The sequence below is a fragment of the Carassius auratus genome, chromosome 34, assembly GCF_003368295.1.
Source record: "Carassius auratus strain Wakin chromosome 34, ASM336829v1, whole genome shotgun sequence".
In the NCBI taxonomy this organism is placed as follows: Eukaryota; Metazoa; Chordata; class Actinopteri; order Cypriniformes; family Cyprinidae; genus Carassius; species Carassius auratus.
Genome location: NC_039276.1, coordinates 19,408,870 through 19,697,227, shown reverse-complemented (window position 1 = coordinate 19,697,227; position 288,358 = coordinate 19,408,870). Strand labels below are relative to the sequence as shown.

The window sequence follows — 288,358 nt, the reverse complement described above, 5'->3', positions numbered from 1 at the left end:
TTTTTGATAATTATTGACCTTCAGAGTCTAGAGAATTGTACTTCAGTGGTTTTATTGATTTTCATCTGAAACCCTATCACTAGTATGCCAAAGTAACTTTTTGAAATAATCTTGAATATTTAATTAACAGCTTTATTGACAACATTGGTCCCAGAGGCAAAGTTGTTCAGAATGAGGAGGTCTATCATATGATATGAAGATCTAGTGTTTTTGAGTGAATATATGAGCCTTTTCAAACAATTTGAGGCCATTTACCATATAAATCTTGTGTTTTGAGACCTTTTCTACTGTTATAGCGCCTCCTATGGTCCGATCTCCATGAAACTTTGCATGCTTGTTAAGAGTCACCTGATACATGTTTTCCCGAAGTTTCATAAAGTTTAGAGTTTTCGTTTAGGTTTTATAGGTTTTGGGGTATGTTTGGCCACACCCCTTTTCTTTATTACCCCTTTAACGCTAACCAAAGTACAAAATTCAACATTTTTTTGATAATTATTGATCTAGAGAGTCCACAGAATATTACTGCAGTGGTTTGGTTCCGATCGGGTAAAAAACCTAAGACTAGTTCACAAAAGTAGGTTTTTTACATAGTTGTGAATAATTAATGAACGGTTTGATTGACAGCAATGGTTCTTGAGACAAAGTTGTGCATTATGAGGAGATCTATCAAATGATATGCATATTGTGTTGATATGTGAAACACCACGTGATTACAGAGCCATAAAACTCGTTAGCGCCAACTAGTGTCCGATTTCTTTCAAAATTCTTACAGACCTTAAGGTTCATGAGTCGAACATACCCAGTGAGTTTCGTTCCGATCAACATCCGTTAACCCTTTCAAATAGGTGCTTAAAATTGTTTGGCCAATGGCGGCCATGTTTTTTGAGATATGCAAATGTCCTCATAGGTACTTGTGCCCCTTCAGGCCAAGACACTGCATACCAATTTTCAAGTCGATTGAGCCAACGGTTGCCTAGTTATAGACATTTATGTGTTTTTTCTATCTTATTGCGCCCCCAAGTGGCAGAGATGAGCAATTTTTTTTTATTTGACCAAAGATTGAGCTCGTAACATATGTGTACCGAGTTTGGTGAAGATATCTCATTCCGTTCAAGAGTTATAGTTAAAATAGCATTTGGCTAACGTCAGCATAGACGCTTTTTGGCATACTGTTTAGCGTAAGAATTGAAATTTCAACTTTTTTTTGATAATTATTGATATTGAGTGTCCAGGGAATATTTCTGAAGTGGTTTGGTTCTGATTGGTTGAAAATCCTAGGACTAGTTCGCAAAAGTAGGTTTCGGATATAGCTCGATTTTGCGCGAAAACGGTGCCTCGTAGAGCAAAAAATGCAGCTGTGCACTTTTGTTCGGACTAACCCAAGGATTGCAACGATGCCATGTTTTTGAGTCTACGGCTAACGGTTTACGATCTGCGGCCAAAAATGTCAAAAATTTTAGTTTTTTGCGCAGTAGCGCCCCCATTAGGCCGATTGGGCCGGTTTTTTGTATCTGAGTAGCGAGCAGGACTACTACCATCTGACCAAGTTTCAGCTCTCTAGGCCTTACGGTTTGGGCTGCACGTTCAGTTTTAAGGCGGAAAAATAATAATAATAATAAAAATCTTAACAATTACAATAGGGTTTCAGCACTGCGTGCTTGAACCCCTAATAATAGTTATATAATATATATAGTTATATAATTATAACAATTATAAAGATTACATTATTCGTATGCTCGGCGGAAGAGATGTGTTTTTAATCTAGATTTAAACAGAGAGAGTGTGTCTGAACCCCGAACATTAAGGCTATTCCAGAGTTTGGGAGCCAAATGTGAGAAAGCTCTACCTCCTTTAGTGGACTTTGCTATCCTAGGAACGACCAAAAGTCCATCGTTTTGTGACCTTAGGGAGCGTGATGGATTGTAACGTGGTATAAGGCTAGTTACGTACGCAGGATCTAAACCATTTAGGGCCTTATAGGTAAGTAATGATAATTTGTAACTGATACGGAACTTAATAGGTAGCCAGTGCTGAGACTGTAAAATTGGGGTAATATGATCATATTTTCTTGACCTGGTAAGGACTCTAGCTGCTGCATTTTGGACTACCTGTAGCTTGTTTATTGAAGAAGCAGGACAACCACCTAGAAGTGCATTACATTACATTTTCCTTTTCTGTTTCCAGAAGACCTGGCACACCGCATCTTCACTGAACTGAATTGCAGGTGTGGGGGAGAGGGGGGTTACAGGAGGTGTGAATGGTTGTGTGGAGAGGTGTTCAGGGCGGATGTGGGGTGTTTTTTTTTCAAACCTGCAGTAAAACTTATTCAGATCGTCTGCCAGTTGTTGATTCTTCACAGTGCTGGGGGATGTTGTCTTGTAGTTGGTAATTTCCTTCAGGTCTTTCCACACTGATGCCGAGTCGCTGGAAGTGAACTGAGTCCTTAGTTTTTCTAAATAAATCCTCTATGTTTCATTTATTATGGTCTGAATGTAGCTGCAGCTTCTAAAAATATAAAGATTCAATAGCATGCATTTATTTCAGCACAATTACAGTGGTCACCATGAAAATACTGTGGCTAATTTAGAATAAATTAACCATACATTTTTTTTTAAAGAAATATGTTAAAATAAATCCTTATAATAATCTTCACTGAACTTGATAATACTTATACCCCCGGTTTCACAGACAAGGCTCAAGCCTAGTCCTAGACTAAATGCAAATCTGAGTTGTTTCAACTGAAAGAAACTGATCTTAAAACAGGCCAGTGCCTTTGCTTTGTGTTAAGATGAACACTAGTAATGCTTTTTTCTAAGGCATGTTTATAAAAATTGCTTAAATGTCCTAATTGAACTATGGCTTAATCCTAGGCTTAGGCTAAGCCCTGTCTATGAACCCGGGCCATAGTCTCTAAACAGTAAAACATAACCAAACACAGAAGGCTTCATTAGTGTCCAAAAGTGAATGTGTGACCATTTTCACAAATAGCCAACCAGTGGACTGCTTACAAAATTCATTCTCCAGAGATTATGTATTTTGTGCTTGCTCAAAAATAATAAAAGGAATCGTTGTTGATGTCAATAGCTGCACTGGACAGACATGTTTTGTCTCGCCAAGCTATTTTTATTGACTGAGGCAACGGGCAAAAATAGTGCTTCTGCAGTAATGCGGGCCAATGTAATGAGGCCAGCCAAACAGCACATATTACAGACACACTTCCCTATCTGATGGATTGCTTTGTTTTCATTGCTCCGCCAGCTAATGAAAATGAACGAGACCCTCTTGTTGCGGTCGCATCAATCACATGTATATTTTTCCATCTTTCCTTCTCGGGCCATTTTTTTCCCATCCATGATGTCTGTACAGTGATGAGCGCCCTTTAAATGATGGATGACCAGCGAGAAACCAACACACACAGCGGCCTGTTTACACGCTCAGATTGAACGCTTCTCTTTCCTTCCTATTTTGGATTCCTCCCCAAACCGTTAGCCAGTGCTTGTTCTATTGTTCCCATCTGTCTGCTACTCTCATCACCGCTGAAGAGACGGAGATGTCGTATTTGTCCTCTGGGTGCCATCAGCATGTCTATTGTCTCCGTATTAATGAAAACCAGGTGTTGTGACACAGGCAGCTCTTCACTCTGATTGGTCAAGCCTGAGGCACAGAGATATTGCACTGCATTGCAGGAGCCCAAAACCAGAGGAAATGGCCTACACAGAAAGTCATTTTCTCGAAAGAGTTTTCCTCGTTTCACAAAAATGCTTAAAAAAAAGCAACATATTCCTATCACCAATGAGCTGCATTAAGATGAGTGATTTAGCAGGGAAATGTTTTTAGCCTGAGCAAATGAAGCACTAGGACTCTCCAAGGGAGCCTGGGAGACAAAGCCTGGTTTGTAAATGAGGTTTATTGACGTTGTCTATAAATAAACCTAGTAGAAGAGGGAATACAGCAACATTAGATGTGTGCATGTCTGCTAATGAAGCTGCTCGATAGCTCTAATTAGCATCAGCCTTGATGTGCTTTGTTTATAGCGATTAGAAATTCAACATTAAAGTCATTTACATCTCTCCAAATTTCATGCATTTCACTGCATTGGCCGCAGTGTGAATATAATTTGAGCGCCTGTGACATTATACATTCAGTATGAAAATCATTTTCATGCTCTAAAACGATCAAATGAAAGCATTTGCGCTGGTGGTGGTACATGGCATCCATCATCATTGTGAAGGTGGTTTTATTATAGCTCCCACTGGAGAACACTGCAGCTTCTCTGCATGATTCTAATGAGGCTCGTCTACAGCTGAGAGCATTGCACACTATACACTGTACTGCTGTTTATAACAGTATACTGCAGTAAGGCAGAGAAGCAGACAGCAGTTCCCACTTCACTCTAGTTCTCCACTGATCTTTCCTCTAAATGTCAGTCACATCTACATCACTTCTTTCCTAAAATTCAAACAATCTGTGCAAAGCGTCCCACCGAGCAAACCTGGAAATACAAGTCTGTGTGGCACAGCTTATCTCTCACGCTCTCATGTGTGATGGAACATACCATATTAAACTTTACAGGTGTAGAATGAAAACTGGCACAGGAAAGTGGCAACAAATGAATGCCGCCTGAAAGTTGATGGTTATATGGATCTCAATTTCTGAATACTGAATGCGCATTTACAAGCTCTTAGAGCTGTTAATATAAAAAAAAGTTTGGGTCTCAAAAGTATGAAAATATGCTCAAATGTGAGCCAACATAATGAGGTCATGGAACAGTATGCTTAAAATTCAAATAATAATAATAAAGTGTGTGATATATGAAACAATTTTACAAAAGATTTCACTTAAGTGATTTCCTGCTTATTGAATCAAGTAAATGAAAACAAAACACAGCTGAAAATATATCCTTTTCTGCAGATGAAAAGAAATTCTGATAACAGGAACAGAACCAAAGCATCAAAGAGCCTTTAAAGAATGTGGATGGCAGCTGGTTGGTTGTCTTAAAATTTATATTGAAACATCACATGAAGTCTCAATTCAAGCAGGCCAATGGTGCCTGGAATTTTTTTTTTGGCATCTTGCAACCCTTGATCAATACTGAAAAGAGATTTATAAAAAAAAAAAAAAAAAGGATGAGTGTGAAAGTTGGCAGGTGGAGTCGATAGGCCTTCACATGTGTCCAAGGCACAAGCAGTTAATATGAGTTTTATGAGGGAATTTGTTTCCACTTACATCATTGGCTCCTCTGGACAGTGCATGCACATGGCTGTAATGAAGTCCTGCGTAAATAAATTGGGCATTATTTATTTATTTATTTTTTTACATTTTTTTTAACTGTTTAATGGAAATCCACCCTGACAGAGAGAAACCTGCGGAGAACAGACTTGCTCAGGGACTCCATGCTGCTTTCACAGTAAGCAGAGGCAGAAAATAGCCGCAGTCACAAGGTGGTCAGAGCAACACCATCTTACGACAGAATGCAACTTCAGCCAGAATCAGGGTTTTTATCCCTGTTATACATGAAGTCGGGACAATGACAGGTTTCGTGTCACACAGTGTGGGACAACATTCCCAGTTATCTGTCCTGGCAAGCAACACGCTAGCTTTTGATCAGTTTTAACAGGGTCAGGCGAAAGGAAGCAGGCTGTAGCAGTAAATAAAGCCAGCTACAGGAGCGAGGCCAGAGCAGGGCAACACTCAAAGTGGCAAGTATTTCATAAGTGTGCCAAACACACCTCAATGGGCTTTATTTGTAGGCTCAAGCTTTCACGAGATCTCATTGCTATAATCAAACAGAACATTTGGAAACTGAACTGGACCAATCCAGTCTTTCCATGGCATTCAACTCGCATTCATTCTGCAACGATCTGGCTTAATGTTCATGTTAGTCCATCTGGAACAATGAACAAAGATAACCTCCTGTTTTGCAGCAGAAATTCAGTGGCTGGGTCTCATAAGCAGCAAGTGGAAAACTTACATATTATATAGACTATCTTTGTGAAGAAAGTAGCATACTTAAAAAAAAAAGAGCATTTAAGCATTTAAAGAGCATTTAATATAATTAAAAGATATTTACATAACTGCAAACTCAATGTAATGTTTTCAGACACTTAAATGCATGTTGTCTGCAAAAAAACTACAATTAATTATAATTTAAATTTATACTAAATGCAATTAATTGAACTTAAGATAGTTCTTTTCAAATTGTAGACTAGCGCATTTACTGATAAACATTCATGGTAAAATAAAACAATTTCTATTAAAATATATTTGTAATTACACATTTGTAATGATTAAGTTGCAATTAAGCATGCTTAAATATATTAACTTACAATGCAATAAATTACAATTTTAACCTTAGTGTGTTTTTCTATATCACTTTACATTTGCTTTAGTATCATCAAAATAATTGTAGCAGCAACTACATTTCTTAAGTCTAACTAGGTGATTATTATTATTATTATTACAGTGAAATACATGTAATTTGTAACTAGGACGCATTTAAACAAAGTGGTAGTTATTTTTGCATTAAATTTAATTTAATTGATTACAACCATATCCGTTTTCCATTATAATGACTGGATGCATCTCACATCTAAAACAATGAGATCATATGACAGCAACAAAGCATAAAACTGCTTGATATGTTTATGATGTAATAATGCCTTCATTTGACAAGTTATTTTTGAAAAAGAGTAGGCAGTAGGCACAAGCTAATACTCTATTCTGAATGTATCTCGACATTGCTCTCAAGGAAATGAAATCTAAAATGCATCCTAGAAGCAATTTCTTTCACTGCTGCTTGCTTTTTATTCCCTTTGCAATAACGTGTTACTGGTTTGTGCAGCTTGAATCGTGGTATTAATCTCAGCCTGACAAACAGTGTCCAGACTGTCCCTCTGTTTAATCCCAGCTGCTCCGTTCCTGCGTGGATCCGTCAGATCATGTGCAGACCAGACAGGCATCAGTCAGAGCACAGCAGGAGGAAAATGGCAGCGTATAAACAAATATAAAAATACTCACAATAGCCACTCCCTGCGGATTAGGGAGAAACTTTTTAGACCATTGGAAATGATATTCTGTATCCACCAGATTTTACAGCAGACCTTAAACATTACAGAAGTCACCTCAATAAATAATAAAGATTACAGTGAGATATTTCACATGGACAGCATGAAGATCGTTTTACGTGAAGGATCAACCTTTGCCGACTTGCATTACAGTGGCGGTGAGGAGCAGTGACAGCTAGAACAGAGCGCAATGTGCTGAAAGTCAGCTGATTTATGGCAGAAAAACATGGAGGAGAACAGTGACTTGTGGAGGCTCATGGGTCAGTTGGCGGCTCTGAAGTAGATGTAAGTCTCTGTTGGGGAAGCTGGGTCAGCGGCGAGGGCCAGAGTCAAGCAGATCTTTCGCTTCATTGATCTTAGCTGCCAAATACGGGGATCCACCTGCAAGAGAAGCAGCGCTTTACGTCAGCATGTCCAAGAATTGTCTCCACTTTCTCTTTAAAACTGTAAAAGGTGCATTTCTGCAATAACCCTATCCTTAGTATTTATTTTATTTTTTCATATTATTTTCTTAATGCCTTTTATTGTGTATGATTCATTAGCACACATCATTCCAAATAATAATGTAAAAAATTTAACCATTTCTATGTTTTGGTACACTAAAAGTGACAAAAAAAAAAAAAAAAAGTGACGTGACATAAATCGTGCTCTGCATTTAAACCATCCAAAGTGCACACACACAGCAGTGAACACACACACACACACACAGGAGTGGGCAGCCATTTATGCAGTTGGGGGTTCAGTGCCTTGCTGAACCCCCTCAGTGGTGTTATTGCCGTCCCAAGACTCGAACCCACAACCCTAGGGTTGAGAGTCATACTCTCTAACCACTATGCCACGACTTCCCCACTACCGTTCAAGCATGTGGCTCTGGTAAGATTTTTTGTTATGAATGTTTTAGAAAGAAGTCTCTTATGCTCACCCAGGCTGTATTTAATTGGTGAAAATATGGTAAAATATTATTGGACTTTTAAACATCTCTCTCCTATTTTAATATATTTTAATGTATTTTATACTTGTGATGCATAGCTGAATTTTCAGCATCATTACTCCATTCTTCAGTGTCACATGATCCTTATGATACTGATTTGCTGCTTAAGAAACATTTTTTATTATTATAATCAATGTTGAAAACAGTTGTGCAGCTTAATAATTAAGCTATGACATTTATTTCTTCAGGATCTTAGAAGAACAGAAAGTTCAAAAGAGCATTTATTTTAAATGTAAACCTTTTGTAACATTATTAATGTTTTTACTATCATTGTGTTACTTTTGATCAATTTAATGCAACCCTGCTGAATAAAAGCATTATTTCTTGAAAGTGTACTGACACCAAAAAGTTTGAACAGTACTGTTACCCCAATGTATCAATCCAATCAATTCAGGATGGATAAAAATGAAGACCCACCCTACATTTTCATCCTCATTTAATATCCCAGTTCACTCAGAAATGTCATCAAATGGGTCGCAAACTGTTTCTAACACTGACTTTAAAGTCACTTTGAAATTAAATGGAGAAACGTAATTAATTTGCTTCCCCGAGTCCACAGGCTCAATTCTATCTTGATTTGTGCTGCTCGCATTAAAGCTCTACATGCACAAGCTTTGTAGCAAAGAAATCTCTTTGCCTCCAATCAGTGACTTCCAGCCCCTGTCCATGCCGTATAATGGAAGTGTGTGGCTAGGAGGAGGTACAAATGTGCTCTAGCTGGCAGCGTGTGATGAGGTACACCTGGTGCCTGCTGCGCCTCATCATGCTGCTATTAATTTCCATTGCTTCTTTGATTCGGTGAAGCACATTCCACGAGTGCATGTGTGAGTGAAGCGCCCTGGAGGTCCAGAACACAGTCTTCAGACTTCACCTGATGACAGCTGGACCCTCGCATCTGTATCTGTCGCTTCCTCGTCATCTTCACAAGCCCTTCAGCACATTTATGTACCTCGCTCTTACTTTGTAACATTTAGTGAACTCAAAATTGCAACCGCCGTTTTTCTGATATTATCAAGATGAATTTGTTCTGAAACAGAGTTCTTGTCATATTTTATTACCATTTTCTAAACTATTGCAAATAAGCTAATAAAGTGTGAAATGCTGAAGGTGTCTGAATACATTTTGGTTTAACTGGTGAGGAGGATGGTGAGGAGAGAAAGAGTAAGGGAAAGAATAAGGGAAAAGAAATGACGACTGTGTATTTCCCATGAGACCATCAGCCAGAGAAAGGTCAGTGTTGTCACAATACTGTTCTCTGAATCACACCAATACATGCCCAAATCACTAGAGGCCAATAAATAAAAAATACATGAGAAAAAAAGGTAAAAAAATTCAGAGGGGGAAAACACAAATTAATTAGCTTACAAATACATAAATTAGGCACAAAACTATTATATTCCTTTTATACTTTAATGAAATTGTAAAGCATGTCTATGACATAGTTGTATTTCAAAATATAAAAATATATTTGTCTAAAATATAAATGTCTAAATAACATAAGCATAAATGTCTAAAATTCTATATGTAAATATTATTAATGTCAAAAAAAAAAAAAAAAAAAAACTTGGTCCTAAAAGAAAATATCCTTTTTATTTATTTTAAGTATATATAAAATATACATAAATTAACTAATTTATTGTCGACACTGGGTCCATGTGACCTGGACATGTTTCTGTGAGATTCAAGAAACAGCACTGTGGCAGTGATGACCTTGCTATGGCTGAAGGACTTACACAAGGATTTACACAAAGCTGCCCCTCTCCAGGATCCTGAAAGCATCCATTGTGTTCTCACACACACACACACACACACACACAGACTCTGACTGCCCGCTTGCACAAGACTATCATGATAAGCAACAATAACAAATGGGGAAACACACAGGAGAGTGAACAGGTAGCAGGGAGCAGGGCCCGAGCAGGCTGTTAATCCGTCTGTGTGTCAGAGGAAGTGAAGCCTGCAGTGATGCACTTCATTACACATTAGTTTTTCTGACAATATAATTTTGCACAGGATATTTCCAATATACACTGTCAATATGCTTATTTCTCATGAGATAAATCTTGCAATTCTTCTTAGTGGCTTAGCAAAAGTTTGATTAATTTCAATGAATAAAATCAGTGTCTATTTCAATGAATTAATTTAATCATCAAGTTTGTTTGCATCATAACATTTTTATTTATTTTTAACAGTGATTTTTTTCCACAGTTTTGAGTTTTTCCTGACATTTAATTGTCCATATTAAATTGTTTCAGTAGACTTTTTGGGGAAAAAAAATTGGTAATTGGAAATTGGTTGTAAATAATTACAAAATTCTGAAGTAGAAAGATTGAAATAGTGTTATCTTGTGAAAAATACTCAAATAATCTTCAACAAATATATGTACGTAAAAATAGCTGTTTATTACAGTTACCATATTGGTGCATATAAATGTTCATGTGTATAATTTGATAATAACCTAATTGGTTTTTGGATTTTATTTTTTAGGAAAACACTGAAAACTTGCCTTTTTTATTATTTGTAGCTAATTTTTACTCTTCACTCAATTGTCACTATATATGTGTGTGTAGATATAGGTAACACATTACAATAAGGTTCATTAGTTAACATTAGTTAACTACTTTAGTTAACATGAACTAAGCATGAACAATACTTCAACAGCATTTATAAAGGGTTACTCCACGCCAAAATAAAAATTTTGTCATTAATCACTTACCCCGACTTACCCTCGTTTTGTTTTGCTCTCTCCACCATCGTCACTCTTTGTATTAAGCGGGAGTTTTCGTACTGAAAGGGGCCTGTTCACATATCGCGTCTAAAAACGCGTGGAAAATGCTAGGCATGCTGCTTTCTGAATTTTTTTCCCCAAAGACGCACTTGCGCTCCTGAGGAGTCTGCCGTTGCTAAGCAACCATGAACTGCTCTCTCCATGAAGACGCAGAAATTTCAGCAATGGATAAATGGATTTGCAGCACTAAAAACTGTTTGCAGTAACTCTGCTACTAAATTAATTAAAAAATCCACATACAGCTATCAGCTGTTCCTTCATCTTGGCTGAACTTTCAACATTGTTACGGAAAAGGGGAAGAAGCTACATGACCTGCGGTGCTATTGCGGTATTCTGAAAAGTTAAGATGTTTTTAACTCGATGCGGTGCGGACGCGCCTGGAAAAAACGAGCTCGTCGCACCGCATGCATACTGCGCGCCTACATTTGAAATATCGAACTTGAGCGTGCAAGAGATGCAATATGTGAACGGCCCCTTATGCGTGTGTGTGCGCTCGTTCTTGTTGTGTGTGTGTGACTGACAGACAGCCTTCAGACAAACGTCTTAATAATATCACGAATTAGAAATGTTGGTAAGATAATATGTGCACGATAACATTACTAAGCAAATCTCTTCGCCATCGTCACTCTTTATTATTAAGCGGGAGTTTTCATACTTCTATGTCTGTGCGTGCGCCGCGCTCATTGTGGTGTGTGTGTGTGTGTGTGTGTGTGTGTGTGTGTGTGTGTGACTGACAGACAGCCTCCGCGGTGCGCATGAGAGATCTCGCAGATCTCACAGACAAACGTCTTAATATGATCTCACATTAGAAATGTTCGGTGAGATAAAATGTGCACGATAACATTATTAAGCAAAAAAACATAGCCTAGTACATTAATTTTTTTCCCTCCAGTACCGAAAGCAGAACTGATAAATGTCAGATCTTATAATTTAGCCCTGGGGCCAGTTTAATACCGGGTTCGGGACCCATCCCTATGTATCGGTTTTGGCAATTAATCGGCACCGATAGTTGATTGCTAGAACAATCGGTTATCGGCAAAAATCTATGCCGATAGTTTCCCGGGTTGCGTCCGTTGCTGGAGCGGCTAAGAAGTCTCTGTTTTCATTATACAGTGCGAGAGCGGCCTCTAGTGGTTGAAATCACTGCCAGCACGTGTTGTTTGTTTAGACATGTCACGCTGCATGCTGAACAGAGCAAGAAACTTCAGACTTGAATTTAAATGCAACTGACAGAAAACCCTGCTGCGCCAGGATAGGAGCATATCATAGCATATCATGTTGCTTCATACAGTATTGTTCAAAATAATAGCAGTGCAATGTGACTAACCAGAATAATCAAGGTTTTTAGTATATTTTTTATTGCTACGTGGCAAACAAGTTACCAGTAGGTTCAGTAGATTGTCAGAAAACAAACAAGACCCAGCATTCATGATATGCACGCTCTTAAGGCTGTGCAATTGGGCAATTAGTTGAAAGGGGTGTGTTCAAAAAAATAGCAGTGTCTACCTTTGACTGTACAAACTCAAAACTATTTTGTACAAACATTTTTTTCTCTGGGATTTAGCAATCCTGTGAATCACTAAACTAATATTTAGTTGTATGACCACAGTTTTTTAAAACTGCTTGACATCTGTGTGGCATGGAGTCAACCAACTTGTGGCACCTCTCAGCTGTTATTCCACTCCATGATTCTTTAACAACATTCCACAATTCATTCACATTTCTTGGTTTTGCTTCAGAAACAGCATTTTTGATATCACCCCACAAGTTCTCAATTGGATTAAGGTCTGGAGATTGGGCTGGCCACTCCATAACATTAATTTTGTTGGTTTGGAACCAAGACTTTGCCCGTTTACTAGTGTGTTTTGGGTCATTGTCTTGTTGAAACAACCATTTCAAGGGCATGTCCTCTTCAGCATAGGGCAACATGACCTCTTCAAGTATTTTAACATATGCAAACTGATCCCTGATCCCTGGTATGCGATAAATAGGCCCAACACCATAGTAGGAGAAACATGCCCATATCATGATGCTTGCACCTCCATGCTTCACGGTCTTCACTGTGTACTGTGGCTTGAATTCAGAGTTTGGGGGTCGTCTCACAAACTGCCTGTGGCCCTTGGACCCAAAAAGAACAATTTTACTCTCATCAGTCCACAAAATGTTCCTCCATTTCTCTTTAGGCCAGTTGATGTGTTCTTTGGCAAATTGTAACCTCTTCTGCACATGCCTTTTTTTTAACAGAGGGACTTTGCGGGGGATTCTTGAAAATAGATTAGCTTCACACAGACGTCTTCTAACTGTCACAGTACTTACAGGTAACTCCAGACTGTCTTTGATCATCCTGGAGGTGATCATTGGCTGAGCCTTTGCCATTCTGGTTATTCTTCTATCCATTTTGATGGTTGTCTTCTGTTTTCTTCCACGTCTCTCTGGTTTTGCTCTCCATTTTAAGGCATTGGAGATCATTTTAGCTGAACAGCCTATCATTTTTTGCACCTCTTTATAGGTTTTCCCCTCTCTAATCAACTTTTTAATCAAAGTACGCTGTTCTTCTGAACAATGTCTTGAACGACCCATTTTCCTCAGCTTTCAAATGCATGTTCAACAAGTGTTGGCTTCATCCTTAAATAGGGGCCACCTGATTCACACCTGTTTCTTCACAAAATTGATGACCTCAGTGATTGAATGCCACACTGCTATTTTTTTGAACACACCCCTTTCAACTAATTCAACTAATTGCCCAATTGCACAGCCTTAAGAGCGTGCATATCATGAATGCTGGCTCTCATTTGTTTTCTGAGAATCTACTGAACCTACTGGTAACTTGTTTGCCACGTAGCAATAAAACAATATACGAAAAACCTTGATTATTCTGGTTAGTCACATTGTACTGCTATTATTTTGAACAATACTGTATAACCCAGATTGCACATCTGATGGCTGATGGAGTATTCTGACCACGGCTTTTCATACCTTTTCTGGACCTTGACACTGTTATTTACTTGGCAGTCTATGGGACAGTCTCAAGCCTCCCTGTTTTCATCCAAAATATCTTAAATTGTGTTCCGAAGATGAACTGAGCTTTTACAGGTTTGAAACGACATAGGGTAAAGTGATTAATGACAACTTTTTCATTTTAGGGTGGAGTTTAATCTAATTTAATCTAAGCTAATGTTAATTTCAACATTAACTAATGCATTATTAAAATCAATTATCCCGTTTCTGTTAGATGAGTTAAGGCATTTGTATGATGGTTCCTCAATGCCCCCATTTGCTCAAAGCAAGCAAACTAATGAAAGGCGATTCAACAATCATTCCATACCATTACTCGGACCACTCAAAGTTAATCATCTCATTACGGCCTAAAGAGCAGATACCAGAATAATGTAGATCTTCACGTCAGTGTGAAACCTTGCCGAAACTCACAGAGGCCTGCATGCAAGATGAACACAGAGATATAGAAAAAAACAAATAATAGATTTCAATAGATTTTGATTCAATCTCATCTCACAGAGGCTTTTCTGACTTGAAATGTGTGTGATGTTAAGGTGAGACATTGTGTATGTAAAGGGCCCATTTTGATACCTCACCAGACATTGGCTGCATCCAAATCACATATTTTCCTACTATGTTATAGACAAACAACAGTATGTGAAAAGAGTAGTAAAGCCGCATTCACAGTATTCATCAAACAGTAGGTGAAAGTTAGCAGGATGACTTCATATTTTGGGCAAGGTTGTGAAGTACGCATCTGATGGACACTCTACTATCCCACGAGGCCACGGGAGTGGATTTGTGAATGACAGTGAAAGAAAACAACTGACACCGGTAGATCACATTGACAGTGACAAGATGATGTATGTAGTACGGATTCATACTATCATATACTAATTAAAACATTCATTTTTAAGGTTGTTAAAAAAAATTCTTGCTACTCAGAGAGTTTGCGATTTTGGACACAGCCATCAAGTTCCTCAGAAACCAATGATTCAAAGGCATTGACTGACAGCATCTTATGAATCAGAAACAACAAATCCAAGGAAGAAGAGTATTACACATTCATATTTTGTCTGCACCTTAAGCCTATTGACCTTATAAAAAAAGGATGAACCTTTCAGTGTATCCTATTGCAATCTGTTTCAATAGGAAATACATCAGAAATGCAAAAGGAAGGCAAACTGCATTCATCAAGCCATTCCATGGGGTCTTTTATACGTCAGCCCCTCCACCAGTGTAACAAACGGGACAGGCACTTGCACACCGTTATTAACGGCACTGTAATAAAGGATTTCTCAGCAGAGCTGGAGGAAGGGACAAATCTGGCACACTCTCTCTACAGGACGTCCTCCCTGCAGTCACAGGCCTTATCGCTCAACCACAGATAGAATCACAGAGACCATCGCTTATTTCACCGAGAGTATTAGTGGTCGAGAGGAGCAAACACACACACATATCTATAAACAGCAGCTCTGAGCACCTGAAAGAGGGTAAACCAGAGAAAGGCAAGGTGAGGCCATTAACCTTGAACAGAAAAACAGGAGTTCAGTGACCAAGGAAGAATAAGACTCCTGCTCAGTGTTCACTTAAAAAGACCACGGCAAAAAAAAGCAAGTTGCTAGACAGTGATTTATAACCCGTGTCGTACCGATCAGAGTGAACAAATCCTTATCAGATCTAAATACATTTGTACCTGGTGCATTATCTCCAGCTTGGTAAGATTTTTTCTTTCTTTCTTTCTTTTTTTTTTTTTTTTTATATCTTAGGCCCTGCATTTATTTCTAATCAACAAAAAAATGCTAAAATGTAAAACTGTAATATTGTGAGGTATTCTTGCAATGTAAAATAACTGTTTTCTATTTGAATATATTTTCAAATCCAATTTATGCCTGTGATGCAAAGCATAATTTTCAGCATCATTACTCCAGTCTTCAGTGTCACATGATCCTTCAGAAATAATTGTATTGTGCTCAATCATCGCTCAAGAAACATGTATTATTATTTATATATATTATGGATACCTTATATATAAGTATTATCTGATGAATTTAAAGTTCAAATGAACAGAATTTATTTGAAATACTTTTTTGGTGTAAGAGTTATTCTGTTACATTGCCTTTTCTATATATATATATATATATATATATATATATATATATATATATATATATATATATATATATATATATATATATATATATATATATATATATATATATATATACACACACATACACACACACACACACACACACAAACACAAAGACCCCCAACATTTGAACAGTAGTATAGAAATATCGCATTGATCACTTCTTGTATTCCTCATTTGAAAGTCACTTTGGATGAAAGCAACGGTTAAAAAAATAAAAATAAATTAAGTGTATTTTTTATTATTATTATTTAAAGATTGTTAGTGTAACTTTCTCATTTCATGGCTTGCATTAAGATGTATTAATAGTGTCTCGGACTTAAACTCAATTTGCAAAAATGATATTAGTGTTGTTGGTAAGAGTAATGTATTACCATGAATAATTTAACACTATTTGCTCAATAAATTTAAAAATGGATTTAAACCTATTACAATTTAATGATTAATACATTCTGCATGGCATTTTTAAATGTTTTATTTAAATATATGTAGGTAAATGTTGCTGTTTATTACTATGTATTGTTATTATTGGCGAATATGCAAATCATGGAAGATCAATCTTCCCTTAGCGATGGACGTCTTTGAAAACATGCCTTATTCACTGCATATTTTGACCTTATTTTAATTCTTACACTAGGCAGCTTGAATCTACAGTGCTGGTTGAAGTGATGGTTCACTTGATGTCCTTTTTTTGTGTGGTTCTCATTTATGGCTTATGTTACAGCAAGTCAGCATTTCAGGGATGTGAGCCCTCTTTAAAGAGTGTGTTATGACAAATGACAGATGCTGTTCAAATCAATAATGTAATCAACACCCGTCTCTGTCACTGTCTGCTCAGAAAATAGACTGAGCTACGTCTGCATGTAGAGAGATGATAATTATTGATCAACACACAGCCATCCAACATGAAAGCCTGAACTACTGACCTTTATCTGGATGATTTAGGACCATGATCCTTCTGTGGGCTTCCCGTACCTTTGCCTTAGTGCTGCTCGGACTGCACAAAACAAGAAAAAAGATCCTTTAGAAAAGAAGCACACCACCATCTTGTGGACACAATGTGAACTGCTGTATGGATCTAATTACAGGCCATCTGATTTTTTTGCACTAGTCATCAACATGTGTGGTCTGTCTCCATAGCTGCACACATCAACTGGAAAAACTCAATCTGTACATCCCCTGAAAAACCCCAATTTAGTGGGCAAAACAGGCAACAGAACTGAAAAAAATAAATAAATAAGGTATTCGGACATTTGGTTACTCATTTGACAAATGGATACAGAAAAGAATTTGACAAAACAACAAAAAAGCAAATGGACAAAGAAAAGCAAACAGCAAATGTGCTTTAAAATATACATCTTTTAATGTTTTATTAATTAAAAAAATAATAATTAAATTTTATTTCAAAATTATTCACTTAAAGGTACAGGTTGTAGGACCTGCCACTAGAGGGTGCACTATCAAAACAATAACAATCGCGTGGTTAGATGCCGCTAAGAAGGAGCATGGAATGATGGGATTTGTTGTCTTCTACCAAACCGTTGACGGCCATCAATCAGACGGAAAGATAAATCATGGTTTTAATGCGAGTTCAACAATTTGCGCGAGTAGATTACATACAAAGTCAATGCAAAGACGCTATCAGATGCATCTAGAGACGGGTCTAGACACGCAATTCCCCCGCGTTTGGTGTATATGCCCCATTATACCAATCTTGTTGATCGTTATAATAGCATACATTTTCTGTAAAGATACATATCAAAACAACTCACCTGTCGAGTAAAACACAAGCGAGATCGGCATCTCTTTCTAGTTGAAGTTTGTCGCGAAGCTACTTCCACATTTGTCCACGACTCTGTTGTCATGTGGTTTCTACGTCAGTAAAGGCGGTAACAAAGGGGAACTAACGTCATTGACAGGCGACTGCACTGCCCCATGTCACTGTTTAGAATGAGATTTACAAGTAGTTGAAAACATTAGAGATATTGTTAGTGATCAACTGGACAAAATTTATAACACCAGCCTAGTTTTACTGCAAATATTACAAATTGTACCTTTAATGTTCAAACGTTTAAAGACATCAATACACTTATTTAGAAGTTATTTTAATGTTTCTGTTTGAATAATAAAATTGATTTTTCATTTTATTTTTAAGCATCTCTCCTAGTGACAGACGTGTTATAAATATTAATAAACTGAGACTACATAATGATTTTTATCTCCATCCATTGAAAGATTTAGTTTTTCTGGTGGTGCTGGATACTAACAGTATCTAAGTATTACTTAAAATGAGAGAAATATTTTTCTCTTTACAATTAATTTGACATATACAAGCATAATTATTTTTAAAAACCCACTATGACATACCTCTTCCTTTAGTCTGGATACAGTAGTGCTACCTTTAAGTATGTCCATTCAAATTCATTCTGTATTGATTCATTTTGGTCTGAGGACAGGTGGTTTAGACCACTTGGCTTCACACTGCATCTTTCCCGAAAAGATAAATACATTTCTTTCCAGCTTACATCTGTCAGGGTTTAGATCTGAGTCATAGCTGAATAACCAGAAGTGACGATTAAAACATGCATTAATGCTTGCACACAAGCGTTCAGTCCTACAAACCCTTCTCTAAAGTCTCAAATCATAAGCGGAGTGGGTGTCTGAGAGGGGCCAGAGAAACTAATTAAAACACTGTGCGGCGCAGATGATTCGGATGACGAATCTGTCAGACTAAACTGCTTTTGTCGGAGGAGTCAGCAGATATGTGTGGCATTCGGGAGACTAAACTGTGTGCTCAAATGCATTTTAAATCAGCGATGAATATAAGGATGATCAAAGAAAACACAACAGTATAAATGGATTTACTGTCACTTTTGATCAAATTATTGCACCCCTGCTCACTAAAAGTATTGATTTCTCTAAAAAATTATTTAAAAAAATGTTTTAAATAACTGCACAGATTTTCTTAAGTTATCATGGGTGAAAAGCAAGATCAAAGTATATCAAAGCAAACAGTAACATTACTGAGGCCAGTTATTTCAGCTGTGAGGGACAGACACCAAAGGAAAGCTCAAGACAGATGAGAAGAGAATAATAAAAACGATTAACCCCAAACTGTACCGTTTTATGAGCGTGAATGCGGTCGGCCGAGTTCATACTGATCGCATCCAAGAAATATTGCTTACAGTCTGGTTCAGTTTTATGAAAACATTAGTCCAGTTTGATTGACAACACAAAGAATTGAGGCACATGGCAATGACGCAAGCATGGTGTGAGTCACACCTGGTCTGGGACCCTGTGAACTTCTGTTGAAGTAAGGGAAATTTTTAGAGAAATATAGCCTCCTAGGAGGAGGAGGGTGGTCCACCAAAAAGCAGATTACAAAGTTAGAGACACAGCTGAGACTTTTTCCCCATTAGACGAAAGGATCAAAGCGGTGACGACAGGAGATGACGGCCGACTTTAAACCAAAAGAATTGCCCCCAGACTTAACCGCAAGCTCTTCTGGGAAGTGCAGTGATGCAGTGTGTGTATATACTGTAAAACACCTTAGTTTTCTTCCCTGACAACTCATAATGAGAGAATTCAGTAAGAAGAATTGCAGTGATTTAGGGCTTTGTTTAGCTCACAATTACCTGATCCCGAGAATAAGGCTGGCTTCCCGGCTGGTCATCTTCTGCTCAAATCCACCTTTGTAGTATGCAGAAAATGACTAGGAAAGAAGAAAACTCAAAGTTAAGCTCTATAAAAAGCATAACGGTTGATAGCCATAAAAATGACACCTTTCTCCGTTTTAAACGGTTATAATGGAAACACACTGGGTCACGCAGTAAACCTTAACATACACACTCTTCTCAAAGTGTCACAAGACTTCAATCTCACGTCCTTGAAACACGGATCATAGAATCACTTGTAAAGTGTTGTCAGTGTTTGGGTAACACATTACAAATTACCTAATCAGATAATTTTTTAGTAGCAACTACTTGCAACGCATTACTTTCCATAAAAAATCACAAATTAATGCAATTAGTTACTTTTTTAGGGAGAAATGCAATATTGTAAAAGTACTGGTGACACACAGTGAGAAATGATGTAAGTATCTGTAAAGCACAGACATTACGCTGGTAATCTGTAATCAGAAGTTCATTCATCCAGAAAAGTGATTGCAGCTGAAAACAATTTCGCCAACTCAAATTATAAACAGGGCTTAAATGGATAACTCCTCTAAATGCTGGAATATAAATATAAGCTTCGCATTCTAACATTTATAAAAAAAAATAAGTAAAAATTAATTTCAGTAGTAATCAACATTATGCCTTAAATGCTGATTAGTATTGTATTGAACCTAAAATATTGATTTTAATCAGATGACAACTGATGTGCACAACAACCTGTATACTCTGAATACTGATCGCAATCAAGCTGCTTTGGATCAGATAAAAGCCTCAAGAACAGCACTTTCACCTCATTATGTCAAAATAGAGACTATAGGGATTTGAGATGATTGACCCAATAATTACCCAAATTCCCAAACTAAACGTGTTCACGCTGGAATTACCATAATTGCGAGACTTGCAAAACATTTTCCTTGTCATTTACATTTTCCTTGTCGGCACTTGCAATTCCAGTTTGCAAACTGTAAATTATTATTATTTGCTATATTTTTTTTCTATTCAATACTCAAATTACATTTAGCTGGCAATAGTGTTGTTACAGAAGCAGACACGAACAGAACGGAGCACAAGCATCCCATATTGTAATCTAGTAATTACTGTAATTACAACACAGCGTGAATGCATCATAAATCAAAGGACCCAAGACTGAGATTTGAGGTCATGAAGTCTAAGTTTCATATAATATTTTGTGGAGATTTAAGAACCATTTTTTGCTGAGTTTTCAACAGTACAGACCTCACGAGTGCTGGATTTCCAATTGCTTCAAAGAGTTTCCGCTGTGGGATTTACCATATTCAGCTCTGTAAGTTCATATGTTCAGCATTTTCAGCACATATCTAAAATTTTAAGAAACTGTTCACCCCCCCAAAATTTTAAATCTTTATTTTAACTCTTTAATACATTATTTGCTCATTGTCATGTTGTCTGTTGCTTTTTATGGAGACTTTCTGAAGAGCCTTCACAAAGCTGAAGGGTTTGGCAATATAGCTAAAAAAAATAAATAATTTGATCCATGATATAATGTTTCATATCGTCATATAACAAATGCAGTAGAATGTTTTTTATTTTCCCAATTTATTGACAAACAATTTTTTTATGTTGTTGTTGTTTTAACAGTCAAACACGAAATAAAATGTAAACATATCTCCTTTTTTATGTATTATATGCAGATTAAATGCATTTTATGAAAACTTTTGCTTTCCAAGGCCACAAATTGCATAAACAATTATGAACAAAACAGCATCATGTATTTATGCATTGCATAAAAATCGATTCACCAAACATACAGATTGCATTTGAAAACATATGAGACGCAAATTCGCGACATGTTTTCTATTGTGTTCATTTTCGGTAGAGTAAGGGAAAGAAATGCAAACATTAAACTGCAGGTTGTTTATTACTATAAACTTTTTTTAACAATTTGTTTACACTTTTTTAAAATACTTTTTAATAAAATATATATAAAATAAAGAAGGAATAAGAAATTAAAAAAACGAAAAATAAAAAATGTTCCATGCACAAAATATTGCATTCGGTCATTCGGTACACACGTGCACCGTATCGAAAGGGTCCGGTACGAATACAAATACCGTTACACCCCAAGCTATTACTGTATATTTATCTAATATTTTGAATGAATAACACACCAGCTGCATTTTTGCTGCATTATCCCTTTAATTAAAATAATTTTTATAAAAGAATAACATGGGCCTATGGCTCCTTCATCCACTTCACAATTCACGATTAAGTAAAAGCATGTGTACGTTCAGATGGTGAGAGAGGCCAGAATGTTCTGTCCAATCTCAGCCCACAACACGACACTTAATCACACTCATCCATTATGTGATTCACAGAATGATGAAATCACTGGATTAATAACTCTAATAATGATCTATTACAAGTGTGCTCTGTGGCGAACCCGGTTTAGGAGAAAGCTGAGATTCGAGAAGTTTAAGAGTGTACACAGGTGGACTGGTTGAGTCAAATCACTGGGAACCAGCCCCAACCACACAACCCTGGAGATTAAGAAGAACCTGGACAAATCAGCATTACAAACTCCATCAAAACCCAGAAGCACAGCGTGAACTACAGTAACGGCCAGTAACAGCCCTACAGCTGGAGGTTTAACATGCCAACACTGCACACAAACAAGTGCCTCGACATGTGGAGATGAACATGGAAAAATCCAAAATTAATTCCCGCAAATCATTGCTTTCTGAACAGAATCTGTTTAAAAAACTAAAGCTATGCTCGAAATTTTCTCAATGGGAGTACGGATTCATAGAGAGTTAGAAATCCCAAAGGGGGAAAACATATTGCTCAGTAGACTTAATTGTGATTCTCATATAACTCTCATTTTTCTATCAACAGCATTTCAGATGTTTCTCCTAAAATTAATATTCTCTTATTATGTGTCAATTGAGAGTAACATTATCCTTATTTCTGCAAAATTTCACTGTTAATATAGCCTTATAAAACTTTAAATGAGACAAATATGAGACCCCCATTGTCACGGTAGGAAATCCATTGTTTCCTCCGTGTCATGTTTTGTGTTTGTATTTGTACTCCCGTAGTCTCCATGTGCTCGTTTGGGTTATTGTTGTCACCTGTGCGTTGATTGTCTCGCTCCAGCTGATCCTCATCTCCAATCAGCTACATATACGCACTCATCTCTCTGTCTGTTGTCAGATCCTCATTCATGTCTCCGCTTCCTAGTTGGATTACCGTCTCCCGTGTTCGTGTGCTGGATTGTGTTCGTGTTGTCGTCTTCGTGTCAGTGTTCCGGTCTGTTCCTGGTTTCATCCATTGACCGTCTTCAACTTCACCATCGACTTCACCATCCAGCTCTTCTCACGCCACCGTAGACCTTCTTTTCCATTGCCTACATTCTGGACTCTGATATCAATAAACTTCTTCTGATTGCCTGCATTTGCTTCCTCCTCTTTTACAAGCCGTTACACCCATAATCTTTAGATTAGGAGACAAATCTGAGCACAGTGTGTGAAGATGATGAGGTCTCTTGTAAAACTTTAAATGAGACCATTGTGAGAGTGTTATTGTCTCAGGAGACAAATTTGAGAAGCAGGAAACTCGAGCAAAAATCTCCATTTGAAGTTAAAGTAAACTCATTTCTGTCTAGGAGAAATATTTTGAGGTATTAAAAAGATCTCACTTTTGATTTTTCTTTCCCCTGAGATCACTCAACATTGGCTTATTTATGGTCTCATAAAAAAAAAGTACAAAACTTTCACTAGGGTGGTACCCTTTTAAAAGGTACTAAGATACACACTTTAGGTACTAATATGAATTGATAGGCCTGGTTTCACAGTCTAAGCCAGGTTAAGGCCACAGTTCAATTAGGACATTTAAGAATCTTTAATAAATGTTCCTTAGAAAAACAAATACAGGTGGGCATCTTGAGACAAAACAATGGCTCTGATACATATAAAATATGGCAACTTTCTTTGTCTGTGAAACCAGTGGATAAAGTACTATTATGTACAATTAAGGATATATATATATATATATATATATATATATATATATATATATATATATATATATATATATATATATATATATATATAATTTATTGGTAAATAAGGTACAAAGATGTACCTTTTAGCCTTTTTACCTTTTTTTTTTTTTGTACCTTTTTTTTTCAGGGTGTATGTTAAAAATGGACACTTACCGAAGTGGGTACCTTCTTAGCAGCTTCCGTAATAACCTGACTCAAAGGCCTCCATAAGTGGAATGCATATCGACCTAAAGGCAAATGCAATAAAGGGAAAAAAAGATTGAAAAGTGTGCCACTTGATAGCAGACCATTTACAGAGGTAATTTCCAGGATTAACAAAGTTGGTTTAAGGGTGATACCAAGAACAAAACCACATTTTAGTCTTATTCAATATGTGTTAAAGGTGAGGTCGGCTTTCAACTTCCCTTAGTATTTATTTGGTCAGGGTGCTGGTGAAATACAAGTGGTTGTGGTTCGACTGTGAAGCAACACACTTAAAGACATCAGCACTTAACTAAATCAGCAGACAATGCCTATGAGCATCCAGCTTTCAATAAAGAAAGGCAGATGAACGGCTCACTGAACCCAACCAAACTGTCGGTGAAGAACACGTAAAATCATTAATATAATTCATTTTGGGAACCTTTTTGGATTTTCATTTCATCAAACTCAGAGAAGTGTATTGTTGAGAGGAAAACGTTATTTTGCTTTTCAGCAGAAAAGCACTTGAGGCTCCGTCCGCTGTAATCCAAAGCCCTGCCTCTGAGCGGAGCAGACCACACACCGCCGCAGCTTTTGGCAGGAGCGCTGCCCCCTCGATGTACTGAAATGGGAATCAGCCCCCTTCCTCAAAGTGACCACAAGTGCTATTCCATCCTGCCTCACACAGCTATGGGTGGAAGACTTTAGAGACTAACACTGATTAACTGCTACACAGCAGTAAGGAGGACGGCAGAGACACCTGCCAGAAAATAATCAAACGTAAACAGGCCGATGACAAAGCCACCTAAATTAATTTGGCCACATGCAGCAAGTTGATTCCTTTTAATGCTAGAGACCGTGTTGACCTCATTGACCTGGCTGAGCTTCATCTGGGGACTTGAGCAAACATTCACAGTGAGAACCGCTTAACCATCACCCTCATCAACGCCGCCATCATCTCGAGTGCTTCCTTTAGAATCACATCATAAATATCTGTTGGCGGCTTTTACATAGGGAAACCTAAATATTTTAAAAAGACAAAGGAGGAAAAAACTTTTATTACATTATACAAAGGCTACTCTTTCCCACTGTGAACCACAACATGATCAAGTTTAGCTTACAAACATCCTGCCTAGAAACTGAACTGAGTCAGAACGCAAACACGAACGCTTCGCCAACACGGCGTTCCAAGAGAGCTGATCTCTAGATCAACAGAACTGAGATTTGTTCACCGTTGATATCACTTTACTCGTCTGTGTTTGTGCTTTCTAGACAGACTGTCAGTCTGTGTTTTAGTGGTAGAGATTTGTCATTTTATTAATGATTAAATCTTAATAATTAGTGATGGAAAAAAGAACACATTCAAATTTTTAAACACAATTAGCGCACCTGCCTACATACATCATCTTATATTTCATGAGGTGTGTTTGGTTTCAAGCAGCACTGCACTCACTGCAGATCGATCAGGAGACCAGAAGTCATTGTATGATAGGCTGAGGTGCCTCACGTGATCTAATTAAGCAGTTACTTTTTTACCAAAGGTAAGTAATACAGACACTCACATCTCCCAATAGTAAGCAGATGACTGGTGGTGAGCATGATGCTGGAAACAACTGTGACATCTTGCAGATGTATGTGTGCTATCTGGATAGTATTAAGACAAAATATCTTCTGGTTTTGCTCAGTTTGCAAACATACATATTACCTATTAAAGCTACGACAGAACTGTAGTGAATCTCTAAACAACACACAATTTCTGAACGAATCTGCGTTTTGAACAAATGTGGTGAACCAATGATTCAATGGCCTGTTCATAAAGAGAACCATTTACAATGGGGAAAATATTTATTTGATTCCCTACTGATTGTGTAAGTTTGCCCACTTACAAAGAAAGGGTCTGTATTTTGTATTATAGGGTTATGTTAAAAAAGTTAATAAAAATATCAACCACAAAAATATCAACCAAAAAATTCATAAAAAGTATATATAAAGGTTAGAGATTGATTTGCATTTTAGTGAGTGAAATAAGTGTTTGATTGCCTTCCACCAACCAGCATTAATTCTGGCTCCCACAGATGTGAAACAGATTAGTCCTGCCACTTTAAGAAGTCACTCCTAATGTCAGCTCATAAGGTGACAAGGTGATACACAATCTGTATCTTCCATTCCAACCTCTCCCACAACAATGGTCAAGACCAAAGAGCTGTCAAAGGATATCAGAGATAAAATTGTAGATCTGCACAAGGCTGGAATGGGCTACAGGACCATCATCAAGAAGCTTGGTGAAAAGGAGACAACTGTTGGTGTGATTATTTGGAAGTGGAAGAAATACAAAATAACTATAATTTGGCCTCTGTCTGGAGCTCCGTGCATGAACAGGCTCATTTAAAGTTTGCCATATAATATCTAAATGAGGCAGAGAAGGCTTGGGAGAAAGTGCTGTGGTAAGATGAGACCAAAATGGAGCTCTTTGGGATTAACTCGACTCACCGTGTTTGGAGGGAGAGAAATGCTGACTATGACCCCAAGAACACCATCCCTACAGTCAAGCACGGAGGGGGAAACATTATGCTTTTGGGATGTTTTTCTGCTAAGGGACAGGACGACTTCACCGCATTGAGGGGCAAATGGACGGGCCCATGTACTGTAAAAATGAAGATGGGTCATGGATGGGTCTTCCAGCATGACAATTACCTGAAACATACTGCCAAAGCAACAAAGGAGGGGCTCAAGAAGAAGCACATTAAGGTCATGGAGGGGGCTAGCCAGTCTCCAGACCTCAATCCTTTGGAGTGGACCAAAATCCCTCCTGAGATATGTGCAAATCTGGTGACCAACTACAAAAAACGTCTTACCTCTGTGCTTGCCATTACCAAGTACAAAGTCATGTTTTGCTTGGGGATCAATTACTTACTTCACTCACTGAAATATCAATTTCTAACCTTTATATAATGTGTTTTTTTTTTCAGGATTTTGGGGTTTGGTTTATATTCTGTCTCTATCCATTAAAATAAACCTACCATAAAAATTACAGACCCTTTTAAATGCTTTTTTATATATTTTTCATGTTTGTCTCAATCTACACAATAATATATTTAAATGACCTTTTTTGGGTAATTGCTTAGCCAAATTTGATGTGTGATTATTGAGTAATTAATTATATTAAACATTGTTTTCAACTAGTTCAAGCACACCACTTCATTTAGGACTGAAATACCTGATGAGTGTTTTTATGAGTGTGTCATTGAATCATTTACTAAACTGATTTGTTCAAAAACATTGAAAATAAAAGTGCATATATATATTAGGGGTGTAACGGTTCACAAAATTCACGGTTCGGTTCGATACGATACACTGATGTCACGGTTCGGTTCGATACGTTTTAGATACAGCAAAATGTAAAAACATCTCAACTTTTCAGAATGCCGCAAGCGCACCGCGGGTCATGTGACAAGAACCAACCAATCAGCTTCATCCTTTCCCGTAACAACGTTGAGAGCTCAGCCAAGATGAAGGATCAGTTGATCATAGTTGTATATGGATTGCAATTTTGAAATAAATTTAGTAGCAGAGCTACTGCAAGAGATTTTTAGAGCTGCAAATCCATTTATCCTTCGCTGAAATTTCCGCGTCTCATGGAGAGAGCACGTCATTGTTGCTTAGCAAAGACAGACGCCTCATGAGCGCTTCTGCCCGAGCGCTTTGGAAAGGAGGAGAAAGACGTGCTTAGCGTTTTCCACACGTTTTTAGGAGCGATATGTGAACGGCCCCTAAGGCGCTCGCTCACTCAGCACGCGCTGAAGGCTCGTTGCAAAATGTCTAATGCATTTAACAGACCAGAAATATAAGATCCTAAAATAACCAACAGGTCTGGTGTTTGGGTTGGATTCCCTGTAAGCTATAGTGTCTAAATGCTGCAGGGATAGTTTGCTGCGTGCATGTTTCTCCTTTTTTTCGTCTTTTCCCAGATAGTACTGACGCATATATCCCAGATATTCCCGCTGGTGTTTTTTTTTTTTTTTTTTTTTTTTTTTTTTTTTTTTTAATCCCTCTGGTGTACCCTGTCATGTTGCAGATGCGACATACCGTTGTTTTTTTATCCACCACTCTCTTGCCATCACCATTATAGCTTAAAGGGAATCCAAAGTGCACCCAAACACCAGACCTGTTGGTTATTGGGGGATCTTCTCATTTCTAGTCTGTTAAACGCATTGGCTATTTTGCAACGAGCCTTCAGCGTGTACTGAGTGAGCGAGCGCCTGCTGAGTAGCCTAACATAAACATATAAGATGGTGTTTTTTTCTTCTTCGGGAGTGTCAGGGGCGTTGCCTGTTACGTTGTTTGGGTTATTGGGCTACCTTGTTGAACGCATATCATTATATTTCTATCTCTCTCTTTTTTTTTTTTTTTTTTTTCAAATATAATTAATTACTCCAACGAACCGTTCGGTATACATAATGCGTACCGCGTACCGAACCGAAAGCGTCGTACCGAACGGTTCAATACGAATACGCGTATCGTTACACCCCTAATATATATATATATATATATATATATATATATATATATATATATATATATATATATATATATATATATATATATATATATATATATATATATATATATATATTATTATTTTATTTTTTGTGCAAATTTAGAAAAAGTTTAGGTGAATAGGTGAATGACTTTTTGGTGAAACCTTTGAATGCTGATTTCTCACACCAATTTGCACCTAACGTGCTTAGTAAATGAGATCCTAAGTGTTTATGAATGAGTCATTGAATCATTGCCTTCACTGATTCATTCAAGCAAAAGTCCAAAACAAGTGACTTTTGTGTCTTTTGTGAGTAACTAAATCATTGTTCAAAGTTCTGATGTTCATAAACTGATTTGTTCAAAGACACTGGAATAACACATTCATTCAGGAATAACACAACACTAATGTGTGTTGCTAACTTCTTGTTTAACGAACTGCTGTATAAAAGCAATATCACAATTACAATTCTAATACAACAATATTGGTAAACCAACTAAATGACTTATTTGTCAAATGGCTAATGTTATCAGCAGCTTGTAATGACTTATTACAGGCAACTCATGCAAGAAAATACAAGCAATCCAGTCTCCTCTGGAGGAATATGAGGTTGAGCACTACCTCAAAAGCACACTGGTGATCAATCATGAGTTTGAGGCGGTAACCATTGGTTCTCAGCCGGTAACCATTGGTTCTCAGCCCAGAGCTTTAACCACTAAGCCATACCACACATATTATACAATGCATGTAGCTTCTGCATGTGTCTGCAATGTGGTTTAATGACACACAAATTTCCAAACGGATGCATACACAGGGGTTCAAAGCAGATGAGCTCACCTGCAAACCCTGCCGCTGCAACTCCCAGTCCCACTGCCATCAGACAGCCACCCTGAAACACACACACAAACATCTCATCACTATGATTATCATTAATAAACACACGCCAAGCACTGGTAGGGAAGGATTTTAAGCTTTAGACAAGGCACATAAGGTTTTTCCCATAGCAGATCATTAAAAAACTAAACTGGATTTCTACTGGAAATGTAAGATTCTTCTGACTGTTCAAAATTCCATAAATCCCAGACTTCCAATGATGGAATGTTCAGAGTCTGACTAATCATGACATCATTCGATTCATGAATCCATGCAGTAAATCTAAATAAATAAATCTATCTATCTCAACTTAGAGACCAATTTGTATCCATAAGGTGCATATGACCTTTAAACGTATACGTTTTTTAAAGCTATTTTAATCTTTCATTTACAAACAAGATTGGCTTGACAAACACATTTTTTAGGTAAAGATCTTATTTTATGATTTATTAAATCATCTTGAACTTTTAGTTTTCGTGGGCCATAAAATGTAGGTAGGAAATATATAAAGACGCTTCAAAAGTCTCTTACTGGATTATTACAATTAATGGCAAAAAGGAAATGTTTGGAAGTCTAAACTAATATTTCATACTGACACACTAGAGAGAAAGACAGAAATAGCTGGCTTAAAGCCTTTTTTTAATATTTATTTATTTATTCGGTGAAAATACTAATGGCATAAGACTTTTGCAGTACTGTGTGTGTGTGTGTGTGTGTGTGTGTGTGTGTTTGTGTGTGTGTGTGCGTGTGCGTGTGCGTGTGTGTGTGCGTGGTAACAGTGGCTAATGTATAAAAACTGTGAGAATGTACTAACTGTAAGCGTCACAATGATTAATAAGCTGTATTTTTTTACAGTAACTTGGATGTTTGACAATAATAATCTCTGATAAAATAAAGTTAAAAGTCTTCAGATGAATGCTTTCAGACGTCTGCAGCAAGGTCAATACTACGGACTCAAGCTGATGACACAAGCTCATAGTAAAACAGTGTAAATGATCCGGACTCTCCAGCGCGACATTTACTCACAAGGCGTTTGTCAACATCTGTCTCACTCTGCCCGCTGGATTTCGGTGTGTATTCAGCATGTCTCAAGAAGTCCCCGTCCATCACTACACCACTGGAGCTCGCCATACTGCTGCTGATGATGACAGTGACAGAAACAGCTACGGAAGCCCCAGAGGGACAAACTTCGAGCTGTTGCGGGGTCTCGCGATTCCAAAACAGAGTTTCTCAGACCCCACAATTCCATGTGTTCTAAACTTCCAAAAACAAATTGTAACTGCCACGCATTATATTTATTTATCATGTGTTTAAAAAGCTTTAACGCACTATGTTGCATATAAATACTGGTGTTTAGCGGGGAATCCCACACAGAGAGACTTGCCATCGATGCCATAACCAACTCGCTGCCAGAGCCAGTGATCAGCTGTTCTTGTGCGTGGAAAGGTCAGGAGTCACTCGACAAAACATACTATAGCATGGATCGAGCTACACATCTAAATCCTAATTCCGAAGGAAGAGGGGCATATAGAGGACATCCAGTAAATCAAAACAACAATATACCGAACAGCGAGCAAACGAATGAATATTATTGTGAGAATAACTCACCTAGTACTTCAAACCCTCAGAATCAGCCAACACAGTAAGTATAACAGTACAATATCAACAATTTACTCTCATGCAAGGTGTTTATGTTTGCTATAGCCTAATATTATATATATATTTATAAAATAATAGGATATGATATAAATCAATATTTTACATTTAAATGCATAACATTGTTTTTATTTTTTATTTTTTTTCCTTTTTAACATTATTTAAATGTAGGCAATCGTTATTTCGACGTGTTTGTGCTAACGATTGGTCATTTTGGTAATGCAATCGTTCATTTATTTCCATAGTTTCTTCTCGGTTTATAAACCAGCAGCAAGTTTAGTTTCACTTTCGTTTCTGGCAAAACGTTCTGGGGAAGCGAAACTTCCAGTACTAATATTTACTATCGAGTCCGAAATTACTGTCATGCTCACATTTTCTCTCTCTCTCTCTCTCTCTCTCTCTCTCTCTCTCTCTCTCTCTCTCTTCGAATCATTACTTACTGTTGGGATAGTAAATAACAACATTAAAACATAAAAAAACGATAAATAAATAGTATCATACACAACAAACAAACAAAAAAATAACCACATCAATCCTCTGGTAGACAGTACATATAGTGCACAGTAGACATATATCGAATAAAAACAGGCAATTTTTTGAGCAAATCTTGATTAAACTTAACCATGTCTGCTATCATTATACCAGCTATTTATAGCCTATAATATAACACTTATTTAAACATATTGTATATTAAGGAAACTTAATCTATAATGTCTTAAGTTCTATCTATATATTTACTTTTATTTACATTGTGTATATTGTTAAATATCTTGTTAACTTGTCATTTTTAGTAAAGGAGCAAACACATGCTACTATCACCTGACACATCATCAACTATGTAAATAAAATCGACAAATGATCAGACAGTGCAGACATTATTGTTCAAATAGTATATATATATATATATATATATATATATATATATATATATATATATATATATATATATATATATATATATATATATATATATATATATATATAATGATGTGAGAAGCTTTTTGTCATTTAAATTTAACTTTAAACTTATTTAAACGTATTGTAGAAACAATAATTAGGCTCCTCATAACTGCAAATAATTATTGTCATAATATGGTATTTTTGCTGGAATGGTTGCATGAGGTTGCATTTTGTAAGGGGAATTCCAAATTTGAGTCTATGTCATTGGTTTGCTTAATCAGTACCAAGGTTTTTTTTTTTCAACAGTGCTGGGCCCGGTTTCCTGATAACACTCACTCTTAGTGCTAAGAAGACTCAAAAGATATATCTTACCAAAGTTGTTTATGTTCCTAAGTGTGTTCCCCGAAGTGTCCCTTAGGAAGCTTCTTAACACTCTGCCTCTTACGGTCGTTCGACATTACAAAAAAGGTGCTGTCCCAAGTGAAGGTGCTGAATTAGTTAGCATCGATTGGTCAGGAATCACGCAAAGGTGTATTTCGGCGTTAAGAAAGACAACACGTTCTATGCAAATTAAATAATCCTCAAATTTTTCCAGTAACATTTACTTTAACATAGTTTGTTATCAGTTAAATATAGACTATTAATTAAATTATCAAATTGTCAGTAATATGTTCACATGATATGTTGTGACGTTAGACGAACCGGGTATCCCTCACTAATCATCCACCCTCCTTATCCTGCTGTGCCACTTGTTCTGCTTCTTGACATGGGTTTAATGACTTCTAAAAATTATGTAATACACTTTTATATTAATGGTAAGATACTTTACAATCAGAATTGATTAGCGAGCAGCTGCAGCTACTTGTTAAGCTAAGCTAAAAGTATGGAGCCAGAAGAGTCTCAATAAAGATAAATGCACACACTACAGTCACATATGCACACATAGGATTCAAACATGCACACACATAATTCATAAATACACACACAGGATACACAAATGCACACAAAATTCACAAATGCACACAAAAAATTTAAAAAGCACAGAAGATTCACAAATGCATACACAATTCAGAAATGCACACAAAATTCAGAAATACACACACAATTCAGAAATGTAAACAACATTTACAAATGCACTCAAGATTCACAAATGCACAGGACAAGATTCAGAAATGTATTTCTGATGCACACACACATATATCTTGATTTACAAACTGCTTGCGGTCTGTGAACTTCACTGCATTTGTGTGTGAATTTTGAGACTCCCTTGACTTGGCTCAACACACAAATGCCTTTTTTTAAACAGGGAATGATCTGCAACCAATCAGCTATCTCCCTTGTTTTAGCCAATCACAAGAATGCACCCCACGTGGGGGATTGTTTACTTATAAGCCAATCAGCGAACGACTTACTTTCCTCACGCAGCGAACGACTCACTTTCCTCAGGGAACAACTCACTTACCTCACACAGCCGGCGACTCACTTTGCGCAGCCAGCGACCCACTTTGCGCAGCGAACGACTCACTTTCCTCACGAGTCACGCAGCGAACGACTCACTTTCCTCACCCAGCGAGCGACTCACTTTCCTCAGAGAACGATTCACTTTCCTCAGGAGTCACGCAGCGAACGACTCACTTTCCTCACCCAGCGAGCGACTCACTTTCCTCAGCGAACGATTCACTTTCCTCAATTAGCGAAGTTGAGCGAACGATTCACTTTCCTCAAGCAGCGAAGTTGAGCGAACGATTCACTTTCCTCACGCAGCGATCAACTCACTTTCCTAAGCCAAGGACAGCCGGAGACCCACTTTTCGCAGCCAGAGAGCCACTTTCCTCTCGCAGCGGACCACTGACTCTCTTTTCATGTAGGGACTGAATATTATAATTAAAGTGACTTCTATATTGCATCCAAAAGAATATTTAGATATATTTAAATATTCAAAAAGGTTTAAACATTTTTTTTTTTTACTTTCATTAAAATATTTCAATAAAATTAAATAATTGCCTATTGCAAATTTATGAATCCATGGTTAACTTTTTTTCTGCAGTCACTGGGCTATATGTATTGAGACATTTTTAAATTTATATTTTGTAATTTTGTACAATTTAATACAATTGCTGTGTGAACACGTTCATGTGATTGGCTTATAAGTAAACAATCCCCCCACATGGGGTGCATTCTTGTGATTGGGTAAAAGAAGGGAGATATCTGATTGGTTGCTGATCATTCCCTGTTTAAAAAAAAAAGCATTTGTGTGTTGAGCCAAGTCAGGGGAGTCTCAAAATTCACACACAAATGCAGTGAAGTTCACAGACCGCAAGCAGTTTGTGAATCAAAATATATGTGTGTGTGCATCAGAAATACATTTCTGAATCTTGTCCTGTGCATTTGTGAATCTTGAGTGCATTTGTAAATGTTGTTTGCATTTCTGAATTGTGTGTGTATTTCTGATTTTTGTGTGCATTTCTGAATTTTGTATGCATTTGTGAATCTTCTGTGCTTTTTAAATTTTGTGTGTGCATTTGTGAATTTTGTGCGCATTTGTGCATCTTGTGTGTGTATTTATGAATCATGTGTGTGCATCTATGAATCCTGTGTGTGCATATGTGAATGTAGTGTGTGCATTTATCTTTATTGAGACTCTTCTGGCTCCATATTAAAGTGCTACCGCCAGACCCGGAGATCAGCTGAATGGATTAAAAAATGGTAAAACTCAACTGTTTCATGCTAGAGAAGTTGGAAAATTAGCCTTTTTTTTATGAAGTTTTCGTTTAAGTACACTTGCTATTTCTATTTGTGTAGCTTATTTATTTACTTAGCAATAATCATGCCTAAATCTAATATTTTTGATTTATAGCTCATGACTTGTTGTTTTATGTGTAATCATCAGGCAGCACATTTGGGGTCATTTGTGATATCAGGGTATCAGCTATGATTCTGATGTTATTTTAATGGCTTTTGACAACTGCATTACTTGGAGGCTGTGTGTTGTGTCACCATCAAATATGTTTGGGATGCAGGGAAGTTCCCCAAAGTTGTTTGTGAAAAATTCTGACTTTATGGAAGAAAATGTACCTAATGCATGCCATTTGCCCACAGTGCTGATGGATACACCAAGATACCACCAAATGAATCAAAAAGGAGCAAACTGCAGAGGAGTAAGTCATGACACGACTGTTGTTGTATTTTCCATCTTCATGTGATCCAGATGTTTCTCTAATTGTTACCATCAAGTGCAGTTACAGCTTGTTTATTTGTGTCTGCAAGAGAGAACAGATTTTGTTGTTGCTGTTGTTGTTGTTAATGTAGTTCAATATTATTTTAAAGGGGTCACATGATGCATTTTTTTAATGTGTCATGTAGCTATTTGTCCAATTATAAGATCTGCAGAGTTACAAAGCTCAAAGGTTCCCACAAAAGGAATTGTTCTGTCTAAAAGAGAAGGCTGATTCGGGCCAGGCTAAAACGCAAGGAAAGAAGGGGTGGTTTTAGGAACCGCAGTAGGGTTGATGCAGCCATATCAGGGAGATGCTGTGTGTTTGGCCTTCCTTAAGTAGATGCAATGAGGAATCATTGGTTAAGATTAACTTACAACAGAACAGCACAACCCAGATGTTAGAATTTGTGCAATGCATTTTATGGTTGACACAATTTTGTGAACATATGATGCTTTTTTAGAGATCATATTTTGTGCATTTGGTGTAACAGAATATGTTGACATGCTTTAATTTTCAAAAACACATTATTTTTGAAATACTGTACAGTATTGTAGGTCCTCTATGCCCGGCCTCTCTCAAGCGCATCGTTTTCTACAAAGTCCCTCCTTATGACAAGCACATGAAACGGTCATCCATAAAATGCATTGCTGTTCTGTTGTAAGTGATCTTAAAGATTACTAAATGCATCTACTTTCTGAAGGCCAAAAGGAGTGGTTTTGCTTTCACCTAGATACACACAGTATCTCCCTGACATGACTGCTTCAACATTAACTGCAGTTCCTGAAACCAAGCCTTCTTTCTTCTTTCATTACGCAAATATTTCCACATAGTGACGTAGACATGTGGGGGCGTGTTAGAACGAGCCGTTTTAGAGGTTGTTGCAAAGTCTTAACTTTGATAAAGATCTCTTTGGATTTGAGACTTTTTTATGCACCAAGATCTTTTTCATGCACCAAGTGCTTTTTAACACTCCAAAGAGAAAGGAAAAATTAAAATCTCATTATTTGACCCATAAAAAATTTTTTGTACAAAAAATTATAGTTTGCTTAAAATCTACTCACCCTCAGGCCATCCAAGATGTAGATGAATTTGTTTCTTCATCAGAACAGATTTAGAGAAACTTAGCATTACATCAGTGGTTCCCAACCATGTTCCTGGAGGCCCCCCAGCACTGCATGTTTTCCATGTCACCATAACCAATCACATCTGATTCAGATCATTATCTCATTAGTAGAGACTCCAAGACCTGAAATGGGTGTGTCAGCCAAAAGGAGAGATGCAAAATGTGCAGTGTTGGGGGGCTTCCAGGAACGTGGTTGGGAACCACTGCATTACTGTACATCACTTGCTCATCAGTGGATCCTCTGCAGTGGATGGGTGCCATCAGAATGAGGGTCCAAACAGCTGATAAAACATCACAATAATCTGCACGTAATGTACACGACTCCAGTCCATCAGTTAACTTCTTGATGTTGAAAAAGCTGCATTTTTGTTATTAATTATTAATGATGAATTTATTTCTTACAAACACGCAGCATTTCACTTCACAAGCCATGAATTGATGGACTTGAGTGGTGTGGATTTTTGTGATGTTTTATCAGCTGTTCGGACTCTCATTCTGACGGCACCCATTCACTGCAGAGGATCCACTGGTGAGCAGGTGATGTAATGCTACATTTCACCAAATATACTGTATGTTTGGATAAAAAAACAAACTCTGTATCTTAAATGACCTGATTAAATTTGTCCTGTTCCCGAAGATCTACAGTACCTTCCTACAAAGTTCAGCTCAAACCCTGATCACCTTTGTGCGAGCTCATTAACTTAAATTGGGTTTAAAATCCTGTAGTGTGAATTTAAAAGATGATAATTACAGACAGGTGTTTTTGATCAGGGCTGGACTTGAATTCTGCTGGTAGGTAGATCTCCAGGAACAGTATTGGGCTCCCCTGCTTTAATCATACACTCCATGAAATCTATTAACTCAGAATTCCCAAAATCTGCAAACTAACTCAGACTTGGGGGGGGGGGGTCTGTGGGGAGACAACCCTGCAAAATCTGTGAGGTGCATTCCAGCCTTTAATTTAAGTCCGTCTTAGAAAACTGTAGCATGCACTTTGCAAGCCCTGAGCTTCAGTCTTTGTCACACTATCCCATTTAAGTGTAGAGATTAAACTCATTTCTTTCACTCTCTGCAGTTGCACAGGAAGAAGAGGAGAAACTGAGGAGATGGAAAGAGGAGAATCGCCCTGGTCCCATTCAGCTGGCTCCAGAGAAACTAGGTAATGTGGAGATGAAATATATGGAAGTACTGATCTGAAAAAAAGAAGACACTTAGCAAATGAAAGAAACATCTAAAGCCGCTGATGTATTCACTCTCACAGGTGGAGCAGTATCACTGTCAGAAGTCAGACAGAGACAGCAGGAAGAATCACGCCAGTCAAAGCTGAGAAAAAAGGTTTAGGAGTACCTGTTTAAAATGTCTGATTCCTTGCCCAAATACTTGCACACTTACAGTGCATTTGAATATCTCCACAGCTTCAAAAAGAGGAAATGGATAAAAAGAAGAGACAGGCAGAGCAGGAGGAGTATGAGAAGATGAAGGCAATGCAACGAGAGAAGGTACAGGCCAGGAAATTGTTTACATCTGCCTTTTTATAACATTTCTGCAGGGCATTGTGTTACTCTCATGCATCTGCCAAACTTGGTCATCTGGCTTGTGTCTGGATTCAGTGCTTTTTATGATGCCTTTGTAATTCAGACTTTATAACTCCAGATGTCACTGCAGGCAATGTCCACGTTATCATATTCCTTTCAATTAAATGCTATATGATTAGACTTTAGCCTTCAGTGTTGCTGCTGCATGAGTCTAATTATTTGAGCAACCACAGTTCATTTGCTAAAACACTCTGGTCATTGTTCTTGGAGTGTAATAATGGTTTACTTTAGGGATCTCAGGATTGTAGATAAGCTTGGAATACTGTAATACTGGAAATAAAAAAACAGTTGAAGAAAAAGTTTTTAATTAGATTAGATTGAACTTTATTGTCATTGTGGAGATTACAAATACAGAGCCAGTGAAATGCAGTCCGCATCTAACAAAGTGCAATCTGGGAATGACAAAAGAATGACAGCACTATGGAAATATGTGGTTCAAAAATAAAAACAAATTACATTAAATAAAAATGTTTTGCTTAAAACGTTGAGATGTAATATAATTAAATTAAACAAAGTAAATATTGAAATATTAGAAATATTAACTACAATTTAAAGATTCTGCACTATTTAAAATTCACTATTAAAACTTAATTTAATCAGATTAATGAAAAATGTTGTATTAAATTAGAAAAATATTACATTTTCACTAGTGGTCTCGGATGGACAACACTATTTTTATATTTCCTTTATATGCATAGTTACTCTTTATTTTTAGGACCAATTCTAGTTATTAACTAACTACTAAATATGGTTTTTGCTTTTAATAAACTTATAATTATTGAATCTAATTATTAATATTTAGTAAGGTAGTTGTTATGTTTAGGTATTGTGTAGGATTAAGGGATGTAGAATATGTGTTTTATAAGCATTATTAAACAGCCTATATACTAGTTATATGCATGTTAATAAGCAACTAGTTAATGAAGTGTCCCTTAAGTGTCCAAATGAAATTAAACGTAAAGAGAAAGTTTGTAGTTTAGTTACAATGGGCTATTAATGCCAAATGATCATCACACTGCAAATGACATGGTGCTTCAGAGGCGCCATTAGCTGAAGAATGAGAAAATGGCAGGAATCATTTTTAAATATGTTGAATAATAATAATACAATTCTCTTCCTGGTAACAGAAAATGCATGCATGTGTTTGGAAAGCTCAGTAAAAATCAATGAATATGGAAAAATCAAAATGTGTGTGGGGGGAGAGGAGATATGTGGCACTAGCTACTGTAAATAGAATTGTAAAAATGCTGATTGATTGTATTCAAACAGGTTTCTTACTGTCTGCCACTGGTCAGTCAGAACTGAAAGTTCTGCCATAAACTGACAGCATTGAATGAGCCAGTCTTGCTACTCAATGTCAAGCTGGTCAGTCTGCTTAAACAGACTGAGTAATGTTGTTATAGTATAGTTATATTTTGGAGGACTCCATCTACAAATGGCTTACTTATACTGTAGTTAACTTACATATTAAGTTGAAAAGAATAAAGCATTTTAACACTAAAGTGAACATATTGTGTTTAATGCATTGCAGGCCAATAAACTAGAGATGAGGAAAAAGCAAGAAGAAAAACAGAGACAGAATCTGTACCAACACGACAAGCAAAGGTATGTAAGCATTTTTCTTAGAACTTGCCAGATTTAAGGTGTGCTTGGTTTAAAAGGAGGAAGTAGGATGTTAAGCTGCACTATTGGCATTTATCCAAAAACAATAAATCGGAATGCACAGGTTTATCTTTAGCTCAAGTTCAGTAAAAACTATGCCTTTTGTTTAGAGGCTGTGAAGAGATTATTGAAAACGATTACAAGGAACCCTGCAAGATGCTGCTGGGAAGCTTCGGTCATCGTTTACTATTGCATCGTCACAAACCCGTATAGCTTTATTTCTTCCATCAAAGTCACATACAAAAGAGGAAACTGGATTCTCACTCCGTTCTTTATAATAAAGTGAAAGCAAAATGTGACGAGATTAAGTTGCAATTTGGCAAAAAGTAAATAAATACATAAAAAATCATAAAAGCATCATAATGGGAGTCCATTAAAATTCTGCACCATATTCTTAGTTTTCTAAAGTTTTTGTTCATTAAAACTGTTCCCCTTTTAAAATCCAAATAATTTAAGTATGTGCATATTAATTTTGGCAAATTAATATTAGGCGATTGGTTACAAATCACAGAAGAAGCATTTTTGAGTGATGTTATTATACATAGTCATAAAATGTACATTTATTTTTCAATTAACAATTTAATATCTATAAAATATATATGTATATCTTATTACAAAAATTAACTAATCACACACATTTCTGTAAATAATCCTGATTATTTACACCTAACATTAAAATTTTATGTAAGAAATATATGTTCACACTGAATATAAAAATGAATGTGGAAAACGTGAAAACAGCATTATTTTAAATATAATATATTTTAAATATTTTTTTCATTGAATGTATGAATGAAGGCCAGTATAACAAACTAATACTGATGTCTGTATACAATTATAATTTTAACACATGAATGAGATTTGAGAGCAGCCATAGTCAATAGTCAATAAAATGCTTTTTAAATATCAGTCTTTTTCTCGGACGACTTACACACATTTCGGTGCATGTTTTGTTTTGTGTTTTTGTTGTTATTGTTGTTTGTTTGTTTGTTTTATTTCTGGGACAAAGAAAATCATATGGTTTGGAACAACATAAGGATGAGTAAATGCTGACAGAATTGTCTTTTTTTTTTGGATGAGCTATCCCTGTAATCACAATTATGTCCCTTCCTCCTGCAGGAAAACAGATGAGTTTCTTCAAAGAATTGAGAGGTCAAGCAGTAGCGTTTCTATGGCAGCAGGCAATTCCATACCAGCATCATCCTGGGTAAGACAGAGGCCAAAAATGCACTGCGTGCTCCATAGGCCTGAGTTCAAGCCTCTTGTGCATAGCTGTGGCACTGAGGTTACAGCCCAAAGCACTGGAATAATTCACACCAATTGATCGGTCTTTGATACATATTTTCAAAGCAAACAGTCCTCACTCGGGAGCTTTCGTTGACATGGCATGTTGGACTGCAGCAATTATCTCCTCATTAGCCTCACACCGGAGATCGCTGACTGAGTCCATCATAGAACTTCCTCAGTTGTAAACATGCAGACTTCTGTTTTTACGGTCAGTCAGCGCAAAGTCGCAAGTGTAGCTTCTGAATGGTGAGGCAAGCAGAGTTCAGGGGACTTCCCAAAGTTCACAGCGAAACCGCCTCACTAAAGGCAGAGAGGGGTCTGTGAGAGACTGGGGTGGAATAACCTGTATGGTTTGAGTGAAAGTACCTGGAAAGGAGCCAGAGTCTGAACCTGTGACATAAGCAGACTGACAGGATGCATTTTTAGAGGCGCTAATTACAGCTAAGCCACATGATTTCACTTGAATTTTAAGCAGGTTCGGTGTGCTTCAGAATGCTCTTGTGGTCACCAAACAATGAGATATTTATTTTGGCAGACCTGTTCTAAAACGGTCTGCTTGAAGAATCATTAAAAGTACGAAGGGCTCAACCATGCTGTAGGCAGCAGAATGTTATGGCGCTCTTAGATAAACTCAAATCAAAAGGAAATTAGCAAAATAATTGAAAGACATTCAGGACATCATAACAAGATGTTGCATGCTTTTGTAATACTTGCGAAATAGTTAAAATAACAGTTTTGTATGTTAATGTGGTTTAAAATATAATTTATTCATGTGATGCAAAGCTGAATTTACTTCAGCAGCATTACTCCAGTGCTGCTGAATATTTTTGTGGAAACCATGCATGTTTTCTTCTTCTTTTTTTTAGGATTATTTTAATCAAAAGCATTTATTTGCAATAGGAATCTTTTGTAACATTACTACTGTATTTACTATTACATCATTAATTCATATTGCACATATACATCGTCTGCAGCATGCCAGCCTATTGGCAGCATACAATGACTTTAAGATATATTTTTCCATTCTTCCTCCCCAGCTCCACCTGTTTAGATCTGGTACAGGTATAAATATACTTTCTGTCATGGCAAACATATTTATTATTCAAATGTCAAGCAATGTTATATATTACAACACATTTGTTGTTTTGTAGTGACAAAAGTGACTACAGTGTCTACAGACATCACTGACAGAGGCCTGGAATTTCATGTATTCAAATAAATCAAGTGTTAGATCACAGGTCAAATAGAGGAGTTTGCTGCAGGGATTTTTTGGCACATTTAGTGGAAATTAGCCCCGAGCCCTGGTTAATTTCTGACCATGACTGGTGTGCATTGAGGGCTAAGCTGACCATGAGAGGTTTGAGAGCTGCCTCGTATGTAGCACAAACTACTAAAAGTGGCATCTGACAGCACTGTTAAAATTCTCTTGAATGTTTTGTTGTGCGCCATTCAACACTGCAATTGTTCCTTGTTTTAGACTTTTGAGGACTTCCCTGTAGATGACTAATTGGGAAAATCCCTCTAATAGACAGATTGTGCATTACTACTGTAGAGCCATGCTACACAATACACGCAACAGTGTTTTGAACTGGCTCTCTGGACTTACCAGGAGCGGAGGCCTTTCGAATGTGCTTTATTTTGTATTGACTTAAGTGGCTGGACAACCTCCGGGCCAAGTAACAAAACGGTCCAATCTAAATGTCGTAAGCCCACCGATCAAAGAATTTGTGGAAAGACGGGTTCTTGATGTGGTTTTGTGGCCATTGAGAATTGTTATGCTTTCAGTGATGCTTCCACAAGACAGATTAATCTCCTCCATATCCTCTGTTTGTGCAAAGGATCCTTTGTATTGGCTTCCCAGGATGCCAGGCCCAGGTCGTCCCACCTATTCCCCTTACTCTCTGGCCATTTCAAACACAACAGCCCCTGCCTGCTGTCCCCGGGCCGCCTGACCAAACACACAAAGATCTCTTCAGCTTCCAGACTCTCTGTTGGCCTCTCCTTACAGAGTCTTTCTGAACAGGGCCATGAGAATCTTAGAGAAACATCACAGCTGACACTCAGTCTTGTGCTAAAATATGTGATGGCGTCACCCTCAGGGGTCGTACTGTACGGACAAAGGCTGGGATCAAGTGTGGATTTGTCTAGGGATGGTTCATAATGACTTAATTGGTGGGCTCTGTTTAGTTGTTAGACAGTAAAACCCTCTCATCTTTAAAGCACTACTTTACACCCTTTTTTAAATAAAAAAAAAATCAGAGAAGTATGTGGCGAGTGGGGCGGGGCCGAGAGGCGTGGGAACGAGGAGTGAGGCCAGGTGTAGTGATTGGAGATGAGCTGCACCTGAGCCCCACCGCTAGTATCGAGTCCCATGTAGGAGATGGAAGGATATAAAACTGGAGTGACGACCGTGAAGGACGAGAGAGGACCAGGCCTGGGACATTATTTTATGTTTTGGCTTTTATTTGTGCGCGTCAGTCGCCGTGAGGGGCTGACGTGCTGTTTTGTTTATTTTTGAATATCAAAGTGTTTTTGATTGTGCGCCGGTTCCCGCCTCCTTCTTCCCGATGTATATGGAGTTCTATATCGTTACAGTGGTGCCGAAACCCGGGAGAAGGAGGGACGCGCTGCTGAAGATCCCTCACCGCTGTGGTGAATCCGCGGTGCCCTCGAGCTGGCGAGGTATGTGCCGCCATGGACGCTCGAGGCGGTGGGCTGGAGCGAGTTGCCGGGGACGGGCGAGCTCGCTACCGGCCGCCCACGATATGGAGGGGCGGCTGCCGTCCGTGAGGGAGCGGAGGAGTCGGCGCCGTTCGCCAGGGGGCCGGAGCCTGCTGCCTCCGCGAAGGAATCCGGAGGGGCAGGGAACAGGGGACTCCTGTCGCCGCCCAAAACCGGAGGAGCCGTCGCCGTCCATCGGGCGGCGGAGGAGTGTCGCGCCGTCCGCCGAGGGCCGTCCAGTGCCACCGCCAGGCACCTCGGAGGAGATCACCCAGCTGGTGGAGGGCCGAGCAGCAGTGCGTCTGGGAACCGGAATTTTTTTTTTTTTCTCTCTCCCCTCTCTCGTCCCTGTCGCTACTCCTTCCATCTCCTTTTCTCTCGCCTCGTCTGTCCTACCCCCAGGTTCCCGCAGGTCCCCGTGAGCGGTCTCCCCCGGAGGGAGGGAGGGGGGGGGGGGGGAGTAGAGAGCAGTCTCGGGAGTACCCCCCGGCCTGCGAGGGGCGATGGGGGTATGTGGCGAGTGGGGCGGGGCCGAGAGGCGTGGGAACGAGGAGTGAGGCCAGGTGTAGTGATTGGAGATGAGCTACACCTGAGCCCCACCGCTAGTATCGAGTCCCACGCCTCTCGGCCCCGCCCCACTCGCCACAAAGTAATATATCATTTTTTTATTGCAATAATACTATTATAATGTAAAATAAACATATGTATTATTATTATTATTATTATTGTTATTAAAAAAAGCATCAAACTTTTATTTTATACTTTAAAGCTCCTTTTTTGTTGACAACTGAAACTCACTGAACCTGTATGCAGAGCAGCATTGAGCATGAGACACTGAGTTCTCATGTTCTCACGTGTAACTGAACACAGTTTTATCAGTGAGTATCGGTTTGCAGTTTGTTATAGTATGTGTTGCACTGATTCATTAAATAAATATTTTAAATGAAAAAAAAGGAAACCAAAATGTATTTGATTTAAACAATTCACAAAGGTCTTTATAAATCTTAAAGCTCTGGATGTTGATAACTAGTTTACTTGCTTATAACTGCCTCTGATGTCTTTAACACTTGCAAATTTTGTTAAATCCATTGATCAGTTCTTCTTTAACTTCCTCTTTGTTTTAAATTTGTTTTAAATTTACAATGGTTTGTAAAGACAACCAGTCAGATTAGAGACATTTTTATGTGTAGTAGATCCCCAGTGGTCGGACTGGAAGTGTCTTGCACTATGAGAATTTCATTTTTAATGCAGAGTATCTAAAGCTAAACTTTTAAAAAATGCATCTTGAGATGCAAGCGTTCTATTCTCTTATGTTTTTGAATACAAAAAATGCATTGTTTGTGAACGGCAACTAAAGGTGAAGCCACATTAGTGAAATTCCATGTGCAAAAAAAGTTCCACTGTCTCTTTTCAATAGTGTAGAGATGTAAGAAGCACCACTTACACAGAAGTCACTTCCAAACCAAGCAGGTTTTTGTTACTCAATGTGGAGAATAAATGAGACCAACTTGAAAAGGAGCGAAACTTGTGGAAGTTTTTTGTCCTCATGTGCAACTCCCAATTGTGTAGATATTAGAATAACTGGGTTTCTCACACAGAATTTTGCAGAACAATAACAAATGTGACCACACCTTAAGAAACATGTTTAATCATGTATTATTCAGGACATTCAGGAAACTCAGCATAGTAAAAAAATACAAATAAAATACAAATAAAAATCGCACATTACTAGATTTCATTATGTGGTCATTTTTTCTTAACAGGCTAAATATCATGAGTACAGGGAAGCCAGAAGAGAAGAGGAGGACGCTGACCTGCTTAAGAAGAAAGAGGAGCAGAGGAGAAAGGTAAAGAACAGGAAGTGAAACAGATGGACTGAGAGCTTACAAACATCACCTAAACTTTTGGTTCGAAGGAACACCACAACTAAATGTCTGGGCTTTGCCAAGAAAAAGAACTAACTCTGCCTAGCATACACTATTGATTAGCATGTTCTCGGTTATATAAGGTAGTCATGGATTGAGTGGTGTAGGTGTTTTCCAGCTGGCTAGATAGTGGTATTTCTGTGGCTTTGAATGCCTCTTTGTCGGTCAAAAATGAACTTAATTCACTGATATGCATCGAAGACAAAAGGTCAGCCCGACCTATCATGTCCATATTGTTGTTTATTCATGCAAAAATGCAATTAAATGATTATAGCTACAGACTTTGAATGCCTTTCCATAAGTAGAGGAAACCTTTCTGTTGGATATCAAATTTTCATTAACTTAATATTTCCAGGCAGAAATTTTGGAGGAACAACAAAAACAACAGGAGGAGGACAGGAAGAGCCTGACTGGAGCTGACCATCGGCGGTATGGGCGCCTAATCATGACAGACCGCTAAAAAAGCCATGACTGTCAGAATTAATAAAGGAGTCTGTGACCACTAGTAAAAATGCTTATTTTATGCATATTTCTAATTTGATGCCATTTTTTTTTCATTACAAATTATATTGTCAACATTGCAATTTGAATGAGAAGTTCAATTGGAAAAATAGCATACATTTCGGAATCCCTTAGTATTTTGGTTGCTTTAATGACTCCACAATGACCGTGTGAACTCCACAAGTTTGTGTAAAACCTGATAATCAGGTTCTCCAGAGTGATTTGAGATGATTCAGAGGAGCATTGTCTGTTAAAATTATAGATTCAAAAAATTAAACACCAAAGGAGATATTTAGCAGAATGTCTGAGCTGCACAATGGAAGTGGATGGGCATCAGAAAGTACAGGTTTCATGACATTTTTCGAAAAAATGTCATACCCTTGTGAAAAAGAACTACACTTTAGTGAAAAAATACTTATTGCAGAAATAGCTTACTTTAATAAAAATATACTTGTGTAATGTAAATGATGATTAATTGTTAATTGCATTGAAAAATAATTTTGTTTAAATGAATGCAATTAGCTAAATGTTTAAGAGCCTCTGACCACTTACATGGGATCTAAGTATGTTTGTATATAATTTCATGAATCTGTTTTCTTTGAAATATGGTTAAAGTGTACTGCTGAATATACTGACAAGCATTTAACTAAATATACTTCAGTGTAATTTCTGTTGAACTTGTATTTATAATGTTACAGTATGTTTAAATGTAGCATATTGAATAACACACAACAAAATGATAATTACTATACATATGTTTAATATGTTAGTCAAAATATCAAAATAGGTGTACTTTAACAAGGATTACAAAAGATTATTAAAAAACCATGAGGTCAAATTAATGTTTTAATATACTTTAAGGTGTTAAGCACATTTCCTTTTCACACGGTTAGAACCCTAGAAACAGTGTAAAAGAGTTCTTTATTTTAAAAGTGTCAAAATTCTAAAATGTGTTGTACAGTTCTAAATTAGAAAGATTTGGAATTTCATTGTGGTGTCAGACATCTGAACACCTCTGTACTAATCAAGTAGGAGTACTTCATTGCTTAGAACAAGTTGTGAACAGTTCTGATAATGTATTACTCTCTTCAGGGTGAACATGGCCTTCCTAGACCGTCTGGAGGCAAGCAGTTCAGGTAGAATGCCTCAACCCGTGACCCAAACCCCTGAAAGCAGTAATGTCTGTCTGGATGATGACGATGATGATGACAAACCACAAGATTCCACCCCATCCACAGTGCCCAACCCATCACAGGTCCACACAGAAAGTGCAGAGGAGAATGGTGAGTCTTAAACAAGATTTGTGTGCATCTCCAATGGCACTGTGTGTGTTTAGGTCTGTTTCATTTCACAGCACCTCTGGAAACGTCTCCATTGCGTCGACTTCTCGAGTCTCAAAGCCTCCGCTTGTGTGTGATATTGAACAGATCTCACACCCCCGGTGCTGGACGGCACAGCACATTGTGTAAATAAAAATGTCCTGGTATTCCAGACACGTGATGCTTTTAGATCCCACTGTGATATGCAAACTGCCTGCATGAGAGGTTAATGTCAATGAATCAATAAGTGACAAATTAATCAGCAGCTAGCTGCATGGTTGATGTGTTTTTACTCTACATTGAAGTCCAAATTGCCTTGCCTTTTGTTGTAAAGTAAACTAATTTAGCCTGAGAGAAGCTTGAATTATTGGCATGCCCGTCTGACAACAGATTTATCAATTGTATGTATGAAGCAACTGCTGCAAAAACAATGATTAGCTCTTCGAGATCCAGTATGACTGCATTGTCAAACTTTGGAAATATGCCATTCGGTCTTCAGACTTGCCCTGCTGTAGTGTGGGTTAAAGAAATAAACCATCCAAAAATGAAAATCAGTCAGTATTTACTTACCCTGATGTGGCTGTAAACCTGTGTGCTATTATTTTTTTCTGCATAAGCACAGGGAGAGTCATAAAAACACAGCATTCACACAGCATGTCTGTCACACTCTAAAAATGACTTATGTCCTTTAGCATCAGTGAAAGCACCATTAAAAGGTATATATTACTGCTCTAAGGTACTAACATGCTCATTCTAGAAGTAAATAATGTATAAAGTTACCCCTTCAATGGTAATGCACCAGTGACAAGCTGCTGCATCCCCTTTTTGCACATAACTCCTAACAGTGTGTTATGGGACAGGCTGGACTTCAATAGCATCATAAAAATGCCATTGGTTCTCACAAAACCATTTGATTTCATTTGGAGAGAGTTTATAGTGCTTTTATAGTGTCATCTTTGGAGTGTTCAATGAAAAATAGCTGCGTGAGTATTCAAAACGTCTTCATCTGTGTTCCACTGAAATAAAATAAAAGCATTACAGGTTCGGAAAAAAACATAAAAGTGAAAGCAAACCAAAAATTAAAAAAACAGTTTTATACTGAATTTACTTCCTATCCGGGAATGGAGAACTATTGCTTTGCTTTGTTCTGAAAAAAGGCATGGAACTGTATGATTCACACATATTGCGTTAGCCTCCTTACTGGGATTTGCAAGTGACTTATGGATCTGATTCAGTCTGAATCTAGCTTCATATGTGGAGATCTTCACCTTTTTTTTAGCCAAGAGGTGTGGCTGTTTCGGCCAGAATTCCCATCCGTGTGATGGTGTGGGACTAATGTGGCGTTCACGTTGAAACGGTCTGCATATCTTCTCAGATGCCTGATGACACATTATGTTTGTGTGTTCGGCATCACTTACATCTGAATCACCGCAAGGACCAAAGGTTGTCTCCTCAGCTGAGGTTTGGGGTCAGCCAGGTCCTCCGATTCTCAAACTCACACCTCTGTCTCTGATTACCAGAAACTTTAGATGTGTTTGTTTCTGAACCAAGAGAGTCTCAGAATGACCTCTCGTCTGTCTGCGGTTCGGCTTACTCACAGTAGTGATAGGACCTGCCCTGACTTATGATGCTTTAGAACATGAACACCATGAGTACAGTTAACAGGCTGAAGGATGAGTTATTAGATGCTTTCTGTCTTTAAAGCAAGAGTAAACATTAACTAAAATATATCACCATACTTAACCCATTTGAATAATCACAGTAAATTAAGGCAATTGTTTTCTGTTACAAGTTTTCTGAAATCCAATGTTTAAATAAACACTGAGGTGTTAATCTAATTTTATATGCAATTGTTTGCATATATTTTCATAACAGACAAATGTCGATATTTGATAAAGCCAGGTTCAGAATCATTGTTTAATTTTATAGACATATTAAACCCAAAGGTGTTTACAAATGGGATTTTGTATACTTATTTATTGATCCATATATCAGAAAATACAATCAGCAGTCAGAAAAATAATGTATATTTTCACCATGTTTTCAGGCATTAAATGTCAAATATACTGTACTGTATATCATGCAAATGAAATCTGAACAAGCCCCTCTACAAAAACCTTCGGAATATTAATGGAAATAAAACTATAAAGTGCATTTAAGTCATACTCAAGTGGGGATTTCTTTTTTTTTCTTTAAAAAGATATGTATGATAATAAAATAGATGCAAATCGATTAAGTCTAATATTAAATGTTTTCTTTCTATTAGCCTGATGGAAGTCAAGTTATCAAAGCAAAATTTTCAAAATTGACCACTGTCTCTTGCGTCTAAAATGTCCTACTATACCAGATTCAAATTATATATGCAACAAAACCCACGAGGGGGGAAAACAACGACTAGGGAATAGACAAATAACTTAACACTACTTAGACTAGACTAAAAACAAATAATAAAACAAAAGACTCTTAACTCTGGTACTCACACAACAGAAATACAATCCACAGGTCTCACAACGTTTTCACAGTGTAACAATGAACCGCACTAGACAGCGAACACAAGGGGATTGAGATAGGGAGTCTAATGATAACATAACAGGTGACACAGTTAAAGCAATAAATGACAAAACAAGGATAACAAGGGGGAAGGGCAAGGAAACGAGACAACACAAGCACATGACCCAAAGACAAGGCCATGTGCTTGCACACAAAACACTGACCTGTCATGATCCTGCCTCAAGACTAAAGAAAAATAAAGGACACGAGGTAGAATCATGACATAGCGCTAGCAATGTCAGGGTTGTTGGTTTGAGGACCTAGAAATACATATAGCTTACCAATAAATTGCACTCCTTGAATGAACACTTCAATTACTGTCATGAGTATTCTGCTCCTTTCTCCACTTGCCTAATTTAATTTATTTTCTGTTGGCTTTTACGTCCAATGACAGCCTTTCCATCTTCCTTGGATCTGTGTGCATGGGACATCTGCCTGCCATAGTGCTAGTTTTGTCCATTAGTGTGTGGTTTGTGTGGGATCAAGATGCTGTTGTTTGTGGAACAGGCTGGCAGAAGCACTGCGGTGGAGACGACTTCTCCCACCCTGTCTGTCCTTCTCCATGAACCAAATGAACCAGCAGGGAGGTCAATCTTGCGCTACAGCACTGCTGTACATAGCTACACATTATTAGAAGGATGTCTGTGAGAGATACAGCATTTGAAGTCTCTAGGAACAAATGACCGTGTTGCTCATCATTTTTTGGCAGCCTCAAGCTCATATTTTGTGCATGGAAATGCTAACTTAGAGTGATTCAGGTATGGAGATATTATTTTACATTGACAGTTTGTTTGTGTTTTCCTTGTAGATCATGAGCATATGTGGACCCTATTGGAACTCCAGAAAAGGTTTCCATACTATGAGCCAGATATGCTGGAGGAGATCGTCACACAGTGCAATGGCAATTACCAGAAAGCATATGAGCTGCTTGATGTGTGAATACTTTGTCGTTTTGATTGATCCCAAGGTTGTTTTGTGAGTAAATAATTTTTGGGTGAACTGTGCCTTTAATTAAAGAAGGTGGTGAGCTCTAACTAGTGTCCTTTGAACTGAAACAAAAACTTTTTTTTTTTTTTTAGTTTGTGCAGTTATTTTTGCTTTGACACGAAATGGACTTACACTTAGTCACAGAGAAAAGAAATCAAAACAATAAATCAAGATTTGAGTCTGCGTTGGGAACATTTATGGATCCCATGAGTACAATTCACAGGCTAAATGATGTGCATTCACAAAATCCAGTGGCTAATTTATAATGAGGTACAGGACTAGAGGAATTCTGAACTCATCCTAGGGATAGACAGTGAAAATCCCAACCATCATACAGATCATTAGCTTCCTGAATGCTGTGTAAAGGTTTCTACAAAATCTTCATCTATTTAAAAAGGCAGCCTATATGTATGTCAAATAGAGTGCAACAGTCGGGTTCCTGAAGTAAAAATCCTGTCCGTTTTTCTCCATGGGGAAATTATTTTTATATATAAAAAAATAAAAATAATTTCCCCATGGAGAAAAACGGACAGGATTTTTACTTCCGTAATTACGGATTACTTATAAACTGTTAATGACAGACCTACTTTAAGCTACGAAATTGTTAATCAGTGGCATAAGCTTTTGTTGAAGCCATCTGTTTGCATTATTTCAGCTTTTTTACATTTGTATGGGGAAAATGAGTGGGAAAAATTATTCTGGAACCAATGCGTCAGAAAAGTCAGTAGGCACAGTTGCACTCTATTCAGCTGATTTAATTCTTAAGTAACAGAAGGGACACAGATTCAAATGTGTCTACATCAAGAAAGAGAAAATAATAGAAAATTAAGTTCCTGGATTAGTGCTCATTAGTGCTAATACAAAGTAAAATTCAGCATCTTCATCATTAAAGTCATTTTACAAATGTGTATATGAGAGACACGAATGGCCCCCATGTTGTAAATGATGGAGAAAGAGCTGGTGTTTTTGACTTCAGGTTCAGGTGTGACCTAAACATAAACTTCTATATCCCGCAGAAAAGTTTTCTTGCTTTTGGAAGGTTTTTACTCTGTTTAGTGAACAAATGTGGTAGATTCTGTGTGAATTGCAATCCTGTATCTATCTTGTGTTTTAATTGAACCACGATCAATCATGTTCCTGCACAGGAAAAGTTTCTCATGTAAATGTCTTCGCTGCATTAAACACGCTGTTTCCTGTGACAGTCTCCCTGTCTTTTGATGAGTGTATTTTTTTGCGAGTGTGTTTTCCTGTGTGCGATGTGGAGAGGTGGTCATGGAAAGAGTGTTTCCCAAGGTAACCTAAACTCAAAGGAAACAGATTTCTTTTTATTTTTATTTTTTTTTTACATACAAGACATAGCAACATTTCCGAGAGGGGTTGTTCTGGGTAACTGAAACTAAGAGGGACCACACTGCAACGTCATATCGCACAACTCTGATGACCCACAAATCAGAACTGATGGTAGGTCTAGGAGACCCTGATTACCTCAGCAGCATTCAGGGGGATTTCCTGTGGGTGGTTCCCCATCTGAATTAGGTTACAGCATTACCCATATCACCCAAGAATTCTGGGGGAAAAATAATAAAATCTACAGACGGCAATAAACCACAGCATACACCCAGCAGATCTGGGGTCCATTATCCATTGGTGTCGAAAAAACAAATATATTGATTCTCTATGAAATTACCCCTTTTGTTTTTCTCTTTGACCGTTTTCCAAGCATTGTGATGTTTCAGTTCAAGACTCGTGTGAGTTGCCCTTCCAGACTTTTATTATTCCAAGGTCTTGAGTGATGAAATGCAGCTCTGCTGTATAGAAAAATAAAACCGGCGAGATCGCACAAGCTCTCACGTCTGTGAAAGATAGACTTTTATCACTAGGGACCGCATCAGTTTTCCAACAAGAGCATACATACAGGGTGTAACGTTTGCATGTGCGCTGACTGAAATATTAGCCATCTCATCTGTTGGAGTGGAGAGATGAGGATACTTCAGATCAGAAGAGGACCTCAAAGTGAACTAGGAAAACATGCCACTCTCAGGGCTGTAACATGTAGAGATCTCCACAGTCAACCACAACTGAGTCACAGTGCTTCCTGAGGAAAATGGGCTCCACGAGACGGGCTATTGAGGCACGCCTTGGCTGCTGGCTGACAGCGCCTACAATCCTTGTTCGCTCTCACACGCGCAAACACAAACAAACAAATAAACTTCCTCCAGCACAACAATAATTAGATACGTTACAGCTCCTCTGAGAATTGGGTGCTCTTGATTATATTTGCTCTAACTGTTAACTATGCAATGGGAAATCATTCTAAAGGGTGATTAATTTTATTCTATTGATAGAGGATACGTTTGTAATACAAAGCACTATGTAGATGACCACAAATAGACAGCCTACTATTATAATGAAAATATGTATTATAGAGATAAAATTCATATATGGAACTGTTTGTGGTTTAGCTCCTTTTTCCTTAAAAAGTTGTTTATCTGAAGCAAACAAACAGCTTAAACCAGCTTTAAGGCAACAGGGTTGACAGTTTTATGGTCTAAACTGACATTGTGATTAAGGTCATGAAACTACATGAGGAATTCATTAATGTTGACATTTCTGCAAACATCTACTTTTCAGCTATCAGTGGTTTACTAAGGTAAATTTAAGTAACGGGTTTATATAGACTAATTCCTGTTGAGTTAAACGCTGTATGAAAAATGGTCTTGTCTAATAGTTATTTGTTGAAAGGACATAAATTGTATAAGCAACTGTTTGTGGTTTAGCTCTTTTCCCACCAAAAGTCATTAATCTGAAGTAGCAATACTGCATAAAAAAGTCTAAAGGGTAACAGGGTTAACAGTTTCATGGTTTCACTTACAATTATGTGAAGGATCATGATACTATGACGAACGTCTTGGTTATGTATGTAACCCTCGTTCCCTGAAGGAGGGAATGGAGACGAATGGGATCTCGCCCGAGAGCCCAATCGCCTTTGAGTGGTACAAAATGAGCCAATGGTACACAAAGTACCTTGGTCTGCGGAATTTGCATCGCGAGTATATAAGGAGCAACGCAAGCAACTCGCATTCAAGTCTTCGCTGAGAGGCCGAGCCAGTTACCCGGCCATTAAGCGGAACAGCGATGTGGCAAGGGGACGTAACGTCTCCGTTCCCCCCTTCAGGGAACGAGGGTTACATACGCAACCAAGACGTTCCCTTTCAGTTGGTCACGTTCGACGTTACGAATGGGGTCCCTTACAAAACGCAACATGGCTGTCTTCCAGCGACCAGTGTGAGTGATAGCACCCTGCCTTGAGGCCAGCACAAGTGAGGGCCTATAGCTCACACAGAATACACTGGGTAGCATATTCCAGCTGGAGAGTTAGCCGGCCTGAATTCCAGGCACGCTTCGTCAACTGAAAATGCCTGCCGGTCACCAACCCTCTTCGCTGAAGCCAAAGCCGTCAGGAGCGCAGTTTTCAAAGATAAAAACTTTAGCTCTACTGAGAGCAAGTGTTTGAAGGGAGCTCTCGGCAGTGCTGATAGAACCACTGCGAGGTCCCAAGAGGGGACTTGCTGAGGGCGAGGCGGATTGAGCCTCCTTGCTCCTCTTAGGAACCTGATGATCAGATCGTGCCTCCCAAGAGGCTTACCTTCAACAGGGTCATGGTTTGCCGAAATGGCGGCCACATAGACCTTGAGAGTAGAAGGAGACAGCCTTCGTTCTAACCCCTCCTGAGGAAAGGAAAGCACTGACCCAATCGGACATTTCCAGGGGTCCTCACTCCGTGAAGAACACCAAGTGATGAAGAGGTTCCACTTCAAAGCATAGGCATGTCTGGTGGACAAGGCTCAAGGCTCTAGCTGAAGTGATGGTAGCTACCACCAGTGGTGGCAAGGTACCTAAACCTTCCGTGACCCGTCTAGAACCCACACATGTAGGTTCCACAGTTCGGGACATGGGTGCCAGAGGGTGCCCCATCTCTGAGAAAGAAGGTCTTTCCTCAGAGGAATTGGCCAGGGAGGGGCTGTCGCGAGGAGTACAAGATCGGAGAACCAGATCCGGCCAGGCCAAAAAGGCGCAACCATGAGGACCTGCTCCTCGTCCTCCCTGATCTTGCACAATGTCTGTGCAAGAAGGCTCACTGGGGGAAACGCATACTTGCGCAGGCCCAGCGGCCAGCTGTGTGCCAGGGTGTCCGTGCAGAGGGTGCCCTCAGTCAGGGAGTAAAACAACTGGCAGTGGGAATTTTCTTGAGAAGCAAACAGGTCTACCTGAGCGTCTCTGAAGTGTTCCCAAATCAGCTGAACCGACTGGGCGTGGAGTCTCCATTCCCCGGGGCGAGACTGCTGTCGTGAGAGCTCGTCGGCTGCACGATTGAGCCTGCCCGGAATGTGAATGACACGAAGCGACCTCAGATGCTTGTGACTCCACAAGAGGAGATGGCGAGCGAGTAGCGACATGCGGCGGGAGAGTAGACCACCCTAACTGTTGATGTATGCTACGGTCGCAGTGTTGTCCGTACGGACCAGAACGTGATTGTCCTTCAGCAGGGCCCTGAAGCAGTGCAGAGCAAGACGTACTGCTAGCAACTCGAGACAATTGACATGCCACTGAAGTTGGGGTCCTGTCCAGGAGCCCGACGCAGCATGCCCGTTGCACATGGCACCCCAGCCCGTGGCAGAGGCATCTGTTGACACAACAACATGTCTGGACACCGGTTCTAGGGGCACACCGGCCCGTAGAAACGAGGGGTCCAACCACGGGGTAATGTATCGGCGGCAGGCCGGAGTGATGGTCACTCAGAGCCTGCCCTGTTGCCATGCCCATCTCGGGACTCGGTCGTGAAGCCAGTGCTGAAGTGGTCTCATATGGAGTAGCCCGAGCGGTATGACCGCCACCGCGGACGCCATATGCCCCAGGAGCCTCTGAAACAATTTCAGTGGAACCGCTCTCTTGCCCTCGAATTGTCTCAGGCAATTCAGCAGTGACTGTGCGCGCTCGTTCGTAAGCTGTGCAAACATGGCGACCGAGTCTATTTCCATACCGAGAAAAGAGATCCTCTGCACAGGGGAGAGCTTGCTCTTTTCCCAGTTGACCTGAAGACTCAGTCGGGCCAGGTGTCTGAGCACCAGATCCCTGTGCTCGCACAACCGCTCTCGAGAGTGAGCTAGGATCAGCTAGTTGCAGAGGTATGGGAGGCACTTGTCTGACTCCAAGTAGCAAAGAGGGCATGAGAATGCGAAGCGTTCTTGAGCCGGCTTTGCATGGAAACTGGCAAGGGTAGAGGAGAATGAGAGCGGCGAGGAACCACATCGCCAACTGTCGTTCATGGCCTCTTGGGACCCGGAGGTAGAGGAAACACCCATTTTAGGGAAGGTTTGGGTACCACAGGCCGCAGGGCCAGTGGCAGAACAAAAAGAAAACGAGAACAAAGGATTCTCCCCCGGCCCTCCTCTGGGGGAAGGAGTGGTCCTGCTACCATCTCCTGATGAGCTGATGTCTCCAACTCCGGGTCGCCCGTCTCAGGAACGCCGCTTGGCCTGGCGTTTGGCAGGCCCTTCTGCGGCCATCTCCTGCAAAACCCCTGGGTCAGCACTGCCCTCGTGCAGCTGCCGGAGCAGTTTGGCCTGATAGACCTGAAGTGAGGCCATGACATGCAGGGCAGAAGCGGCCTGGCCCGCAGCTCTGTAAGCCTTGGCCACAAGGGTGGATGAGAACTTACAGGCCTTGGAGGGTAGCTTGGGACCCACACAGTAACCCTCAGATCACCCTGGCCACCAGCTGAAGTAGCCCTCTTGCGAGAAGAAGAGCTAGAACGGGGTGTGGCAGAGGGGACTCTATACCTTTTAAGGTAATCGAGTCTCAATCTCAGCTCTTGCTTGTAACACTCCGGTGATTGCAGCAAGCGATGTGCTCGGCTCCGAAGCGAAAGCTTGAATGCGAGTTGCTCGCGTTGCTCCTTATATACCCGCTCTGCAGGGCGGAGCTCGCGATGCAAATTCCGAAGACCAAGGTACTTTGTGTACCATTGGCTCGTTTTGTACCACTCGAAGGTGATTGGGCTCTCGGGCGAGATCCCATTCGTAACATCGAACGTGACCAACTGAAAGGGAACACTAAACGCCCCACTGAAATTTATTGCCTAACACAAGTTGTATACTTTAAATGTGTTTTTGGTTTAGACCTATTTTTTTTAACACTGGTATTCTTTATTGAGAACGCAAGAAAGATGAAGGTATGTAGGTTAATATATAAAGTAGTTCATCAGACGTGGAAAGACTCCTTAAAAGGTAACAGGATTGACAGTTTCATGGTTTAACCTGACATTATGTGCCTTTTGCTCATGAACATGATACTTTAAAAAAATTCTACAAATATCAACTTTTCAGTTGTTAGTGGTTTACTATATAAAACCACAGTAACAGGGTTGATATTTTATATACAGAGCCTGTTGTTCTGCTAAACACTGTAGAATTTTTTCTTGTTAAAAGGGTATAAATTGTATATTTAAGTGTTTTTGGTTCAGGTATTCTTCCCTTCAAGAGCAATCCATCTAAATACTTCATGCTGGAAAATGTATAAACCAGTCTATGACAGTTAGCTGGTCTTTGCTGGTTTAGCTGGTAAGGTAACCCAGTCTTACAAGTGTCCAACTTGAATGCTCTTGTACTGCACTTTATCAACAGTTATTTCGATTTTTTTTTACTCATGCAAAAGTAGACAATATGTCACATTTAAATAAGATATGACTTAGAATTGCACAAAGTCTCCTGAGCTTTGAAAGAGCAACTTCTGGGCAATAAAACTGCCAAAGTAGTTGATGATGAAAACTCTGGGAAACGGCATCAACAATGATGATATGACAGAATATATCCCACATGTTTAAGCCGTCGTGAGGGTGTGAAGCCAAAATACGGTGTACTGGTTGGAAATCTGTCACCACCATGTTAGCTGAATTGTCATGAAACAGCTTGAGTTTCTGAGTAGCGATAATTTCTCTTTATTACACTACGATGATGTCCCTCTGTCCTGACTGGACATTAAGAGAGGGGTATAGACTAGGGCACTGACTCCACTCAAAGTCCTCACAGCCCATGTGATTTAACACTCTAATTATGGCAAATATTATTTTTTGCTGGTGTGTTTTTTTTATCTTGACCGTTTCCCCGCTGAGGCTTGGCCCTTTTCCAACATGAAGTCACTTTACATGGAACCTGCACAGCTGCAAGACAAGTAAAATATTTGCTTTCTCTGGTCTGGCACTGGCACAAAACCCAAGACTATAGCAAAAGCAATGGCTCTGCCTGCTTACAAACTCTCTGCTAATATCCACAGATTGGCGTTCTGACATCCCACTCTAGAAAAAACATCCTCCTCTGACTCTCTCTCTGGCTTCTCACGAGTAACACAAGATTTGAGCTACACCATGCCCCGATGAACTTCCTCTGCCCCAGGCCTGCATGTCAATCGAACTTGTCTGACCTCCTCTGCCAGTAGATTTGAGGCGACACTCACTCCTCCCACCCATGGAGAAGCACCCCATGCTGAAAACCGCCAACACGCTGTTCTGTGGCGACTCTGTTGGGGGCAGAACAAACTGCTTGCCGCTTAATTTAAGGCCACAACAAAGTTGGAGCTGAAGCAACAGCAGAAGAGTAGTGCTTTCCGTAGCCATCTGTGATTTTGGTGGATGATGTGTTAGAGAATATTTGTTTTGTTTGAGAAAATAACATCCAGGTCATGGAAGAACGTCAGGGGAAATTCATTCAAAAGGTATGCAACATAATAATACATTTGCTGAGAACATTACTTCACTCAATACAGCAATCTAGCTTTAACAAATGCATACCACTTTGTGATACCCTCCTTTTTATACTAATTTGGTCAGTGTAATGCTGTGTTCACACCAAACGCGAATAGAGCGTCTGGCGCAAATGATTTCAATGTTAAGTCAATGCAAAGGCACGTTTACGCGCGCCTGGAGGTCTCGCAGCGCGAATGGGGTGTTAAGCGCTGCGCGGAAGACGCAAATTCGCCTCATTCGCGCGTCGAGATCGCGGGAATGACGCGAATTGACGCGCGAATCGAGTGTTAAGCACAAATGGTGCTTTTTGTGCATTTAGCATTTGACGCGAATTCGCGTCTTCAGCCCAAGTTGAAACATTTTTAACTTTTCATTTTACCCCAAACAAATTATATTTTATCTTAGACATCAGAGCCAGCAGAAAATGTCAGAAGATCTATCCGAGGTGAGGCTGCTCTCGGCGGATACATGATGACAGAGCTGCCGCTGATCGCATGGAGCTCATCTCCGAGATCGGCGAAACACATTTTTTTAAATAGACACTGTCATTATAAATAAACCGCATATTTGAGTTTAAAACAATTACATTCTCGCCTGAAATACTTGTAAAACTACATTTCATGACACAATAACAGTAATATTTTGAAAATTATCCAAATAAAAATGGCGGTTGAAAATGCTGCGTGAACTCAGCTGGCAGAAGCCCCCCCATGACGCGAATTCTCGTCTGTTGTGAAGTTAATTTCACGCGCAAATGAAGCGAATGATGTCAAAATGGTCACGCGGCAAACTAGACGCGGTAGACGCGAATTTGATGCTCTATTCGCGTTTGGTGTGAACACAGCATAATAATTTTGCAACCAAACTTGACCATTTTCTTCTTTTATGTATTAGGATGTGCTCGCTAAAGTTTTCAAAACCATTTGTGCTAGACCAAATGTTCAAAACCAATGTTCTGCTGCTTAATATTTTTGTAGAAACCATGATAGTTTTTTTTTTCAGGAATTTTCTATTCTTCTGATGAATATAACGTTAAAAAGAACAGCATTTATTTGGAATATAAATATTCAGTTATCAATGCATTTGCTGTTACTTTTGATAAATTTAACATATCCTAACTGGATAAAAGAATTGATTTCTTTCACAAAAATCTTACTGACCCCAACATTTTGACAGTATTGTAACACTTTCATTCTGAAACATATTGTTCTCTGTTGTGACTTTACAAAATGGGTGTAGATTACCATAAATAAATACTGTTCCAAAACATGTAGGTTGCTACGACTGTTGTAGCCGAGATGAAAATAATACATACTAGCCTGAACCCAAAAACAGAGGTCTCTACGGTTTTTCCGAAAACATTGCACTAAGTAAACTCAGTGACTTAATTTAGAAGTAACACAGGACAAAATCCTGACCATGCTGTGGTCTTCTGTCTCAGTAAAATCCTCAATGATGCATCTAAAATCCCAACAGTATCCCAGTTTATTCATAGTGCAATCAGTACAGGAGCCAAGCGGAGGCCTTTGACCAGCAGACAGTCAGGCCTCTTTCACAACACCAAGTCCAGTGTTGCTAGCGATTGCGTAAAAAACCCAATTTCAAGCAATTGTGGTATTCTACCAGAGAAAGTCTCTAAAGATAAATGCTCTAACTCTACTGTACAAAGAAAACAATATTTTTCCACTGAACCACCACCATATATAATATAGTATAGTACAATAATGGCCATATATATCTTTCAGCAGTGCAACACAAATGAATTATACTATATAATTATCTCAAAATACATACAGCAATACAACACAAAAAGTTGAATAAACTGGAAATGAAAAGATACTTTTTTCCTAGAAAGATTGAAATTAATTTCATGGAGATGATTGCCCAAAATCAGTCAAATCAGACAAATTGAACTATTTTATGTGTCATTCGGCACACCCACACAAGTACTCACTGGGGGTCAAACTGGCAAGTCATATGTTTAATTTTCTTGTGGAGACCAAACAACTCTGATCTGGTTGAAAGTGTACTACACCGGCAAAAAAAAAAAGACATTAATTGGGTGGAGACTTTGGTGGTTTATAAACAGATATAGTTTCCAATGCAGCATATTGTGGTGTTTAGAGATTAATCATGGTTTTGTTTGTTAGGTTGGTTGAAAATGAAAATCAACTATCAGCTGTTGTCAGGGTGAACTTTTGTGTATTTAAATATGGAAACTGCTTTAAAATAAACAGTTTTAAGGCAGTACCAAGAAAGACCTGATTACATGTATCAAGTTACCTTTAAAGCATGCCAGTGGTTTCTGGATATGGTTTAATGACTGAGGCAAATGTACTTTTTTATTTTATTTATTTGTTGGTAAGATTAATTATTTTCTTAATGTTTTATTTTTTTTATTATTTTTTTTTTAATGCAACTCATACAACAAATTAATAGAACATATCTTTTAAATAATATTTTCAATTCTTAAATGAAAAATAATTTTAGTGTTTTGTGGGGGTTGAGTAAAAATGTCTAAGTGGTGTAACTAGATAATAATTAAAAGGCAGATATTTATTTGAATGTATACAATTTATTTATTTAAAAATAGGCAGTGAAAAGGTATGATTAATATCTGTGAAACTTTGTCTACTATTGCTTTCTTCTTTCAAATCAAAGTCAGTGTGGTGTGATAGTAACTCGCATGTTATATAATGTGATGTGACAAGGAAGCCATAAAACTGTCATACCACACAACTATCTTATAACAGCTCAGTCATTTCATGAGAGGAGTCTTGCAACATCCTCATTCCTTGGACTGATGGAGGGTAATATCATCTTTTCTTTGTTTACCCTGATTTCTGATATAATTATGTGACCTTTGAGATTAATATATAATGATCTTCAAGAGTCTACAGCTTCTGCTTAGCAGTCACATGACCATGCAGTCAACTACAGTACAACTATATAACTGACACATCCTTCAGATTTACAGTATACAGGTCAGTAAAGCAACACATCACTGTAAAGAGAATATTTATCCTATCCCAGATTAATATGGATGGATAACTATACGTAAGAAACTTGTACGTTAATAACCACCCCAAATTATAGGCAGGATGATAATGATGTGGCACTATCGAACATTATCTGTATGATTCAACATCTAGAAACAAGAATATTCACTGTACCAGTGAGATGAGATTGAGATTATTTGTTTGCCCAACCAATGGCAGACCTGCTTGAAAACAGTAAAAAAAAAAAAAATTTGTTTAAGCATAAAAGCTGCATTTCAGCTCGGCAAGAATATCCCAGTTAACCATTTACCAGAAAGACCATGCTGGTCCACCAATAGACAACTACCCCCAAACCAGCCTGGATCCACATGACAATTCACATAACTCTATGATGGTCTTTATGGGAGGTTTATGTCTTTTCAAATAAATCGAACCGCCTCCATACTCTCTGATGCATGGTGCCATATGAAATTAGTGATGTCTGGACAAGAAGACATTGTTGAAATCAATTAGAGAGTTTAGTTCGCCATATCCAAACCATCAGAGGAGCCGCCAACTGAACTAATATGAGAGACTCTCATGGATTCTTCAGCAGGCACCAAAACCTGACCAGTGTTTAGCCTTGTGCCCTCCACACTGTGATTTGCTGAATCATAAAGGACTGGGAGACAGGACCACCGGTGTGATATAATCCAACTTCTGTTTAAATGCATATACTCCTGTTTACTCTTGCATAGTTAGGAGACTTCTCGAAACTTCAATGCCTTGTTCCTAGTGTGCCGGCTGGAAAATTGTTTAAGGACAGAGAGCTTCATCATGATGCTGGGGTCTCTGAGTGGCTCCTCTCAGATGTTTTTAACGTGATATGAGGACAAATCAAACCAAACTGGGACATAACAAACCAAGATTAAGAGATGCTGCAGTGAGATAGCTTCTGTGGTTACCTCTCTAAAGAATAAATCTCCTAAACACATTTTGTCATCATTTACTCAACCTCATCCTCGCTCTGACCCTGTATTATCTTCTTTCTTCAGTAAAACACAAAAGATGTTTGTCCATGCTGCTCTTGTCTATGCAAAAAAAGTTGGCATATTGAAAGTTTTTATTGCTTTTAGTCTACATTTATAAGATTTAGTCCATGTAATTATAATACTAATGCAATTCTAAACCTTTACTTAATTTTCCCAGGAGATTTACACATTTAAAAATCTATAATCTATAAAATTACTCACAATGCACTGGAGAAATGTATCGGTTACACTTTAGTATAGGGTCTAATTCACACTAATAACTACTTGCTTATTAGCATGTCTATTATTAACATATTGGCTGTTTATTAGTGCTTATAAAGTACATATAATGCATGACATCCATAATCCTAACCAATACCCTAAACTTAACAACTACCTTATAAACTATTAATAAGCAGCAAATAAGGGGTTAATTGAGGCGAAAGTAATAGTTCATGGTTAGTTAATAGTACCTCTCCTTGAACTGTCACCTTATCGTGGTGGAGAGGTTTGAGTACCCGAATGATCCTGGGAGCTATGTTGTCTGGGGCTATATGCTCCTGGTAGGGTCTCCCAAGGCAAGCAGGTCCTTGGTGATGGGCCAGACTAAGAACAGTTCACAAAACCCCTTATGTCAAAATTTAAATCAACGACCGTGACCTCGCCCGGCATGGCGCAGCCGAGGCGCCACCCTGGAGCCAGGCCCTTGTATAGTCCCTATATAGTGCACTATGAGCCATTCACCATAGTATATTATATAAAAATAGTGAGTAGGCAAGTGGCAAACTTTGTTCACAGCTTTAGTTTGAGACGTTGATGTTTACAACATCTTTTGATTAGATACATTGGTCACACTTTATTTTAGGGTCCAATTCTCACTATTAACTATCCATCCATCCATCATCGTCCGCTAATCCGGGGCCGGGTCGCGGGGGCAACAGTCTAAGCAGAGACGCCCAGACTTCCCTCTCCCTAGCCACTTCTTCCAGCTCTTCCGGGGGGACCCCGAGACGTTCCCAGGCCAGCCGGGAGACATAGTCCCTCCAGCGTGTCCTAGATCTTCCCTGGGGCCTCCTCCCAGTGAGACGTGCCTGGAACACCTCCCTGGGAAGGCGTCCAGGAGGCTTCCGAAATAGATGCCCAAGCCACCTCAGCTGGCTCCTCTCGATGTGGAGGAGCAACGGCTCTACTGTGAGCTCCTCCCGAGTGACCAAGCTTCTCACCCTATCTCTAAGGGAGCGCCCAGCCACCCGACGGAGAAAGCTCATTTCGGCCGCCTGCATCCGGGATCTAGAATTAACGTAGGAACGTAGATTGACCGGTAAATCAAGAGCTTTGCCTTACAGCTCAGCTCCTTCTTCACCACGACAGACCGGTACAGCGACCGCATTACAACAGAAGCTGCACCGATCCGTCTGTCAATCTCACGTTCCATCCTTCCCTCACTCGTGAACAAGACCCCAAGATACCTGAACTCCTCCACTTGAGGCAGGAACTCTCCACAAACCTGAAGTGGGCAATCCACCCTTTTCCGACTGAGAACCATGGCCTCGGACTTGGAGGTGCTAATTTTCATTCCATCCGATTCACACTCGGCTGCAAACCGTCTCAGTGCACGCTGAAGGTCCTGGTCTGTGGAGGCCAACATGACAACATCATCCGCAAAAAGCAGTGATGAAATCGTATGGTCCCCAAACCGGAACCTCTCCGGCCCTAGTCGTGGCACTGTATGCTTTCCACTGAGGTGAATAAAACCTGGCTTCATGTCAGTGTCACGCAATTGCCACAACTGCTGTAAAAACCTGTGTCAACCAACGACAGGATAGGGCAGAGCAGATTATATGCATGATTCTGGTGAACAGGTAACCCGTGCAGAATCTAAATCTATAAACTTTATACATTTGTCGATCTAGACTTCTTCTATAGAATTTTTATTACAACTGATCAAGGTTGTTTTTCCAAAATGCATTGCGAGTTAAATTGTTTGGAGTAAATGGTTTTGTGATCTACTTAGGTTTACAATGCTTTCGGGAAACACAACCCGGAGTTGTTTGCTGGGCTGTGACATAAAATAAATGATATTGTCTATGGATTGTTGCAGGCATGACACATATTTTGTAGGCAAACCCGGAAGTTAGCATTACCCTGCTTCCTTCGACAAAAAAACAATAGGATTTTTCCAATGACTTTTGAATTATACCAGTAAATAAGATTATCTTCACAAATTATCACAATTTTTATGCAGTAAGCCTAAATTTCCATTAGTCAGAGGTAAAAAGTTAAATGTGGGCTTTAAACCAACTACACCTTGGTTGCATGACTTATAGCATCACTACCATTAGTTGGGTCCAAGTCCACCTTGTCGAGTCCAAGTCCTTAACCAACTGATTCTGAGTGGGATAATTATTTTTATCATGTTTATCATGGATTCAACATTTTGGAATATATACAAATGTTCTCTAATAAACATCCAACATCTCTTTCAGGTTTTATTTAATCAACATTTCCCCTGAAAGTGTCAGGGAAACACACGGATTCAATTTGCAGGTACAACTCAAATTTATTTCAAGTCTCAAGCACCACTCAGCTGAGGCCGAGATTTGGGGAAGGAAAAGGGGAACAGTCACCCGAGCCTCCAGCCCCTCCACCAGGCAAAGTAATTGATGAGGACCTGTGCACACAGTCCCAGTGTCAGAGCCAACACAACATCAGATGGAGTACAGCACAAAGGGTCCAAGCATCGGTTCTGACACAACGTTGGAGCGGAGAGTCTCTTGTAGGGCACTGAGTATTCTGGCGATATCAGGGCAGGAACAAGGGAACAGAAGACTGCTGAAACAAGATGCTAAGAGCAAACACAGCAAGACAAGACTAACTATAGGTCACAAAGTGTAGCTCATTACACCACAACAGTCGGACTCCAGACTACACACGAGGGGAGCTTAAAAAGAGGGAGAATTAAGCAATAAACAAGTCACAGGTGTGACAGCAGCTGAGGTAGTAATTGGGATAACGATGGGGAGGGAGTGGCAAAGACAAAGAGCACATGGTGAACTGTCAAACACAACAAAAACCTGCTGATCAGACCGAAGTCACGACAGAAAGTCTGAGTTAGAATAGCTTTCAAGAGCACAAAAAGTCAGAGTTTAGAGTTTGATGAGCTGGCCTGTTTGGCCGGATAATGTTTATTGTCCCATTTGTAGTCTCATTTAGCCACTTGTTAGCAATCACCTTTTTCGAGCCTTAAAAAAACTTGTGTGCGGTATTACTGACATATTTTATTGAAGAATAAAACATGAAAATATCTAGAGCTTGATTTAACCATAGAGTATATTTCATGCATTTCACAAAAACTAATTGACTTCTGTTGTTTTTAGCTTTTAGGACTTTCAGCACTACAGCTCTTTGACACCTCCAACCTGTCTTCATGTTTAATTGTAAATACATTGAATCACTGAAGAAAACTGAGCTCATCAAATCACTTCACCTGTTAAAACTCCCAAAAAGGTAAACCAATCCAAGTAAATGTTGACAGTTTCAGGAAAGACTTTTGTCATTTTTAATGTTCTTTCACTGAACCAGACAAACACCAGTGCTGTATAAAACATGTTGACCAATTTCTATGGAAGCCTGCAGATTTGGATGGTGTACAATTGTTGTTTATCAATAGAGAAGCAATATGTGTAATCAATGTTTTGAACTCTGTTTATTAGGTGATGGAAATCCTGTTTTAATATGTATACGGTCTTGTAAAACAGCAAGCCATTCCCATGGGAAATTATATAATTATGTCCATACTCGGTGGTCAAAAAGACTAATTCCTGCTCTGACGTTCCATAATAAACAAGCTGCTGGGAGGAGAAGGACATTTATGACATGCACAGATGTTTTACGTTAATTCATAAAACATTCCTTATTCATTCACATTATTCATCTGTCGTGATGAAGCGCTGTCTGGTATTTAGACGTCTGCTTAATGACGGTGTATCATGTCTGTAAACAGTTCCATAACATCTGAATTACAGCTGTCTGTCACTCATTTTGAAATATAGGCAGAAGAGCATCCAGTTAACCTGAGGGTAAAGAAAGCCAATCACTCCCACAGTGGAAAAAATGACGGCTGGGCTGAAAGACACCAGGCTAAATTAATACCTCCTTCAGCACAGTCCTGTTCAAGCGAGAATTTGTGTGAGTCTTAGTGCATGTGGGTGGAGGTTTGATAGGTGGAATTACGAACATTCCCATGACCTTACCATTCCGAGCATCCTGTAGCATTAGCTCTAGGATTTCAAGAGCTGTGCTGTGGTCTGCGTGTGTAAAATCCCAAAGGATGCTTGACATGCTTTGAAGTGCTTTGGCTTTACTTCTTTTCTTTGATGTCAAGTCAGAAAATGCATATTAACGGTTTATAAAGTTGTGTTTGCAATACCTACAGATGCACTCAAACATATTTCACACTGCTTACTGAATATGTTTTTAACAACTGTCTTTCACTGCATTTGAAGCATATGTGCCTATAAGTTTGTACCTTCTGTTTTTCCTTTTCAAAGGGGGGTGTTCGAAAGAGGTTTAATAATCAATAATTTTTGCAATTCTGGTTCCTCAAATGGCACATAAACATCACTTCCCTTTTAATCCAGGAAATGTCATCTATCTCATCTCATCTATCATTCAATATAGTAATTCCAGAAAAGTATATTTTCACACCGGAATAATATCCATGTTTAAACTTGTTATACCTCTGTTACAGCTGGTTGGACATTAGGTGGTGCTATGAGGGTAATATTTACTTCCTACAAAACAATGCTGTTTTTGAATTTCCTAATTTTATTCTAATTTAGTTATAGCCTCATGGTGTGGTCAAATGACTGTTGTTTAGCAAATTTCAACAGAAATCTACATGGTATCTCGTGTGGGCGAAAGAAGATATTCCAATTTTGCAAGTTAAATGTAAAACTTTGGAAACATAACTAACTGCTGGGACTTGGAAAATGAAGGCTTGAATCATAATGTAAAGGCAGCATAAAGGTGCAGTCACCTTTCTCTGTGAAATTTTGCAGACAAAACACATTTCAATAGAAATCGGCTCAAATGTTAGTTTTGTGTGCGGGCAGAAAAGTTCCCAATACAGATTTCACTCATGTTGAAGTTGATCTTGCAAATTTGCCACATTTTATGCCCTTTAGGCAACTATACATTATTTAAGGCTATTTTATTTAAATAGGAACTGTTGATGAGGTAAATTTCATGGCAAGCCTACTGTGCAAATAACTTTATATTTAATATAAATATTTAATCATACATAGGGCTCTCTGGAATTGGATTCTGAATTGGATTGGTCAGTCACAACATTTTGTGGTCAAAAGTTTATATATATAATTACCACTAAACTGCATTATTGTATTCATAAAAAGTATGAGTATAAGTCTCTTTCCTCTCATAGTAAAAAATAAAATTAAAAATTCTGTATTAGTATTTCATGTCTATTTGTTTTGCCAGTAGCCTTGATACAAGAACTCCTGATCACCCTGACTGTACACTATGATCCACTCAAAGCACAGTGCTAAATGTGTTTTGGAGCTAGACACATGGAATGATTTCTCTATTAGATTTTCAAGTCATCACCAATATTAGTACGTCAGAAGAAATGAATACAAAACATGTCTCAGTGAGGGGAAACCGATTAGCTAAGTATTGCGTCTTGTGGTGTAGTTTGACCAAAAGACTCAAAACAAGTCATCATTTCTCCAAAACAATAACCCTCCCATGACATCACAGCTTTGTTACAATCAAACCCTAACCTAATTTCCAATCCTTCCTTCTTGTTTAAATCCTAAGTTCCATTTACATAGACAAGTAAATTTAGATTCACGCTGGCATGAAGTGTTACGACACTGCACGTTGTGCAAACTGAGCGGGTTGGACGGTCCAAATGTTTGCATGTTTGGACCTCGCATGAGTACAGCTCCTGTCATGGAGTTCATTACCCAGTCTGTATAATGACAAACAGATGCTTCTGTTTGCCACTTTGTAACATGCATCATAATGATACCAAATCGATATTACTCCAGCTAACCGCAGAGATATATTCTCAACTTCCTCTCAGAGTCTTAGACTATCCTTTTGCAATGTCTGCAAGCAAACTTTTCCGGTGCAAGATTGTTTTGATGTAGTTCATTAAAAGATTTTATCAAGGATTCTTTTGACAGAGTTTTCAAGAGTTTGCAGAATATATGCTTCTCCCGACATATACACAATTGCGTCTGTGTTTTTCAAAAGGGAAATATTTATATGTGGTCCAGCTGAATGTTCCTCATTTGCAAGTTAAACCACTATGATGAGGGAAAATGTAAGGGGAAGTTGTTTTTCCAGTTTTTCCCTGTTCAAGAACAGTTTAACTAAACGAATATGTTCTTTTACAGCCATGAATCTATAAACAAAGCTAGTTCTGACTTAATGTGATTTTGCATTTGCAAAAATGAGCATAGGTTTTGATTCATTTTCCTCAGATCATCCCATTCTATGAAAGCCAAGTGAAAACTTAAACATCAAGATTATCATGTAAAGGGTGGCTCTAACATATGGTTATGGGTCACAACTACTGTAAACTCTTGGGGCATTGGGGAAAGAGGATAAGTATCACTTTCCTTCACTGGAGCAAATAATTATTCCATTGTTTAGGGCATATTGAAATAATCTACCACTTAGACTGAAAAATATCGTTTTCTGAGATGGATGACAGCTTTACAGTCATCACTCTGCTTGTTCTCTGAACATATGAGAACCGGGAACAGCAGCTTTCTGTACAAAACTCCACATCAGTACTTTGTCTTGAATGAATACTACAATTAATTGTGTGGCATCATCAGGCTTCTTCTCCATTGTTTCTTACTGTTGTTGTTTGTTGGAAAGATATCACAGATCATTATCTAGTCTTGTGTAAACTTTATATAGCTAAAACTGTAAATTCCAGTCCTTGTTACATGTATGGTAAAAATATCACTTCTACCACAAAAGACTGCTTTGTAAGTAATCTTCCTGATTTATCCAAATTCCTTAGGACATCCAAAAACTCAGAACAACTTGATGATGTATCAGAAACTATGGACTCTCTCTTTTCTAGCATTTTAGATACAGTTGCTCCTTAATGCCTATAGATGATTAAGGAAAATGGAGCGCACTTGGAGGAAAACAAATCTTAAGGTATTTCATATTGCTTGGCGGGAAAGTAACCTATCCTATAGAAAAGCATTAAAAAGTGCTAGATCTGAATATTTTTTGTCTCTTTTAGAAGAAAACAAACATAACCCCAGTTATTTATTTAATACAGTGGCTAAACTCATGAAAAATAAAGCATCAACAGATGTTGACATATCCCAAAAGCACAGAAGTAATTACTTTATGAACTACTTTACTTCCGAGATCGATACTATTAGAAATAAAACAGTATCACATCAGACAGTGCATTACAGATCCCCTGAGGAACAGTTCCACTCATTCTTTGCCATAGGACAGGAAGAATTTTAACTTGTTTAATCATCTAAACCAGTGGTTTTCAACCCGTTGGGCTGCGGCCCCCTGGTGGGTCATGATGGCATTGCAGGTGGGCCGCCAATAATTATTAAAATAAATAATAATATTGTTAATATATGTAAAAATGTCTAAGTCATAACATAATAACATAATTTCATATAATTAAATAACAAAAAAAATATTAAACTCTAACTATGCTTCCACTATTCGAGCTCGCTGATTGGTTTAAATAAACCACCAAATTATCTTAGATATTTTTGCTGCATATGCTACAGAACAACACATTCAAACATGCATAAATGGCTGTCAACAGGGTCAACATAAATGGCTGTCAATGTTTTTCCTCCTGACTGCTTGCTCCGGTGACTGTCTACCCGCTGCCGAGCTCTTCCTGGATCTGGTTTTCCTGTTTTGCTGAGCGATGCCAGCCCTAGTTATTTTCTGTTCATTGCCAGTTCATTCAATAAAGACAGTTAACAATCTAGCTTCTGAGTAAGTTATTAACCCAACATCTCGAATCTTCCTTTTCTGTCCAAGATACAAGAAAGGTAGTATCCTCACAATTATATTCCTTCTTAGAGAAAAATGGTATCTGTGAGGATTTCCAGTCAGGATTTAAACTGTATCATAGTACTGAGACTGCTCTCCCTTAGAGTTACAAATTACCTACTCTTATCATCTTATTGTGGTTGTATCTCTCTATTAGTGCTATTAGATCTTAGTGCTGCATTCAACACTATTGACCAAAACATTCTCTTGAATAGACTAGAAAGCTTTGCTGGCATTAATGGAAGTGCATTAGCATGGTTCAATTCATACTTATCTCCCCGCCATCAATTTCTTGCAGTGAAGTATCATATCGATCAAAAGTGCAGTATGGAGTACATCAAGGCTCAGTACTAGGACCATTACTTTTCATGCTTTACATGTTACCCTTGGTAGATATTATCAGCAAGCACTGTGCTAGCTTTCAATGTTATGCTGATGATACTCAGCTCTATATTTCTTCGCAGCCCGGAGAAACATGCGAATTTGAAAAATTTATATAAAAACCTTGATGAGGAATAATTATTACCGCTAAATTCTAAAAAAAACAGAGGTGTTAATTATAGGACTCTAAAAACTCTAGAAAACTGTCTAATACTTGATGGCTGCTCTGTCAATTCTTCCGTTCAGTTAGGAACCTAGGTTTGATAGCAATCTTTCCTTTGAGAGCCACATTTCTAGCATTTGTAAAACTGCATTTTTCTATCTAAAAATATATCTAAATTATGACCTATGCTCTCAATGTCCATACTGTAATATTGTGAAAAGATTCAGGGAATCCTGAGAAATCTCAGTCTGTGTATTGCAAAACAGGAAACCTCAGCTGAACCTGCATGACGGTGAAAATGTGTGCTGTGCTCAGATGAGTCCACATTTCATCTTGTTTCTGGGGAATATGGACTTCAAGTTCTTAGTCCCAAAGACCAAAGGGTAAATCCAGAATTTTACCAGCAACAGATGCAAAAGCAAACGTCTGTAATGGTATGAAGGTGCAGCAGAGCAAAAGGCATGGGTGACTGGCATCTGCGTCTGAAATCATCTGAAATCTTGTATCAAGTGAGACTGGACACATTTTTTTCTTGCAAAACCTTAATAATTAGTATCATCAATTCCCAAACAATTAAACATTGTAATTAAAAGGAAAGTTGATGTGACACAGTTAAATATGCCTCTGTCCCAACTTATCTGGAGTGTGTTAAGGCCCGTTCACACCAAGCACGATAACTATAAAGATAATGATAAAGATTTAGTTCTAAAACTCATTCTCAATATTAAAGAATAGGGGAGTCCATACCACAACTATAACGATAAAGGCACAGAGAAACAATATAGTTGGAATCACTTTCAGAACTATTTTTTTTCTGATAAACGATAAAAACATTGCCAACCAATCAGTGTCACGGAAAAGAAGACTGGATGCAAATGCAAGTTAGTATCTCTTTAATGAGCGTATTCACAGTAGAGTCAGATGTGCAGGAGAAGACAAGACAAATAGCAGCAGTAGAGATGGCAACACAGGGACCTTGATGGGCGTTGGTGCTCGTGCAGGCAACAGGAAACCACAACGAGAGATCCAGAGCAGGAACAACTACACGGGGAACAACACAACACCAGGACACCAAACAACGATCTGACAAACATGAGACGAAAGACAAGGCGTTAATATAGGCCAGATGGAATAAGCCGCAGCTGCCGCTGATCAGTAATCAGCAGCGATGCCCACATAGAACAATCAGGTGATTCCCACCACCCCTTACCTGTCGATTGTAATCATCGATAAGAGAGTGATCCAGAATGTCCCGGGCAGGTACCCAACTTCTCTCCTCCGGACCGTAACCTTCCCAGTCCATCAAGTACTGGAATCCACGTCCCCTCCGCCTCGAGTCCAGAATACGGTTAACCGAATAGGTGGGTTCCCCGTCTATGAGTTGCGGCGGTGGAGGAACCGGGACAGGCGGATTAAGCAGTGAGTGAAAAACTGGTTTAATTTTGGAAACATGAAAGGCGGGATGAATCCTCCTGTACGCTGGAGGCAATTTGAGGCGGACTGCCACCGGACTAATGATTTTGGTGACAGTAAATGGGCCAATGAATTTGGGAGCAAGTTTATTAGCAACAGAGCGGAGCGGAATATTCTTAGTAGAAAGCCACACTTTTTGACCGACGACGTATACGGGTGGCTTTGACCGGTGGCGATCGGTCTTAGCCTTGGTGCGCGCCCTCACCTGCAAGAGAGTCTCACGGGCTCTGTTCCAGGTGTGGTGGCACCTCTGGACAAAGGTGTGGGCAGAGGGGACCGCGACTTCGGATTCCAGACTGGGAAAAACAGGTGGCTGGTAACCTAAGCTAGATTCAAACGGGGAGAGGCCTGTAGAAGACACTGGTAAAGAATTATGTGCGTACTCAATCATAGAGAGTTGGTGGCTCCAGGAGGAAGGATTCTTGGATGCCAAACATTGCAACATGCGTTCTAAATCCTGGTTGGCTCTCTCGGTCTGACCATTGGTCTGGGGATGGAACCCAGAGGAAAAACCGTTGCCCCCAGCAACTTACAAAACTCCTGCCAGAATTTGGACACAAACTGGGGCCCCCTGTCAGAAACCACATCCACCGGGAGGCCATGTATCCAGAAGATGTGGTCAATGACAGCGACCGCTGTCTCCTTGGCAGAAGGTAATTTGGCCAAGGGTATGAAATGGGTCGCCTTCGAGAACCGGTCCACAATGGTCAAAACAACCGTATACCCTTGGGAGGGTGGGAAGACGGTGACAAAATCTAGCGTGATGTGGGACCAGAGTCTTGAAGGGACAGACAGCGGTTGGAGTAACCCATCTGGAGGACAGTTGGAAGTCTTACCGAGCAAGCCAAAACAAAAATCGCGGATGTCGCGAGCCATACCTGGCCACCAGAACCGTTGCTTGACCAAACATCTGGTTCGATTAACCCCTGGATGACAAGCTATATTAGAGCAATGACCCCACTTAATGACGAAGGACTTTAACTCCTCTGGCACAAATAACCGGTTTGGTGGGCACGCGGGCAGAGGCGTTACCCCTTCTAAGGCCGCTAGGACCTTCGACTCAACCTTCCATGTCAGAGTGGAGACCACTAACGTCTCAGGAAAAATACACTCGGGAGTAGACGGGCATTCGGACGGACAAAAAATACGAGAAAGTGAATCGGGCTTGATGTTTTTGGAGCCCGGGCGGTACGATAAAGTAAAATCAAAACGACTGAAAAAAAGTGCCCACCGAGCCTGCCTGGAATTGAGCCTTTTAGCTGATCGTATATATTCTAAGTTCTTGTGATCAGTCCAAACGATAAAGGGTACCCCCGAACCCTAACCAGTGACGCCACTCCTCTAACGCTAATTTGACCACCAACAACTCTCTGTTACCAATATCATAAATTACTTTCCGCGGGAGATAAATGGTGAGAGTAAAATGCGCAAGGGTGCATCTTGTTATCTGAGGGAGACCGCTGGGAAAGAACTGCTCCTACCCCCACCTCCGACGCATCGACCTCCACCACAAACTGACGTGAAGAATCAGGGGCAATCAAAATGGGAGCCGAAACGAAGTGGCTCTTCAGTTTAGCAAATGCAGCTTCGGCTGCATCTGACCACCTGAAGGCCGTTCTGGGGAAGATCAAGGCAGTCAGAGGTGCGGCTAGTTGGCTGAAGTTGCGAATAAAACGACGGTAGAAATTGGCGAACCCCAGAAACCGCTGTAGGGCCTTAGGGGAATCTGGACTTGGCCAATCCACCACAGCCTTGACCTTGTCAGGATCCATGCGAATTCCCTCAAACGAGACAATGTACCCTAGGAAGGAAACAGATTGTGCATGAAATTCGCATTTCTCTAACAGCCGCTGAAGCACTCGTCTGACGTGTTGAACATGTTCCTGGAGAGACGAAGAAAATATCAATATGTCATCCAGGTAGACATATATGAACTGATCAACCATGTCTCTCAACACATCATTAACGAGTGCCTGGAAGACCGCAGGCGAGTTGGAAAGCCCGAAGGGCATAACCAAGTATTCAAAGTGCCCTCTAGGGGTGTTAAAAGTGGTCTTCCACTCATCCCTGATGCGGACCAAATGATAAGCATTACGCAAGTCCAATTTAGTGAAGATGGATGCTCCTTGCAACCTCTCGAAAGCCGAAGACATCAACGGCAAAGGATAGGTATTCTTAACCGTGATGTTGTTCAGCCCCCGGTAATCAATACAAGGTCGCAAGGAACCATCCTTCTTCCCCACAAAAAAGAACCCCGCCCCCACTGGAGAAGAGGAAGGGTGAATGATCTTGGCTGCCAGAGAATCAGAAATGTATTTCTCCATTTCTCCCTCTCGGGAGTAGACAGAGAGTATAATTTGCCCTTAGGCGGAGACTTACCCGGCACTAGGTCTATAGCACAATCGTAGGGACGATGTGCAGGAAGAGAAGCAGCCCGGGAATTACTGAACACCTCCTTCAGGTCAAAATACTCCATGGGCACGTTAGAAAGATCCACAGTGTCATCCTGCAACACAGAAAAAGACACCGTGGGACAAGCAGACAACAGACAAGACAATTTGTGCTCCACTCAGTGACAGTACCCAGAATCCAGTCAATGCGGGGATTGTGCTTCCTGAGCCAGGGATGACCCAGGACGATGTGAGTGTGAGGTGAGTCCATAAGGAGGAACTGAGTCACTTCGGAGTGGTTACCAGAGGTGATGAGTGTGATGGAATCCGTGATGTGAGAGAGAGCAGGTAGTGACTGTCCATTGAGTGCGCTGACGGAGATGAAGTGCTCGAGGGAGGAAGTGGAGATGCCATGTAGCTGAGCGAAACGAATATCCATGAAATTGCCCTCGGCCCCGGAATCCAGGAGTGCACTGCAGGTGACGTCGTTGGTGGCCCATCTCAGTCTTACGGGAAGGAGGGTAGATGGTGAGGACTTCTCGGCAGAGATCCCGCCCAATAGTAGCCCCGAGTTTACTATCGGGCAGTTTCTAAGGAGATGTCCAGATGTTCCACAGTAGAGACAAAGTCCCAGGGACCTCCGCCGTTCCCTCTCCTCCCTGGAAAGCCGCGCTCTCCCCACCTGCATGGGCTCAGGATCGGACGGTGGACTGACCACATCCACCGGACTGGCTCGAAGACCGCAGCGTCGTTCTCCAGCCTCCTCCATAGCCTCCACTCGTCGAAGGCGTGAATCGACACGTAGTGCCAGCTCTACCAGGCCATTAAAAGTATCAGGTAAGTCAAGGGTTAAATGTCACGGTGGATGCGATCAGCCAGCCCATGCAGGAAGACATCCCAATGCGCCTCCTCGTTCCACCGGTACTTCGCCGCAAGAGTGCGGAACTCGATGGTATAATCCGCGACATTGCAGTTGCCTCGATCGAACACCCTTCTCATCTCGGCGGCGAGTGCCGTGAACGAGGAGCAGCAAGGATCCCGGTTCTCCCAAACCGCCGTTCCCCACAGCGTCGCCATCCCCGTGAGAAGCGTGAGTACGAATGCCACTCTGGACTCCTCCCTCTCGAACGTACGGGCTGTAAAGTGAAGTGGAGAGAACACTTGTTGAGGAATGCTCTACAAAAGTCAGGCTCACCAGAATAGGTCTGTGGCACGGGGAGGCGGGGCTCCTAGACGTCCCATTGTTTTGAAGGCGGTGGGGAAACAGTCGGCGGGGCAGGCGCAGTGGGAGCGCGAAGTTGTTGCATCTGTTGGGAGAGCTTGGACACCTGTGTTACCAGCGCCTGGGCAGCGCGTCCGGTGGAAGAGATCCTCTGCTGCTGCTGATCCATATGAGTTATGCTGTGGTTGATGAACTCGGTCAAAGCCGCTGAACTCGCTGCATCCATGATTCAGGTCAGATCGTTCTGTCACGGAAAAGAAGACTGGATGCAAATACAAGTTAGTATCTCTTTAATGAGCGTATTCACAGTAGAGTCAGATGTGCAGGAGAAGACAAGACAAACTAGCAGCAGGAGAGACTAGCACAGGGACCTTGATGGGCGTTGGTGCTCGTGGTGAGCGGAGTCTGTGAAGTGCCCGTGGCTGAAGTGATGAACGATGTAATCCAGAACAAATATCCAAGGAACAAACAGGCAACAGGAAACCACGACGAGAGATCCAGAGCATGAACAACTACACGGGGAACAACACAACACCAGGATCAACTACGATCTGACAAACATGAGACGAAAGACAAGGCGTTAATATAGGCCAGATGGAATAAGCCGCAGCTGCCGCTGATCAGTAATCAGTGGCGATGCCCACACAGAACAATCAGGTGATACACCCCGCAACCTACACACAGACTTTAAAGCATCAGACGCACGTTTGCTTAGAATACACAAACAATATCATTCACTGGTGTGGACGCTAATATCGTTATCTTTATAGTTATCTTTATAGTTATCGTTCTTGGTGTGAATGGGCCTTTACAGTCATCAAAATCTTTTGCTTAAATTTACAAAATAAGTTGGTCATTTAAAACATTGGAATTTTTTTCTTTGTAAATTAGATAATCAAATAAAGGTTAAAAAAGAATGAATAAATAACATATTCTTGATTTTAACACATTTCACAAAATGTCCCAGCTTTTCTGGAATTGGGGATGTACAGTAAACCACAGCACAACCCCGAGCATAGTATGCACATCCTTAATCCTGTGTCATATTTGTACAATGCACTGCATGTGTTGTATCAAATGTGTTACTTTTCACTCATATCTTATTGTCACTTGCCTTACTGTGGGGTGGTGTTGGCGCAGTGGATAAGACACATGCCTTTGATGTGAGAGACCTGGGTTTGAATCCACTGTGAAACACCAATGTGTCCCTGAGCAAGACACTTAACCCTAGTTGCTCCGGAGGTGTGTGACCTCTGACATATATAGCAATTGTCAGTTGCTTTGGATAAAAGCGTCAGCTAAATGTAAATTTAATGTACTGTTGTTTAGGGGAAGGTTAGCTCTTATGCAAGAGTAAGGTATTAAGAGTGAAACTTCTAAGTGTGTCTTGCTGTATACAAGCTGCCTCTTATCTTACACAGGTTTCCAAATGATGCTCTGACATTTAAGGAGATAACATCAAACCTGCACTGAGCAACATGCAAATGAGTCAAAGTTTATTCTGCCCTAGATAAATAATAAACAAGTAAAAAGAGTAAAGGTCTTAACTGAGGATATGGTGATACTTTTATGAGGCTGGATATATTAACCATATTTAAAATAACATAAATGTTAAAATCTACATTTTATCAGCATAAGTTTGGGTAATGTTAATTCATTTATACTAATACATGTATACATTTTAACAATACAAGTTGAAGATTTTAAAACTAGTTGCATAATGCATAATTTAAATATAAAATTACCAAAGCCTATTATGGCATTTATTAATCTTGGTATATGCTAATTTATATACAGTACAGTATGCACATACTACTAATCCATTTCTTTGTTGTATGTTAATATTAGCTAATATGTATGCACTAATAAACAATAATATGGGTAATATGACTATATTAAAATCATTTATTAATCTTAACTAATGTCAATTAATATTGATTACAAATATCTATATTTTTGCCATTTTTGATGTTTTGTTCTATGTTAGCTCATGAAAAGAAAAAAAGTCAGAAAAATTCAGGAAGCATTTTTTTTTCAAACTCAAATAATTAATACAATTTCAAATTACCTTTGTTGTAGCTATGTTAACATGTTTATATACATAAAAAATTAAATATTAACAGTGCTCAACTTGAATCAGTGCTGTGCAGACCAGTTAGTGTTTGACATCAAAGTACAGTGATAGTGATTTGAAAGCATGGGAGCGTCTGCTCTCTAGATCTCTCTAGATCTATGCCGATCGGTCTGTGCAGTGTTGCTTCAAGTCAAACACACCTACAGTATGTTTATACCAAAGCTACTTGTAGGCTTCAGCCAAAAAAGCATAATGGCTAATGTTAACACTGCGGTTTTGGCGATATGCAGAGAAGGAGACCTTGAGGCATTTTTTAATATTTTTTTTAATGGATGACAACGTACGAGAGGCTTTACTATGCTGCATCCCAATGAGCCTACTTATAATACACCCTTAAAATATGTACTGAAGAAAATATGTGGTGAAGAAAAAGAAAAACTTTTGAGTGTGTATTAGAAGAGTAGGCAAGCTTTGGAACATACTATCATGTCATTCACCTGCGTCTTTAACAGACCGCTCTGTGGCATAATTACACTCATCCTGTCACTGTACACTGTCACTGTCAATCATCTTGTCACAGTTAACATCCTCCACATTTAATTTCATTTCCTTCCTATTTCCTTCCTTCATTTCCTTAACTTCCTACTGTACTGGAGATGAAAGAAGTAGCTTGTTGATCTGCCAGCTGTAGATCTTCATGCGGAGAACCCATTTTTGCATACATAATGATGCATTTAAAAGTTAATGGCCAAACGGATGTTTATAAAAGTTCACGTTGCAGATGAAATATCCTAACATGATTAACATTAAATAAATATTATTTTTCAGGTTAAATGTTGATTATTAGTAACTTGAACCTCTCTATTTAACCATCGCAAACATCCGCCATGTTGGAAGTATTTTAACGCTTTTATTTGAGTTTAGTTCTGAACAAATTTTTAATTGGTAATCGTTAATTAGAGTGTGCATGGATCCACACTTCAAAAATCTACATGAAATAGTGGACCATATAGAAGAACTTTTGGCATACTGTTTTCAACATACTATGCTTTGGGACACACTTATTCTAATCTCACATGCAATTTAGGATGGATAGTATGAACATTGGGATGCAGGGTGAATAAACACCTTTTTGTGAGGAAACTTATCAGTTAATGAATCGATGACCTGTTTGCTAATCTTCAACATGTTTTATTTTATAGATTTTGCAATGTTATTTTTTAAGAGTAGGTAGAACAATGTGAACTTTTATAAACATCCATGTAGCCAACTTTTAAATACATCATTATGCAAAAATTATGAGCAGAGTTCTCTGCATGAAGACCCATGGCTGGCAGATCAACATGCTACTTCATTTCTCTCCAGTATGGTAGGAAATGAAATGTGGAGGATGTTAACTGTGACAAGATGATTGACAGACAAGTTTACAGTAACTGGAGGTGTGTAATTATGCGACAGACCGGTCTGTTAAAGACGCAACTGAATGACGTGATGGTATGTCCCAAAGCTTGCCTACTCTTCCACTACTCTCAAATGTGTGTACTTTTTCTTCACCAAAAAGAATACATACTTAAAAGGCGTAGTTTAAGTAGGCACATTGGGATGCAGCACAATACTCAAGAACGCAAGTACAGAGGATGCATGAAAGGGCCCGGATGCGTTCTTCATATCCAGGATGTATTGAATGCAGACTTGAAAGAATCGAGCCAATAGAAATCCTAGAGGATGTTGCAGGTGGACAACGTATGGAAACCTGTAGCTTAAATTTAACACTGCGAGACTGTAAATATGTGAAGGCTTCTGAAAGTAAACATTGTCCTTTTGTTTTGCATAATTTTATAAAGTGATTAAGACCTGGAAAAAAGCTTGTCACGCTTTAATATGACATAAATTTGTAAAGTTATTTGTTATTTATAGTGTCGCTCCTTGTAATGTTCTGGGACTGTCAGTTGAGCAACAAGATCACAGCACATCTGAATACTCACAAGGATGCGTTCTGTGTTCTCACGTCCTTCCAAGTTTGTTTTTCAAGGTAGCCTGGCAAGACCGGTCTCCACTCGAACACAAGTCCATTCTTTGCATTCTTGGAATTGAGAAACAGCCAAAGGCTTACTACTGGGAGATACTATAGGGTCTGTATTACTTACTATTAGAGAAAGCCTAACAGTCAATCACGTTATGGCCTTGATTCCACTGAATTTCAAAGGTTACAGTTTACAACAGCAAGAGAACCAAAACCCACAACAACACTGACCAAGCAAATAAACATAGCAAACAATAGGATAAAGTAACTAATTTTTTCCATGTTTTGTCACAAAATAATGCTGGGATGCTTCAATCTAACTTTGGGTCAAAAATGGACTAACCCAAGTGCTGGGTTAAAAACTTAATTGGGTCAAAAATGTCCTAGAAGAGTTAATTTTTTTCAGTAAGTAATTCAACTCAAACTGTGAAACTTATGTATTTAATATATTCAATGCACACAGGCTGAAGTAGTTTAAAGTTTTTGATACTACTTTAAAATGTGATTTTGGCTCACATTTAACAAAAACCCACCAATTCAATATCTCAACAAATTAGAATACTTCATAAAACCAATAAAAAAAATTTTTGGTGTGAATTGTTGGCCTTCTGGATAGTATGTTCATCTACTGTACATATACTCAATACTTGGTAGGGGCTCTTTTTGCTTTAATTACTGCCTCAATTCAGTGTGGCATGGAGGTGATCAGTTTGTGGCACTGCTGAGCTGGTCTGGAAGCCCAGGTTTCTTTGACAGTGGCCTTCAGCTCATCTGCATTTTTTGGTCTCTTGTTTCTAATTTTCCTCTTGACAATATCCCCATAGTTTCTCTCTGGGGTTCAGGTCTAGTGAGTTTGCTGGCCAGTCAGTCAATCACACCAACACTATGGTCATTTAAACAACTTTTGTACTTTTGGCAGTGTGGGCAGGTGCCAAATCCTGCTGGAAGATGAAATTAGCATCTTCTAAAAGATGGTCAGCAGAAGGAAGCACAAAGTGCTCCAAAATTTCTTGTTAAACGGGTGCAGTGACTTTGGTTTTCAGAAAACACAATGGACCAACACCAGCAGATGACATTGCACCCTTAATCATCACAGACTGTGGAAACTTAACACTGGACTTCAAGCAACTTGTGCTATGAGCTTCTCCACCCTTCCTCAAGACTCCAGGACCTTGGTTTACAAATGAAATACAAAACTTGCTCTCATCTGAAAAGAGGACTTTGGACCACTGGGCAACAGTCAAGTTCTTCTTCTCCTTAGCCCAGGTAAGACGTCTCTGACGTTGTCTGTGGTTCAGAAAATTCCTTGACACATCTGTGTGTGGTGGCTCTTGATGCCTTGACTCCAGCCTCAGTCCATTCCTTGTGAAGTTCACTCAAATTCTTGAATTGATTTTGCTTGACAATCCTCATAAGGGTGCAGTTCTCTAGGTTGGTTATGCATCCTTTTCTTCCCTGCTTTCTCCTTCCACTCAACTTTCTGTTAAAATGCCTGGATACAGCACTCTGTGAACAGCCAGCTTCTTTGGCAAAGAATGTTTGAGGCCTACTGACAACTATCAGATCAGTAGTCTTGCCGATGATTGTGTAGCCTAGTGAACCAAACTAGAGACCATTCTGAAGGCTCAGGAAACCTTTGCAGGTGTTTTGAGTTGATTAGATGATTGGCTTGTCACCATATTCAAATTTGTTCAGACGGTGAATTGGTGTGTTTTTGTTAAATGTGAACCAAAATCATCACAATTTTACTTAAATACGTAAACTACTTCAGTCTGTGTGCACTGAATTAATTTAATACACGAGTTTCACAATTTGGGTTGAAATACTGAAATAAAATAACTTTTCCACGACATTCTAATTTATTGATAAGCACCTGTATGTTTATGACTTAGAGTGTATGTAAAACTGACATCTTAGAGATGTTTATCAGATGTTTGTACACAGCAGATGCTTTCCAGATCAAGCGATCTTTAACTTGCAGACGTGTGCTATCTGGGTACAGTGACAAACACGGAAACATACAGAAATGTGTTGTCAGCGCTGCTCTGACAATATTATCAGTAAAATCTACATGTTATTTTTCACAAGTGAGGTAATAACGGCGCTGTTCTTGGAACAGATGAACTTACATTTTTGCTTTTCGCTTCTAAGAGTGTGCCCCTTAGCAAACACTGCTAAGAGGCACACAAACTCAGAGAGGTAATTCACATGCTTGATCCCTTCTCCTCTCTCTCTCAGTCTAATAACTTTAACTGCATTAGTTTACATCTATGGTTCAAGCTTCTATTGCTACGTCTAAAATAATGTCATAGAATTAGTAACGGAGGCATTGGATGAGATGAGTAAAAACAGCAGTAGTAATCAAACAGCCCGTCATCGATTATTCCTTACATAAATAAAACATAATTTATCAATTAAAATATATAATTAAAACACCTCTTCACACACACACACAAAACATTGTCTTCTTAAACATTTTAAATTAGCACCAAACTATTGAATGTTAGCTGACTAATCATTGTAAACAGTGTGTCTGTCCATTGAGTTGTTGTATGACCGTGTGTGTGTGTGTGTCTGTGTGAGAGTTTATGTAGGCCTACATCATGTTTCTGGTATGTACTGTATGTGTGAATGTGTGCGGTCAGTGAAGGTCCTTTCCTGCATCTACAGTTGGTTATGCATGTCTACTCGTTTTGCACATGGTCAGTGGGAGAGGGAGATTCAGAAAATGTTTAACCAGTGCATAGCCCAAGTTTGCGGTGAGCTCCTACGTAAGCAAATGACCAAATGGGTTTCTCCCACTGGCATGTTTCTGCAGCTGAGTGTCGCATCATTCCCTCCTGTCCTCTTCTGATGGTAGTGGGGAGAGAAATCAGGACCATATGAATGACATTCCACCTCGTCTTCAGTCTGGGTGTGCTGCCGGTGGTTTGGGAAGTCACATATCCTGGCTCAACCATGAGTCATTTTGTTAAAAAAGAGTCAGGAGTTTATGAGTTGGAAAATAAATCATGCCAATGTGCCCAACACTCAAGCACAAATAAAGGCATAAACAGTGTGAGCTCTGTCACTTCTGTATCTTCTGAATACATTCACATAGACGTACATGTGTGAGGGAACATGCTCACAGGTGTGTGCCGTGGTATGATTTTGTCATTCAGAGTGAATCAAATCTTTTTCATTGTAAGAGATTTTAAGTGGTTATTCAACTCAAGCAGACAAGATTTTAGTTAGTATCTGTTATGTATCTTTTGGCCATCCAAAAGCATCCATTTTTTCAAGCAACATATAAATCACAAAGTGCTCAGGTTGATTGACTGACTTAATTATTCAGGTCAAGCTCCTCAAGGTTACAGTGAAGTACTTATGTATAGCTGGCAATGGTGAACAGCTGATAAACAAGATAAAACAAAAAAACTTTTAACGTTTAAAGCAAATATTTGAAGCTTAATATTTTTATCAAATCACCCACATGATTTATTTCTGTATAATGTGTGTATTTTTTGAGCTGTTAATATGTATAAATTATAATTTTTACATTCAATTTAGGGTTTTATGTTTTATGGAGATTCACTGCCACAGAAACAATTTTTTTAACAATAAAAGTGTTAACCCTAATATTGTTTATGGGTATTAGCTATACTATTGAAACATTTTAAGATTTGTAATGTTTATGAATGAACCACATTAACTTCTATTGTGACTATGATTAATTTTTTTTCTTACTTTTTTTTTAAGAAAAGAAAAAGGCAAAAATGCTTTTCTGGAAGTAAATAATAATAATAATAAAATCTGAATAAATAAATAAATACAAATTTAAGATAATTTTGTACCATTTGTAGACCATTTGAACCATAAGGATGAATGGGACTGCTAACTAATCATTCTCTCTAGTTCAAAAAATGTTCACACTAAATTAATAATGTTGATTTCAGCCTCCGAAAACTACTACATTTCAGGAGATTTCAGGTATTTCAGGAGATACATGCCACCACATGTCAGATTTGGAAAAATGGCTGGACCGAAAGTAAAAAATAAAATAAAAAAATTACCATCTATAACACCCAAACAGACTTCAGTTAGTTGTGTAAAAAATATATATATATATATTTTATAAAGATATGTAATCTCATAACAAAAGTTTAAGATCACTACCAATGAGTCAGCAGGGTAGTCCCTATTCTCAACCACAACCCTTCCTGTTTGACACTCAAATTATATTTTTTCATCTGATAACAGGGCTCAGTCTTTCATGTAATATGTAGCTAACATCTTTGCCTTTATATATTTTATGTTATATAATAATGATTTCTGCACTTCATTTAGTCAGCTTAAACCCTGCTCCTGCAAGCTCACTTTTAAATGCACATCTCAAAATCCAATAAAACAACAAAGGTACTTAATTTATTTTTATTTTTTATTTTTTTACACAATAGTCTATTACAGAAGAAATGCTCTCTTGCTTTTTCTATTTCTTCTCGATTTTTTGAACATTGTAACTAAGTGGTAATTGTATTTTGTGGTACTTGGCCTGACCTTGTTGGTTCAACCTAAAAGCATGATCATGGTCATGATCTGTAGTGGCCACTGTCAGTCTCATCTGATAAATGTGGACATTGATTGGTATTTTGCTGTCCAAGGTCCTGAAGCCTGTGGAAACACAAGCGGACATTAGCAGGGGGCCTTTGTGTGTATCACTGCATATTTAACCAATATCTTTTATTTGCTTACATATATATATATATATATATATATATATATTTGTGCAGTAGGTGGAAATGTGTTTATGTTTGTTTTGGTAATACGATATCAATAAACAACTATCACATATCATATAGTGTATTGTAATATCAGTAATATTGTATAGCTGTGTATACAGTAGGTAAGATGTTATAGAGTCGGTCCTGTCAGAGTGCTGCCCAGTACAATGCTCTGTACTGGAGTGGTTTGCTTCTTATTTCAAAGGTAGAACGTTTTCTGTCAAAGTCGGTAGTAGTATTGTTTTTCTTCCCATGCCCCAATACATCATGGTGTACCCCAGGTCTCCATTCTGGGTCCTCTTTTGTTTGCATTATATACAGTATGTTTCCACATGTTCATATTATACAGAGACACAATTTATGCCAATGACACTCAGCTCTGCTTTCCTATAAAAAATAATAATGGTTCTTTGTCCGGCCTGTTTGACTGCCTGTTTGACATAAAATGTTGGATGGACATGAACTTCCTACAGTTAAACAATGACAAAACTGAAACTGTTATCTTCGCCTCACCAGATAGGACCTCTGACATAATTAATCATTTTGGTTCTTTATCCTCAAATGCTCATGACTGTTTTAAAAATCTTGGTGTCATTTTTTATTCTAATTTGAGTTTTGATAAGCATTGTTAGTTATTGTTAGTCTTTTTCAGCTAGGATCTATTGCCAAAATCAAGATGATACTATCTAAGAAAGATCTTGAAACCATTATAAATGCTTTTATTTCTTCAAAGTTGGATTATTGCAACTCTTTATACCTGGGTTTGCCTAATTCAACTGTAAATCGTCTGCAGATGGTTCAAGACGCAGCAGTAAGGCTTTTGACCGACACTAAAAAGTGTCAGCACATAACTCCTGTGCTTGCCTCTCTCCACTGGGTACCAGTTAGGTCCCGAATTGATTTTAAAACATTGCTTTTGTTTATAAACCTTTAAAGTTTTGCCCCTCAGTATATCAGTGATCTTTTTGTCCCGTACAATGCTTTAAGATCCTTACGTTCTTCAACTACAACCCCAGACTGTGGAGCAGTCTCCTTATCTATATTAGATCCTCCCCTTCTGTTTCTACTTTTAAATCTTCATTAAAAACGTATCTGTATTCTTTATGTTTTGAATGACTGTGTTTATAATTTTGCATGTTAATTCTGTTTTAGTATTGTTTTATTTTTTTGTTTTAATACCTCTGTACAGCACTTTGGTGGCAACTTCTGTTGTTTTGAAATGTGCTCTATTAATTAATAAATTAAACTAAACTAATATACTGTATGCTTACAAAAGCACAATTCAGTCACAAAACATTTCACACTAGGTTACTAACATCTGATGACCACAGAAATGTCTTATGGTGAAGTATGTTCTGTAAAGGCAGCTGTAAATAGACTGACATTCACTCATATGGCTGCATGGGTAGATCATGGATAGATTATTCAACTGTCTTCAAATGAAAACTCAAAACAGTCAGTTCAACTGCAACACTATGTTTTTCGCTTTAAAAAAAAAACGTAACCTGAAACCTTTATTTTTGCACATGCAAACAATAAAGTCTAAAAAGAAAGAAAGGAAGAAAGAAAGAAAGCTCAGTCTACATATAGGGGGTATAAAGCCAGTGTGTGCACACAGTACAGTTGGCAAACATCCTGACATTTTTATGGGACCCCATGCATGCCAAGTATTGAGAAATGTAATTGCTTCAAAAAATGAAACTTGGAAAGACAGAGAAAAGTTTGCTGTGCTAGCATTCAAAATGAAACAGCGTCTGCAGTTAAAGTAGGAGCCAAAACTTTTACTTAAAAAAAAATAATAATTTAAAATTATCAAGAATTTGCTTAAAGTTGCATTTTGTTATTGTTAAAAATATCTGTGATTTATATATATATATATATATATATATATATATATATATATATATATATATATATATATATATATATATATATTGGACGTTATTATTATTACTATTATTATCATTATAGAAAATAGTATACATTTTTTTCAAAAACAAAACCAACATTAATACAAATATAAAACGTTTTTTTTTTTTTTATCTTAATATTATTTTTTCATTGAACTGCCGAAACGTTTATTTATTTTAATTACTGATTATATGAAGAACAAAAACAATTTAAACTTTGTTACGAAACTGAATTATTCATTACCATGTTTCAAAGACAAACGTATCATTATAATGGTTACATTTTTTTTAAATAATTGCAATATTGAGGTCAAGTGTCATATGTGGCCATTTCCATCACCCTTGGATTTCACAGACCACAGTACTTTTAGTGGTTGGCTGTGCTGAGTGAGTTCCTCACAAATCAATCTGTTAACTTGAGTTAGACTTGAGAAATACACAATGGGACGCAGTTTTGTTTTAGTTCTCCTACTTCTATTCTCTCAGCATAGAAGAGGTCCAAACTAAATTCTGGTCCATTTATCTGCAGTGAATAAAAGGATAAAACAACCGCCATAATAAGTGGATATTATTTTAAGGATGTTCCCACCTCACAGCTAGCGTAATTCACCCATTTTCTTGACAATACCACAAAGAAAGGAAAGACCAAACATTTACTTTAGCTGTCACATGCAGAGAAGAGCCAGTTAACGCTGGGAAATGCCTGGACTTTTTCTCTGTCGAGGCAATATTAAAATAGCCTTAACACATGTCTAAAAGAATGGTGGAAAACATGGTGCTGCATGGAAAACATGGTAAATAACAGTGTTTAACACTTCATTTCACATTATTTTAAAAACTAAAAGTATTTTTCATCAACAAGTTGGTATTTTATTTAGAAAAGTATCTTTTTATTAGGCAGAATAGTATAAATAAACATAATAAAACAAAACTTTTGCTAACATATGAAACAGAAATTTGACTTTTTAAGGCTGCAATCCTTTTTAGGCTTGCTTTGGGTTGGGAACAATAAATTCTGCTGTCCACAAACATTTGCACACAGAATTGTCAAATGGATTTTACTTAAATACAAAACAACTCAATTTCTGCTTTAAACAGGAGCCCTGTGCCTCGGACAAAAGCGCATGTATAACTGACCTAAAGTCAATGCCCTTCATCCAAAACCTCTTGAAGCATGGAATAAAGGCAATTATACAATTATATACACTGTACAAAACTTTACAGACAGAACATTTGACGAACATTCCATCATCACAGAAAATAAATAAATACACTTAGTGCATTACAATTTTTTTTAAATTAGAGCATACCAAACTCAGTTTGGTTCTGCACAACGCTTCTCACACTGAGTTAAAGACAGTCCAGCTGCCTTGATTTTTGTTCAATGTTTGTAGACGTTTTGTTCAATTTAAATGTTAACACCATAAAATAAACTAAAACAAAGGGCAGCTCATATGTCCAACAGAAATTCACCAATCAGTAAAACATAGGAGGGGTGAGAGGACGTGTCTATCCACCTGTTGGGCATAATTCAGTTGTCCTTGACAGATTATGCATGATCAAAGTTCAAAGTTCAATTAATCATGCTTGTTTACGTTTTTCCTACGAGGACTAGACTTTACTAGGACCGTCCAGCATCTCTCCACCGATGTGATTCACTGCATGCTTGTTGGTACTGGAGCATTTTAAGAGTAAGGTACCAGTATTTGACTGATGCCTATTGCCAGGCACAATTTTTTCCTCGGCCCTTGTTGAAATTGTGATCGCATCCCAGGGATTGTGTCGGGACCCTCTCTGGTCAGGGCCCTTGGAATCACCCTATTCTTCACCCCTTTGCAGCGCCTCTGATTTCCAGTAATGATACTTAATTAAAAAAAACACACAGACAGAAGCCTGAGTCTATACTTGGTGTTCTAGTGCTGGTCCTTAAGAGCTTCAATGGCACAACTGCGAAGTGTTCAAACTTATAATGTGCTCTTAAAAGTTATCTATGCTGAACAAAAATTCAGAAGTCAGTGATCAAAAACAAGTGCTCAGTGGTTCATGGTCACTTTGCAAAATGTGCATAAATATGTTCAGTAGCAAAAATCAATTGCTTATCTTAAAAGTACCAAAATAAGTGCCTTCAGCCGCTGGGTCCAGCAGCCATGCATTGGATACGCGGACAAAAATCCCGTCGCCCTTATTGAGCTGGATGCCTCTGCCCTGCTCCACGCAGTACATGTTGTACGGCGCGATGTTCCACTGCAGCGTGCCGCCGCTTTTTGTAAGAAGGACAGGTGTGATTACAGACTGAGTGTGCTTCTCGTGATAAATGTACTGAAACAACTGTACATTGCTGACATCCTCTTTGCCCGAGTCGTGTTCCTCAGCGTATCGAAAGCAGGTCTTGGCATATACATAATAGTAGCCAGCTTCGTCCACTAGAATTCGTCCGTCATGGTATTTCATCTTCTTCAAATACAGCCCTTGAAAATCATCCCAGGTGATTATGGTTAATTCATTTCGATCTTCTGCAAAAGCAACACAGTCAAAAAACAAAAAGATTGATGTAAATATGGTTATATATTAGATAACTTCCTTTCTCTTTAGTTAAATAAAATTGAATATATTTTTCATGACAACACTAAAGTCACAAGTCTTTAACATGTCAGGAAACATTTCATGCCACGTGATTCTGGAATAAACAGCATATGCTTACTGGCTGCAAAGTTAGTCGGCGTCCTGATGGGAAGGTGAGCTGACGGCATGCGCGTGTCCTTTTTTTGTCGAAATCTTTCCTTCTTCTCCTTGCAACCTTTGATTGGATCGGCTATTAAGGTTTCACTGTGCATTTCCTGAGAAAGAACAACCAAACACATTACCGAATGATATTCACTGTGCAGACTCATCTACACTCCAATAAGAAAACAAATAAACAATGGATATTTCATGTTTATTGTAGATATTTCACATAGAGGAGTGGGATTTTGGACTAGTCACATGACTATTCTAAAAGCTCCAATAGTTCCAGAAACTCAAGCTGGTTGGGATCAATATCATTCTCTGATAAATCTTCATGGGTGACATCCATTTGGAATCCACGTGATTGGTGAATTATAGATTTATCAAATCAGATTTGGCATCAGGTTCAGTTGGTTGTGCGAATGTTCTGCAGTCACAAGCTGCTTTGTTACAAACTAATTTCTCTGTGAGCTACACTAGGAAGGATGGATGTACAGTAGGAGTTATATACTTTAACTCAACACTGTGCACTATGCAGAAAAAGACTTGCTAGAGACTGGAATGCAGTAGCATTGTCAGGCTACAAATGTGTCATGCTGTTTCCTCTCTACAGTTTCACCTGCTCAGGTATGACTGAAATGTGAGAAAGTATTACATTTCCGTTGGTGTCAACAATCCAGCTAATCCGGAACACACTGAATTCTTAAATACACTCCCTTCAACTTGAACATGTTGCAAGTATGTCGTCATTTTATGTATGATACCACAAAGAGATCCATAAACGTGGTAGTAGATTAAGGCATAAGTATCAAAATGTGATAATATTAGGGGTTTTTTGTCTTAAACTAGCATCGAATAGCAAGCAAACACAATAATTAGGGCTTTCGAGCGCAGGGTTCTGGATGTTGTGTGGTGCTCTGACCTTCGGAAGAATTTTGGCAGACCAAAGATTGCATTTGAGCAACATTACAAAGGCATGACATAACATATTTAAACACTTTTTTCTGATTTACATTTCCTCTGACATAAGTTGCCCTAGGTTAATGATAAACACAGTACACTTCCCAAGACTCAAGACCTGGCAAAGCAAGCTGTCAGGGGAAAAAAAAAAACCTTCAAAAAGATCATAAACAGAAATTTGATATAGCATTAAAAGCATAATACAACGACAAGCCCTCATAACATAAACAAAAGAAGGAAATACTCTTTTTAATTCCTGTGTGAACTAAACTTTATCTCCCCTCTGATCTCTTTTCACAGATTCTGATATTGAGACAAATCTATTTCTTTACCACAGCCGAATGACTTTTCCAAATCCCATAATTACACTATAAGCACAGCACAATGAGCACAGGAGAACTGCATTCACACAGACCATAGTATAGATTTGTAATTATTGAGCCAGTAACCATCAGACATGGCTAAATATCCAGACAAAAGCTCCTGACAAGAAACAGTTCCAGGGACTTAACCGACTACATCATCACGCTCAAGGAAATGCTGTACAGCAGCCGTGGTATTGTGGCGTGTTTATTCTTGCCTTTAAACATAAACAAAATATGTGAAAATACCAATGCAGAGCTTATGTTTAACAATCGGACACTGGTACAATTAATACAAGAAGCACATTCTGCTCATCCAGTAAACACTACTGGCAGACCACACTGGCAGTCCTTGTTTGTACTAACAGAAAGAAATGCCTTGCCATAAGCACATGAAATGTTAATATAATGTTAAGACTGATTTGTCAAATTAGTCTCAGTTTTTTGGCATGCAATCCAACATGCACTTCTTTCAAAAGATCCTAAAGGCAAATTGTGTTATGTAAAATGTGGAAAATAAATGCAAACCGCAAGAAACTGCAATCTGATGCTGTTTCTGCCACTGAGCCAAGATGCACAAACATGAGAAACACAGCCTCGTCTTTTGAAGATTATTAGCTCACCTCATTAGGACTCTGCTGGGCTGAGGTAAGGTCGACCTGTAAAAACACAACAAACACAGTTCAGTTACAACACTGCATCCAGTGGTTACCACTGCACACTGCAGGCTTTTAATGAACTAATGGGAAAGCAGGCTTACTTTCGTTAAGTTAAACTCTGCTTTATATGCTCAGAGAACAAAAGTGTTGTAAGATGTGCATTTAAATCCAATACCATAAGAACTATTACGTTTACTATTACTATTAGCAAGGTAAAACATCCTGGTTATTCTCTTCAGACATGTCCTGACCAATGCACTCCTTCAGCATGGTTGATAAAACTGAATAACTATTATGTTATTATTATTATAATGTTAATATTACATACTATAACAGATCCACTTCTGCACCCGCAGAATGCTGCAAAATGGAACGGTTGCCATTCATAAAATTCTACAAAAACTATTGCTTTCATTTATTGCATATTTTGACAATCTTTTTTACTTTTAAGAGTCTAAGATCTCACATTTTACCAAGGTAAAATCTATTCCCCAGAATTACATAGATATAACCTCAAAATAAGGGCAGAAATTACAAAATCACATTTCCATTTGGGTCTAATGAAGGAAGATGATCACTGAGGTTTCGTCTTCGTCATGTATCTTCAAGCACGAATACGTTTTTTCTGCTATCACTACATCAGACATATTTTCTGAAATGATATAAACTGTTCCCACAGAGACTATTTAAAGCGGTAGAACTAGGGCGACAACACCTATCTGAAACTATGAATAGTGCAGGTGCTCAGTTACAAGGTAATATGATATACTGCAAAATCCGAAAATCTTTGTTACCGCAAGTAAAACCTGATGGAATGCTGAAAGACCGAATGAGAGAGACACGTAGTGTGTGATGTTATTCTGCTTTCCTCTGATGCACTGAACTGCATTTGAAATACATGCGCTATAAAAGGAATGAGAAGGAATTTTTTTTGGTGAAAGCATTTCATTATCATATATGGTTGGGTTATGTTGAGGATTGTGGGGATGCCATGAACCATGAGCCAAACACAACCAACATTTATCTTTTTCCCTTTCTAGCATCTGTTTCTTTGGCCCTCCACAAGCACATGTGACATATACTGCTGCGTTTTAGCCAAAGCTTCATATTCTCCACAGAATGCAAACTACAGGAGAGAGATCTGGGGATGACAACATGTGAGAGCTTATTCTCAGCATCCCATTCACTGCAGCTCCGCCAAACACTTAAGTATCAGACCACCAGATGAAGTCAGAGGAAATGTTTTGGAGAATCAGGGTGAAAGGGCAAACTTGACATGCCCAGAAAAAAACAACCTTGCAAAAGGGGGGATAAACTATTTAAATTTATCACAGTTCCTGAATTTAGTAAATTATGTTCAATATTATTAAAAAGCATCTTATGATGCAGCTAGAAAGTTGGTACAGGGTGAAATCTACACAAAGTAGAACCTTTGACCACTTTTATAGCTTTGCTGACTTTAATACTATTCCAATGTACTCAAAAAAGATTTAACAGGCATGTCCAACCTTTTGATGGAGACTGTATGTCTTTCTATCCCTTGTGGGAGACCCTCATAAACAGAGTAGTGACTGTTTTCTCCATATTTTTGGAAAGCGCAGAAAAAGGAAACCAGTGCTGGAGCAACAACACATTCATAAAGAACAACACTGCCAAAAACCAACATTTCCTGCATCAGCACTTGGATTATAAAGTTTTTCCCTGAACAAAACTTGTGTGCCAAAACTATTTAAACATGTAATAACCATCCTATTGAACGACATTAACGTGTGCTTGTGAATCAATCAATTTGAGATCTACTCATAAAACACAACTGTCTCGCATTAATATATTTTTAGGTGATATTAGTAGCAATAAAGAAAAACACTCCTGGTCGCCTGAGATTCAGATCACAACTAAATATACTTTTTTTTTTTAAATAAACCAGTTTAACCAAACTAAATCAAATTGGAACGACGTTTAAATTCTTCGTTTAAATCAAAATTATCTACTTACGCTTTATGAATATTTTTCTTATCCATATAAGCTATGTTCTAAACAAGCGGCACAAAAAGCTCTGAGTGGGCACGAGACACTTCTTTTCGAATGTTCACGCTCGCGCGCTCCTTCTGATGTTCAAACGCGGCGCGCCTCACACACTCCGAACGCTCCTGCAACGCTTGACATTCAGAGTTCAGAGCAGGTTAAACGAAAGCAGGCCTCAAAATTGCATCTAAGACAGGATTCATGCCTCTAAACTGTGAAAATGCTTTTAAAAAGTGTTGTAATGAAAGAGTTTAAGAACTGTTTTCTCCCGGGTGCATGCTTACTTTAGAGTTCCTTACCTCTCGCAGATAACCGGTTAAGTGCAACAAAATCGCCACACTCGACGCGACCTGCAGCAGTCCCATGACAGCGAGCGTGAAGAATATGAGCGCTCTGTGCGTGGATCCCGTGTGCGGAGCGCGCGCCGGAGCCTCTTCCATATCGATATGACTCCGCAGGTACACGCGATAATCATTAGCTGCCATGAGCGCTCGATCGCGGCACAGATCCTCTCTCAGTGGGAGGACTCCGCAAATGATCAACGATTCATATAAACATGTGGGTGGGCAATGCCTTTGGTTTCGCAGACAGCCAATCAGATAATAGACACAGATGATCTCGCCTTTTCATGTTTCCTTTTTTTTTTCTGTTCTTCTCTTCACTACTTTTTGCGTGAGTTCAGGCGAGAGCAGGTTGCTGTAGTCATACTGCTATCTAAAGCGATTGCCATATGAGGACTACACTAACCCGGAGATGCATGTGGGCTTTACTTTCTACTTGTGTTTAAAATAAATCAAGGTATTTGTTATTATTAATCTTTCCTCGCCACAAAGTACCACACAAACCGCAATAAGATTAAACTGTCAACTTCCTAAAACCAGTTTGATTAACATGACAAGTGCATAATAATAAACCACTTGTACTTTAAACCCACTGTAATGGGACTGTGTTGATAATGACTTACTTCCTAGAAGTGATGTAATATCGTTGGCTCATTTCTGTTGTAATACAGACACCACACAAGACTGTGGCTGTGCTCAGTCTCGTGCTACCTAACTAGACAACATTTATTGGTGTTATACCTAGTGATCTGCCTACCAAGTCAATCATTTTAGGCATAAAATCTAGTGAGCTGCCTAGGTAGATGCCAGTTTTTAATACCTAGTCAGCTGCCTATCTAGATAGCATTTTTGGTAAAACTCATAGGGAACTGCCTGCACAAGACAACATGTGCTCATGTGCAACCTAACTATCCAGTATTTATGGGTGTTAAAACTAGTGACCTGCCTATCTAGTCACTCATTTTACCTAGACATTAAGGGGTCCTGAAGTAGACACCAGTTTTGGGAATTTTGCCTAGTGAATGCCTCTCCTAGACAACCATTTTTGGGTATCATATTTAGTGAGCAGCCTATGTAAACACCAGTTTTGAACATCATATTGAGGTGCCTACCTAGACAGCATGTTTTGGGCATCATGCAAAGTGAGCTACAGTATGCTGATAGCACACGTATATCACATAGATGTATATTTGACGTCTGCATTTCTATCGGCAAGACATTTTTTAGTGTTTGGTCACCTGCAATACATCTACAGGACGTTTCCTATCAGATGTCAAATAGATGTTTAGAAGATGTCTATAAGATGTTTATGACTTAGAGTGTATGTAAAACGGACATCTTAAAGTCGTCTGTCAGATGTTTGTATACAGCAGATGCTTTCCAGATCAAGCGATCTTTAACAGACATCTTGCAGACATCCTTGTGCTATCTGGGTTTATGGACAATGTCTACTGACCTACCTTCCTTCACAACATTTTTGGGAAACATTCCTAGTGAGCATTTTTGGATGTCATACATATTGAGCCACTCAAGTAGAGAGAAAATAAACAAAACAAATGAGCTGCCTACGCATTTCAAACATTCTAAGAAAGCAGCTCACTAACTTTTCAGACACCAGTGAAAAGTTTATTAATGCTGCTAAAACAGATGTTTTTGCTCCTACACAATCTATACCGTATTGAACAACTTACACAGAATTCGACCTTAACAGTCCAAAAACAGATTCTCCAAATAACGCTCACTTTTCAGATCAGCATCCATGATATTCCTTAAAAAAATCAATGAGTCACTGGGTGTTTATCTGAACTTATAAACACACTGAAATTCCTCTTGTTGTTGCCAAGCTGAAGCGATGCTAAAAAGCACAGAGCTCCGTAAACGATCGTGCATTTTGATGTTCAAGCAATTACAAACCCCAGCAGAATAACCTGTTTTAAAAAACTGTTATTTTAGGCAGCTTCAGAGAAAATGCAAGTTGAATTGCTAATGGTCAACAGAGTTCATGTGCTTTGGCTTTTCCTGCCTCCAGCTCTGAAACTTGTAATGCTCCAGTTTTTTCAGAACCACATTTATTACTCTGATTGGAGAGAGCTGGAGTTTGTGTGACTTCTGCGTAACTCGTGTCCACTCGCAGTGTTCTGGCAATGAGCGTTCCTGTGAATGACAATCGTGTCACCTGCATTCCCCTTCTGAAATTAGGACAAGGCCAGACAAGCTCGAACACACTCTATAACCTTATGAACTTGGCTGCCCTAGTGGGGGCCGCTATCCCACCGCACGCCACTTTCACTCAAGAGTCATTAATATACTGTGAGAACCCTCGTTTCGCCGTGGGTTTCTCGTGCCTTCAGCTATTTTCCACAGACGCTGCGGCAGGAAGGATTGGATGGTATTTATACTCTTTTGTTTTGCCATGTGAGCTGTTCTTGCCCAAGCCAGAAGGTAGTTGAATACGCCGAACCCAGCACTCCATCAGAATATGACAAACGGCCAAAACCAGTGTTGAGAGCAAAGCAGTTGAAACCACTGGCAGGCACTTTCCTCAGTGCTGAGCAGGCCCCGGGAGCGTATTATTAGCTCTCCTGTAAGCGTGGTACTGTTCACACAGGATGAGCGAGAGCACCACGCCAGAATCCTTCCCATGTTTTGCAGACTGTGTAGTCACCGTGAGGATGTTTTTTTCTGGCTGCAGACTCCATGTGGCTACGTTAAGTGTCTCAGGCCGACCACTTTCTTTGCATAAACTTCACAATATTTCAGCACTCAAGCAGAGGCAGGAAGTTCAGTCTGAAATATTAGCATCACCGCAGAGGCTCACTCTTGGGATTTTGTATCCCATGGAAATTTCATTGTCCTTTTAGCCTGAGGGATCACATATTCATAGCTCTTAATAAGACAGAAACGGCGCTGCGGTCATTGCTCATATTAATCAATGATCTGTGTCAGAGCTGCATACGCACAGGATTAAGAAGCCACCACGTTCCAGACTTCAGAAATGGGACATAAAAGAGTTGCAGTGTTGTCCTTTCCCTTCTCCGCCACATCCTGTGTGGTAAGTCATCCCAGAGAACACAAAGAACACCCGCCTCTTCCTCTTTTCTCCTTCCTCGCTCTCTCTTTTATTCTCCATAACAGAAGAGGTCTTGAAAAGGGCACTTAAGCTCTGCTCTATGTCAGAACTGCAATCTGCGCAGTTTATACCTGGTCTAATGAAGATTATTCCCAAAAAAACAACAACATGGTGACCGATAAGTTGGCAGGCCCACATGTGCCTTCGATACACACAAACTTGGCAAGAGCTCCAAAACACATGGCATGCTGGTTTCTAATTGTCTGGTGTAGTGCAGGATTCACTGGTTTAGTCTGTCAGGGAAATAAAAGTCTTGTTTACAAGTCTCTACGCGACTATTATAAGGGATGTCAAGTCTTAAAAAGATACTCAAAACAGTTTCCCTTGCGGACTGGTCCCCTTACATTTCAATCAGATGGCCATTTTCTGTCTAAGTAGGCAGTTATTGGTCATACTAAGTGCAAAGTGGACTAGACTTTATGATCGTAATAAAAAAATGTGGCTACATGAAGACACGGGGGAATGTGGTTTTTCACCGAGCACTGATTTGAAAACATCACTTGCAAAATAAATGTGCCAAAAATATTCAGGCTTAATACATGTATTCAGTTTCACTTTAAAAGTAGTTTCACTAGTTGGAATACAATACAGATGATTACAGCATGCGCCAATGGATTGACAGACAAAGACTGTTGTCATGCCAGAGAAATCACTCTAGTGTATGCTCAGTCTAGGGAATATATTGTCTAATTGCTTCTAGTATTTCTAGAAACTGTTATGAATCTTGTGCCAGCATATGCTGTGATAAGGTTTACCATTCTGAAGGAGGGCAATGACCAGCATAAACTCTTATTTTGATATGTGATCTATTGTTATGGTTAGAAGGCAGCTTATAAAAATGCTTGGCTTTAATACAGTAGAGTATTCACAAATCTGGCTGGGGTCAAAGTCTAAATTATATTTTTCAGTGAACATTGGGACAAAACCCAATTTTTTTTATCATTTAGGAAAAATAAATAGACTATAACAAACAGCTGGAAAGAAAATGTTTTGATAGCCTGTTCCATAATGCAGTCTTGATTGTATCAGATATCACAGACTTACTTGGTTCCAAAACCTAGTGAACTGGCAACAGAAGCAGCATTTTAGGCATCACTGACATGCTTCGATGCTAAAGCCCAAAGTAAACATTCAATTGTTCACAGTTTGTGTGACGTAGGTTTCAACATCAGCACAGTCTACTAATGTCCACTGTCCACATATATCCCAATTTTGTATCCTAAAGATAAAAAAAGGTCCATGAGATAGAGTACTACTATAAACAATATTTGTGTGATGCACACAGATTCCCAAATTAGTGATTGTGAGGTTTCAAGATGGTCAAGATGCTGACTAGGAAGCAGCTGCCTATGTAGGCAGCAGACAGCAAGGCAGCAAAATAGGTTTTAGTACAGCGCTAATATAATTCAGGTGCTTATTACTGTATCACTATGGGGTGATGATTTTAAGATGAACATTGTGGAATAAGGCAGTGGTAGACCATTTCAGCTAAACCATCAGTTAGAGGCTGCCCAGTCTCTCATTATCCCAAGATAAATTGTAACTGGCTCCTTAGAGAGTGCACAGCCGCATCCACGACTCCTGTCAAGACCGAAACATGCTGCATGTCACCAGTTTAGCACTGCCTCCCTGCCTCTTCCTGCACTCCCCACAAACAGCTTCCTGCTTGTTTTTTCCGTTAGTTAAGGCCTTATTCGAGTAGCCACAGCGCTGTCCATTTTAAGCCACTGACAGTTTTTCCCAGCCTGCATCTCTAGAGCTTTCCAGTTGGCAAAGATTTCCTGCCCTACTGACCAAGGTATTGCCACTGTGAAGATGGTACAACTTGTGGCTGCAGCAGAATGTGCCACTAGTTATTTACTCGAATTGTTGAAGACATGATTCATAGATGGTGATTAAGAACACCTCATTCATTAGAAAATCCCCCGAAACAAATCTGCACCATTACCATGTCAACATGGAGGTGCTTGTCCTTTGGTATCATGCCTGGGACGGCTACAGGAAAGTTGATGTCATGGAAGGGCATAGCCCGATTGTTTTTTATATCATGGCATGTCTGAGTCAGGAATGACTTTGTCAGGAAACAGGAAGCAGCAAGTTCAAAGCAATGATATTATCATATGTCAGGCTGATGTAAGCCCGGTGTGTACAGCAACTCTAGGTTTGCCTCATCTCACTCACATGTGAATTAATGTGTTTTCAGTCACTTGGATAAACACATGTCCAACCATAGTAAACATTGAGTTCTCTCCACAGCAGCAAGGGGTCACTTTCTCATGTTAAGCCCCAGTAAACACTGATATTTTGAAATGACTCAGCTGCTCCTCAAGTGAATGAGGGGTCTTGAAAACCTCTTGAAGCTGATGCTCTCCCACCACGGGATGATTCCATGGTAAACAGGGCCAACCTCACTAGCTCAGGGCTGTGGGAGAGCCCTGTACCACCCACCCGAAAGTTCAGTTTCAGCCCACAAGCACAACAGAAACCTCTGCCATGTGCGCCGTCGTGTTGTCTGAGACGTCCTGGTTACGGTCACTCGATACTCCTTACTTTGAGGTGAAACAATGGCCTGTGGTCACAAATGGAAATGAACTGCTAATAGATTCAGAGAAATTGGCACCGGTGTTAGCTTACAGCCGTCCTGCCGAGTCACTGACTCTTGCCTGCTCCTTTCATGAAAGGTGCTGGGTGACGACCATAGTGTGACGGTCAAATGACATCTGGTTCATGTTTCTAAAAGGTCGAAACAAATAGGGTGGTTTCAGGAATCTTCAAGATGTTGCTAGCTATCTTTCCCACCAACCTTTAACTAATATAAAGGACGCCACTGCTCTGCCGTGACCTTATTGAACTGTGGCAGCTATTGTATTTATGTCAAAATTAAATGAGAAATAGCTTTTATGAGTGTTCGTACCCTTTATGAATAGAGGAAATGAATCTGAAAGACTTTCTACACCCAGCTGTCATCAGAATTTTGGCGATAAATCACGGCAGCTTGTCTGTCGCATTGGACTGAGTGCTAATTATTGTGAGTCAGTCCATAACCAAATGTGATTTGTTATAATCCATTAAGAAAACATACAACTGGCGCTGAACGAGTTCCAACCATATGTGGTAAAGCAACATATTATTTCGAACAAAACATTAATTAAGTCTCTTTTATTGAGGACACAAAATAAAAAGCAGTGAGAATGAGGTAGGTGGATATTATTTACTGTATATTCCTCCACAATGGATTCACCCAGCAACACAGTCGTTGTGTTAGGGTTGGGAAGGAAGTGATATCATAGCCTGAATCATGGCAGACCCAAAGGGGGGATTCACATCTAAGACTAAGCCTGTCTGATGTCAGACCACACCAGTTGGGACGTGAGACCAACCTAATAAAGTCAATTGGTCTCTGCTTGTGTTGGCTAAAGGCTGCTGAGAGCCACCTTTTGTAATGGTGCGATTGTTGGGTGTGGATGACGGCACAGAGGGCTTTCATCAGTACGTTAATGGGCGATTCCTTAAATCTACTCTATTGTAAGACTTGCTGCCATTTGAAATTCTTCTGCCAGCATGTCATTACAAAGCCTGAAATTACTGTGAACCTCATCACTGTATAATAAACACCAAATATGTTGTTCCAGCTCTTGAGGATAGCAATTTTTTTTTTTTTTTTTTCAGATTTAGTTACAGTAAGGAGTGGCTGTAATAGGCAGTAAAAATAAAATTCCTTGACAGCTTTTGCCCAAAGGGATATTATCATATGTTTTTGTTTTCCTCTAGAGGCCAGCTTATAATGTGAGTAAAGTGTTTTTCTGAGTTGTTCCTGACCTTTTTCCTCCTTCTCACTGACCCCAAGAATGAAATGGTCCATTTTTGCAGCTACTACGCTTATGCCCTTGAAACACAACTCTACTTGTCTAAGCTGCGACCCGTGAGTTTGAAAAACTGATCTGCACAATGATGAGCTGCTTAAACTGATGAGATCAAGATCTAACAGATTCTTTGACACATTGGGGTCATATACAGAGCACTTTTTTTTGCATTCCATTGAGCAGCGTTTCTATTTTTTCCAAATAAATGTGCTTAATTGGCTGATTATCACACTATATTCTCATAGCTTTTTCTGCATCACAAGCATGACACCTTTCCTTTTTTTTTCAATGGATATATTTTTCATCATAAGTACAAGTACATTTGTCTAACATGTTTTAAATATTCAGAGAAGGAGTTTATCCATTTGATCTTTCTCATGAAAATCTCATTATGAAATAAGTGTTTTCCCCTGGTTCACATTGGCCACAATTATTGGCACCCACTTACTGCAACTTCCTCTTCCTAAGATAACAGCTCTAAGTTGTCTATGAGTTTGGAGAACACTTGAAAAGAGATCAGAGACCATCCCTTCATAGAGAATCACTCCAGATAACTTTTTCTCTTCAGTTCATCCGTCTTTTTCTATAGGGTTCAGGTCAGGGATGTTTGTTTGGATCGTTGTCCTGATGGAAGATTCAACCACGGCCCATTCTAAGATTTCTAACAGAGGCAGTCAGGTCTAGATTTTTTTTATGTTGCTATTTGATAGGATCCATGATGCCCATATCTGAACAAGATGTCCAGGACCTCCGGTAGAAAAACAGGCCCACATTAAAGATCCAGCAGTATATGTGGGCATGGGGTACTTTTTATCCCTCTTTGTACTAAACCCATCTGATGGGTTTGCTGCCAAAAAGCTTTTTTTTTTTCATCTGACCATAGAAGCCAGTGCCATTTGAAGTTCCAGTCGTGTCTGACAACTGAATATGCTAAAGTTTGGTTTAGGATGAGCGAAGAGGATTTTTCATGTAATACTCCCGAACAATGTGTGATGATGATAGGGGCTGTTTGATATTTCATTTTTTTTGGCTTTCCAACCCCAAGACTCAACTAATCTCTGCAATTCTCCAGCTGTGATTCTCCTCATCAACTTGCATTAGGACGATATAAACACGTCATCTTCCAGGTAAATTTGTAACATCTTTATTTGATTGAAACTTCTTAATTATTGTCCTGATGGGCTTTTTTAACGCTTTAGCTATATCTTACTGCCACTTTCTCTTTTGTGAAGCTCAAGAGTCTTGTTACGCACTTCAGAACTATACGTTTTTTCCTCCTTCTGATGGATGATTTAGGAAATTTGGCCTTTGTGTCCCTCATATTTATAATTCGGTGGAAGAGGAAGTCATGGCCGGACAATCTCATGCTCCTAGTCACTCCGGTGTGCTAAAAAATGGGAATATACTTCATAGATATTTTACTCTATATCAACTCACTATATTTCTTGGGGTGCCAATCATTGTGGCCAACATGCATTGGAGAAAACATTTATAATTTCATAATGGGAGTTTCACTTTCAATAATTTTATTTCAATGATAGGTTAGAATTTGGTGAAAAAGATAAAGCAGATTCATTTCCACAGCTGCCTTTGCCCATATTTAGGACAATAATATATATATATATATATTACAAAACTCCATTGAAATGTACAACAAACGTGTTTTCATAGTGTACTGTATTTGTGCATCTGTTGCTGAAAATATTCAAATAACCACAATAAACATTTTTTTTTTATTATTGAGATAAAGGATGTTGGACAGTTAAGTGTAAATAAGCAGACATCCCAATTCAAATGAAAAAGCTTTATTACCCACAACTTTTTACAGTGTACAGGTGTAGTGCATTAAGCTTTAATGTGTAAACTACTCAGCAACTTCACTGGGGGGACAAGTAGTGTTTTCACCATTGCAACTTATACTTTTACATAAATTATTAAATATATTATTTGGCAATATTATACAAATGGGCATGAAGAAAACAGAGAAGTCTGTGTGTATCAATTGCCCACTACTCTATGAGACAGAATGGAGAAACACTGCACAAGTAACAAAATATTCATCTGTTTAGTATGGCGTGCATCTTGCATTATACATGTAGTCTTACTTTTAAACCAAAATAGCACTAGATAATTTGTGAAAGATAGGAATGTACACAAAAAATAAGGAGAATAAGAACACAAGCGCAGAACATCTACAGCATTCATGTTTACGATAACTGCAAGAGCACAGATGAATGTACAATCCCACTGAAAATGAGGCAGCGCTGATGGTCACGGCGTGCTTGTGCCAACTCCTTCTCAAATCTACTCAAGCGTCAATGTTCACAAACGTGACTTGGCTTTCTCCGCTTCTCCCACATTATGATTTTGCTATCATATGAACATGTCCAACACAGTGTATGGCAGGTTTTTAAACATTTCAAAGAATGTAAACAAATACTGTGCAAGTGCAGATCCAAACACATTTGGCAGCGTTGATGTTATGCAACAGCGTGAACACAGAAATGCATTTATTCCATAGTAGCAGGTAACGTGAGAATATATAGTGTCGGCCAGATTTAAACCATGCACAAAATAATAAATTAGCACTGAAGAGTACATCCATGCACACGTAAAGAGAAGTACATGAAGCATGGGCTGAGAGCGTGTCATGCGTGTTACAGGAAAGAAACCACAAGATACAACAATCTTTACAAATCTGACTGCCTCCATAATGTTTCTCTTATCATCAATCACACTGTAACAGGATCGGAGCAAGACAATCTCAGAAGGATCCTAAAAATAACACCGGTCACCCAATCTTCTGGCATTATTTACTCGCTCTCGTTGCTGTTCCAAACATTTATGCAGTTGTTGTTGTTTTTTTTCAAAGTGGAATTTTTTAAGAATCTATGTATTTATTCACTATACAATATTAGTTCATATTAACAAAACACACACACACACACACACACACACTTTTCTGAACTTATCTTTAGCCTATCTTTACTTTCATTTCACGTTTATCATCCACTCTACTAAAGTTTGTTTCATACATTCACAATGCACAATTTTTTGAATCTTTGACGTAAATGTGAGCTTGGTAATTAAGATTTGGCTACAGAAAACTATTGCAAGAAGACTTAGTTGAACTGACTACTTTTATTGTGTTTTTTTTTTAGCTTGACAGGAGTTCTAAAATCAAAGCAGCATACAGATTTAGACCGTCGTGAGAGCGAGTAACAAAGTGAGAAAATACTTTTGATACAGAACACCGGTCCCTTAGGGCTTGTTTAGTTAGATGTGCCAAACACCTACTAGCTGTCGGCAATCTATCGTTTATGCTTCGCTATAATAGGAGTGTTTTCTGTGGTCTACACAAAGATGTAGGGAACAGCCTGTCTGACCATTCTTCAGTAAAGTGCAATATTCGGCATAGTGCACACCAAAGGGCAAGCAGTCAGTAAGAGGTCCACGTGGAACGGACTGTAGAGATGGTCAATAGTTCAAATGTCCTACCAGTGAGTCACAGTAACCTCCAATGAGTGTACAACGCCACAAGGAAATTTGATAATACAGAGAGAAGTCCCCTGTAGGTGATGTTCACTAGTAATGCTTACTACTTGGTTTCCTAATTTGGCAAATGTTTAGCAGCTTTTTAAGCGAAGTTTAATAGTATGCAGTGTTTTTCCAGTAAGTTGGTAACCAAAAACGTCACTTTGTAGTGAACTAAAACACGTTTGATTCATTATGGGCGTTGGATCGTGTGGAACCTGATTGCAGCTAGGGGTGTAAACAATACAGTTAAATATCAAAACCTAGAAAAGCATATTTGCAGGTATACCAATTGACTTTAAACCATTATGAATAGCTGATCATAACTGAAAAATGCATGAGTCATATGAGGGGAATGCAAAACTACTGACTATTTGTTGATGGATTCTTTCAACAGTAACTAATTACCAGTGAAATGGTATTTTTAAACCGTCACGACTGGTAACCAAGTGTTGCTGCCAAAAATGTGCCAAAACGGTTGTTTGTTATAATTACTCTTATGTGTTCTGAGTCATGCAATACCTCATGTTGACCTGGAGCGCTGCTGGATCGCATGGCGGGTCCCTTCGACAAGTGCAAACATCACTGCAAAGGGGAGTTATGGAAATGACATAAGCTTTCCTGCAGCCATGAGGATTCCCTAACAAGACACCAACTCATAAAACCCATCAGTCTTTCGTGTTGGGGCAGGGTGTGAATGCAAAACACGGGCAGGCATCAGTGAAGGCGTGATATGCAGTCTAATCTTAAAGAAAACAAAGACGTGAAAGAGAGGTCAAAACAAGCAAAAGATACTCTCGGTCACGACATGCAATACACACACTTGAACGAACGGCTCTTAGATTACTTCAGTTGTTTCTATGGCGCCCCCTGGGTGACCACGGGTGCACAAGCAATACACAACACAAACACATTCCACCAGCTATGCCTCTAGATTGGGCAGACACATTGCAGATCACTGTAAAGTGACAGGAAACTTCATCGTTTAATGAGTGATGTGATTTAGACTTTTTCCAGAAGCCACTGGAAGAGGCTCTTGTGGCCGTTCCTTGTGTCCCCGAGCTCTTCCTCAGAGCGACGTTCTTCGAGATATCTCAGAAGAGCCTGGAGGAGGTCGCCGACCCTGAACTCTCTCTCCCTCAGCCTCTGCGCTACGGCCGGCAGCTGGAGCCAGAGAAAAACACACAAAATTAAGATGCAGTTTTGGATCTCAAACATCTCGGATGGCAGGGTATTTTAAGGGATCTTGTTATTAAAACAGAATTTATTCACTGATCTGTAATATAGAACTGGATTGCTCATGACGTCATGAAAGTGAAGCCACCGAGCCGCCATACTGGTAATCCCTAGCGTGCATAAACGTTCTATTGAATTAATAGGAAATTCTGTGATTTTTATGAAAAAACATCACCCAACAAGTCAGCGTTTTCAAAATCTAAAGTATCTCTGTACAATCCTGCAATGGAAACACCCTAGGCATGTAAACGGATATTTTTTTACATGTTGAGAATTTCCCCACTTATTAAAAAGCTACGTTCATTACAGTAGCGAACATCACGAACATGATAAACATCAGACGTACACGACCTCAACATATATAACAAATGTCAACATGCTCATTCTGAAATCTGATGAAAGATTTATGCTTTGCATACCTTGTACAGTTATTCATTGTTTAGAAAATGTAGTTATAGTGTTTTTATCCATACAGTAGCTAACTACAGCATTCATTTCGAAGCAGGTAATGATTTAAATGGTGGTTAAATTAATTATTAATTTAGCATACAAAATTTTATATGGAAATTGTAACAAACATATTTGTGCGATCTTGGAGAGTCTGAAATAGATGTTTTTCAATCAGGACAGTAAAAATATACACATCTTTCAGAGAAATAACTGACTATATACATTACAGATTTAAAGACATGAAGCTTTATTTCCAATATGGTATGTTAAGCTTTTCATTTCATTACAGAGCAATATTAACAGAGGCTATTGTATTATTCATTATAATATATTCAAATCCATTTATGATACTAATATGTTCATGTTTAATAATTGCTGAATTATTATGTTCATAAAGAAATAGGCTATATTTTGTGTTGGATCAGTTACCTGTGTCGGCCGTGTGCAGCAGACACAACAACATAAACGATTTAAATATATCGCTTATCCTGCCCAAAAAAAACGTAAACACTGCAGTTGATGAGCGATCCAGTCATATATAGATCACTGGATTTATTACGTATTACTAAACATATTGCAAAGGAGTTGAAAAGTTAATATTTAAGTTAAAAATTTGCATCATCACTCAAAAAAAGTTCCCATGTGGCATTTTACATATACACACATATATATATATATATATATATATATATATATATATATATATATATATATATATATATATATATATATATATATATATATATATATATATACACACACACACACACATTTATTTTTTATTTTTTACGAAATATTTTCTTAAATTTAAAACAAACACTTTCAAAAGTTAGACTTCTCTTCTGCTCAACAAGCTAAACAAATGTATTTAAACAAAATCATACAAAAAATATAGTAAAACAGAATTTAAAACGACTGTTTTGTATTTGAATATATTTTAAAATGTAATTTATTCCTGTGATGTAAAGCTGTATTTTCAGCATCATTACTCCAGTCTTCAGTGTCACATGATCCTTCAGAAATCATTGTAATATGTTGATATGAAACATTTCTTATTATTATCATCATTTATTATCAAATCTTTTTGTGGAAATAGTTTTTCAGGATTCTTTGATGCACAAAAAGTTCAAAAGAATATATTTGTAATAGTTTTTTTGTAACATTATAAATTTATTTACTGTCACTTTTGATCAACTTAATGCATCCTTGCTGAATAAAATAATTATAAAAAAACTCTTATTGACCAAAAACATTTAAATGGTAGTGTGTGTGTGTGTGTGTGTGTGTGTGTGTGTGTGTGTGTGTGTGTGTGTGTGTGTGTGTGTGTGTGTATGTGTGTATATATATATATATATATATATATATATATATATATATATATATATATATATATATATATATATATATATATATATATATATATATATATATATATATACACACACACACACACACACACACACATATATATATATATATTAATGTATAATATATACATATATATATTAATGTATAATATATATATATATATATATATATATATATATATATATATATATATATATATAATATATTAATTGTTATATTTGTATTATTTTATATGATTTTATTTTTGTTCATAAAATTAATATTCACAGTATTTATTTATTTTTTTTATTATTGAAAATGTATGATAAATATTAAAACATGTATTTCCTAGGCCTTGGTAAATGTAAACTAAAACCTCTTTTAATTTGTTTAACTTTTTAATTAATAAGTTAATATCTATGTAAGTGGTGGGGGTAACATATTACAAGTAATGCAAGTTACATAATCAGATTACTTTTTTCAGGTAACGAGTAATGCATTACTTCTTCATTTACAAGAAAATATCTGAGCAACTTTTTCAAGTAATGCCGGTTACTTTGTTTTCGCATTTACTGAACGACAGCACTCCTGTTCGAGTGTTGAGAGAAATTGGGAGTGAGTGCAGAGGCACTGTGTGTTGTGTAACAATGAAGGTTACTGTAGTTCTAGACTACAGGCCAGACCAGAAAGTAACTAACACCATTCATTACTTTTTTAGGGAGTAACACAACATTGCAATGCATTACTTTTAAAAGTAACTTTCCCCAACACTGATTCTAAGTGTTCTCACCTGCTGCAGCTCCTGGGCTGAGAGCTGGCTCAGCTGCATTAAAGACAGATCAGCGATAGAAGCAGCGATCCACTGGAGCACAGCCGTCATCTGGGGGTCCACAGCTCGACCCTGGACGTCTGTACTGACCACCAGCAGAGCTCTTTCTGCCAGCCCATGTTCCCTCTCCACTCGCGCCGCTCCTGCACGGACAGAACACACACCTTCAGCCCATACATACACACAAAAACCATCACCTTCAGCAAACCAGTTCCCACGCTCTCTCTGTTAACTAGGCCAGCCCCAGAAGTCTGCTTGAGCTCATCTGCTGGCCCACATGGAGCCGGTCTGACAGTTAGACAACTAGGAACGTGGATAAATAGTCTTGCGGCTTTGACAGGGGCGCGCTGAAGGTGCACGGCCAAGTAAGACCACTTTAAATGAGTGGCAGCACAAAAAATAAGGGCTGAAATTAGTCTAAAAGTTGAGGTCTAACAACAGACCACAGAATAAACACTAGCGCTGGAGAAAAATATAAAAGAACAGATATAGTTTTCATTTACCGCCTGAATCCTCTTTGGCCTCAGCTTCCTTCTCTTCAGTGCCGTCGCTGTAAGGTGAAAGATATTGCAGATGTAAGAGAGTCTCACTGACAGACAGAAGGGAAAGACAGCACAAACCATGAAGAAGAGAGTGACAGGAGCTCCCAGCTTCCCAGCTCCAATACTGTTTCAGCTAGAACTCGGCTAGACTTGCCCATACTGACAGATATTGATGCCATACCTTTTATATATATATATATATATAGTTTTCTTTGCCTTTAACTGAATGACTGATTTGGGGTGGGGCATTATGGGTAAAAAAAACATCAATGGTTTCCACCAATCAAAATATTGCTTAATTTAATATTGGCAGATTGATCAGCAGTATATCATTAATATTTGTTGCCCAGCTTCGTGTGACCATTTTCTAGCACAGGTTTAAATGAAATGGTTAAGAAGTAAACAATCATGTTTCTATATCTGTTTCTGTTTGTAAAAAAAAGGAAACATTGACACAGTCAGCGCAAAAGATGCAATTTTAATGCTTCTTCAGACAATATTTTTCTGTGTCTGATATAAGGTATTATAAAGAGATCTCTGTTGCTTTTGTATGGGGTGAGTCACGATGAACTCCAATGCTCATGATTCATTTTGACCTGAACTTGTATGGGATTTAGAGGCTGGGACGTCCTTTTGCACTCAAACAGGAAGCATGCAATAAGGACAGATTGTTCATTCAATGACCCAAGCCCCCAACACTTCCGACACCCACAGTTCTACCAAAACACACACAAAGATCCAATTGACTAAGTCCATCCCTAGAACGGAGAAACAAGGGGAAGTTTTGTTTCTAATAGGTGATATCAGTTACGTTTTCAGCACATGCTGATAAAATGTTTCATGACATCATGCGGTAATTAGAGCAGCCCACGCTGGCTATGCTGTGCCTCTTTCCATAGACCAACCTGTCTGATGGAGAGAAGGACAAATGCTCTTCATAAACCTCGCCTTCTAAACCCAGACTGCTCCAGCTACTGCTGTTTCCATTACTGCTGGGGAAGAGAAAAAGATGAAACACGACAAACGCCTTTTCAAAGCACATCTAGAAAACCTGACAGAAGTTTTTTTTTTTTTTTTTTTTACATAATATTTACATTTATTTTGAGATTAATAATATACTTATTCAGAACTCTTTTAAGGGTGATTTTTTTTTAAATGCTGAAAAATCATAATTTCAACCAAACATCAGCTGTAGCCATTATAGTTTTAGGCCCAATCCCAATTCTACCCCTTTCCGTTTTGCACATTCACGTGAAGAAGTAGGGGTGTCTCGATTCTCTTTTGGTTGGAGGAGAAGGGGTAAGGGGAATGGCCAGATAGCCCTTCAAACGAAGATTTTTCAGGACCACACTTCAGACGGAGGGGTATGAATTATCTTGGAAACATTGCTGCTACAGCAAACAAAAAGACACATAAATGTAAGCTTTTTTGGCATAAATAAAGATTTTAACTAAATGCAATCATTTGTTTTATGTTACATTCAATTGTGAGGTCATATTAACGGTCATGCATAATTGTTTGCAAAAAATCTCTAATATTTGCTAACGTCATATCATTACAGACTGCATGATAGTGCCACAGCATGCGTCTGATCAGGGCGATAACTCCCCCCAATAATTAGAAATAGCTAAACCATTTTCTCAAATATTGCCTATTCGAGAGAAAAAGAGAGGGAGAGAGAAAGAGAAATGGAAGTTGCGTGTTTTCACGTCTGTGCGTTTATCTTTTTAGAGTGAGTTTACTTATAAAAAGCGATTGTACCCTCTCGTCTCTGGAAAATATAATGTAGCGATTCAGTATTTAAACTGTATGTAATAAAAGGTGTGAGGCAGCCTTGACAAGTTTATTTTCTCCTGGATGTGTGAGCTGCGCGATTTCCGATATGTGTGTGTGTCAGTAAGCATATAAAATAGAATTGGGATTGGGCCCTTAATATATTTCATGCAAAATGTAGTTAAATGTAAGGCATGTTTTCCACTGTGTTATTCACTAAAAGCAAACAAATAGCTTGATCAGAGACAATTTACTGAAATTGATTCACAGCTGTCAACTATTGATCATAAATGCAATGAAAACATCTTTATTAACACTCTTAAGAAAGGATAGAAATAATGGTCTAATCACACATATTTCTAACACGGATTAATGTTGGTATTGCTGGCAACATCATACAAATAAACTGAAAAATGTAAAAAGTTTACCAGGTTGTTTAAAAATTAACCTATCAATACAGCAGTTGAGTATATGAAAGAAAATAAAAATGTTAACGATCACCTATATTTGGAGACTGATGATTTATGGAGTACACAGTGATACATTACTTTAGAAGCAATGCCTCAAGCTGACAACCACACCTTTCATAAATACTTTTGAATATATTCATGGTATCTTGGGTTGCTCAAAACAAAATCTGCTCATACATTCTGACTTTTAGTGTCTTGGGAGATATTAAACTGTTGATAGAAAATGCTTCCATTGAGACAAAACACTACAAAACAATGTCTGCCTTTGAAAGACAAGACTGTGTGAGTCAGCCGTCATGATTTGAAGCCAAAGCCAGTTACATTATTCTGAGAATGAAAACAAGGAAGGACTAGGCCCTAGGTGTTCCTCAGAAATTTTGGAAAACGGTGAGAAAAATCAGCAACCCTGGCTTCAAAAATTGTTAAACAGTTTGTGAATAAAAGAAGAAAAAGAACAATAAATGTTCTTCATCAAAAATTAGTCTTACAGTAGGTTCTCCTACTCTAAAACCTAAACCGATAACTCAAACTAAACATGTGAAAACCACTGAAAACCAAACACACCTGCAAATGGTATGAAAAATGCACTAAAACACTACTATACAACTTACTGATCTGACACAGACAATATACTTTACACATTCGGTTTGAGCTCTTCTAACACAAATCGGTATTCTCCCATGTTGCAATAGTAAAATCATTGTAAACCCATTCATTCCTCTGTTAATTCATCAAATTGTACTTTTGACAATGATTAGAGCTACATGCTTGTGAAAGGTGCACAAGAAAAGAAAGCAGAGTGAACTTGAGTGTGGTAGTCGACCAGCAATGCTTCATTTCAAGTTTAAATGAATTATTTAATGCTTGTAAGTGTGGTGGGACTTGTTCACCTGTCACTTAGATGGTGAAAGCTGCTGCTCTCATCTGGGTGGTCTTCCTCAAAACTCAGATTGGACCAACTACCGAGACTGTCATCACCAACACTCAAACTGAGCTGCTGACTCACCGTTGACTCCGTCACATTGACGCCTTCTCTTCTGGAGGTACTGAAACAGGGGAAAAAGAAAGAGAAAAAAAAAAAGTTTCTTAATCTAGGAAATCCACTTGTCTTGAGTAACTGATGAGCAATTTTAAGTGATAGGCTGTATGTATGACTCTGTGAAAGCTGTGTCACTTTACCCAAGACTGACGGTTGGGCAGGCGTTGGACAATGCGGATGTCATTATTTCTGTGGTGAGACTTTCTGCAAAGCTTGCGCCATCATGACCGATCCCACTGTCTGCATTCAGACTGGTGCAGCTCAGTTCCTTTTTGGCTTTCTCAATGGCACTGGACACCATTTCTTCAGCAAAAGCTGCTCTTTTTTCCAAATCAATGTGTATTCTAGGGATTTCCAGTCCAGTCACTGCATCTGATTCTTGTTGCCTTCTTATTTTCACTCCCTGAAAACCATGAGGGCCGTCTCTACAGCAAAACAGGCAATCACGACCTTGGCAGTATCGACAGGCTTCATATGCCTCAGCCAGCTTTTCTGTGAAGGAATTGCGATCAAGTGCCCTCCTGTCCCCCGCTGCCTGAACACATGCTGGACCCAGCGTTATTTCCAAAGTATCATCAACAATTTTTCTGGCATAATGTTCAATCACTTGCATTACACCATTGTTGTTTTTGCCATCATTTAAGCTGCTTGTACTACGGTAGAGCCTGTTAGTTTCTGTGCAAGGTAAAAGAGAGCATGAAAATGTATTTTTGATTAGATTTTCCGGCATGTCCTCAATAGTCGATTTCCTGTAGAGGCAAGAATCAGTAAGCGATTTTGGCAGTCTAACTGAGCTCATTCTCAGCTTTCTCGTAACGTCACATGTGATGTTGTAGGCCAGCGACTCTGCAAAGTTCACAAGTTCTACATATTCATTACGGCTCAGGTCTTGACCGTCTTGACAAGAACATGGCAGAGATTCACAAGAGAATCCATCTTTTCCATCAGTAAGTGCAGCGTGGGATGACTTGGATATGGGAATTTGGGAAACATCAGGATTACGATCGTTGTGTAAACGCCTAGATGAGTGAAGCCTCAAAGGAGATCTCTGCTTTATTTTTCGAGCTGCATGAGCCAGGCCAGATTTAATAGATCGATATGCCAAGCGAGTGGCGTACTGATCCAATATAAGCTCTCGGTTGCCTCCCTCTTTCTTGAGCACCTTAATGAGGTATCCTGCATATTCGTCACTGACACTCTCGCAACTTGGATACTCTGATGACATCCAACTTGAAGTGCCACTCACTTGGACATCACCAGGCCACTGACAAGTCAGATTTCCCAAAAGGCCGTCTCCACTCTGACGTTTTTCTGCAGAGTTCACAGATCCTCTTTTTATGATTTTGTGACGACAGTGGCTTGAACTCATCATCTTCTTGACGTCATTGATGACTTCTCCAGCCACTTCTCCAGCATATGTCCACAAAGAGTTTAAAGTCTGCTCTGAGAACTGTGCACTATGCAAGGCAACACTGTCTTTGCTTTCGTCACCCACTGGTTTCTTCACATCTCCGAAGTTTAGTGTGTCCATCTCAGTGGCCATGGAAACAATGTGGCATGCTAAACGCTCTGCATAATGGAGCGCACTCCTCTCGATCATTTTGTTCCTGACATTGGGACTCAATTCGGCCTCGCAGTTTCTAGAGTGAGGGCCATCTTCCTGGTCCTCCTCCTGATCTTCATTGCTGACAGCTTCTTCAGAGAGAGACCTAATGAGTTTCAGCATGAAATCGGCCTTGTCTGAAACAGAACCTTCTTCTTTGGTGTCGCCGGCAGGTGGGTAATAAGGGGTCGATGGAGGAGTGGCAGGAGAAAATTCTTTTGCAAGCGTTCCTTTGAGCTTCTTCGAAAACTGTCTGATCTGTTTTTCACTGTACCCGTCTGATGGCTGCTGAGGACTTGAGGGTGGAGTGCTAGGGATTTCAGATGATTTTGTTCCAGAGTTGCTGCTTGAAAAATCATCTGCACCGACTTTTCTACCTCCACATAAGGCAACTTCAAAAGTGGGTACTTCCAATGTGTCCATTCTAACGGCAGAACGGATCTCTTTTGTGAGCCTGGAGACTGGGCGTACACTTCTGGAGGATGGGTCACAAGAGCCTTTTGACATCAAGTGAAAGGGAATCTGAGAGAGACCTCTCTCAGTCGATACATCATGTGAATTACCACTTCCATGGCTTGGAGTAGATATGCGAGCTGCTATAGATTTGCTCAAAAAGTCTGCACAATCCTCCACTTTCTTCTTCACTTTTGTTGAAGAATGCATAAGATCAAACGCCTCACCTACTATAGTGTCCACCATATTCCCAGAAAAGTTCTGAAAAGTCTTTCCAATCGAGGGTTTGCCAGAATCATGTTCAACGGATGGATTGCCAATAACTTCCTCATCACTGACACCCTGGATTCTTGCAGGACCTGGTGATGACTCAGTCTGAGTTTCTTCAGAGGTATCCGAGGTTGAGGATGCCACTTCCCCTTGGCAACAAATGGTTCTTTTAGGAATGGTCTGACATACGTGACCAATACTGGATTTATAAGGAGAAGGTTCATCTGTGTTGTGCACATGGGCTAAGACCTTGCCAGCTACAGGAACTGGAACACAACTGGCCATACCTGACACACAATACAAGGCTTTCTTCACTGTGCAACCATCCTGCTCTTGATCTGCAGCCTCAACGGCAGACTGAGATCCAAGATAACTAGTTTGGGCACTGCAGGTTTTTGTGATGAGGGAACTATCTTCAGCACTCACATAGCAAATGTTGTCTAACGACACACTGATAGCTGCCTGTGTAGTGAAAGTCACATCAGATTGTGAGAGCTCTATAAAAGCCTCTTGGAGAACAGACTCTGACAGGTCAGAGGCGTAGGAGGAAACCACTTCTTCCTCTTGCTCAAACGACCAGTCACTTGGTGTGAGTGGAGTTGAGGGATGTGAAAACTGGCAAACCTCCATAATACCTTCAAACACTAATTCCTCAGCCAGATCCGCAGCAAACCGTGTGACGGTATTGTTGAAAATCTGCTTTTTCACAAAGAGAAACTCTGTGAGGGCTCCAGAAATGGCTTCCCCTACTAGGAAACTGGCTAGACCATTTACGGCACGCTCTTTTAACACATATGCATGGCGCATACCTATCTCATGAAAGGCCATTTGAAATACTGAAGAAGTCAGCCTTGCAGCCAAATGGCAAAGTGTAGTGGTACAGGAGGACACACCTTTCTGCAAGTCCTTAAAGGCACTTCCAAGGCTCATTTCAACCAAGTCTGTAGCAAACTTCTGAATCCCATCCTTAAGAGACTGTGATTGGGACTTGGTGATTGTGACTGTCTCCTGGATGTCTGAAAGCTTCATTAGATGCCCATTAGTGTTTTTGAACTCCTTATGACACACACAGCTCAAGTTCTTATTAATGTTAAAATCAACAGGGGAGGAGTACCCACAGACTGATCCAAGGATTTCTTTTGACAGGTTGTTGGCAAAATCAGAGTATGTTTTGTACAGTGAGCAAAGGTCCTGTGGTTTACGTAATTCTGAGCCATCTTCATCTGCCTTCCAAAAATACTCTAAGGAGCCTCCTTCTCCCAGTGGGCTAAATGCAGATGAACAAACTGGACTGAAGAGTGGCCCGCTTTCCTCACAGGGAGTCCTCACAGGCCATGGGGAATCTGGTGAATCAGAGTGAATACTGTAAGGTGATCCTGGTTTAAGTGGAGTTGGTTTCTTGACATTGGCTGGAAGAGTCCTATGATCAAACTTGTGAGGGTTCATTGCTGTGGTCGAGCACCCCCTTGATACAAATTTACAACCAGAGTTGTCAACATGCTTCTCTGTTTGACCAGGGAGGGGCTGTTCTTTAAGGACCTTGATGTTGGAATCAAAAGACCTGTCTAGTTCATCAAACTGATCAAAGCTGTCGAAAAATTCACTGACTTCTGAGTCAGAGTCTTCTACTCCATTCTTTAAAACAGGGATCTTGGGAATTTGAAGTTTTGCCTTAAGACTCTTCTGATATCCAACTTCATCCAGGAATATAATAGGGCTGGGACTTGAGCAGTCTGACTCATCGGACTCTGTGAGGGATGTGGAAGTAGCACGTCCCTTTGGAAGACTGCTAAGTGCATACGAGCTCTCTGAACTTGCAGGCCATGGTGTTGACTTCAGGACGGTTTCTGACACTTTTGAAGCAGCCTTTTCCTTGGGCAACGACTTCCTCTGTATTGAACTTATAATAATCCGAGATCCAGATAAATCTCTTGAATGAGAGGGAACAGTCTGGGATGCCACATCCCTTTGATTCCTCTGACTATGGGCACCTGCAAGATCAGAGAACAGTCTATAAGGACAATTCTTATTAACAGTTAATTAAATGCAGAACTAGCAGCTGATCACAGGCATTTACTTTCAAAGATTTTATGGTTGCTGGTCACTTGCTATCCATGCTTCTAATTCAGGAGAGCTAATATTAATATTTAAACAACTGTTCAGAATATTAGGTTCAGGAAGATATTGTTGAAAGAAATTCATCTTTCATTCAGCAAAGATACATTAAATTGATCAAAACAGTAAATATCTTAATAAAATGTTACAGCAGATTTCTATTTCAAATAAATGCAGTTTCTTTCAACTTTCTATTCACCAAAGAAATTATTAAAAAAAAATACATCACAGTTTCACAAGCAACACAAGTGTTTTCAACATTTATAACAAAATAAGAAATGCTTTTGAGCAGCAAATCAGCACATTAGAATGATTTCTGAAGAATCAGTTGAAATTGAAGACTGGAGTAATGATGATAAAAATTCAGCTTTGATCATAGAAATTTACTACATTTTAAATAATATTAAAATAGAGAACATTTATTTCAAATTAAATAAATGCAACCTTGTTGGACATTTGAAATTCTTCTTTCAAAAACATCTAACTGACCTCAACATTTTGAATGGTAGTGTTAATTAATAAAAATGGTTAAAACAAATATATATAAAACAAAGAAATAATAGCCTAAATGCACTGTAAGTCGCTTTGGATAACAGCGTTTGCTAAATACATAAATCTAAATCTAAAAAGGTTTCAGTCAAACCCCAATTGAATCAGGAAGTTATCCTAATTTTATCATGAAAACGTCATGAGTAATAACCTGTATCCTCCTCTTCAAGATGCTCAAAAGCAGTAACAAAGTCCTCTTCAATAGAAGAGACAGATTGATTGGTGTCATCATCCTCAGCTTGGCATGCTTCTGAGGTGCCCCTCTGCAAAACCTGTAACTCCAGTGCATACCTTATCCCAGCTGTGTATCGAGCCAACAACCCCAGCAGGCTGCAAACACTAATCTGAGGGTTGGGGTTATGTCTCAAAATGCACAAGACTCTTGAACAGGCCTGTGAAAGAAAGAAAATAAATCCATAAAAAAAAAAAAAAAAAAAAGAATCAATCAAATGCTAAAATGACACAATAACAAGTCTTTACGTCATGATACATTCTACATAGAAACTGTTATTATAAACTTAATGTTGAGCTGGAAGACAAATATAATTCTCCATAATTACAAACAAAGCCTACAAACTGTCAAAACCTGCACTGACATAATACGAAAAGCATACAATCTCTTGTTATGTCTGAAAAACGCTTGTGGTTTAATTTAATGTTCGAAGCATTAAACCTAATACCATGGCTGCCTACCACAAGGTTAGTTCTGTTTAGACCCAATTTCACACAAAACGATACCAAAAATTTAGAAACCCAGACCAAACAATGAAGGACACCTGATATAAAAAATTATGACAACAGCAAACACGTCCACACAAAACATAAACATACTTAAAATTTTCAAGCATAATATTCATACCTGAGAAACACTATCTTTTCTCTCAAATGGCCTTTTAGGGTCTTTGAGAAGGAGAATCTCTTCATCCTTAAGGGTATGTACATGTAGTGATCTAAGCAACTCCATCAACTCAGTGGAGAGGGACGTCAGAGTCTGTGGGCATCAAAGAATACAGAACTGTAGGATCCAACAAAGGATGCTGCCCCCTATTTGTGCAAACAAATTCTAAAAAAAATTGTATAATATCTTTACACACACACACACACACATATAGAGAGAGAGAGATAGAGAGAGCGAGAGAGAGAGAGAGAGCAGTCAACATTTGAAGTGGATCAAAATCTTTCAAAGTTGTCCTAACACCAAAATGTGTTCTTGTCTTAGAACAACTTTGTTGAACCTTTCTGATCCACTTCAAATGTTGACTACTGATATTGTGTGTGTGTGTGTGTCGTGATTAATTGCACGATTGTCTGCGATTTATCACAATTAAATGCATAGTTATGCACAAAACTAATAATGCAGTCAAAAGTAGTGTATTGTGATGGGCGTGTAAACTCTTGATGGGTGGGTAGACTCGTGTGTGCGATGCGAGAGAATAATCAGGGAGTGTTCACACTAGGCTGGAGCAGTTTGACCCCTAAAGCCTGGTTCGTTTGACTAGTGTGATCATTCGTTTAGCAGTCCCTGGCTCAGTTGGAAGAGGTGGGCAAGAGCATGGTTCAGTTATATGTAGATCAGTGAGTGTTAACCCCACCAGAGTGCAGATCTTCTGATAAGTGTTGCATGATTGCATATATATTTCTGAGCAGCAAAAGATTTTGTGAGAGGGCTGTGTGTTACCGCTTCCCATAAGATTCAAAATAATAAACCACAAAGTTAACAAAACAATGCACTCCACTGTGCGGAGCAAGTGTTTCTTTACTGTCTTCACGTGATATTAGAAACTTCCTATTTCCCAATTATGAAGTCATGATTACGAGCTCGTTGCATTCTTTTCTGTTAAAAATAACAGTGGACACTGGTTTCTGAATGCTGATGATTAGCCTAAATAATTTGATCAGGAGCGTCCCCTCCTGTGACCCATGATTTGTCTGAATGTGTATTCAGAGACAGTGAGCAACGGACTTTCATAATACAAAAAAAAAAAAAAATACAGTAAAACAGTAATATTGTGAAATAAAATAACAATAAAAAAAGAACTGCTTTCTATTGGAGTACATTTTAAAATGTACTTTTATTTCTGAACCTTCAGCAGCCATTAATCCAATAATATTACTATTGCTGTAATAATATTACTTTTTGTTTACATAATCATGTGTGTGTAATGTGTATATTATGTATATATAAATACACACACATGCATGTATTTATTTAAGAACAATATGTTGAGTTTATACATTTAAAATATTTAGAATATAATATCCATTATAGGACTATAAATATATACATGGAAATTAATATATATTCAAAATATATACTGTATGTGTGTGTATTTATATATACATAATAAATATACAACATATACACAAACATGTCTTATGTAACCAAAAACTTATTTTGGATGCAATTAATCATTTGAAAAGCAGCTAGTCATTCATTCAGCGCTTAAAATGGCAGTTCTGGGTGCTTTGTCGACGTTGATGCCACCTTCACATAAAAAGTCAGAGGTATGGAAGCGATTTAGATTTCGCAAGACGACGACGATAGTGTTGTGGACAAGAACAAAGCTGTAATGCAGAGGTGAAATGCTGTAGTAATACTACAATTCTGAATGTATTCATCATGTATGAATTTCTTTCTTCTGTTGAACACAAAAGTTGACTTCCATAACATTGAAAAAAAAAATTATTGAGACCAAAAAGTTGTTAAAAAAAAATTCAAAAAATCTTCTTGATTCTCTTTTGATGAATAATACATATATAAATGATAACTTTTAAAATTTTATTTATTTAACATAATTGTACGCATTTGAAAATTAGAGATGGGTTCTGTTTTAATGTACCCAAGTGTACCTAAAATAAAAGAGTTCACTATACGGGTTTGTAGCGCTTAATTTCTTTTCATTAATTAACCACTTGTAAACTTATGTTCACTGTTCTTTTTTATAAATATAGTATTTGTATTAAATCTATATTGATTGAGTTGAATGGAGAATCGAGTATAGAAAATCGAATCGAGAATCGAAATCTAATCAATATGAGAGTTGTGATATTATACACATATATAACACACACACACTTATATAAATAAAGGTTGACATGGACACACACACGTTCATTCAATGTTTAAACAGAAGTGGCATAACTAAAACGTACCTGTAGAGTAAAATCTTCCCCCTCAACGTGACTAGGTAGCCATACGTAATGTACCTATGAAAGAGAAGAATGACAGCATTTATATTAAAAGTTACAATGTAGATTTTATAAAATAAAAAAACTGTTCTTTAATGCAACAGTTTAATGAAATATCTTTTAGAGGCACTAAACAGCTGTCCCTTCAGCACACAGCAGATCTGCTTTTTATTGACTGATTACCTAACCTGTGTGCATTTAACTTAAATGTCATGCTGGTCTGGCATGTATACCAAGTCGTTTTGTGGTTTCATCTGGACGCGGATATTCCTTGAGACGAGGGAAAAAAAAGATCGGATTGGGGTAAACTCCATGTGGACGGGGCCGAAGACGTAACGGGTACTTATGGTTATGGATAGAAATGTAGCGGAGTAAAGAGTACAATATTTGTCTCTTAAATGTACTTGAGTAAAGTCATGAGTACTCCCCAGAAATGATACTCGAGTAAAGTACAGATCCTTCAAAATTGTACTTAAGTACTGTACTCAAGTAAATGTACTCCGTTACTGTCCGGCTCTGAAGGGGAGTAATTAATCACATAATTTTTATATTTGGGTGAACTAACCCTTTAACAATGCAGACACAGTATGTGCAAATAAACTGCAACGCAGCAGGAACAATGCACCCCTCCTTCATGAGAATTACAAAGCCACATGGAAAAATGCCACCCTAACACAAAAGAAAACAAGCCACACTTTAACTGTAATTTCTTTTTCAGAATGTAACCGTTCACCCAAGCCTCATGGGATGCTGTCATGTATATAATGTTGTGAGATGCAACAGTCACACTGCTGAACTGTCCCAGTTGACTCGAACCGCTCTCTCATCGCCAATATCTGTTGTCATAGAGGCTTTCAGAATTACTCGACTCAAAAAAAGGTCACGAAACATAAAACTGAAACATCTGTATACATATTGTTCCAGCTCAGTCCATACTAATTTCGATAAGCACATACATTTTTTTTTTACACTAGTCTCGTTTCACAAAAAACGGTGAGGCACTAATAATGGAAATAAAAGTGGCCATTTTTGGAGAATTTAAAAAACAGAAATGTGTTTTCATTTTTTTTTCTGACCATTAGAATGTGTCCTGTTGTGTCCTGAGCAAAAAAACAAGGACTATCACACATTTTTACAATGATTTACAGAAGACAAATATAAGAAAAAAAGCAAATAATGCATTACCTTTTTCATTTTACATCTAAACAAAAGCATTCAAGAAAAAAAAATAAATGTAAAAGTTAGTTTTGTTAATTACAAATAAACTGATTATTAAAACTATAAAAGCAGTTCAATTAAGAGCAGCGAATGACTCTTTTATTGTTAGATTAGCATTAATGAGTGGCCTATCTAATGCACGGATCTAATATAATGTTACACATCAGATGTTTTTCCCCAACAGTCCCATTAATGTTTACTTATGTTCACATAAATACCTAAATATTGTAATTCTGTGTGTTTATTTATTAGTATAGCACGCAATCAGAAGCATCTTTATGTGCGAGCTTCAATTGGAAAAAAAGTACTCCTCTCAGAAAACGCACCAATAAAGGTAAAGGTTAAAATTATTATGTGGAGCATTAGGATCGCTAGACGAGGACTTAATGAACCAATTTTTGTAAAAGAAAAAAAAATAATAATAATTGACATTTTTCACTTTTCAATTAGCCCATGCACATTGCAACTCATTTTGCCAACACAGGTCACATCATACATATTTTGTAGGGGTGTAACGTTTCACAAAATTCACGGTTCGGTTCGATGCGATACACTGATGTCACGGTTCGGTTCGGTTCGGTTCGATACGTTTTAGATACAGCAAAATGTAAAAACATCTCAACTTTTCAGAATGCCGCAAGCGCACCGCGGGTCATGTGACAAGAACCAACCAATCAGCTTCATCCTTTCCCGTAACAACGTTGAGAGCTCAGCCAAGATGAAGGAACAGCTGATCATAGTTGTATATGGATTGCAATTTTGAAATAAATTCAGTAGCAGAGCTACTGCAAGCGATTTTTAGAGCTGCAAATCCATTTATCCTTCGCTGAAATTTCCGCGTCTCATGGAGAGAGCACGTCATTGTTGCTTAGCAAAGACAGACGCCTCATGAGCGCTTCTGCCCGAGCGCTTTGGAAAGGAGGAGAAAGACGCGCTTAGCGTTTTCCATGCGTTTTTAGGCACGATATGTGAACGGCCCCTAAGGCGCTCGCTCACTCAGCACGCGCTGAAGGCTCATTGCAAAATGTCTAATGCATTTAACAGACCAGAAATATAAGATCCTAAAATAACCAACAGGTCTGGTGTTTGGGTTGGATTCCCTGTAAGCTATAGTGTCTAAATGCTGCAGGGATAGTTTGCTGCGTGCATGTTTCTCCTTTTTTTCGTCTTTTCCCAGATAGTACTGACGCATATATCCCAGATATTCCCGCTGTTTTTTTTTTTTTTTTTTTGTAATCCCGCTGGTGTACCCTGTCATGTTGCAGATGCGACATACCGTTGTTTTTTTATCCACCACTCTCTTGCCATCACCATTATAGCTTAAAGGGAATCCAAAGTGCACCCAAACACCAGACCTGTTGGTTATTGGAGGATCTTCTCATTTCTAGTCTGTTAAACGCATTGGCTATTTTGCAACGAGCCTTCAGCGCGTACTGAGTGAGCGAGCGCCTGCTGAGTAGCCTAACATAAACATATAAGATGGTGTTTTTTTCTTCTTCGGGAGTGTCAGGGGCGTTGCCTGTTACGTTGTTTGGGTTATTGGGCTACCTTGTTGAACGCATATCATTATATTTCTTTCTCTCTCTTTTTTTTTTTTTTCAAATATAATTAATTACTCCAACGAACCGTTCGGTATACATAATGCGTACCGCGTACCGAACCGAAAGCGTCGTACCGAACGGTTCAATACGAATACGCGTATCGTTACACCCCTAATATTTTGACCTTTGTATTGTATTATTTAAAACATTAAAATACACTTGCATTTAATATGACTTATGTATATAAAATCACTTTGGGAAATTTATTTTAACCGTCTCGTCTTTGACACTAACACACATATTGCTTATGTCTTGTGGCTACACTATTAAAATGTTTATGGATCAGCTCTATTCACTTCCAGTGTGCCTCAATGTAGCCCAGATTTTTGCTCTTTTAAAGAAACTGAGGAACAAGTGAATAAAGAGGGACAAGACTGAGCTTAAATATTATTGAACCCAGAATATACCTTTCCATGCACGCATTTAAATAAAGTGCAATCCTTACTTCTGACAGACACTGTGGTTCCTTATTATGCAGCTCCACTACCACATTGCACAGCTCCTTCTTGTGTTTCAACAGGCTCTTCAGGCACGGGTTTGAGCCCTCACGGATGGTCTGCTCAGAAAGGCATAAGGCTTATTGGAAACTGTTAGAAATAAATTCTAAATGAGTGAAACAGAAAGTGAACAATGGTAGACAACATCATACCTCTTTCTTCATAGTGGCACAGCTCTTTAACGGGACCCCTCTGATCCGTGCACATGCGTCCATGATGTTGCAGTGCTGGACAGGAGGTTTCCTCACCTTGAAGAGAAACATGTTGGTTGAATTACTACACAATTTGAAAACATTTTCATTCTAGCTGCCAAAAATGCAATAGTCTACAGTAGCTATGCTTTCATGCATGCACAATTTTATGTTAACCAGATTGATTGGCCTCAATCAGACTGAAAATCAATAAAACACCTTCGATACGACTTAGCTGGATCAGAATGAGATTTTGATCAATTTGGAAGGGGTAGTGTAACCTGAAATAATCCGATCAACAGAGAAAAATTAATCGTGTAAACATTAGAATCCAAATGTTTTCTCAGTCGGACTTAAAAACTCTTGGATTGCAACGTTTAGGGTTCATATATAAACTGAATTCCAACAATCTGAAATCAGATCAGTTATTCACATTAAAGAAAAATTGTGCATGTAATCAGACCCAGTGCAAACACATTGTATTGTGCTGCTCAGTGCTCCTGTAGTCTACACTGAAAACATAGAGCGTAACAATAAATAACAATAAATTCAATATATTGGTAAAGACCAATATTTCTGATGATTCATTGGCGTGAAGTTACGTGCACAATGACAAACAGGAGTGCATCATTCTCGAAAAACAATAAGCAGAGTGGACTGCCTTCATGAAAAACATTTACTGCAGACTTTGACATGGATGTGTATACAATTAGAAATGTAAACAACAAAAAAATCGGTGATTCTAGCCCGAATCTGCATTTTTTTTCTCCATACAATGAAATAAAATGGCCACCAGAATGGTTTGATTAACTACATTCTTCTCCAGAGGAAAGAAAGTTTTACACATGTACTGAATTATGAAGAGGTGTGTTGCAACTGGTTGCAGGCCCTTGATGGCGCAGGCCTTGATTGCTGCTGGCATTCCCACAGGACAGAGTCTATCTAAACAAGTGTTCACACCTGGATGCTGAAATAGGTCAGACTTTGATGCACTTCAGCATGACTGTATGGGTGGGGCCTGCAAAGGTAAACATTACTACGAATACAGCACACAGCAGAAGCACATTTGAGAAAGAGGAGGACATCAACTTGAGCAAGTGATGGCGCTGCTGCTGCATTAGATCTGTGCTGAGAGAATGAGCAGGGTCAAATGATTTCCTGATATCAACAGATGTTTGAGATCACGGAATGTTCCCAGCGTATAAAGGGGAGTGGCTGTGAGCAAAACCTCATGCACTTCACACCCCGATTCTAATATTTGCAACACTGTCAATAAAGCTTAATAATAAATACGATTCATCACAATCTTCCAGCTCTCACAGCTCCAGATGTCCATGACAAACCTCTTTTAACACATGTTTCGAAGCTCCTCACGGCGTCACTTCACGTTTATGTCATTCTGAAGCCCGTCTCTCACACTTTCGGTTTGGTGATTCATTTGTTTACATTTTCAGGCTTCGCCACAGGACAGACATTGTAACTGAATTATGGCAGGTTTTCCTCAGGTACAGCTTATTTAAAAGCATTATCAGTAACATGTTTCTTGTGTGGTTAATGCTAAAACGTGATGCTGTCATTACAGACACAGCTGACTCGCATTAGCATCAGGCCCGTGAAACCATCAGCCGTGTTCCGCACCTCGGACACCGCTCGAGGGCATCGTATCTACTCTGCGCTATGGGATGAATGTCGGAAAATGACAGACAAATGAAAATTAAGCGCGTCTCACCTTGTAGTGACAGAGCCGTGCAGAGGGAAGCTAGCTGCTCTGACGTCCGTTCATTTCATGAAAACAAGACGAGCAGGCGAGAGTAATCAAAACCAGAGCGACGGCTGGGATAAGTTGAGCCCAGAGACAATTATGGGAGAATGAGCGTCATATTCTTGCGTTCCAATTTGTTTAAATAGTAAAAGAAAAACTCAACGATAGTGCTTTCATGACTTTCACAAATAAATAATAATAAATAATTAAATAAATACATAAATAAATAATGGTTCAGATTACACCAGCCTGCCGCAGAATCTTCAGTGAGCCTGAAACAAGTATCCAGGCATGCTGTAGTATTCACAGATGCCTTGGCCACTGGCTGGGGGCCACATACAATGGGCATGTAGTATCAGGGGTTTGGACAGCTCCCAAACTGTGTTGGTATATCAACTGCCTTGACAGTACATGGATAGAGCCTAGAGCTTTAGGACCTCAAAACAGCTCTTTGTCTGTTACGGAGGACAGCAGAAGGGGACAGTTGTCACCAAGCAGAGGATGGCCCATTGGATAGTGGATGCCAAATTGGCCTACGAAACACAAGGTGTGCCCTGCCTGATCAGGCTGCTTGCTCACTCCACTAGGGGTGTTACATCGTCCTGGGCACTGGCTCATGGTGCCTTGCTAGCAGACATTTGTAGAGCTGTGGGCTAGGTGATGCTTAACATGCTCGCTGGCTTCTATAGCCTGTGTGTCAAACCAGTTCCCTCCTGTGTTCTCACCTCAAACGGAGAGTGGCACTGAGAGGCCCAGTTCACAGTCGGCTTACAGCATCTCAGAAACTTCCATGTGCATTAGGGCCTCTTGGAGGGTACGCCACGTGAGTAATTGTCAAAATTAATGACAAAATTAATGACAAATTTTTCATTTTAGGGTGGAGTTTCCCTTTAATAGTTAAAGTAAGTTTGGTTTTACTTGGGCTAGTATTTATATTGTGATATTGAAAATGGTAGCAAGAAATTTCAGTGCATCTACATTTTTTGATGGCATAAAAATCCTATTTATCATACACACGCGCACACACACACACACACACACACACACACACACACACACACACACACACACATATATATATATATAAATTTATAATTGTTTTGATGGGGGACCCTGCAATAATTCATAGGTCCAGGTCCCAGTGAGGTCTTAATTCGGCCCTGGCTACAGGGTGTGGCAGCCAGATGCGAAATTCACATGCCAATGTCCATTTGCCAATGTTACACTCCACTCGAAGTGGTTTGGTCTCTCTGACGAGATCCCAATTCATTGGTCATTACAGACGTGACATCTCCATTTCCTTCTTCAGGGAGCGAGGTTTACATACGTAACCAAGACATTATTGCAGTTTAGAATTTGTCATTTGTGTATTTGATCATTTTGTGTATCATTCCATCAATGCCACATGGCTTGTTAATTTTTTTTTTTGCATGTAGTCTGTCTGTTAGCTCATTTACTGTGATTGGGAAATTGGGATCATGACTGTATTTTTTTATATTTATTTTTTAGCTCTCTCTATATATAACATAAATATGGTCTCTCTCTCTCTCTCTCTATAAATACAAACGGTTCTCTCTATACATACCTATATATATAATATATAAATTTCATCTCTCTCTCTCTCTGTGTGTGTGTGTGTGTGTGTATATGTATGTTATCATATTTGATCTATCTATCTATCTATCTATCTATCTATCTATCTATCTATCTATCTAATCAGCAAAATGTTTGTTTTTATAATAATGTTGTCACAGACTTAAACAAAATCCTCACGATGATATAATATATAGCATTACTAAAAAAAATAAGTGTATTATTCCATTGTGTTAAAGCTGCGGTAGGTAACTTTTGACGCTCTAGCGGTTAATAAACAGAACTGCTTGCGTCTTGCGGAAGAACATCGTAGCCGGAACTACTTCTCTCTGTTTATGTCTATGAAGAATCACAAAGGTACTGGGTTACTCCGCCGCGGTATCCCCGAAGCAATCTAAAATAGTCCGAATATAAACACTTATTATAGGCGCACCCTAGTGATTCAGGACAAGCCAAGAACACGGTTTGGAAAATGGATTCATGCTGTACTCGCTTATTATATAAACTTTTCTACATTTTGAACACAAACAAAGTTACGGACCGCAGTTCTGATTGGTTGTTTTTTTACCGGGAGTGCATGACTTTCTGCAAATGGCAATAGGACCACTGGGAGGAGCCAGAGGAGCTTGATTTTTTTCACATATTATCTGTCTCATATTCTACTGTCAGGACATAATGACAGGTTTAATAAATATGTAAAAAAATATTTTTTTTTTACAAAAGTTCCCTACAGCACCTTTAATTCTATGGTGCGTTAATGCATATTTAATGTACTTGCACATGCAAATTCAAATTAATAAGTCAAATATCCAAGACACAGACTGAGTATGCATTCAATTTTATTGAAGAAGGAAGATATCAACTGGCAGTGTTTTTCCACCTCAAAATGTACATCAAAATTGAAACATTTAATCAGGATACAAAAATACACATCTCAGTGACCTCCATATTGTAATAAATAGTTAACCATGCATCTACAAAGGCACAGAAAACAGTCACTTAGTAGTCATAAAAATTACCCACTACTTACCAAAATTATCCAGATATCAATACAAGTGACTACCGTAACATTATATCCCAATAGTGAACACACATACACATCAGCTGTTTAACCTTAATAAATATGCAAGTACTGCAAATATACCTATACATGTAGTCTTAAAAATGAAACCGTGCCATTGTAAACACAATGTAAACAAATAAACCTTGCATCACACTTCTCTTACTGGATATACATTATGTCAAAGATATGTTACCTTGCTCTACAAATTCTTTAAATTAATTTATTGTGAAAAACCAGGCAGTTTACAGCTTTATGTTCGCCATAAGCCGAAGCCCACCGTCACTCATAGTCCAATGAAAAACAGTCATGTGGTGGCTTGAGAACTGAACTGAGGTTCATGTGGTCATGTGCACGTTTAGTGTGGCATGAGAGGAAGACTGCACTTGTTTGATTTGAGTCTGTTGTGAACAAATGAACTATACGGAGGCACCATATACAAGGTCGATCTGCTACAGCTGTCAAAAAGAGATCATGTTAAGGCCAATTAAACCGGGCTTCGGGGAGTTTTGTAGTGTTCTGGAAATGATCTTGAGTCTTTGGTAATGATTCTAGCTAGTTGGGGTAATTACGTTTTTGTAATGTAGTCACTCAGAAATGCATATCAGTACATTCAGTCGTGTTTCGGAATGCGTGGATGTATTTGCACAGGTTTTGATTTTATATAACCACAAACAGAATACAGTTTTTTATTTTCTGTCACATATGAATGAGCCCAGATGCACTGATTTTGAAGAAACTATCTGTGAATGGATTTTAAAAAGCTCATATGTGTTATCCAGAGATAAGTTATAGAAAAAAGTATTACCTGGCCTAAATATTTCATAAAGGAATACGCAAGTGAAAGGGAATGTGTAAAACTTGATTCACATCCCAATCTGCAGACAGGGTTTTGCTTGCGTAGATATCAAATGGACCTGCTATTAAACAGCCAACCTGAAATGCCTAAAGGCAGATGCTCACTATTGAGAAAAGACGGGAAGAGGGATACATTTAGTTGTCAATTAAACCCCAATTGCTGAAAAAAGCAGGTCGCCTTTATTATGGACGCCAGTGGTTCTCAACTGCTAGAATTAACTGTACAATTCTGTGTGGTTAGGATAAAAATATAAAAAGGTTGATCAACCTTTAAAAGAGAGGAGAAAATGTTTTCCCCATCTTTCAATTTGTACATCCAGCATTATGCGACCAATCAGACTGGAGGGTATTAAGTTCATCTTTCATTTGGTGGAGGCTAGACATAATATGTAGATGCCAATATGGACAATGCCAAATTACATTAAATACGGGTTCACTTGCAACAAGAATAAACATGGTTTGTGCAGACCACGATGTGTTTTGTGTGGTGAATTGTTGGCTGCCGAGAGCACAAAACCATCAAAACTCAACTGACGTTTAGAAACCAAACACACGAGCTATAAAAAGTGTAAATCACACTTCTACTGTTTGCGCATTCACAATATTGTCAGTGTTCTATGCAGTTCATGACAATATTGATGACTTTTAAGGACATTTTCTTATTCCTTTGTGTACAATAAACTATTCGGCCCTGCGTTTGGCGCCATGTGATGTTGAAAGCGAAATCCTGGAGCAAACCCAGTTGAGAACCACTAATGTAACCTATAGTTGAATAATGAATGCTCTCATGAATTAAGTCTTTTTTTAGTCCCATCATTTGATAATAATGCCTAAACTCTCAGCAAACTCTTCAAAATGTGTATTTAACCTGCTCGGTTTCACCCAACAGACCAAAGCCAGTCCTCCAGGTCTGTTCCCATCCTCCATATTTGTTTGAATTCTCAATTCAGGTGAATTGTGGGTAGAAAAACATTTCTTGTTTGGGAACACCACATCTTTTTCAACACTACTCTCTTTCACTCTGTATATATATATATATATATATATATATATATATATATATATATATATATATATATATATATATATCAAGTACTACCTTGATGTTATTGAACACCCTCTAGAGGAACATTATAATGTAACATCAACAAAAATCCACTGTTATGAGTCCCACATGCACTGATGGTCAGGTTGGCTTATGTAGAACTACGTGTAGCCCCGAGCTCGAAATTTTCCATTTTACAGAAAAAATAGAGGCACAACAGTTTTATAGTTGGTGTGGGGAAACATCCAGCCATCTAGCAAATTATCCTGGAAGCACGGTTGCACAGAATCAGCAATTTGCTAATGGAAGATTTATGAATTTTGGAGAGAACATGGCATGATTCGTCTGACCCAAAGTCCATCTTAATCCAAAACTGAAGAAAGAGGAGTGTGTGAAGTTTATCTTTTTAGTTTTCCATGGAAAAAACCTCGCATTATAAAGCTTCATAGAGAAGAACTGTATCAAAATAAATACAATATTGCACCTTCCATTGAGTACAACAGCACTTAACGTGTAAAGGCGATTACTAAACAATAATTCACAATGGTACTCTATACACAAATAAATGTGTCATCTGATAATATTATGTAAAGCATTCTATAATACAAAGGCTTTACTCATAACTGGACCTTTTAACGTATATTTACAGTGCATATATTAACAAACAATCTCTTATACCCTGTAATGCCACCAACCAAATGTAGATGCTCCTATCAAACCTGCACTGGGTTCCTGAACTCAGTAAATATCAACCATGTAATGTTGCAGGTCAACTGCAATTTCTTATTCAAAACAATAGATTTCAACTACCGTATAATAATGTTTTTTAAGCTACAAAGAGTCGCAGTGTTCATGTTTTCCTGAACTACTCCAGATTTGACCATTTTTGATGAATATTTCAAATATTTTAGGGGAAATGTCTTAAAGAACATTTCGCTTTTAAAGCCAGGGGACATTCGCTTTGGTACTTATTTCCCTGACTTTCCTAACGTCCTACTGTAAGATTAAAATATTTCTTACCAATAAAACTCATCTGACAATAAATATGGCACATGACACTGCTTTGACACGAGGTTTCCATGCAGATCGATATATAGAAATAAATCAGCAGTCTACTTAGACCAAAGGGATGCTTCAGTAGTAACAAATGGCATCACACTAAATTCATATAAAACTTGTTCAAGTTTGTACAATAAAAAACAAGACACTGATCATGCAGTAAAACAGCTATCCAAATATAGCAAGCAGACCATGCATCAGTATGTCACTGGCGAAGGAAACCCCCTTTGACCTTTCCTGGACTATGATTGCGATACTCCAGCAGTCTTTTTCCCATCTCCTTAAAATGTAAACAGTGCTGTCAAAAGCAGAATATTGCTGACACATCACATTGCCCTCCTATTGTTGCCGTCTACCGCAAGGCACAGAGCCAGTGAGCTACTCAGAGGCCGTGTGCTCCTCTCCTCTCGGTTTGGAAGTCCTGTTCTGCTACTTGATTTGGAATCTGTAAAAGAGGCCAGAGGTCACGTGCACGATGAGAATTGCATACCTGATTGTGCCGTCGACGCGATAAGTGAGGAATGGCTTTTCTGTGGGGCTAAAAGTCTCGGACACAATCCTTGTCGATTTTGGCACCAGCACTTGCTCTAAAACAAACATCCCTAGTTTTTCTACAAGCTATTCCTACAGAGATCCACGACAGCAAAGCACTTCCCACTCCTCTTCGCTCACAAACGGAATGTGTGTTGACGTCTCTCACAGGTCCACCATCGAACTCTTGGCCAAGTCCTTAGTTCCCTGGAGAATTCTCTTCATATGACCCACCTTCGAGATCCCCAGATCCTAGAGGAAGCAGACAAACACAAGTGCACTCAGAACAAGGCGTTTCCAGAGCTCACCAGCTCACCAAGAGAAAAAGTTTTTTTTTACTTGTTGTATTGTTACATTTATCTCCTTTTTTGGTAAACCGACTAAGCTGCAGTTAAACCCAAGTTTAAACCGAGTGTTTTCAAAGCATTAACATTTGAGTAACACTTTATTTTAGTGTCTTTGCTACACACTTAAGTACTTACTATAGTAAAAACAGCAACTTCTGCATAATTACAATCAACCAATCCTAAAGCTATAGTAAGTCCAGGTTTAATTGATACTGTATTACTCAACTGCATCGTAACAGGGACACCTTAAAATAAAGTTCAAGTCAAATACAATTAAAAAAATGTAAACAAATTTTAAAATAGAATTTAAATATTTTATGCTCCAAACTATTTAATTTTAACGAAAAAAAAAAATTTCATGTCTGTATTTTCTTCTAGACATGAATTAATTAATGATCAATTTTTTTCACACAAAAATGCATTTCTTAAAGGGTAATGACAATTTTAGGGAAGAATTATGTAAAATGCCTAATTTTGCTGGGGCTTTTGTGAAAAGTATAGATCGTTTTTCCAGATTTATCCCTACAGTCGGATCAAAGTCCAATGCGTTATGGGTATTGAAGGGAACAATTCAGTTACACCTTAAAATACACGCTATTTGAACATAGAGTCTTGAATGTGTGTGTTCATTAACAATATAATTAAGCACAATCAGAGCCAGAAATTGTCCATTTAAAATGATTATGGAAATTCCTGACCCTGTGCCTCCCCAAAATATAATGAAACCATCTAAGGAGTAAGTTTTTGATCTAGTAATAGTCAGGCTAGTTTCCATTCAAGTGATTTGCGTACTATATTTACTGTTCAATTTAATTATATATCACCATTATATTGGTCATCGTCCACTCTGCTCTCTAGATATTTCAGCCATTACAACACCAATATCAGTTGATCAATAGTTAAGGAATCACAGGTTAACCTCGGGTTAAAACAAAGCAGTAAACGTCCCAATAACAGAATTTGAGCTTCACTGGTTTACAGCTGAAACACTCAGATCTATTTATGTCCCAATTAGGTTTTCAAATGATGTTTGAGGACATCGCTAGAGACAGAATGAGCTTAGACCAGCTAAATGACAGGGTTGTTTGAAATGAGGGGACAAAACAGACGCGTAAAGTGGCACAGTCCAAGGTTCACTAGTGCTCCTGAGGATTTATAATACATTTAACGAATGCATTATGCCATATTTATTTCTTCATTAAGTGCACATGAAAGCATCTCTGAGTTTCTGGTGAGGACGTTTATAGTGTGCTAAAATGTATCATATTTTGGACCATTCAAGTGCTAATCCTTGACAGTTTCATTGTTTAAAATAGCTCCACTATACAGCTACAACCTGTAAAATGTTGTAAATGAGGCACTGTTTACATCTCAAGTTCTCAAATGGTTTTGCTTGTGTTTTCTCCTGTCTTAAAAAGTTGATATTTTCCCCAAATCACACACACATAAACATGCTGACTGTACTCATGAGCTACACAAACAGAGGCATGTCCGTGTGAAGCTGCCCATCACACAACCGCATCTTCAGAGCCACACTGGCACCGACTTAAAATAACCCAGTGTGTATGTATTTGGAGGCCGAAAGGACACTTGCACAGAGGAAGCCAAGCAGTGCAGCACATAATAGCAAACAGGGTGACAGGTAAAATGACAGAGAGCGAGAGAGAGAGAGTCAGAGAGCCGGATGGACAGAGAAAGAGCGTTTCGGTTGTTCTGAGGCACAGAAAGCGGTTGAGTGTATACCTTGAGGTCTCTCCTCTCCAGGTGCAGGAGCTCGGAGCCGCGGATGTCGTGGCGGATGAAGGTCTCTTTGTATTCTCCCAAGCTGAGCTGCTCCAGCCAGACGGCCACCTCCTCAGTGCCCCACCTCTGAACTACACAAGTACAGAGCGAGAAGCCCCTTTCAGTGTCTAACCCCCGTACACTCGCAGGAAACAAGCAAACAGGGTCAGGCCAAGAGGAGGAACAAGTCAAAAAAACAACCACAAAAGATAAAGAGGACCAAAAAAATCAAACAGGAAAGAGAAGACACAGAGAATAGAGGCGGCAGCAGCTGGCAAAGAGAGGGTTAAACAGGTTTGGTTTGGTCACTGGCACACCCGGAGGTGTTCCTGGCATGCAGGTTTTCACAGTGGCACGTCCACCATCATCCCATTAAGAGCAGACACAGAGACAGAGACGACGAGGAGGAGGAGGAGGAGGAGGAGGAGGGGGGAACGGGAGGCTGAAGCCTGTGCGACCTAACGCTCCTGTGCTCGGATCGTCTGCTGGCACGATGATAATACACTGCACTCGGTCGATGTTGATGGTGTGTTAAATTCCTGTAGCAGACATACACGTCAAAGCCAAGGCCAAACTACCTTCAATTTAAGAGTGTGGATGCGTGCAAATCGTTTTGCCCTGGATAACTACATCTGAAAATGTCAAAGAATATGATGGATTGTATTTTGTAAACAAGTAGATAGTCTACTTTGATTACCTTGCAATCCTTTTAAAAAAATATGTTCCACGAATACACTATCCTCAGAAATCTGGTCTGTTTCAACAAGGATTGAATGTGATGTGTGTATTTTTATTTTTATTTTTAATGTGCAGACAACTCCAGGAAGAATTAGTTGCTCGAAGTTAGTGCCATCCAATCTGCACTAATAAATAATCCGCAATAATATACTTGTATTATTGTTATTATTATTATTACTATTATTATTTATAATTAACTTGTTAAATAATTGCTAATAATAATTTGAAATTACTTTTTTCACCAGCCAATATGAAATCAAGAAAAAAACTAAAAACACATACAAATGTTAAAATCTTAGGGTACATTAAGTGGGTTTTTATTATTTTTTAATTACAACTACTTATATTATTAAGGATAACATTAATGTGTAAAATATACATTAATAATGTTTAAAATAAACGGTACATTTTTATATTTTAAATTAATCCAAGAATAAATTTTTGCCAATTTTTGGAGGCAAAAAAAAAAAAATTTACAAACTGATCTTGGGCATGTGTCAGTCAGACAGTCTCTAGAACCAGACTTTTTGAAGAAACTGTGGCAGTTTCCAAACATAGCTCCGAGTGTTTGAGTGGCTCTGTATGTCAATGTCGGCTGCAACCAATGGGGTGAGTTTGGGGCGGGACTATGGGTTTGGTTTTTGGGTTTGTGTTGATCCCCTTCTGTGTGGTACACCTTGGTTTGTGCCTGGTGTTCATGTGTAGACACATGGACGGTTTCTGACTCACAGGACAACACATGACTCGAGGGGTGCAGGGGTGCTCATGGATGGTTGGGGGAGGACTGAGGACCACTGGACATGAACAGAGAGTCCTCTCAGAAGAGGATGTACATGCTGTGTGCTGTGCGCTCTTTATCATCATGTCACTGCCTCCATGGGCCATCACTTCCTTTAACAGTTCCCCACATTGTCAGCAATCATGAACAATTATTGTTTGACAAAAATAATAAAAAAACAAGTTCAGTCTCCGTGTCCTGCTTTTGCATCTTTCCAAACAAAACAGCAAAAAATGACTACACTTTAAGATGACTATTAATGCAACAAAGCATTAGGCATCCATAATTTAAGTGTCTGTCTTGTGAGGATATTCAAGTATTTGTGGACACACACACACACACACACACTTACCTGACTGTGGGCTGGACTTTTTTGGGGCTTTCTCTTTCTTGAACTTTGGCACTATGCGAAACATGCCACTCCGACTGTTTCTTTTTCCGTACTCAAGCGAGTTATCCTGTTTCACACAAAATGACCTGTCAGTTTCAGAGACAAAAAACTGAAAAACACATGTGCACTACAGTTACAAAGTTTAAGGTGACAAAGATTTTTTAATGTTTTGAAAGAAATCTCACAAGGGGTGAATTTATTTGAACAAAACTCCAGTAAAAACAGTAATATTGTGTTAAAATATTTTTTATATTTAATATACTTGAATATAGTTTAAATTCCATTTCTTCCCATGGTAAAAGCTGTATTTTCAGCATCATTACTGCAGTCTTCAGTGTCACATTATCCTTCAGAAATCATTCTAATATGCTGATTTGCTCGACATCTTTGTGAAAACCGTGATACTCTATTATATTTTATTTTGAGGATTTTTTTAATAGCTAGAATGTTCAAACAGAACAGCATATACATAAACTATTAATTTATATATATAATTTTAAACTTATTGATCCCATACTGGCATTGTTTTGGTATTGTTAAGATATACTATTGTGGTTTTATGGATATTTTTTATTAGTTTTAATACTTATATGTTCAGTTTTTAAAAAAAATAATATCTTTTCTTAATATGTTTATATAATAATTATAATAATCTTTATCTCAATTTTAGTTATTTTAGTCTATTAAACTAAATAAAAATGAGAAATGTCTCCCTGGCAATTAGTTGACCCTTACGAAAGGAAAATATATTTACCAATATATTTCTTAAAATATACTGTAATATATTGTAATATATTATTTTCCCTTTTTATTTTCTAATATTTTATATATTTGAATACATTTAATAATATATTGATGATGCATACATTATATAATATATTGAAAAATATACAAATGATTGCTGCTTTCAATATATTGCAATATATTGGAAAAAATAAATATATATAAGAATATATGCCTAATATATTACATGATATTTTCCAATATACTGCAATATATTTTTGTTTCATTAGGGGAGACTTTATATTTTATATTTAAAATATATTTTATTTTATTAAGGTTTATTGTATTTAAGTAACAAAAGTTTTTTAATGGTTTTAGTTTCAGTTAACTATACCTATACCTATATCTATGGTAGTGTATGCAAGAATTTCTTTACAAATGACGATATTAGAAAAAACATCTTTCACTGTATGGACAAAACTATGTTCCTATGTGTTTTACAGAAGAGAAAAAGGTCACACAGGATTGTAATCAAATGAGGGTGAATAAATGATGCCACAAAGTCCATTTTTGGAAACTATCCCTGTAGGGAACAAGCTTGGGTAGTTAGCAAACTAATATGGTTTCTCTGTATATATCTAGGCACATTCTTTCTGCTGCTGTCAGTTTGTGTAGGATGTGCTCACCTCCTCGTCATTGGGCTGTAAGATGTGGTAGAGCCAGTCGATCTCAGCCAGCTTGCCCAGTTCAAGCTCAACACTCTGCAGGACACTGGACAGCAGCTCTTCATGAGGAGGGTCCAGTTGCTACAGAAATAAACTCATACACTGAGTCAATGACTACAGAGAGCTCTCTCAGAGCCATCACTGCTCACAAGACAAGCTGGCATCTCACTCCATTTCATGGCTTTGTGTTGGCCTAACTGGTGACATTGGTGAGCAAGTGATGTAGCCTAATGCTAAATTTCTCCAAATCTGTTCTGCTGAAGAAACAAACTCAAACTCAGATCTACATCTTGGATGGCCGAGTGCTTGATTTGATTTCTGGGTGAACTATTCCTTTAAGAATAAGCTTTGTATCAGATGCTCCTCCTAAAATGCCTTCAACATGGATATGAATATAAGAGACAGATGTAAGACTCCATTTGCTCTGCATCTCAGATTTATCTTAGCTTAGCATAGATCGTTGAATCTGATTAGACTGTTAGCATCTTGCTCAAAAATGACTAAAGAGTTTCTATATTTTTGCTATTTGAAACTTCACACTCCTGTAGTTACATCGTGTACTAAGACAGACGGAAAATGAAAAAAGTTGTGTTTTTCTAGTCTGATATGGCTAGGAACTATACTCTCATTCTGGCGTAATAATCAAGGAACTTTGCTCCCGTACCATGGTTATAAAACTCTTTGGTCATTTTTGAGCGAGATGCTAACGGTCTAATCAGATGATCTATGCTAAGCTAAGTTAAAAGTGCTACCGCCAGACCCGGAGATCAGCTGAATGGATTCAAAAACAGTAAAACTCAACTTTTTAACTCTAGGGGAGTTGGAAAATGAGCATTTTTTTTTTTTTAAGTGGAACGTTCCTTTAAGAGAAACAGTGGAGATGTTAAAAAGGTCTTATTTGGGATTATTCTTTCTTATGGGGACCTGCTTTACAGCACCATTAACATTTTTGCCTTTGGAAAGGTGAATGCAAAGGAGCTTAAAGTCACTAAATCAACTCACCAATGGCACTCGTCCTACTAACAGCAACTCGGTCTCATTGTGCAGGGCCTTCACGGTGCTGGCCACCTCAATGGCAGTGTTTCTTGTCAGGCTCTGAGGAGAACAGATGAATCAGACGTGAGAATTTACTCATAATTATGTGACTTATTTGAACTATGAGGACAACAGAGCACAATAATTGGGTTTCTGAAGTAAAAACACCATTTATTTATTTAAACACCATCATATTTTTTATGATAATGCAAAAAAGATTTTCATAGAAAACTATCGTGAGCTCTGAGATTAAGCAATTAAATGTGCTTTTAGGAAAAAAAATTAGTATAGAACTATGAACTCTTTTACACCTAACCCAAATTATAATTGTGTGATTATTGTTATAATTTATTTGGATCTTATTCAACTCCTAAAGAGACTGATGAAAGTTCATAAAACATCAGTGGCTCTGGTGGGCTGGCACTGCTCACCTCGGGGAACTTGGGGTGTGTTTTGTTGATGGCGTGTGAGGAGGCGTTGACGGCGTGGGCCAGCTCCTGCTCCAGGAGTTGGTAGTTTTCGGCAGCCTCGCAGATCCTGGTGATGAGATCTTCTGCGGCTCGAGCGCACATCTGGATGATTGTGGCCTCCTCCTCTGTGGCCAGATCCACAGAGTGTTGAGGATACAGGTGCGGCCTCAGCGGAGGCTTGTCGTATTTCAGTTTATCCTCCCAAGACTTCAGCGTGTTTTCAAATGCCTTAAATGAAAAAGACTTGTTTGAATGACAGTGAGTGTAGTTTATCAAGAATACACACATTGACACTTAAAAACCGTTGCACTGAGACAGATAATTGGGAGATATAGAGCAACTGATATTTATATGCATTTTATGTAAGTAGTCTTCTATACTATTATAAAAATCTTGTTGATTTATATTACAAGCAGAATTTCAACTTACGTTTTGACCATATAAATAAATAACAACATCTGCACCAAAATCTAAATTTCTGTTTGGGTGTCTGAATAAAACTGAGGTGTTATTTATATCAAATATGATATACTAAAATACTCAAAAACATATATGCAAACATTACTGTTCAAACATTTGGGGTCAATAAGATTTTTTTTTTTAAAGATATTAATACTTTTATTCATCAAGGACAGGGTAAGATGTTTCAAGATAAAGATTTCTGTTTTAAATAAATGTAATTTTGATTCATCAGAGACTCACGAAAAGTTTATTACAGTTTCCACCAAAATATTATAACTGTTTCCAGCAATTATGAATCTTTGAAATAATGATTTTCCATTTAATATTTCACACTATTACTGTTTTAGTGACTTCCTTCAACAACATTAACAATCACAAAATCTTACGGATCCCAAACATTTGAACGTAAGTGTTAATGAAGCCACTTTGGATGAAATATTCCTCAGTGGTCACCAACCTTTTTAAGCCCAAGATCCCTGACATCGGCCTCTATGAAAGACATGATCTATTGAAGAATTGATAGAAAAAGACAGCTCAGATCGTACTTTCAATTTGAGGCCTTTTATTTAGTATTTTATTTAGTAACGCACTTATTTTTTTATGGCCGATTCAGAATTATTTTTTTATAACAAGCCAATTCCGATACTGTTTGTTGATTTATTTATTATTATTTTTTCTTTTGTGATGTTTAACAAGTAAACAAGCCTTAAACAAAAATATCTATAGCCATTTGAAATCAGAGGAAACCACTGCATTTTAATCACGATCCAAACAAACACGCTACACACATGTAGCATGAGCAGTATTTTTTTATTTTAATTCAATTGTATAATTTCAAGATTTAAAGCAAAAACTTAATGGTTTGACCTTATCATTGTGAAATTATGCTGCATAAAAACATATCCACACGAAAAAAAAAAAAAAAGTCAGACAGGTTGCATAAAAATGCAAATTCACTCTCTGACAGCAGGTGGCGCTTATGGAACAGCAGCGATACACCGTTTCCTTGGTTATCGCTGTAAACAAAGCAGTGCTGCTTGTCAGAATCCAGAAGTGTAACTAGCCACGGGTTTCTTCAAGATTTTCCAACGCCGTTTATAATGGGGTTCTTCAGTTAATGAACTTGACGATACTTTTACATTTTGTTCTACAATGTAAACTTTACACACTTACAACCCAAATTTTCTAATTTAGTTACTCTTGAAAAACATACGCTTTCAAAAACCAACATAACTGCTTCAAAATGTGTGTTTTGTGTATGGATTTGTGTTATTTACTTTGTAGAACAAAATGTGAATGCAATGTGTATTTTGTACACATTTTCGTGATCTACTGCGATAGTAATGAAGATTTACCAGATTGACGGGTTTGCCAACCACTGCTTTAACTGTTCTGTCCCACTGTTTTCTGGTAATATTGTGGAAATAAATTTCCCAGAAACCCTCACCCTGTCTCTTGTCAGCATCTGGGCCCGGTTCTTGTGCTGAATCTTGATGACTCCAGGAGGTTGAATCCAGGCTTCTCCATCCACCTGGACCGGCACTCCTTCATCTCCCAGGATGGTGATCTTCACCGTGCGACACTGGGAGGGGTGAGGAGAGGTTACTCACTCTATCACCGTAATTAACATGCTTTACAGGTCTGTGTCATTCGTGTGAGGTGTGTTAACCTGTGCAATACGGTGATGCTGCAGTTTGATCACCCTCGACACAGCCATCTGCATACTACCAAACACAGCCACCACTTCCAAAATTTTGTCATCAAATGAAGGGGCGCAAAATATCTGCGTGAAAAGACAAAATAATAATAATAATCACCACTAGGGAGGCTCTGTAAAGGCTCACACTCAAGATTCAATACCTATTAACCCTATAAAGCATATTTGATACACACATTTCTAAAACCTCTTATTAACACGATTAAAATTTTGCCTCTTGTACACAATCAACTTCGTGCTTTCTGTCATCTGATTGATAGTTTATATTTTTTAAGCAAGTAAAATGCATTTTAATTTAGTCGTAAAATCATAGTATAATAGTCGTATTATAGTTGTACGTACATGTGTGTTTTGCTGTCAAATTCTTTTTACTGATTTTTATAATAAGAATAATATTTATATTATAAGTATTTTTTAAAGATGAATTCTGACTCAACTGAAGCAACTTCACTTGATTATCCATATATCATTTTTTTTTAAAAATCATGTTAAAATGTGAGTATCGAACAGGCTATGATACATCAGGCTTTTAAAGAATGTTTATATGTATCACAGTATTGCCCTCTATTATATGCTTTGCCTCCAAAATAAAAACTACCCCGGCCGCACGCTTACCGTCTATGTTTTAAATCATTTAAAATGAGAATGTAAGTGTGCTCACCCCATTTTTGTTTCTAAGAAAAAATTTGATTAGATTTCATATCGCAATATATATCACAGAAAAATAAAATATCGCAATGTCATTTTTTCCCAATATCGTGCAGCCCTAATATATATATATATATATATATATATATATATATATATATATATATATATATATATATATATATATATATATATATATATATATATACTATTATTTCATATGTCTGGCTTTATAGGGTTAAACAGTTTTCCATTTCTACAAAAAAAAAAAAAAAAAAATACATAAAAATCCTCAAACGTCCTGTTCAAGATCACAGGCATCAAAGCGTTCTGCACTCTGCCCTTCTTTAAGCAGTACTTGTAGCACTCTGGAGGTAACCTCTTACTGAAGGAGGCCCTGTGAGCTAAAACAACCCAGCTGCCAAAAGGCCACTTGTTTTGAACAAATACCCGAGTCACTCTGGGTTCAAAAGGTTTTGTCCGGACCCAGCTGCATGTTAAACAACACGAGTCAACAGGGCCTGCTCTTCCTCTTAATTAAACAACTCTACATATTTCAACTCTTAACAGCTCAGAGTCAGGCGGGAAATGCTGTTTGATGAGAACAAAGCCTTATGACCTCCGGCAGCATGACTTACGTCATCCTCTTTGGTGCCGCCCCAGAAGTTGGTTCCCCCGGCGTAGCTGGGGATGTTCAGCACAGCGATCCCCTGGAGACTGGGGAGTGGGATGTACTGGCCGTCACACTGCAGAATCAATCACATAACCATGAGGAGCCCATTCAGTTCCAGCATTGAAGCAGTAGATAAGCATACATTGGTTGTTCAGGCCTGACAACATTTGGCACCTTCCACAAACACAGTATCAGCTGGTTACTATCTATTATTGTTTTTTTTTCCATGGCCTGTAATGTATGATAGTGGAAAACTTCAATTCAGCTCACCTCCAGCTGAACCTTCTGCTCCAAGTTCTTGTAGGTCCGCTGCAGAAGCTCTTTCGTCCCCAGAACGCCATACCACATCATGTTTTTAGTGCGACTTCTGGACAGTCAGAGAAATACTAGTCAACCATTGGTGAAACTTCAGATTTGGGAACACATATTCACTATTAACTAAGAGTTTTCTCGATAAACTCCTAATTTGATTTGATTTAGGGATCTAGAATATGGTCATACAGAATAAAGCATTAATATGTGCTTTAAAAATACTAATACTAACTAGTAATATGCATGCTAATGAGCAACTAGATTACAGTAAATAGTGTTTCCTGATCTAAAGTGTTAACCAAGCGTTGAGTATTTTTCAGTGGTGTTTTGGTAAATCAAGTATATTTTTTATTCCTGAACGACCTGCATTTCTCCGGGTGCTCCTCACGTTTGTTGTTGAACTCCAGTGAGATCTTTGCATCTAACCCAATGCCAAAGTAGTTGTTCATCACACACTTCTCCAAGTAGCCCTCTCTGTGGGAGAAATGGCCCACGTAAGTTTCACGAGTACTTTTAAGATAAACAGGAAAAAGGAAACGGAAGCTCTTACAGTGAGTCCAGGTCAGGATCTATGAAGGGTGTGGCTCCAAAGGGATCAATGTTGGCAAGCAGCATCTTACTGATTATGGAGCTTCCAGCTATAGATGCAGCGAGACCTGCCCGCAGACCTGAAGACCAACCAGAAGATGACTGAGAGATCGCAGATCAGCAAACCATAGTAAATGCTGAAAGGTGCCAGAAGCTCAGAATAAGCACTATAAACGTGTCGTAAATATGATCCTTATGACTTGTGCACTATATTCCAAGTGGGTAACACTTTATAATAACTGCACACTATTAATCATTAATTAAGCATTAGTAAACAGATAATTCATAATTTATAAAGCATTAATAGACAGTAATAATCAGTTTATGAATACAGATATAAATGCTTTATTCTTGATTTAAAAGCATATCTATAATGTGTAATTTCATACTTAATTCATGATCAATTTATCATTTCTCAATGAAGTATAGCATTTTTTACAAACCAGTTATTTAGGAGTTGCCAGTGATTCATAAGATCACAAGAAATTTAGTAAATTCAGGTAGTTATAAAGCATTTAGTAGTGGTCAGTTAACTATTTATGTGAGCTCATCTAAAGTGAGGACTAGTTACGCCTTGTAAAGCATTTATAAAGGATATTTAAAGGCTCAGTTATCTTCTAAACAAAAAACAGAAACAAACACAACACAGTGATACAGCACATAGAAATATTAACTGCCTTTAAATCTCATTTATAAAAGCTTTACAAGGCATAAATAAACTCACTTTAGATGAGCTCACAAAAATAGTTAACTAACAACTACATATGTTTTATAACTACCTGAATTAACCCTGAATTACAGTAGAAATACATGTTAACAAACCATTTATTAACACTATAAGTAACTATTACTATATGTCTGAATAAAAAGATGTATGAATGCACATTTAAATAGTTTATTAATCATTTACTTACAATTTCTAAGTGATCTTATGAACCACTGACAACTCCTTAATAACTGGTGTGTAAATAATGCTATACTTAATTTAGAAATGATAAATTGATCATTAATAAAGTATGAAAAAACAATTATTAAATACATTATAGATATGCTTTTAAATCAGGTATAAAGCCTTTATATCTGTATTTATAAACTGCGTATAAATGTCTATTAATGCTTTATAAATGATGAATTAACTGTTTCCTAATGCTTAACTAATGATTAATAGCATGCAGTTATTATAAAGTGTTACCTCCAAGTGTCCTGAGGTCGTATGATAGCTTTGTGTGAGAAACCCAACTAAAATTTAGGATTATTATGCTGCACCATTAGTAGCAAATAAAAAGCCTCACACAATGCTTCTAATTTCAAAAAGAGCACTTATTATGGTTTGCTATGCTCAAGAACAATATACTTAAGTGTGAACTGAATGTTTGGACACTTAAGTACATGTTAATTGCAATTAAATGAAAATGTATTATAGTTAAAATTTCTATTGAATGCAATTAGCAGAACTTCACTTTAGACTGAAGGTTGGGTGCTCTTCATAGGTAATTTCATAATTATTTCTTCTGCTTTTGAAATATTATAGTGTACTGCTGAATGGTAAATTAAAGCATACTTAATGTACATTTCTATGTACTTTAGTATGTTGCACAACAAATCAAAATAACTTCTTTAAAGCAGAACAACGATTATTCAAATCAATCAATTTAAAATGTAGTACAAAGTACATTATTAATTTTACATGATTACAAAGTGCACTTAAGTGTGTTAAGACACAAAACTTAAAACAAGTCAACTTGAGTGTGCTTTTATTTTATTAATATTGTATAATCTGCAAGTACAGTTTTTTTAAAATTCTGCTTAAAATTTGAAGTGCACTATATGAAGTGCACATTTAATAAATAAAAAATAATAATAATTCTGCAGACTTTTGGACTACAGTTATGTAACCTTAATGATCCTTTTAAAAGTTAGTCAGCCAAGAGTCACCATTCGCTTTCACTGTATGTAAAAGAGCAGCTCAGACATTTTTCCTATCATCTGCTTTAATATTTCGTAGAAAAACGAAAGTCATACTGGTTTGAAACAGCATGAGGGTGGATAAATGATGACAGGATTTTAACTGTTGGTTGAACTATCGCTTTAAGTTTTCCGGTCAGCAGCAGCAGGGTAAACATGTGGTCGTACCGGGACAGATGATGCGTGTGTTGAGGACGGGCAGGTTCTCCTTGCTCGTGGTGAAGGGAGTGATGGAGAAGGAGCCACAGGACTGTGTGCTGCGACTCAAACGCCTCTCTGGCGGCAAACACAGTGACTTAGCCACTGCCAACACACAAACACAGAACAAAACATGAGCTCACGTGTACAGAACACTCATCCGTCACAGCAATATCCACCCAAGGACCCATTACACAGCACAGTCGAATGCTGTTTTGATTTGTAAATGCTCAGTTTTTTCCAGCACGTAAGAATAACCCGTGCATTTTGGTCACTGGCTCTCAACAAAAAGTGAAAAAGCCACGTAAAAGAGATATTCAGCAGAATGTAACCCACAAAAACAAACCAAAACACATTAAGAGCACTTAACAGCGGAGGAGAGACGGAGCCCCTGAAGAGACTGATACAGCTCAGGGAATAAAGTCTCTCGTGCCCCACTGAAACATGAGCAGGCAGCAGGCCTCTATGTCAACAGGAAGAGCCACTGTCCAGCAAACAGAAATATGTTCTCGGTAGATAGAAATATAGCACAGAGATCCTCTGGGAAACCTACAAATACATATGCAGCTATAAACACTTACAGTCTGCAAGGCGTAAGGAAATCCCAAACCTTCTGAAGGAAAACGATTGTGTTATTGCGCAATTTTGCAAAACTTTGCAAAAGCTTGTCTTCCCGTGTAGAACACTCTGGCTTTATGAAAACAACTATAACTATAAGAGTAAAGTGATTTACTGAGTCTAAAGGCCTTTATTTATAGAAATACAATAAACGCATATAATAATAATAATAATAATAATAATAATAATAATAATAATAATAATAATAATAATAATAAAATGTTGCAGATATCTTTCAAACTACAAGTAACATGTAAAAAAAAAACTAAGAGTAATTCTAATTCTAATGATAATAATTTGTTAGTGCATTTTTATTATAAAAAACACCCCTAATAATAATGATGATGATAATGTACAAAACAATATGAGTATTTATTTATTCATAAAACAAACCCATATATATATATATATATATATATATATATATATATATATATATATATATATATATATATATATATATATATATATATTATTATTATTTTTTTTTTTTTTTTTTTTTGCTGCTGTTAGTTAAAAAATATTTTTTAACGTGACATTAAACGGAAATAATTTACTATAATGAGTTTGTCACTAGAGGGCAGCACTAACCCTTTCAGGCACAAACCGAACAAGGTCTGAATCGCAGTTCACACATTATCCATCCTAAATAAAGTGCTATTAGTTAATATGCTGAAAAGGTACAGTTATGTTCAGTTATGATTGCACAGATACTATTTAAACTAAACTGAAATAATGACATCACTGAATTCAATGATGAACTGCCTTGAACTCTCATTTTGCATTATTGACACACTGTTTTCCTAAATAATAATTGTTTTTGTTTAAAGCGCTATATAATAAAGGAATATATAATAAATAAAATAACAATATAATAAATATATAATAACTTGACTTGACTTCAAAATGGATTTCTACAATATATTACAATAAAGTCCAGAATGTACTGCATACAGCCTACTGGTTTTGCATGTTAGTACTGCGTTATTCTGCCACAAATCTTTCAAATAGTCACATGATCTCATCATGTTGCACATACTGTAAGTGGCGTTCGGTTCGTTCGATGAATCACATTTTATGTTAAAAAGTTCACTTGTTGCAGCTTGATTACATTAGGAGTCTGAAACGAAATGTAAATCTCGACTATCATAATAATGTGGATTGCATTGTGGTGAAGAAGCTGTACTTAATTTAGACTTCTCCCATACTGTACAATCGTCATTTTGGCAACTGTAATAAATCATATGAGTATTTCAAGCATACAAAAAAAATTGTTCAAGTCTTTATAAAGAATAGACTTTAAAAAGCCTTTTCATGCACAAACAGCTCCGGTGAGACAAAGAAAAACATCCTGACACTTGAATGCAGCCCAATGGAAGAGTCAGCTTTTAAGGCCGGTAAGCAAGAACACTTTGTGTCTCATAGGAAGCTGTTAACATCCACAAAGTTTGAGCAGTGTGAACTCACAGGGCAGAGCTTCCAGTTCTTTAGTGTCCTCGTCCTTCTCACTGTCTCGGTTTTCCTCCTCGCTGTCCTTCCTGAAGTCAGAGGGAGACTGCAGCTCCTGCTCGTCCGTGTGAGCGTTCTGCTCATCCACCACTACAGCACAGACACAAACACAACCTCCGGATTCATGCACTTCTTCACCACGAGCATTGCATAATATTTTAATAATATATCAATATTCATGTTTTTAATGGAGGTGTAAAATTACACAAAATTGTGAGAATTCTATTTTTTTGAATGTGCTTTTTTTTTTTAGTTTCCCAAATGGCATGTCATCACAATTCTTCCTTGTCTTCGAGAATTGCTTCAGCTCAGAAAAAAAATTAATTGTTCGGGTGATATCCAGAATTACTCTTACATCATTTCACACTGACTTTAAACCTCTGTGGCAGAAAGGCAGCAAGCATGAATCCCTCTTCCGTTGAAATAAATCAATTTAAAACTGATTTGTTTGCATCATCACTAAGAAATGTCATCTTTCTTTTTTCTTCTTTTTTTAAGTAAATATTGCTGTTTATTACTCTATATTGTTATGTTTTATTAAAATAAATGAACATGGCCCAGTATCACTTATGTTTGTGTTCATTTAGTTCAAATTATTTGAAAACATTTATATTTTAAAATTAAAATGCTATATCTGAAACATTTTACAATCTACACAGCAAATACTAATTATTATTATCTTTTTTTTATTTTATTTTTTTATTTTGTATTTAAGATTTTCATAACATTGTATTGCCTGTTATTATAGCCAGCCTAAGACACACCTGTGCAATAATCATGCTTTCTAATCAGCATCTTGATATGATTACACCTGTGAGGTGGACGGATCAACTCAGCGAAGGAGAAGTGCTCACGAACACAGATTTAGACAGATTTGTGAACAATATTTGAGAGAAATAGGCCTTTTGTGTACACAGAAAAAGTCTTAGATCTATGAGTTCAGCTCATTAAAAATGGGGATAAAAACAAAAGTGTTGCGTTTATAATTGTGTTCAGTGCATTTAGACAATATTTCATATTGAAACCTATTCATTAATTAAAACCTATTGATATATTGACACACATGTTGATCGCCTATTTAAAACAAACTGAAATCCCTGAAGATCAAGAAGAACCCTCAGGTCTCATGTGACTAATCCATTTAAATATAATTGATTTAAGTTTTGTGATTAGTCATTTAAGAGATGCTTAAATCCAGAGCAGCATTCTGCAAGCAGCACATATATATAAATAAAAATATTTTTTTTCTATTTAAAAGACATGCTGGACCCTCGTACTTCTCTCTGCCTGCTCGATGATCTGTCTGAGAGCTTTCTTCAGGCTGTTGGCTCTCAGCACGAGCTGCTCGCGGGGTCTGAAGAGCTTATGAGCAGAGCCTTTCTCGGTCTCGTTCTCCTTCAGCTCCGTTATAGACTCTTCACTCAGATCCTCCTCTTCCTCCAGCTCCTCCTCCTCCTCCACCTCCTCCTCCACGATGGGTGGCGTGGTGAGGGCTGAGGGCGTCATGGCCTGCGCCTCCAAATTCAGCGTCTGCAGGAGGGAGTCCAGCTTCTCGTTCAGAATCACACACTGTAGACAGAGAACAAAGGAAAGGGGGATGCATTGATAAACAGGTTTATACTGTGTTTTCACACGTGTTGAGTAAAGACTGAAAGAGCTGTCATGAGGAGAAGCATCACAGACTCACTTTGAGAGCAAGCGCATCAGCCTCCTCCATACTCTCACCGCTTCTCTCATAACACTTCCCAACTTTGGCCACAAATTCTTTCACCGTCTCACACAATACCCTGGAGGAGACCAGAGGAAACTGTCTTTATCTGTGATTCTGTTTGTTAGTGGTGGAATATGAAGTGTATGTTGTGAGAGGACTCACTTTGATGAAGATATGACCACCGAGTGCTGATCTGAGTTCAGGATCTTCGTGAGATGAGCAGCCACTGAATCCTCGTAAGCAGATATCTGTAACTAAAACCAGGTATATCTCGTGTGTAGCAAATCATTATATAAATGAGCAGTCCAGTACACCACATGCCCTCTTTTTTCCTGGACATGCCCTGGCCTGGGCAGGATTTTGTGATTGCCTACAATGTGTGGTATTTTGGCTTTGTTTTTCTTTTGTTTTCATACCTGCTAAAGGTAATGAATGAAAAGAAGTTTAACCAATAGCGTCCAGGCCTTGTACACAATCGACCAATCGTGGCGTGCAAGATCTGCAGAAAACAGTCAAAGCAATGCAAATATGCACACATACAATGTATGATGACTGAAGAGAAGACATCAATAGGAAAACAAAGCCAAAACCAGGACATCTCAGGCAATTTTATAATCCCAGCGAGGACATGTTCTGGAAAAAAAAAGTTCTCAGCAATGCATGTTACTAATCAAAATTAAGTTTTGATATATTTACAGTAAGAAATGTACAAAATATTTTCATGGAACATGATCTTTATGTCCTAATGATTTTTGGCATAAAAGACAAATTGATAATTTGGACCCAAACAATGTATACAAATATACCCCAGTGACTTCAGGCTGGTTTTGTGCTCCAGGGTCACATATGGTCACCCTACAAATAATAGTAACAGTCTCAACATATTTATTTAGACTCGGACACGATTAAAAATAACGGCTCGTAGAAAGAACGTTTAAGATTGAGACTAATTTGTGACTATTTTGAACAATTAATTAAATAGTTTAAACAGTTCATAAGAGCCATTTGCTTGTGAAGCGCACTACAATGGGTGCGCCAAATGTTTTCTTTAGAGCGCAGTGAGGGAAACAGCTGAAAGATGAGTTGTCTTTTATTGTCTTTGTTGTGTTTTTGTGTCACCTAGTCTTAGATAAAGTATAGCATGTCACACTGTGACATGTCAACAACTCTTTTATTGGTGTTGATGTAGATGTATGCATTGGCGCTGATGTGTAGCCGGTACCTGGCCGTCCTCTGTCTCCTCCGGTGTGGTGGGGCAGCTGTGTTTGGGAGGTATTTTAATCTCATACGTCATTATACTCCACCTGTAAACAGCAGCTGTAGATGTAGCCAACGACACAGATATTATAAGCTACACTTAGTTGTGGTCATGCTAGAGTATGCTCTGTACCTGTCCAGCATCTTGGTGCTGGCTCTCTCCAGCTTCTCCAGTGTCTGAGGGAGTTGAGTGTCATCATCACAGGACGGCCCCCAGCCGAGCACCCGTGCCAGGTCATTCCCGGTGCCCAGCGGCAGAACACCCAGCTGGCACTGCCAACAAGAGACGAGTCAGATCACCGGTTCACTTCATTAAGAAATCCTCCTAAACATCTGCTCTGATACTCTCGTGCCAAGTCCTAACCATACAGCGGCAAGTTTACTTTCAATCAAAAGGATATGTTGAAGTGCTGTTCACCTGTTTGTGAAGATTTAGTTTATCAATTTCAGACAGGACCCAACCAACGCTTCCATCTCCACCGCACACCAGGATTCGGAAGTTATCGAACTTTTGGAACAAGCGAAGGCTAAAAGAGAGGAAAGAACAATTAAAATGACAAAAAAAAGTGATTAAAAATGGAGAAAATGTTAATAATAATAGTTATGGGTCCTGAAAACTTGTATGCTGATTTATAAAGCATCATACATCAACATAGTAACATAGTTTTGGCATGCTGGTCTTACCCTAAATGAGGTCCACCGTTGACCAGGTCAAAGACCTGAGCAGGATTGAGCAGCTGTTTGAAGCGACGCAGGAATTTTACCCCTTGGTTGTCTCCGCTTTTTGAGTTGACAAACACGAGGAGTGGACTTGCACATGATGGGGGACAGGTGGCCTTCCAGAAACCTGTCACAGGAAAAGAACAAATAGAAAAACAGAAACTTTTCAGCTCCAAAATTCAAGGACAGCACCAAAAAAAAAAAAACACAAAAAAAAACCACCCAGAATGCAGTGCAGTCTGTGATCCAGGATGGTGGATGAAAGTGAGCTAAATTTTGGTTATAAGTAAGCTTAATTTATTCTTTACTGAAAAGTATCAATAAAATAGTAATAATAAACAATTGACTATTTCACCCAATATTCACCCCAATGTTTTCTAAATTAAGTTTATTACATTGTTATCTTAGCAACATGCTAACGCTAACTGTCACTGATTCATATGTAAAACCCAATTTATTGTAGAATTGATTTCTAGTGACGCACTAAAATTCATGGCAAAAAAATAAAATATATTTCAGCCATATAGCTTTGGAGTGCCGAAAGCAATGACCAACAAATTGATGCTTTATTAGCACTTTTCCAGTTTTTTATCTGTGTAAAATTTGTTCGAAATATTGAAAGGAGAGTCGTTGCATTAGAACTTTATTTAGACTAGTTTAGGTTATTCTCACCTGAGAACACAACACCCTTAACAGTTAAATTACATAGTTAGGCAAATTTAATTACCAAGACTTTATTTTCTATTTTGGTTTTCAGCTTAATAAAAAAAAAAAAAAATCTTAGGTTAACTTTAAATTTGATATCAATGTTAAGGTCAATTCTGATGCATTACTATTGATTTCACTTACTGAAAAAAATTAAAGCAAATGTATTACTATTGCATCATTACCTCAACACCATGCTTACCAATTAAACTACAAGAACTAAATGTCAGAACTTGCTTGCTAAAAAAAGATAATGCTGAGGTTTTTGTCGACTCCATGTTGCTTAGGAACAGTATTCTTCATGCCTGGACAAGGATGAATCACCAAGAAAGATGAGGAAAGTGTTTTGTGCTGCAGCACAAGGAAAAGCAAACCATCAGCCTAGTGTGCTTTAGTGGAAAATGATGTGTCCTATAGTGTGTAAATAATCCGGCACTGTGATTTGAGGCTGAGTGAGGAGCTGTCAAATGTGCTCGCAGTCGAGGCGGACACATGCATGCACATTACTGTCTCTCTGGTGCAGACATTTGGGAGGAACTGTTTGCAGGTGCACACAGTGCATTCATTCTGGATACCTGTATGCTTCTATGTGTATTGCATCATGTTTGCATACACGGCTCTTAGCATGCATGAGTATTCATAAACCATTTGCATGTTCTCTGCATGGCTGCAAGTGGATACAGACACGTGGGTGGACGTCTGTCAGTGGACCCCTTTAGGTCTAATAGAAGCCCCACCTCCTCTTTCCCTCGATCTCGGGCTATCTCTCCCGGAGGCAGGCTGAGGCAAATTGAGTCACGAAGCCTGAGCACGTGCCAAAGGCAGCCCTGAGCGAATGAAGATGCAGCTCTCCTCGCCATCTAGCATTGAGGCGGGAGATTCCTTACACGTGAGGGACCCTTCTACTTTCCCATCACATTCTCATGCTTTCTGCAGCCCTCGCAGCTTAACAGGGTTCAATCCGTCCATGCCTCATCTATTCTATTTGTCCGTTTTAAAACAGCCAATTAACAAGAACCAAAAATATATCAGGCGAAACTTCACAGCTATTGATTTTCATTACATTTCTGTCTAGCCCCAACTAATCTCTATATCCGATATGTGCTCCACAAATTAAAGCGGCAGGAGCTTTGAGGTTCTGACCAATAGCAGACGTCCTCAGCACTCACAAGGTTTGACTTCACACATGGCCAGATGAAAGGGACCCACTTTATATTAAGTGGCCTTAACTACTATGTACTTACATTTTAATTAATAATTTAGTACAATGTACTTATTGTGTACATACATGTTTTTACATTGTACTTATATAAAAAAGACATGTAATTACATCTGTATTTAATTTCTGTAATTACATTTATAATTACACTGTTGACCCATACTTTACACCTTAACCCACCCTTAAACTTACCCATACCTCCAACCCTCTCCCGAACCTTACCCCCATCCCACCTCAATAGCAGCAAAAGTGTTTTACAATACAATAAGAAAACAATAAGTACATTGTACTTATTTTTTTATGTAAGTACATAGTAGTTAAGGCCACCTAATATAAAGTGGGACCGATGAAAGTTACTAATTACTTAAAACCGATTGACACCAAGAACAATAACTATAGAGATGACTATATTATCGTCCACACCAACACACAATAACGTTTTGTTCATTTTAAACAGCACACTGGAGTTTGTCATCTACTACTTGAAATGCTTAAACTCTTTAAAGGTGGATGGATTCTGATTGGCTGTTGATGGTTTTATCGTTCATAAGCTAAAAAAAAAAAAGGTCTGAAAGTGATTTCTCTGTGTCATTAAAGATTAACTAAGTAGAATAGAGTGGAATAGATTACAAAAAAAATGCAAATGCACATAAACTACTAATATACAATATTTATATATAGGTGAATTAAAATGTGATAACTTATGGCAGCTTGAGATCTAATTGCAATGATGTGATTGCAACTTAAAATGTAATTTCTAAATTAAATGAATGTAATTTGATTTAAAAATTAAAATGGGTCACAGCCATTGAGCTATTTTTACACCTATTGTTGAGAATGAAGCGGCTCTAAATAGCATTCACACAGCTGTCAATAAAAGGCAATGTGCAATTTCCTGGAAATCAGTGGCATATGCTCCACCACAGGCTGACTGAGCAAACAAGCAAGGTATGAATCCCCAGCGGCAGGTTAATAACGCAGAAAGGGATGGAGAAAGAGAGAGCCGGGCATGGAAGAGTGCTCTTGTTTGCTCTCCTCTTCCATTTTCCAAGCACATGGTCCACCAGAGGCTGTTATGTTTACATGCGTAAGGAAACGGAACAAGATGCTCTAAGGGAAAGTGACTTTCCACACCACCCTGACATATACAGGAGAGATGGGAAAGAAAAACAGAGGAACATGGGCACAGAGTGTCTATCAAGAGAAGAGAAAACACATCCTGTATGATCAGTGTAGAGGAGGTCAGAGGTATGATAAAAAAGATATTGCTCTTCATGCAGCTTGTGAATTAGTAAAGCTAATGAGCTCCATCTACAGCAGCCCTCCACCTGAGCTCCTCCCACCACTTCACACACACACACACCCCAATACATAATCATACATTATATCCAGAGTGGGATCGTGCATAAGCACGCAATCATGCAATCACACATTCTTAGTGACCTTGACATTTTTAAATTAAAGTGTTTCTTGTACTATGAAAACACACTAAACTTTGATAACCCAAAAACTTCACCCAATACCAAAAAAATGTGTTATTTATAAACACCTTTCCCAAACTCAAGGCTATATTATTATAATAATAATAATAATATTTAAAAAGATAAAAAAAAGAATAAATACAATAGCCAATTTAATTATTCTCACTCAAATACAGCATTTAAATTAATAAATTAAATTATTAGTTTGCACAAAATATTAATTGCTTATATAATACGTCTATTAATAATAATAAACATAAATTAATTTGAAAAATAAAGAATGTATAAATAATATGACCATGTTCTTATCTAAATACAGCATAGGTCTGGTCAAAATACTATTATCAATATTAATAAATAAATGAATAATCATCAATATTTAATGTGTATAATCTCTGACTAGAATAATCCGTCTTGAAGTCACTCTCGTGAAAGGAAAAATCTTACCGTCTGAGTCGATGCTGTTGAGGGCGGTAGGGGGGATGATGGACACTTTGCACTGGCCGAGGGGACATTTGCGAGGGTAGAGATCCATGCATGCCGTGTGCACCTGTCCAAGCACAGACAGCTTTTAGAGTTCACAAGCTCTTTGAACTCATTAGTCATAAGGGATTCTGGGATATGTAGTTCATACCATGGCTTTGCACCACAAACAACGCCAGTCCTGCAAGCGCAACACGCTGCCACAGGTTTTGTCGCAAACTGCGCACTTAGCACTGACAGGCAGGTTGCCTTCCAGCCACTGGTGTGGCATCGCAATCTACAGGAACAGAATATAATAAAAATGTACACCAGCAGATGCATAGACCAAACTTTTGCTATTTAATCAAAGGTTATGCATTAGCTTTATGAGACTCACCCCATCCTCGTCCTCAATGATGTCTTTCCCGATAGAGGCCAACGTTGTCCATTTGCAGTTGTTGGTGGCCCTGACTGCGCATCTTTTGTGGGCCTTGAATTTACACACTGCAAGTGAGTAATGAGAAAATTGGTTATGAGTCTGGCCAGCAGTAACCTTGAGTTGCTGATTTTCATTTCCCGCAGAAGAAATATGAGGTGATAAAAGACGTCTGGAAAATGCTTCTTAAATCAAGTTAAAATTAAACTGCACAATATACAGTGATCAACTGAGGGAAACACTGAAGAAGCACTCGAAAACCCAAATACTTATAACTAACTCTTTCTCTAACTCTAACTTTCTTTAATTAAATAACAGGGCCATGGGAAAGGAAAAGCACTGTACAAATAATCATTACCTGTCATTCTGATGGATTGACTCAGGCTCTATTATAATTTTCCTAGCAACTTTTTCTAAAAAGTCTAACCAAGGCCGAACAACTTAATCAAAAGTACAGAGAAACTGTAAAATATTATTACAATTTAAAATAACAATTGTCTATTGCAATATATTTTATCATGTGATTTATTCCTGTGATGCAAAGCTGAATTTTCAGCATCATTGCTCCAGTCTTCAGAGTCATATGATCTTTCAGAATTCAGTCTATACTGACTCAATGCTTAAGACAGTTTTTTTTATTATTATTATTAGTGTTGAAATCAGTTGTGCTACTTAATATTTTTGTGAAAATTGTGATGTTTTTTTTTTTTTTTTCAGGATTCTTGATGACTAGAAAGTTCCAGCATTTATTTGAAATGTATAAATTGAATAAATAAATGTCTTTACTGTCACTTTTGATCAGTTTAATGTGTCCTTGCAGATATTTATATATATATATATTTTAAATCTTAAAGACCCCAAAGTTTTGTAATTTATATTCACACAATTCCATTTTGGAATATTTTTTAGGTATATTTTTGCTTGTACATTCCCAATTTTAACATTTTAAATGAACATATTTTCTAGTGTCTTTAATGTCACTAATTAAGTGACTTTGGTAATCACATACGCATTATTATTTTAAAGTTTAGGTCTATAAAGTTACTTAAAAAATCAACCAAAAAAATTAACAAATGTACATTTCTAATCTCTGTAAGCATCCATTACTCTAGAAGCCTTTCTAAAGTATGGAAACAATGGCTGTATTCTTTTTTTTTTATCCATCATGAGACAAATGATTTTATATTATCTATTAATTTCTTCTAAAAACTGGAATATTTTGGCTAACTCAACCTCTAAACCCCATGGGTGCTGTTTTTGTCCTCGCCAGTATCGTGGGAGAGGTCCAATAAACTAATGGCCGACAGTTCTTTGTTGATTTCCTCTATTAAATTGCATTGCAGGTCTAATCAAGTTAGCAATGTTCATCTGGTCATTTCCAGAAGGGGAATTAAATGGCTGATTGATTGGCTGGCTGGCTTCCTCCTCCATAATGTACACTTCAGCACATTATTGTGGCCACCTTCATTCCTACGAACTTAAAATATACACTCCATCATTTCCCGAAACAGATGCTGCAATCAGTTCAGACATCTCTACAAGAGAACTAGAAAAAACATCCTGAGCTGTTCTGTACAAGAAGGGCTGATTGGCGCCCACAGTCCAAGAATCAGATCCTGAAAAAGCCTCAAATCCAGTTAAATCAGCCCAGCTCAGTGTCTGAGCGCATTACGCCTCCATATGCTGCCGGGGCTTCTAATGTCCTGCAGGATTACACAGATTTGTGGCGACACGGCTAATCACGGCAGTGCAGAGGCACATTTTGCCCAGCCAAACCCTGCCAGCCAGGACGCCTCACGGTCACCACAGAAAGTGTTCCCTCCCTGGTGTATTCCAGCACCAGAGTGGATACTGCATGGGCTGATCAGGGCTGTTTACTGGAAAGGAAGCTCAGTGCTCACGGTATGTCAGACCATGAGAATTTCCACTTTCTACAAAGCTGTTTCTTAATAATAAACGAGGAGCCTCATCCACTGAGACGAGGCGAGAGAGTGCTTATCCACTTCAGAGAATCATAACGGTAATCAGAGAGCGCCTCATCTCCCTCCACACTCATCTTGTAATCAGAGCTGGTCTACACTCAGACCATTTCACATGGCTCTGAAAACAATCTCCAATAAATCACTCTAATGTCATTTTCAGGGCTGTTAGCAAACCATTTACAGACAATTCAGTAATGCAGAGTGAACGCAAGACTGTTTACCATGCGCTGCTAATGGACAGGATGTCTCTGTCAAATTAGAGAGTGAGAAATATTAAGTTTTCCTCTTTTGTTGGGGCCCAAGTCTCACATCAATCTTTACTGATTGGCCGCTGCAGGAAATCGAGGTGAAATATAAGCAGCAATGATCGTTCTAAACTTTAAGTCTCTCAACTTGGTGAACCCTGCTGAAAATCCTATAGTGTAGACCTGCAGGAGTTCTCATGCTGGACCAAACTGGTCAGAACTAGCTGGAGAAGCTAGTAAAGAAGCTCAAAACACAAAACATCAAAACATATGCTGCTGACCCGCTGACCACTGAAGTCTGGCCTTTGTGATCCTGTTTCAAAGTTGATCCTCAGTGCCTTGTTGGGGCAACATTATTAAATTTAGAGTCCATGATCATATTTTCAGGGTCATGGTCTTCTCAGGAGCATTTGGACTCTTGTTTTGACTCTGACTCGACCCACTACAGTTCTCATTTTTGACTCAAGACTCAACCCCTTTTTTTTTTTGGTCTCTATCTTGACCTGGACTCAACCCTGTTCTGTTCTCGGTCTGGACTTAAAATTGACCATGTTCTGGTTTCAATCTTGACTTGGACTGAACCCTCTTTCTATACTGCGTATAGTGCTGCTGACGCAGGAGCTAATGTTATAATCTTATAATGTTGAACCCAGATGAACTGAGCCATTGTGTTACTGTCATGAAAGCGAGATTTATACTTTCGCCTGGCTCCACTTCGTGAGCCTCCGCTGACTGCGCACGCCCGCACGCACCTTCCCAAATAGACTAGGCTTTTATACTTGTCGCGTTCGCCGTTGTACTATTCTTTGATACGACAGGAGTATGTGTCCTCTAAAACCATCACCGGTAATCACCGGTGAGAAGAAGTAATTTTCCAGTACAAGTCTTTTGATGAACGAGTTGATGAAATAATCATTTCTTTATATACAAACTTAAAACAATCTTAAACTATTGGCCTTATTTCGCATTAAACAAAAGACAGCTTTAAGCAAACAGTGTATAATTTATATCTAAATGAATTCTAATTCTATTTTATACAATAAAAATAAAACATACAATTAAAAGCCTTGGACAAACTATGCAAAAAAAAAAAAAAACTAGGCATTGTTTTCCGTCAAAAGCACCTGATGGAGTTTGAACTTCACATCAAACTGCTTCTGTTTCGCACAAACACCGACACAGGCGTGCATGTTTGGCAAGAATCGCCCTGAACTCGTGCATCTTCGGATTCGGAGCTGCGCAGAAAGTTACAAAACAATTCCGTGCACACCGACATGCAAAATGAGTTTGCGCGCACTCAAAGCGACCTTTCACCAACACAGTGATGACGCCATGTTTTTCACGCGCACCCAACTTGCAGACGTGTCGAATATAAATCAGCATTAACATGGAAAAGAAGAAATTGTTGAATAAAGTAGTTATTATTATTAAAATTATTCTCATAGCTTCATAAAATTGGTCAAAAACTCTCGGATTTAATAAAAAATATCTTAATTTGTGTTCCGAAGATGAATGAAGGTCTTACAGGTCTGGAATGACATCAGGGTTAGTAATTACATTTTTGGGATAACTATCTCTTTAAGTATTGTTCTTGACTTGGACTCGACCATCATCTAGTCCTGATCTGGACTCAGACTCAACCCTCTTCTGGTCTTGGTCTTAACCAGACTCAACCAACTCAGGTCTTTATCAGGACTCAGACTGGAATGAGCTGGACTCGACTACAAAATCCAGCTTGAGTTGATTTTACAAGAATATGCACTAATTACCAATGAACTACACTGTGGAAGTCAATAAGATGATATGGTTAAGAAATAATGGTGCATGCTTGCTACTATACATCAAGAAAACCTAATACCTAAAATACTTCCTGCATTTGTCAATAAGCCAAAAAGACAGGAAGAAATATGAAAGTGCTTAAAACAAGCATGTCATAATTTAAATGCACATTTGTGTAGAAATATATCAGGAGGATTTAAAGGATTAAATTAGATTAGATGCAATTTAAAAACAGAATGTATTTACAGTTTAACACATTTTATAAAACAATAAAGTATTATAGAAATATTATTCTATCAATCAGATGCATTAAGTGCCATCCACAGAACAAACAGTCCAGAGTCATACTGTGTCTGTGCTAGAATCAGCATCCAGGACTTGATGGATCAGTTCTGTAAATAATCTTTCTTGTTCACTCAGTAGTCCATCTAATGCCATTGTCTGCGAATAGCCGAAACAAAATCAATTTCAATGTGAAACCAAGTGGATAGTAATGAGAAGTCTGTTGAAAGAAATTAGATCATCTTTCCACAGTGGATAGTAATTAATACTCAGGAGTGAGTCTGCTTGTTGGAAAGGCAAACCCTGTGACAACAGCAATGGAAAGTGCTCTTTAATTATCCCTCTAGACCAATGCGACCACACACAACCGCACAAGTACACTTTTGCCTAATGCAACGTGACCCCAGGGAAACTGTCCTGCTAAATGGCATCTTGATGTTATGTTGGAAAATCAACATTAGGAAACATTTGGATGACAATAATAATGAGGCTTGTATAATTCACAAAGCAGCGCAGGATTCACTTGAATTTCTCATTAAAACTGAGGAGTGAGTGATAGGCTTACTATTTTTACTTCCTGCTATGTGAGAGCCAATGACAGTCAGTTGAGTTTAATGAGCACCATCTGCATATCTCTGAAAGTAATTAGCACTCTCTTCCACATGATGTCACACCATTTGAATGCATAATGCATGATCCCGGATGCAGTATTTTCATTGAGCATGTTTTAACCCATCAGCATGTACTTTAGCTTGAGGTGCTTCTGTGTGTAGTTGACAAATAACTAAAAAAATAGCCACAAACTTCAACATCAAGATTTTATATGAAAACAAAAAATATATAGAAAATAGCATGTACAAATTCCAAGAATGTACAAGGGAAGGGTTTTAGGGGATGTGATTCATTCATTTATTTATTTCATTAGCCTTTTATTCTTTAAGCATGTTCATATTGTGTACTATTCACTGGTTCATGTTATTTCAGAAAAATGTCTTTTAATTTGTTTAATCTTTATAACATTTTAAGCCAGTCACTTGAGGCATACAGTAAATGCCATGCATCTGATCACTCTATATTAGAACTCCTTGTGGAAAATATGGAATATTAGAATTAATAAATAAATAAATACCTGGTAAAACTATGATATAATAAGTATTATTTTATTATCATTGACACATCAACATTTGTCATGATCCATATGCTACAAAAAAATAAATAAAACTACCATCAGTTAAAACCGAAAACCGATGCTCGTTAATCGATTAGCTATTAACCGTTAACCAACAAGATTATTTCAAATTAGAACTGAATTAAATTATAAAGGATAAGTGTCTGTGACCCATTAAAAAAAACAAAAAGATTGTGGATTCACATGGTCTTCATATCACATCATGCACCTGAAATGCTTCTGTGAGTGGAAAAAATCATAATAAAGATAGGTTCATATAGCAAATAAATAGGCCTATATGATAAATTTAAAAAGGAAACAGATGGCAGAAAAAGTGGCATACTATTTTACTTTAGGTTTATTTTATGCACAAAGATTTGTTTTTATTGTGAATGTACACAAATAAAGCCAAACAGTTCACAATTCCGATTATCTTTATGACTAAATGGAGAAGTTGTTTCCACTGGGAAAAAAATAAAGTGATTGCACTGGCGCCGCATGTGCACACAAAATTAAGCTTTGCTACTTTGACAATGCAGCCTGTTCATTATCATAATAAAATACAGTCAGTCTGTAACACACTTATCGGTTTAAATATGTAGTAAAACCTGTGCTGTTAAGTGTTATCACCGTACCGCCATGATGTTATGCAAACATTTTGTTTCACGTGGATATTGGAACTCGAGTGAAGTAGGCTATAATAAATAATAATTTGGCATTCAAATACATCACGAATACGGAAACATTTGATTATGGGTCGAATGAGAAACCCAATGTTGCTTTCAGTTTTGTTTTAGCCTAAATTAATTTGCTTTGGCTTGTCGTTTATGTTGCTATAATTTCTTATAGGTTATTTTTCATTTATGTTATTTTTTTAATTGAAAGGATTTGTTGTGGACTGAGGGGAACTAAAGCATAGCTATGTTTACAGTGTTTATTATAATGTTTATAAACATTTTGTATCGGCATTAGGCCTATTTCTGAATGAAATGATAAAATGCGACTTATTAATAGGCTAAATTAACATCCCTGTTAACCAGGCAAACCCTGATTACCCAGTTACTTTTCAGTCCTTCCCCTTCATAAGATCCAAATAATTCCAGAAAGATAAAATCCAATCTCATTCTATAAGCCCATTCTTGTGGAATATCCTATTTTTCTCAAAATATGTCAGATTACCAAAGCACAATAGGCTGTAATTGGTGTTTGAAGTTGACTATAAATGATTCTGCAGCAGACAGGTGAAGTGTTCAGGATACCTGTTTGAAAAGGATTTTTATATCTCCAATCTCAACCGTTTTCATCTGATTCATGTGCATTTTCATATAAAAAGCAAACACATCATAACCTTGCAGATCAAATTAAACAAATAAATGACAGATACCTGGCATCAGTGTATTGATTTATTATTGCATTTTGTTTCCGTTCAGATCTTTTCCCCACCTCAATTAGCTGTGCTTCCGCACTAAGTACTGTAGCTCTGACCAGTGCAACCCACTCTAATGCAGCCCTGAGCCATTCCTGACCACCCTTGACCAACTTTGATGAAAATATGGCACCTTTGGGGAAGGACAGTGAGCTGAGCGAAGCAGTTCCATAATCATACAGGGATTATCCGAGATACCGGTTTGAAAAAGAGAGAGAGAGAGAGATGGGCAGTCACCTACCTTCACAAGAGAGGCCATGAGAAGTGACCCCTGAGAGGCTGTCCCGACAGACGTTGCAGAAGGTAGGGCGAGCGTGGGAGCAGGCATACCAGTTGTGCATCCCTGAGAAATGTTCCACATTAAACTGTGCCGTCTAGCAAAGGAGAAGTTAAGACAAATTGATAGCGCCAGGATAAGACTTGTTCAGAGCCCTTAAAATAAAGGCTATGTTTTTCAGCTCTCATATACACACACATGCAAAACACACAGACTGACACACATTTAATAGCAGCAGATGTACGGCACGCAAACTTCCTGCATGCAACATCACACCGCGGCTCTCCCTGACAACAGGTTTCCTCCTGTGCTCCAGGCATGTGTAACTACCTGCAGCACCCTAATGCAACAGGACAGTGGTTTACGAGGCCAGATGTCCGTTTGATGTGTCTTAAATGTTAAAACAATTGAACAGGGAGGATGGTTCCCCACAGTCAGGGGTGCCAGCAGAGCGCTGGAGTTCTGGGTATGGTATTGCAGAACACGGGGGCTGAGAGTCTTACATAACCATCTTCATTTTATATCAAAGTGGCATACAGTCAACACTCAATGCTGCAGTCCACACTTTCCTTTACTGGTTGCAGCTGCTAAAAGCCACCACATGCAAAATTAGACTTGACGAATTAGCAACAACAAACAGCAAAATTCTCTTTTTCCAGAACTATTTTAAATGGATAGCATGCTATTTATGCATAATATTTCATTCTGAGAGACGAGGAAATCCGAAAGTAGGTCTGTTTAGAAGGTGGATTTGAACACCCAAAGCATGGCAAAATACACAGGACCTGATTGGAAAGAGTTAAGGGGATTCTAAGACATGCATATTCAGCTTCTTATTTCCAAGGAAGTGTGTCTGAAAAAAAAAAAAAAAAAAAAAAACGTGCAGACCCATAGTTCAAGATGCAACTCAAGTCAAACTGCACACTTACCTCGTAATGCTCTCTGGACTGAACCGATTTCAGCGAGCTGATCCAGTCCTCCATTTCTTTCCTGTTCTCGGCGCACAGGATAAGCCTTCGGAACGGTGTAATTACCTACAGGAAGACAGAGATCCGGGGAGATGAGAGCAGAGCGTCTCACCCTCCTGCCTTACTGACTGCGACTGACAGTGATATCTCCCCCTTCCCACTCTTTAAGACAAGGCTTGGGACAAGTCCCCCTACTCCTCGCCTCCTCCTCTACTCCTCTTTAACGGCCACCTCCACCCCTCAGGTCATTTCCTCTCGACTCATTTCGGATGCTTGTGCGACATTTAAGCTGACAGGCGGCGTGCCCGGGAAAATGCTAAAAGCCTGTTTCATAAGAGGGGCAGCCTCCATGCGAGTCAGCCTCTGTGCTTTTAATACCTCTATAATTTATTGATAACACCACCCTTAACATCTCCACACACTGGCGGCACGTGGCAGAACGATAACTGTTCTCACTCTAAAGCGCATGGGGAAGCAGGTGTTACAGTCTTAAGGGAATTATAGCTTACCACCTGCGCCGCAACAACACAGATTCCAGCAGAAATCATTTTCTCATTTTGGGTTTAAAGACTAATTTAGGTCATTTTCTTTTTAGATTTACAATATTTTATAAATGCTCAATGCAAAATATGACATTTGGTGCCCAGTTATCTCAGGACAAAACAGTGGGAATTCCCAATTTACAATTTTGATTCAGGTTTTCGATCCTCAGATGTTGCTCTTTTATAGCTCAATATGCCTGACTGAGATCTGAGAATGAAAATTCTGCCATCATTTACTCACTCTCATGTCATTCAAAAGTTTAAGACTTTTGTTCAACTTCATCTTCAAATGAAGATATTTTGAATAAAACCTGAAAGATTTCTGTCTCTCCATTGAAAGAACATTCCACCAAACTTTCAAAGCTCATAAGGTTCATAAAGACACCATAAAATTACTCCATATGAATCAAGTGGTTTAATCCAAGTCTCCTGAAGAGACACAATCTCTTTATATGATGAAAAGGTTTAGGCTTTTATTCATATTGATCACTGTTACGTCCAGAGCCGTAGGTTCCATTGCTGTGTGAATTCTGTGCCTTGTTTAAGCTCCATCGAACCAGTATCCCGGACGAGCCCCCGATTTCTGTAATAGTTAAGTTAGTCTAGGGAAGACAGAAAGTAAATTGGTTGGTGATGAGACACTGTGCGACTGCAGATAATTTTCTGTTGTGGTCTTCCCTAGACAAACTTAGACCGTAACAATCACACATACATAGGGCTCACTGTATGTGATAAGCAGAATCTCAAATATGCTTACTTGATTCAAAAGATGGGGCTTATTCTCAACATCATGCAATTAAGGTCAAGCTTTTGATTAGCATTTTTGGTGTGCTCTGTGTGTGTTCATTGATCAAAGCTTATGTGTGAAAGTTTTCGTGGAATTGACTTTCAATGGAGAGACAAAAATTGCTTAGGCTTCATACTGATTTGAGTTCTGAAGAGGAATTAAAAAGTCTTATGGATTTCGGATTGTTCACAGAATTTTCTTTTTTAGGTGAACTATCCCTAGTTTATAGTAGTCTATTTCTGAAAATATTAATTAAAACAGACAAATTAGATAAAAACAATAAAATGAATGCAGACAGCTGAGATTATTTGCTTGGAAAATTTGATGCAAAATGTTTTGAGTTCACATTGAAAGGTCTGACTTTCAAATGAACAAATCTGAGCACTGTTTTAAAACTTGTTCAGATATTTGTTGAACACATCTCCAATCTCCATTTGCTCTCCTTTAGTCTCATTTCTGTCTAGAAAAATCTTTCTTGGGATATGCTTGACCGAAATTATTGCATTAAAACACTGTTATAATATATGCTTGTTCCTATTCTTCACAGTTATAGCGAGCTGTCATCACAAGTGACAATGTTCTCAACTATTTATAAAGAGCTGTAAAAGAAACTTGTATTCCTGGCTGCAATAATGAGCTCAAATGGATGCAATAGATAAAAACCATATGTTTCGGTTATTAATGCCTCAACCATAAGTTGCTTCACTCATTTTTGGGAAACCAGCCACAACCATCTAGCATGATAGGGAATGAAACATCTCTAATTAGGTTTAGCCTAGCTGGATACTACATTTTTCAGAGGTGTGGTTACCAAATAAACAACGCTATCACTGTAACACAAGGGCATACAATCTCCTTTTGAGAAGACACAGTGGCTGTAGCTGAAGATATCCACTAACAGCAGCTGAGGTGCTGAGAGAGAATTACAAATGCAACAGAGTAATGTGAATGCCAACGTTGTAGCTCATTATGTTTGCCATTTGAACGGCAGGTGAAGATCGCTTCATCCACGGCTTGCTATTTTTTCAATACTGTTGGAGTGATTTTGAGGCATAATAATGCTGATTAGAAATTTCAATTCAACTTATTTTGAATAGTGATACATAAAAAACTGACATTGATATTTAAATGAATATTTTATTATATGTCCAGGTTCAGGTCAATGACAAAAAAATAAATAAAATTGAGGCCATGATAAAGAAAAGGAAACCTCTTTTGAAACAAATTTTTTGAGAAATGCTTAAATGTAATGAGTCATAAGATACTAATACAGTATGTCATGTGGTGTCTATCAAATATCAAATAAAAACTAAACAAATTTTTATTATTATTTATTTAATGTGTAAAAATTGATAGCTTGAATGCACTGTAAGTCGCTTTGGATAAAAGCGTCTGCTAAATGCATAAATTTAATTTTTATTTTTATTTAAATACACAAGTAAACACACCTTAATCATTATTTTAGAAATAAGATATTGAATACATTTTCCAAGAAAAAAAAAATAGATTTTAACGAATATCTTGTGAATTACTAATTTATAACTCATAACATAACATAACTCATTCACATGGTTTCAGAGTGTCATGCCACATGACATTATACCAGAATTGACCTTTCCATGTCATAAAAAAGGTCAAATTATCATAGAGAGTTATTGAGACACAGTATTAAGGCTCTGAAGGGCCCTTCTCTAAAATGTCTTGCTTTATTAAAAAGATTTCTGCATGTTTCTGGATAGTGCTGGTTGTACCATATGACTTTCTGTCAATTGAGCTTCTTTAGTAAAATTGTATCACCCTGAAATATTTGACTGTATGCCACAAAAAAACTTTCTTTTATAAAAATAACTTCGAATAGCTTTTTGCATTTTTTATGTATTTTATAAATAAATGATACGATTCTGAAATATTTTTTTCTCAATCAGCATTTCACCACAAGTGCTGTCAGAAGCAGTCAATTTGTACTGAACTCAAAATCCAAATTGAAATGACAACTCACATCGCATAAATGCTAAATAAGAACAAGCTTTGCAGTTTTATTTCTATCAGTCATGAAATAACCTCCTTTAAGCTCACTCTTTTGTCCAACCAGATAAGGTCATCTGAAGCATTGAGTGTCTCTGGCGGCCCTCCAATCATCTGAGGAACACACTGGCATCTCGGAAGCCTCCTTCGTAAATACCACCCTGTGCCAGTGCACCGCGCAGCTGCTATGTAAGGCTTCAGTTGTCCTTTACTAGCTTGTAAATGACAAGTGGTCTTTAAGGCATGTTTAGCAGTACAGAGCAGAGCTGTGAAGGGCAGTTCGGACCGAGAGCTGCGGTGTAGCGCAGCACAGTTTCATGTTTATTTATATGTTCACCATAGATACTGCAGATCTAAAGCACAAGCATGAGAGGCTGCGTATCTTCTACAAAAACAAATAAAGAAGTCACACTGTCCAGGCTGCACTGTCAGCTGCGGAAAGAGCTGCTGGAATTTTCCAGGCTTATGATTTTATTACTTAAAGAGCTATCTGATTCATTTTTGTTGCCAAAACATACTTATCAATTTCCATGCCCGGCCATGATGCAGTAATCACATTAGTATTCATCTTTCTCCCTTACACAGTCAAACACGGGCAACTCCCAGCTCATCCATGCAAACCTCTTACTCTAAAAGCCTCCTCAAGCGCTCATGCTGAGGACATGGCAACCTCACTGAGTGATTTCTCTTGTGCGCCATCACTGCAGTTCATGATTACATTCAAATGGAGTTTAGACAAACTAGAAAAAAGATTTCACTATTTTACAATGATGGGGTGCCCAATCTGAAACCCGTTCTGGGTCTTCATACAAGGGATGGGTCACAATGGTCGACTAGTCAACTAGTTATCCAACAAATGACAAGCTGATAAGTGTGATCGTTTTAGAGAATTGCAATGTTGTAAAAAGCAATTAAATGACACCAAGTTGTCATTAAAAATGTTGGCAAAACCAGTAATAGTAGATTATTACTTTGATTTATTTTTAGGTAAAATAAAAATTGCACAGTTGCAGAAACAAACTCCATAATAAATGTTACTTGAAGTAAAGATAAAATAACTAAAACTGAAATAAAACTTAATCTAATCAATCTAGCTTTTTCTCACTGATATAGCAATCTAAATGTACTTTTTAATTAAGTGGTTTAAAAGTGGTTGTATGTACTCCGTCTAGATCACATGAGTGCTTTCTACATAAATATCTTCTATGGAACCAGAAAACTATCTAAAACCAGCCTAATTATATGGGGTTTCCAGTTAAAGTTTTTTGACTTGTTGTTCGACCACACCTTGCTGATTTTTATACACATATATAATTTGCACATTGCAACTCTGCAGGACTGTTCGTTTGTGTATATGTGTGGCCATGTTACAAACTATATGTCAGTCAATGGAAATGTACATAGGTTGAAGAACCAGCAAAACCACCAAATTGAGAACCAGCACCATTTTGGTAGAAACTGGTCAAAGGAGTAGCTCTTGAAAAAGCAGCAGTGAGGTAAAGAATGGCTCTCAGACCAATGAGATTGAGTGAGGGGGCTGACTGTTTTGTCCTGGGAAAGAGAATACTACAGCAGAGACACAGAGGCTTCTAAGAGAGCATCCGTGTGAGACAAATGCTGCTTTATTTAACGTCTGACCTAATCAATGACACAGTAGAACATTCTAGAGTCAATAGATCAAACCTTCATTGAAGCTCTGGAAGAAAACACCACTGGATTCAATGAAAACCTCCTCATGATCAGCAATATTTTTTTTTTTTTGGTGGTGCTATAAAGTAATTTCGAAGCCACAAACCCAGTACTAAATGAATTAATCATTTATTATAATTCATTTATTTATTAGTAGTATTTTTTTAATTTAATTTTTTTTTCTTTTGGTCAGGCAATGTAAATATATTATTTAACTAATGCTTTAACTAAATAATTTTAAATGTCAGATAAGATAGGAATATCTCTTTAAAATAACAACTAATTTGTTTTTGTTTTTTACAATAATTTCTAAATAATAATCCTAAAAGGATTAAATTGAAATCCTCCTAGAATACACTGAGAATTAAACAAAATCCTACTGATGAAATGTCTTTAATTTATCTATACACATAGCTATAATACAGTTCTATGTATATACTGTTGCAGCATTTCAAATTAATGCTGTTCATTTTAACTTTTTTTATTCATCAAAATTGTATCTCGGTTTCCGTGAAAATATGAAGCAGCACAACTGTTTTCAACATTGATAATAAGAAATGTTTCTCGAGCATCAAATCATCATATCAGAATGATTACTGAAGGATCGTGTGACACTGAACACTGGGGTAATGATGCTGAAAATTCAGCTTTGCATCACAGGAATAAATATATCAATATAAAAACAGTTCTTTTAAATTGTAATAATATTTTGTTACCTGTATTTTCCATCAAATACATACAGGCACACAATGTTCTTCTAAAAACCATTAAAAATGAACTATGGTGAACATACACAGTATTGTCAGATAAGGTAATCCATCATAAATAAAGGAAAACGCAGGCATAATATTTAGCTGTCTGATCGCTGTCACACGTTAGAAGCACCTGCTCCATCAAGGTTAACTACAGCCAATACAGGATCCATTATCTCTGTCAGTTTGCACTGGTACACCGTGTTTTCACACCACAGGAAAGAGATACTGCGTCTAATTAAAGTGCTCCCTGTACGTACCCCTTGAAGTCAACATTATTTCACATAAGCGACCCAGCGGATTCCCTCTGGACAAAACTGATTATTATTTCATTAGATTGAGCTTGTTCTATTTTTGGACTTTAATCTCAGACGTGTCAGGCCCATTTCCCTTACAAAAGACCATTAGTGGCGAATCAACAATGTCATTTTAGAATAATATTTCCAGGATCAGTTTGCTTTTATCTTGTAGATTTGATTATCATTGTTCCTGTATCGATTTGGTGTGCTGTACCTGACTTTATAAAAATATTCATCATGAAATAAGTGACATAAGTCAGAACATTGCGGATAAAGTGTCTCACATTGATTTCGCCGTTTACAAAGAAAACAATTCTGCTTTGTCTTTAAAAAAAAAAAAAAGCTCAGTGTGACAAACTAAATTACATCTAGAACTTTTTATTCTAGAACACTGTTTTCATGATTAGGCATGTCTCAATAATTGTCAGAACTACGTAGAACAAATGGAAGAGACTAAATGAACACTTTTAGAAAAAATGTGGAAAAGATGTAAAAAAAAAATATAAAATGAAATTAATCGAAAAAAGACACTGCCATTTAAACTACACTGTAAAAATTGTATAAAATCCAGCAGTATGTTTTAAAATAAAATATTGTTTTAGTACTTTTACTTCAACATTTGTGTTTAATTCAGTGTGTCTGCTGTAAGTACTAGAGTGAAAAATGTACCTTGATTAAAATCGACCTAAGATAGACTTTCCCCTTATACGTTCATGAAAATGTTAACCTAAAATCTGATAAAAAAAATAATAATCTGTGATCACGTTTTGCGTCAAGTATGCACATGCAAACATCCAGAAAATAACATAAACTCATTTAAATGGCGCACTGAAGCTGTTATAATTCTCTTGCAAATCCGTACCATCCCACGATATGAGACGCATCAGTCTGCGCCATCAAAACTTAGCAGCATACATACAAAATGACAAATCCATTTGTGTGCAGCTCTTTAAAAACTTTAAAAAGCCGATGCCAACTGAGGATAATGGAGTCTTGCTCTCGAGAGCTGGGGATGGAAAGCACTTGCTTCTAGAAGCTTTGCCTCCCTCACGTGTACCTCGAGGTGCAGCGTCCTGCCTTTCCTCTAACATGCTCCGAAACCCACGCAGGCAACATCTCACAGAGAGCTCAACCAGAGTCTAAAGACAGGTTTCCACTCTGGTAGCGAGCAGAACCCAGATGTCATGCGACACTCATCGGGATACATTATTCATGCACATGCTGTGTGTGTGTGTGTGTGTGTGTGTGTGTGGTGCACTCACCAGCGATCCGCTCTCAACTGCACTGCTGCTTCTGTGAGCTGATGCCTCGGAGTGTGTTTGTGAAGCTTGTTTTCTCCCGCTTGCTCTCGCCCTCCCCAACTGCTGCAGAACCCTCCACCGCTCAAGGAACAGCCCACCGGAGACACATGTACTGTCACATGCACCGCCACACTGAGCGCTTCCACGTGGAAGCTTCCACACACAGGCACAAATCTCGATGTACGAATAAAGAGCAATTCCTGCAAGCCAAGTGGCACTCTTAAAGATGTCGCATGTGTTTAGGCTTCATTACAGCTCGCTCCAGACCGCTGGCCAAGTCAAGCAGAAGAGAGTCATTAAGGAGAGCAGGCTAGCGTTCACCTCTTCCCATCATCCCTCATCACTCGCTGTGCCTCCGTCCTCCAGTATCCTTCACTCGCTCTCCGCTTGACTGCAGCCCTTCACCACCGGGAGGTGTTTGTGAGTGACATCACTCCAGGATTTCCTTTTGTTCAGCAGACAGATCACTTCTCTCTCTCTCTCTCTCTCTCTCTTGTGCAGAAAAGCACAATGCTGTGAGCTATTTTTAGCAATGGAAGAACAAAAAACACAGCACGACTACAAAGCAGTAGGTAGCTACACTGAGAAAAATACAGCAAAGATGGAGCCCAAAGTGGCTCTGGATTATGAAAAGGTGGCTGCTGTAGAAAAGAAAATTTCAAGGGAAATCCATTTGAGTGCACTGAGGCAGATGGAGACTTTAGCTCATGTCTACTGCTTTCCAGGGAATTCTCCAGAGCATGAAACCCAGTGATCTCTCAATCAAAGAAATCAAAACGTTCAAAGACGTTTTTAGTAGGAATGGCATGCTCGGAGGTGTGTAATGTATTTCTGAAATCTGCAGATCACCTCACATATAGAACAAGAACACATGCTTTTTTTTCTAAAAAATAAAGCCTCAACATGGGCCTCTCAATAATGTATAAGTATAATGAGCATCTGTTGTTTTTCTTGGCAGTGGGTGATTTCTTTTTTTCAGAAGGGAAAAAGCATTTGTTGAAGGAGGCGGAGTGTAGCAAGCACCTCAGAGCACGTGCATTACACACGGCTCCCTTCACTGTTAAACAATACGCCAGCGATCAAATCATCCAAAGCATGCTCAGTGGAGCACTAACATCTCTGCTGCTAAAAATAACCCCTCGTTCTCCTCCGAGCTTTCTTGTCCCTCCGTTGTTTCTTTTTATAGCCGAGCCTGGGGAGCGGGTCACAGTTTTTAGAGTCGCTGCTCCTCGGCCCGTTTGATCTCAGCTGACGACACTTGTTTACTTGCTCACAAATACGTTATACCATGGAAAAGCACAACAATGTGTGCCCGAGGGCAACTTCTGCATGTTTCACAGTGTATAAAATAAGTCACTTTCATGGATTTTCTAATAATTCTCTGAACGTAAGTCGTTGTAGTCTTTGCAAACTTCTATAGTGTAGAACAGAAGACTGCAGAAAATAAAATATTCCCATTTATTCCAATAGCACAAGAAAAATTTACAATAATGCTTCCAAAAGAGGAAAAAAAAGATATAAAGAGATTTTTTTGCAGATTCTTGCAGCAGGGTTAAAATTTTATGTTTGTAATTTCATTAATTTTAAATATAGTTCGATATTTTCCAGCCTTTTCGAAGATATATCTGTTCTGAAATGGTGGAGGATAACCGAGATTTGACATGATTTGATAAATAACTGAGTTAGGGAATGAACTGAACTTGCTAACTGCCTGACTGTACAGAAGCTATAATTAATAAAATATTTGTGTCCCGTGTCGAAAACAGTCCAAAATTCTTGCAATTTGAAGACAGCACCAGCACAAAAACGACACACTTTCACCTCGACACTAGTAAAACCGACTGACTTGTTGCTATGAGACTTATACTCAATATCACACAACTAATGTGTTTGTGGTAGAGTGTGGATATTCACAGGTGTTGACATAAAGCAAGGAAAAGGCTGCTTACCGTGAAACTGTTGTTGACATTCTTTGTGCTTGTTTCGGCAACACTGGCATCTGAAAGATCCACCTCGTCGAAAATAAGAGACTGTGGACAGGAGAAGAAAGAGGAGAACAGTAAACACCGTCAATCACTGCACTGCAACCCTTAGCTTCCATTGATAAACAAACATCTTATGTCCAGTGATGCTGAATACTGTTCTGATGAAATGACACGGAAATGAGCTTATTGAGCTACTCTTTATCCTACGCACTACCATGCATGTGTGCTATATGAGTTTAAGATGGATCGCAGACAGCTGGGTGTGTTAAGACCTCCTCCATCAACGCAGAGAGGAGAACTGTAGGCCTGAGATAATAATAATGCCACACGCCACTTTCAGCAACCAGTGAACAAACTCAGGAAAGCCAATTACTGTCGACTAAACATTTGCCAAGGAAGAAACATCATTTTCAGCAGTCATAATTAGGGCTGGTGAATTTGAGCAAACATGTCAATATATAATGCGAAGGAAATAATATAGACAACAACTAATATATTTTCAACAAATATTTAAAGTGAATAATTCGACAAATGTCACGTAGTGTAACCATCAAGTAAAAAGTAGTAACATTTTTCTTGAATCCATTTGAGTGTACAAAACGGTTTAAAGGTTTTGGTTGGTAAGATGTTTTCTGTTTGCCAAAGCTTTGTATATTACTACAGTATAAAATTACTTTTTTCTATACTGATATGTTTTAAAATGAAATTTTTTACAGTAATGCCAAGCTGAATTTTCAGCATCAATATTCCAGAAATCATTAAAATATATTATGACATTAAACAGTTGTGCTGCTAAATTTTTTCATTGAAACTGATGCACTTTTCCAGGATTCTTTAATGAATAAAAAAGTTAAAAAGAACCTAATTTACTGGAAATATTAATCTTTTGTAACATAATAAACGTTGTAGTTTCTGTAACCTTTGACCAATTTAATGCCTCCTTGCTGAATAAAAGTATTAATTTCCTTTAAAAAATATTACTGACTTTTACAACTGAAAATTTTAACAATGTTTTTACTATAAATGTTGAATTTTTTAATGGGCCCTAGCTGAACTATTAACTTTCCTTTTTTTTTTTCTTTTTCTTTTTTTTTTTTAATCGTAACTTGCCGGTGTTACAAACACGCCAGGTTCCACCTCCACGCAATCACAACGCATGCCCTCACCGGAATACTGATCACATCCACCTGATCTTCATCACCACCCGATCACCTCAGCACCATAAAAACCACACACACGCACTCAGTCATTGTCCGGTCACATTCGCGACAAGGTCATACCTGTCAGGTATTGGTAAGGGAGGAACTCAGGTGCAGACAGGGATTCTCAAACAAAGGGTTTATTACAAAAAGGGGAAAACAAAACCCACGAGGGGGAAAACACGGAGCAAGGTAAAGACTAAATAACTAAAACAGGACTGGACTGACAAGATAAACAAGGACTCTAAATACTAACTACAAACACTCACGGTAATACAAGGACTTCAGCGGGTACAGCACAATCTCACACACAATCACAATTGTAGGACACAGTTGAGGTACAATCACAATGACAATGAACCGACGCAAGACAGAGCACACTAGGAGATCTAAATAGGGGTACTAATCAAGACACGACAGGTGTTACAGATAGGACAATCAAGACACGACTAGGTTAACAAGGGGGGCGGGGCAAGGGAACGAGACAACACAAGCACATGGCCCAAAGACAAGGCCATGCGCTTGTACACAAAACACGGGTCTGTCATGATCCTGCCTCAAGACTAGGAAAAATCAAGGACACGAGGGCAGAATCATGACAGAACCCCTCCCTTAAGGAGCGGCTTCCAGACGCTCCTCAAGGGAACATCAAACACGGGACACGACTGACATGACAGACTGGGACACCGACACAAACCAACAAGACATGACAAATAATAACAAAGGCAGACATGAATACACGACGGCAGGGTTAGGGTGACAAATCAAAAAAAACAAACAGGGAAGGGGAGGAGGCGGGACCACAAAGTTCATGGGGGACAGACCAGGGTGAGTGGGTGGGGCAGGAGTTTTAGGAGGACAGGACGAAGGCTGACGACGGGGGGTACGGGCAGGTCTGGGTGGTGAGGGGCGGGGAGGGGTCTCGGGACAACTGACAGGGGACATGATAGGAGCAGACAAGGGACGCAGGGCAACACTTACGGGACGCGGGGCAAGACTTACGGGACGCGGGGAGACGACAGCTGGACACGGGGGGACAACATCTACTGGACACGGGACGACAACATCTACTGGACACGGGACATCTACGGGACACGGGGCAACATCTACTGGACACGGGGCAACATCTACTGGACACGGGGCAACATCTACTGGACACGGGGGGACAACAGGACACGGGACATCTACGGGACACGGGGCCACATCAACAGGACACATGACTGCATCAGCAGGACACGGGGCAACACTCACGGGACACGGGGAGACGACATCTACGGGACACGGGGAGACAACATCAGGACACTCGGGATTTCTGGGGACAGGGTCTGAGGACAAGACAGGACTGACGGGGACTTCTAGGATACGGACAAGACTAGACAAATAATCAGAAAAGGCTTTAGCCGCTAAGACAATTGGCATCTCCTTACGAGATGAGATACACTGAACTAAAGTCTTTGCTGCAGAGTCGGCCGCGGCACTCTCCTGCGCTCTCACGACTGCCGACTTGCATACCGCCCTCTTCTTTGCCGGCTCGGGCACGCCAGCGCTCACCGCTGCTGGCTCGGACACGCTCACCGCTGCTGGCTCGGGCACGCCAGCGCTCACCGCTGCTGGCACGGGCACGCCAGCTCTCACCGCTGCTGGCACGGGCACGCCAGCTCTCTCCGCTGCTGGCACGGGCACGCCAGCTCTCTCCGCTGCTGGCTCGGGCACGCTCTCCGCTGCTGGGTCAGGCACGCCAGCGCTCTCCGCTGCTGGCACGGGAACGCCCACCGCTGCTGGCACGGGCACGCCAGCGCTCTCCGCTGCTGGCACGGGCACGCCAGCGCTCTCCGCTGCTGGCACGGGCACGCCAGCGCTCTCCGCTGCTGGCACGGGCACGCCAGCGCTCTCCGCTGCTGGCACGGGAGGAGACAGGGTCACAGGACCGGCAGGCCCCCTCTTCCTCCTCTTCCTCCTTGGGCGCGGTGCAGAGGCCACAGCTGGGTCAGAGGCGGGTTGGGGGAGTTTGGTCTCGGGCAGGGCAGTCTCGGAAGCCGAAGACTCAGAAGTTGACTCCCATGAAAACCGTCTCCCTCGTTTCATGGGGAGACTGCTGGCTGAGGAGGGCACCTCAGGACTCTGGGAGGGGCTTGCCTGACCCCCCAGGGTTGCCACGGCCAGGACACGACCCTCCGGGATCGCCGGCAGCTGGGTAGGTGGGGACCTCTGGGGCTCCTCCTCTCGCCCGCTCGCTCCGGAACGACCTCCCCTGGTCCCCCGGAACACCACAAGGCGAGAGCCCTCAAAACAATCTCGCTGGCTGGCTGATGCCATCCAGCATTGCCTCCTGTCTGCTGAGTTCCTTGGTGGTCGGTTCATTCTGTCAGGTATTGGTAAGGGAGGAACTCAGGTGCAGACAGGGATTCTCAAACAAAGGGTTTATTACAAAAAGGGGAAAACAAAACCCACGAGGGGGAAAACACGGAGCAAGGTAAAGACTAAATAACTAAAACAGGACTGGACTGAGAAGATAAACAAGGACTCTAAATACTAACTACAAACACTCACGGTAATACAAGGACTTCAGCGGGTACAGCACAATCTCACACACAATCACAATTGTAGGACACAGTTGAGGTACAATCACAATGACAATGAACCGACGCAAGACAGAGCACACTAGGAGATCTAAATAGGGGTACTAATCAAGACACGACAGGTGTTACAGATAGGACAATCAAGACACGACTAGGTTAACAAGGGGGGCGGGGCAAGGGAACGAGACAACACAAGCACATGGCCCAAAGACAAGGCCATGCGCTTGTACACAAAACACGGGTCTGTCATGATCCTGCCTCAAGACTAGGAAAAATCAAGGACACGAGGGCAGAATCATGACAATACCTGTATGCTTACTCTAAGGACTAACCCCTCTTCTACTTACCTCTCTCCAGCGATTCTCCGAAGACCCAGATCCCCAGTGTGCGTGTGTGTGGTTCACCTTCATCCCTGGACGTCTTCACCCAGCCTGCATGGATCCATCCTCTCACTCATCCTTCACTACCTGCTCCTCTGCTTGTGTCTGTCTAATAAACTTTCAAGATCTGGTTGATGCACTCCGAAGAACACTCACGGCTACACCTGCATCCCCAATGGGCAGATTCTATATGGACTCAAAATAACCCAGTTATCCAGTCTTATTCTAGCTTCATCGACCATTTACGTGAAGTTTTCGGCAGACCAGCTTGGGACTCTTCCTTTGGTGAGAAGTTGTATAATCTCAAACAGGGAAAAATGTCTGTCAATGAATATGCCCTTCAGTTTATGACTCTAGCGGCCTCCAGTGGATGGAACGAACAGGCTTTACTGACTACCTACCATCAGGGACTGGAACCTCGAGTGCGGTTACATCTCACTGCATACGAGGACACCATCGGGCTAGAACGATTCATCCAGCTGTCCATCCGCTTCGCCACTCATATGCAGTCATGCTTAGAAGAGCACCAGGGCCATGCGTATTCCTATGCCACTCTGCCGACCAGATGCCGTCAGCTCCCCAGAACCAGCCAGTGAACCCATGCTTTTGGACTCCTATCGTCTTTCTATGGCTGAACGACAAAGACGGCTGGCCCAGAATCTGTGCCTCTACTGTGCAGCCCCGGGGCATGCCTTTGATGTATACCCCGTCCGTCCTCCTCGTCCCATGGTGAGTGCCATTCTTCCTTCAAGATACCAAATGAAACCACTCACCACTGTTGTGACACTTACTGCCGCTGACATATCTCTTACAGTTTCTGCCCTCCTCGATTCTGGGTCAGCCGGCAACTTCATCTCCGGCACCCTCTGCCGTCAGCTCAAGCTCGCTACCATGACAATGCTGTCAGCCTACCAAGTCTACACTATCACCGGCAAACCATTAAGCAGGAGATGCATGCGCCATAGTTTGGGTCCCATATCCCTCCAAACCGGACTACTCCACCATGAGAAAATCCATCTGCTGGTTCTGGAGGAATCCACCGCCGACGTGATTCTAGGGCACCCATGGTTGGAGCAGCACAACCCCGTTATTTCCAGGAAGACAGGCGAAGTCCAGAAGTGGGGCGATGCCAGTTTCAAAACCTGCATCTCCAGTTGTCCAGTTCCAGCCACACCTTCCCCTGAACCTCTTCCAGTCTGTTCAACATCTACAGAGAGCGCAGTGGAAAACCAGTCCATCGCAATCCCTCACTACTACGCCCCCTTCAGTGATTTCTTCTGCCCCAAACAGGCTTCCAAGCTGCCTCCACACCGGCTGTGGGACTGTGCCATAGATCTGCTGCCGAGTGAACCAGTGCCTAAGGGAAGGATATATCCCCTATCCATTCCTGAGGAGAAGGCCATGGAGGATTACATCAAGGAGGCGCTGGCTCAGGGTTATATTCATCCATCTACCTGCCCTGCTGCTTCGAGCTTCTTCTTTGTTGAGAAAAAGGAGGGAGGTTTGAGACCATGCATTGATTATCGGGCTCTCAATAATATTACAGTGAAGTTCAGGTACCCACTTCCCCTTGTCCCAGCTGCTTTGGTACATCTCCGTGAGGGGGCGAGTGGAAGACGCCTTCATCACCCCTACTGGTCACTACGAATACTGTGTGATGCGGTATGGACTTGTTATCGCCCCCTCAGTATTCCAGGACTTCATCCACGAGGTGCTTCGGGAGTTCCTCCACAAGTTCGTATTAGTCTAAATTGATGATATTTTCATCTATTCCCGGAGCCTGGCAGAACTTCAGCGCTATGTTGCGGAGGTCCTGCAATGCCTGAGGGCCTACCATCTGTATCTCAAGGCCGAAAAATGCTCCTTCCATCAGCCCTCAGTGCAGTTCCTTGGGTACAACATCAGCAGCAGTGGCATCCAGATGGACGAGGGGAAGGTAAACGCCGTCAAGGATTGGCCCACTCCAACCACCATCAAGGAGTTACAGCGGTTCCTTAGCTTTGCCAACTTCTACAGATGGTTTATACAAAACTTCAGTACCATTACCAGTCCTCTCACCAGTCTCCTCCGCAATAAGCCTAAATCTCTCTCCTGGACTCCTGCCGCCACAGAAGCCTTCCATACCCTTAAGAAGGCCTTTACGACTGCCCCACTCCTGGTCCATCCCGCTCCTGACTGACCCTTTGTCGTGGAAGTTGACGCCTCAACCACCGGAGTGGGAGCGGTCCTGTCTCAGCAGCAGGGGAATCCCAGCCACCTCCACCCATGCGCCTTCTTCTCCCGGAAACTCAACCCTGCGGAGGTTAACTATGACATTGGCAACCGGGAACTGTTGGCCATCAAACTAGCTTTGGAAGAATGGAGGCATTGGTTGGAGGGAGCCAAACACCCCTTTCTGGTCCTCACAGATCACAAGAACCTGGAGTATCTTCGATTAGCCGAAAGACTCGATCCTAGACAAGCCCGCTGGGCGTTATTTTTCTCCCGCTTCCAGTTCACCATCTCATACCGCCCAGGGGTGAAAAACGTAAAAGCTCTTTCCAGATGCTACGCTCCTGAAGAGAATCCCGAAACTCCGGAAACCATTCTTCCTGAAAGTGTCATTGTCTCTCCTATTACCTGGTCCTCTGAGACTCTTCCTCCTACTGAGCCAACTACCAACACCCCACCCGGTTGCCCGACGGGACATCAATATCATGTAATCATATCCCCAGGACACGGCGCACTCCACTCATTCACTCCGCTCACACATCACTTGGCACTGGTCACCCGGGGGTCAATGAAACCCTCTTGTTGCTGAAGGAACACTTCTGGTGGCCCAAAATGGCCTCGGATGTCAGGAGGTACGTGAATGGATGTACTAACTGCGCCATATCCAAAAGCCCTCGCCATCTTCCATCAGGCAAGCTCCATCTTCTGCCCATTCCCAATCGCCCATGGTCACACCTAGTGGTGGATTTCATAACGGATCTCCCTCCTTCAGATAACAATACCTGTATTCTTGTCATAGTGGATAGATTTTATAAATCCTGTCGTCTTCTTCCTTTGAAGGGTCTACCCACATCCATGGAAATGGCTGAACTGTTATTTAACCATGTCTTCAGGCACTTCAGCATCCCAGAGGATATCGTCTCGGATCGAGGCCTCAAGTTCATCTCCCGGGTATGAAAAGCCTTTCACTCACTCCTAGGTGTGGCCATCAGCCTATCCACCGGGTACCATCCCTAGTCTAACGGGCAGACGGAGAGGAAGGTTCAGGAGATTGGACGCTTCCTCCGTACCTTCTGTCACGGCCACCAGAACTCCTGGAACCAGTTCCTTGGGTGGGCCGAGTACGCACATAACTCCCTTCGTCAACCTACCACCGGACTCACTCCATTCCAGTGCGTATTTGGCTACCAACCACCTCTATTCCCCTGGTCAGGTGAACCCTTGGATATCCCCGCCATCGACTACTGGTTCCGGGAGAGCGAGAGGGTCTGGGACGCGGCACACCACCAACTCCAACGGGCATTACGCAGACGTAGAACAACAGCCGACCTTCGCAGATCAGAGGCCCCAACTTACCAACCCGGTCAGAAGGTCTGGCTGTCCACCCGGGACATCCGCCTGTGTCTGTCCTGCTGCAAGCTAGGTCCCAGATTCATTGGCCCATTCACCATCATCCAGCAGATCAATCCAGTCACATACAAACTCCAGTTACCCCCTGAGTACCAGATTCACCCCACATTCCTTGTGTCCCTCCTTAAACCTCACCATCCTTCTGTCTCTCCCGCCACAGAACCTGGCGAAGCTCAGGTCCTCCTAGATGACGGCGCAGCCTATGCGGTTAGTGACATCCTGGACTCCCGGCAGCGTGGTGGACAACTGGAATACCCAGTGTACTGGGAAGGATACAGTCCAGAGGAATTTTCCTGGGTCCCATGCTATGACATCCTGGATCCTACCTTACTTGATACCTTCCACTCCAAACATCTTGACCGGACAGCTCCCAGGGGAAGAGGACGTCCACTAGGTCGTCGGGGTCCCCGGCCCTCAGGAGCGGGCCGTGGGGAGGGGGCTACTGTTACAAACACGCCAGCTTCCACCTCCACGCAATCACAACGCACACCCTCACCGGAATACTGATCACATCCACCTGATCCTCATCACCACCCAATTACCTCAGCACCATAAAAACCACACACACGCACTCAGTCATTGTCCGGTCACGTTCGCGACAAGGTCATACCTGTATGCTTACTCCAAGGACTAACTCCTGTTCTACTTACCTCTCTCCAGCGATTCTCCGAAGACCCAGATCCCCAGTGTGCGTGTTTGTGGTTCACCTTCACCCCTGGACATCTTCACCCAGCCTGCATGGATCCATCCTCTCACTCATCCTTCAATACCTGCTCCTCTGCTTGTGTCTGTCTAATAAACAACTCTATCTGTTACTCCTCAGCCTCCCGAGTGATCCGTAACATTCGGAAAAGTACATAATCTTTATTATAAAAATTAAAAGGTGTAATAGTCTTTTTTTCTTTTTTTTTCTTTTTTACAATATAAGGAATTATCCATTCATAAATACAGTATCATTAATTTTTAGGTTTTAAATTTTTATGTTGTACCATATGATGTTTAATACTATGTCATAAAAAGATCCAATTATTAAATATTTCACATAGTCATGAGAGTCTTGTCATCTGTCCTCTGTATCATATTACCTTCATGTTTTTTTTACTGCATTTTTCAGCATTTTTCATACATTCATCATATTTTAATAAAACCACATCACTTTTTTGTGATCCAGATTAAATAAATAAATCTATCTATACATGCGAATATGTGTGTGTGTGTGTTTGTGTGTGTGTGTGTGAGCTTGTTTATGTGGTTAATGAGGACACAAATTTGTATAATGACATGGTTATGACACAGGTATTACAATGAGGAGGTGATTTATGAGGACATTTTCTCTCCAGATTCAGATCAGATCATTGACCAAATGCCTAAATGCCATCCGTAACCACAGGAAGTGCAGCTGAATGGGCAGAGGACATAAGAATGGAAGCGAACACACTCAATGCAAGATTCTTGGGTAAAACATCTCCCTTCAGACACAGACAAAGACATACAAGACACGTCTCCGGGACTCTCCAACCTCTTCTTCAGATGCCAATACAGACAAGCAGATGTGGAAATGACGTGATGCCACTTTGGTTGTGCCACAGCTCAATGAGAAAAACGGGCATCCTGAACAATGCCACCAGGATGATGCAGTCAGCAATGTCATTGATGAAGGCTAGATAGATAAAGAGGGGGTCACAGCTGTTGCTGACCCGAATCGCCACTAAGCCTTCCTCCGATCCACTGGTGCCAAGAACAGGCGGCGGAAGGCGGACACCGCTCCAGCAGACGGAAAGCACCCTCCAGCACACGCGACCACGAGAGACCCGATACTGCCAGCGGGCCAAAACGCCACCCGCCTGCCATAGTGCAACCACACGCACACACACACACAGTGACATTAAAGGCATGGCAAGGTGCTATGCAGGTGCCCATGTGCACCTCTTCAGCCCATCTCAGCACAGGCATGCCCAGTAAATCCTGGGACGAACCACGGTCAAGCTAAATTTACTACCTCCTTACCTTAGATCACTCAGTGGGGCTTATTCTAGGGGGGTTACTTTACACTGTAAAAAATGTTAGCATCTTTATAAAAATGTTTTTGAACACACAACTGGGTTTTCTTTATCATTAATTAAATAAAATGAAAAAGTGCAATGGTCCACTGTTTTTAAGGCAGCAATTAAAGGTTTTAAATTTTTTACAGTGTAGTATCAGGATATCAGTATTAGGATATAATTAAAGAATAACTCACCTTGGCATCCTTGGCATAGTATAGCGTCCGTCCCCGCAATTTGAAATAACGCTTTTTCCAACGCTGGAATGAGCTTGTCTGTTTCAGAAGCAACCCTTCCTTCACACTCGTCTGCATGAAGACAGAGATAAAAATTCAGGAACCTTTTAAGCAAAAAATCACTAGTAGTCATGAATAGATTGGCTCTGTACTGTACATGTTTTACTGTTCTAAAGCTATTCAGTACTAAAAAGTGTAGATAAAAAGCACAGACAAAGGATTCTTTTTCATCAAGCCGTATGACTGACAGGTAAAGCAACCAATCACATTTTGGGAATTTCGTGATCAAGCTTTGCAACATGCTAGCACCAAACTATTTAAAACAACTGTAAAGACCAAATTGAAACAAAACCTATGAATTAATATTTAATAACCATTCTAATTCTTTGAGAATAGAGACATCCACATCAACTGTAATGATAATGACAGAGGAACAATATTGTTCAGTTCAATAAAAACCAAAACATAGCATTAGAAATAGTTCAGCTTTGTTAAAATTTTCCAGTATTTAGGTTTTCGGGACTACCTGACCCAATACATGTGTACTATCCCTGCCGAAAGACACAGCATATGCTGGTTAGGTATGTCTTGACGCTGGGATGCTGGTTTAAGCTGGTCCTTTTCTTGTTCAAGCTGGTCCGTTGCTGATTTAAGATGGTCCTCTGCTGGTTTAAACTGGTCCTTTGCTGGTTTAATCTGGTCCTCTGCTGATTTAAACTGGTCCTCTGCTGGTTTAAACTGGTCCTCTGCTGGTTTATTCTGGTCCTCTGCTGGTTTAAACTGGTCCTCTGCTGGTTTATTCTGGTCCTCTGCTGGTTTAAACTGGTCCTCTGCTGGTTTAAACTGGTCCTCTGCTGGTTTAATCTGGTCCTCTGCTGGTTTAATCTGGTCCTCTGCTGGTTTAATCTGGTCCTTTGCTGGTTCAAGCTGGTCCTTTGTTGGTTTAAAATGGTCCTCTGCTGGTTTAAACTGATCCTTTGCTGGTTTAATCTGGTCCTCTGCTGGTTTAATCTGGTCCTTTGCTGGTTCAAGCTGGTCCTTTGCTGGTTTAAAATGGTCCTCTGCTGGTTTAAACTGATCCTTTGCTGGTTTAATCTGGTCCTCTGCTAGTTTAATCTGGTCCTCTGCTGGTTTAATCTGGTCCTCTGCTGGTATAAAATGGTCCTCTGCTGGTTTAATCTGGTCCTCTGCTGGTTTAATCTGGTCCTTTGCTGGTTCAAGCTGGTCCTTTGCTGGTTTAAAATGGTCCTCTGCTGGTTTAAACTGATCCTTTGCTGGTTTAATCTGGTCCTCTGCTAGTTTAATCTGGTCCTCTGCTGGTTTAATCTGGTCCTCTGCTGGTATAAGATGGTCCTCTGCTGGTTTAAAATGGTCCTTTGCTGGTTCAAACTGGTCCTTTGCTGGTTTAAGATGGTCCTCTGCTGGTTTAATCTGGTCCTTTGCTGGTTTAATCTGGTCCTCTGCTGGCTTAAAATGGTCCCTTGGTTATTTAAGATGGTCCTTTGCTGGTTTAAGATGGTCCTCTGCTGGTTTAATCTGGTCCTTTTCTGGTTTAAGCTGGTCCTCTGCTGGTTTAAAACGGTCCTTTGCTGGTTTAATCTGTTCCTCTGCTGGTTTAAGATGGTCCTTTCCTGGTTTATGCTGGTCCTCTGCTTGTTTATGCTGGTCCTTTGCTGGTTTAAACTGGTCCTCTGCTGGTTTATGCTGAACCTTTGCTGGTTTAAGATGGTCCTTTGCTGGTTGGATGACCAGCATAAACCAGCAAAGGACCAGCATAAACCAGCATCCCAGCATCCCAGCGTCAAAACATACCTAACCAGCATACACTGTTTTTTTTTCAGCAGGGATATGTAATCTTAGCAACACGACAACACCAAACACTGTTAAAATCAGTTATCAATTGAACTATTATTTATCTTTGTGCGCCATGTGAGGAGTGCTATTTGTATGAAGCACAGAGTTGTTATCTCTGTAGAGTATTCTATACTGGTCACTTAAAAAGTTAAATGTTTATGTAGACAGCAAGGCAGCTCAGGTTTTTGAAAATGAAGTATGTGGTGAGAAGTGTAAAGGCAGAGAGAACATTTAATTGACACTGACAAACCAAAGGCACGTTCCTCTGTCAAATGGGAAAGTTTTCTCCCTTTTGTAATTTCCTGTGGATATATTCGTACTAGAGCTAACTGAGCGACATGAAACAGACAGGGCAATAAAACAATCCTCTGCCCAACCAGCAAGTCAAGAAAGCTAAATTACAACCTTAAATATGAGCTGTGCCTGCAAACACATCATCCAATTATATCCAGCTATGTAAACAATGTTATAATGTACCAAACAAAGAATGGACATTTGCTACTTAACATAAGTGTAAAGGAAGCAGAACTTGGAACTTGATATCAGCTCTGAACGTCCACAGGGACATGTGCACAGTGTGGGTCTGCCCTTCCAGAGGAAGGAACAGGAAGCCTTGCCAAGATCAAGTGCGTTTCAACACCAATTTCATGCTTGGGAAGGAAAAGACAAGGCAAAAGGCACACAAGAAAGGAAGCCCATTACTCAAAGGATCTTTTCCTGCAGAGTGTCACTGTCCCCTTGGCAAGCATGAACTCATGGAAGCTAATGGCTCAAGATCTCGAATCTGAGATCTACAATCTTTAAAACAAAGGTACTTTATTGACATCTAATGCTCCATGAAGAAACGTTAACATCTATGAAACCTTTCCACTGCACAATATGTTCTTTACACTCCTACTGTAAATATAAAGAATATAATGTCATAGAAAAACTATTTAGGGTTACCTTAAGAAATTTTCAGTGAACAAATTCAAGAGTAAAGCATTATTATTATTATTATTTTAATATAAAGAATAATTTTCTACTATAAAGAACCTTTTGTGAAGTGGACAGTTTTCATGGATATTAAAACTCTTTCCCAGCCATTGATAGAATTTTGCAGCAATCTATGCTTTCATTGTTTTGCAGTAAGGGGAACTGTTACACATCATCTGAAATAGTACAGAATCTGCGGATCCAAAAACTAGCAAAGAAGCAAAAACAAGTGATCCAAGCATTGCTTACGCACATGTTAGATAAAGTGGTCATCAAACATTCAACAGCATGTCAATCAAAACTGCCTAACATTACCAAAAGACATGTCAAACCCATAAAGTGGAATAAGACTGTGCAAGCTTTGGGGATGTTGATGGACACGATCCTGTCCATCTATGTTTTGATCAGCGTTCTGAATTTAAAGGGGGGGTGAAATGCTATTTAATGCATACTGAGTTTTTTACACTGTTAAAGAGTTGGATTCCCATGCTAAACATGGACAAAGTTTCAAAAATTAAGTTGTACGTTTGAAGGAGTATTTTTGTTCCCCAAATACTCCTTTCGGTTTGTCACAAGTTTCGGAAAGTTTTTTTGGAGTATGGCTCTGCGTGACTTTAGATGGAGCGGAATTTCCTTATATGGGTCCTGAGGCACTTCTGCCGGAAGAGCGCGCGCTCCCGTAGAGCAGACCGGAGATATTCACTGATCAGAGCGAGACGGAATGTCACAAAAGAAGTGTGTTTTTGGTTGCCAGGGCAAGACAACCCTGCACAGATTACCAAAAAAAAAAAACAGCATTAAGGGACCAGTGGATGGAGTTTATTTTTACAGAGCATCAACAGAGTTGTGCAAGTGTTTTTGTTTGTTCCCTGCATTTCGAAGATGCTTGTTTTACAAACAAAGCCCAGTTTGACGACGGATTTGCATATCGTTTATTTCTTAAGGATGATGCAATCCCAACGAAAAAGGGTCACGATCGTGTGTTGGAACCGCAGGCGGTGAGTAAAACTGCTTAAAATATCTCTGCCTCCTTGTTAGTGCGTCCGCCTCACATGCCGGAGACCTGGGTTCGAGCCCCGCTCGGAGCGAGTCGTTGCTGCTGCTGCTCTCGTTCAGTTTCAGCCTCGGGATCTGATTCTGGATCATAAATAAACGGCTGAATCTGACTGTTAGCCATGGTTTGTTTTGGATGATGGTTTTTTTCCCTCACGGTAAATGTCACAACTTCCAAACGCTCTCAACGCAAAAGCCTACTGGCGCTCGTGATTCTTTAGCTCCGCCCACACGTCACGCCTCCAGCCGGTCGTGTTTTTCCGGGAAAGACTATCTTTCTCTTATGAATATAATAAAACTAAAGACTTTTTGGAGTTATGAAGGATGCAGTACTACTCTATAGGTACTCAAGATTAACAGGAGATTGAGTGAAAACAAGCATTAAAAACAGTTCTTCTACGGCATCACTGTGAAACCCCCCTTTTTGATCCTTTATTTTAAAAGTGTAAGATTATACATCTTTATACCTATTAAGTGAAACTTTCCTCAAGATCATAAATGTTGCAGAGCCGGATAGTCTCCTGTGAAAGTGACACTCCAGATAGCCCAATGTAGTTTTCAAAGACGGCACATGCGGTTTCACCCCTCCACGTCCGGAGGACATGACAGGGCAAGAGGAAGGCAGCCAGAGAGAGATGGGGGCAAACACTGAGGGTCATCCTTTCAGTCGGTCACCTCGGCTACACTGTCATTCCACATCATCCAGCCCCAACCCACAATAATCCAGGGCCATAGACCTGCGAGCAGTCACGCTCCTTCAAGTCCATTCATCTACAAATATAGCAGGAACATGGAAGACAAAAAAACAAACACAAATCCACAGGCATATATTGGAGGACGGCTATTTATAGCAGAGGAAATATGCTCTCTGAGGGGAGAATTACAAATAGAGACGCAGGGTTCGATCAGACATCCTGGTGCACAGCTGTGTCAACTTATACACCGAATCCATCCACCAGTGCACTAGGTGACACTACATTGCTGTTAATAAAACACCTCCTCTGCTCAGCTACAAAACACTGAACCTGCTCTGCATTTACTAAATATACCTGCGTGACATTTCATGTGCCGCTGGATGATAAATGATGGTCTGACTGTTGGAAAAGCAGTGAAAAACTCACTTCTGTCAGGTCTAATTGATACTCGAAGACTGGCCCTCCCCAGAGGTTACGGCGTGTCTGCACCGCATGTGAGTGACTTGCCAAACTATAGCATTTCTAATATAATTAATGAACATAGATGTACAGACTGAGAGTAAGTGTGATGATTATAATGGGAGTGTACTTGCTTTGTCACACCATGTTGAATGGCTTGCAGTGTAGGTGGGGTGTGAAACTGTTGAAATGCAATTTAATTGGTACATTAATCAGATTAATTAACTAACTGTCAAGTCTGTTTAATAAACAGCTCTCTGCCATAATACATGAGTTACCATAGACCGCAGAGCTGCTGGACGAAACTATGATTTTTGTATTTTTTCTACTATTATATCATTTAGCTTTTTTGATTAAGCTTTCATTTTTAAATTAATACTTTTATTTAGCAAGGATGCATTAATTTAATCAAAAGGGACAGTAAAGACTTTCATAATTATACAAAAATCTATTTCAAATAAATGCCATTCATTTGGACATTTCTAATCATCAAAGAATTGTGAAATTTTTTTTTGTAAATTGGTATATTAAAATGATTTCTGAAGGATCATGTGACACACTGAAGACTGAATATTCAGCTTTCTATCACAGGAATACATTACATTTGAAAATATACTCAAATATTTATTTTTTATTAAAGGGGGGGGTGAAATGCTATTTCATGCATACTGAGTTTTTTACACTGTTAAAGAGTTGGATTCCCATGCTAAACATGGACAAAGTTTCAAAAATTAAGTTGTACGTTTGAAGGAGTATTTCTGTTCCAAAAATACTCCTTCCGGTTGTTCCAAGTTTCGGAAAGTTTTTTTCGAGTATGGCTCTGTGTGACGTTAGATTTCCTTATTTGGGTCCTAGGGGCACTTCTGCCGGAAGAGCGCATGCTCCCGTATAGCAGAGCAGAGACATTCACTGATCAGAGCGAGAGCGTCGCGAAATGTCACAAAAGAAGTGTGTTTTTGGTTGCCAGGGCAAGACAACCCTGCACAGATTACCAAAAAAAAAACAGCATTAAGGGACCAGTGGACGGAGTTTATTTTTACAGAGCATCAACAGAGTTGTGCAAGTGTTTTTGTTTGTTCCCTGCATTTCGAAGATGCTTGTTTTACAAACAAGGCCCAGTTTGACGCCGGATTTGCGTATCGTTTATTTCTTAAGGATGATGCAATCCCAACGAAAAAGGGTCATGATCGTGTGTTGGAACCGCATGCGGTGAGTAAAACTGCTTCAAATATCTCTGTGTTGTTAACTTAGCTATCGGCGCGTAAGCACATCAAGTAAACAACATGCGATGTTGTCATCAAACTGCACTTTCCACATGTACAGCTTAAAAAAAAATAAAAAATACGACAAAGTGGAACTTAGTCATTTTCAAATATACCAAATCATACCAACCAAAAACATTTGAATGGTAGTGTACATTTGTTGGGTGTCTTTTCTGCAAGTAAATAAAAAGGTTAATGCCTAACGTTCCTCTTTTGTTTGTCTTTTTGGCCACTTTAGTTCCTTTTTCTTGTCTTCAGTTCCCTTCCTGTTGCCAAGTGGGATAAGAAGTGATCTATTAATAAACTGTTTCTTCACAAAACTACAAGAGGGAGAACGGCTCAGTTCCAGACATACATGACTAACCCCACTGCGGTACACTGTACACCCACACCTCTCTCAACATCACCGACACACTCGCTCTCACACACACTCACACTGTTACACCAGACACCAGTAAGAAACTCAACCATGACTCACTGTAAGCACACACACACATCAGAAGCTCACACAATGATGGCTGCTTCTGCTCTAAAAAACACATGGCCAACATTCTTCAGAAAGTGAGTGATATAACAGACGGACATCCAACCATCATTTAAGATTTAATAATAAATATGCATTGACTGTAATATGATTTATTAAATGCTGATTCACCTCTAAGTGAACGCCATATTATTCTCTTCCTGACTCTGAAGGAGAAAGAAACACTTCACCTCTCTTGCAAGGTACGTTGACCTTGTAAAAAGATGCTTTCAGCAACATGTGTTCTTCCAGTGGGGCTTCAAATGAACTGAGCAACCCCTCCAACCATCTACAAGTCCAATAATTCAAGGCCACAAACACGTTATCTTCTTCAGCCTGTCTTCGAGGCCAGTACAGGAAAAGCTCCTAAGTGCTAAAGATGGTAGTTGCTTTCTAGCTGGATCAAACTAGTAGATGACACACCAGCAATAAGCCAGTCTGAGAGTGAAACTACTGCATGACTCAATTACAGCCAATCAGAACAAATTAATTTACTTATCTAGAGTACTGATGAAATTTCACTCTGGGTTATCCAGGGTGAGGCCGCTTTGAGAGTACAACTCCAATTTAGTGTATAGATGGAAGAAATAGCTTTTTCCGCAGATTTATCATGTCTGGTTAGGACATCTGATTTCTTTCCTGAATTACATTAATAATAGTCTGTATTGTGCCATACTGCCCTGCATCACAATGACTGCTATAGAGCTTATTTCTGGAGGCTGAGAGAAACCGCTGCAAATCACGAAATGAGGCAGAAATGAAGCGACACAACTTGTGGCATGACAGGATAATTGCAAGCCTCGCTTTCTCGCCAGGGACTTGAATATGAATATACATTACAGAGTGAATGCAGAGATGCACGAGTGACCAGAGATGACTGCTGACCCATCTCACATCAACACTCAAGCATGAACATATGTGTTTTTATGCATTTCAACACATTACTATTATAATCAGTAAACTCAATTGCAAAAATAATAGTGATTCACCAATATGGACTCTCTGATGGCCGATGTAAAGCCGATATTGACCTATATGATATCACACTATTTCATTTAAAGAGAGGAAATAACACAGCCATAACAATTTCTGCAAATAAATTTATTTCTTTTTTTTTTAAATAAAAAACATAAATGAATGTATTTTATTTGCTGTGTCGAGCTGGTCGTGATGATTAAACATACAGAACAATGTTTTGATATCAACAAAAACTCCACAGTGTTTATACTTTTCAGTATAACTTTACAGATTGTTTACATAATGGCATGATATATTTTGACACACCATCTTTATTGTGTTTGAGCAGTCAGTCTGTGTCAGACATAACAATATTAATTAAGTTTAATAATGTGCAAAGACATTTAAACACCTTCAACCGTGTTTTTAAAGGTGAAAAGTCATAATGGAAGATGGGGGAGAACTATGTTATTTTCTAAACAATGCTATGATGTCAAAACAAAGTCACTATTTTAGCAATTATTGCTTCCCCTAGTGCCACAGAAATCACGTTTAATGATTCAAAAATGACACGAACACTTGAATTTTATCGTATTCATCTATCTATCTATAAATTGTCAGCATTTTTTAATTCACTTATCTTTTTTGATGTATAGATGTGTAGGCTATTCATCTGAACTAGTTTGTGATGCATTAAAAAATAAGACGTGTAGTGCAGCCCAGGCAATGGACAAGGCACACACACAGGCCACACTTACCCTGTGTGTGTGTGTGTGTGTGTTTTATATTCTTTGTTTAGCATTAAATAAGTGTCTGTATGTATTTTAGCTCATGTGTCATGCATTAAATAAACGGAGCATGCAAGGCAGGACCAGCCAAAGCAAGAGAGAGCTCAGGCAGACCGCGGGGAGGAACAAGCCCCAAGCCCCACATCACATCCACCCACACATAATTAAACTCCACTATGCCAAATACGATGTCACAGCCTACAGGGGACCAGAGGCAAAACAAACAAACAAACAAAAAAAACATATAAATATATTACATATATGTGTCTAAACAGATTGTCCTATTAGTGTATTTCAGTTAGTATGTTAGATTCTCAAGTGAATCAGATAAACACTGTCATGAGCACATATTCAGAATAACAAGCCAGGTTTATGGTTGCCAATCAACATTGTAAATATACTACAGTTAGGCAATGTTTACACTAGTGCGTTTTCATTTTAAAACGCATAACATTTTAAGTTTACACTACTCTGGCGTTTTCAACCCTCGAAAACTGAGACTTGAGAAAACGCTGCAGACCCTGTTTTATCTTTGTAAACAATGACATCATGCTCATTGTTGTACCTGTATGAACGGTCATGTGACATGCGTTTTCAGTTGTGTAGTGTGGACGGAGATAGTTTCTGAAACTCAGTGAAAACACAAGTGTCGATGAGGATCGTTTTTGTTTAAAATGCCATTTTTAAAATGAAAACGCACTGGTGTGAACAGGGCCTTAGACTAATGAGCTACATTATTTGGCAGAACTGTTATGTCTCATTATAAATATTAATAAATATAAGTATTTGCTGAAAATTCAGACTCTTATTTCTGTCACTTTGTTAGGAATAAGTCACTTGTAGGCATTTAGGCCCCTATTAACTTCTGAACTGAAACTTCAGATTCTCTTTTTCTTTGACTACTTTAATCTTTGTGAACTGCATTATCAAGTACTGACTTAGAAAAAATCTAGATTCAGTGTCTTTTATGGTCATGCATGCGTCAGGCTTTGGCCACTGTGGTGAGATTCATCATTTCTCTAGACAGAACATAAGACCCGCGGGGCATTTTGTAGCAAAGCTGCCACGTGCACAACTGTGCCAGGAAGTTGGGCTTGGATGGGTACACGCCATTTCACTGCTCACCCTCTGGCATTTTCTAATGGCCCATGCATCAAATCCTAACAAAAAGACTGAAGCTGCTCCGATTATCAAGCTACAGAGAAAACACATGTCCTGTTGTCTTAAATTAAAGGCATTTGTTTAACGGTAATCTTAAGAAAAACCTAATGAATGACTGCTCTTCCTTCACCATTTCAAGTCAGCTTTAAGGCCTGACATGGGTTTATATGACATGAGATCTTGTGATAATATTGACAATAGTGTTAATCTTCTCAATTCATATGATAGTGTGAGGAAAAGATTATTGCAGTAAATATTAAGTAGCTACAAAAAAAAAAAAAAAAAATGACAAAAGACTGAAAATTCTTAATTTTCTAAATTAGAATTTTAGTAATTTAATGAAATGTATTTGTGGCTTATATATATATATATGTGTGTGTGTGTGTGTGTGTGTGTGGCCATGTTTTTGTGACATATCAGGACACTACTCTGTATAATGACATGGGTATGACACAGGTATTAGAAGGAGAGGGTGACTTATGAGGACATAACCCATGTCCCCATTTTTCAAAACGCTTATAAATCATACAGAATGAGTTTTTTTGAGAAAGTAAAAATGCACAAAGTTTCCTGTGAGGGTTAGGGTTAGGGGTAGGGTAGGTGAAGGGCGATAGACTATACAGTTTCTACATTATAAAAACCATTACACCTACTTTTCACAAAAACAAACATGTGTTTGTTTGTGTGTGTGTGTGTGTGTGTGTGTGTGTAAGGATCTCTATTTAAAAACAGCAGCATATTTGTTTAGTTAAAATAAAATATTCAGATTATAACACATATAACATTATATAAGATTATAATTATCAGTTGAAGAAATTAAAAACTCCAAGTTCTAAACTCAACTTTTAAAACTTTACAATTCTATACGGAGCCCCGCAGATGACATGCAAGAAAAAATTAATAAATTGTGTGCACGATTTACTAATTTTTTCCCTCAATGTACTAAAACATGTGCAGGATTACTATTGCGCTCCCTCATTTTATTATTGCGTTCCTTCGATTTGCTAAATTAAGCTGTGCTCCAAGAAACTTTGCAGCAAAGCTTACTGGCCCAGCAATTACACCTTGTCAGTTGTTGGCACATAATTTTCTCATCTCTAACGACACCGAGTCATTGTATACAGAGGAGGCAGAGCACAAGGTAACAATTACACTGGTCAGGACGGTCAGGCGTGGGCAGGGGAAGCGGCTGAGAGACAGTGAAGCGCTGCTATACAGTCAGCAGGAGAGGGGAGGAGGGGACCATCGTTAAAACCCATTTTCAAAGCTGTCCAGACCCCCCACACCCTCCCTGGCTTCTTCACAGACAGCTAATGATTTTGAATGCTGCCCTGTTTCATCCTCCGAACTATTCTGGAGTCCGAAAGCGTACTGCATTCGGCTTACAAGTAGCCCCATTATGAGCGTCTATTGAAAGAATGAATGCTGGGTATGATGGGTCTAGTGAGAGGGTCATTGAGCCAATCACTCACTGTTAATCAAGGTCATCTGAGACGGGAAATATACAAAACAAGAGCCAATTACGACGAGAATACGAATTAGAGCATAATGAGCTGAAGAATATTGCCTGTCTTTAGTCTCCTCCAAGGGGTTATTGATTCATAATTATTCACTCGTGGATGTCTTGTGGAAACGGGGATGATACAAATGTATGGAATGTCAATGCTAAACAAGTGCTTTTGTGCAATGTATAATGGTGTTCAGAGTCACAGGGTTTCTGGGGGTTTGCGGTCAAATCACATTCACATGCATCATCTTTTAACCTGTTGGTTATTTCTTTGATTAATTGTTTGATTGGATAAATTTGCCCTAAAACAGCATGTAGACAGAAAGCTATGAAAGCATTATTGTGAATGTAAAACAGCTTTGTCAATGGCTCGAATATGGAATATGATTAAAGTGTACTGCCAAATGTAAATGACAAGCATCTATGATAAACTAAAATATACTTTAATGTCATTTCTATTGAAATGATGAATCAGAGCTGTGAGTGTAAATTTCAACTTACAGATACAGATATTAGTATGACATGTTCTCACATTCAGATTTTCAACATCTCGAGTTTAGCTACTGATTTACCTCCATACTTTACAGAGCTCAATGGCTCTGAACAGTCAGCCAAGATGTGATATATACAAACACTATTCAGTGGCTATTTACACTAAGTGCAAATAGCATCATTTTTTTGTGATATATTTACAATAAGTGCAAATAGCTATAAATGTTATTTATACTATGCAAAAATGTTACTACTTATTTCAAATAGTGGCATTTATCTGTACCTCAGTATTGCAGTACATTGTAAAACAGTAAGCAATATTAACTTATTGAGTGTAAATTTAAATTCAAATTAATAAATGGGTGCCACCTTACTGGGAGAAAAAAGGATTCAAACCCAGGTCGATCATGTTAAAATGAACATATCACACATTTCACCATCTACACCACAGGAGTAGTGTAAATAGACACTCCATTTAAAATAAACGGGGCGGGAATGCTTGATGTGTCCCGATCTGTCTTCTTGTTTCAGTTAAAATAACGTCAACACAGAATAACGCTGTTTCAAAGCCATTCAGGGGACCTTAAAAACACAGTTTTAAGTGACTGGCCCCTGGTTAAAGTGTCCTGCTGAATGTACTGACAACCATTTACGATAAACTAAAGTATAGCGTACATTAATGTAACTATAACTTCTTTCTCTTCTTGAGTAAATATGCATGTAATTACATATTTGTAATGATGGAGTATAATTGAGTCCATTTATAATACTAATTTCAAATGAAATATCAGCATTGTAAATTTATAACAGTCAGTGCCAACACTTCACAAACAGACATTTTCATGAAATGAGTAGTTCTCAAACTGTGTGTGTAGCCGTATGAATTTTGTCCTTACTGGCACTTCTGTACAAAGATGATACTGAAACTGTAAAAATTTACCAGTCCCAGGCTTTCCGTACTCGATCCAGTACCCGCTCAAAGACGATGACTTTCAAACACTAATAATGTGTTTCTCTGTTCTTCATTTTATTACTGGCTTTCCACTTCCCCTATTTAAAACAATATTAACCTACCTGAAAGTTGGAATGTTTTTATGTAATGTTTTTTTTATTATTATTATTATTATTAGCATTAGTTATTAACTTTAAATCATTTTTTATACACATGTGTTTAAAGAGAAGTACAAAAAACTGAGCAAAGAAAATCTAACAACTTAAGGTTTACCTTGTCATGATCCTGCCCTCGTGTCCTTGATTTTTCCTAGTCTTGAGGCAGGATCATGACAGACCCTTGTTTTGTGTACAAGCGCATGGCCTTGTCTTTGGGCCATGTGCTTGTGTTGTCTCGTTCCCTTGCCCCGCCCCCCTTGTTATCCTAGTCGTGTCGTGATTGCCCTATCTGTGTCACCTGTCGTGTCTTAATTGTTCCCCCTATTTAGATCTCCTAGTGTGCTCTGTCTTGCGTCGGTTCATTGTGTTACTTACGTGTTTCTCAGATGTGTTCCACACTTGTGACTGTGATTGTATCCTGTATACCGTGAGTGTTTGTTTATAGTTAGTGTTTAGTGTCTTTATCTGGTCAGCCCTGTCTTGTTTGGTTATTTAGTCCTTACCCTAGCCCTTGTTTTCCCCCTCGTGGGTTTTTGTTTTCCCTTTTTGTATTTAATAAACCCTTTGTTTGAGAATCCCTGTCTGCACCTGAGTTCCTCCCTTACCAAGAACCTGACAGAATGAACCGACCAAAAAGGAACTCAGCAGGCAGGAGGTCCCCCGAGCTCCAACACTTGTTGGAGTTCCGTCGACAATGTTGGATGTCGTCCCCCACCGACAGGAAGGGGGTCACCCTCCCATACTCGCCCGAGGGGGAGTGGATCCTTCGGAATTATGCCCGGCTGTGGGAGAGCATCTCCCAGGAGGAGCCACAGAGGTCCCCTCCACCTACCCAGCTGCCGGCGATCCCGGAGGGTCGTGTCCTGGCCGTGGCAACCCTGGGGGATCAGTTAGGTCCCTCCCAAGATCCTGAGGCACCTTCCACTACCTTAAGTCTCCCCAACAAGCGAGGGAGACGGCTTTCATGGGAGTCAGCTTCAGAGTCTTCGGCGTCCGAGGCTGCCCTGCCCGAGACCAAACTCCCCCAACCCGCCTCTGACCCAGCTGTAGCCTCTGCACCGCGCCCGAGGAGGAAGAGGAGGAAGAAGGGGCCTGCCGGTCCTGTGACCCTGTCTCCTCCCGTGCCAGCAGCGGTGAGCGCTGGCGTGCCCGTGCCAGCAGCGGTGAGCGCTGGCGTGCCCGTGCCAGCAGCGGTGAGCGCTGGCGTGCCCGTGCCAGCAGCGGTGAGCGCTGGCGTGCCCGTGCCAGCAGCGGTGAGCGCTGGCGTGCCCGTGCCAGCAGCGGAGAGAGCTGGCGTGCCCGTGCCAGCAGCGGTGAGCGCTGGCGTGCCCGTGCCAGCAGCGGAGAGAGCTGGCGTGCCCGAGCCAGCAGCGGTGAGCGTGCCCGAGCCAGCAGCGGTGAGCGTGCCCGAGCCAGCAGCGGTGAGCGTGCCCGAGCCAGCAGCGGTGAGCGTGCCCGAGCCAGCAGCGGAGAGCGCTGGCGTGCCCGAGCCAGCGGCGGAGAGCGCTGGCGTGCCCGAGCCAGCGGCGGTGAACGTGCCCGAGCCAGCAGCGGTGAGCGCTGGCGTGCCCGAGGCGGCAAAGAAGAAAGCCGTATTCAAGTCGGCAGTCGTGAGAGCGGAGGAGAGAGCCGCGGCCGACTCTGCAGCAAAGACTCTTGTACAGTCGGTTTCATCTCATAAGGAGATGCCAATTGTCCTAGCTGCTAAAGCATTTTCTGATTATTTGTCCCGTCTTGTCCAAATTTTAGAAATCCCCGTCAGTCCTGTCTTGTCCCCTGACCCTGTCCCCAGAAGTCCCAAATGTCCAGCCGTTGTCTCCCCGTGTCCTGTTGATGTGGCCCCGTGTCCTGTTGATGTGGCCCCGTGTCCTGTTGATGTTGTCCCCCCGTGTCCAGTAGATGTTGTCCCCCCGTGTCCAGTAGATGTTGTCCCCCCGTGTCCAGTAGATGTTGTCCCCCCGTGTCCCGTAGATGTTGTCCCCCCGTGTCCAGCTGTCGTCTCCCCGCGTCCCGTAAGTCTTGCCCCGCGTCCCGTAAGTGTTGCCCCGCGTCCCTTGTCTGCTCCTATCATGTCCCCTGTCAGTTGTCCTGAGACCCCTCCCCGCCCCTCACCACCCAGACCTGCCCGTACCCCCCGTCGTCAGCCTTCGTCCTGTCCTCCTAAGAATCCTACCCCACCCCCCCGCCCTGGTCTGTCCCCCATGAACTTTGTGGTCCCGCCCCCTCCCCTTCCCTGTTTGTTTTTTTTGTTATGTCACCCTAACCCTGCCATTGTGTTTTCATGTTTGCCTTTGTTATTATTAGTCATGTCTTGTTGGTTTGTGTCTGTGTCCCAGTCTGTCATGTCAGTCATGTCCCGTGTTTGATGTTCCCTTGAGGAGCGTCTGGAAGCCGCTCCTTAAGGGAGGGGTTCTGTCATGATCCTGCCCTCGTGTCCTTGATTTTTAATAGTCTTGAGGCAGGATCATGACAGACCCTTGTTTTGTGTACAAGCGCATGGCCTTGTCTTTGGGCCATGTGCTTGTGTTGTCTCGTTCCCTTGCCCCGCCCCCCTTGTTATCCTAGTCGTGTCGTGATTGCCCTATCTGTGTCACCTGTCGTGTCTTAATTGTTCCCCCTATTTAGATCTCCTAGTGTGCTCTGTCTTGCGTCGGTTCATTGTGTTACTTACGTGTTTCTCAGATGTGTTCCACACTTGTGACTGTGATTGTATCCTGTATACCGTGAGTGTTTGTTTATAGTTAGTGTTTAGTGTCTTTATCTGGTCAGCCCTGTCTTGTTTGGTTATTTAGTCCTTACCCTAGCCCTTGTTTTCCCCCTCGTGGGTTTTTGTTTTCCCTTTTTGTATTTAATAAACCCTTTGTTTGAGAATCCCTGTCTGCACCTGAGTTCCTCCCTTACCAAGAACCTGACATACCTATACGGTTTATTTCACATATTTTGAGGGGGAAAACAAATATGTGCCATGGAAATGTAATATATACAAAAGTATGTCTCGCAACAAAAATGTTGCTTTAAATCTACATGGAAAAATGACTCATTCACACATTTTGGCAAGTCTGTCTTCACTGCGGCTGCACCGGTGCTGCCAGATCTCACTACAAACATCATGAGAGCAACCGGACTGAAAACAAGCCCAAATTAAGACACTTGACTCATCACAATAATCCAGAATAGGCAATTGCACTCTAAAAAGAAAGATAAAAAATGTGACCCACAAATAAGCAACTTAAAGATAATTAATTTATGATCATAAATATGGTTCAAATGTGTGTTGATTGTTATAAATTATAGCTCGACAATGAAACATTATGTATGCAATTTCAGATGCTTAACTTTTGCCATTTTGCTCATTTGAACCACACAACTTCTACTACTACTACTAATAATAAATAAATAAAAACGTTTTATGGGACATTTTTATGCATGCAATTACAAAGAAAATCACTAGACTCCTGGGTCTATAATGTAGTATTAAGTATGTAGTATGATCTGGAAAATACAAACAGAATCGTGGAATCCAGTCCTAAAAATAGAATTGACCGTGGAACACAACAACCCGTCAAAATAAAAGTTCTGTTTAACATGAAGTAGTTTTGACAGAAATATATTACTATTGTAAAACAGGATGCACAATGACATTTCTGGAATATCGCACACATTTTCTTTTATTCTTCAAGTTTAACAGTAAACATTCACTTTGTTTGCTATAAATATTTAGTCATATTTAAACGAATAATTCAATTGTTATGTTTCATGTTTTATTTGATTACCACCATTTTCATATGTCCAATTTTAATTTATTGCAAAATTGCTAAAGTTTTATGAATTCAGCTGATTAGAAATGTAAATTTTTTTTTAATCAAGACATGGAATCTGGGAAAAATAAGACTTTCTATGGCCCTAAAATTTTTAAATTAAATTGCATTTTAAAAGTTAAATTAAACTTCATTAAATACACTTTATAAATTGTAATTAACTGGACATGTTTTTTAATTACAAAAATATATATATATTTATGGGGGAAAAAGCCATTTAATTTAATTTTATAGGGTCCAAATCATGTTAGCAGATTATCAAACAAGTTTTTGTTTTTTCATAACCATTTTCCACCCTCTCTCTGGTAGTTTTGACATAACTTATTTATGTATAATGTTCCAAATCTTCACCACCATTAGCAAGGACAGAGGTACAGGTCCACTTGTCAGGCCACAGTCTGTGTTTAAGAGAAAGCAAGCGTGAGACTGACCGTAGTGTGAGTTTATTCTACATGCCTGTGGCAAATCCCAGCCTGCAGCTCCACAATTGAATCAGCAGTGCCTCTCATTCATGCATTAGTGCACAGGACACAGGATAGTGAACTCAGCAGACTCTCTCTTAACTCAATAAGAGAACTTGTCAGACTTCAGGACAGATTTTTGTTGCTGATGCTATCATTGGTTTCCCCTCCGCCATCTGTGCACCTGGATCTCAGCTTGCTCGTGATCTCCCCTGCTAAAGCAAGAGCCCTAACATTGCCAGATTTGATTCTTCAAGCTTTTCTCCATTATAAAAAGCTGAAAAATAGATTATAGAGGAAACCCTGTGGATATCATGTTTTTGTTTATTTAAATAGTTCATTCTTTCATCCGTGTGAATACATGTAACTTGAAACATATTTAAATAATTGTTTATACATTAGTGTGAAAAACAATTGTATTCTTATAAGTTGTAAATAAACTAAGATTATTGGAATATGTTTTACGAGACAATTGTTTTTTAATTTCATGTTTATTTTTGTAATTAATTGTGAAATTTACTAGCAATTTCTGTATGAAAATGTTTACATTTTATTGCATTTGAATTAAAATATTATTTATTTAAACAAAACTGTTGTGAACAATGTGAACAATGAGTAACTTTTATATAGAAATTAGCCAGTCCAATGGGTTCAGATGGTTCAAACAAATTCATCTCAACCCATATCTCAATTCTACTAAGTTTTACGGATAAATGAAAACAAACCAGTTATTACAACAATTGACAAAAATGATTTGTTCATTAATCAAACGCCTGACCAAGAATAACTGGGACGGATCTGAGGGTTATTGTATGCCTATGCATCACTTGAACTCCAAACACAATTTTTGCTCTATTCTCCTAACTGTGTGTAATGGTAGAACTCCATAATCATCAGGCAGAAGGAGGCGGGAACCGGCGCGCAATCAAAATGAAACTTTAATGACAAAAAAAAAAAACACAAAACAGCGCACCAGACCCTCACGGACAACTGGTGCGCGCAAAATAAAAAGCAAACATAAAATATAGCCCAGGCCTGGTCCTCTCTCGTCCTTCACTGTCGTCGCTCCAGTTTTATATCCTTCCATCTCCTGTGTGGGACTCGAGACCGGTAGTGGGTCGCAGGTGTCGTTCATTTCCCAATCACTCTACCGGCCTCGCTCGTTCCCACATCTCTCGGCCCCGCCCCACTTGTCACACTGTGTATTGAATTAATCTAATTATCATCAATTACATCAGATAAGACAGGAAGACAAACGCCTTTAGGGATACAGTAATGCAGTCTAGATTTGCTTATTTTTAACAGAAGAGGAAACAAATAGATAGATAGATAGATAGATAGATAGATAGATAGATAGATAGATAGATAGATAGATAGATAGATAGATAGATAGATAGATAGATAGATAGATAGTACAAACAGGACAGTTTATGAAGAGCCCATGTTTAGCAAACAATGATTTGGGACAGCACTGAGAACATGCATGCTCCATTACTCCTGATCTAAACACATCCCACTGAGCAACACCACGACACAGCAGCCCTGACCAGCTAACTAGTGCTCACTATCACCCTCAGCTCACTGAGACGCACACATCCCACTGAGCAACCCCACAAATTAAAAGATACATTATTTGTATGCTTGGCGAAAGAGATGTGTTTTTAATCTAGATTTAAACAGAGAGAGTGTGTCTAAACCCCGAACATTATCAGGAAGGCTATTCCAGAGTTTGGGAGCCAAATGTGAGAAAGCTCTACCTCCTTCAGTGGACTTTGCTATCCTAGGAACTACAAAAAGTCCAGCGTTTTTTGACCTTAGGGTGCGTGATGGGTTGTAGCGTGGTAGTCTAGTTAGGGACGCAGGAGCTAAACCATTTAGGGCCTTATAGGTAAGTAATGATAATTTGTAACTGATACGGAACTTAATAGGTAGCCAGTGCAGAGACTGTAAAATTGGGGTAATATGATCATATTTTCTTGACCTCGTAAGGACTCTAGCTGCTGCATTTTGGACTACCTGTAGCTTGTTTATTGACCACGACACCACGACACAGCAGCCCTGACCAGCTAACTAGTGCTCACTCTCACCCTCAGCTCATTTCTCTTTACAAACAATGACACTGAGTTTAGTTACAACTGTGATTTTAACCCCTCATTCATGCCCAAATGGTAAAATAACTAATATAAATTATATAACAAAATATAATAAATAATGATATATATATATAGAATATCTACTACCGGTCATCAGTCTTGTATTGTAATTTATTCCAGTGACTCCGAAGCTGAATTTTCAGCAGCCATTACAGCAGTCTTTCAAAGTTATGCTGCTTAACATTTTTGTGAAAACGGCAATTCTTTTTTTTTTTTTCAGGATTCTTTGATGAACAAAACTGCAATTGTTTTTAAAACTGAAATTATTAATAACATTATAAATGATTTTACTGTTCTGATAAATGTAAAAAAAAATGCAAACCTTTAGGTCACTTTTAACACACCTGACAAAAAGAAATAAAGCAATGCCTTGCTCAGTAAAGATCTCAAACAAGTCTATGCTTGTCTCAATTTATATTGAGTTACTTGCATAAAAAAGAAAAAGAAAGAAAAAGAAAAACCCTAACAATGGACACGTGGAGTTGCATTCTTAAACAGCTGATAGTGACTGGTGAGAGGAGAAGTGATGTTTCTGAATGATCTTTGTTGACGGAGGCTTTATTTACACATGTGGTGTGGTTTAAACTGACAGCTCATTAGCATTACAAAAGATCAGCCCCTTCCACATCCACATCCAGAATAACCAGTCTCTAAATATAGCCTCCTAAATAATGTAGGGGGGTGGAGAGCAGCACTCAATAATTAAGTGGATTTGTTCTGGTCAGAAAACAGAAACTTTTAATTGTGTCACGGCTAAAGTGGGGCAAGACGGCTGAGGTGTCATCTTGCCAAGCAGGAGAGAATCAAGAGGATTCAATTACCATTCATTAATTAATCAACCTTAATTTACCCATCAATGGCCATGTTAGCATTTAAGTGGTTTATGAGAGGTTATAAATATGTGAATATGTTTTAAAACTAATCCCAGATCATTCGCACAAGATCATACCTTTAAATAAAATATAGTTAATGCATTAAAAAAATAATACTAATAATTTGTAAAAAAAAAAAAAAAAAATAATAATAATAAAGCATGTTTTCTTATTTACTTATTTCTCTCTCAGTGTCACACGTTTATTTATTCATTCGTATTCATCTTTTTATTTTGATTGATTATCTATTTATCTATTAATTATAGATGGTGGTAAAGATGAACCATAACCGTGTTTGATCATCAATGTAAGTAGAATTTAATATCACTGTATTTAAATAACATCAATATCATTTTAGATTGTATTATAAGCCTATTGTTTTAATATATACCATAATATAAAAATGATTAAATATAATTTTATGACAAAATGGTGCATTATCAAAACAGAATTACTCAGCTGGAAAAAGAAAAGAAATCCCTGCATGTATTCTGGAGACACAGCTCTTTCAACAAGTGGCCGTGTCTGAACATCAACAGGTTGAAGGCTCAGTAAAGTCGAGCACTGCTGACTGAGCTGCATCTGCTGCATGCTCACTATGATGAGATGTGAATTATGGCACGAGCGATTCAGCATTCCTGTTCAATCTGCAATCATTCCTGATGTGTGAGCTTCAGTGTGTACCGAGCTCATGTTTGTCTCCTATGTGCTACAGTAGCACCATCCGTTGCTTACCGGCCTGGACACGAACAGCAGAACACACACACACACACACACACACACACACACAGAGCACAGGCTTCATATATGAAACAACGTGTCTTACCTTGCTCCGTATTTGCCCGGAGGTTGACACTTTCCTGATGAGTTTCTGCGGCCCTTCCTGCTCTCCCTCGCTGTCGGATGACTCGTCCAGCACCGGCCCGGAGCCCCCGACAGCCCCCGAGGAGGACGCCGCTGGTTTCTCCGGCTCCTGCGGGAAAGAGGCACAGGGCTCGGGGTTATGAAGGCGCTCAGCCGCTCCCTTCCTCTCCGCCGGGATGCGGGAGCTGGACAGCGGCTGGAAAGCGGTTCTCTTGGCCGTCATGCTTGTGCGTGTTTGTGCCCGACCGCGCGCCTCCACACTTTCACTATTTAATATGAGCTGCTGTGAAACATGTGTGCATCTTCATGTCTGAACACGGCGGGGCTGGTTCTGTTCTCCCGAGCGCTTCTCCCCGGCTGCACGGAGCCTCGAGGCGCTCGCAGCGGCGGGAGCAAACCTCTGCAGCAGACTCTAGCGGCTCTCTCACAAACTACGGAGAGGAGACAGCAACAGATGTTTCTCCTGTAACTGTACCACCTCCAGGATGAGCCTCACAAAAAAATCATAGGAGCGTGGGAAAAAAACATAAAGTGATGTCAGGGTTGACAGATTCAACTAAAACGACATTTTCTTTTTTTAACATAAGGGTTTAACATAAGGGTTAGAATGTGCATAGGCATATATATATATATATATATATATATATATATATATATATATATATATATATATATATATATATATATATATATATATATAAAGTCGGTTCAATATAAGAGCCTCAGAAGCTATTATTATAACCTATATCACTATATTATTAACCTATTGTATAAATATTATTTTATCTACAAAAGTTAGATACAGAAATTACGTTCTCGTGACGGTGAGACAGTAACCATACCAACAGGATGCATTTGAAAGGACACCCACATTAGTATTGTCATTATTTATCACGTTATTACATATTTACAAGTCGCATATATGTAAAGGCTATATATATATATATATATATATATATATATATATATATATATATATATATATATATATATATAAGTTTCGTATAAAACAAGTAACCTATATTGTTAGATTTTTGAGATTCTACGGGCGCCAATATGCTATATATGATATGATTGGTTACATCTAACCTCTTCATACATCCAGTTTCTCTTTTTTTATTGTCATGTAGATACATTATAGGCATGTAACATATTAAAAGCCCTCGTGAAGTAGCTAACGCAGATCTGTCATCAGATAATGCACTCTTACAGGTTTGATATATCTGATGGTTTGTGAATTCAAACAGCTGACAGATTTTATTGACATCTGTCCAAATATCTTTATATTCACATCATGCACATTTTATAAACCTACCGCGATCAAAAGAACCTTCCCGTTGTTGTTGTTTATTTTTTTATTATTATAAATCATTCCAGATCTAAATGCGGATCTAAACACAACCAAACAAGCTTCCTAATTTAATTTACTTCCATGTTCTCTCCATATGAATACGAGTCACTGAGCTGTAACTTTGAAGAGCTAAGCTGAGAATAACTGTGCCTTCAGTGTTTAAATCACTGCACTCCCAAAAACGAGCATTTTTATTCATCTGCTACTTGTAATAAAGTCTAAATCATTCCGGTCCATAAAGTTCATCAGTCTGCAGAGGAATGTAGACTCGCCTGATGATCGATCAATCGAATTCTCACATCACGATGAGCCACGACCAGATATCAAGTCCTTAAAATCATGTGTGCATGTGTGTGTAGATCTGTGTGATGTGTCTCTCAGCATGTGTGCATGTGTGTAGAGGTCTGTGTGCTGTGTATCCGAGCAGATACTGACCAGCTCTTCCCAGGCAGGGCTGCGGGTGTAGTGCTCATCCTCGTCCATACTCTTCCTCTGTCTCGCCTGATCAGGGCATGTACTGTACGCTTCGAGTCTGTTACACCTCCTCCAGACTCAGTCAGGATCTCCCAGAGGCTCTCACGTCATAAATGTCAAATTACTGTTTAAACGCTAGCCATGACGTCACGGAGCCTGCTTTTTACACATTCATACTATTCAAAAAAATTAAATAAAAATCATCACTAGAGAAAAACACGCTTTTGCTATTATTTTAAAAAGGCATGTTCATTTATACACAGTTTACTCTACAAACAATATGAAATCACAAATACTTTTACTTTATTGAATTAAAGATTGCATTAATACATTAGCTCGTAAACAGCCGATAACGTAATAATATAATATAATGTAGGCCTAATTATCTAATACAAAGAAACAATATCTAACTATTTTGCCTTAGACGTAGTTTCGATTTATTTATTTGTTAAGTGTTTTATTTATTTTATATCTCATATATGTTTTAATTCAATTTTAATTAATTTTCTTTTCATTTTATTATTTCATTTCATATCATTATATCATCATATTTTATTATTTTATTTCATATATATATATATTTTTATTAAATATTTGTATTTAAGTTTTTATTTTTATTTTATTACTTCATTTCATATCATTTTATTTTATTGTAAAGTGCTTCGTTGATGTAAAGGTTAGATGACCAAAGCCAATCGAGTTACCTAACATAACTAGATAACTAGACAGCAATCTTCGAGATTAGGCACCCTTTACCTAACAGAAGTTATTCTTTGAAGTTATTGATAGAAATCAACGCTTATGAAAATATTTCACAAGTTCGTTTCCTGCGGAGCCGCGTTTCATAAGCGGATCCCATAACGCAGAGCAGCCCGTTCCACACGGAAGACGTATTAACTGGACCGTTTCTGTTCTTCACATAAATGCTTCCGCCTGGAGCAGCCCGCTGTTGGTGTAAACATTCATGACGTGAGCATGGTGAAATAACAGCGCACATAGTCCAGTGTAGCCGGTATAGTCCTAACAGCACTATTCAAGGGTTCAGGATGCATTCGCGTGTTTTATTGAAAGGAACAGCAGCCGCTGTCGCTGCGAGGAGGATTCGTCATATACTGGGGCCCGTGATGTCAAGAGAAGGGTGGAACAGCAGCGCGCGTGAGGTCAAACTCCTCAACACCTCGTCGGGTAACTACTGACTTCAGCGAAGCACCTCTTATAAAGCCTTTCCTGGATTCACAGATTGTTATTAGCTAGGGTAGAATTCAGCCTTTCACTCAAAGTATCACATTATTCACACACAGGTCAAAATAGAGCTGTAGGTACAGTAAATAATGCTCAAATCTGGACATAAATCCTCTGTTCCAGATGCATGCCGCATTATTTTAAATTTTCCTCCTTAGTCTTTCTGTTTTCAATGTCATATATAGATGTGTTTCTACCAAGAGCTCTTAAAAAATAAAAATAAGAGCACACACGTGGCCAGGTTTTCTATAAATATTGACATCTTAAAAGGAAATGTCTGCTGTGCTGACAATGATTGTTTGTAAATGTTTACTACATGGTGTTTTTTTCTGTCTCTCTCTCCACAGGTGACACTGTGAAGATCGGTGAGATCTCGTATGTGCTCAAAACGCCCAGAAATCCAGAGCTCGTGCCAGTAAACCACAGTAAGTGCCAGCTGTACTGTTGTTGGTCTGCGTGGTCACCTGTGTGAACTCCAGCAATTAAAAGACACCGGCTGATTTAAAAATAAACGTGACTCATAAACGTGACTTTAGTTCTGACACGTTGTTTAGCTTCATTTCATGCACAGGCCACTTTGGATTTATATTCTTCTGTTTTGAAATCCTCTCAACACTGTTCATGTGGTTTTTTTTGTTTGTTTTTTTGCTAAACAAAATAATCAAACAAAAATAATAATATGTCCATGTGTGTGTATATATATATATATATATACATATATATATTATATGTATATGTGTATATATATGTTTGTGTGTATATGTATATATGTGTGTATATGTTTGTTTTTGTTTTTTTTTTATTAATAGTTTATCTACATATTTATCTTCTACAGTGACGGAGGCTTTGCCACAAATGGTCACCCAGCACCTGCGCTGGATCATGCAGAAGGATCTTCTCGGACAGGACGTGTTCCTCATTGGTCCTCCTGGTCCTCTGCGGCGCTCACTTGCCATGCAGTACCTGGTAACCCCCCCCCCCCCCTCCAATACTGGCTCAGTTTCTGAAATGTGCAACACTCTGAAAATTTCACTATATTTTTAGTCTTTATTCATATTTATAGTCTTGCCTCGTATTCTATCACATTTGTTTTGTTTGCTAGGAACTAACAAAGCGAGAGGTGGAGTATGTTGCCCTGTCCAGAGATACTACTGAGACTGATCTCAAACAGCGCAGAGAGATCCGGTCTGGAACCGCCTTTTACATAGACCAGGCAAGTAGAGCTCTTTCACCTTTCACTCCCTTACAATTGATTGATTGTGTCTTAAGCAGATGGTGTATCACAAAGCTTTTTCTCTGTTCAAAAGTCGATCTGATAGTGTCTAATTTAAGCAGTTAGCCAGAAGAGGCCTTGCTGTGTTGAGGATGTATGGCTGAAGAACGCGGTCTGTGCATCATTTACATTACAGCACAACCTCAAGTGGATTATTGCATTAATGGTTACTTCATAAAAATATTAAGCACAAACTCTTAAATTAAACTGAATTTAAATTAAACGCAATGTTTTAAAAGTGCTAGACATGGAAGTTGCCTATTTTATTAAATTTATTTTAAATGTGTCCTTTTACATTTTAATGTAAGATTTTTATTTTATTGTATTATTTTACTATTATTTGTATACCAGTGTAGTATTTATTAGTATTTTAAATTGCTTATATTATTCTTATATTTTTAGTATAATTTTAGTATAATAAGTTTTTTTTTTTTATGTTAGTTTGTTTTAGTAGTTCTGGAAACTAATTTTCAACCGAAACTTATTTTTTACTTCACTTAGTAATATATATTTTTATATAAGTTTTTAAATATTTAAATTTTTACACACACACACACACACACACACACACACACACACACACACACACACACACACACACACACACACACACACACACACACACACACATATATATATATATATATATATATATATATATATATATATATAATTTCTGCTATATTCCAAATTTATTTTCAGTAGTTTTAGTTCACAATAACGCTGAAATGGCTTTGATTTGCTGGAATATTTAAAGCACAATCATTCTGCCGGTCCCTGACATATATAGCTGTTACCTTATGTATTTTAGCACAGCTGGAATGCCATATTGACCTCTCAGCTTTAAAATGGAGCTATTCATAACATAATTGTACGTGATATTACATCATATGCTCTGCTCTTCGTTATTCCAGCACATCGTGTAGGAAGTCAAGAGAAAGTTACTTGTGGTAAAAAATAAAATAAAAACTCTTTCCTGTTTGGCTTTTCTTCGTGTCTCTTGTTGGGGTCAAGTAGGTCAGAAGGCGTTCAGCTCAGCTATTTACAATTTGGTGTGTCATTGACAAACGCTATGGTCTGAGGTTTTAACTAGTCTCTCTAGTCTGTGTCACAGGCATTTCTAGTAATTATCTGATTATGGTATTCAGATTGGATATGGTTCCTGAGCTAAATTTGGACCATATGGCTACATATTTATAGGCACTGTTCCCACACAATCAGGCTCGTATTTACATGTTAACCTTATTATATAGCGACTTGTTCTGTGCTCATCGGTGTAGCCCAGAATTTCCTTGCTTTGACGTCAATGCCTTTTGATTCTTGTACACGTGTGTGCATTGAATCTGAATCTGAATCTTCAAAACAAACAAGTGTTAGAGTGGGGTAAGAAACGTAATTATGGATTAACGTCTAACTCAACGTCTAACTCAAATATCATAGTCAGAGTTAGATAACTTCCTGCAAGGTGCCTCAACTTTCTCCTGTCTTTCTTTCTGTCTCCTCCAGTGTGCTGTCCGAGCTGCGACAGAGGGCCGGATTCTGGTGTTGGAGGGCCTGGAGAAGGCCGAGAGGAACGTGTTGCCAGTTCTCAATAACCTGCTGGAGAATCGAGAGATGCAGCTGGAAGATGGACGCTTTCTCATGTCAGCACAGCGCTACGACAAACTCCTGGAGGTGAGGAGAGCCGTGCAGTATCTACAGACGCAGACTGACCACTCAGAGATCTGTCCTTTAACTGGTCCTTTTGGCCAGTCGCATCACAAGTAGACGAGGGAGACACATTCCCGTTTACACCTGGTGGTCCTGATTTCTTTTAGGGGAGGGGTTATGGGCAGGTGTATTTGACTGATCTTTCCATCTAATGTTGCTAAATACAAGCTCACACAATTTCCATATGAATGCAAAAGGAGAGAACCGAAAAAACTATGAAGAGCAGCAGCTTTCGTTTCTTCTCTGATAGCCACAAAACTACTGTACCCCTAACTCTGTGTGTTCTGCACTTGTGATCGGCTCAACACAAACGCATCTTAATATCAGCTGTAAAGTGAAATACAGGGCCTCCGAAAGAGGTTTTCTTTAAAATAACTTAATAATATTTTCAATTGTTAACATTTGTTTACCAGTGTGTACTGTTTGCCATGTTGGTTTTGATCTAATAGGAGCACAGTAAGGAGGAGCTGGATGCGTGGAAGATTGTTCGGGTGAGTGAGGATTTTCGAGTCATTGCTCTCGGCCTCCCTGTTCCCCGATACAAAGGAAACCCGCTGGATCCCCCTCTCCGCTCCCGCTTCCAGGCCAGAGACATCTACTACCTTCCCTTCAAGGTGCTTTCAGACAGAGAATAATAAAAATATGAGATGTACTGATACATGTGTAGTATCACTAGTGTCCGGCCTCTAACGGTTTCTGTTTCTCAAAAGGACCAGCTAGAGCATCTATACAGAATTGGACCAAATGTGCCTCCTGAAAGGTACAGTCGTTTCCAAACATGGGTTTTCACTAGCCATGGTGCAGACTGAACGCTGAAGTGATTTTCTCCCATCTTAGGGTGTCCCAGCTCTTGTCTTTCGCCACTGCACTTTGTTCTCAAGAGTCTGCCAGCTTAAGTCTGCCTGATTTCCCCGTGGACAACCTTCCATCTGCCCTCGCAGTTCTAGTGAGTAGCAGACTGCGTGAAGTATCCTACATAATGGTTAACAGTGTGTCATTTTGCTTCCAGTTTGCTGTAATCTCACTAGCAATGTCTGCAAAGTTACGACACGCTAAGTTCAATACAAAGGGACATATTTTATTTTTAAGAAATCACCGTTTAAGGACTACAAAAAAAGGCAGGTAGGGACTACAACAAGCTTCTTCCTTGGTTTGTGACATCACTAACCCCAATGTTTACATAACCCCTGCCCTCGGGAACATGCAGCTACCCGTAATGGTAATGGGGCGTGACGTTTCTGGACAACGTCCACTAGTGTTTAGCGAATCACAATACACTGTGCCAGCTAACCAATCTGAGCCGACTGTGTATTTCTGAGGGAGGGGCTTCAGAGAACAAGGAACACTAGTGGTGGACATTTTGATTCTTTCAAGAGATTCGTTTATTTTCAGTTCATTCACCAAAATGATTCGTTCAGATTCATTCAGTGACCATTTCTTCACATTACACAAAATACGTTAGCAGGTGTCGAAAAAGAGAGTCTTATGTGTTATGTCTTAAGTCAACGAACGTATTCACTCGTTACAAAAAATGATTTGGGTTTATTAAAATGTGTGGATAATCGCATTCAATATATAAAGTCTAATTAAGTTGTTCATATGAACAAAGCACAAGGGTTTTCTTGCATAAATAACATTTTAATTGTTTGGTCAGACAGTTCATATATATTCACATTCATAAATCAAATTAAAGTATCTAAATATGAAAACAAGCGACCCGTTTTACTCTCATTTATTTCGTTCACGAACGAGGTATGTACCAGTTAATTTCATTCACGAATGAGGTGTATCAATTCATTCAACTCGTTCATGGGTACCAGTTCAGTCATTTCGTTAACGAACGATAAGATCTCTCGATCTCTTTCAGTGTAGGGCATATTCATTCAACAAATCACATGCTCCGTCACATGTCTTACATGAAGGCTATTGGCTCAAGGTTGAGAAAGATGAAACCGTTCACAGAGCTACAGTGTACCCCATAAACACAGCCAATCCTCTGAAAGTATCTGATCTGCCTTCCCTTTTAACATGAAGAGATATCATGAATGTGATTGTGCTGAAAGCTGATTTACATTGATTGTTAGATCTTTCTGAGAGAGCGTTTGTATTCGTTGCAGAACCTGTTCCCGATGCTGTCAGCGCAGCAGCTGGTGCAGAGGCTCTACCCGTACCAGGTCATGCTGGGAAAGGAAGGCCGTACTGCAGTCGAGGGCCTGCTCCGTGTAAGCCTCTAAATACTCTATAAACTGTCTGTCTTCGCAATGTGATCATTTTAAAGGAGGGTGAATTCTGATAATTTCTTCTCAGAGGTTTGAGTTGACTGATGGGAGCACGAAACCTTCTCCGACTGCAGTGGTGAGCGTTGAGCCTGTGAATGGAGATCCAGCAGGTCAGGCAGCTGTCACCCTCAACATGACCAACCAGAACATCACCTTCCAGGTCAGGACGCAGCCATGCGGGGAAATAAGCTTTGTGTTTTATTTGGAAATGTGGATTAGATGACCCGTTTCTTCCCTCCTGAAGGTTACATCAGGGACGCGGCCGAGTCGCCCACCCAACAGCAGTCCCGCGTTCATCGGCACCCCCACACACGACCGCCTGCTGGCCGAGATGATGCAGTCCCACCTCGTCAAAGACATCTGTCTGATCGGAGCCAAGGTACACAGGCAACTTCCTGGGGCGACCCTCAGTGATAAAAAGCACTTTGAACTAGAAAGTTGATGTGTTTCGAACAATAGCACACTTTTTAACACTGCCTGTTAAGGTAATGCAGGAAGATCTTCTGCGTGTGCGTCATGGCTTGTGTTCTTAATTGACTAAGATTAGATCAGATGTTTAGTGGTTTGGCTAATTCCGTTCCTATTTGTTTTTCCAGGGCTGTGGCAAGTCTGTGATTGCGAGAGAGTTTGCTGAAATGCTGGGCTACAGCATTGAACCAATCATGCTTTATCAGGTAATGTCAAAACGTAAGAAAATAATGAAAACGAATCAATCCCTAGAAGACAAAATGGTAACATTTTTAAAGGAAGGATAATGTACAGGTTAAGCTGTACGCCACGGATGTTTTCGATTTCAATAGAAAATGGTTGTGCCGAAGCTGTTGGCAAAAATTTAGTTGATTTTATTCAACAGTAGTTGACGTAAACTCAAATCATTCAAATTGGAACAAACTCGCCACCAAAGTGTAAAATAATGTTTCCTCCTTAAATGTAACTTTTCATTCTAGTTTTGTTTGCAAAATTTTACTGTAGTCCTCAAATAGCCGTGTGTTCTTGGGCCGTTTCTATTCTGGGATCAGAGTCATGCCCTCCTTGATCTCCCCCAGTTATCATCAACCGCATTGGCCCTATTCTGCTTTCAGAACACTAAATCTTGTCAGCTGACTACGTAGGCAGCCTTTTAAGGCATCATAGTTGTGCTCCCAATGGAAATGCTGTTCAGAGAGACAAATGCAAGTGTTTTGGCATCACATATGTCCTTCACAGAGAAAGCAATGCATTCACTGTAAAAAAATGATCCTGGTAAATTTACAGTAAAAAGAATAAACTACCAAATCAGCTTAGCTTTAACCGCAATGATAATACAGTGGGTAGAGAAGAAAACCACATGATTAATCAGAGATCATCGTAGGATCATTCACACTAATTCACTCACGATGTAGATGAGTTTGTTTCTTCATCAGAACAGAATTTAACTTAATTTATAAGAACTTAATTTATTTTTGCCCGGTGAGAGCAAGAGTTTGTAGTGTATGAGGAAAAGAGGCTCACTTCATCTTGTTTAGGCCTCTGAAGCCCTTTGATGAACTCGTATGGGCCTCATAAAGTCAACTGCTGCGTCACAAGCCATAAAAAGAGTCTTGGCACTCGCTTTGACAAGCAATCATGTTTTGTGTCTTGTGTTTCCACTTGTTATGATCATTTTGTTCTCCCTGTGTAGATTCACCTTTAGAAAACTTTCCAGTGTTATCTAAAGTGTATAATAACAAGAATAAAACATGAACTTTGACACGTGGCGCTGTATCTGTGTGAAATTGCCTTTGACAAAGTGTGTAATATTTGAGCATGCTTGAAGCTACTGAAAGATGCTTTTAATGTTTTTGAATTTTCTTATTCTCACCAAGGCTGCATTTATTTGATTAAAAATACAGTAAAACAGTAATGTGTTTTTTATCTCAAAAATAAATGTTTTCTATTTGAATATATTTTAAAACTCAATTTATTCCTGTGATGCAAAGCTGAATTTTCAGCATCATTACTCCAGTCTTCAGTGTCACATGATCTTAAGAAATCAAATTATCATCAATGTTGAAACAGTTGTGCTGCTTAATATTCTTCAGGAAAACATAATACATTTTTTTTCCTTAAGGATTCTTTGCTGAATAGAATGACCCGCATATTTGAATATTTGAAATAGAAATTTTTTGCAACATTATTAATGTCTTTACTTTTAACTTTTGATCATTGTAATGCATCCTTGCTGAATGCAAATATATAAATGGTATTTTCTTCTATTATATATAGAAAGCTGAAGATTGCGGTCCGACAATCAAAAAACTGGAACAAAGCAGAAAATACTATTTACAAAAATTAAATGAATGAAACCTTTTCATTTCACACCGTGTTTATTAAAAAGTTAGCCAATATATTGATTGAGAGCATGGCACAGCCCTTTGATTGGATGTATTGTATTCTCATACAACATCAGTCACTGCAAATACATTTCCAAATTAATGCAAAGCCCTTGAGTGAACGACTGACCTGTCCACACATACCTCTGCACTCTTTGTCAGCATACTACAGGATACACTAAATGACAGCCATTGGCTCTGTGTGTGTGTGTGTGTGTGTGTGTGTGTGTGTGTGTAGGACATGACTGCGCGGGACCTCCTCCAGCAGAGGTACACCCTGCCTAATGGAGACACGGCCTGGAGGGCCTCCCCGCTGGTCACTGCTGCTCAGGAGGGCAAGCTGGTGCTGCTGGACGGCATCCACCGCGTCAACCTGGGCACACTGGCTGTGCTTTCCAGGTCCGCATCAATCTAGAGGCTTACACTACAACACCCCAAACTCTGTGTGATGATGACAACTCATTTTTATCAGCCATAATCCAGAATGCTCCCAGTTCACATATCTGTACTAATAATACATATTATAGTAATAATTAGTTATAATAATTCAAATATTCATTGTATAAATAAATTATGACTACTACTTCTACTAATAATATATATATATATATATTTTAATTATGTAAAAGTATTTTTTATTAACCGTAGTAGTGGTAAGTTTAAATGTTCATTACATCAATAAATTATTATTATAAGTAAAATAATAATAATTTATTAATAATATTATGATCATTTGAGTTTTTAGTACTAGTAGCAGTAGTAGTAATAGTAATGTAGTAGTAATTAAAATGTTCATCATGTAAATTACTGCAACTAATAATAATGACAGTAAATTAATAACAATAGTAGGTGGATAAATTAGTTGATACTGGAAACTTGTTGCATTAAAAAAGTTGGTTAAAATGTTGTGTTTTATGTACCTCTCTTCATGAATGTCTGTTAACAAACATGCATTTTTTGTTTAAATTCTTTTATTTTTGCAGTTTTTCTGTTTATATTGAGAACACACACTCGGTGTGAAAACCCCAGCACTGCTGTTTCTGTGCTTGAGTTTTTGACTGGAGCAGATTGCTGGTCATTGGTTTGGAGATTAATCTGGCCTGTCCACTGTCTCAGGTTGCTGCATGACCGAGAGCTGTCTCTGTATGACGGGACTCGACTGCTGAGATGGGACCGTTACCAGACTCTAAAAGACGAACTAAAGCTCACTGACCAAGAGCTGCAAGACCGGTAAGATTTTCATCAGACAATCACAGAATTCTGCTCCACTCAAAAATTGAGAGCAAGCCGAAAAAACATTTAAGTTGGATCAGCACATAATGACTTTAGGAATGGGAAGCTCACACTAATCAACACCTGCATGTGTTCGTGGGGGAGATGTGAGAATTCAGCACATTCATAACAGCCCTTCTTTTTTATGAACTATCTCTGAGCAGTCAGATGATTATGGCATATCCAGTGTTTCTCAGCTGACTTTATTAAAGGGATAAAGTCACTCAAATTATATGCATAAAGACATTAAAGAGCCAGTAAGATGAAAATTCTAAGCTTCCTATCACTGTTTATAATTCCTGTACATTAGGTTTAAATCCATCCAAGGTTAAAAAACATTGTCATTTTGTCAAAATATCATTTTAAAATTACCTCAATTCTCAGAGATCCCCAAACGGTTCGCGCAAAGCTGTTCAAAAGATTCAGTTTCCTTAAACCCCACCTTTCGGTAGCATACTGTGTTCTGATTGGTCAACTGACATAGTTTTGATTGGTTGTTCCGCACACAACTTCACGGTAAACTATGCGTTAGCATCTGTTTGGGGTGAATTATGTCTTATTCCTCTCATCGCGAAGCAAACAGTAAAATAAAAAACTTGAACAGTCTCGCTGCTTTTTCTTCTGTGTGTGTGTATTCAAGCCGTGCGCTTCAGTTTTAATCTGAATAGCGCGTTCAGCGTGGGGGCGTGGTCACATTAGATATAATGAAGGGAGACGTGAAAAATGGACATCGCGTTGTTTTCATATGGATTACTTTATCACAGAATATCTGTTTTCGGCAGCACTTGTTTAGTTTTAAAGTAGACATATCAAGCTTTCTATAGATATATCTCTCGTGTCTCTTTGTTGAGTATTCACGGAGTTACACTTCATTTTAATGACGTGTTTGTAAAAGACAAAGGCTGCAGACAGCACACATACTGATAAGACGCTCGGGAGAAAACAGACACATAACTTCATAATCATACTTCGCGTTGTGATTCGGAGATGCTTGTTGTTCTAAATAAAGTTGGTAATGAACCCCCCAAACTTAATTGCTTTGCACATTTTACATCATACACTGTAATACAGGTAATTTTTGATTTCCCATCTGTGTGGCTCTTTAAGCACATAATGACTTTAGGAATGGGAAGCTCACGCTAATCAACACCTGCATGTGTTCGTGGGGGAGATGTGAGAATTCAGCACATTCATAACAGCCCTCCTTTTTTATGAACTATCTCTCAGCAGTCAGATGATTATGGCATATCCAGTGTTTCTCAGTTGACTTTATTAAAGGGATAAATTCACTCAAATTATATGCATAAATACATAAGGGAGATGCAATTTGCATTGGGAAAAAATAGCTGAATAAGTATTCACTATGCAGTAAAGAGTAGATAGATGCTATTTATTACTAGTTGAAGTACTTGCAGATACAGGCTGCGTATTGTAGTACATTATAAAAGAGTAAGCCGTAATAAAAAAAAAAAAAAAAAAAAAAAAAAATGTGTTTTGTGAAATATACTACATTATTAGATCACGTTGCAGCTATTTCTGGATTTAAGACTAATGATTCAAAATGTAATTAAGTTTGAGAATTTTGTAGTTTGTGTAAAAGTTGTATGATTATTGCTTTGAATGTTACGACTGGTGAAAGGGTATTTAGGAAGGGGTGGTAAGGTTTAATTTGGATGCAGGTCCAGATTGAGGGAGCGGATACAATTTTCTTACCATGTTAGGGTCTGAAAGGAGGCTATTGCTCCGTGTTTCTCATTTGTTTTTTTTTGTTTTTTTGGATTCCTGGTTCATTTTCCTCTTGCAAACAAATAAAAGATAAAGAAGCCTACCCAACGTCGTCACACAGCTATTGAGCTCTTCATTTGGACAGCGGCTCACTGTAGTTCACGTTGGGCATTTATTTTAATGTACTCTCAAGTTTACATTTAAGCGAGCCTTTAGTAAAACCGGTCTATAAAGGTGACATTATGTGCTTTCAGATCACTCAATAAGTCTGTTTGTCACGTCCGGTTCTCCGTCTCATTTGACCTGAAGAGGCCTGAATGCTGAATGAATAGTGAATGTTCTGCCAGCTCTCAAGCGTCTGATGAACAAAGACACTTTTAGGACGTGTTGATTAATTAACTCGAACTATAGAGAGACTCTGCCTCTGGACAACTAACCTTGTGACAGCGAGTCTAGACCGAGCGTCCGTGTCTGTGAGTTACGATGAGATGCATTTCATCCCATGACAATGGCTGCTTTCATCTCCAGACCGCAGTAACAGGAAACTGCCCACCCGACGGTCCAGCTCAGTTTAATCCGAGGGCTGATTTTATAGGTTTTGTAAGTTAACACCATGACACTTGCTGTTTATTTCGGTCTTTCCCAACTTGCCTTCAGATGTGTAATTTAGAAGTGGTTGAGACATTTTATGCCACAGCATACTGTTGTTGTGGTGCATCATCCTGATTTCCTTTTTTATGGAGAGTTTTTAAAGCTTTTAATAGTTCAAGTCTTATTTTTATAATATAATAGCGGAGTATGACTGCTGAATTTGTTTATAGTGTTCAGTTTTTTTTTAGCATTCTTGTGCTTTTTTCAGATCAGGTTATTATTATTTTTTTTTTCACATTTCGAAACCAAATGAAATCCACGATGGTGGATTCAGAATTAACATCCTCTCATCATTTACTCACCTCGTACCATTACTTTCTTCTGTGCCATACAAAAGAAGAAACACATCTTCACTAATTTGTACCGAGAAGTTCATTCAAGTTCATCTATATTATGTTGGGAAGACATTTCCTTTAGCACATGAATCCTAAACCTTTTATGAGACATTTATGGTGCCATTGCATTCCTTTCGAAACTCAATAGCCTCAGTCTCCATTCATTGCAATCGCTGAAAAGAGTGGCTTGCTTTTCTTCTTTAGTGGTCCACAGGAGAAAGAAAATCATACGGGTTTGAAACACCATGGGAAGGAGTTCGACAATCAGTGTGTCTTATTGTCTGTTGGCCGTTTTTCACAGTCAGTCCATATCACATGCTTTATAAATTAACTTAAATCCACTTCGGGTGTTTCGGATGTAGAGAAATGTGAGCGTCGTGGTGAAGAAATCAGTGCTGTTGGAGGTATATTTGCGTCCTGTTGGTGGAGCCCCTCCTAGACGGTAGGAAGGATGTTTGTGGTGGCGCGTCTGAGGCTGAAATAAAGCCACTTCCTCTTCCTGTGTTCCAAGTCGACGTCTCCGTCTTCACTTGTGGTCTCTTAATTAGCGAGCCTCTGTTCCCGTCGGCCTCAGACTCACATACACACTTCTTACTGTACAGGTGTATTAATGAAGAGACCTCTAAAAGTCACGCTTTGCTCGGCTGCGGTCTCTAACCTCCTGAGGTCAACACGTATTATTAGCATCTTGTTCTGTCTCTCTCTCAGTCTTTCAGACTTCTTGAATACAATACAGTATAAAGAGCTGCTTACATGAACCGTTTAAACATCACATCTGTGCAAGTCATGCAAAACAAAACAGTGGGGTTTCAACTGGTTTTGCCTCACAACCAGGATTTTACATTGGTATGAAAGTAAGGTCATTAAAATCCAATATTTATTATTATTTATAAAATGTAAATGTATGGATTTTCTTTGGAAGAAATTAATATTGAAATGTATTATGCATCAAACGTGACCGTAAAGGCATTTATAGTGTTCGATTTCAAACAAATGCTGTTCTTTTTTAATTTAATATTTATCAAAGAATCCATAAAAAAATGATCAGAGTTTCCACTGTTTTAAACATTGATAATATTAAGAAATGTTTCTTGAGCAGCAAATCCCAATGATTTCTGAAGGATCATGTGACACCGAAGACCGGAGAAATGATGCTGGAAATTCAGCTTTGCATCACAGGAATAAGTTGCCTTCTAGTCTGTATTAAAATAGAAAATAGGGTTACACTTTATTTTTGATGGTCACTTTAGACATTCTACTAACTATGAGTAACCTTGCAACTACATGTCAACTACATATCAGCTAATTCTCATTCATTTGCAACTACATGTCTACTAACTCTCAGAGTAGACTGTTAGGGGAGGTTTAGGGTTAGTATAAGTTGACAAAGAAAGTGTTAGAAGATATCATGCAGACAGTCTACTAATACTCTACTAGCTGCTAGTTGACATGTAGTTGGAAAATTACTTGCTGTTAGTAAAATGTCTAAAGTGGACTGTCGAAATAAAGTGTTACCAAAAATAGTTATTTTAAATTGTAATAATAACTAGAAAGTACATTTCCTGAAGAAAATGTGAGTGGTGCTTGCAGTGGCAAAACTCGCCCCTCTGTTGCTAAGGTGTGGTTGCTAGGGTCCCTATGATGGTTGCTAGGGCCGTTGCTAGGGTACCCAGGGTGGTTGCTAGGGTAATCAGGGTGGTTGCTAGGGTGTTGCTATGTGGTTGCTAGGGTACCCGGGGTGGTTGCTAGGACGGTTGCTAGGGTCCCCATGATGGTTGCTAGGGCCGTTGCTAGGGTACCCAGGGTGGTTGCTATGGTAATCGGGGTGGTTGCTAGGGTGTTGCTATGTGGTTGCTAGGGTACCCGGGGTGGTTGCTAGGGCGGTTGCTAGGGTCCCCATGATGGTTGCTAGGGCCGTTGCTAGGGTACCCAGGGTGGTTGCTAGGGTAATCGGGGTGGTTGCTAGGGTGTTGCTATGTGGTTGCTAGGGTACCCGGGGTGGTTGCTAGGGCGGTTGCTAGGGTCCCCATGATGGTTGCTAGGGCCATTGCTAGGGTACCCAGGGTGGTTGCTAGGGTAATCGGGGCGGTTGCTAGGGTGTTGCTATGTCGTTGCTAGGGTACCCGGGGTGGTTGCTAGGGCGGTTGCTAGGGTCCCCATGATGGTTGCTAGGGCCGTTGCTAGGGTACTCAGGGTGGTTGCTAGGGTAATTGGGGCGGTTGCTAGGGTCTTGCTATGTGGTTGCTAGGGTACCCGGGGTGGTTGCTAGGCAGTTGCTATGGTAACCAGGGTGGTTGTTATGATGTTACTAGGTGGTTGGTAGTTGTCACAGATGGTCACTATGTAGTTATTATAGAGTTCTTAGCCCATTTGAGCACTTAGCTAATCACTATTAGCATGTAGCTAATCACTGCTAGCATGACTAGCATGTTGGAAGTCCAGTGTGCTAGCATGAGTCAAAAAATCCAACCGCCATGTCTGTACGATGTTCTGATGCAGAGATATAGGTCGTGCAAAACGGTTGCTAGGGTACTCCATTTGGTTGCTATGGAGTGGCTTGGCAGCTGCCAATGGTGATACTCCAAAGGCTGCTCGCCAATATAAACCAACCCCCATGCCTCTACGATGTTCTGATGCAGAGATATAGATCTTGCAAAACGGTTGCTAGGGTACTGTGTTTGGTTGCTAGGGAGTGGCCTGGCAGCTGCCAATTATGATACTCCAATGGTTGCTTGCTAATATAAACCAACCCCCATGCTTCTATGTCTTTCAGATGTTAAGATATCTCTCTTTACTTTGGGTTGCTAGGTAGCTCTTAATGGTTGCTAGGGCGTGGCTAGGTTGTCTTGAAGGAGATACATGATTGGCCGTTTGCTGCCAGAGTCAAACGAGCCCACCCTCATGTTTCTATGACACTTCTATCCAAAGTTATTCATTTGATCTTTTTCAATGGAAGTCTATGGGGCTTGTTGCTATGGCGCTCTATATGGTTGCTAGGGCGTGGCTTGATAGATTCACAGTGATCCTGAGAGACTGATTGGTTGCTTGATTCAAATGAGCCCACCCCCTTGTCTCTATGACACTGTGATCCAGAGTTATGTTCAATACAAAATCCCTATGTAATGTCCCATAGCAGGAAAAGTCCTCCCTATACTTTGTATTAGGGGCAATTTTGGGGGGCTCTTGCGCCCCAGGGGTACAACTTATACCCCCCTGCTGGGTATGTTCTCGCACAGCCTGATAGCCTCTCCAAATGTGGTGATTCACGTGTTTCTGCGAAATTCTCTCTCAGAGCTACGTTCCGTCAAAGTTGACCCCAATGTTAAGTCTATGGGTTTTATCGCCCGATTTTTCGCCCGCCGGACGAACATCGTACACCCGATCGCTTATAAAAGTCATAGCACACCATTCCCGAATAGGCCGCACGATTTGACCTCACTTTTGCGGGTCTGTGACAAAAGCTGCGGGACTAGTTACGCGCCGAAATTTGTACGGAATCTATAAGAATAATAATAAGTATGTGAGATAATAATAGTAGTGCCTTGCCTCCGGCAAGCACCACTAATTCACAATATAACTGTATTTCAGTATTACATCACAGCTAACCCATTTCGGTCTGCACAAAAAAAAAATCTCCGTCACAGTTGCACATACTGTATGCAAACTTGGTGCATCCCAGTCCAGACGCCTGGCGACTAGTAATATCGATGTCAAACCTGGAAAACAAGTCTTGATGCACCATCTTTGAACGTGTACATAAATGATGTTTCCAGTGAAGTGTTGAGCTGTGTTTTGCTCGACAGCCCCTAGTCACTCTATCTCACTTTTACCTTGTTTGCATAAATGGTCTTTCTTTATAGTTTTTCAGTGGCATTCAGTGTTATGGGTAAAGATTACAGCAGTGCACCGGTGTATGATTACTGCTAACAAGTGGTACATTCAGTAGTGATGTGTAAATGTTAGAAACCGATAGGAAGGTGTTGTTATTCAACAGGAGGAAGTCAATCTGATGAAGATCTAAAATGCTGTGATAATGAAGAATCTCGATCGCTCTCTTGGTGTCAGTGGGTGTATCTGCATTTCATGCAGTGGGCTTCGCTCTTTATAAATAGACGGAGCTGTCCAGTGGGATTACGTGGCGATGCAGCTGGAGCACAAGCTATTGTCAGCAATACTATATCAGGGTGCCAGAGATCAGTGAGGGCACGGATCTCGACATGAGCATATCCTATTCACTTTGACAGATGAACTGACTGGCTTCACCTCCTCTTGTTCTCATAGCCATCAGTGATCAAGTTATGCCAGCCCCATGCTCATCATAACAAAGACTGTAATGTCTGTGTTCAGGTCGCCTGCTCCATTGTTTAATGCCTATTATTTGTATTAAATAAGAAGTGAAACCTGATTGGATGTAAATTATCCAATAAATCCCTCAGAAAGATACATATACATATAGAGAGAGAGAGAGAGAGAGAGAGAGAAATGGTTTTTCAGCCATGATATTAACCTTTGTGTGAACACTGAAATCTGTTGTTGTTGCTTTGAAGTATTACTCAGAAATTGGGAGGGAGGTTGAGCTTGATGGAAATAAGTGAGCAGGTCTGATGTTCTCCACAGATCCATCTTCCCAGTCCATCCGTCATTCCGGATCCTCGCTCTAGCGGAGCCGCCTCAGGTCGGGAGCACCTCGCAGCAGTGGCTCGGCCCCGAGATCCTCACCATGTTCCTCTTTCACACCATCAGACCACTGGCCAAGGCCGAGGAAACCGCCGTGATCCAGGGCATGGTCAGTCACATCTTCTTCAGACTGATCGGTTACGTCCGATTCAGTAACCTGTTTGATTTAAATACGCTTACACCCAACATGTTTACAAACTGCATTTTGTGTTGAATCAAATTATCATATACTGCAGCTTGGATGCTTGCTCTTTGGATTTGAATCTTGTATACACACTATTTTTTATAACAGATCCCAAATGTCCCCAATGAAGCAGTGGAGCAGCTGCAACACCTGACTCACAGTCTGAGAAAATCCAACGATCCAACGGTGAGCTTTTACAGTTTGAGCTCCCTAAAACCCTTGAAGAACAACTGGATGCCTTCAGCACTTACACAGCAAGGAGAGAGTGTTGCTGCTTACTGGTGTTTAAGTTAGCTCTGTCCTAGAAACCTTAAATATGTAATGAAGCGTTTATCCTCTTTTACAGCAGCCTTGGTTAATATTTTTTCCATTAAAGGGATTTTTTTTTTATTCTTAAAAGGGTACTCCATCCAACGATGAAAAATAATTTACTGTCCCTCATGCCTTCCCAGATGTATATGACTTACTTTCTACTGATTAACACAAAACTGAGGTTCTTATTAAAATAATTCATCTTCATGAGTCCATATAATCTAAATGTACAGAACTTCCAAAGGTGGCGCTTTAAAAACCACACTAATTAAAAACAATGTTAATCTTAAACACACTTTTGCCCAAAAACGTGTCAATTCGCTTTAAGTTACATTTTTATATTCATGTTTTGTTTGCTTCTGTTTTTGTTTGTTGTTTTTTTTTTTGTTTTTGCTTTACTATTGGTGAGATGAAAAGTAATTTTTGTTTTGTTTTGTTTTTTGTCGTCTTGCTTTGTGTGAGATAAAATGTAATGTTTTGTTTTGTTTGCTTTGCTTTGTTTTTGCTTTCCTTTGCGTTTCTTTTGGCGAGATGAAAAGTAAATGTTGTGTTTCTGTGCTGTGTTCAGGCCCTGTCCCTTGCTTCTTCATTGTCCACCAGGCAGCTGCTGAGAATCTGTCGACGTCTTTCTCAGTATCCAGAGGAGAGTGTTGCTCACGCTGTGAACAAAGCCTGTCTGTCCAGGTACACAAACTCAAATGCATTCACACATGTCTCAATGCCACCACTCAACAAACTAAATAACATTTAAAAATAAAATATTCACAAACTATTTTAAACTCTGCACATGCAAGGCTGTTACTGACAAATGGTAAACGTGAATCTGGTTCAAAATCAGGGATTTATTTATCATTGTGTATGATGCTGCTAGTGAAGTTATGCCTTAGATGCGTATTGTCTTTTTTTTTTTTTTGCTTGAGAAGTTCAGAAAGACTGGGAAAAGTTGATTTGGAATTATTTTAGTTTTTTTGTGTGTGTGTGTTTGTAGGTTTCTGCCCAGCCTGGCTCGCTCAGCTCTTCAGAAGAGTCTGGTGAACTGCTCGATAGAGGATCAGCCTGACCCAGCATCAGAACAGAGCCATCTCTACACCTGTGAGCTACACAGACTAACTCTTATCACTGTTCATGACCAATTCAATTGGATTGGACAAGGGGACGTTGAATTATAATACTAAGCATTTCAACAGGAATTTCAGAAAACTAACACATCTATCAAATTCTGGTGTGCAGCTCCACAAAATGTCCACTTGTCCACCATTGCCTGAATCTGAATTTTAATCTGGATTAAATATTGATGTGTGGCTCCATTTTTGTGACTTTTTGGCAAGTTGGAGCATTTTGGAAAATGAAGTTTTCCTCCAACATTGTTAGATTATGAACCGATATTAGAAATGAAAGATATTCAATATAACTATTATATAATTTTTGAGAATTTTTATAGGCTGCATTTCAAACATTAATTATAATGTTTCTCAAAAAACTTTATTAGTTATATGTATGATCACAAGATTATGAGTGATTCATGCTGATAAATTAAATGTATTATTTGAACTACTTAGCAGTTATACGAATTATTTCAATTTGATTCATTCCATTTAATTCTTCTTCCATTTTAATTCGTTTTACACTTCTGCATCCTGCTGAATTCAAAAAGTCATTCTTAATTCTGGCTCTGACTACTTCAGTGGTTCCTCTGTAATTTTAGCCTGCACTGATATTTTTGTCCCATTTTCCCTGCTGTCTGTAAGAGACTTAGATTTCAGACGTACAGTACTATGTGGTGTCTGAAAAGTGTAGATGGGAGGAAATGGACTGTTTCTGTGTGTCCCCAGGAGCTGCTCAGTGACTAGGCTGAATAAGTCATGTTTGTCTGGTAAAATATCTTTTTTAAGAATCTCTCACTTTTTCTTTTCATTTTTGCTTTCCCCTGTTAGGCACAGTAAAAGATGGACTTCTGACCATAGGGAACGTCTCGGTCCCTGTGTACAGCCCTGATGAAAAGATGAAGGTCCCGGATGTGCTCTTTTATGAGAATGTTCAGGTGAGCTCCTTATCTGCCCATTACTAGAGAGAAACATTGCCCTCTTCTCTGCAACCCACAGAAGACATGGGGCCACAGAGCACAATCCCTTTAGCCAGCACTACTAATATAAAGGAATAGAATTCGGTCATCAGTTTTACTCCTTCATGAATGTAAAAACCTCTTTATATCTTAATGAGAGTTTAATTTTTTGCAAGGCAATAAAGAAGGCAAATATTAATAAAAACTATAAAAAAAAAAAAAAAAAACTTGAAGTTACCTTGAACAGGTACATGTACAACAAAATCATGTGGAACTGAAGACAAGAATAATATCTGCTAAAAATTCAGCTTTGCATCACAGGAATAAATTCTACTTGAAATAAACTGAACAAAATTATTACTGCAACACTTTTATTTTTGCCCCAATTTTCCATGAGCTGAACTCAAAGATCTAAGACCTTTTGTATTTGCAGTAAAAGAGAAGTGCTCACGAACACAGATTTAGACAGATCTGTGAACAATATTTGAGAGAAATAGGCCTTTTGTGTTCATAGAAAAAGTCTTAGATCTATTCAGTTCAGATTATTCAAGTTCAGCTCATGAAAAATTGGAGCAAAAACAAAAGTGTTGCGTTTATAATTTTGTTCAGTGTATATTCAAATAGAAAATAGTTCATTAAAAATGTGTTTGTATATATATATATATATATATATATGCAGCCTTAGTGAGCATCAGATTTCTTTCAAAACATTTAAACCATTTTACTGACCCCAAAACTTTGAATGATAGTATTTAAAAAAGATCTATTTAGCGTTATATCATACAGTAATAACAAAATATAAAATGTTGCCAACAGTAACATTCAGTATTGCTGCCACTGTATGTGTGGCATTTGGTCTCATCCGTTCCTCGGAGATGTGAGGAGAGAACGAGGGATGACCCAGTTATTCCTCCCTCACTGCCACCTCTCTCCTCCATTCAGAGGCTCAGAAAGAGGTGGAGGAAAAATAAGCTACTCTTGTCCCACTTTTCCATGACCTGCTTTTTTGTGGTTCGAGCACTAGAAGGAGAAGTGCAGTAGTCCACTGAGGCGGAAATGAGGACACGTCCCCCCAAATATGGCAAACTCTTGCATCCGCTAGCCTCACTTGTGTTGTATAATGTGTGTTTGCAGCAAACAGCATCATCATCCCTATGTGTCCTTATCATATTGAATAAGCACCTTGTGCCTTTGCAGCCACGTAAACAGAAAATTCAATTCCTTGTCATATCTGGACCAGAATTCATTTCTGCTCCCGCTTATCTATTCATCTTTTGTGTGTCTGCAAAATGTAGGTGACCCTCTCAGATATAATTGATGCCTTACTCGAGTGTTTTCATGTTTTACTGCTGGAGCAGTCTGAGATAGATCCGGTCACATGACAAACAGTGGACCGTAAAATTCTGGGACCACTTTGTTAAAAAAAAAAAACTGACTTTTTAATGTTAAATATTTTTTGCAAATGTTTCATTTCTTCAGTACAAATTATATTTCCATAACATAAAATGGAATTAGTATTTAATAAATAACACCTTTTAGCCTAAATTACAGCAGCACTTCTGCTGTATATTCTGCTTTCTATTCTAGAAAGTCTATTCAGAGAGTCACACAATCAATGTCAGATTACATTATCAAAGTAGGATTTCTTTTTTTTTCTTTTTCTTTTTTTTAGAAATTAAGCAATGTATTCTGCATTATGCATTAAATTGATCAAAAGTGACTGAAAAGTGATTTTTATAATTATTAAAAAAAAATTAGTTTCAAATAAATGCTGATTCAACAAAGAATGCTGAACAAAACAAAATGTTTTGTAGTTTCCACAAAAAAAAAATGTTAGCAGCGCAGCTGTTAAGAAGCTCAACATTGATGATAATCAGAAATGTTTCTTAAGCAGCAAATCAGTATATCAGAATGATTTCTGAAGAATCCTGTGATACTGAAGACTGGAATAATGTTGCTGAAAAGTTTAAATTACAGCTTTAAATTACAGGATTAAATTACATTTAAAAATATATTCAAATCTAAACAGTTCTTTTAAATTGCACAAATATTCCACAATATTACAGTTTGACTGGATTTTTGATCAGTTAAATGCAGCATTAATATGCTAAAGAGACATCTTTAAAAAAAAATTAAAAAAATCTTTCCGATTCCAAACTTTTGAACAGTAGCTTATTTATTTATTCTTAGTAGTGACTTAAAAATACCTTTAATAACTATATCTTTGTACCCCACAGTGTTTTGTACTGCTGTCATTATAAAATATGTTTTGTCTGTTTGTTCACAGCACATGATGGTGATGCAGGACATGCTGAAAGACTTCCTGTTGGGGGAACACCTGCTTCTTGTGGGGAACCAGGTAAATGGACGGCAGTCTGCAGAGATGTCTGAGAGCAGAGCAGACATGCAGTACACTAGCCCTGAGTGCTGGCATCGTGCCATGAAGCACAGCTGTATTTGTAATGCATCTGCCCACCAGCTACAGGGTGAACTAGAGCTCAGTGTGCCCTATCTGACTGCTGTCACTTCAGAGTTTAGATGGATAGACTGATTGATGCACAGAACCAATGAGACTGTGCTAGACATACAAAATGAAATAAGAGACCTGTGAATTCATGCTTTAATGTGTATACACTACAGTTCAAAAGTGTTTCCAGAAATTAATCTGTTATTATTATAAATGTTGAAAATTGCCATGTGGCTCAATATTTTTGTGGGAACCGTGATGTAGAAATCCGTTTATTGCATCTTTGCTGAATAAAAATTCAGATTTCTTTAAAAACAAATCTTACTGACCCAAACTTTTGAACGGTAGTGTACACATCTAACACTTTTCAGTTTTTTCTCTGTGTAGCGATGCTTGAACTGACATGACAAACTCTGACTTTGGACCGAGACTTTATACTTTGGATGAAAATAGGAAAACTTTGCTGGCACTTTATGCATTGTTTCGACCCCATAATATTTTTATTCTTTTGTGAAAAACAACAGATTTTAGAGAATATCTGAGCTTTTATCAAATAAAAGAGGATGGAAATGCATGCTTCTAAGGATGACAGTATTGATGTGTCTTGACAAATGAGCTCTGAACATGGGACTGCAGGGTTCCTACACAGTTTGGAAAAGTATGGAATTTGATTTTAGTCATTTCCAAGTCTGGAAAAAAATAAAGCTGGATATGGAATAATAGTTTCATTTACAGACTTTTGCCCCTATTTCGTTTTCTATAATAGAAAGTTATAAACTTAATGAAAATAAATGTATCATACAAGAAGTGTGTTTTCATGGCAGCTGTTTAATGATTCTTTATTGACTGTCAAATACTTCTGAATTAATCCAAGGTGCACTTTTTCACTATGCAAATATTCAGTTTATATTGCAAGTTTTTTTTCCTCGGGATATTCTTAGCACCAGTTTACAGAGCCTCTAAAAGGACCTTTGCAAAAATAAAAAATAAACCTTAAGATGACAGTGACACACAAAGGAAATGTTGCAAGTGAAATATTCCCGTTTGCATTTGAACAGATTCTCTAGTGCATGAAAAACTTCCTGTGTGCAAGTCTACAAGAAAAACAATGAAGAAACCCTGAGAAAACTAAAATATTTACTCATGACTTTGCTGTGTACCAAATATAAAGCTGAAAATAATGCACCATTTATGCTAAATATGGTCTGAAAATCTACTGGGATGTTTGGAAAAGAATGGAATTTTGAAATGGAAACTGTGTTGGAAGCCTGTAAATAATGCCAAACCTAAATAAAGCATGTCTAAAGGAGCTTTTTACTTAAACATATGAATGAAATATGAGAATAAAAGAGAGAATTAAAGAATTGCAATAAAAGTTAATTTAATAAACGCATGAGAAATGATTATAATTTCAGCAGTACTAATTTCAGTTACTCTCACAAAGCTGTCTTTAGAAGACTTGAAATATAGTGCATGACTAATGTGGACTACTTTTATATTTAATGGTGCTGTTTATTAATTAATTAACTTTTATTTTTTTGGAACATTGGAGTATAAATCACCGCCCACTTCCACATACTCTAATGTTCTGCTTAACATCTATCTCTCTCTGTTTTTACTGAAAGAAAATAACACAGGGTCGGAATGACATGAGGACTAAATGATGAGACATTACTTTTATTTGAATGCGATCTATTTCTGATCTGGGCTCTTACTTCGTTCACAGGGCGTTGGGAAAAACAAGATCGTTGATCGCTTCTTGCATCTCATGAACCGACCGAGAGAATATCTTCAGCTCCACAGGTAAAAGTCCCTTGAGTTCTCCTCAAAAAGCCTTCTCGGAGAGGAAGACCTGTTATCAGAAACTACTTTCCTGTAGATTCAATTAGAACCTGGTCACACCGGAAATGGCCCATATCCGCTGACATCACATGCACCTTTTCATCATTGGTGAATTACTGAGTAATGTATCCTCTTTCTATATAAGTAGTACAGAGAAAAAAAAAGATGACCCCTTTATTCATCAGAGCGATAAACACCTGGACACGGACGCATCATACAAGTGTTTTCTGTTAGGAGGTGAAGCTTCCTTTTGCAGACTCACCAAATGCCTGATATAGAAAGATCTCTCTGAGGGACGAGTGAGTTATTTTAATCCTGTTAAATTAGGACACCTGTCGACGGGGCATCGGGGAACTTTTTACTGTTGTACTTTTGCCTTTGAAGAACTACAGTTAGAGGAGTAGTTCTCCTTTTACATTTTTTGCCACCCTTAAACGGAGTGGTTCCAACTCCGTTATTAGAGTTTTTTCTTCTGTGAATCATAAAAGTAGATGTCTTCTTTCGACAATCCCTCTTAACAAAGTGTTAAAATGAGCAGAAAAAGCTGTTTTATTTCGGTTCTCATTCATTTTAATTCTTCCTAGTTAGACAAAATACTGGGGGCTCGTCCGGGATATTTTGAAATATAAGTAAATAAACTCAATCCAATATTAGTGCCATTTAGGCAGTTCATTTTTAAAGATGGGATACATCTCTTATAAAACTGTGTTGAATAATATATACATTTATTATTCAAATATGGCCAACATGATATAAGTTACATATCCGTCTGTATTTTCTAATGCCAGTAAGCAGACCAGGCACGTGCACACATAGACATCAAAGGGGACTTGAGCACTTGCCCTTTTTATTCCTAGAGAGAAAGTGCCCTTTTTTCTGGGGTGCTTTTTTTTTATTATTATTATTATTTTTTTTTATAATATATATATTCCTGTTTGCGCACAGCTTCCCTGTCAAACTAATATGTTTATTGAAGAATAGTATATCTAAATATCAGGCCAGGAGTTCTGAAGCGCTCATTCAAAAAATGTAGTAAATCTGAGTAACTGCATCTGTACATTAATAAATAAAACTGAGTAGAAATAAGTTAACATTAAACATTAAAAATAACAATATTTATAAATAAACTTTTTATTTATTCACTTTTTTTTATTTCCTCTAAACCTTTATAAAATAGTAGCCTATTCCATACAACCACAAATACATACATGACATTGGCTTTTATTTAATTTGATTTAATTTTTACTCAATTATTTTGGTAAGTTTAATTCAAACAATCAAGTAAGATTTTCAGAGATTTTATTAAGTTAAGTTAAATATTTACTAAGCCACATAATATTTTTTGAGTGTAGTAGGTTTAAAACAAACTCCATCTAAATGTGGATTTTGAAGGTTTTGTTTGATGATGGCTCCCTCAAATGTGAAACTAAGTCCTTGTCAGTCACCATCAGTTATTGTGTATGTGTACATGGTTTCTGTGTGAACTGATTATTTTGTAGACATCTTTTAGAAATTAGAGTTTGAGGAAGATAAAATTAATTAACTTTTTAAATTATTTTTTTTAAAAGGAAGTCAGTGTTGCGTTAATATATATACTTTTTTGTTTTAAAAAAAGAAAAAAAATGTAATTATGAGAAGTGCCCTTCACTTGAGCCCCTGCCCCTCAAAATGTCTGTGCACATCCCTGAAGCAGACAAAGCTTACAACATGCTTGTAACAGGGCTCTCAAAGTAATTGAATTTCCTAAAATACAATATCAAATCAGGATATTAGCATGATTTCTGAAGGATGGACAAGACTGGACAAATGATGCTGAAAATTCAGCTTGGCATCACAGGAAAAATCTACATTTTAGAAATATTTAAATGTAAATAAATTTTTCGAAATTGAGATTTATACATCAGCTGAAAGCTGAATACACACACTTTCCATTTATATATGGTTTATTGGCTTGGACAATATTTGGCCAAGATACAACTATTTGAAAATCTGGAACCTGAGGGTACAAAAAAAAATTAAATACTGAGAAAATCTTTGAAGTTGTCTAAATAAATTCTTAGCAATGCATATTACTAACCAAAAATAAGTTTTCATATATTTACGGTAGGAAATTTACAAAATATCTTTATGGAATATGATCTTTATTTAATATCCTAAAGATTTATGGCATAAAAGGAAAAAAAATACCACAGCAACTTAAGACTGGTTTTATGCTCCAGGGTCACATTTTTCTTTGTGAGTGCAGTCTGAGTTTTTTTATTTTATTTTATTTTTTATATCCATTTATCACAAACGACTGGAAAATTCATGGAAACTAATGTCACTGTGTCTAACCCATCTATAAGGTGCAAAGGTTGATGTCATCTTGAAAGTTTCTTCTTGAAAGTTAAACCAAAGTCAAGCTAGCATGCATTATGGCCTGGTTAGCGATTATGTAAGTCTTAAATTAGCCTAAAGTAATCACTTCAGGGATTCTCCATTCCATTACACCCACAGAGATATGTGTCACATTTCAAATATCTGCACAGGAACTCGAGAGCGCTCTGTCCATCACACTGAATTTAGGTCAGTTTACTTTATAACTCTATAGGACCCAGAAACATGAATCCACAAATCATCTCTCTCTCTCTAGAGAAATGAGCAATGATTTAACTGTGAAAAGAGTCTCCATTTACTATACACGCGTGATGTTTCATGACAAACGTAGTCTAAGCTCTGATCTTTTATCCTTCAACAGAGACACAACAGTCCAGACTTTAACGCTGCAGCCCTCTGTGAGAGATGGCATCATCGTCTATGAAGACTCTCCATTGGTCAGTATTCACCTCTGACATCATATCTCTGTGTTTTAAATATAGTGAGCTTCAAACACAGACGTGTGTACTCTCAACGTTAAAGAGTCTTTTTTCTATAACGGGGGGGGGGTTCAAACTTTTTGATGTCATGGACTCCCAAATATAACACTGCCTTGTTAGGGACCCTCTTCCTGAAATATAAAGACAACTTTATGTATAAACACCCATTTACATTGTGTATATTAGTGAAATGTGTGGTGGTGTGATATTATAAAAACAACAAAATTAAATAAAGTATTAATTCGCTTTTATATTGTCATTGTTGTTCAAATATATTTCTCCCATTCACACTAATACAAGTGAACCGTCTTATATATGCAGTCTGTTCTAAGAACTCGTCAGAGGAGGCAGTCCCAGAATGCATTGCAACATATATATTATTCAAATAAACACTTAAGAGTATGAAGTTGTAAGCTCAACGAAACACTAAAAGTGCGGTCACATTTAAAGCTGCTTGCTGAAATTTCCAATAGGAATTTGTGCAATTGGTATTTTCACACAAGGACGAAAAAGTTGCACATGCAAATTCCACTCAGTTGGTTTGCAAGTGTATTATACATTATGCTACTGCCGATAGACAGTGGACCTTTTTTCTACCGACTTTAACACAGACCTCTACTGGAATCGATTCCATCTATTTTACGCTCCACGAGGAGCATTTGTTTGACAACGTGCAGTTGAGGTTTCATTCATCTTACATTCAGATTGTAGAAAAAAAAAAATCCCCATATTTTTTTATAAAAAAAAATTGTCCATATGTGACCCAGATCTGGGATTTTTTTCACCTTCATAATAGTTTGAATGCACCAAACACATCTGATCTGGTCGATTCTGATTTGGGCCACTTTCTTATGTGTACTAAATCAGATACAGGTTTTGAAATGTGACCTGAACGGTATTTTGGTACTGCATGCAATTTTTACATCACTCTAAATCGACATCAGTCACAATTCTGCATTGATGGGAGTAACTCCAAAAAATGTTTAATACTTAGCGGTAGTCCTTTGGTGACTCCGTTAAAGGAGTCATATGATTCAAGTTTTGCTTTCTCTTTGGAGTGTTACAAGCTGTTCGTGAATAGATAAGATCCTTAAAGTTGCAAAGTCTCAAACCCAAAGAGATATTCCTTATAAGAAATAAGACTCATTCACACCCTCCTAAAATGCCTTGTTTAAACACGCCCCCACATGTCTACATCACAGTGTGGGAAGTTTGGCATAACGACGCCCCCAAATGTTCACGCAAAGAAAGAATGCTTACAAACACACATGTAAACATTGACATCGGTGGCTTTCCATATGACAGCATGCTGCATGCTTTCTTTAGTTTTTTTGTTTGTTATTGTTGTTGTTGTTTTTCAAACATACAAGACACTTCAGGACTGTGATCAGTTCACACTCAAATCTGATACCGCCCACATTACAAAGCATAATGTCAACGGCCAAACAAAAATATAAGCTTCGCTACCTCAGTGGTTCTGAGTGTCCTGTGATCTCCTGGAAATCAGTCATGTGAAGTGTAAACTTTGCATGGTGATATTTATTCATCTATCAGCAGATGGTCCAGACCGAGGACAAACACATTGCCAGCTCACACCCGGAGGACGCCCCGGCACAGATGAGGGAAAAAGCGTTAAAAATTAATGAATGACCTCGAGGACAGTGTGTTATTATCCTCCATGCCACTCGTTTCTGAAGTCGGTCTGATGTTTTGTTAGCGTGATGGTGCCATTTAGACGAGTTGCTTGTGAAGCAGGGTCGCGGGTGATCTCTATAAAAGGCTTTTAACGATGTCTTTGCTCGATACAAGGTGGAGGGAGATGAATAGCAGACTGTGACTCTGAGTTTGCCCCCTCAATTAGCGCCCAGCGGTAGCTCTCAGGGTATAAATAGTCTTTAGGCTTTGAAGCCCTTTCTGATGCCTCATCTGATATCAATGCCTCCAAATGGTCATGCATTTTGCCGGGCTAATGGATAAAAACAACAATAAAACACCCCTCGTTCTCCGCAAACCACCTTTCAGCTGTGGGTTGTAAATAACAGACACTAATGTCACCTACTTGTCAGAGGTGATGAAAACAAGCTGAACGCAGCAGATATAATCTTCAGCTCTCCATTAACTCTGATCCTCTTTGCTGTTTTGGAACAAAGATGATCTGGAGATGGAGGGCAATGTTTCAAATGTGGCAACAGGAAAGCGTTGAAACCAAACAGTTGTGCTCGACGTTTGTAAAACTCGCCTATTCAGGATGGGAAACTTTTGTGACCTCATGAATCAGATTGAATTAAATTCAGTAAGTTTCAGTCTGATTCCATTCAGTTCATCTACATTTTTTGCAACATTAAAGGAGTTAACGGGAATCATGGCCAAATTAAATGTAAAGATTTTACTTAAAGCATTTAAGCTTAGATTGCTTGTCACAAAATGTTGGTTGTCTTTAACATGTTAAACAATTGTTCAGTTGTTTTTAAATCCAATAGGTTACACAATCAAAAAAGGGGTAATTTACATATAAAAATTGGTACACTACCATTCAAAAGTCTGAAAACATGTTTTAATGTTTTTAAAAGAAGTCTCTTTCGCTCACCAAGGCTACATTTATTTGGTCAAATATACAGGAAAAAAAAGCTATAAAATTGTGAAATAGTATTTCAGTTTAAAATAGCTCTTTTCTATTTGAATATATTGTAAAAATATATTGTAATTTATTCCTGTGATGTTAACCTGAATTTTCAGCATAATTTCTCCAGTCTTCAGTGTCACATGATCTTCAGAAATCATTCTAATATTCTGATTTGCTGCTCTAAAAATCTTAAGTTTTAAGTTTTTTCCAATATGCTTTTTTATATATATATTAGTGCTGTCAAAATTAGCGCGTTAACGCATTCGATTAATTTGAAATATTTAACGCGTTAAAAAAAAATAACGCAATTAACGCGGTTGCAGTTTTTTTTATTTCCAGTTGTGGCCTATGTGTGTTCAACGTGCAAAGAAATATGGATAAGACCAAGGAAGGCCTTTTAGACGGAAAGTTTCAGTATAAAACTCTGCCGGATTACTCTTCAGTCTGCCACAAGAAACATTACTCTTCATTTAGTCTGCCACAAGAAACAGCAACATTAAAATCATGAACTCAAATGTCATTGTTTAAAAAACAAAAAAACAATGACTGTTGTAACAGTGCGTAAATCAGACCTTTCTGTAACGCTAACGTTAATAAGCTTAAACGAAAATAAAGAAATAATTGTGTAGCGGAGTATTTTTTGTACACAGTGCCGCGAACTGTCAATCACTCCTGTACGCGTGCATCACTGTCCTCCTCAGCTGCAGCAACTTGCGCTCTCTCTCTTCATCAAGCTTTAAAACAAAAAGGGGAAAAAAAGATCATATTGTCTTTGTGCATAGGCTATAGATTAATTAGATAAATGAATATCTAAATTTGTGCCTTGCCGTCTACGGTATTGTTTTAGAACTTAGAAAAAAGATGCTGCAGCCAATGAGCAGCCAGCGGGGGCTGCAGGACGACTCAACCTCCGCAGACAGTTTTTAATGTTTATCAGACAATAAATACTCAAGATTTCCGGGACAATTAGGGCCAGATTCGGGAGTCGGGACAACAGTTTAGATTTCGGGACTGTCCCGAATTTGGTGAGGTGTCAGTCAGCGAATCATCTGATTCTGGTCTTGTTCTTGCAGTATTCAGAGTATGAAGCCAAGAAAACATATTAAGTGTTGTTGTTAACTGTATTTGATTTTTAACCGAACGTTGTGTACACTCACAACGAGTTTCACACACCTTCTCCGGCCACGTTGAGTTGTTGACACTTAACAGTGGGAAAAGCGACACATGCGCTATTCACTTGTCTAACTTAAGGGTGAATGGGTAATGTAGTTTCTGCTCTGGGTGGGATGAATTAGGAAACTTGCATTGTGAAGGGCGCTCTGAAAATCGGCAGTGCAGGTAAAAGATTAAAACCTCTATTAAAACAGATGTCCAAATGAGCGTACCGGTACGCTACAAGCACGTTCTGGGCGCACGGAGAGGTGGCGGTACGCTCAAGAGCTATATTTGGAAGTGGCGGTACTGAGTACCGGTGTGTACCAGCCCACTTAAAGCACTGGCAATCTTCTTTAAATGCTTTAAATGCTTCTTCTTCCGGTAATTTTCATTCTGCGTTCACACACAGCAGAATTCCGAATTTACTGGTAATGTTACAACTTCTCATACCGTTAAATTTCCTGAACGAATTTACCGGTATTTTTTAAAAGATCCTGTTCACACATGAACTCTTTATGGAAATTTACCAGTAATTTTCCGGAAACGTCTGTATGTGTGAAAGGGCTTATAATGACTATACTTTGGAATTTTTTTGCAGTCCACTTAGAATTCAACATGGAAATCATTTTTGTTTTTTATTGGCATTGATTGTTTTGAAATTCAAATGATACTTACATGCCTGTGTTTTTATTTCTGTAATAAATATGGCTTTCAAGCCAAAAGTTAATTTGGAGGATATTGATGGTTTATTGCAGGTATGTTGTTTACATGAGAAAATCTGTGTTACAAGTTAAACAAAAATTCCAATAAACAATCATATTTTGAATTTAAATTGTTTATTTGTCTTGAGTTTACATTAATTATTTACATTTACATATCCAAAAAGTTTCAGTCTTTTAATTGCGATTAATCGCGATTAATCGCGATTAATTTAAAAAAAATGTGCGATTAATTAGTTAATTTTTTTTAATCGATTGACAGCACTAATATATATATATATATATATATATATATATATATATATATATATATATATATATACTTTAGAAGTATTTTATCTATTTAGTGCATCCTTGCTAAATAAAAGCATTTCTCAAAAAAGAAAATCGCACGGACCTGAAACTGTAGTGTATAGCAGTTGCCAGAAGATAGAAAATTGTTGTTTTAACGTCATTATACCTATTTTTGGTGAAAGAAACGTTGCCAAGCCTCCATGAATTTGATGGATGAATGAAGAAATGGAATAAAAATGTACTCCTGTCTGTTGTTCTAAAGGTTAAAGCTGTGAAGATGGGACATATCCTGGTAATAGATGAAGCTGATAAAGCCCCCACAAATGTCACCTGTATCCTGAAGACACTGGTGGAGAGTGGAGAGATGATCCTGGCAGATGGAAGAAGAATAGTGTCAGGTGAAATGGACAGAGAGGGCCAAACGCATTCCATGTCACAAACCCATCACCGACAGTCTTTAAAACAGGAATCCTTCTTTGATTTCCACAGATCCACTGGAAGCAGCCGGAAGGCCTAATGCCATACCCATGCATCCAGACTTCCGCATGATTGTTTTAGCAAACCGCCCTGGCTTTCCGTTTTTGGGGAATGACTTCTTCGGAGCACTTGGTAAGTCCATGAATGGCCAATCAGAATCAAGGATCCCAAAAAGCGATGTAATACTGTTTCTTTTTTTGATGATTTAACGGTTTACTCTTTCAGGGGACATATTTAGCTGCCATGCAGTGGACAACCCCAAACCTCAGGCTGAGTTTGCCATGCTGAAGCAATATGGACCTGATGTTCCTGATGCAATCCTACAGAAACTGGTGGCTGCCTTTGGAGAGCTCCGGGCCATGGCTGACCAGGGAACAATCACCTACCCCTACTCTACACGAGAAGTGGTCAACATTGTAAAACACCTGCAGGTAATGAGCTGATAGGTCAACAGTCAGGTCAAATCCCCACAATACATTAAACTCTCTTGGTTTAAGGGTGTTCCCTCCTTTTAAAAATTCAGGCTTTTTATCGGTGATGAACTGCGTGTTGTTTAATAGATGAGGTTGAGTGACCCTATGTCTGAGATGAAAGGTGCTGCACGAGAGAGAGAGAGAGTGTGTGAGAGTGTGTGAGGAGAGGCCCTGTCTCTTCACTCGGCCCACTCACAGACTGATCTGACACATACAGGTCACACTGCAATTCTGGACCACCTATCTCTGGGCTTTAACTCTGCTCTCTCACACACACAGCTTACCAGCCGCCTCCTCTCGTCTCAGCTCTCAGGAGCGACAGAGATGCAGATAGATGTATGGAATTCATCTGTCACATTGGATGAGGAGTCAGTTGTCAGATTAGTCTGCCCCAAGCAGCCATCAGAGGTCTACCCTTGCTGTCAAAAGTTTGGAGTCACGTGACCAAATTCGTTGCTTGTGATTTGCTTGCTTATAAACCTTTTTGTCTAAAGGCTGCTATGCTTGAATCTAATTTAGAAATAGTCTTCTTATGAAGATCTAAACTACAATTTTGATTTGAAAACCCCAATGTCCAGCTACAATCTAGATGAAGAACAACCTAAAATACAATTGAGATTTAAGGAAATGGTGTGAGAGGGTGAATGTACATGAGCACCAAACTGCATATCTTTCTAACAACTAGTCTGTTAGCTTTGTTATCTAGTTCTGTTTTACACAGACACCTGTGATCATTAACAGCAAATGTGGAAGGAGTAATATATATGGTAATATTGAGAATATAGCAATAATTTAAATATTTAAATGCGTAATTACGTTTTTTTTCCCTCATCCTTCTTGCCTCGTGTCTTTTGAGTATATCAGACAGTTTAGAACAGTGCTTCTCTGTCTATTTTTCTCCAAGTAGGGGTATGTGATACGTTTAGTCAACAATAATATTGTAGTTATTGTTTTAACTATGTGCAAATCTGCTTTTTAAACAAATTGGTTTCAACAGTGACTGACTTAATCAGCTGTTTGAATGAATAACTAAATGACTCAACTCATTAAAGGGATAGTTCACCCAAAAATAAAAATTAGCCCATAAATTATCACCCTCAAGTCATCCTAGGTGTGTATGACTTTCTTCTTTCAGTCAAATCCAGTCGGAGTTATATAAAAAATTGTCTTTGATCTTTCAAGCTGTTTCATGGCAATCAGCGGGTGTTGCATGCATCAGTCCAAATGAAATGAAATAAAAAGCGCCCATCCATAAAAATAAAAAAAGGCCTCCTTTAGTGAATCGAGGCATCTTTGTAAGAAATATGTCCATATTCAAAACGTAATAATCACTTTAATATAGGCGGAGATGTTTTAATGTTTCACTTCAACAACAACAACAACATCATAATAGATTATCACAATTTGATCCAATGTATTAATTTTTGTGCATTAGAAATTAATAAACGCTGACTCTATTCAGTTGCACCTAGTAAAAATTAGCATTTTTTATTTTTCAACTGGTGCAACAAAAAAAAAACTGAAGTGAAAGTGAACTACATTTATTATTTCTAACATTTAATTAAATTTGCATTAATGTTGTGAATCAACTAGACAACAACTACACAACAGTTTTCCCCGAAGTGATGTTTGCTGATAATATAACAGTTTAAACCAAATCAAATGCATGAATTGATATGACTTAGGAGTTCCTCAAATGACTTAGGAGTGCCTCAAGGGTCAGTTCTAGGACCGTTATTATTTTCACTGTATATAAATGATCTCCCATATTGCTGTCAGGGTTTAAATTGCCAGCTTTATGCTGATGACACAGTTATCCATGTGTCAGCAAAAACAACTGCACTGGCTGGGCAGCAGTTAACACAGGCTTTACAATACATCTCAAGATGGCTTCAGCTGTCCCATTTAACTCTAAACCTTCTCAATGTGTTTTTCTATCAACCAGAGGTCCTCTGACAGCATCTTTGAGGTTCATTTAGACCATGAACCCATTCACGAGGTTCATGAAACGAAATACTTGGGCATAATATTGGATAAACACCGGCAGTTTCAAAGTCAAGTAAATCATGTTTGCAGGAAAGTCAAATCAAATCTGAACTGTTTTCGTTTTATTAGAGGAGAGTTGTCACATCACGCGGCTTTATTGTTTATGCATGCAATGCATTTGTCTGACAGCATGGTCACAAACATTAGTGTCCACTTTGAAACCAGTTATTTCTCTATATAAGCAGGCAGTTAAGATATTTGACAAAAAACAATGAGATGGCATCATTGTGATATCATACAAAAGCATAAGCTTTTTACTTTAGAAAATTTGGTAAATTTTAGTGTTTTGAAATTGACTTTTAAATGTTTGAACAACTGTGTCTCACCACTGTTCTCTGGCCTCATGGAGAGGCGTCAGGGCTCTTTTAGACCTTCCACCAGAGCCTCAGTTAGTGAGGATTGTGTGCTCCTGAAGTTTAGAACATCTTTTGGACAGTCTAGCTTCTCCTTCAGAGGGGCTACACTATGGAACTCTCTCCCCACTGGATTCAAATTGCAGAACGATATTAACATCTTCACCAGAGAGCTCAAACAGTGGCTTAAATTGGTCCAAATGTGTTCTCCTGTGTAAATTGTGACGTGTTTTGTTTAACAATGTGTTGTTTCTGTTGTAAAAGCCCCTATGGACAGGTGTTGAAAATTAGCACATGTGCTATAACACTTTAAACAATGCATCTGGTTTGTCCAATGTTATTGCTATGTCCATATTAAATAAATAAATAAAAATATATTGAAAATCGTCAAAATGTTTTTAGCTATGTCGCCCAGCTCTACTCCTGTCCTTCCATAAACATGCACAAGATGTGGAAAAGACTTCTTTGAATAGATCGTCCGACCAGGCTGAAAGCATTTTAATTAACATGTATAACTACCCCTCGCTCACTGGAGATCACAGTCAATGAGCAGCATTGCAAAGCTCAGCCTGGGCAAATGAAACCGTATGGATTTTCTGCTCACAGGTGGTTGCCCGGTCACTTTTTTTTTAGGTATCTGATGAATGTGATTTCGACCAGTCTTTGAGGAAAGCTAGCTTGTTTTACCACCTATTAACCTTGATTTTGGCTTAATAATGAGTCTTTCTGGGAGATTAGTTTTTTTTTTTCTAAAGCTTCTGTTTGTGGATAACAGGTCATTTCCTGGGTCGTATATTGTCTGTAGTTTTGTAAGACTTAAAAAGCCAACAGAGAAGTACTGTTGACAGTGATATAATTTTGAATTTGTATTTATTTTAAACTGAATTTCATTAAATTACTCATTCTGGTGTAACATCCTGTGTGTTGTGGCCAATTAAAAGTCTTGAATGTTTTATCTTTTTCTCCTATATGATGTTTTGCGGATAGTAATTGATAAAATAAAATGAGAGTGCTCTTAAAATGCCTGATTATGACTTAACCCTTTTGTTTCATGGCTTACTTTCCTTTTTTTCCAGAAATTTCCAGACGAGGGCTTGGCCAACGTGGTGAGGAATGTGTTTGACTTTGACTCCTATAACAAGGACATGCGTGAGGTGCTGATCTCAGCGCTGCACAAGCATGGCATTCCCATCGGAGCCAAACCCACCAGCGTGCACCTGGCCAAGGAGTAAGAGCTCAGCTCCTATTGCCCCTTTACTGTCTCCGAATGCAGCATCATGACCAAATATCAAGTTCTCTAATAAACACACTGTGCTGGACTAATGTAACTACATGTAGAAGGGGATCTGCTCTGCGTGGTCCTCAAACCGTACACTTGAACAAATGTATTTGTTATAAGGTGAAGTGTGCCATTTTTGCAGCAGTAGTGACACTAAATCCAAATTCTGTCACAGAACTCTAGATTGTGCAGGCCGATTTCTAACTCAATCTGAAATAATTATATCATCATTCACACGGCCCTGCTGATTGGTTTCTTTTCGCATCAGTAACAGATAAGCTTGCTGCTCAAATGCTCATTGCTTACATTAGCAGATGCAGCGCGGTTCAGAAACCCTCCCCGTTCCCCAGCTCCACCTGTATAGATCTGCTATGGGTTCATTTCATGTATGTTATATATGGGGGTTATTTCATATACAGCAGCAGAATTTCTTACATGCTCACAGCAGCATGTCTGTGGATGTATTGGCAGTAGCTAGTTTCGGTACTTGCTCTGCCATAGCAGCAGTGTAGCAGATGTATTCTACTTAGATTAAACACATTAACATTGCCGTATATATTACCATAACTTTCCGGACAGAGATAGAACTGCACAATGACAGGTGGCTCTGCCCTAAACTCACACCATTGGTTGAACCAGTGTTGTTGTGTCTAGCCCAGTTGGACTGCTCAAATTTCTAGGATCATAAAAATTGCAAACTTCACCTTTAACAGATGCTTTGATCTCATAAGCTGCTTATTACATTGAAGCTGCAATCGAAGAAACCCTAAACATACTTGAATTCAGACTCAGAAATAACTGAAAACTTGATTGCCAGCATCTGGTTAGTGTTTAAACGATATGAACGATTTTGGGCAAATTTCAATCGGAAGTGAGCACCACTATACCCTGTTCTTTCGTGAAGAGCAGAGCACTTAAAGTGGAAAATCTGGCGAGTTGTTTTTTGGTGCACACTTGGAAAAGGGAGCAGTTAAAAACAACATAATTTGTCCGAGTGCCCCTTTCATTGTTTGGAGCATTATACAACATCTAATATAAGTCTCATTTAATAATGGTCATTTCATTTGCTCAGTGTTGTATATCATCCCATTCAATAAAGGAAATTATTTGTTTCTTCCGTCTCATATTTGTCTTATTTCACTTGCTTTTGAGTGTTTTGCCATCTGGTTTATACAATTTGTTATATTTTATACGAAATACTGTAAGTGAAGAAACAAATATTTCCTTTTGAATGATATAATGACCTTTTTTAAGGGAGCATTTGAAAGATTAAATGTTAATGCTTACCAAGGCTGCAATTATTTTGTAAAAAAAAAAAAAAAAAAAAAATGCAGTAAAAACTGTAATATTGTGACATATGACATTTTAAAATAACCATTATCTATTTGAATATATTTTAAAATAAAATGTAATCCTGTGATGCAAAGCTGAATTTTCAGCATCAGTGCTCCAGTCTTCAGTGTCACATGATCTTTCAGAAATCAGTCTAATACACTGATTTACTGCTCAAGAAACATTTATTATCATCAATGTAGAAAACCGTTGCGTTGCTTTAAAATGTTTGTGGAAACCATGATACATTTTTCAGGATTCTTTGATGAACAAAACATTCAAAAGAACAGATTTTATGTGAATTGGATATATTTTGGAATGTTCTAAATGTCTTTACTGTCACTTTTGCTTGATTCAGTACATCTAGAATTTTTTTTAATTTTTTTATATAAAACATCCTGTTACTAATGGTACATTGATTAATTAAATTACATCAGAAGTGCTTTAATGGTGTTTTGTATTAATATTTTAGGGGAATGATATCTCATCCCACCAGAATGAAACCGTGGCCTCCATTTACATGCACATCATTTTCCTGCTTAGGTCCAAGTTTGATGTGCATGTAAACAGATATTTAGAAGAATCTAGGTGTGACGGTCAACTATTGCTTAACCCAATAAAAAGACACCGTTTAAGGTGTTTCCAAGATCAATATCTTGTCATAATCAGAGCAAGATTGAAATTTCATCCCTTTGGCGTAAAGACAATCACCAGATTCCCTTTTCCCAGGTTACCATTGCCAGATTGTAAGATGGCGGGCTACTGGACCATCAGTCAGGGTGCAAGTACACGCCGAAAGCTGCTGTGTCCAACAGAGTCTCATCAGATAGACATCAAGGTATCACGACCCTTTCTCTTTCCAATATTTCAAAGGCGTTATTAGCATATCGCTAACTTAATGCTGTGCTTCTCCTCAGGGCCCAGTGTTTCTGCGGGTTCAGAGTTATCCTTCTGAGAGGCACGAGTCCAGATCTGTCAGCTTCACTGAGGAACAGGCTCACTGGCAGATTCCCATGAACGAGGTCAACATCGTCTGCGACGTCACCACTGCTAACGGTAGGCTAAACGCCGATGATATTGCAGTTAGTCTCTGACATCGAATGAATCTGGAATTATTTTGAAAGTAAGTCATTGTGTTCCCTCATAGATTCCATTTACGTGGCCACATGTAACCCTGTGTCGCTGTATGCTATGAAGGAGAAAGGAGACTCCGTCCAGTGCATCGAGCTCTATGACATCTTCCCCCGGACCATCAGTGGAGTCTGGCAGCCCTTCGTCTCTGTGGCAGCACTGGGCAACCCGCTGCAGGACCAGGTGCTGCTCCATGAAGAACAGGTGTGTGTGTGTGTGTCTCTTCTACACGGACACTTCACATGAAAGCATTGCCCTCCTCTTTCTGTCATTAGCGATCCATTTACAGGTGTCATTCCTGCCCTGAGGTTCATCTGAGACATGCTGTTATTATCTGAGCATGTTAACAGAAGATTATGAATCGATGCATCATTTCCACTAAACCCGTGAGGGGGAAACAATGTCTAATAATAGCTGATGGAAAAAATGTTAGTGTTGTGAAATAGAGATTTGAGCTAATAGATCCAGATTTTGTCTATTCTTAAAATCTTAATCATGGTTTACCAAATCACACACTTAAAGGGATAGTTCTCCCAAAACTTGAATCATTCTCTCACCGTCATGTCCTTCCATAAGAATTTAATTCATCTTAGTAACAACAACTGAAGATTTATTTAAGGGAATCTGAAAGATTATGTCCCTCCTTTGAAAGTCTGCTTGGCTAAAACATTTCAAAAAGTTCATTGTAAAAGTAATTTGCATGCATGCATAAAGCTGTTCAAATTATAAACAGAAGTTCAAATGTGCTGACTTGAGGTGCGAGAACCAATGAGGTTTGTTCTTGCATGCCACACAAGCACATTTGAACTTCTGTTCACCATATTTGATGTGCTCTATGTATGTGTTTTATCAGTGTTTATATGTAAATAAAAGCCTAAATAAAGCTATTTGTCATATATAGCAATTGTGCCTCTTCAGAACACATGGGTTAAATCGCTAACCTCAAAGTTTTGGTTGCATTGACTTTGAAAGGAGAGACTGAAATCTCTCAAGTTTCATTCAAATATCTTCATATTTATTTTTTTTTGGGGGGGGGGCTACCCCTTTAATATAGTTTTGCACAACCATTTTTGTCTCTGAACATCAAAATTAAATAAGCTGTTTTTGATACTGTATCTTTAAAGGGATAGTTCCCCCAAAATTACAATTCTGCAATCATCTAGGGGTCATTGCTCTTCCGGTGGTGAAAATATAATAAAGGCTGTCTGGAACAGTGTGGCCTCTGACCAAAACGTCCCGTCTCAGCCCAACCCACCATCTGTCCAGAAGAGATGCAAGGCTTCTATTAATAACACAGACAGTATGTGGTGTGCACAAGCCAGGCCATAATAAAGACATTATACTGAAGATTTAACTGTGGGGGGGATTTAAGGCCTGCATCACCTTACCAACCTTTCCCGTGAAGGGTAACAGGCACTATACTTGAATAAAGTATTCATATCATATGTGAAAAGGACATTTACATGTCTTAGTTGTAAAAAGGGCCAGGGTCAGAAAGAGGCTGGAAAATGGTTGTGTAAAACGAAATTATGACTGTTCCTGGTGCATAAAACCTAGACATGAACCTAACATTATAAGTGTACCTCAGGGAATTAAATGAACTGATTTGGCCTTTTTCAGAACTGAACAGCATGAACACCTCTGTCTCGCTTTTGTAGGGCAACACCGTTCTGCATCTGGACCTGGTGACCGGTGCTGTGAGGAGACTGGTACTGTCTCAGGACAAACAGGAGGATCCACCACGCAAGAGCTCAAACTGGTGGAGCAACAAAGAGAGTCAGGTGGAAACCTTTGTTCTTAACCAAGAGTATTTCAATTCACACCTTTAAGCAAAATGATTGAGAACCACTGCTCTAGAAAAACACATTTCTGCAGCGTTCCCAACCATCTCACTATAACCAGGTGTGATGAACGTTAGTTTCAAGATTGGAGATTTATTATCCATTGTCACTTACAGTATGTTTTTTTTTAAGCTTAGAAAATATGAAATATATTTTTTTGAGTGAGGATTTATTTTGATTTATTTAAAAATAATTTTTACATTTATATTGTATTATAATTTCATTAATTATTAGATTTCCATCAACTCACTCACTCCAGAAATTACAGCATTTGTTGTTTCATCACATCTGGCACAGTGTAAAATCAAACTATCGCATCTAATAATTGAACTTAATATTTTTTGTCATCATAAGCCAGCGTACAAAATGTGCAAGGAGTTTGCCCACAAGAACTGGTTCCTCTTCTACAAAGAAAATGGGTAGGTTACTGTCCCGTGATCATATGTGCACATGCAACTCTCACACTCTGTTCTGAATCCTAGTAAGCTGCCTACGTCGCTAGAATTTTTACATTTTCAAAGCAAAGCATCTCGTGTCCAAATTGTAAGACAGCATGCATAAAAACACAATTTTGTATGCCATGAATGTTGAGGCTTAGAAACATGCTGACAAGTCCACCATAAGTCCTCCATCCTTTTGATAAGTGTCAATGGGCACACTGTACAAATTCCAGAGCAAACTGCCTTCTAGAAATCTCATAATGTCCAAATGTGAAAGTCTGTGACATTCCTGTTTAGTTAGGATGCTGTCTTAGAAAGCAGCTGTCTGTGTAGGCTGTAGACTGCTAGCAGCTCATCAGGTTTCGGCTCTGACTTACTGATTTACACTCTGCTCTCGTTGGACAGGAGTCAGCTGGATGTTGTCGATGTGCTAGAAGGTCAGGTCCACACCATCTCCCTCCCCATCAATCTCAAAGCTGTGTTCCTGGTGGCTGAAGACCGCTGGCTGCTTGTTGAGAGCAAGACTGACAGGTGCCGATGAAATTCAATCAGTGCTGCACTGAAATTAGAACAATTCCTTCATGTTTAGTTGTTTGCACACATTGCTCAGACTTGGAAAAGGGTGTTTTCCTTTTTAGAGGTTATATAAGAGTATTTTCTTTAACTGATACGCTGGTACGTCTTTAACTAAATGTTCTGCCATTATGTGCAGGAAGTTCCTGTTGACCAAGCCCATGCACATGGGCGCAGAGGACACGGGAGTGTGCCAGCTGCACGCCATCAGTGAAGATGCGGTTAACACCGGCTTTGGCACCAGCTCAGGTGAACTACTCTTATCACTTATTGGCCAGAACGGCTATTCAGAGGTGACTCTGTGTTGTTGCCGTCCAATCAGGGCCAGAGAGAGCTCTTCACACTTGTCAGTCACCATCTGTCATGCTTTGGCTAATGTGTCTATTTCACATCTGCTTTGACTGACACGGAGCCCGGGGGATTTTTAAAGTCAGATTCAGGACTTTTGCATGTGTATAAACTTTGGCATCATCGTTGATGGCTTGCCTGATAAATATGGTCTAAGACGCCGCCTGGTGTACAGAAATGTGCTTGCAAAACGAATGTGTTTAATCTTATTTATGCTTATTGCACTCTTCATTCTCACTCTTTACCTGTTTATTTTTTAGTCAAATCAAGTCACATTTATTTATATATCACTTTATATAATAGAGATCGTTTCAAAGCAACTACACCATAATAAACTTTTAAATAACTTTTTCAAATATGAGACAAATTCTAATTCTGCTGTAAAGCAGGCTCTAAAAGACAAAAGTAGTATTATTTATCTCAAGTGAGTTTAATGTTGATTCAGTTGACTTCAGTTCATTATGAAACTAATTAGGGGCCATTCAACAAAACCATATTTTGATTTGCAGTGGAATGGAAAAAAACGACTAATTTATTTTTAATTTTGCATTTAACAAAGAATTCTGAAAAGAAATGTGTAATGCTTTCCACAAAAACATTAAGCAGCACAGCTGTTTTCAACATTGATAATAATATGAAATGTTTCCTGAGCAGCAAATCAGCATATTATAATAATTTCTGAAGGATCATGTGACACTGAAGACTGGAGTAATGATGCTGAAAATACAGCATGGCCACAAAAAAAAAAAAAAAAAAAAAAAACATGTAAAAAGCTAGTTAGTCATTATAAATGTTTGGTAGCTAATATGAAAGCAGAGTTAATAATGCATTCAGAGGAGAGCTGAAGCTCGCAGGGCCTGATGGATGAAGCCAGTGAGTCCTGCACGCCTCATTTGTCAAAAGGTAAATGCTCATTTGTTTTAAAAAGGCCTGAAAGAGCAGGTGAAATAAATTGCCGCTTTTTTGTTTATAAAGCCCATGAAATGCTGTTTATGGAAGATAAACGTCTTCTGATGAAGTACCCCTTGTTATTTCTCCTTCAGCACTTGTTCCTGGAGCATGAAGAACAGAAAGTCACTTAATAACTCACAGTATCACTTATTGAGATGAATGTTGCTGTCATAAAGATAGACTAATAACTGTACTTAGTGGGCATGGTACATCTAAAGTGTCAGACACACTTCAGCGTTTACTCAGAAAAAATGAGCATGTTTTTGATGACATCAAAAGTTCCCTTCAGCAGGATTGGGGTCATGGTAGAAACACTCTGAACCTTTTATGGGTTTAGCAGTGAGGGACACATTATCATCTGAGTGATGGTCCGACTGTGGTTGTGCTTCAGGGATGGAAGCCGCAGCTCCTCAGGAGGTGTCAAACGAGCAGCTGCCAAATGAGAACCTCAGCACTGTCCTGGGACAGAAGATCGTCTCTCCCAACCGCATCCTCTGTGACACGAGCACCTATGCTAATGTTATCTTGGGCTTCCCAGACCTCATGGTGGGTATGACACACGCCGTGGTAAAATACAGTTTAATTCTATACATCAGTGTTATGATGCATTTTGTGTCCAAATCTATTTCTTTTTGAAGTGCACAATTCCTTTGAAATTTAAATGTTTGAATTTCTAATTTTGAATTTTTGAAGTGCACATTTATTTGATTTAGATTATCTTTTAACTGACATTTTTGGAGTCGTTATAATAAAATGTTTTGTTATTTGTATACTGTAAATAATTTTAAAACCATAAGAATCCAACACAAAGAGTTCATTTTTCTGCACATGTGTTTTAAACGGTGCATTTTTGTAAATAATATTATTATTAGCATGTATACTCTTGTCAGACTCATTGACCCCTATAACAAGTTTTGTATTGTATTTGTACAGTCTCCAAATGAAGTGTACAGCTTTAAGAGGTCTTCGCCCATAACAGAGGGTCGGGGACCTGATATGTTTTTCGGGACAAGTAAGCGAACCGGGCCAGCAAAGAGGGTCAACTGTGTCTGTCTGTTAGGGGCCAATCAAGTGGTCCGAGCACTGCCCCCTACACAAGTCCCATTGACTGAGATCTACCCCAAAGGTAAAACTCTGACACGTACACATCATATACAAATATACTGCTGCGTTTCTTATGATGATGATGGTTTTGATTGCCCAGCAGATGTCACACCACCCATGACTGCTGCTTACCTGGAAGTGACTGACCTGAACTCTAAGAAGCTCAAATACATCCCAGTCCCGAGGTACAGAGTCAGACGCTTTCATTAGACTCATTATCAATTATATCGTGACAGTGATGTTCATCACTCATCTTGAGTCCATACAGGATGTAGAACAGATTTGGAGTAATGTAGCGTTACCAGTGGATCCTCTGCAGTGAATGGGTGCCGTCAGAATGAGAATCCAAACATCTGATAAAACATCACAATAATCCACACCACTCCATTCCATCAGTTAATGGTTAAAATAGTCCTCTAACCACAATATTGTTTTCTCCAGTGCGAAAGCTGTCTTTTCTGAGTCAAGAGAGAAATATGCAGAGATCGAGAACCGTTTACAAGGAAAAACAGTTTTAAATCAATATATTGTGGATTTTGATGTGAGAGGACAACAGGAGATATGGAGGAAGCATTTTTATGGATTCATATTTTGGTCAAAAACAACTGTGTTTGTTTATTACAAACGTGTGGATTTGTTGTGGATGATTGTGAAATCAGCTGTTTGGACTCTCATTCTGACGGCACCCATTCACTGCAGAGCATCCACTGGTGATCAAGTGATGTAATGCTACATTTCTCCAAATCTGTTCAGATGAACAAACAAACTCATATACATCTTGGATAAATTAATTTTTTTTTTACAAACTGTTCCTTTAAATGTTTACCTGACTGCCTTATTTTGTACTCTGGCTTCTGAAACTTTAACACCTTCTAGATCTAATATGTTCATTTGACCCTCATTTTTTTTGTTGATTTAAAAATGTATTATTACCGGCCTTATATTTGGGTTGATGTAACTCTGTGTAAGGCAGCTGAGTGTCTTCCAGTGCTTCTGCTCACTGTCTGTCATGCTGATGTGTTCAGGAGCAGCTCCGTGTCTCCCTACACTGTGTGGATCTCAAAGGTCTCGGACACAGATGTAGTGATGGCTCCTCTGGGCTCTGGTGGAGTGGTGACTGTGGACATGGGAGGCTACGTCAGACTCTGGGAAACAGGCCTTGACAACCTGCAGCGCTCTCTGCTGGAGTGGAGGAACATGATCGGATCGGAAGATGGCAGGCCAGTCCAGGTAGGTGCATTACAAAAAACATATTAAGAGCAGGTCTGAGTCATATAAAATTAAGTTTTTTTAAAGGGGCCTAAAGACCTTTGTGGTATTGTGACTTTATGTTTATGACAAATAAGTAATTTCAGCCAGTTTTTTATGTTGTTGTTTTTTTTTTTTTGCTTGGTTTTCACCATTCCTTTTTTACTGCAGGAATAGCACACTTTGATTTTAGTCCTAAAACACAGAATTGTCTCAAACTTGTTGGACTTGAGCTGTTCAAAATATGCAGTTGCATTTCTTACCACGTGGTGGCGGACTTATGTAAGAAATGTTGTTTTACTTTATTTTTTTATTTTGGTAAGGTTGTAAAATTGCTAAATTAGCGAAATAAGATATTAATTTTATGTCTGCGGTCGCTAGTGTTTCTTCCATCAAAAATAGCAGCAAACAGGTTAATCTGTTGGCGTCTGTACTTGTTGTCATGAGATAATTCAAAAGTGTCTCCTGTATTGCATATTCAAAGAAAAGCTATTAAGCGATACTCTCCAGCATTTAAATGCAGTCGTGTCACACACAGTACCATATGTGGTTTATCATGACACTCAAGATTGTGTTATCATGCTGCTGGTCTGGGGTTTTCTTTAACGGTCACAGTGTCTTGGATCCGCCCTCCACCCCTCCCCAGTCTCCACATCACACACAAACAAACACAATTTGTGCTACCCCCCCCCCCCCCCCCCCCCCCACCCCCTGCTTTCCAGGGGGGCATCAGATCGGCATCGGCTGTCCAAAAAAATAAAAAAACACTAGTTAAAATTAAGTAATAAATGTTGAAATTTAGGATTAATTATTGTAACTGAAAGTCATATTTAGGTCAAAATTATCAGTTGTTTGTGAACTAAATCTGCTGTAAAGAGTGATGTATTTAAAGCTGCGGTAGGGAACTTTTGACGCTCTAGCGGTTAATAAACAGAACTGCTTGCGTCTTGCGGAGGAACATCGTAGCCGGAACTACTTCTCTCTGTTTATGTCTATGAAGAATCACAAAGGTACTGGGTTACTCCGCCGCGGTATCCCCGAAGCAATCTAAAATAGTCCGAATATAAACACTTATTATAGGTGCACCCTAGTGATTCAGGACAAGCCAAAAACACGGTTTGGAAAATGGATTCATGGTGTACTCGCTTATTATATACATTTTTCTACATTTTGAACACAAACAAAGTTACAGACCGCAGCTCTGATTGGTTGATTTCTTACCGGGAGCGATGTATTTCTGCAAATGGCAATAGGACACTGGGAGGAGCCAGAGGAGCTTGATTTTTTCACAGATTATCCGTCTCATATTCTACTGTCAGGACATAATGACAGGTTTAACAAATATTTAAAAAATATTTTTTTACAAAAGTTCCCCACAGCACCTTTAAGCCCACTGAAATGCTTGAATGTAGACGATGCAAACACATCAATCATGTAGATTTCATCTGGGGGGAAAAGAAAGGATGTGATGTTCAGAACATGGTAACTACAGTAATTATCAAAGTGGGAGGTGATGCTCTCTGGGGGCATTTGGCCACACACAAGGTTTGAGAAGAAAACAAATCATTTTGAAAATAATATTACATTTTCCTAAAAAAAAACGTATACCTTATAATATATAACTGTGATGTTCTGCAAAACAACACACTTTAAAAGTGAACATTACTCTCGTCAGCGTACAGTAGTCCATAACAACAACAACAAATATATCTTGACTCCATATAGTGGTTATTTTGGGAAAATCCAAGGTATTTTGAGCAGTAGGATTATAAAAAAATATGTGCTACTATAAAATTAAATTAAGTAGCCTATATACAATTGCTCAATCTATCTTTTGGTACATTTTTACTTAAGTACATAAATAATTGAGTACTTTTGTAATGAGTAAAATTGAAAAAGGAGTACTTTTACTGCAGTAATATTTTATTATACGTATCTGTACTTTTACTCAAGTACTTGATTTGTGTACTTCGTCCAGCACTGATTTTAGGATTTGCTTCCCCTCACACTAATTCATGATCCCAGTAAAGCACTGTTGCTGACTTTATCTGTTCCACAAAAATGTATGATGCATGATGTAGCAGCTGGGCTTTAGGCGAGCAGGACATCCTGGATTAGATTATCCGCAGTGACCTCTACAGACTGAGCTGTGCTGTCTTCCTGCTGGACAGTGTGTCTGAACTGATGCTGTATAGCAAATGTTGATCAAACCTCCAAACAAGACACCAAAACACAGAGCTGTGGTTCAGTGGTTAGATGGCTCCGGTTCGAATCCGGCATGCAACTTTCTTAATAATCATAATGGTGATGTTCATTTAAGATCTTCATTTAATCAGTGTTATATGATGTTCTGCATGAGTTAACGGTGAGCATTCACCCCGCACTCGATGGCTCCATGGAAAGACCTTTAACATCCAGAGAAACTTTCCATTGCACTAAAAAAAAACATTCTTTATAGTGGAAAAGAGTTCTTTAGGTTATTAAAATGTTCTTCATATATCACTAAATAAAAAAGGGTTTGAGAACTTTTCACTGAAAGTGACTGGAATCCCAAATGGTTCTTCTATGGAAATGTTGTGAAACCCTCTTTTTGGAAGCTGTATTTGGAAGATTGCGGTGACTCCAGGGTTTTTATTTCGGTTCAGGTTTGGCCGAGTCTAAGTGCTAAAGATGTTCTTTCATGTATTTGGCCTGGTCTTCAAATGTGAGAGTTTCTCTGTTGAAACTGTTACTGTAGAGAGTGATGGAAACATTCCTGTCCCAGACTCCTCCTCCAGGATCTGTGCCATCTCCTCATTCTCTCAGTCTCTGGAGCGTCTCGTTCCTCTGCTCCCCCTTTGGTCCTTCATCTCTCTCTCCATCATATTCTCAGCTCTCTCACACTTTCAGTCTATTGTGCAGCATTCTTGCTCCCAGAGGAGATGACTCTGTCTTCCCCCCTCCCTCTGTGTATTAATCAGCTCATGCATTACCCACAATCCCCCAGTTCTCTTTACATGAGTTATGAGAAGCCCTTTGACCGTGAATCAGTTTCTCCTGCTGATGTGGCTGCCGTCACGTCCAAACATAATCAAAGAGCCGAAGCTGGCAACTGCATGGCTTTCAGTTCCATCACATTACTGCATCCTGTGAAACATCACATTCCTCTCAGCTCGTTAACTGAAAGCACATTGTAAACATCAGACAGGATACGCTCATTACATGACTCTGACCTCATCCCAACACATTGTCTGTTGAGAAATGCAGTGAACACCCACTTTTGCAGCAACCTATTACAAAAGAATCTGTCCCATCATTTTCTTCAAAGGCCTCTTTAGTAAAGATTCTGAGAAATAAATCAAAGCAGCCGGATCTGAGATTAACAAACACCGATTTGGAGCAAAAGCGATTTAAAATTCAGAACATAAAAGTACAAGACTTTTTTTTTTTTTTTTTAAAGAACTGGTCATTCCATAAAAGAGCCACTTATTCCATGAATGATGTAATCGAATCATAAGCAGCAATGAAATAATAAAATAAATAAAATATTGCATGTAAGTCATTGATTATGTGTAAAATACACATTAAGTTTATTGTAAAATATTCAAAGTATATCAAATTAAAATATATATTTTAACTTTTTTTTTTTAACAGATATGTACAGAAACATCTGGGCTCAGGTTAGATCTGTTTTAAAGGTTTTACATGTTATCATTAAAAATCGAATTCTCTATGGAGAAAATGAATGGGATTTTTACTGTAATTTTGCATTACATATTTTGCTAACACTTTAGTAAAGGGACCAACTGTCATCATTAACTAGTTGTTATTAACACATTGTCTGTTTATTAGTACTTATAAACCACATATTCTGCAAGACCATATTCTACATCCCTAATCCTACCCCATACCTAAACTTAATAACTACCCTACTAACTATTAATAAGCAGCAAATTAGGAGTTTATTGAGGCAAAAGTCATAGTTAATGGTTTGTTAACAGCAAGAATTGGACCTTCAAATAACATGAGACCGATATTTCTTTCAAAACATTACAGACATCTCACTAACCCCAAACGTCTGAAGGGTGATGTAAGACTTTTTGACAGATGTTAGTTTGCTGTGACTTTAAGAAGGTGGCCATCTGTTCACACCTAGTCTACAAAATCATGTCGCTACAAATAAACGGATCCTCACACAATCAGTGTAGACAGACAGCGTATGGGAAAACATCTTCTTAACTTCTATTATGACTTCATGCAGAGTTGTCATCTTGCCCCGATATCTGAGAACAGCACATCGCAACTTTCCATAATTAAACAGCCTGAACGTCTGTTTTTCCCCCCAGACTTATGTCAGAGGTTTGGAATTTTGATTTTGTTATTGCCAGAATTGTGAGAAAAAAGTAAAAAAAACAAGCTTCCATACATACCTAAGAAATGAAAGTGAATAAAAATTTTGTCTGTATTCGTTATGTGATTAAGGCTTAATTAAATGCAAAAGATAATAATATTAGTATAGGAAGGAAAAAGAAAAACACTTGACCAGATTGTTCTAAGAATATCAATACAGTGCTGAAAAAACTGTAATTAGCAAAGAAACCTTAAAGGGACGGTAGTAAAACAGCCGGTTTAATTTTAAGGGTTAGAGAGAAGATCTGAAAGGATTGTGTAAATAAATTACCAATTTTTTGATGCAACTAGCCATAAAAAAATAATACAAAATTTATTTTATTTTATTAAAATGGCAACTAGCCATTAACATTGTAATTATTATTATTATTTTTTTTACAAAAGTATAAAGCATATGCATTCAGAACTGTAGATTGGAGTGAAGACTAGATGTGGCTCTCACCATGTAAGGTGTGTGTGATATGTGTGTTTGCGTGAGGTATGATATTCAGTGTTACATGAGCGGTCATCTCTTGATGCTGATGCCTCGGTGTCATCTCTGTAACACAGACTTTCTCATCACCTCATCACCAGGCAGAGTTTTATGTAGTCTGAGCATTTTAACCTACTCCGTAAATTAAGGAAGCAAAGGTGCAGCTTTCTTTTCAATTACTGCTTGAATTTACAACAGGATTTTACTGCTTTTTTTACACTCTCAAATATTTAAAGAAGCACCTCCTCTTCTGATCTTTAGTCCTGTTTTAAATGAGTTTAGGTTATATGATATTCCTAATGATTGCAAGACGAGGAAGAACTTGTCAGAGAGTTTTGTTTTGCAAAAGATGAAGTTTAGTGGTTTATGATTGCAGAGCAATGTCACAACTTTAGTTAACTGAACTGATGTGTGTTCACAGGTGTGTGTATGTGTTGACTATATTAATAAAGCCCATTTCAGTTTAATTATAAAAGAAAAACATAAATAAAACAGCATTAGAAAAACAGAATATTAAAAGCATAAACTTTCTCATTTTAAATTTTCATTTAGTTTATGTACTAAAGTCCATAAATGCATACATAGACATTAGCAAATGGTCACTTAATATACAGCCTAAATCGTCCCACTGGGAATTTATGGGATTTTTATTTATTTTATTTTATTTTGCATCCTAAAATGACTGAATGTACAAGTGTTAGTGACGGAAAGTAGTAGTAGTAACAATTTTGTGCAATGATACTGATTATATCCAATGCATTTTAAATGTTATAAAATATTTAATGTTTTTTCCATTGCAGCAATTATGTCATTGTCTGTTGTTTTGATATTTGCTTTTTATTTTAAGATGGTGTTTTAAGGGATTGCATTCACAATTTTTGTGGAAAAATTCTGGTAATAAGACTAAACTCTTCTTTAAATAATGCATTGCATGCATGCAAATACTGGATTTTAAGATGTCCAAACTAGTGTTTATCTGTTTGCCCCCTAAAGAGTTGCATCATATTCTTGATTTACTGTACAACAGTTCTCCTGATATCTTGCTGTTGTCATATAACTGCAGTGTGTAAAGCAGGGTTGTGAAACCTGTGAGTACAAGTGAAAACTTGGCGCTGATGCAATGAAGGGGATTGTGGGCTTGCTGGGCCTCCTGTGGTCAGCAGCTATACAGCGTGTCTGACTGCACTGTCCTGGTCTCTGTGTGGGTCTGCTGGTGAACACAGTTGCCTCTCAGCAGCCAGCCCGGGACATTTCATTACAGAAACAACCTCAAAACACAGGCATTCTTCACATTCCAGCCTGGGCAACTGCTCTGCCCACCGGGCCACTAGAAAGGGCACCAGGCCGCTGCTCCAAGACATGGACCAGAACGTATGTCTGGATGAAATACACCAGATCTCTCACTGGACAGTACTGGATGTGTCCAAAGCTAAAGGCAGCTGCCTTTCTTCCTCACTGCACAGACTGTCAATGACTAGCCAGTATTTGCCTTATTAATCACTTTAGCTGGAAGTCATTATTGTTCTGCATTAAGTGAAATTGTATAAAAAGCTTAAATTAGAGGCTTGCCCCACTTTTACCCTGCCCTATATATCAATGATGACCCATTTGCTTTGATGTGATGTGCGTCATTATTGTTTCAGAATTTAATGCTTGTGTAGATACAATTATCCCAAAAAGCACAAAAGATGAAAATGAAGTTTTCAGGTGCCACTTGGTTTGGTATGATAGTCATGTATATTTTTGGCCTCTTCACACTTGTCACTTCATGCATTTTCTCAGATCAGATAACTATCAGATTTTAAAACTGCTCCATTTACACTTGGCCACACAAGAGCATCTTAGCAGAACAATCTAACTCTGATCTCCAGTTCTGGTGCTTTAAGCAAATTCAGTGGAGCTGATTAATCGTCAGCACATGTATTTATCATCATCTGGTTTCAAGATCAAAGTCCACAACAGTTGAAAAAGCATCATCAGCACTGGTGAAAGAATTTAGTGTTCATCACTTGACAAGATGAGTGTGTGTTGAACATGCAAAGATGCCTGCAGACGGATGATGTGATGCTGAACAGTGAATTTCATTTGCATCAGTTTGAATATGCTGAAAACAGATGCTCATCTCAGACATAAACATTACATTAAATTTTCTAGTTAAAGATTTATCAGGTTACACAGCAATGGCATCCATCCATCCATCTTTCTGTCTGTCTGTGTGTCTGTAATGTCAATAGTGATTTGTGATAGTGTGCGTGTGTCTCATCTTTGTTCTGTTAAATCCTGGCTAATCTGATGCCACGTTGCACACACACACACACACACACACACACATCTCCTCATCTTAAACAGAACTGTCACTGATCTTCCCTAGAGATGGGAAGTGACATTTTTTCCCACCACTGTCCCAGTGCTTCCCTCTCCTTCAGACTAAACACAGGAAAACGTCAAATCTCAGAGAATGCAATGGTTGGGCAGTGTATACAGAGCACAAGTCTTGTACAGACATCTAAAATGATTTATCAATCATCAATTTTCTCGAGTTCAATTCAATTCCAGTTTATTTGTATAGCGTTTTTTACCATACAAATCATTGCCAAGCAGCTTTACAGAAAATTAAGCTTTACATTACATTTACATTAAAACAAAACTTATATGTGGTAACTGTCAGTTTTTTACGTTTTTAAGTTTTAGTCTTAAAATGCATCTGGCATCTTCCTGGTGTGGCGTTTCTGAACATGTTATTGTCAAACATAGTCCATCTCTACAAGCCACGTTCATCCTGAGCATCTATAAGCCATCTGTCTCCCTAATACACACACACACATTTAAAATGATGAAAATGCATGTTCTTATAACATATTGAGGCATATGTGTGTGTGTAGGTGTCAAAAGTGCTTTTTAGTATAATCTTACACTCACAGAAAAGTTCTAGTTTCTTAACATCCTGCATTAAAAGAGCAGTCACACACACACACACACACACACACAAACACTGACTCAGACATACAGTAGCACGGACTCATGATCTGTTTGAAATGATGTTATGTCTTTGAATATTTAGACTGGAGGAATTTGTCTTTATTATGTTGGAACAAATGCAGACTTGAAGTGAAGATGCTGACTCTCGTGATCTTTATCATTGGGTTCTTGTAATCTCTCTGATCTATTTAAAAGGGAAAGCTGACAGACATTATACGTATTTAAAGAGTGCTGGATTTACAACAATAGTTTGTTCAACAGTGAATTGGTTTTCTTTCTTCAGCAGAACACAAAAGGGGATATTTTGACCACAGCCTGGATTGCCTTGGCATAGAAAGGTCAAATTATCTGATATTTTAAGAGATTTCACAAAGTCATGAGGGTCTGCAGAGTTTGTGCTCTATTATATAAGTTCCTGTTTTTATCTCAATTCTCCTGCATTTTTCTGCAATTAGTTAAAAATAATAATAATATCAGTCATACAGTTTTGATATGTCATGAGGGTGACTGATTAAAGTTTAAAGCATTTCAAGATTTCACACAGGGCAGAACTTTCCTATTGCTTGTTCCAAATGCTCTGTTTATTTTAACTGTTCCTTTCAGTATGACTTGGCAAAACATTTCTACCCATCCCCTACAAGTGTACTTCCTTTCAGTGTGCAGTTTAAAACAGGAAGTGTCATAAAAAGCTAAGTGACTACACGTTTGTTGACCTGTCATGACCTTGCCTGGTCAAAGCATGCATGATCATTGCATAATGAGAAATGGCCTTTATATTAGTAGGAGGCAAAGGAACATTCTGGAACCCTAAGTCTCTGTTTTCTCACAGTCCATCATTAAAAGAGTCCAGCTGTGTTGCTATCTCTCCTAAAGACACAATCACACTTCAAAGTGTGATGTATCATGTGATAACTATCTATGCTATGATTTAGCATTTTTGTGCTCAACTTAGATGTTTTCCTTCCATCTTCCTGGAGTTCTATCATTTAAAATGTAAAGGGAAACAAACGTTGGTATTGTTAGTCAGTTTGCGGCTTGTGTCCTGCCAGCTCTGCATGAGAATCAACATTCAGTTTTCAGACATGATCCATTGTTTCCTGTGATTGTGATTCCAGAATAAATACATTTTTGACTTATTAAAAAGTCAGTGGAAGCACACCTTTTCCTTGGAAATGGGGCACTTCCTTTGTAGATGTCTCTAGATAGGTAAATCTATCCTGAATTTGGTATATAACCATTTGACTTGTTGTGTGTCTCATATGCCAGTTTTCCCATTGCTTTAGCAATAAGATGAAGAACAAATGTATATAATATTTCAACAAAGATCTGGTTTTGAAAGCATCTTTTGATTTCAGATCACCATTCAGAGAGAAAGTGGCCTAGATGTCAGCTCCCCCAAACACGGCAAGATTGACCCCAAAAATGCCCCTCATGTAGGGGGGAACCAGTGGGCTGGAGGCACAGGTACAGTAAATCACACCCCATTGCACTGTGAATCAAAAGGTCAATCCCAAAACTTGTTTTTCCACCTTGAATTGCAAAAAAATTAAATAAAAATACAGACCTGTAGAATCTAAGTTCATCATAATAATGAGTATCACACTCCTTTAAGAATATTTATATGAACCTTGAGTTTTTAAGTCACCACAAGTTTTTTTTTTTGCATTTACTTCCATCATTCATCAAAAAGTACATCACTCACATTGCAACTCAACATAATCCGTGTATGTTTGTGTAGGAGGCAGAGATACAGCGGGTCTTGGAGGGAAGGGAGGCCCTTACCGTCTGGATGCTGGACACAAAGTTTACCAGATTTCTCAGGCGGAGAAAGACGCTGTGCCCGATGAGGTGAAGAGAGCAGCACGGGAGATGGGGGAGAAGGCTTTTAAGCAGAGGTACACCCATCTGTCTCTCTCATTCATCACTCACTCAGTTCCAACCCTCACAGCTTTCTCCAAAAAGCCTACACTTGACCCTGTGTGACCTTTACCCTCTGCTCTGAGTGCTTGTTAATCTCTAGCTATTCTGCAGTGCTCGCTCAACAAAGCTCAGAAACACTCTGTCCTTTTAATAGCATATGAATATATTTTTGTGTGAGGCTGTTTTATAGTGTACTGAGCTGCCTGAGTATGCAGTATATGCAATAGGAATGAATATATCCTTTGATAAAAATGCAATCCCATAATGCATTGCATTGAGCTCAGTGAAAAAAAAAACTGATGCATGATGGTTGTTATAGTAATTAAAACCCTTTTTTTTTTACCTGAGAGTACAGAAATGCTCAAGTTTTTGTTTTTGATCCAGTTAACCTTGAATAATATTAGGAGAGGACAAACACTAGGTAAGTGAAGAATATGAATAAGAAAATCCATAGTAATGCTTAACGCTATTGAATTCATTTTCTCTCAGATAGAGTTTGTCCTCTTTGTGCTGCACATTTTTGTGATCTGCATGCTATCTGTCACATTCACAATATTTCATTCTCAGCAGAGATGGCTTCTGTCAGGGGTTTCCACAGGGAGAGAAACTTTTTTTTTTTACCTCTTTTGCAAGTGTGTGTTACACCCGACAAACCACCATTAATTTGGAAAACAAATTTTTCAATATTGCTGAACTATAATATATAAGAAAAGCATCATTACTCCAGTCTTCAGTGTCACATGATCCTTCAGAAATCATTCTAACATACTGATTTGCTTCTCAAGAAACATTTGTTATTATTATCAGTGTTGAAAACTGTTTAATATATTTGTGGAAACCGTGATCAATTATTTTTTTCAGGATTGCTTCATGAATAGAATGTTTAAAAGAACACCATTATGTGAAATTGAAATCTTCTTTAACATTTTAAAAAATTTTTTTTTTTTTTTACTGTCTAATTTGACCAAATTATAGCAATCCTTGCTGAATAAAAGCATTAAAGCACTTTTCACTCTCATTCATGCCATGGCCACGCTGTTCAGCTCTCTCTCCATCTCCGCTCTGTGGACAGGTTTGGAATTCAGGAGAAAATAGAAGCAGCAGTCTGTCCTCTCCCCGATAGCACTGTGCAAAGAATGTGAGCTTCAGAGGCCAGACAGGAAACCCACAGCCTGTGTGTGTGTGAGAGAGAGAGAGAAAGAGAAGCACAGCTGGAAGAAGGAGAATGATAATACCATGAGCTAGAAGAGTGCGCTCCTTATGTGCTGCATTATGTTGTAGAACAGAATCAATCTAGTGGCACTATTTTCTTTTTGATCTCGGTACTGATGGAGAGGTGAGGGATGATTTCGTCTGAAAGGAAACAACACAGTGTGACAGTATTTTGAGATGGGGCTTCAGATCATGCTGTCTGGTCTGATCTCACGCTTGATAGTGTCAGTGTGTGAGCGTACCTGAGATCTGTGGGACGCTACAGTCTAGACACTCTTCACACTCTTGTTTCTTGTTTCATGACATCAAATGCCTCTCTAACACACACACACACACGCATATATATATATATATATATATATATATATATATATATATATATATATATATATATATATATATATATATATATATATATATATATATATATATATATGTGTGTAATTTATATACAGTGGCTTTGGCTTTCCCAACCAATGGTTGTTCAACCTATTTGAAAACAATAATTTTTATTTGCAGTTCTGGCACAGTTTGTTAGATTACAGATGTTATCCTCAAGAAAAAAATTATAAAATTAAGCTTAACCCCTCCTAATTATCATTATTTTAATGCAAAATGTGAAATGCAAAAAAAAAAAGATATAATATAAAATTAAAGTATAAAAAATAAATTATTCAATTATGGGGACGTAAAGGAAAAGAAAGGAAAGGAAAAATGTCCAGGCTCATTAAAGCAGGAAAACTAAAATTTTTAGAAATATATATATATATATATATATATATATATATATATATATATATATATATATGTATATATATGTGTGTGTGTGTGTGTGTGTGTGTGTGTCCTTACAATACAAGACTGAGGGACCCACTAGCGCTTAAAAGTAGTTAAATTAATAAATTATTATTAATATTTTAAAATAATCGAATTATAATATAAAATGAGACACTAAAAAATGATTTCCCCCTTTATTTGCTATAATTCCAGAAGAAAATATCTTAATATTTTAATGTTAGGATTCATTAAGGTAATATCTTAGCTCAAATGGGAGCGAGAGAGAGGATACTTTTTAAATATTATATTGGACATCTAGAGGCCTTTGAAAGTTTGAGAACCACTGAATTTTTTTTTTCAAAGTTTTTTTTCCTCTATATTTATATCTATTTATATTTATGTATGTAAAATGTGAGCTTGACATTCATGCAGAGATCCTCGTGGGTGACTAGTGACCTGGCAAAGCTCTTATACTCACACGGACGAGGCTGACTGGGCTTTAAAGAACGTACTGTAGGTGTTTGTTGCGCGTGTGTGTGTGTGTGTGTGTGTGGTGCATGTCATGGAGCTGTAGGGACTTGCCCTGAGAGAAATGTTTATCCTACACCTCCTACTCTCAAGTGTGCATTATTCTCTTTCTTGACAGAACCTGTTGATCAATTTCCTCTTGAATCTTCCTGACCCAGAACACTCCTTAAAGACTTCATACACATTGTTCACAAGTTTAAACACCTCAGGGCAAGAACCCTAATGAAAAGAGATTTTCTGAAGAAATTGTTAATAGCTCTTACCAGTATAAAACTCAAAGCCAAGATGCTAGAAGAATGCGAATGGTTAAAGTTTTTCGTCGGGGATCCCCGAGTTAAATTCACATTCCAGTTGCTTAATATCACCTTATTGGTGTTGCTTCAACCCACGGACATGAAAAACAACCCTTGCACAGTTAGTAACTGTAAGCTACAGATTGTGTTTCTGTGTTTAATGTGTTCCCTTTTTATTTCAGGCTCAAAGAAATTGAGATGAGTGAGTATGACGCCACCACGTATGAGCGTTTTTCAGGAGCGGTCAGACGACAGGTCCAGTCGCTCCGCATCATTCTGGACAGTCTGCAGGTAAACACCTCTTCAGGGTTTGCATTGACTAGTCCAGCGATTCCCAAACATTATCATGCTAGTACTCGCAGTAGTCAGCAGTAAAGAATTTTATATTGAAAGAGACTGAAACAGTGTTATTTTTATAATTCAGGTTATTTTTGCTTTCAACAACAGCTTGTGAGTCTTAGTTAACAAATTATGTGAGCAGCGCTGTCATCAGAAATCACCCTTAACAGATGAAAGGACAGTACGACAAAGATATCGCTTTCCTCAGAGGTCATTCAAACTAATGTTTTATTGTGAATATGAGATTGAGCTGAAGAATGAATGCTGTATCAGATGCAGGCAATCACACTAGCTCAGTCCGTCTCTGTCATAATACTCTTCATAATGCAGTAATACAACAAGCTTTCAATGAAGCAACTCAACATTACTTCGTTTTCAACTTTCAAGATCAGCTGTTTAACTGTCAAACTGTGATTTGAATCTGTGGCGGAAGGAAGTAGTTCTATGCAAAAGAGGGATTTTAAAGTTACTCTGTTGTTGTTCCTTATTCTTTTACACACTTGTGCCATCACACTGTTGTATAAACGCAATATCACACTCGTAGGATATATACAGTGCCTTCCATAAGTATTGGGACAGTAAAGGCACAATTGTTTTACCAACTAAGATCAGCACTTTTAGATGACGTAAGCATAAGAATTGGGAGAGTTGACTCATAGGTTTTTCTAAGTGATCAGCTATGTCCTGTTGCATTAATTGTTCAGATATTAAAAGCAGGGAATGTGATGTATCAGTTATAGCCATTGCTTCTGCATTCTGAGTCTTGCATTTGATGACGACACACGCAAACCAGGATGAAGACGAGGGAGCTGACTCTTGAGAGACAAGCAAGCGTTTTGGATGCTAAAAGAAAAGAGGAACTCAATTATCAAACAACTAAATTAACTATATAAAAAACAAGGGGCATGGAGAAATCAACAGATGGGAATTAAAACGACCTGGTCAGCTGAGAAAAACAACAGCTGGTGATGACAAAATCATAAAAGATGTGAAAAAGAACCCTAAAATAAGTTTCTGGAAAATCACCAACAACCTCCAGAAAGCTGGAGTGATGGTCTGACAATCTACTGTCCGCAGGAGACCTACACGGCAGAATTACAGAGGCTACACAGCAAGAAACAAACCTATGATCAGCAGCAAACACAGAAAGGCAAGATTAGAGTTTGCAAAAAAGAACTAAGGTGAGCCAGTAGAGTTTTGGAATAGAGTTTCATGGACAGATGAGACGAAGGTTATCTATTATCTAAGTAATGGGAAAGCAAAAGTGTGGAGGAAAAAAAAAGAACTGCAAATGATCCTAAGCATATAACCTCATCTGTGAAGCATGGTGGAGGTGGTGTCATGACATGGGCATGACTTAACGAAACAAGCAACAGTTGAAATGCTGTATTAAAGGCTTGGAAAAGCATTTCAATGGATGAAATCAAGAATCTGGGAATGTCTATGGGTGGCAAACTCACTGCTGTCATTGCATGCAAGGAAGTTTTACTTTTACATTTGCTTTAAGTTCAGCTGTCCCAATTATTATGCTCACATCAGAATGGGCAATGAAACCTGAAAAGTGCTGTCAATTTTATTTGGTAAAACATGAATGTTATGAAACGGCTAATAATAAAATGTGACAATCTGTTTAGGCTCGTATTCATCTTTTAATAATATTTGCAGATGTCTTGACTCCTCATTTTGTCTTTACTTTTCCAATACTTATGGAGGCATTGTGTGTATGTATATATTTATATATATATATATATATATATATATATATATATATATATAATTGGTCTAAATGAGTATTAGTGCAAGCTCTAGCTTGTCTATGTGCAGACATGAGGCCACACACAACCTCACAAATAGTTTTCCTTTAGCTTTTCAGCCAGCTCACGAGAGTCAGTATCCTGTTACTCCAAAAGAACATGTGCTGTTATTATTATTAGGCGCCCTGTTCTCCGATTGGTCTGTTGATATGGACCCATGCAGTCGTCATTCTGTATGGAAGGATGTCCGGTAGAGCGTCTGATCTTATTTGTTTGGGTGTGGGTGGACAGAGTGCAGGAACATGGGTGGAGTTTCTCAGAAAATGCTGATTGAAGACCCGCTGGTTTCTCCGTCCATGTTGTAGAACGCAAGCAGCGGCGGCCCGATCTGATCTGAGATCTGTGCACACTCTGAGCTGAGTACTCGTTTGGGTTCCCAATACTGTGTGGTCCAGATGAGCCAACTGACATCGCTCTGCACTGCTTCTGTCCTGAGAAGAGCGTAACCTCCACCTCACCCTCTGTTCACAGCTTGGGCCTGTTCCAGATAGTAATTAGGCCACTACCTGTTCATTTGCTCCTGTAAAGGTAGTGACATATACACCAACAGCCAGAGGTTAGAAACATCCACTCATTCTGTATTATTATTATTTTCAAAATCTTGGAGTAATAGTAGAGTTTTCAACCAACCTAATGTTGTTGTTGTTGACTTATTATATTAACTTAAAATCTCAAGTGGATATTTTAGGTCAAAAGAGTTGGGCTGATAAAGAAAGTTGGGAATATGTGTCATACATGGAAGCCTCTGTGTGCAGTGTTTGTTTGTGGGCAGGTTATTGTAACACAGTCAGTTCTGTCATCGTTCAGGTCTGAAGTCAGTGGAAGTAATGCCAGAAGTTGTGTGGAAATGGAGCATTAGAGCTCCTTCTAACACAGGCTTGAGATGTGACACAGAATAAAGCAGGTGATCTCATCCAATCAGTCAGCATCTGTGCTGTTCTTCACCTCATGACTCTTTATTACTTCACACTTCTGTCTGAAACTTTTGCAAGAGTGTATGTGGTGCTTTCGTTATTACCTAGATTAATAATAGGTGTATGTCTGTGAATGTGTCTGTGTGCTTGCATGACTGTTTTCGTACGTGCTTGTGCTGTGTGGAGTGATGATTAGTGTTGGTTCATTGTTCTTCATGGAGATCTGACATGCTCGCTCATATAATGAGAGCCACATGTGGAAGTGCTTCTATGGGTGTTTGTTGATATTTGGATCCATGTTTGAAGCCGAGGAGGTCAAGGACCCACTGGGGGTCGTGGTCATGACTGAGATTAGCGTGCTAGCTCTCAACTGAGATTGAAAAATTCAATATTACTTACATTCTGCAGTAACACTACAATAACGTTCCATTTGTCAACACTGATTAATAAAAAATACTTTCAAGCTTTTAGTAATCTTGGTGTTTGTGTTTCAGGCTAAAGGGAAGGAGAGGCAGTGGCTGAGGAACCAGGCTCTGGGCGAGCTGGACGATGCTAAGATCATTGATGGCCTGACAGGAGAGAAAGCCATTTATAAACGCAGAGGAGAGCTGGAGCCAGAGGTGAGGGCTCACATACGACAATACAAACACACATCAACACAAAGTCTCTCATATTCAGCAAATAACCACTTAGATTTTCATCTGTTTCTCACATAAACAGTTGGCACAACATGAAAATTCACTTTTCTTTTAATTAGTTTTGCATGTTTTATTGTTGTTACTAATCTCATTGTAAATGATTCATTCCTGTGTTCATTTAGAATAATTATTTGTTGTGTGTGTGTGTGTGTATATATATATATATATATATATATATATATATATATTTGTATATGTAGTATTATGTTTCTTTTTTTTTTGCATTTTGTTTTTGCTTTTTTTATTATTATTTTAGTTTACTACATTGTTAGACTACATGAAACAAAAATATAGTTTTTCTCTTTTTTCCAATAGTTTAAAGGTGCTGTATGTCATATTTTTGAATGTACCGAAGCATAAAAATACCATACGTTTGCAGACATTTAAAAAAACATGTTAAGTTCACACACTTTGCTTTCACAAGGTGAACAAATAATGTCTGAATGTTATTTTCCAGGTGAACTAGATGTAGCATTATTATTTATTAGATTTCCTGATGTTTGACTAACAATTTTCTTCCTTCTATGCATGTTGTTTCTTCTTCTGGTAATCATGAATGCCAGTTTAGCAGACTGTCACAGCAAGAAGGTCACATAATATTTAGAGTTTCCCATAAGCCCCCATTTAAAATCTGCTTTCTGAATTGATTGTAATAACTTCAGTATATTATGTGGCTCCTGTATAATCCATTAAAAACCTCAGTCCTGGCAAGCAAAATGCTGCAATTAAAGCCACCACACAGTGACTGTAAACGATTTTCCTAATTAAATATTTGTCTGGTCATTTGAGTCTGGATGTGTGGATGATTTATGTGTTTTCCTCTGGTCTGGCTGTAGTTGGGGACTCCTCAGCAGAAGCCGAAGCGTTTACGTCTGCTAGCAGATGTTTCTGGCAGCATGTATCGCTTTAATGGCGTGGACGGCCGTCTGGAGCGCTCCATGGAGGCCGTGTGTATGGTGATGGAGGCCCTTGAGAACTACGAGCACAAGTTTAAGGTGAGATTTGACAATCAGTCATCAACGTTTTTCAGGCTTGAGAGAAAAAAATCCATCCAAGATAGTGGACACAAGCAATCAAATAAGTTCAAAAGTTTGAGGTCAGTAGGATTTTGTGATGTTTTGGATGAAAGGTTTAATACTCACCAAGGTTGCATTTAATTGATACAATAAAATCAGAAATATTATGATGATAACTTTTGTATTTGACTATATTTTAAAATGTTATTTATTCCTGTGATGTAAAGCTGATTTTTCATTATCATTGCTCCAGTCTTCAGTGTCACATGACTATTCAGAAATCAGTCTAATATACTGATTTTACTGCCCCCAAGAAACATTTCTTCTTATTGTTGAAAACATTTGTACTGTGTAATATTTTTGATCAAACCGTCACAGATTTTATTAATGATTCTTGTGATGAATATCTCAAAACAACAGCATTTATTTGAAATAGACATCTTGTTACTTTAAAAGTATCTTTATTGTCACTTTTGATCAATTTAATGCATTACAAAAAAAATAAATAATGGAAAATGTAGTCTTAAAACAATTCAGGCCCAATTAAATTGACTATTTCATTCCGTTTTAATGCATGTGATTTATTTTGTGCTTTTTAGAATTGCTATTAGCTTTGCAACATATATATATATATATATATATATATATATATATATATATATATATATATATATATATTAGGGCTGGACAAGTTAACGCATTTTTATCGCATTAACAAATTAATTGATTAACGCCGATAATTATCCCATGTTAACACATTTTTATTATTATTATGAAAGTCCGTTGCTCACTGTCTCTGAATACACATTCAGACAAATCATGGGTCACAGGAGGGGACGCTCCTGATCAAATTATTTAGGCTAATCATCAGCATTCAAAAACCAGTGTGCACTGTTATTTTTAACAGAAAAGAATGCAACGAGCTTGTAATCATGACTTCATAAATGGGAAATAGGAAGTTTGCAATAGCACGTGAAGACAGTAAATAAGTGCTTGCTCAGCTCAGTGGAGTGCATTGTTTTGTTAACTTTGTGGTTTATTATTTCGAGTCGTATGAGACACGGTAACACACGACCCTCTCACAAAATCTTTTGCCACTCAGAAATATTCACACAATCATGCCTATATATCTTCTTTTTCTTTTCTTTTTTTCAGCTGGCCAGGTTGGGACCAATTTAAACTAAAATAAGTTTACAAGCTCAGTCATTTATGGTTCCATCTGAGTGAAGATGCTGCCTTAGAAGACTAGAGTACTTAGCAAGGTGTCTTTCAAGATTTTGGGACATTTGAAATACATTCACACCTTCTCAGTCAATCTAATTTTGATGGCCATCTCATCTTGAGTGGCCCGCAGAGTTTAAATATACTCACAAGACCTTGATATTTCACAATCTTCTCACCACAAATGCAATAAGAAATCGTGAAATCTGTTTACGATAAACCTTCTCCAGGCAACACGCCATGGAAACAGCCCTTCTGTTGACGTCCTCAAACAGAGAAAGTCTTGGGCCGATCTGATGAGTAATAGGGATGTCCCCACCACACGTGCTGACACACTGTTATGGAGATCGCCATGGCAGTGAGGATGATGTAAGGTGGTGGTGGTTTATGCAGCTCTCTGGGACGCATCTGTCTCAGTCTTTCTCTCTTTTTCTCTGTCCGTCTGAGCTGCTGGCAGACGCTCTGGAGGCATTGAATCACAGCTCTTGTTGGGAGCTGCTCGCAGATTTATAGTGCCTGCTCAAAAGATGATCTGTTATGTCCATCACGGGGAGTTTGGGTGAGGAAGACAGTGGAAGATATGTCAATGGCTCACATTATCCTGCTTTACATTGTCAGTGGGTATCTCCTCAACCAACACAAACAGTTGCTGACCCCAACAGTAGTGTATATATTTTAGCTATACTGCCCAGTCCTAGTCAGAACTCAGTTACTGTAGAGTGTAAAAGCTGGTGACAAAGATGAACACCGTGGCAGTGATATGTGAGATGGTAAGTATGTACGTGTGTGTGTGTGTGTGTGTGTGGGCTGCTAGACTTTATGGCCCCACGTTAGCTGTTGAACGGCTCATCCAGCTGGCTTTTCATATATCTGTTTCTCTGTGACACTTACATAATCTGAGTTACATAAAAGTGCATCAGATAACTCATTACTCTGTGTCTTAGAAACCATAACTTTGACAATCAACAGAGTCTGGCCCACACTGATGCTTTTTCTGGTCAAGAACTTTTCAAATGCTGTAGACGGTTTAAACCAGTCCACTCTTGATTTTAGATATTGTGTAAAGTTTTTCCAAAGTATTTAACTTCTGCAACCGTGATGTAGTTTACATCAGTATGTGCTTGAGGCTGAGACTACTGTACCCTTGATAACAGACAAAAGTTTGCAGAAAACAAAATTAAATTTGATGCATTTTAGATTGTGAGTGGATTAAACTGCTGCATTGTTGGCAAAGACACTCGCTCACTGAGCTGGATAAAAGATTATTCATGATGTGTTAATACAGTGTTTTCTGTATGATGGATGCCAAACAGAAACTGCCATGCAGTTATCTGAAAAACCCTTATCCAATATTGTGGAATGTGTCTTTTTGTTTTGTTTTGCATCATTGACACATCTCAGATAACCACAATGACAAAAATACCCTAAGGTCCACTAATAATAATCGTTTCCTGGAGAGTGTGTGTTTCTGCTTCGATGTTTGTCTGCTTGTTATGTTCTTAACCCTTCTCCTCCTTCCTGTTTATTTCCTCTGTAGTACGATATTATGGGACACTCTGGAGACGGGTTTGATGTGGAACTGGTCAGATGTGACAAAGTGCCCAAGAACAACAAGGAGAGACTGAAGGTTTTGAAGGTACAGTAATGCTTCTGTAATGCAGCGGTGACCTCATTTCCCGTTTTTGTTTTCACATCTTATGAATTCACTTGTGCTGACGTAGTAGCCGGCATTTCTCCTAGAATTCCTCCTATTGTCTTATGTGAGCACATCAGGAAGAAAGTAAAGCATGAATTCTCACACATGAGACTGCAGGGATGGTCTCTGGGATCCACTGACGCACGACTGCAGCCAGATTGGGGCCTTCAAAACTGAAACGATCGCATTTCTTCCCAAAGCAAAGTTCTACTAGTAATATTTCAGTCCCTGGTTTGGCAAACTCATATTTTTACACTTGGCACTGCCAAGATGACGCAAAGTGAACTGACTTGCCTTAAAGCCACAAGCACACAAGATTGTAGACCTTGTATTAAAATTGAAAGTAATGCATGATAAAAAGCCACACGTCATTATCAATTTGCAAAAAAACTGGGCATGCGCTGTTCTACAATGGAAACACATTTACAGAATACATTTTTTTTTATATAAAGCATAACTGGTCTAATCAGTTGAGCAATCTCATTGCACAGCATCTGAAATATTTGGTTTAGTCATTCTGAAATGCTTGAGAAGAAATATGTCACCAAAATGGTTTGGTATAATTGCATCCCAGAACTGTTTTACATGAATCTATTCCCAAAGATCAGAAATCCACCTCTGAATGAACAGTAACTTAAAGTTTATTGGGTTTCGTCTGCCTGCTCTTGAGGCTCAAGTAATTATGTACAAAAAAGTTGCAGTGGCTTCTCCGATTGTGGCAAACTTCCCTTTGTCTTACAGATATATGCCGGCAGTTTACTAATGAAAGAGTGCAGTAGTTGAGTAAAGCTCCAAGTTTTAACATTAACGAAACTAGCGTACAAGCCAAATACATTATCTTTCAGCATATACTCCTTTAGATAACGTGCACAGACGCAGGCTGTCGACACATGTGCACTAGAAATTTTCATCCTTGTGTCGCGATTTCTCTGCAGAATTGTGAGAAGTGATGATTTCTAATCTTTTAAACCTTCATGTTGTGTTCTGGCCATTTTGACCCAGAGAGGTTCAGCAAATTAGTCCAAAAATAGTGCAAAGGGCTTGTGTGAGTTTAGCACACAACGTACACAACGTTAGCAAGATCAGGTTGCACGCATACACTGTTGACAAACTTTACAAATCACGTACACTACAGTATGCATACAGTGCACATTTAAACTATTCTCCACAACTATTTTGGCTCTATTTCCCATGAATCTGCAAAAATGGCTTCAAACCCTTTCTCAATGTTGTTTAATGAGATGTTGTCCAGAATCAGCTTCCATGTGTGAGTTGTGTGGCGCCAGCCACCCCCCTACAGGAAGTGCACTAAAACAAACTGTTTAGCATATGGTCTTTTCAGTCTCTGAACATGCATTATAACCACTTCTCTGCTGCACGCCACTGTTCCAGACCATGCATGCCCACTCACAGTTCTGCATGAGCGGAGACTACACGCTGGAGGGCACAGAACATGCCGTGAAGGAGCTGGCACGAGAAGAAGCTGACGAGCATTTCGTCATCGTGCTGAGCGACGCCAACCTGGAGCGCTACGGGATCAGCCCCGACCGGTTCGCACGCGCCCTCACCAGTAACCCGCAGGTCAATGCCTTCGCCATCTTCATCGGTTCCCTGGGAGACCAGGCGGACAGGTGAGGTTGATGTCCCAGCGCAGGTTGTGTGTTAAACATTAGCGTGCTTGGTTAAAGCGTAAACTTGGATTAGAATTGGTCAGTGCCATTTCAACAGTTGGTTTCTAAAGTTCACTCAAAGAAACAAGGTCCATTTCAGTACTAATTCCAGTCTTGAATGTTTAGGGCGGCACTATAAAGCATGATGTCTTTGAAATGTAATTAGCATTCCCTTCCTGTCATCACTTAGCTGTGGCCTGTGTGATTTGTAAGTCCTTTCTCCAATAAATTACGAAAGACTATAGGTTCATGTACAGCTATCTTTAGTGCGTTGTTCATGTTATTTGGTCAATTGTGTGGGTCTTGACTCACAGAGGGCACATAAGGAGAGCTTGGAGGCATGCGGAAGGCGCCACTGTGGTGGTCTTTTCATGGCCTCCGTGATTTAAAGAGCTGTCCTCTCTGAACATGTGCCTTCTTTTTAAAGAGACTAAATGACAGTAATGAATGATTAGTGAGGAGGGAGGGGTGGCAGCTAAGTGAAAGGACCCTCTTTAACCAACAGGCTTTTCCCAAGACCCCGTATCTTATCAAAGCCCCACTGTGAATGACAGCCATTGTTCCTCCTATGGGGGAATAGGAACTGGGGAGGAAAAGCTCGTTTGCATTGCTAATGTTTGATGTGGGGGCTCTTTCTCTCTCTCTCTCTGTCTCCGACATCCAGGCTCCAGAAGACTCTGCCGGCCGGACGATCTTTTGTGGCCATGGACACCAAGCAGATCCCTCAAATCCTTCAGCAGATCTTCACATCCACCATGCTGTCCAGTGCCTGAGAGGACTCCAGTTGGGCGAATTGGGTCGAACTTGCTACGTCACTGATGACACGCTGTGATCTCTGAGTCTAGGTGTAACAGGTCAAATCTCATGATAAAAACCAGGGTTACATTTCACTGGAAGATGAAACGAATTTTCATGATCATTTTCATTATGAATGACAGTAATTCGAATCCCCATTGAGATTAAATAGATTTACATAAAGATAAAAAGTAAAATGGCCATAACAGTAAAAATAAAAAAAGTAAAACATTGCTGATGTTTATGAATGCTGATTTAAAAAAATAATAATTACAATATTGTATATTGTTAATATTGAATACAAAGAAAGCAATGGCAGTAATTAGAATTCAGATTGGTAATAAATGGAATTACAAAAATATATATATTTAAAGTAAAATTTTCATAAACAGTAAAAATAAAATACAACTTTTTTTAAAAACAATGTATGCTAATTTATAATATTTAATACAATAAAAAATCTGAATGGCATCAATCAGAAGCCCAATTGTGAAAAACTTAAAAGTAAAATATCCACTATAAAAAACATTATAGTTGTGAGAATTAGGAGTATGTGTTTATTGGTTGTTAAAATATTAATTATAATAAAAAAATCTAAACTTTTAATTCTTTCTAAATATTTTTTTGTGACCTGGACATGTCAGAAAAAACAAGGCCATTGACCTGTGTGTCCTCAGCACACCTTCAGTCTCAAGGGGCACAGTTTTGTGTATAGACTACACATACTACACACAAATCTATAGTAATTCTGTGATGTATCAGGACTGAACTGTATTATTCTAAAATATCTGATGAAAATAGTGATGGAAATTATTACTAGATGATATTTTAATTTTGACAGTTAACATATTCTATGAGCTATTAACAATCACACATATGCCTGAACGTATCCAGGTTATGTTAAGACTGTTTCATCAGGTGAGTGCATTGATTTGATTGTGTGTTTAATAGTGCTGGGTGATATAGTCTGACTGTATTGAGCATATCTCGATATGTACTGTATGGATTTGCTCTGAAATCGTTTAAAAGAATAGATTCAAAATATTTAAAGTTGAAACTAATTTGGAACTCAAGGTAAATACATTAATTTAATATGCAATTTACATTATTGTAATGATATACTACATAATAATATTGTAAAATATGTAAAAAAAAAAATATTATTCACAACATTCACAAAGTTGCTTGAATAAAAACCACTAAAACATCCTTTGGGAATATTGTAAGTATTAAATATAGTATATTTGTTGCCTAGCTCTAGTGGTTAAGAGTGTATTATTAGAACATGAGGCGTGTCGCGTGAGTGTAACCTGTTTTGTTTTCAAGAGCCCTGTGTTGTGTAAGAGTTGGCACTCTTTCGTCAAGTTTGTTGGGATTTTCCCATTGTCCTCTAAACACTTCATTGTAAAGTGCACACATCCTGTAGCTTATGGAGACTGACGAGAAAGAGAGAGAGAGAGTCAACTGCACACCACTGCCACCACTGACTTCCTCGTAAATCTCTTTCTGTCCTTAGAAACCAGGACCTCAAGTACAGTCCCACATTGCTTTCATCAGCCGTCCCGTTACACACTCATCACTCTTGAATCAAATGAGTGCAAATGAAAATGTATTTGTGATCTGTGACAGGTCTGACAGAGCTGTGCGAAACTCTAAAGGAAAAACAACAGCTCACAGAAATAGCAGGCCAAAAGAACAGATAAATTTGCATTTTTTTTCAGCACACAAAAATGAGGGTATTTCTACTGCAGAAATGTATAGTCTTCTGTGCATCCTGTGTTTATGAGTCAACTTGAGGCAGACATTTTGTTCTTGGACTTCCTGTCCTGACCTCTGCTCTTCCCATGTTAGCAGTGTTGAGCATGGAATGTCATGCACCTGACTGCTTCTGCTTGTTCACTGCTTGTGCAAACTCCTCTGAGATGCATGATTTCCAAGTACTCCATCTATGTCAACAGTTCTTCTCTTCCTGTCCGCTGGACCCGTTGACGCCCGGCCTGCCACCCGTCCCCTCACACTGAGCTCAGGAATCCAGCACCTGGCTCGTTACGCCACACTCCAGAGATGTTGACGAGGAGAAAGTGGCGCTGTTATTTATCAAATCTGACCAGTTGAACTTTGGCGAGCCAGCAAGTAGCAGGCGGACAACAATCTTTAATAGATCTTAGTCAGGGTGGCACCATCATTTTCCTGATTATCATACCGTTTGTTCAGCTGATGAAAAAAATTTTCTAAAGCCCCTTTCACACTGAGATTATGGATAATACACAGGTAATGTGTCCCGGCAGTTGTTTAGATTTTGCCCCTTTCACACTGCCAGTGATTACCCGGAATATGTGTGTGCGTTCACACACAACCCGTAAAGGCCTGTTTCAGGGTGTGACGTGTAATGTACGAGTCGAAAACGTTAGGCACGTTAACCTTTCCTGAAGCTGGCGAACAATCTAGGCGTCAGCGCGGAAAGTGAGGAACTAACTGATCTCTGCTTCATTACAGTTAGTAAATTTTTTTCCGTCGCAAACGTTGATCTGCCTTCAAAACAACTGGTAAAAGAGTTACGCGATAACGTGCATCATCACTACGACACTCCCTTTACGGCATTGGTTCTGGCTTTTGTTCACACAGAGCTCGTTCTGGGACTGAATCCCGGAATCAATCTCGGGACGTGTTTGCGTTCACAAAGAAGGTGGCCCGGCAATTTTCCGCGACCAACGTGCAGTGTGAAAGGGGCTTAAGACTCTAGACTAAAACTCAATAAAAACCACTTTTAACATCCATTTTGAATTTTGTGATCTGATCTAAGATCTTTATACAGTACATGCCCCTCTAAAGACTGTAAGTCTATCCCTCAACAAAGTTTTGTTCTCATAGGTTCAAAATTCAGTATGGTGTCTACACTTATTTAAGGTCTGCACAGTAGTGATGGGTTGTTATTGAATGATTCGTTCATTTTGAACGAGTCTTTAATGTGACTCGGAATGAATGAGTCATCTCGGGGGGTGATTCGTTCAATCGCACATGCGCAACATCCTATGGGTGCTGTACTGAAATTAGTTAATTTGTTTTTCGAGTTGTTCGCTCATCATGTGACAACCCCTTAAGCTTTGCCTATGCAGTCTGTGCCGGAAAGAGACTTAATAATAATAACCAACTCTTAATTACCTTTGTCACCACATTCAGTAAATAATGAATTCATATTTTCTGTTTCTTATAGCATTATAGTTTTGTATTGTTTGTAGTGTGATCAACGTTTGCTTAAGTACTAGATGTGTAAGGGAAGTAACAAGTAACATTTTAATTACATTTTGCTAAATTGAACTAAATGACTCGAAAAAAGATTCGTTCATTTTGCTGAACAATATTAAAAAGGACAGAGTCAGTTAAATGATTCGAACTTCCCATCACTACTACACAGTTACACATAATATCCAAAGAACTGTTCAGTCTAATTAAAAATGGACGGTTTCATTTACTATTTGTGTGCTGAGATTTTATGCTTATTCGATTAACATGACATTAGCATTATCAATAGTGAGTCGAGCCTTTACACTAGCAGCAGTCATCATTTAAGAGGACTTTATTTCAGTTAGGCTGCGCAGGTAGGCTGGGTTTTGGAGCAGACCCTGTGGATCCACTGTGTTTGTGTGTGGTCAGAACACAGCCTGAGTGTTCACACATATGTAAATCACTTGAAAACATCTGCTGCCATTACATACTTTACTGGAATGGCATGTCAAGAACCTAAGTGAATAAATGAATCATCACACTTCATTCACCCACACAGGCCTCATTTACTACTCATCAGGACTAATTGTATTTTGTTACCGCCAACATGTATTGTAAAAGCAATGTAAATGACTGACAATTACAGCCATTGAGGGTCATAATTTAAGTCTGACATTGACTTGTTTATTGCTGCTGAACGAGTATATTATTGTACTTCCTCATATCTTTTGATTTTGATGTGATCTATTTTGGATGTAGAATGGTGTAATGAATACATGTTAACAGATTAAATGAACAATGTAGATCTATATTTGTCTGTAGAGTGTGTAAAGTTAACTCCTGCTGCTGACTGTTCGGTCATTTTTGCTTAGTTTTTGGTCAGTTAGTGAGAGGAGTTTTATGACACCAAGTAAACCTCAAAATATTTAGACTTTTGATTCAATGCCAGATTTAATACAAGGGACCAATCAGATTTTTGAAGAGTTTTTAAAAAGTCTTATGCTTACCAAGGCTACATTTATTCGAAGGAAGAAAAAATACTACAAATACAATAATTCTGTGAAATATTATTACCATTTAAAATAACTTTTCTGTTTGAATATATTTTAAAATTAAATGTATCCCTATGATGAATTTTTAGCATCATTACTTCAGTCTTCAGTGTCACATGATCCTTCAGAAATCATTCTATAATATACTCAGGAATCATTTTAATTTGCCCCTTGCTGTATAAAAGTATTATTTTCACACTGGCTAGAATAATTTTTTTTATATATATATATATATATATGTGGCGTTTCTGCAGCGTGTCAGGTGCGTGACACCTGCTTCGCGTTTTCTGTGTCTTTATACACCAGAATCGTGCCTGACGCGGTGCTGGCGCGCTGCTGCTACTGTAGGTGACATAGAGGGAGACCACCGACAGACCAGGATCTAGTCTTCATGAAAACAATATCTATACTTCATGTTGAGCGTAAATATAAAGCCTACTGATAAAGGACACCGTCAGAAGTATTGACGGCAAAATAGACTATGTTTGACAGGTGCAATATGCCACTGTGTCACCGGCCTAAGGTTTTCAAAAGGCATCACGCGAGTGTGAACATCACTACAACTAGGAAAAAAATGATTGTAATTCAAACGCAGCTCAAGTCGGCATTTAAACAGACCTTTGCTCTGATCGGGCCAACGCAATAACGAAATCTGAGCAGGTCTAAAAACTGAAACTGTTGATGCTGCACTTTACACTTTGGAAAAGATATATATATATATATATATTTTTTTTTAAATATGAGCCGGCCTACAAGCTGGGATTGGTTACGCTGCACTGTATTCATAGTTATTTATTTATATTTTTCATTATATTTTATTATTATGATTTTGGTTTGAGACTGAGAGTATTTTATTTAGTGGAGAACTTTGCAGCAGTATTTTATTTCTAATTCTTTTTTTATTTTATATATATTTTATTAAAAAATATTTTTTTGAAGTGTAAACAAATTGTTAAAAAAAGTTTATAGTAATAAACAACTTGCAGCATAATGTTTGCATTTCTTTCCCTTACTGTACCGAAAATGAACTGAACCGTGACTTTAAAACCGAGGTACGTATGAACCGTGATTTTTGCGTACCATTACACCCCTAATATATATATACATTATATTATATATTATATTTAATAATTGTATATATATATATATATATATATATATATATATATATATATATATATATATATATATATATATATATATATATATATATATATATACAGTGCCCTCCACAATTATTGGCACCCCTGTTTAAGATGTGGTCGTGGACTTCTAAAAATTATCCTTTTTTTTTTTTAACAACATAGAACCCAAATTCAAAAAAGAAAAAAATCCAACCATTTATTTAAGTACATTACTTTGGTGGTAATAAAAAAAAAAAAAAACTTGAAATCATGTGTCCCACAATTATTGGCACCCCTAACAATTCCACTGAAAATTTTATTTGATTTTTTTTATAAATATATTTTTCTGTAGTTGCTAAAGTTGGTCAGGGTATCTAGGAACTTTTAATTAGTAATTCATGACCTGGGGTTTAAATATGACGTGACACAGAGGCCTAATTCTAGAGAACACACCATTCAAGTAATGCAGATGTGTGTCGACCTTCATAAGTCAGGCAATGGCTACAAGCCATTCGCTTTAACTTGCCCGTATCTACAGTCAGAGGAATCATTAAGAAGTTTAAAACAAAACAGGAACAGTGACAAACTAGGCTGGAAGAGGTCCCAAGTTTATCTTGCCACAACGCACAGTGAGGAGGATGGTAAGAGGAGTAAAAAAAATCCTAAGCTCACTGTCACAGAATTGCATCAAAGAGTGGCATCTTGGGGTCACAAAGTCTCCAAAACAACCATCAGACGCTCTCTACATGTCAACAAGCTGTTTGGGAGGCATGCAAGGAAAAAGCCTTTTCTCACGAACACACACAAACGTAAACGTCTGGATTTTGCTGAGCGGCACAGGGACTTCAAATGGGATCGTGTGCTTTGGGCAGATGAGACTAAGATTGAGCTTTTTGGCAACAAACGCTCTAAGTGGGTCTGGCAAAAAACAAAAAATGAGTATGCCGAAAAGCACCTCATGCCCACCGTGAAGTATGGTGGAGGATCTGTGATGCTGTGGGGCTGTTTCTCTTCCAAAGGCCCTGGGAACCTTGTTAGGGTGCATGGCATTATGAACGCTTTGAACGACCAGGACATTTTAAATAAAAATCTGATGGCCTCTGCCAGAAAGCTGAAGATGGGTCGTCATTGGGTCTTTCAGCAGGATAATGATCCAAAACGTGGCAAAATCTACACAAAAATGGTTCAGCAGTCACAAACTCAAGGTCCTCCCATGGCCATCTCAGTCCCCAGACCTCAACCCAATCACCTGTGGGGCGAGCTAAAGAGGAGAGTGCATAAGAGAGGACCCAGGACACTGAATGATCTAGAAAGATTGTGCAAAGAAGAATGGTCAAAGATCCCTCTCTCTGTGTTCTCCAATCTTGTGAAATGTTATAGGAGGAGATTAAGGGCTGTCTTGTTGGCAAAAGGGGGTTGTACAAAGCATTAACATCAGGGGTGCCAATAATTGTGGGACACATGATTTCAAGTTTTTTTTTCCTTAAATATGTGATTTTTGTTTTACCACCAAAGTAATGTACTTAAAAGATTGGATTTTTCTCTCTTTTTTTGCATTTGGGTTCTATGTTGTTTTTAAAAAAAAAAAGAAGAATTCTTAGAAGTCCATGACCACATCTTAAACAGGGATGACAATAATTGTGGAGGACACTGTATATATATTACAAACCCCGAAATTTGAAATGGTGTTGTACTGTATAGGCGTTAATAAAAGCAGAAATACCCTCATCCTAAACCCTCACAATCAAATAAGTGCTAAAGCTGATAAAAAAAAAGTGTTTCATTCGTGCGGTTTTTCATGTAATATTAACTGTGGGAGCAGGTGTGGACTGATCTGCTGGATTTGTGATCACACAGTTTCATACAGTAGTTGTGCAATCATCAAACTCATCACAAGCTCATTCCTGGAGGAATGTGACCTTCACATGAACACCGTCCTCTATTTAAAGCTACTAATGCACTCACACAATAAATAGGTGTATGCTAATAAACAATTGACACAAACAGACATGCGGGAACATGTTTGTTCCCTTTGTTTGGCAGTAGTCTGACTCACATGTGCCTGTGCTAATGAGCTTCCTGATACTGCTGATACTGGACAGAGGGATGGAAAGAGGAAGCAGCTATTTAACACATGGGATCTGAGGCCATAGAAAGTTTCCACAGAATTTGATAATGCTTTCAGCCACTTAAAAGGGTGTCTCTGCACTCCATTTTTGTCAACCCAGGCTCATTAGAAAAATGCGCCTGTGGTGACATTTTTTGCAAAATATTGCATTGCTTCTTGCACATTTCCCAACACTTTCAAAGTAAAATTTTATTCTTAGTGACTTACATTTACACGACTCGTGTTTAAGCGTCCCAGATTGCATGTGCAATGTTGTACCAGGTGAGCTACTGAGCAAGTTTACTATGTACATACGGAGCTGATTATGTGATGCAATCATCAAAATGCACTATGTTAAAAGTGTTTTGAGGTCATAACATACAAAGAACCGTGCAAAAAAATAAGTGTTTGATAAATCAATAATCTACCCCTGCAATCACAATTAAAGGGAAGATTTATCAAATTTGGATGTTTTACTGCCCCTATTGTTCATTTCAACTGGAAACAGCCAACTGTATGTATAGGTTTGTAGGTAGAGACACCTTTATCCACAAACCTAGCTTGATTTTTTGTTTTGATTTTAGTTTAATATATTTTTTGCACCACTATCAACATGATCATTGTTCACCTTAACTAGTTTTCTTGCAAAAAAGCAGGATTTTTGAAGAATCAGCACTTTGGCAAGTCTGTGATGACTGTATATTTATCAGTGTTGTCAGCTGTTGTCTTATTTTCAGGCAATGAGGGATTCTTGGGAAATGGTCGTGTTGGGGGTTTTCAATGAGAAAGTATACGAGGCCAGGTGTCTGGGCATAGAGGCGATGTGTCAGCTCTGACTATATGACTACTGGGTCAGGATTACGACTGTGTGTGTGTGTGTAGGGGATCTGGGCTATTTTAGGATCTTGGGTGCCCCACAGGTGCTCATCAGGGGGGCTTTAACACAGAGCTGTCATTACTGCCAAATTAATCCATCAGAAATTACCAGCAGGATTGTGAAACAGAATATTCTGCCTTTTTGCCTCCATCCAAGCTGTCTGACCCTCTACGTTTTTAGTATGCATGTATCCTTTCAGCACTAGACTGCCATTAACACTTGATGCTCTCAAAATATGCTTTTCATATTCCAGTTGTTCAATATAGCCCAGTTTCTCATAGCTTATTGCTCAAGTATTCTCTAATGTCATTCAAACTAATGAGTCTTGAGTTTGTGTGATAGCATGAGTATTTTGAACTCTGTCATCCATCATTCCTCATGTAGGAATGCAGTTCCCCTTGGTCTAAAAACTGGATCTGTTCTGTTCGCCCCTTTGTGGGTGTGAAAGAGGAGAATCTGAATATTCAGTGTCTGACGACCTCATCCATCAAGACCACCAAGGTGCCGAGGGTTCAGTGTGAGGCTCTATGGGGCATGCTGGATAAGATTGGACACCGGATCTTCATCTCTTTTGTTTCTCAGATCAGTGCTGCAGAGGCTGGAGAGGGGAAGCAGCTTTACTCTGCCAAAACACTGCAGCTTCCACAAGAGCTGCTGTCTCATGGGATGCAAACATGTCCAGATGTCTTGGACTGAGTCTGACTCGGTTTATAAATCTCTTTAGCAACATTCAGTCAGCCTTGTGTTTCTGCGTTTGTTCTGTCACTGTAGCTTACACCAGAAACGAAAACCATGTCATTATTTACTTTTATATTAGTTTTTATTAAACCTGAAAGGATTGAGAGTGACAAACAGCTTCATGAGGATTCTCAAAAAGGTCATGTAAGTTTGAATGGATATGACAGTGAGTGAATTATGACAGATATGTAATTTAAGTGAACTGTCCATTTACATTTTCCCAGATAATGGTCTAGATAATATATTTGTACATCATACTGAGTGAATCCTTCTCTTCTCATCGTTCTTGTGATCTTCTGTCACTGGATTATGTCAGATGGGTGTGATGCTGTGTGTTTGGAGGATGTGTTGTACTCGACAGCTAGTGTGTGAGGGATGCTGATTAGTTTAGCAGGGTGTTCAGTTCCTGTGGGTGTGTGTCTGTGTCCAGCTGGCCCACGCTGAACTCTTATTTTCCCAACACTGAGTCCAGTCTCCATCCACAGCTGTTTAATGGCCTTTCACTGCTGCCTGATGCAAATTAATGGTCATTCATCATTTCATCATTTGATTTGTGCTGTAGAAAACCCCCAGGGGCCCCGACAACAATGTACACTAGTCAAAAGTTTAAGCTGAATGATTTGTTGTATTTGTTTCTTGTGATGTTAAAAACATTGTTTTGTGATTTTTGTTTTGTTTTTGATTATATACTCAAAAGTTTAGAAATTTATTTTTTGTTTATTTGTGTGTGTGTGTGTGTGTGGTGTGTGTGTGTGTGTGGGGGGGGGGGTGTTCAGTGGAAGGCACTAGTCAAAAGTTTAGAAAATTAAAAGCCTCTTTTGTTTTGATATTTATCTTTATTTGGTTTCACCCAATTACCCAGTAAATTAAATTTTTTTTTTTGTTTTAGCAACTTATTTTTTCTTTAATCAATGAGCTTAAACACTATTTATTTATTTATTTATTTTGTGTGTGGGTACCCAACGTCACTATGTACACTAATGTATTTGTCATAAACTGCCTTTCTCTCTGTGTGTGTGTTTTTGTTTGTTTTTTGTTTGTTTGTTTGTTTGTTTGTTTTTTTGCAAATCAAAACATTCTGTGTGGATCTTCTAACTGCAAATGAATCTTTTCAACATGGAAAATACTCTCTTGATGGCATTTTTCACTGAATTGATGTCTGTAGGTTGTCGTAACTGATGTTCCCAGTCACCACCACCATTTCAGGAGAAAGTAAATTTAGGATTATGATTGTTTCATAACTAGTCATAATTTAACAAGATGTTGATGTATCATAGAGATGGCGTCTACAGGAAGCCTGTGGAAGGGGTTGTTTCTGATCGTATCTCTGCTGCTATCATTCAGGGCACACACTCCCTCGCTCATGTGCATTCCTGCAGGAGATCTCTGTCATCAGCATTTACACATTGACCTACCATGTTATGAACTTTAACCTGGAAGAACATGTTTACCTATATCGACTGAGTTTTTGTTTTTTCAAAGTCCATACACTGGGTTTCACCACTCATCATAATTTCAGTACTTGGATTAAATGTGGGAAAAGGAAAGCGTGCACCTATTGCAAGTGCAACCAATTCCTATGCACCATCAGAAACTGAGAGCACATATCACGTAGTGCTCTTTGAAGCTACATTGAAAATGCAATTTGGGCATTCACCCTTTTGACTATAATAAAGTCTGCATGTCTTGTCTTAGAATTAGGAAACACTGAGCTCATGTTTATCCCTGCACTCTGTTCTGCATGCCTGCAGCTCATGTGATCGCCAGAGACATTTTTACATCATTTGAATTGGTCATTGTGTTTCCAGTGCTGAAAAATTACTCTGCTGAATGAGGCAGTTAATATATAAATGAATGAATATAGAGACAACATGCTATGATGTTGCCTTTAATATTTATGTCTCACTCATTTCAGAATGTCAAATCTTCTGAATCTTACAGCTGCCTCCTGCATGTCACAGCACCAACACTGTTTATTTCTCTATAAGGGCCTTTACGGCCTCTAGGCTTCATTCCTCAATCGGGGACTGTTGTTAAAGGTTTAGTTCTATTGATCATTTTCCACCCACCTTTTGTACATGCAATGTCATTTGTGCTGAGGAAATATTACACACAACTCATAAATCTGGGCAAGTTGGGACAGGGCAAGTGCAGTATCTGGAGAAGCAGCAGAGGTGAAGCCAGAGGAAAGATGGAGCATTTGTCTGTTTGTTTGAGAAGAGCCAGCTCTGCACAAGGTCACTTCCCACCCACCCCTGCAGGCGCGCAGATGCTGAGGGATGCAGTGCTTTTGTTTTCTGTAGGGGTTTTGTTCTTTGTGCATCAGGCATGTTGGTACAGACAATTTAATCTCTGTTGTTGTGAGAATAACTGATTATGGAAAAGTCAATAAAAAGCATTAAATATAGTAAAGGTACTAAAAGGGGGTTTTCGTAGAGACGCAATAGATGAAACACTTTTGGTTACCAAAAGAAAATTCTTAAAAGAACCATTTTTTTCTTAGTGTGAGGAATATTTAAATAATCAGAAAAACTTAATAATTAAATAAAAGAAATGAATAAAAAAAAAACTTTTATTGGAAAAATGGTTAAAACGGTCTCAAACAAGTCACACACTTGTCTAAAGTAAAAGGTGTTGACTCCAAATGAAACACACGCGCGCGCGCACACACACACACACACACCCCTTCAGACTGATGCAGATAAGACTGTGTTTGTTTTGTTGTGAAACTGTTTCTTTGAAATTTCTCATTTAGCCTGCCGTGGTTAGGAGTTCTTCAATATTTTAACATTTAACCCTCCCAGAAGCTGTCCTCCTAACCAATGTGGGGAATTTTTCTGAGAGTTTGCGGTTGATCAGTTGTGTCATCATTTTCTCACCCACATGTTGTTCCAAACCCGGATGAATTCTGTCATCTGTGGAATGCAAATGAGACTTTCTGAAGAATGTCCTGACCGATGTCCTCCATACGATAAAACTAAATGGGGCATGTGCTGTAAAGCTGAAATAAAAGCAATAAAAGTATCTTAAAAGTACTCCAAACCTTGCAAAAAAAAAAAAAAAACAGCATTTTCAGTGAGATATTCAAGTTGTTAATTATGGAAAATCTTGCTTCTGTAATTCCTTTAGTTCAGGGATAGGCAACTTCGGTCCTGAAGGGCCACTGTCCTGCAGAGTTTAGCTTCAACCCTAATTAAACACACCTGAACAAGGCAATCAGTGTTTTTGGGATTACTAGATAGATACAGGCAGGGGAGTTTTTATGAGGGTTGAAGCTAACCTCTGCAAGATAGTGGCTCTCCAGGATCGGAGTTGCCTATCCCTGCTTTAGTTGCATCACTAGTGTGTCATTAGTATTGCAAATACATCATTAAAAAATGTTCATTTAAAAATATACAGGTGCTGGTCATATAATTAGTATATCATCAGAAAGTTGATTTATTTCACTAATTCTACTCAAAAAGTGAAACTTGTATATTATATTCATTCACTACAGAAATACTGATATATTTCAAATATTTATTTCTTTTAATTTTGATGTTTATAACTGACAACTAAGGAAAATCCCAAATTCAGTATCTCAGAAAAGTAGAATATTGTGAAAAGGTTCAATATTGAAGACGCCTGGTGCCACACTCTAATCAGTGAATTAACTCAAAACACCTGCAAAGCCTTTAAATGGTCTCTCAGTCTAGTTCTGCAGGCTACACAATCATGGGCAAGACTGCTGACTTGACAGTTGTCAGTTTTAGTTGTCAATTCCTAGTGTCAAGCCACTCTTGAACAACAGACAGCATCAGAAGCTTCTCACTTCAAAAAGGACTGGACTGCTGCTGAGTGGTCCATAGTTATGCTCTCTGATGAAAGTAAATTTTGCATTTCCTTTGGGAATCAGGGTCCCAGAGTCTGGAGGAAGAGAGGAGAGGAACATAATCCACGTTGCTTGAGGTCCAGTGTAAAGTTTCCACATCAGTGATGGTTTGGGGTGCCATGTCATCTCCTGGTGTTGGTCCACTGTGTTTTCTGAGGTCCAAGGTCGACACAGCCGTATACCAGGAAGTTTTAGAGCACTTCATGCTTCCTGCTGCTGACCAACTTTGTGGAGATGCAGATTTCATTTTCCAACAGGACTTGGCACCTGCACACAGGGCCAAAGCTACCAGTACCTGGTTTAAGGACCATAGTATCCCTGTTCTTGATTGGCCAGCAAACTCGCCTGATCTTAACCCCATAGCAGGGGCGTAGCAACCGGGGGGGACGGGGGGGACACGTCCCCCGCACTTTTAGAAACAGGTGATTCTGCCCCCTGCTAATTTTTTTTTTTTTTTTTTTTTTTTTTTTTTAGGATCCAGCGTGAATATTTCCTGTAGTGTTCTCTGATTTGTTACTTAGATTTGAGTGAAGTAACATTCAGCCAATCACAGAGCGAATCATCTCCTGGGCGCGTCTGCTATGAGCTTCAAATCTCTTATTGCTCTTCTGAATTTTCGTTCGTTCGTTTGCTATTAGGCCGTCTGGGATAAAATGCACCCCAGAAAAAAGCAAAGGACGATTACATCCTTTTTTCAAACACACACTGTAAGTATGTTACAGTATGTCGCGATGACACGAATCGCGCGATAAAGTTTTCATGTTATGATTTAACCTATTGAACCCGTATGAATCACGTCGCGCCGGATTCAGTGTGTTAAATGCTCTCCTAATTGTCACTTTGGATAAAAGCGTCTGCTAAATAAGACGTAACAATGTTATTGGTTTCTGCTGTCCTTTGTTTGTCTACGTGCTGCTCGCGGAGTAAAATTATCATTTCACAATAAATCATATTTGTTTTGCAACGAATATCTTAAAATACTTTATCAAATTTTATTCTTTTAATTCATAACTGTTACTTTATGTCCTAACTAGTCTGT

At 38.7% G+C, this 288,358-nt stretch overlaps 6 protein-coding genes across 14 annotated transcripts; 2 read left to right on the top strand and 4 right to left on the bottom strand.

Annotated features, from left to right (window-relative positions):
* Positions 1–5,282: 5,282 nt before the first annotated feature.
* LOC113053468 (dnaJ homolog subfamily C member 15-like) lies at positions 5,283–30,528 on the bottom strand. The gene is made up of 6 exons (XM_026218525.1): positions 30,322–30,528; positions 29,260–29,311; positions 23,859–23,932; positions 19,628–19,704; positions 16,919–16,989; positions 5,283–7,445 (listed from the first exon to the last, which is right to left on the bottom strand). The coding sequence occupies exons 1-6, from the start codon at positions 30,424–30,426 to the stop codon at positions 7,375–7,377; spliced, it is 450 nt and encodes a 149-aa protein (XP_026074310.1). The 5' UTR covers positions 30,427–30,528; the 3' UTR covers positions 5,283–7,374.
* A 105-nt stretch (positions 30,529–30,633) lies between these two features.
* On the top strand, positions 30,634–51,944 carry LOC113053467 (epithelial-stromal interaction protein 1-like). The gene is made up of 11 exons (XM_026218524.1): positions 30,634–30,937; positions 34,951–35,009; positions 37,268–37,351; positions 37,454–37,527; positions 37,608–37,691; positions 39,319–39,392; positions 40,569–40,656; positions 45,221–45,304; positions 45,738–45,811; positions 46,976–47,166; positions 50,561–51,944. Exons 1-11 carry the CDS (start codon positions 30,774–30,776, stop codon positions 50,689–50,691), a joined length of 1,107 nt encoding a protein of 368 aa, XP_026074309.1. The 5' UTR covers positions 30,634–30,773; the 3' UTR covers positions 50,692–51,944.
* Positions 51,945–87,895: 35,951 nt separating this feature from the next.
* tnfsf11 (TNF superfamily member 11) lies at positions 87,896–94,395 on the bottom strand. 4 transcript variants are annotated; one of them, XM_026218520.1, is made up of 4 exons: positions 94,042–94,395; positions 91,697–91,732; positions 89,729–89,864; positions 87,896–89,549 (listed from the first exon to the last, which is right to left on the bottom strand). In XM_026218520.1, exons 1-4 carry the CDS (start codon positions 94,240–94,242, stop codon positions 89,116–89,118), a joined length of 807 nt encoding a protein of 268 aa, XP_026074305.1. In that variant the 5' UTR covers positions 94,243–94,395; the 3' UTR covers positions 87,896–89,115. The 4 variants fall into 4 exon arrangements, with proteins under 4 accessions (XP_026074305.1, XP_026074307.1, XP_026074306.1 ...); XM_026218522.1 differs by having other exon boundaries at positions 94,057–94,391; XM_026218521.1 differs by having other exon boundaries at positions 87,896–89,540; positions 94,042–94,389.
* Positions 94,396–102,880: 8,485 nt separating this feature from the next.
* LOC113053465 (A-kinase anchor protein 11-like) lies at positions 102,881–125,859 on the bottom strand. Of its 2 annotated transcripts, XM_026218518.1 has the most exons (12): positions 125,727–125,859; positions 123,959–124,054; positions 123,755–123,865; positions 120,455–120,508; positions 118,161–118,292; positions 117,453–117,693; positions 112,452–116,628; positions 112,163–112,318; positions 109,935–110,018; positions 108,991–109,037; positions 108,449–108,630; positions 102,881–105,789 (listed from the first exon to the last, which is right to left on the bottom strand). In XM_026218518.1, the coding sequence occupies exons 2-12, from the start codon at positions 124,019–124,021 to the stop codon at positions 105,628–105,630; spliced, it is 5,409 nt and encodes a 1,802-aa protein (XP_026074303.1). In that variant the 5' UTR covers positions 124,022–124,054; positions 125,727–125,859; the 3' UTR covers positions 102,881–105,627. The 2 variants fall into 2 exon arrangements, with proteins under 2 accessions (XP_026074303.1, XP_026074304.1); XM_026218519.1 differs by lacking the exon at positions 109,935–110,018.
* A 4,509-nt stretch (positions 125,860–130,368) lies between these two features.
* On the bottom strand, positions 130,369–206,048 carry LOC113053464 (diacylglycerol kinase eta-like). 5 transcript variants are annotated; one of them, XM_026218516.1, is made up of 31 exons: positions 205,930–206,048; positions 204,106–204,252; positions 183,101–183,211; positions 182,559–182,705; positions 173,047–173,127; positions 163,664–163,768; positions 162,699–162,831; positions 155,537–155,643; positions 155,312–155,437; positions 155,125–155,227; positions 151,237–151,399; positions 150,971–151,079; positions 150,686–150,825; positions 150,518–150,599; positions 149,458–149,549; positions 149,272–149,371; positions 148,862–149,153; positions 147,543–147,674; positions 145,428–145,562; positions 143,257–143,374; positions 143,070–143,180; positions 142,665–142,761; positions 142,360–142,467; positions 141,026–141,139; positions 140,804–140,938; positions 138,856–139,122; positions 138,392–138,484; positions 137,351–137,470; positions 135,903–136,008; positions 133,996–134,126; positions 130,369–132,157 (listed from the first exon to the last, which is right to left on the bottom strand). In XM_026218516.1, the coding sequence occupies exons 1-31, from the start codon at positions 205,975–205,977 to the stop codon at positions 132,071–132,073; spliced, it is 3,840 nt and encodes a 1,279-aa protein (XP_026074301.1). In that variant the 5' UTR covers positions 205,978–206,048; the 3' UTR covers positions 130,369–132,070. The 5 variants fall into 5 exon arrangements, with proteins under 5 accessions (XP_026074301.1, XP_026074300.1, XP_026074298.1 ...); XM_026218515.1 differs by having other exon boundaries at positions 204,106–204,574; positions 205,930–206,044; XM_026218513.1 differs by lacking the exon at positions 182,559–182,705.
* Positions 206,049–206,853: 805 nt separating this feature from the next.
* LOC113053463 (von Willebrand factor A domain-containing protein 8) lies at positions 206,854–278,359 on the top strand. Its single transcript, XM_026218511.1, has 45 exons — positions 206,854–207,153; positions 207,558–207,635; positions 208,046–208,176; positions 208,313–208,423; positions 209,990–210,157; positions 210,643–210,807; positions 210,904–210,953; positions 211,031–211,139; positions 212,311–212,415; positions 212,501–212,632; positions 212,717–212,851; positions 213,069–213,146; positions 215,062–215,222; positions 215,940–216,053; positions 223,424–223,592; positions 223,776–223,853; positions 224,548–224,663; positions 224,968–225,071; positions 225,914–226,020; positions 228,329–228,400; positions 230,235–230,311; positions 233,088–233,163; positions 238,259–238,394; positions 238,486–238,605; positions 238,699–238,904; positions 242,422–242,573; positions 244,686–244,794; positions 244,874–245,012; positions 245,104–245,291; positions 246,746–246,868; positions 247,283–247,347; positions 247,774–247,899; positions 248,081–248,190; positions 249,632–249,786; positions 250,174–250,366; positions 250,448–250,529; positions 251,370–251,574; positions 260,788–260,896; positions 261,171–261,327; positions 264,345–264,453; positions 267,724–267,849; positions 268,764–268,922; positions 271,702–271,800; positions 273,253–273,491; positions 274,195–278,359. Exons 1-45 carry the CDS (start codon positions 207,015–207,017, stop codon positions 274,301–274,303), a joined length of 5,691 nt encoding a protein of 1,896 aa, XP_026074296.1. The 5' UTR covers positions 206,854–207,014; the 3' UTR covers positions 274,304–278,359.
* The last annotated feature ends 9,999 nt before the right edge of the window (positions 278,360–288,358 follow it).

Coding starts and splice junctions, on each gene's coding strand:
- LOC113053468 (XM_026218525.1), bottom strand. CDS start 30,426: ATGGCGAGCTCCAGTGGTGTAGTGATGGACGGGGACTTCTTGAGACAT. Junction 29,312..30,321: donor CAGATGTTGACAAACGCCTT/GTGAGTAAATGT, acceptor TGTGTGTTTCAG/GGTGGCTGTCTGATGGCAGT. Junction 7,446..16,918: donor CCTAAATCATCCAGATAAAG/GTCAGTAGTTCA, acceptor CTTCTCTTGCAG/GTGGATCCCCGTATTTGGCA.
- LOC113053467 (XM_026218524.1), top strand. CDS start 30,774: ATGGATCGAGCTACACATCTAAATCCTAATTCCGAAGGAAGAGGGGCA. Junction 35,010..37,267: donor AAGGAGCAAACTGCAGAGGA/GTAAGTCATGAC, acceptor CACTCTCTGCAG/TTGCACAGGAAGAAGAGGAG. Junction 45,812..46,975: donor ACTGGAGCTGACCATCGGCG/GTATGGGCGCCT, acceptor TACTCTCTTCAG/GGTGAACATGGCCTTCCTAG.
- tnfsf11 (XM_026218520.1), bottom strand. CDS start 94,242: ATGGCAGCTAATGATTATCGCGTGTACCTGCGGAGTCATATCGATATG. Junction 91,733..94,041: donor GAGAGGTAAGGAACTCTAAA/GTAAGCATGCAC, acceptor GTGTTTTTACAG/GTCGACCTTACCTCAGCCCA. Junction 89,550..89,728: donor GCCGACTAACTTTGCAGCCA/GTAAGCATATGC, acceptor TTGACTGTGTTG/CTTTTGCAGAAGATCGAAAT.
- LOC113053465 (XM_026218518.1), bottom strand. CDS start 124,021: ATGGACGCATGTGCACGGATCAGAGGGGTCCCGTTAAAGAGCTGTGCC. Junction 123,866..123,958: donor GTGCCACTATGAAGAAAGAG/GTATGATGTTGT, acceptor CTTTCTGAGCAG/ACCATCCGTGAGGGCTCAAA. Junction 117,694..118,160: donor GAAAAGATAGTGTTTCTCAG/GTATGAATATTA, acceptor TTTCTTTCACAG/GCCTGTTCAAGAGTCTTGTG.
- LOC113053464 (XM_026218515.1), bottom strand. CDS start 204,366: ATGACGGCCAAGAGAACCGCTTTCCAGCCGCTGTCCAGCTCCCGCATC. Junction 142,762..143,069: donor GAGCACCCGGAGAAATGCAG/GTCGTTCAGGAA, acceptor CTGACTGTCCAG/AAGTCGCACTAAAAACATGA. Junction 139,123..140,803: donor AGATGCTGACAAGAGACAGG/GTGAGGGTTTCT, acceptor TTTTCATTTAAG/GCATTTGAAAACACGCTGAA.
- LOC113053463 (XM_026218511.1), top strand. CDS start 207,015: ATGCATTCGCGTGTTTTATTGAAAGGAACAGCAGCCGCTGTCGCTGCG. Junction 208,177..208,312: donor CACTTGCCATGCAGTACCTG/GTAACCCCCCCC, acceptor TTTGTTTGCTAG/GAACTAACAAAGCGAGAGGT. Junction 238,606..238,698: donor TGACTTCTTCGGAGCACTTG/GTAAGTCCATGA, acceptor TTACTCTTTCAG/GGGACATATTTAGCTGCCAT.